The sequence below is a fragment of the Cupressus sempervirens genome, chromosome 4 (assembly GCF_028749045.1).
Source record: "Cupressus sempervirens isolate cs-2001-9-10 chromosome 4, ASM2874904v1, whole genome shotgun sequence".
Classification (NCBI taxonomy): Eukaryota; Viridiplantae; Streptophyta; class Pinopsida; order Cupressales; family Cupressaceae; genus Cupressus; species Cupressus sempervirens.
In genome coordinates this window covers 197,514,357-197,802,714 of record NC_143121.1, presented here as the reverse complement: position 1 = coordinate 197,802,714, position 288,358 = coordinate 197,514,357, and the positions used below count along the sequence as shown (strand labels likewise).

At 33.7% G+C, this 288,358-nt stretch overlaps 1 protein-coding gene across 1 annotated transcript; it reads left to right on the top strand.

Moving 5' to 3' along the window:
• Window positions 1–64,973: 64,973 nt before the first annotated feature.
• Window positions 64,974–218,278, top strand: LOC149560668 (putative UPF0481 protein At3g02645). The gene is made up of 2 exons (XM_089824765.1): window positions 64,974–66,685; window positions 218,113–218,278. Exons 1-2 carry the CDS (start codon window positions 65,134–65,136, stop codon window positions 218,130–218,132), a joined length of 1,572 nt encoding a protein of 523 aa, XP_089680891.1. The 5' UTR covers window positions 64,974–65,133; the 3' UTR covers window positions 218,133–218,278.
• Window positions 218,279–288,358: the final 70,080 nt, after the last annotated feature.

The window sequence follows — 288,358 nt, the reverse complement described above, 5'->3', positions numbered from 1 at the left end:
CTGAATTATCACCCAAATACACCGTACCACCATCAAAATTTTCATACTTACTAAACCAGTTCCTATTAGGAGTCATGTGGAAAGATGCACATGAAATTATTAACCATGCATTTTCACCTGCATGAGTGGCCAAGGCTGCAATGAAAGAATCTCCATCTTCCTTCTCAGACTCAGAATCAGAATCTTGCTTCTTTTTCTTCTTATTTTTCTTCTCCTCTTTGTAGTCCTTTCAAAAGTGTCCAGGTTTGCCACAATTTTAGTAGATTTCCTTGGACTTATTGGGGTATTTCAATCTCCCCTTATTTTTGGACTTAGAATGGCCATGCTTCTTTTCATTCTTGCCTCTTTCTTTTGGTCTTCCATGAACACTCAAAGCCTCTTTGGCATTCAGAGAGACCTTCCTTCTCATCTCCTTAGAAAGTAGAGAACCAACAACATCCTCCATCTTCAAGACAACTGAAGTTCTCCCTATAGCCATCACAAGACTATCCCATGAGTTTGGCAATGAACATAACAATATTTGACACCTTTCTTTTTCATCCATTGACACCCCTACTGAGGTCAACTGAGTCACCAACATATTGAACCTTTTTAGATGCTGAAAAATTTGTCCACCTTCTTCCATTCTCAAGGAATACAACTTCTTCCTCAAGAAAATCTTATTCACAAGTGATTTCACTTGATAGATCTCACTAAGCTTTTTCCAAAGCTTCTTTGCGGTAGGTTCTTCATGGTCATTAATCAAAATCAAGTTTGCAAGACACAATCTGATGAGACCTTTAGCTTTTCTATCAGTCACATCATATTGTGCGGCTAATGTCAAATCTGTGGGCCTCAACTTGTTCTCATCAATTGCATCCCATAGATCCTAATCATTCAACAAATCTTCCATCTTTAGCTTCCACATCTCAAAGTTTGTGCCAGAAAAATTTTCAACATCAATTCTCCCTGACATTTTTGCCATCTTTTCAATCCTACAACACAAAAATGAAATGCTATGCACAAGCTCCCACTCAAACCTTGATTAGCTCAAAAAAACCTGTACCCAACAAATAGAACTAAAATTAGCCAGGCTTTGATACCACTTGTAAGGAAGCAAAGGTGTGTGAAACTGCTTCCTACACTAATCTTTGAGAGGAGAACTATGCAAATCCAAGTAACTATTGCAAAGATCTCAAGAAATGCATAATAACATAATCAAAATAACAAAGAACACACAACACAGTGATTACCATGGGGAAACCCTTTTGGGAGAAAATCCCCACCCTCCAAAACTCGCATAATGTATGATCAAACCAAGATGATTACAATACACTTGCAATGCAAGTTCTTACAGGAGTACATCAACACAACTCAAACTTGGAGAGACTCCTAGCACCAGTCTTGCAAACTGAACTCAATTACACAAACATCTCCCCAAGCCCTCCTTTTATAGTGATTTTACAACCTAGAAACCACTCATGGTTTTGCAAAACCATGGGCAAAACTACCATGCCACATGTTACCCATTTTTGACATTTACATTTCCAATATGGAAAAACAACCAGGTCAAAATAGTAATCCCGTCCAAAATTTTGTCTCTTATTCTAGGCCCCCATAAAAGTCACAAAATGAGTCATCAAGGCTCTAAAAATGACCTACCTATATTATACTATGGACAAGACTCATTTTAACAATTCACTAACCATTTTCCAATGCATAAACAAGTGGAAAACTTCCACAAGAAAATTTTGGAATTTTTCAAGAAAGGATTGCAAGGTTGAGACACATGTTTCTCAACACTATTGAATGAAGGAAATAAATCCAAGTTCATTCACATTCATTCAACTTTCAACATTAACACATTCATTTTATAAACTTCCCTTAAACTAAATGAACAAAAAAACTTAAAATGAACTTAGAGTCTCATCCTAGCTATAGGGGTTTGCCCAAAGTAAATTTTTGTCAATCTTGTTTACATAATGAAAGATTATATTTATAGACTTTATCAAAATAGTTGGTTACATTGGATGATTTCTGAGTAGAGCATCTTTGAACAAAATAATCTAAAAATAGGAAAACTCAAATCATTGTTCATTACAGAGATTTAGCAAAAGGCCAAGAATGGCAACAAAAGAAAGAAGAGGAGAAGAATGATAGATGTCTTGAGAAGCATCAGAATCATCATGTCTTCTTAGAAGTAACTAATTTATCCGTATATTCTTTCATAGCTTTGATTACTTTATCCATCTCTTCAACACTTGGAATAAGGATATTGTTAGCTCTGATCATCCGTGCATCTCTATAAGTTCATCAATTCTAGCCACTCTTGATTGGAACTTCTATTGGCATTATGGTCAACTTTGTTTATTAGTGACTCACACTTAGTCAATTGGTTAAGTTGCTACTGAGCTTATCTTTCAATTTGCAATGTTAACTGAGTGCTATAGTTATCGCCACACAATATAGTTTTTATTGAGTTCTATAGTTACTACCAAGTTCTAGAATTTGTATTTAGTTCACACCAAGCAATATCCATCAAGTTGATCAGTGACAGTGAAAATTGAGCTTCACAATATTAACTGAGTTGCATAGTCTCTACCAAGCTTCTAGTTCTAGTAATGTGAATCTAGTCTTGACTGATCCAAGGTGTGTCAACCAAGTGATTAAGTTTATCCCAAGATCATAGTGATAGTGTTGACTAAACCATTCAATGTCAACTAAGTGATTCAATTTATATGCCAAGTTTCAGAGTTTTCATTGAGTCACTAGCACTAATAGAGTTTAGACTACTTTGAAGTGATTAGTATAAGCCAAGCTTCTATGGATATTGAGAGCATGATGATGTTGAGTGTTGACAATGGTTGTCAAGTATCGAAACCTCACTAAGTTTTTCTTCACAACTCGAGTGCCAGCAATTGAACAGACTTTGTGATCTTATTGGAAATCTATGTTGTAGTCGACTTTGATGAATTATGTTTTGGATTGGTATATATGTAATTTATTGTATTATATTTGAAAATATAGAGAGCATATCTGCGAAGTGAAAAGGCTACACACAGTAGTAGAATAGATTTATCTATGACAACAAGGTGATCATTACATTTCACAGGAATTTCAACCAACAAATCAGAGTTGTAGATCAGAGATTAGTCACTAGTTTATCCTAATAGGTGTATCAGTTAAATCCTTTAACTAGGTGGACTTAATAGTCTTTTGCAAATCTCTTTATCGAGTGCATACTTCATTTTATATTTTGTAAATCCTTTAACAAGGTGGAACTAGTAGTCCTTATTGCTCCTAATATGGAAGATCATTAGAACTGATCAATTATAAGCCTTAATTGACGAACTTTATATTATATTACTAAAGCTTGTGGGTGTCATCCCCACCCTATTTTTACTTTCTATTTGGAAGGTTTATGAGTTACCATATATTGTATCAAATTGTATCTAAATGTTTTACATCTTTCAGTCTTTCATGCATGTAATTAGATCAGAATATATATGAAGGATTAATTGGTCAAATAAGATTAAGTTTTATTAGTTCTTGATTCACCCCTCCCCTCTTAGTAACTTTTCTTATCCTATATTTCCAACAATTGGTATCAAAGCTATTGTGGTTCTTAGAGAAGAAGTTTAAAGCTTGAGAAAAGATTAGAGGCAATGGAGTTACACAAGCTAGATAAGGCTATTGACAATGAAAAGCTAGATTTGGAATTAGCTATTGGGCAACTACAAAAAGCAAATGAGCATCTCTCTCAATCATTGAAAAGAAGAAAAGATCTTGCAGTACAATTAAATGACATTCTTTACACTGAAGAAATAATGGAAGACATCTACCTAGAAATAAATTTAGATGAAGCTAATGTTGCAATCATAGATCTATTACAAAATAATTCCAATATTGAAGAAGAAGTTAGAAAGATGAAAAGGGAATAGGAAATTTAGTCACTAAGATTATGTGAAGTCCTAGAAGAAAAAGACAAAGCTAAAGAAGAGATAGAAGAAAAGAACAATGAAATTCAACATCTATCCCTTTGACAAATAGATTTCGTTGATCATCTTACTAATGCAAACAAAGAAATCATGAATCTAAGACCAAAGAATGAAATATTGTAGAATGATCTAAACACTAAAAGAAAACCAATCAGAGAATGTTAAAATCTCAACCAGACATAAATCAATTGAATTTTTTGAGAAAAGTTCATACAAACACAAAAGGAATGTCAAGAATAGGATATAAAGAAGAAGGTGAATCATCCAAGCAAGGAGCTCAAAAGAATCAAAGGCCTACTTGTAATCATTGTGGTAAGTTAGGTCATACATCAAATAAATGTTGGAGTAATGGTAAAGCAAAATTCAATGGAAAGTGTTACAATTGCAATAACCATGGTCATACAGCAAGTGAATGCAAAGTGAAACCTAAATTTGAAAGTAAATGTCACAAGTGCAAGAATCATGGACACAAATCTTTTGAATGCAAAACCAAGATATTGAACCTAGAAAAATAGATTGTGAAAACTATATTCTGTTGGGACTACAACACATGGTGTAGATGCCACTACTATGGAGAATTTGGGCACATTGGAAAAAATTGTGTGAAACATCACATGAGGACAAGAGACACCATTAGAAGATGTTTTATTTGTACTCTTGCCAAGAACTATATGAACACTAGAAGGATTGACGATGAAAAGAAAGCTAAAACTAATAATATCAGAAAGTAGATGAGGTAGCAATGGATTCCAAAATCTTCTAAGAATTCAAGTTTGTGTCATGAAGCACATGTCACTCAAGAATTGGGTGACTCAAGCATTTCAACTTGATCTCCCATAGGAATAACTAGAACTAAGACTCTTAAGCAGACATCTCACGTCAGTTCCAACTAGCTAGAATTAAAGATCCATATCAGCATTCAAGATGGAAAGAGATCACTGAGTGATTTAGAAAATCAAAACCTTATCAAGCTAGGTTGGGTTGCACAAACTTGCTTAGAAAGGTTGGGGTACATTGAAACATTGTGTAGACACTAAGCTATAAATGACTCTACCAAGCATTAAGGTTGAATCAAGTGGAAGATAGTTTGTCACTGAATGAGTGAACATACCAAGCATTTATGGTGATTGAAAAGTTAAAATTTATTAAAAGAAAAGTAATTGAATTCATTTTTCATCGTGAATTTTTGAGAGTTATTTGAAAAGGGTGATTTTTCCACTTCCAAGCAATCTATGTGTTTTCTACTGAAGATTTTTGTGTTTTCATAAAATCCTACCAAGTATAGCATCTTCCAACATAAAAACTAGGAAAGGATTCGAGATGTTGGTTTGAGGAGTTGATTGGAAGGCACTAGAGTTCGAATTGAGTCCATTAATTGCAAAAGCACTTAACCCAACTAGAGCTCAATCGCAAATACTATCCAAGTTATTACTCATTCATGATATTCATTTACATTTTTGATATTTGATTCAAGAAATTAGAACCCTAGAGATGGATGAGACTTTGGCAAAGTTATGTGTGAATGGTGTGTTGAAACTTGAGCATCAACATTTGGAGACCAAGGGTTTAACACACATTCAACATATGCCTCAAGAGTTTTAGATAAAATAGATAAGGTATATCCTTAGTCATGTACACAACGAGCAATTATGACTGGCTCTACAAGTTCAACTAGCATATGGCTAGTTGCTAAATCTGTCAACAAAGTAGTAATTGTCTTCTACTTCTTAGTCTTCTTTGATGGCTAGGAGGAAGTGACTTGTGTGACCAAATCCTTTGATGGGGCTGCATCCTTATATCTCCTCTTCTTCCTATCAATGGTCTCTTCGAGTCAAGAATCTATAAAGAGCACATTAATAGCAAATTGTAGTGTAGATAGATCAAACAAATTTCTCAAAATCAATAGAGTTGGCTTGCTTTGGGAAGCAATGGGGAAGTAAGCTACCTTAGTTATCAAAAGGGCTAAGGCACCCCCTTGCTAAGATGTATCTTGATCTTGACAATCCATGGAGTTGGTGTCTCCATTTAGATTAATGACTTAAGTAGGGGAGGATGGCTTGGTCACATATTTTTCTTATTCCTTCCCCTTATCCTCCAATTTTCCCAATGTTTGGAGGATTGCCAGTTTCGTAGGTGGGAGTGAGTGGTGCATTCCTTTTCTGAAGGCTTGTCTCCTCCTTGTCTAATGAATTGTTATGGCCTTTTAGACACCAATGTTGTGGCCATTGTGGTTGTTGCTATAGCTAATTGGGTAGCTCTAGTTGACACCCCATCTGTTGAACTTGTAGCTCCATACCTCTTCTTCCTTGCTCAGGCCCACTCCACCCATTTTTCTATTATTTTAATTATCCTTCACATGAGAACCTCCATTGTATCAATGACTAGCTCTAAGGGGGGGTTAGACAGGATAGGTGTGCCTTTGATCTTTTCATAAGATGTAGGGTGCATGTAAGCTCCATCATCTAAAAGGTTAGAAACATCCATAGAATCATTGAATAACTTTATTTCATCAATAGATAGTTGTAAACATAATCTCTCTTGAGTTTGGTACTCATCAAGACATCTGAACTAGATATCTTTAATATCCAAGAAATGCCTGTAGGCATATCCCAACTTTAGATGATCCTTCAAAAAGTTCACTAGATCATATTTAGGCTTGAGCACCTCATATTCTAACAACTTGATCTTACTTTCAAAACTCTTTACCAAATTTTGAGCATTTGACTTGGAGGCACATAAATCTAGGCATACCATAATAGAGAAGAATCCCAATAATCTTCTTAATATTTGAACACAGGGTGTTCACCTCCAATATTTGTTAGCATAGCTTGACTAGAACTATGTTGTCCTCTAGATATCTAGGCAATCTCCTAGGAAATCCATCATAGGATCCTATTCATAAAGAGGAGAAGCTCAAAAATTGGACGAACAAGCATCCAAACTAGCTTATAGCAAAAATTGGCTCTAGTGAGAATCTTCTCTCAGGGCACTCTTGCAATTCCTAGCACAACCTCATTGTAAAGGCATCATTGCTAGCTACATACTCAACATAGCTCCTTTGTAGTTGTAGATGTGGGTAAAATTCATAGACTTTAGTGCACTCATCATAATTTAAAATGCTAGGGGGACTAGGCCATAAATGGTGTGTTTCCAAAGCATAAACCAAGAGGACATAAAGAATTGTTTGAATTCTTTGGCAGAATTCAACCATGATGTGAGCTCATCACAGATGATCTATGTCTAATTAATCTTCATATCTTGAACACAAATTTCTTGTACTAGGAAGAAGTGGTGGCCAATGAATTCCAAAATCTCCTCTTTTCCCTTTAGTTTGAGGAGTGCAAGAATATCTACAATCTCTCACTTCAAGTTTGTGCCAACCAAAGTCTTTGACATTTTTCTCTTCTTAGAGTGAGTAGTCTGGAACTAGGTCCTCTTCATGTCCTCTTGTCTGAGGGTCTTTTTCTCATTAAACATGGACATGTAGGATCCAAAATCACTGTCACAATATTGCTCTTTTGTAGGGATGCCAAATGATGACTTCATCAATGCCTTGTTAATTGACAAGAGAATGGGCTGATCTAGAGAAAAAATCTACTTCATCTCTAGATTATATCTCTCTATGCACTCCTTCACTAATTTTGGTGCATGAATTACCATTGGAAATCTAACTACCTCCACCAATCCAGTCTCTTTGAATTTTAGAGTGATTGAGTGAATGGCTTGGGAATTTAGCCTTCTATGTAGATCAACCAAGTCATAGAACTTGAAGGATGTATCTATATAATCTTTTAACTCACTATCCAAGCCAATTAATCTTTCATAACCAACAAATTTGATTACCATTTACTATGATTGCACAGAATGAAGTTTTCAATAAATAGCCATTAAATAAACTTTTAGAAACCAATTGCTCACAAATTTGATGAAATTGCTTTAAGGAATTAGAATTTTGGTGCCACATGAATGCAATTAAGTTTGACCAATTATTATAATGGCTGGATTTGTAATTAATTCTTTAACCAATGACTATTTAAACTTTTTTTAAATTTATACTTAAAATATTAAGTTCCTAAAAGCACTATTACTTTACTTAAAGTAAAGTGATATGAATGAGAGTGATAAACAATAGAAACACTTACTTTGTAGGAAGTGCCTCACCTTCCTTCCAAATCTAGAATGAAGATATTGTTAACAATATTAACATATTAATAGTAATAGATTTCCACAATCCATTTGTAAAATACTAAGTTTTCTAGATTTGATTGTGTTTGTTTATTTCATCAACGTTTCGGATCACACTACATGATCCATCATCAGGATAAGAAAGTACAGGGTAGTAAGATATGCAGACTGGACCTTTCTCAAGCATACCTTTTCATGGGTGAGAAAGAAACCCTAAGCTTTTTCACAATGTTATATTCCTTTTAGTTGGGATCACAACATGGAGAGTAATCCTTTTGTTAGCTTGGACAGTCTGTTCTTCCACTTTTCACCTATGGCTCTTAACATTGCCTTTCCTTCATAATGGGTTCACATCTCCAACACTAACTTCTTTAGAAGTATCTTTTGGGCATCTCTGAAGGATATTCAAATTTTTGGGTGACTTGACTTTGTATTCTCAAAGCCCCCAGAAAAAGAGCATGTTTTTTTACCTTTAGGTGGAAAACTCCTTTCTGAGTAGTAGTTTTTGGACTGAGGCACAACAAACAACATTCATCCTTGAGCTTCAATCTATGGGCCTAAAGTCAGATCTTGAGCATGTCTCACTTATTATGATCCTTTGAATACTATTCTTACACTATTTGATCATTTGCACTTAGAGTTGGCTCAAGATCATGTAGCCATAGAAACAAAAAAAATTTGAAAAACTTTCCATTAATATGCAATAGTAAAACTAAAACCTGCATTCCCAAGCACTTGATCTTCTCTCCACAAATCTAAAAGAGACCTACCCTAGCATCTATCCATAGTATTGTAAATATTTGGGCATTTTCAAAATCATATTCACAACCCTTTTAATCACATTCCATGGCTTCAACCTACAAATTCATAGTTGGTGTAGTTCACTTGATGGGAAAGTCAGCTTGGGAGCTCAAAATGCATAAGATATTCAATGTTAGGGAATGATTATAGATAATAAGGTATAGAACACTTGGTTCTCATCAAGAGGACACAAGATCACACCCCAACCATGCCTAAATCACTTAATCCCCATTTGCACTAGAAAAAAAGGAAACCCACATAGAAATATTAGGTAAATGTATTACAAAGGGAGACCTAAAAAATGGAGATTATAGAGTACTTCAGGAAAGATGAGAAATGAGTGACCTAAAATAGATTTAGACACCTCTCTCTCACTAAACCAATGACCTCAAGCTTTAAAAGAGGAAGAATAAAACTTGGCAATGGCTAGCTCTAATTAAAGATTTAGATATTGTAAATGTCTGAGAAGGGGTCCAAAATCTCTAGTTTCACATAGCCAAAACAACAAAAGTATAGTGGGCAACTAAGCTAAGCACACACTAGGAAGGAAATCTAAACTAGGAAAGCAAGAAAAAAAAGGTTAGAAATATGTAAAGTAACCTACCTAGACTGACACTAACTACAATGGTTACCAACTTTCAATTGTGAACTTGATATAACTTTAGATCTTGGCCATTCTATGAAAATGGTAGGAACTCTCTAGAAGGATATGCCATAACAAAGGAATTATTCTAGTTCACTTGGCAGATCTTAAAAAGGTTCTTCCAAAGTGAGTCAAACTTGTGATTTATGCCCTTGGGCTCATGCCTTCTATCCCATAGTAGTACCAAGTCACCTTCAATAAATATTTTTGTTTTGGCCTTCTTATCAAAGAATGACTTCACACATTTCTGATGTTCTAAAATATGATCACACATCTTGTCACATTCTTCTTCCATCTTTTATAGATGCATGATGTACTTTTCCAATCCATCTTATAATTTTGGATATTCAATCACTTGTTGTAGTTTTCAAATGGATGGCTCTAGTGGGAGAGGAAGACTAGCATCCATTCCATAAACCAGTTCAAACAAGGAAATCTTGATTTCCTTCTTAGGTTTAATTGTGTTTGCCCAAAGTGCATCATATAATTTCTTGTTCCATTTCTTTTGGTTCTTAGAGACCAATTTCTTCATGATATTAATCAAGGTTTTTGTTACTTGATTCTACTTGACCACTTCCTTAAGGAAAATAATCTAATGAATGACTTAGGTGAATACTATTGTCATAGTAGAATTCTATAATTTCTATAGAAGAAAAATAGGAAGCATTGTCCATGACAAGATTCATTGGCATTCCAAACCTTATCAAGATTTTTTCTTTAATGGGTAAAAGTACAAAGCTGTGTTACCTTTTAGGCTAACTTATCAGAATGATGAAATTTGAGTATTTCTATCTAAAAAGTGATTTTATTCAAATATAAAATCTAGATAAATTCATTCTAGCTAAGTTATATATTGTCTGACACTTTTCCAAGTGGAAATGTCCATTAAATGCATGCTTTATACTAGTTTGTATCCAATTAATAAATAAAATAAAATTATTTTAGAAAAGTGGTGTTTCAATAACACTTACCATTTTTTATGATTTTTTTAATAACATATCAACACCATTTTTTAGAGCTCAGAGTGAAGAACTTTGTTATATAGATTACATAGTGTTTTGATTAGATCTAGTATATTATAATTAAAAAAATTCTACAAGCACATAATTTAACACTCAAAAGGATATCAATTTTGAGAAAGAAAAAAATAATAAATCATATAAAAAAAATTGAAAATTATATTACGTTCTAGAGGAGAGAGTCCTGAAATGTGGTGGGAGATGAAAACTATCAATTTCAGGTGAGTTGAAATTTGAATCATTATAAAAGAGAAAATAAAGATCTAAAGCTAATTTTATTTTTGATTGTTCTAGCTATGTATATTATCTATAATATAGTATGAGATCAAAGTTAAATAAGTTTATTTCCATATAATTTTGTGGTGGGAACTAGACCCCTAATTTTTAGCTTTTTTTTAGCAGCTAAAAAATTATGTATGAAAATTAGGAAAATATATCAATTATTATTCCAAATAACTATTAAAAATTATAATTCAAAAATTCATCCATTTATAGACATTTCATTAGTTTACTTCATTTCCAAATTCAAAATAATAATACCAATTTTATGGCATTGAAGTTGAATAGTTATACTTTTGTTAGCCTTTTCCTTTACAAAAGGGTGACACAAGTTTGTGCTGTTACCCTAATGAATTCATAGACTACTTTAAAATTAGTCTTCTTAGTTGACCTAGCCTCCACCTATTTGGTGTAGTCTCTAGCAATGATGACATATAAATGACTAGCAAATGAGGGTGGACTGATTGGTCTAATGAAATCGATTCCCCACTGCTGAAAGGGACCTTTAATTACAACTGGTCTTGAATGCAAAGCCACTAATTGAGTTTTTCTTGAGAATATTATGCATTTGTCACACTTTTCCACCCATTGATATGCAATGAGCTTGAACATTTTGGGCCAATAGTAGAATTACCTCAAGATTTTGAATGTTTTAACTATTGATGAAAAGTGATCGCCATAGGCCTCATTGTGGAAGCTAGGAAGCAACCTCTCTTGTTGAGATTTATTAACACATTTTAGATGGGTCTCATCTATTACCCTCTTATATATTTGATAATCACAGCTAGCATACTTAGCTAATCTAATTCTGAGGTCTCATTTCTACTTGTATGTCAGTCTATTAGGGAAATCTCCATAGATTAGAAAGTAGGCAATGTTCGAGAACTAGTGATCCTAAAGACTGACCATTATTACCATTATTAATTCATCTTCCTAGCTTAAGTCTTGATTTTTTTCTACCATTTTGCATAAGAAATTCTTTCTCACTAACTTTATTGGCTTCAAATTAACATCATATTCTTAAACCTTAGCTATCCATTCACCTCTAATGTTGCAACATATCTCTTGTTGAGTCAATATGCTCTTGATAGTTGAATTAGGTATAAACACAATACAATGAGAGTGCAATACATAAAATCTAAATTTTTTGAGAGCTCTTACCATTGCATAGGCATGATTTTCTATTTGAGAATATCTAAGCTCATGCTCTTTAAGTGAGGTACTAATGAAGGCAATTGGCACTTGAATATCTTCCTTTTTCTTTTGCATGAGTATTGTAGACAGTGTATGGTCTAAGGCATAGTAGTATAGTATGAACTCCTTGGTGTAATCTCAATGTACTAGCATAGGTGCTTTGGCTATGGAATCCTTGATTTGATCAAATTTCTCTCTTCTAGAGTTGTTCCATTTGAAACTTTGACTTCTTTTCATCATATTGACAATGAACTTGGTGATTTTAGAGAAATCAGGGACAAAGCATCTCAGAAAGTTCACTTGTCCAAAGAAGGATTTGACTCTAGATTTGCTTCTTGACAAGTTCAATTGTTGGATGGCTCTAACACATTCTAGGTCAATCTTGATGCCTTCCTAAGAAACTATGTGACCTAGTAGTTTACCTTCTATGACATAGAAGACTGATTTCTTGGGATTGAGTAAAATCCCATTCTCTTTGCATCTTTTCAACACCTTCTCCAAGTCCCTTAGATGATTATCTATCTTTTTTTAAAAGACTTTTAGATCATGCAATTAGATAATGATGATCTTATCCTTTAAATCAGAAAATGATGAATTCATAGCCCATTGGAAGGTAGCACCAACATTAATAATCCCAAGGGACATTCTATTATATGCAACCATTCCCCAAGGAGTGGTGAATTTAGTTTTGAACTAATCTTTTGGGTTTACCTAAATTTTGTTGAAACCTAAGAATACATCTAGCATGCACATCATTTTTGAGCCAAAAAATATTTGCAGTAGGTGATCCATGTTAGGCAAGGTGTAGTTGTCCTTGAGAGATGCTTGATTCAATTTTTTGAAGTCCAATCAATTTTGATCTCCCCACTCTTTTTCCAGACTGGGACAATGTTAGCTATCCACTTTGAATGATGTATGTAGATAATTTTGGCTTCCAATATCTTGTGCACCTCCCTAAAGATGGCATCAGTGACCATAGGGTTGTGGTTATGCTACTTTTGTCTAAAGGGAGCAATCTTGAAGGCTTTATGGGAATCTTTTTCTTGAACTCGCCATTCCTAAATGTCTTTAGGTCCTCATATCCCTAGGAAAACACATCATGGTACTCTGTCAACAAACCTTTTTCCTTTTCTCTTTCTTCCTTTGAGAAACTGCTACTAATATTAATGATCCTTGGCTTATATTTAGTGCCAATATTCATCCCTTAATAGTCTCTAAAAGTTTCACCTTTCCTTCCTCTTTTCCTTTGAATAAACACGTCAGGCCTATGAAAAAAAAATTCAAGGGAAATAAGGTGACAAGGAATCTTGTTACCTTTGAGTTGTTTAGCTCCAAGCTCCAACTTCTTCTTGGTTTCAAGGGAGAAATACTTGTAAATGTTTTCACTCCATTCAAAGTAGTGATCACTGAAGGGTTCAGATCCTTCCAAGAAAGATTTGATTTTCTTATCATCATTGAACACTTGCCAGGTTTCCATGTTGTCAAGAATGTTTGTTTTGAACAAGACTTCAACTTTGTGCTATTTTTTTGTGAAATCTAGATGTGGGAGTAGCAATGAAGATTATGTGGCTAACAAGTCCATTCTTGCATTCTACTCCCTTTGAACAACTTCTATAGAAAAGGCATCAAGATTCTCAATCTCATCCTCTACTCTATTTGCGTAGTTCCTAAGCATGACATTTTTCATAGTGTACTAAGCTCAAACTTGTTTTACTATAAGCTCAATATCTCCTTGAGCTCTTACAACATTGATTCCACTCTTTTTGTGACAGTGATACTTAACACCAAGGTTTCATACTCTATTGTGTTGTTGGTGTTCTTGAATTGCAACTTATAAGAAGCTAAGTTACATTTCCACTTGGGGATACAAGCACCACACTAGCTCTGGACCTGGTAGTTGCGCAACTACCATCAAACTCTAGGGTGCAAACTCTCCAATCACTAGAAGAATTTGGTTGTTCCTCTAAATAATCAGAGTTAGAGAACAACATGTAGTTTCTAAACTCAGTCTCTTGGTATAAATTTTGCATCTTAGGATCATCAAATTTTTAAACTATGAATTTATCCTTCTATTTAGGTTCTAGCTTGATTTTCATAAACCCTAGGAGAATAATAGCATGAGACCAATCCATCTTGATTTCACCTCCCATGTATTTTCAAAAGCTTCTAATAACACCCCATTGCTGGTAGGAATATCTGCTATGAGGATAGTCAGCTTCATTCTCTTTGTGGGATGAGCAACCAATTATGCATCTTTCACTTCAGCTATTAGAGGGACTTACTTTGCATCAATAGAATAGAAACATCAAAATTTTTTGATGAGAGTGAATCCAAGGACATGAGGAACTAAAGAGGGCATGACATTATTAGAGGCTCTAGAATCAATAATGCAATTGCTAAGCTTGTGACCATTTACATACAAGGACACATAGAAGAGGTTTGAATTTTGACCAGGGGAGGTGGCTAAAACTAATACTTCTTCCTCTTTGAAGAGTGTAGGAAAAACATGCTCTTCATCCACTAGGGGGCCACTAGCCAATTGCAGCTGCTCATTGCTAATGGTAGATTTAACATTAGGTTGAGTTCTTGCATTAGCATCACTTTAACAATTATCAACTAGCTTTTGTAATTCAGCCAAACGAGTTTTGAGATACTCACTTGAGGAGATACTTGGATACAAGAATCCTTATAGTATTGTATAGTATCAAATGATAAATGATGCTTACCACTTGGTTCAAACTTTGATTTCTCTTTCCTCTAGGATGAGGAAGTAGATACTCCCACTGTAGCTGGTGAAGGGCCAATGGCTATGCTCTAGGAAGATATATAATTCCCCAAATTCTTCTCTCTCTAATTTCTTGTAGCCATAGTCATCTAAATTCCATGTAAGGTGGCAAAGGATTCACCTCCAACTTCCAAATTTGATTCATACTCCAAAAATAATGTTTCAGAGTCACCATGTAGAGTAGAATCATCTTCACTTTTAGAATACTCAATGGTTAGCTCCTTAGAAGTAGTGAGATGCTTATATCTATTCATTTCCAGGTAGGAATCACCATCATGATTATCTTGTAGATGAAAAATACACATTTTTTTCTTCTACCTTGATAGCAAGCTTCTGCTAAGTAGATGACAATTGATATGGCCTACCTTTGTGTTGACTTTGAGGAATATCATGGTATGGTTACTATTATGAAGGCCTAGGTTTTCCCATTTGCCTCTTCATGGAAATCATCTCATTGGAGAGTTTTTGAAGCATGGATTCAGTATTGTTAGTCATACCAAGGATAGAGCTTGTAGATTCTCCACTCTGAATCTCTCTTTTCAAATTTTTGGCCACTATGAGATCATCCTCTAATTAAATTACCAAGTTCTAAGTGTAGACACCTAAAAACCTTTAGAAAATAAAGTATTTTTATTTTCTAAAAAAGTCCTGATGACATCATCATTTATTAATTAATTAATTATTTAATTAATTAATTAATTTTTATGCCATTAAATCCCTTTATCTTAATTAAAAATATTTAATTAAGGAATCCCTCCCAAAAATGTTTAAATCTTATTTAAACATTATTTCCTTATTTATTAATTATTTAATTAATAAATTGACCAAAAATCCTAAAATAAATAAAAAATTTATTTTTTGCCCAAAACTTGGCCAATTTCCTTATGACCAATAACCTCTTCCAAAATCTTCTAATCCTTCTTTAATTTTGATTAAAGGCTAATCCCATCATTTCCTACCCCTAATCCCAACTCAAAATATTTAATTAAGATTAAATATTAATCCTCATGTTTATTAAAAAAGTTTTAATAAATATCTCCTCAACCCAAACCCTTGAAATAAATAAAACTTTATTTATTTCCTAAAAATCTAATTTATCCTCATCCTAAGAAGTTCTAGACTCTTCTAGAAAGTCTTCATCCTCATCCTAGGAAATTCTAGACTATTCTAGAAAGTCTTTATCCTCATCCAAAGTCTAGACTCTTCTAGAAGATGTCTTTAAACCTAATCCTAATCCCTTCCTAACCTTTTCACATTCCCTAAACATGAGTTAAAACTTCCTAACCCAAGCCAAAGTTAACAAATATCTCCTCCTTCACCCACCCTCATTAAATGCCATCCACTTGCCTATCCCTAAGCTAATCCTAAACCATCCTAATCCATCCTCTAATCATTTTCACAAGCCTAAGCAAGCTTAAAACCTTCCTAATCAAGTCCAAGTCGAAATTTCTCTCATCACCCTTAAAATATCTCAACTATAAAACTTTATGAGGTCCACTAGGTCATAAATGACTCTTACAAGCCCGTTTATTGCTCTTACAAGTCATTATGAGGGTCTTTATGAAGATTTTATCCATTGAGCCTCCTTTGTTGACTCATCCTTCCCCTTTCCTCCATCCTCTTACCATGTGACATGTGTCACTCTTTGATTGGCTATAAGGAAGCACAATCCATGTACTCTCCTCTCATGCAATCTAAGCCCTCCATAAGCTTTTTCCCATCCTTGCATCTTAGCCCTCAATCCCTCAAGCCTCTTGCCTATAAATTGGATCCTTCCCCTTTGAAAAATAACACAATCCATGAAGTAAAGTCATAATGCCATTTTGAGAAGCCATTTTACATCAAAACCATACACTCACACCCAAATTCTAACTCCATTTGAAGCCCTTTTTGAAGCATAAGCTTGAGCATACATCCTATCTATTTAGACAAAGCTACTCAACAAGAGAGCTTCTCATTGAGAGAGCCCATTAATGGCTCATATTCTCAATTGAGAGTTCATCTTAGTCTATCTTGAAGTTTATGAATTTTGTTTAGTTTGTAGAAGCTTTATTTAAATTTGGTTTCTATTAGCATACTAACATTGCTCATATACATTTTGGCACGCCCGGTGGGACCCCGCATGGGTCATATTCATTAGCTTTTTTAGTCAAGTTTTGTATGTTATTTGCTGATTTTGGCTAATTTTTCTTGTTTTTGTGATTGGTAGGATTGTATAAATTGGTTTTGTAGGTCCACATGAGCATGAAGAAGACAAAGGAACTCATAATCTATCTCATAGTGTTTGCAGATTTTTCAAGCTTATAGGTGGACAAAGAACTTGAAATTCTTCTTCCTCTTTTTGTCTATATTCTTCTTATTCCATCTACTTCTTCTTCTTCTTCTTGTGGGAGATCTTGGCCATTTTTTTTTAAGGAAGCAAAATCATACACACTTTTTTTTAGTGCTTAAAATGAATCCCCAAATCATACTTAAATCCATTGAAAAATTTAAAATTTGCAAGAAAGAAAAAATCTTTTAACAAGTGAAACTAAACCAATCTAATCATTTGCATCCTTGCAACATCAAGGTTTTAGATGCATTCATGCAAAATTAGGAACACTTCATTTTTGGAAATTTAAAAAGAACTTCAAGTTTCTATTTCAAAAGGTTCAAAATCAACACTAAGTGCACACTAAAGTTCTTTTAAAAAATCTCATGAAAACTAAGAGTCCTAAATGGTTGCCAAAAAATTGTCCTAAAAGCTTTGTTATTTGTTCCAAACAAATGTCTTATTGCAAAATCTTGAATGTTTCTTAGGATTTTCATGCATCAAAACAATCTAGGAATATCAGTTTTGGGCTTAAAATATGAAAACTAGAACACAAAATCTTGAATGAAAACCAAAGTCCAAAGAGTCATTTTCACTTTTGAGTCCAAAACAATCTTGAATGATCTAAGGTTAAAACAAAGCACTTCAAAGTTCTTAAAACAACACACAAAATCTCAATCTTGAATGCTCAAAAGAAAACACTTGAATGTTTAACCACTTTTCTTTGAATGCATGTTGCTAAAATCACTCTTGAATGCCATGGATTAAAATCAAATTTTCCTTGAATGCATGATTAAAACAACAAATCCAATCTTGAATTCTAAGGATCAATTAACCATTGCAATATCAAACACTTCATTTGGAGCTTCTAAAAATTGAACAAAACAAATCTCTTTTCCACATGCAATCTAGGTAAAGTTTGATTTTTGGACATTTAAGAAACCTTGTTAAGTTAAAATACAAGTTTGCAAAAATCAATTTGAGTAGTTCCTTGGACTCACCTCTTTTCTAATCACCCATCAAATATTAACCATTGGTTGCAATCTCAGTGCCATCTATGGGGATGGGTCCACCTAAGAGGGTGTTAAGTGCTCCACGCAAATCAAACTCCACTCACTTGGGTTTTTAGTGGTTTTTCTAAGTTAGAAAATTCCTTGAATGCACATTAGGCTCGCTAACACTTCATTTGGACATTGAAATTGAACAAACTCTTGACGTGGAGGGCCTCTGGGCGCGCCCTTGACAAATCCAGTTTCACATATCTTTGTTTTGGGCTTAAAACAAACTCACACTCAATCTTGAATGCCTAACAATCAATGAACATCGCATGGTTTTGACACATTTTCAATGACGCTCGCATTTCTTATGTTGATGATCTCTCAATTTCCATTATGCTAACGACACTGTCAAATTGGAATGAACATTGTATGCCATATTCACAAGTGTCTTCAATCATAGCTTACAAAATCTAAATCATCAATTGGAATAAACGCGTGTCTTTTGAAGCCCAAGATCATGTATGTGGTCTTGTTTTACACTTTTTAGGAGGCCTGCTTGGGGATTTCATCACCCCTTGGGATGACCTCAACTCTAGCATTCCGGCGGAGTATAAAAATTGGGAGGTGAATCCAAAGACACCTCTCTTGGAATCAAGATTTTGTCACTCGGGCTAAGCCTCAAGGAACTTTATACCCTTGAGAAGTGAAAGAGGAGAAGTGGGTTACCGCTCCTCTCGGCTGTGTGACATCTTTTTGGTTTCATCTACGGATTTGGGCCTCACGTACCTTGCGTATATCGAGGACTCCCTAGCTATAACAAATTTCATCCTTGTAGAAAGCTTCCTAGGATGTTGGTGTGTTTGACGTGCTTGCTCCAAAACTTTGTCTGCTTGTTTGTTCATACCTTTTGAATGAATTTTTGCCAACTTTGGTCAAAATCCCAAAAAAGCAGAAATCTCCCAGCCCAAGGCATACTTAGCATAGTCACTGCCTCATCAAAAAATCATCCAAGCTCCCCTGCTACAACTGAATCTATCTAGTTCCTTGCTTTAGAACAATCCCAAATCCAAAGTCTCTCCAAATCATCCCCCCCAGCCAGCTAGCAACCCAATCCAAAATCACACCCAAGCCTTTAGAGAGTTGTTGTCATTCTACTAGAATTTGCTATCCAATCAATCCGACCAATCCACTAGCCTCACCAAGGTTATCCCTTTGACAGAGCTTTTTCTAGGGTAATCTAGCTTTGTCACTTGTTATCCCTCATCACCTTGAGCTAAAGGTTGGGATCCACAAGTGGTCAATCTTGTGTCATGCCCATAGGATCATTAGTCTATCCTTAAGTTGACACAATCTCCACCAATCCAGCGCATAGGAAAGAAAAACTCTCACTTTTTGACAGAATTCCCTTGAAGTCTTCCACCCACAAGAAAGCCAAAAATATCCAGCCAATCCTCCTTAGGTCTGTCATACAGCTTTGACTCTCCCTAGGAAATCTTTCATCAGCCAATCCAAAATCTGTGCTTAACCCAAATCCAACCATGAGCTTCCATGTTCATCCATACGCAAGACCCCATCCCCATCAAACTCATCATCAAAGCATGAAGTACCAATCCTATCATGATGTGTTTGGTTGCATTGTCCTTGCTCTCACCACCTCCTATTCCAATGATGATGAAAATCTTTTTGACTATGACGGGTATATTGAAAGCCTTAGAAACATTCCCCCAAGCATCCCCCAAAATCCAAGAGTTATTCCAAACTATCTAGTCATGCCATATGATATTCCAGCTTCCCCTCCATCACCCCATCAACCAAGCTTCCAATCTTCCACCCCCATCACACTAGCTATTCCTATCAATCCACCTCCACCTTCGACACAGGAGTCTCCAAGGAATCTCCTAGAGGAAATACAAGAAAAGTCGCCTCCAACAGTCGATAAGCCATGTCATCTAATCCAACCATGTGAAGTAGTCAGTGATGAAGCTTCCCCATCTATAATATCACCTCCATCTCCCATAGCTATCATCCCCATACCATCCATCAAATTGCTTAAAATCCTTCCACTTCCTGCAAGCATCAAAATCCCACCACCTATCAAATCCCTCCAAATCCTATCCACATCGCCTCCAAGCATTTCCCAAATCTCTCGTAATGACCCTTATGCATCCATCTTCTACTCACCCATCTCCACTACTGAATCACCCATCTATCCATCCGCTGCCTTTGAAGAATCCATCCCTTCACCTCCTATCGCACCATCCACTCCAAACCAATCCTATCAAGATCCTTCCCAAAAGCATGTTGACATCCCCCAAAGCATAAATGAAGATATCATCGTACCATGTCTTCCATCCATAGTGCAGTCACCATCTCCTCCATCTCCAAAACCTCAAGCCATATCTCCTCCACTACAAGATATCTTATCATCCCACCAGCTACATCAAGATCCTATCCTTCCATCTCCCCTACTCCATGCTTCCATCTTACCACCTATCCAAGCTATTCCACCATCTATAATCTACCCTCTTGGTTCACTTACATTCATCCATGGTGGCCCTCTCTCAACAGAAGAATTAAGAACAGTATCTCCCCATTGCAATACACCTAATAAATCACTTCTACCATTTTCTACAAGCAAAAAGTTTCCTCAGCTTGTTCAAATGCTCAATCAATGGCATTATCAAGGTCAAGGTTTAGGACCACAAGAGCAAGGAATCAGAGAGCCTATTATTACACAAAAAAATCTAGGATTTCATGGTCTTGGATATGTATCCAAAGGCTCACCATCTAAAGGTGTTGGTACACCACACACCCAAACCAAGCCTATCTCCAAGCCCACCATGCCAACCTCCCATCACTCCTTCAAGAAAACTTATGTCATCCCCCCTCCACCATCTTTGCAACCCAAAACAACCTACCATATCCCCCCTTCATCTGCTAAATCCATTTTGGGTCCCTATGTCCCAAAATCTACCATCCTCCATCCTCGTATCAGCCATCATAAAAATCCTATTCCATCCATTTCTATGCAAGATCAACAAAGGCACATATCAGGGCACATCATCCATCATCATCCCCCTACATGCTCTTTCATATTCTCTCCATCTCACAAAGCTTCTCCTAACCATCTTCCAAAAGCTTACCACAGCAATGTGAATGCCAACTTCAAAATGCATAAAGCTAAAAATCCACATCCTAGGAAATCATATGTCTATTCTAAAAGACATACTCCAAAAAGGAAAAATCCAATCAAAGAATGCAAAACAATACAAAAGCCTATGAAAAGAAAATCCAAAACCATGTGGATCCCCAAGAAAAAAGTTGAAACCCAATGCATAATGGCATCCACCATTGCTAATCCCCCATCTAGTGACTCATGTCCCCCATCTCCTAACTCCATCTTGGGTGCCTATATCCCCAAGCACACTTCCACAAATCCTCCATCATGCCCGCATCTACCATCTATCCCCCATATGCTCTTTTCACACCCATTCCAACATGTGCCAATGTTGCTCTTGCAAGCATCCCCATCTCATGCTCCTTTCCAGCATTTTCATCCCTCCATCTCCTACCATCAATCCCATCTAATCCGATCTATTGCATAAATCACACATCCGGTGTACAAACAACTAGCAACAAAATTGAACATTCCAATAGCCAGTGAAAAATCCCAAAAAAGCCAAAATAGCTGAAGAAAGCCAAAATCATTCCAGCTAAGTCCAAAGTCAAAAAGTCAAAAAAGAAAAGAAAAATAAAGTGTCCACTGGTGAAAACTTTGCAATTCAAGTGCCTTGGACAAGTACCATGATGAAAACTTCGCAAACAAGCGTCATGCGTAATCCCGCCATCCCTAGCTTAGCCTATCACCCTCATGCTTTTGGTCATCTCTTGACATCCAAATCCATCTTCCAATCTATCCACCTATCCTCCACCCTCCATCTTCCATCTCACACCATCCACTAATCTCCTGCAACTTAAGCCAATCATCCTAGCTATCATCCATCTCCCTAGCCTCTTCAGCTTTTTCGATCCTAGCTTCAATCCTATCACATCCATCATAAGACCTCCTTCTGCATGTTATCTTTTGATTGGGGGCACTATATTCCTTGGAGATCTTGTCTTGTCCATCCTCCCTTGTCATTGGTATCTAGCTCTAGGCTATCCTCATGCAAACCCAATGTCATCTCTTTATATCCATCATAATCCTAGCTATCTACCATCCTATCCAGCCATCTCATCCTACTCCTCTAGCTATCCTTGGTCACAAAATCTCTCATCATCATTGGATGCATCCGGCCAAATCCATATCTTTCGCTATCACCCCACCCTTAGCTTTTGCATCTTGTACAACATCGAACCATCTCGCTATCCTATCATCCTGAGCTTTTTCCTGCTTGTAACTATCTTGGTTAGCCTGCTTGTAAATATCTTGGTCTGTCAGCTTGTACATCCTCTTTAGCTTAGTACAATTGTATCTATCCAGCATTCGTATCAGTTTATCCTTGATCAGCATCTTGCACACATCACACACATCTTGGTTAGCTATTCCAATGCATCCTTTAGCTGAATTTCCTATCACCAAAGTGTTATCTTTCTTAGTTCAGCTTGCCAAACGCATCACTCATCCAAATCCACCAGCTTAGGTGCTCTCTGATAGGTCCTTGTAGGATATAGCTTTCCTCATGTCTGATCTTGGTCTGTTAGTACCTCATCCTACCCATCTCATTGGCAAACGGTTCTCTTTTGGATTTTCACTTTCTTTTGATTTGGGATCTTCCCTTTTGGGTCTTGAAGTATCTTTTTCAAGCAATCTCCTTGTTCCCTCCTCAAGGTTGCCACGATCTTCCATATCATGGTATGCTGCGAATGGGGCAATTAGAGCGTAAGGTCTTGATCAGGTATTTCGTTGGTTTTTCTTTTCTGCTTGTGGGTTCGCCAATGTCATTTCCACGCTACTTCCTCTAGGATTCATGTGTGATGTTGGGGCAATCCTTGCGTGTTTATTTTGAGTTAGTTTGTCAATCCTCTGGACGGTTGGTGAAAAGGCCTTGATGTTCTTGGTAACCTTGGCAATTAACCAATAGTCCTATAGCAAATCTAGTGCTCAACTACGTGGTGGTACTTCTCTTTGAAGTATCTCCCCCACTCAAAAAGCTTCAATGGTTTTCCTTCATCTCCATTATCCCCCATCCATATCCAGCATCTGTCTCTCCTACCCCACCTTATGCATCAGTATCTCTTTGAATCACTCCTCACCTTTAGCTTTAGGGATCCACAATCCTAGTCTTAGGGATCCACCAATCCAAATCAATCCGCCAAGCCTCATCTTTCAAGATCCACAATCCTAGTCCTAGGGATCTCCGAAACCCATCTTCCACCAATCTGACTCTTTGAAATCCTATTGCATCAGCTTTTTAATCCCCTCATCCATCTCCCTATCCTGGATTCCTTTTTATAGCGCTCTGCTCCTTCATCCTCCACCTTCCCTAAAGTCTTAAGCTTGCTTCCTCTTGTGCATCTGATTCTCCTTTATCATTCTCCCATAGGGAGAGTTTGAGCTAATTTAGCCCCTTCTCTTTGCCAATCTGAGTTTCCTTGCTCATCCGAGATTCTTGTACTTTTCAAGAAGCCATCGAGCCTCGCTTTCTCTCCCCGCCGCCTTCTTGAGGGGGCAACTCGCAGTCCATTCTCTCCTCTTCTGCTCTAGCCTTGGGCATCTTATTTTCTTATATTTGATGCCATGCCACTTGCGACATCACATCAAAGAGGGGCAAAATGTAGACACCTAAAAACCTTTAGAAAATAAAGTATTTTTATTTTCTAAAAAAGTCCTGATGACATGATCATTAATTAATTAATTAATTATTTAATTAATTAATTAATTTTTATGCCATTAAATCCCTTTATCTTAATTAAAAATATTTAATTAAGGAATCCCTCCCAAAAATGTTTAAATCTTATTTAAACATTATTTCCTTATTTATTAATTATTTAATTAATAAATTGACCAAAAATCCTAAAATAAATAAAAAATTTATTTTTTGCCCAAAACTTGGCCAATTTCCTTATGACCAATAACCTCTTCCAAAATCTTCTAATCCTTCTTTAATTTTGATTAAAGGCTAATCCCATGATTTCCTACCCCTAATCCCAACTCAAAATATTTAATTAAGATTAAATATTAATCCTCATGTTTATTAAAAAAGTTTTAATAAATATCTCCTCAACCCAAACCCTTGAAATAAATAAAAATATCCCCCCTTCATCCGCTAAATCCATTTTGGGTCCCTATGTCCGAAAATCTACCATCCTCCATCCTCCTATCAGCCATCATAAAAATCCTATTCCATCCATTTCTATGCAAGATCAACAAAGGCACATATCAGGGCACATCATCCATCATCATCCCCCTACATGCTCTTTCATATCCTCTCCATCTCACAAAGCTTCTCCTAACCATCTTCCCAAGCCTACCACAGCAATGTCAATGCCAACTTCAAAATGCATAAAGCTAAAAATCCACATCCTAGGCAATCATATGTCTATTCTAAAAGACATACTCCAAAAAGGCAAAATCCAATCAAAGAATGCAAAACAATGCAAAAGCCTATGAAAAGAAAATCCAAAACCATGTGGATCCCCAAGAAAAAAGTTGAAACCCAATGCATAATGGCATCCACCATTGCTAATCCCCCATCTAGTGACTCATGTCCCCCATCTCCTAACTCCATCTTGGGTGCCTATATCCCCAAGCACGCTTCCACAAATCCTCCATCACGCCCGCATCTACCATTTATCCCCCATATGCTCTTTTCACACTCGTTCCAACATGTGCCAATGTTGCTCTTGCAAGCATCCCCATCTCATGCTCCTTTCCAACATTTTCGTCCCTCCATCTCCTACCATCAATCCCATCTAATCCGATCTATTGCATAAATCACACATCCGGTGTACCAACAGCTAGCAACAAAATTGAACATTCCAACAGCTAGTGAAAAATCCCAAAAAAGCCAAAATAGCTGAAGAAAGCCAAAATCATTCCAGCTAAGTTCAAAGTCAAAAAGTCCAAAGTCAAAAAGTCAAAAAGTCAAAAAAAAAAAGTAACAAAAAATAAAGCGTCCACTGGTGAAAACTTGGCAATTCAAGCACCTTGGACAAGTACCATGATGAAAACTTGGCAAACAAGCGTCATGCGTAATGCCACCATCCCCAACTTAGCCTATCACCCTCATGCTTTTGGTCATCTCTTGACATCCAACTCCATCTTCCAATCTATCCACCTATCCTCCACCCTCCATCTTCCATCTCACACCATCCACTTATCTCCTACATCTTCAACCAACCATCCCAGCTATCATCCATCTCCCTAGCCCCTTCAACTTTTTCCATCCTAGCTCCAATCCTATCACATCCATCATAAGACCTCCTTTCCCATGTTATCTTTTGATTGGGGGCACTATATTCCTCGAAGATCTTGTCTTGTCCATCCTCCCTTGTCGTTGGTATCTAGCTCTAGGCTATCCTCATGCAAACCCAATGTCATCTCTTTATATCCATCATAATCCTAGCTATCTAACATCCTATCCAGCCATCTCATCCTGCTCCTCTAGCTATCCTTGGTCACAAAATCTCTCATCATCATTGGATGCTTCCTGCCAAATCCATATCTTTCGCTATCACCCCACCCTTAGCTTTCACATCTTGCACAACATCAAACCATCCCGCTATCCTATCATCCTGAGCTTTTGCGTGCTTGTAACTATCTTGGTCAGCTTCAGCTTGTAAATATCTTGGTCCATTAGCTTGTACATCCTCTTTAGCTTAGTAAAATTGTATCTATCCAACTTTCGTGTTCGTTCCTCCTTGATTAGCATCTTGCACACATCGCACAACCCTTGGTTAGCTATTCCAATGCATCCTTTAGCTAGATCTCCTGTCACCAAAGTTCTATCCTTCTTAGTTCAGCTTGCCAAATGCATCACCCATCCAGATCCATCAGCTTAGGTGCTCTTTGATAGATCCTTGTAGGATATAGCTTTCCTCATGTCTGATGTTGGTCCGTTAGTACCTCGTCCTACCCATCTCGTTGGAAAACGATTCTCTTTTGGATTTTTGCTTTCTTTTGATTTGGAATCTTCCCTTTTGGGTCTTGAAATATCTTTTCCAAGCAATCTTTTTGTTTCCTCCTCAAGGTTGCCACGATCTTCCATATCATGGTATGCTACAAATGGGGCAATCTGAGCATAAGGTCTTGATCAAGCCTTTTGTTTATTTTTCTTTTCTGCTTGTGGGTTACCCAGTGTCGGTTCCACACTGCTTCCTCTTGGATTCATGTGTGATACTGGGGCAATCTTGGCATGTTTGTTTTGAGTCAGTTCGTCAGTCCTCTGGACAGTTGGTGAAAAGGCCTTGATGTTCTTGGTAACCTTGGCAATTAACCAATAGTCCTATAGAAAATCTAGTGCTCAACTACATGGTGGTACTTCTCTTTGAAGTATCCCCCCGCTCAAAAAGCTTCAATGGATTCCCTTCATCTCCATTATCCCCCATCCATATCTTACATCTGTCGCTCCTACCCCAACTTATGCATCAGTATCTCTTTGAATCACTCATCACTCTTAGCTTTAGGGATCCACAATCCTAGTCTTAGGGATCCACCAATCCAAATCAATCCACCAAGCCTCATCTTTTGAGATCCACAATCCTAGTCCTAGGGATCTCCGAAACCCATCTTCCACCAATCTGACTCTTTGAAATCCTGTTGCATCAGCTTTATCATCCTATCATCCATCTCCCTATCCTAGATTCTTTTTTTTAGCGCTCCACTCCTTCATCCTCTGCAATCCCTGAGATCTTAAGCTTGCTTCCTCTTGTGCCTCTAATTCTCCCTTTATCATTCTCCCATAGTGAGAGTTTGAGCTAATTCAGCCCCTTCTCTTTGCCAATCCGAGTTTCCTTGCTCATTCGAGATTCTTGTACTTTTCAAGAAGCCATCGAGCCTCGCTTTCTCTCCCTGCTACCTTCTTGAGGGGGCATCTCACAGTCCATTCTCTCCTCTTCTACTCTAGCCTTGGGCATCTTATTTTCTTATCTTTGATGCCATGCCACTTGCGGCATCACATCAAAGAGGGGCAAAATGTAGACACCTAAAAATCTTTTAGAAAATAAAGTATTTTTATTTTCTGAAAAAGTCCTGATGACATCATCATTTATTATTTAATTAATTATTTAATTAATTAATTAATTTTTATGCCATTAAATCCCTTTATCTTAATTAAAAATATTTAATTAAAGAATCCCTCCCAAAAATGTTTAAATCTTATTTAAACATTATTTCCTTATTTATTAATTATTTAATTAATAAATTGACCAAAAATCCTAAAATAAATAAAAAAAATTATTTTTTGCCCAAAACTTGGCCAATTTCCTTATGACCAATAACCTCTTCCAAAATCTTCTAATCCTTCTTTAATTTCGATTAAAGGCTAATCTCATCATTTCCTACCCCTAACCCCAACTCAAAATATTTAATTAAAATTAAATATTAATCCTCATGTTTATTAAAAAAGTTTTAATAAATATCTCCTCAACCCAAACCCTTGAAATAAATAAAACTTTATTTATTTCCTAAAAATCTAATTTATCCTCATCCTAAGAAGTTCTAGACTCTTCTAGAAAGTCTTCATCCTCATCCTAGGAAATTCTAGACTATTCTAGAAAGTCTTTATCCTCATCCAAAATCTAGACTCTTCTAGAAGATGTCTTTAAACCTAATCCTAATCCCCTCCTAACCTTGTCACATTCCCTAAACATGGGTTAAAACTTACTAACCCAAGCCAAAGTTAACAAATATCTCCTCCTTCACCCACCCTCATTAAATGCCATCCACTTGCCTATCCCTAAGCTAATCCTAAACCATCCTAATCCATCCTCTACTCATTTGCACAAGCCTAAACAAGCTTAAAACTTTCCTAATCAAGTCCAAGGCGAAATTGCTCTCATCACCCTCAAAATATCTCAACCATAAAACTTTATGAGGTCCACTAGGTCATAAATGACTCTTACAAGCCCTTTTATTGCTCTTACAAGTCATTATGAGGGTCTTTATGAAGATTTTACCCCTTGAGCCTCCTTTTTTGACTCATCCTTCCCCTTTCCTCCATCCTCTCACCATGTGACATGTGTCACTCCTTGATTGGCTATAAGGAAGCACAATCCATGTGCTCTCCTCTCATGCAATCTGAGCCCTCCATAAGCTTTTTCCCATCCTTGCATCTTAGCCCTCAAACCCTCAAGCCTCTTGCCTATAAATTGGATCCTTCCCCTTTGCAAAATAACACAATCCATGAAGTAAAGTTATAATATTATTTTGAGAGCCAAATCCATACTAAAGCCATCTATCCACACCAAAAATCCACAATCATCCATTGAAGCCTTTGGAAGCATATTGAGCATACATCCTATCCATTTAGATAAAGCTACTCAACAAGAGAGCTTCTTATTGAGAGAGTCCATTAATGGCTCATATTCTCAATTAAAAGCTCATCTTAGTCTATCTTGAAGTTTATGAATTTTGTTTAGTTTGTAGAAGCTTTATTTAAATTTGGTTTCTATTAGCATACTAACATTACTCATATACACTAAGTAGCCAATAAATTAGCTACATGTGTGCATCTAATTTGGAAGCTTATGTCAAGTGGCATGGGACTAATGAAGAACAACTTATGGCTATTAATAGTAGGCCTACTAGTAGTAGGGATCCTATTGACTAGCTTATTAAATATAGTAGTGAAGTCCCTCATAAGAACACTTGACTCTTTCTTGATCTAAGTAAGTTGAGTCAAGGGAGTGTGCTCATCCTCTGTACTCTTATAACATGCTTCAAATTAGGGTTTCATGTCATCCCAGTTGGTTATAAATCCTAATGGGTGATGTTGAAACCAATCAACAACATTATCAACCAAGGTTTCCATGAATATCCTCACTGGAACATCTTCATGTTGAGGACAAACAACACTGCATGCAATAAATAAATCTGCAATGTTCTCATCAACATAAATCTTCCCATCACCATTAAACTTTGGGAAACTTTTTCTAAAGGCTCTAGGAAGGTCTTTATTGGTAGAAAGATGTAAAGGGTTGATGGTATTACCCCAAGGAACAACCATTGAGGTAGGGACGATTACTGACATGGGCTAAAAAGTGATAGGAGTAAGGGTAACTACTCTATGAAGAGTGAGGTCATTGCAAATAGATGGGATTTGAGTGCAAAAAATAGGAGGTGAAGAAGAATGGCTATGTATCCAAACAATAAGGTGAGGAGATAGAAAAAAAAACACCATAGATACCTTGATACACTAGATCCCAAGAATGTGTTCTCCCTCTTCCTATAGGATCTTCCAATATAGGTAAATCAATTTTTTGTAATTCTTTAAACATAGGGTCAATTTTCCCTTTATCATGAGCACTGTAGGTATATGTGGAATCTAAGGTAAACTTTCTTAACTCACAATGGGTGAGATTCCCTTAATCTTATTTCACATAAAACTCACTCCAATATTCAACACTAGCTTCCTCTCTTTTAAGGGTGAAGCTTACTCTTCTATATTGGTCTAGGGACTTTTGACTTTTCCATGCAAGGGTATTCAACTGATTTATGATATCTTCTTGTTCATCCTAGAAATAGAGGTTAGGTTGCACTACTAGGATTTTTCCTGTGTGAGGAAACACAATTTCTTATTATAAGTTGCAATACATAACTCAATTATTTGAGTGCCAATGAGATAATTCCTAAGTTTCTCAATAAAGCCATAGAAAAACTTTCTCAAGAGAACTCAGGACATATGAGTGAGTCCCTAGTAGAGTCACCAAAAATTGTTTCTTGATAGTTTCTCTTCCTTGTTAAGTTGGTTTATACCTTGACTCTTTACTTCCCCAATGGCTTATGAAAAACACAAAATTTAACAACATAATGGGTCAATGTAGTAATCTATAAGAGACCCCTAAATTGAAAGCTAAAACTCCATTATGAGTGAAAGATGTGAAATGAATTTTTCTTTCAGGTTTTGGTGGTATGCTCTTAACCAAAGAGAAGAGGAAAAAACCAAGTTTCCTAACACTTTAAAAAACTTAGGAAAAGAAGTGGGATTATCTCACAAGATGCAATCTAATCAAAATAATAATGTAGAGAAAAAGAAACATGTAGGACTAGGACTAACTACTACAAGAGGAAGAAAGGAAAGATAATGAAATAAGTAATTCCCAGATTATAAAATTAGCCAACGTTTTGACAATACCTAGATTGTCTTTTCCTTAGCTACTCCACACACCCGTTTCCATCTTCCTTATGCAAAGAACTAAACTAAGCACATAGGCCATGGTGAACAACAAAGGTAATATAAGACATGCTCATGCTGAAGAGAGTAAAGCATACAATCCATTGAACAAAGGAAATAAAGTCAATTTCATTCACATTCATTCAACTTTCAGCAGTAACACATTCATTCCATAAACATCCCTTAAACTAAATGAACAACAAAACTTAAAATGAACTAGAGTCTCACATAAAAGTCCTAGCTACAAGGCTTTTTCCAAAGTAAAATTTTGTTGATCCTATCTACATCATGAAAGATTAAATTTATAGGCCTACTCAAAATGTCTGGTTACATTGGAAAATTGCTCAACAAAGCATCTCTAAAGGGAATAATATAAAAATAGGACAAGATCAAATCATTGTCTATTATAGAGATTTAACAAAATGTCAAGAATGGTGACAAAAGAAAGAAGAGAAGAGTGAAAGATGTCTAGAGAAGCATTAGAATCAACGTTCCTTCTTAGAAGTAACTGATTTAGCCTTATATACTTTCATAGCTTTGGTTAATTTATCCAGCTCTTTGACACCTAGAATGAGGACATTGTTAGCTCTGATCATCCAGTAATCATGCATCTCTATAAGTTCATCAATTCTAGCCACTCTTGATTGGAACTTCTTCATTTCTTCTCTAATGACCACATCTACTATTGACTATTCCTTGGTCTTGGCCATCTAGAAGTTGAGTGGGTCAATGACTTCATCATCAAATGCGAGGAACTTGGACTTCATTCTTTTAATGTCCACCAGCTTGCCATTAGTATAAATAAAGGACTCAGTGTGCAAGATCTTCAAATATTAAAAAAATCTATCAATGAACTTTTTGACTAGGTCATGAAAATCCTTGAGTTCATTTTTAGATCTCATAGATTTTTCTATGAGAAACTCCAAGGATTTCTTCCAATGGAATAGTGACTCTTTGTCTATCTTTAGAATCCTATGGGCAATGACCACATTGGCCTTCATATCTATCACCTCCTATAGGAGGGCCAATTGCTAGAATAAGCTTATATTCCACCTTATGTATGATTTTTTTATGATTTAATGCTGCCTCTTGGAGCTTTTGAGCATATAATACTAGGTTTCTTAGATTCTCAACCAGTGGGGGACCTTGAGCCTTTCTCTAATCTACCAAAGCTTAGCCTACAAAAGCAAGATTCACAAGACCTTAAATAGCCTAAAAAAGAATGAAGTATTACCCTTCATGGATCCTTCACTAATGCCTCCCATATATTTTAGGACTTCTCCACATGTGCTACTACCTTCCACCAACTTTTATTGAAGCAAACTATGCCTTCAATTTCACTTATTCACTTTGCATTGGACTGTGATCCCTAGCCATGTATAATTGGCTCACCTAGGGAATCACCATAAAAAATCTTGCCTTACTTCCAAGGGACCCTCCTTTACTATACAATATGTAAAAGGAGTCATCTCCAAAATATCAAAAGGTCATTTAGATCATACATTGGGAGAGGGAGGTATGAATATTTTTCTTAGGCACTTGATTCAAAACAATAGGGTAATAGAATCAAAAATAATTTATTCAAGCAACTAAAACCTCGCAAAAATAAAAACTAAAAATGTACAGAATCACAAATAAAACTTCTTTAACACTTCCAAAAATAATAGTTTGAAATCTAATCCATTAAAAATCCAAAATCCCCAAAAGCACAAAATTGTAACTATAAACTTGTTGCTTAGTCCATACACATAGAATTTTCTCAAACTTCCAACACTATCAAAAGGTTGAGGATGGCCTTATAAACCAATCTCAAATCCTAGCCTAACTATTTAAGATAGTTATTTACTCCTAACCACAAAGTTGCTCGAACAATGTTGATAGTGACAATATTGATAATTTTTGAGCAATTTTTACATCTTTGAGTGTTTGACCCTCAAACTTGCTCCAAAGGTTTCCAAACCTTTCCAAAAGAATTAAATGGATGAGAAAAATGTAAGAAGTTCCTAAAAAAAACTCATGTGACCATTCTACTCTTCTAAGCACACATATGCTCAATTAAACCTAAGTAATAAACTAGGAGCAATTTAGGCCTTATTTGGCTTTCTCACCTTAACTTTCCTCAACCTAGGATTAGGTTAACCTTATTATTCATGTAGTTGTGTGGCTAACACCACTAAAAGACAAAATATCCTAGGATCCCTAAGTCTTCCATGAGGCTACCTAGGTTCTGTTGCACCATACTCCCCCACAAAAGAAAACTGTCTCACTCATATGGACAATAAGGCTTGAGGGATGCCTACCTTGTTGAAGCCTGGATTGGAAATATAATTTTCTTCTAAATTAGGATTTCCCTTCCACTTGATGAGGTTCTCCATATACACCTTATGCGTAATGGCCTTCTTAACTCTTGAATCCAATACTTGTTCAACTTCCAGCTTGCTTGGTAAAGTTACTACTATAGGTTCTACATCAATACTGACCCATTTGTTGATCTTAGATTGGTTTTGACAAGTGAGTGTCTATACACTTAAGTCATTTATTTAGTTCATGCTGAAAAATTAGTATATGCTGAGCATAACATGTATAAGATAGAGCATGCCGAGTCCATAGTGAGCATCGAGTCACTCAAGTGCCAAGAAAATAGTGTATACCGAGTGATTTAGGAGCCAAGAAAGTAATGCATGCCAAGTCATTTAGATGTTGAGTCATAGTATGGAAATCAATATATTTCAAGCATCAAAGACTTTAGATGCTAAATAACATAGTATTTTTCATAGTTGTTTGTAATGGCACAAACTACTATGTAAATTATTTTTGAGTTGACTTATAGATTGAATTTTGATACATTGGTGATAAGGAAAAATCGTAATTTGGAATCCCTATGAAGTATATGCATCCAATTAGGTAAAGGGAAGGTTTAAGTAGCAAAATTGATGAATTGTAGCTATGGATTCATACCTAACCCTAAGTCAACTAGGTCTTCTTAAGGAGGAAAAACCCTAAACATTAAAGAGAATGTGAAAGGAATAAAGAAAGAAGTTTGCATGCATGAATAGAGTATTCATGGTGGCTAAGGAATTGTGAACTGAAATTACATTACAAAATCTGTTAATGGAGAACAGAGGAAGGAAATAGTTCATAGTAGAGAGACATTTGATCAAGAATGATCATGAATACATCAATTTAGAGGTGATCTCTCATCAAGAAAAAAAGTGCCAATTGTAGGATTAATTCTTAGTCATTCTGACATGTGAATTAGTTAAATCTCTTAACAGAGTAGTCCTAAAAGGCTATATTCAAATCCTCTAACAAGGTGCTTACTCTATTGTGATCAAAAGTCCTTTAACAATGCACACTTCTAACAGGGTGTTGAAATCCTTTAATAGGGTAAGACCTAATAGTCTTTATAACCCTTTAAAAAGGCATACCTTTCACAAGGTAGATCATGTCTCATGATCAAACATTGTACCCTTCATTGGATACACTTTATTAATGTAGTAGTGAAGGTTTGTGGATGTCATTCCCACCCCAGTTTTACCTTCTCATTTGAGGGTTTCTAGGTAATCATATCCGGTATCATATATGTGTGAATGCTTACTTGTTTACATGATTTAGATGTACATACTTTACATGGCATTTTAGTTTACTTATTGAATGTATGAGATGGATGTGTGGTGAATGTTTTATGAGTCAAAGTTTAAAGTGTTGATTCACCCCCCCTAGAAGTTTACCTTTCTTATTGTAATTCAAACGATTGGTATCAAAGCCAAGTTCTCTAAAAGAGAAGCTTTGCAGATTTGAGGAAAGATCTTGAAAATAGAAGTCTACAAGTTGGGAAAGATCATTGAGAATCAAGAAATTGAAATACAACTCATTCCACATCAATTGAATGAAGTAAGAGAAGATTTAAAGAAATCTTTGAAGAGAAGGAAGGAAATTGCTATTGATGAGAATGACACACAATACTAAGAGATGGACACTACTAAGGTATTTTCTAATGAAGACTCCAATAAATTTGATGCAGCACTTGCAGATCTAATGTAAAATAATAGAGGCCAAGCTGAAGAAATCAAAAATCTCAAGTTAGAGCAAGAATCACAAGCCATACTACTATGTGAGGTGATTAAATAGAAAAAGAAATCTATGGAAGACAAAGCCATGATTGAAGATGACAAAAGAGTTTTGACCAGAAGACTATAAAAGAAATCATCAGAGCTAACTAGGATTGTTAACATGAAATTGGATACTCTAACTCAAATTATGTATGCCAACTATAAATTGAATGTCAAAAATATAGAGATAAAAAAGTTGAAGTTGCAAAATGAGTAGCTGAATAATGACCTAACAAGGGAAAATGAATTTTTTGAATGTTTTAATAAACCTAATGAATCCATAAAATACTTTGAGCAATTATTGAGATCCCCTAGATTCAATGATGATACATGTAGACTAGGATACACAAGTAATGAAGAAGGAGAGTCATCTAAAAGTGCTGAATAAAAGAGCAACAAAGGTAAGAATTCCAAACCTACTTGTCATAATTGTGGTAAGAAAGGGCATTCTACTAATGTGTGTAGAAGCAAGACTATAAATCAAAATGCTAAGTATAAGAGCATGACTCACTACCATAAGTACAACAAACAAGGTCATCAGGCACATGAATGTAGAACTAAGACCATCCACACTCAAATATTTGAAGGATATTGTTATAACTACTAGAAGTATGGACATAAAGCTTTTGAGTGTAGATACAAACCCATGTGGTCATCAAATAGGAAAACAAAGATTTAAAAAAAATGACAACTCTTACAACTAGGATTATAATACAAGGTATAGTTGTCACTATTATCAAGAGTATGGACATGTTCTTGAGAATTGTATTAGAAAAAACTTTGTATTAGAAAAAACTTCAAAAGTGACTACAAAAGGTGGTTGAGTCAAACCACATGTTTTAACCATTTAAAGATTGGTCACATTAGTTGATATTGTCCAACAAGGTCAAAGGCACCAAGTTGTGAGTTCAATAAAGGTAAAGGCAAGGTAGATATTGAAAATGTTAGAAATGAAATGAACAAGACATTGAAGAAAAAGGAGGATTGCAACACATCAAGTGGACAAGGGATCACTTCACTCAATGGGTTAGGTAGTCACAACCTCATGAAACTAAGAAATCAAGAGGTATTTTGGAATGATATTCAAAAGTTATATCGTACATTAGTTGCAAAGGATTTAGTTCTAAAAATTTTACATAAGCATGGGTAAAGAGGCAAGGTGTTATTAGAAATCAAAGAAAAATCCTTAAGTTTTTCATGTTACTACCGAGCATGAAAATTTTCCTATGATTGCCGACTGAAATTCTAGAGGATACCAAGCTAATAGACTGGCTAGTTGTTGTCAAGCTTGTAATGATTACCAAATGAATGAAAAGACTAGTGGATGCTGAGTGAGCCTAAAATTAGTTAATGTCAAGCTTATAGTTGTGTAAGAACTCAACATTAATTGTAGTATTTCAAAGGGGTATTTGATCTATTTTAGCTCATTTTAAATCATTTCAAGATTGATAAAGATCAAGAAGAGCTAGAGGTGATTTGGAAATTCATCAAAAGTGATTGCAGGAGATTTGAATAGTTATTTGACATCATTTGATTAGATTTTGCAAGGTACTTATTGTGTGTCAAGGTACATTGTTTCAAATTTCAAAAACCCTAGTTTTGTAAAATGGCATCTAGTTCAAAGGGTGTAGAGGGTAAAGAGGTTTTGACTATTCAATTGGTTAGTAATGAAGTAAAACAACCTATTTTCAAAGTCATAATAGACATAGAATACAAACAAGGTCCTTCTAGTGCATTAACCATGATACCACTGAAAGTTCTAATGATTCAAGATGTCAGAAAGTGTTACAATTGTAAGATTGGTAGTATTGGAGACATGGAAATGAAAGAAGAATATGATAAACTATGTGAAAATGGTGTGTTAAGGGAAGAATTTAATATTGTAGAATAGAAAGGTTTAACTCATGCCTTATATTTCCCTAATGTTTTCAAAACTAAATGGTTTAGGATTGTTTTGAGTAGGATTCATGATAATTCACTACGGTTAGATAATGGGCCAATCAAAATCATTGAAAGAATTATGCATAGGGTAGCAAGGTATCCAACCCTAGATCAGCCAAAGACTACGAGGTGTGAGTCAAAAGAAGTTATTGAAAAGAATAGAATGGTTGTGTGGAATAAGAGGGGAATGACAATAGACACCATCACATATCCACTAATAGATTTTGTAGTAAGGGTAATCACACATAATTTTTACCAATCAAGTAGATTGAACATTGTACCCTATATTACAATGAATGTGGGTTACAAGATTGTGAAGAAGGATCATACATATGATCTTTTGCTGAGCTACAACTACAACAATTGATCAAAACCTAGGAGCAATAAGGAAAACAAAGAGTGATAAATGAAAATTTGGATCTATTTTGATATATATCTTCTTTTGTGTTTAGAACACACAAGCCAAACAAGTTTGTGGCAATAGAAATAGGATAGTTCATTGAATAGCTAGCAAAAAATTTTGAGTCAGTAATGATCAATTACTTTGAAGACTTCAAGAAATCCATGTGAAAATAGATTGAGGATTCTAGTATCATTAGTGGAAAAAAATTAAGATGATGTTTTTTTTCTAGTTGATCTTGATTATACATTTGTTCAAGTAGCAACTCCAAGAGCAAGATGACTAAGACCATTAGGCTATTAAATTAATATAGATAAGGCCTTTGTAGCAAAACCATGATTACTTGTGGAAGAAATGAAAAAGATGACAAAGAATTTGGTAATTATGAGATGGAAAAATCTAAGATCACTATGGAATTAAATACTACCTTTTTCATCAAAAAGAAGGAGATATTAGTAAAGAAATTGAAAGAAAAATTCAATGAAGGTGCTAAGTAGGAAGAGGATGAAGAGGAAGAATATAATCAGATTCAAGCACCACTTGCATTAACACAAGGAAAGGGTGAAAATCTACAAGAGAAAGAAATTTTTTTTGTAGAAGGTGTCAAGGAAGAAGAAGACAAGGAAGCACCTACTGCTACTAATAAGAAGAAGATAAAGGCTAAGGCACATACAATGACAAGAACCAAGAAGGTTGTTGAACCAAGCTAGCCCAAACATACAACACCTACGACAAGGGCTAGTGCACACGTCACTACAAAAAAGGCTGTAGAGATAGCCAAACCTATAAAGAAAGAAGGAAGAGCATAGAAAAGACCAAGGAGAAAATGCATTGCTGAAGCTGAATCTAATGACACCATCCAATTCCAAGTGTTGAGTCATAGATATAGACAACCTATGTGAGAATGTTAGAAATAATGTAGATTTATCAAGATTCTCTCACATTTATTTTGAAAATCTTAGAAAAGTTGAAAAGAATTAAGTGAAGGAGGAAATATATGCCATGATGGAAAATTTTAGGAAAGCCCCTCTAGAGATTGCCAACTCTAAGCCCAAAAGTTTATATGAAAGAGTTGAGAAAAAATGGCATTATTGTTTGAACCTAGAAAGACAAATTAGGGATACATCCATTGCTCAAGTTATGCCTAAACTCAGTAAGGCATAGATAGCTAAAGTCATAAAGAAATATGCTATTAGATTTGTTCCTAAATATAGGGCATTTAGCATACTATGGAACAATATTGAAGATGTTGTAAAGAAGACCACACAAATGTGGAAAATTACATATGGGATAACTATAGTTAGAGAAGGTGAATAAGAGCCTATTGAGGTTAAAGATGATGAAAAAGATGACAATAATGAAGACACAATTGAGGGAGGTATTGAAATGAATGTAGGTGATCAAGAAACAACTGAGAAAGAGCATCAACAAGAGTAGAGTGTACAAGATACACAATTTCCAAATGTCAACCCTCAACAAATAACAAGTGTAAATATTGAAATAATTATAGTGAAGGATGTTTCTGATCTCACTTCTTAGAACATCAACCCCTTGATAGAGGAAGACTTGAAAAAGATACTTGATCAATCTACACTATAGGCTAAATTGTATGACAACCCTGTATTGGTGAGTGTAGAAGAAATTTAGAAATTAGTGACTAATACTACAAGGGAGGAGGTCAAAACACAAGAACCACCTACCATCACCCCTCAAGTCACTAGTGTACAACCTTTAGATAAATTACTAGAAGTTACACCAGAAAAGGTTGATACAATTGGAGAGGATATAGTGGAAACTAAAGACACTTTAGAAGCAAAATGTCAAATAGGTTTGACAGATTCATCTACACCTCCAACACAAGTTCAAGGTGAAATTTAAGGTAATGTGGTAGAATTGGACAAGCCTAAAGAGATTGAGTTGACACCAAAGCCGAAGGAGCTAGCAAAATTTCAAGCATTGGTAACTTTACTAGAATCTAGCACTACTTCTAGTTACACTTTTCAGAGGCTGAGCATAGATGCAACACCTTTGCAATTCTTAGTGCTGAATCCAAGTTCATCAAAGCTAGAAGAGGTAATAACATATGGAGATGTAAACCTAGATGAAGAATTTTTTTTGCCAAAATATGATTATGCCACAATGACAATAGAATAGATGGGTATAATACAAGAATCCTTGGCTAGAAAGAAACATCAAGAACTCCTCAAAAGGGAGCATAGGTAGAAGAAAGATTTTCTTAATATTAAAGAAATCTTCCTACATGCATTTAGTTTGCCTACTCTAGATGAAACAAAGCCACTTATTGAACAATTAACAAATATGTTGAGATAATGGGTGTTGTACACATTGCATAATATTGTTATATTTTATTATTTTATTTTATTATGTAATGTTGTGCTTAGATGGACGTGCAACATGTAAAGATTCCCATGGAATATTTTTGATGAGTTGTATTGTAATATTGTGATAATATTTGATGTAATTATTTAATATTGGGGAAAAAAATTAAATGCCCAATATTAAATGTGGGGTCAGTGGGTTAGGTAGCACATTCTTTTAGCACATGATTTATGTAATACCACTTGGTGGTTTTGTAGGACTTGCTACTATATAAGAAGCCACAAGGGTAGTTGTTGTGTGACAAGGAGAAAAAGAGAAAGGCAAGAGTCAAGTGGGACAAGACTTGATAGGTTAGCCAAGGGAGCATTTGTGAAGGTTGAAAGCATGGCATGGGATGTGTGGATTCATGCTTGTTCACATAGTTTGCTCGATTGTGGCTATGGACATGAAGGCTTTCATGGTTGTATGGTAGTGGTATTTTTGCTGAATAATACATGGTGATGGATGCTTTTGGAAGCTAGGTTTTTCCATCAATGAGGGTTTCCCAGTGTATATCTTGCGTCACAATTTTTGTGGGTATGTTGTCTATTCTCTTGCATGTGGAATTTAGGTTCATGTTTATTTTAGATCTATTATGGGTTATGTGGAAATGGTTATATTCTTTGTTGGCAAGTTTTCTTACAAGTGGTATCAGAGCTATGGTTTTATTATTGTAACCCTAGATTGAATCCATGGGAATGCATGAGAGCATAAAAGAAAATGGCAAGATATATGAATAATTTATTACAGATCTAAGGGTTTTGGATTTGCTGTTATGATGAGATGTTAAAAGATTTGGGCATATGAAATTGTTGGACAAAAGGAATTTTTGGATGTTTCAGTTAAATGAGGGTTTTGGAGGGTAGCATGCATAAATAACCTCTTGGGTAAAAACATACCTCACCATTGGATCCGGGTTGACGTTTTCTTAAATTTTGATATATAATATGCCCTAGTTTGGCTATGTTAAGAGGAAATGAAAGAGTTTTTTGGTTTCAGCCCATGATGGCCATCAAATTTAATCCCATCGGAATTTTCATTACAGAAAAAATTTAAAAATGAAAAATTGCAGTGAAAATGGTAAAAAGACTATCTTAGTAAAATGGCCACAAGTTTATCTTAGAATATCGAATTTCAGAGTTCTTACAAGCGTTGGAAAGCTAATTCAAAGCATTACAAGATGGTATAGGTTTGGTTTTATGATTTTGATATTTTGTTAGGTTTTAAGAGTCTTAAAGTCAGATGTTGTTTATTTTGAGCATGGATTAGGGCATAACTTGGGCATATGGAGTTGGATTTTGGACTTCAAGCAGTCAACGAAAAGCTCTTGGAGAGCTCTACATATTGGTTCAGATTTGGTGCAGGTTTGGCATGATTTATTTGTTGATATATTGATCTAAAAAAATTATAGATATATTTTAACTATGGTAACATTATGAGTTTATGGCACTGGAGATTTAAGATTTGATCTCATTGTATACTCAGTTCATATTTCAGATTGGTCTCATGATGATATGGTTATCAGTGTTTGTTTGGATATGTATGATGACTTGTTCGATCTACAAGTTATACAGTGTTGTAAGCAGTCTATACTTACAGGTTGCATTTATGGCTTGGTTATGGGTTGTCTTTGCCCATTTATCTTTCATTATTGATGCATATTCAGATTGGTGGCTTGGATTTGGGTTGTCTATGCCATAAGTCACATGATTTACTAATATTTTTCTTCATGTAGAGGGGATGAGATGTTACTAGGTAGAGTCATGGTGGAGGATTGTGGTTGACTATTTTATGCTGACAGAGATAGATGCTCAGTTCATTGATGTGATCATGGTGCCATAGATTTTGGCATGACATTATTAGCTATATAGGTACATCCTTGATGTTTATTAGCTTAGATTTTTTATTCAGTTATGGTGGTATATATTCTTGGTTGAGGATCATGGTTATTTGGTTTCTTTTGAGGAGATCATGATGTGGACTTTGAGTTCTTTGATGGTTTGATGCTTTGGTTGATTCTCATGGTTAGAGGATGGTATTTCCATCATGTGTCATGGATAGCTTCGATACACATTTTAGTGGGAGCTTGTTAAAGTGATGGGGTGACAGTGCAAGATTAGTTTCTGATTTTCTTTGGATATTCATATAGGGGATAGATTTTATGATGCCATAGGTGACTTGGTACCATAGTTGAGTGGGAGTTGTTGGCATTGATATATTTATTGAGTGTTTGCATATGTTGGAGGTTTGTCTTAGATCCTATTGTTGCAGAAGCATCTTTGACATTTGCATGGTGCACTTGTCATCTTCATGGTGTGTGAAGATGGTTAGATCTTGAGGACTCATGGATTTTTTGGTTATCTTCATGGTATATGGAGATGGTTCTTCCTGGTATATGGAGATGTTTTTTTTCATGGTGTATGGAGATGGTTGCATCTTGAGGACTCATAGGGTTCTTGGCAAAGGTGTGGTTTATGCTTTTATTTGGCATGTTATCCTTGGTATGAGGATGGTTTCATTATTATGTCATGGTATACTCTTGATATACGTTTAGAGCTATGACATATTATAGTATGTTCATGCAGAGCGTGTCATCTCTTTGGTTGAGATGGTAAGATCATGTTGTCATGTTTATGTTCTTGAGGCCATGGTTGGAACTTTGACATTGATCTTGGTTTAGTTTCTTGGTATTGAGTACGCTGATCATAAGCTAGATACTTCATGATATTTCTATGTTGAATTTGGAGTTGGCATGGATTGATTGGTTACAGGTGCTCATGGATACTTAGAGATGGCGGTGATATTGATTTATCTTGGATTAGAGAAGTATTTGTTGGGATAGTTGATGGTTTCAACAGGAAGTCCGAGGGGTATTCATCTGACATGGACTTGAGAGGAGATTGTTCTTAGATGAGTCTTGGTTGGAGACTTGGGTATCTTGATGAGAATTCTAATTCCCCACTCTTGGTCTACTCAGCGGTTTTCTACTTGAGAGGTGTAGCCCATTGTTTTTCTCAATTGCATTATATTTATGCTTGTCTTTCATGGATACGGATCTTGAGCTATGGTACATGAGTTAGTTCTAGAGGGTTCATTTGAGAGATGGTTTAGCATTGGTTATCTCCATTTGCATATGTTGTTATGCTAGTTGAGTTTGGGAGATGGTTTTATATTAGACATATTCCTTGGTTTAGGAATGGGTTTATTGAGTTTGATCTTCTTGTGAGAGGCTTACATCCATGATTAGTTATAGGTATGGTTTGGGTGTTGTTGAGGCTTCTTGTTGGGGTTTAATGGAGGAGATCATGCTTGGAGAGTTTACATCTAGAGGTGCATGTAGAAGGACATGATATAGGTTATGATTTGCATGGTTTCTTTGATCTTGGTTATCTTCCTACATGTTCAGTTTTGCCTACATTAGATTTGAGATTGGTTAAAGATTGTGATCGTTGGTTTGTGCTCATGTATGTCATGTGAGAGATGACATGGTTATTCCTTTATTTCTTTCCTCTGTTGGTTGTGGAGAATTTGGGAGACTATTGGAGACTTGTTATGAGAGTTGTTCTTGTAGGATATCAGTTTATGTATTGTGGATGTCCTTGATACTACATGGATTCACTTCTTTGAGATGTTTTGAGTGGATTGGTTATAGATTTGATATTATCTTTTGCAGATAGAGCTTCTTGGTATATATATGTGGCAAGTATTGCTCTTAAGGCTTGTGATTGTAAGTTTTAGATTGGATATGTTAATGATATGAGATTCACTTAGCATACCTTTGGAGGTATGGATAGTTGGATGGGTTTGGCACTTGTTGTGGGTGCTATTTCAATTATGGATATTTTGACAACTATGGATACATGTGATTACCTTTGGATCAGGTTTTTTGTTCTTGGAATTTTAGTTGGTATAGGATTTTATGATCTTCTAATGCGACAGGTTGGGTGGCTTTCTCTTTGGATGGCTTCTATGTATGTCCAGTGGCAGTGACATAATAGGAGGTGAGATCATTCATGTTTGAGATGCTGGATACTTTGATTTTGTTGCAAGTACTAGGATGGAGCACTTGGTGTATTTTGATCCATGATGGTGGATGTGTTGGGAGGGATTTTTCCCTTGTTCATTTATGTGGATATGGATTGACCCTATGTAATGTATACAACAAGTGGGAGATTGTTGAGATAATGTGTGTTACACACATTGCATAATATTGTTATATTTTATTATTTTATTTTATTATGTAATGTTGTACCTAGATGGACGTGCAACATGTAAAGATTCCCATGGAATATTCTTGATGAGTTGTATTGTAATATTGTGATAATATTTGATGTAATTATTTAATATAAGGGAAAAGAATTAAATGCCCAATATTAAATGTGGGGTCAGTGGGTAAGGTAGCACATGGTTTTAGCACATGGTTTATGTAATACCACTTGGTGGTTTTGTGGGACTTGCTACTATATAAGAAGCCACAAGGGTAGTTGTTGTGTGACAAGGAGAAGAAGAGAAAGGCAAGAGTCAAGCAAGACAAGGCTTGACAGGTTAGCAAAGGGAGCATTTGTGAAGGTTGAAAGCGTGGCATGGGATGTGTGGATTCATGCTTGTTCACATAGTTTTTTCAGTTGTGGCTATGGCCATGAAGGCTTCCATGGTTGTATGGCAATGGTATTTTTGTTGAATAATACATGGTGGTGGATGCTTTTGGAGGCTGGGTTTTTCCCTCAATGAGGGTTTCCTAGGGTATATCTTGTGTCACAATTTTTGTGGGTATGTTGTCTATTCTCTTGCATGTGGATTTTAATTCTATGTTTATTTCAGATCTATTATGGGTTATGTGGAAACGGTTACATTCTTTGTTTCCAAGTTTCCTTAAAAAATATAGTGGAAAAGATAAATGTTGTAGACCTTGATACTAATGCAAAATTATTAGAATGCCCTGAAAAGAAATTTCAAAGTAAAGTGAATGAGAAAATATCTAGTGAGATAGCACCTATACAAGTTGCATTGGCAACTAAGGTAGAAAGAGTGAAGAAGGTACTTGAGAAAATTTTATCATTGTACACCAAACTTTTTAATCCCATTCTCTTCACACAAGAAACAAGGAATCACATTGTGAGCTTGGAGAGTAACATATAATCATTAGGAGCTAAATTTCCCATGACTCCAACTCAAAGTGAGAAGCATTTTAGGACTTTATTGAAAATCTAGAGTCAATTACCAACACTATCTATAGGAGAAGCCAACATAATGGATCAGCATCAAAACTACATTGACTCCTCACATGAAGATTTTACATAAGGATTTAGACTATGTAGATAATCTTATGAAGAAACACCCCAATCTTTCTACATTAGATGGCATAGTTCTTTGTGCTGTCGAGCTAGCCATCGAAATTATGTCTTTGGAGGTAGCTTGTGACAATTGAGATGTTGCTCTTAAGATTATCCTTGAGGTCCATAAATCTTTCTTAGAAAAATACACTATTAGTGTATAGCCCATTGACATCAATGTTAAAAAGGGGGAGAAAGTAAAAGCTTAAGCAAAGGGGGAGAAAGAGAGCTAAGCTAAGAGAGAGTAAGAGAATGGGGGAGCAAGTATGAAATGAAAGAGTATTAGTTATCAAAAAACAATATGGAAGTGAAGGAGTATGAAAAAGAGTATCAGTTGAGGCACATCTACACAGTAGGAGTAATATTTTGAGTATAGAAGTACATAATCATATTTAACAACTCAGAGGGAGTTATTAGAATTTGAGGTATAAAATTTTGATATTTTGAAATTTTTCACATAAGATGAATAAGAGATATGTTATGCCTGTAAGAATAAGGATATTAATGCATGACCAAGTATTTTTGACACTCATGTCAAAAGGGGAGATTGTTGATCTCATATTGGTGTTGACAAGTGAGTGTCAATACACTTAAGTCATTTACTTAGTTCATGCCAAACAAGTAGTATATGGCGAACACAACATGTATAAGATAGAGCATACCGAGTCCACAATGAGTGTTGAGTCACTCATGTGCCAAATCACTCAAGTGTCAAGAAAATAGTGTATGGTGAGTGATTCAAGAGTTAAGCAAGCAGTGCATGCTGAGTCATTTAGATGCCAAGTCATAGTACGGAAATTAGTATATGTCAAGCATCAAAAAATTCAGATGCCAAGTAACACATGTTTTACATAGTTGTTTGCAATGGCACAAACTACTATGTAAACTATCTTTGATCTGACTTATAGATTAAATTATGATATTTTGGTGATAAGGACAAATCTTAAGTTGGAATCCCTATGAAGTACATGCATCCAATTAGGTAAAGGGAAGTTTTAAGTAGAAAAATGGATGAATCACAACCATGGATTCATACCTAACCCTAAGTCACCTAGGTCTTCTTAAGGAGGAGAATCCCTAAACTTTAAAGAGAGTGTGGAAGGAGCAAAGAAAGAAGTTTGCATGCATGAATAGAGTATTCATGGTGGTTGAGGAATTGTGAATTGAAATTGCATTGCAAAATAAATTAAAGGAGAATAGAGAAACATCTAATCAAGAAGGATCATGAATACATCAATTTAGAGGTGATTTTTCATCAAGCAACAAAGTGCTAACCACATGGTCAATATTAAGTCATTCTGATAAGTGAATTAATTAAAAGTAGTCCTAACATGCTACATTGAAATCATCTAACAAGATGCTTACATTATTGTGAGTAAAATTTCTTTAACAAGGCACACTTCTAATAGGGTGTTGAAATCCTTTAATAGGGTAAGACCTAACAATCTTTGTAAGCCTTTAATAGGGTAGACCTTTCATAGGGTAGATCATGTCTCATGATAAAAAATTGTAACCTTCATTGGATACACTTTATTACTATAGTAGTGAAGATTTATGGGTGTCATCCCCACCCCAATTTTACCTTCTCATTGGAGGGTTTCTGGGTAATCATATCTGGTGTCATATATGTGTGAATGCTTACTTGTCTACATGATTTAGATCTACATGCTTTACATGGTATTTTAGTTTTCTTATTGAATGTATGAGATGGATGTATGGTGAATGTTTTATGAGTCAAAATTTAAAGGGCTGATTCAACCGCCCCCCCTCTTAGAAGTTTACCTTTCCTATTGTAATTCTAACACCCTTAACTATTCTAAGATAGGATGCCCTTGAATTCAACTAGAGCTTGTACATTGAAAATAGGAGAGATTCCCAAATATGATGGAAACTCAACTTTATAAGCATTAGCTCCATATTTGGCTACGATTTTGCATGGACCCTCTCTTTTCATTTGTATCTTAATTGGTATATCGTATTCCAACCTAGACTTGTTCAAATGTACCATAACATAATAACCAACAAAAAATTGAATGTGTTTCCTTCTTTCATCCATATTGGCCTTCAATTTTTGGGTATTATCTTGGATAGTCTTCTTGACTTTCTCTTGGATTTTTTCCATGGTTTGGGAAAAGTCCTTAGCATGTCCAATCCTATGTTCCATCCCTCCAAGATCCCTCAACTCACATACACACCATGGATGCATTCCATACACTATTTCAAATGGACTCTTCCATGTGGTCCTATTCTTCCTATCATTGTAAGCATACTTTTCTTGGGGAATGATCACATCCCATGTTTTCTCATACTCCTTAGTTAGTCACCTTAAGGAATTACCTAGCACTCTCTTAATGACCTTAGCCTACCATCAATTTGAGGATGGTATGCTGAACCAAATGAAAAGTTTGTACAAAGTTTTCTCCACAAAGTCTTCCAAAATTGACACATGAATTTCACATCCATATCTAAGACAATGCTTAATGGGTTTCCATGAATCCTTACAACCTCTAGCTTAAGTTGGTGGGAGGTTCATTAGGTGAACTTTTGTGGAATAGGGCTCAATATATGTGCAATGTGGCTAGCATCATTTATAGTCTTGCATGGAATGAAGTACCCCATCTTACTAAATCAATTAACAACCGCATAAATACTGTCATAACCTTATTTAGTCTTGGGTAGACCTACTATGAAGTCCATAAACACTCACTTCCATGGCCTATTTGAGATTGGTAAGGGTTGATAAAGACCTACATTACTCATTCCACCCTTAGCTTTCATACATACCATGCATTGGTTCACATAACTAGTCACATCTCTAACTAGCGTAGGTCAATAATAGAACCTTAAAACCAATTCTAAATTTTTACTTGCACCAACATGTCCACTTAGACTTCCATTATGCTTCTCCTATATTAGGTTCTCCCTTATTGATCCCCTTGGTACACACAATTGATTTCCCTTGAATAAAAATCCATTTTGTAAGGTAAATTTAGAGAACATTCTATGAAAGTGGTTCTCAAAATCAAAACATACCTTATATGCCTCTACAAAATCTTCATTCTTCTTGTAGAGACTCTTGAAGCTCTCTATCCCAATGCTATGCAACTGAACCTCTTGGATTGTTATCAACCTTTTTCTTAATGCATCTGCCACCTTGTTCATCTGCCCTTTCTTATGCTTGATTGTGAAGGCGAAAGCTTGTAAGTACTCCATCCACTTCAAGTTCCTATTACCTAAATTTTCTTGAGTGTTGATATAGTTGAGAGCTTTTTTGTCTATAAAGACAACAAATTCCTTGGGCAATAGGTAGTGTCTCCATTTCCTAAGAGACTGAACTGGGGCATGGAGTTTTAGGTCATAGTATGAATACTTCCTTTTGGCCTCATTAAGTGTTTCACTATAGAAGGCTACTTGCCTACTTTCTTGACTTAACACTCACCCTACTGCTAGGCCACTTGTATCACACTCTATAATGAAAAATTTCTCAAAACTAGGCAGTTGTAAAATAGATTGGGTAGCTACTTTTTTCTTTAGCATCTCAAATGATTTTTCAGCTTTAAGATCAATTTAAACTTAGACTTGGCCCCACCCTTTATGATATCTAGCAAATATGCACATATGAAACTAAAATTCCCAATGAACTTTCTATAAAATTGAGCTAGACCATGAAAACTTCTTACCTCAATAGACGTAGTAGGTGGTGGTCAATTGAGGATAGTAGAAACCTTCTCTTGATCCATCTTCAAGGATCCCTTTGACATAAAAAATTCAAGTATATAAGTTCTTTCTTGAAGAAGTCACACTTCTCAAGGTTTATGGAAAGCTTCTCTTCATGATGTTTCTGCAATACTCCTTCCAAATTCTTCATGTGCTCCTCTGTTGTCTTGCTGAAGATGAGTATATCATGTAGATATACCACTAGGAATCTTCTAGTGAATTCTTTAAGCACTTCATTCATGAGCCTCATGAATGTGCTAGGAGCATTTGAAAGACCAAATGACATCACTAGACATTCATATATCCTATTTTTTGTCTTAAATGTTGTCTACCATTCATCTCTCTCCTTAATCCTAATTTGGTGGTATCCACTCTTCAAGTCTAGATTAGTGAAGTAAATAGCTCCTCCAAGACAATCCATGAGATCCTCAATCCTAGGTATGGGGAACCTTTAACTGATTGTGATCCTATTTATGCCCCTTGAGTCTATACAAAGTCTCCATTTTCCTCCTTTCTTGGATGCTAGTACAATAGGGACTACACGAGGGTTTATGCTCTTCTTGATTAGACCTTGGTCCAGAAATTCTTACACTTGTCTTTCCATTTCCAAGTTTTAGTTTGGAGTGATCTTGTATGCTGCTTTATTTGGAAAAGATGGTCTAGGAACAAAGTCTATTTGATGGCTTACAACCCTTCTAGGAGGTCAGGTAGTATGGGTTCCATCACTTAATATGTCTTTATACTTCTCAAGCAATATGTGTACCTCCATTGGCAATGGCTCCTTGACTATCTTCTCCTCTCCTTTGCACTTCAACAAAATTGCAAAAATTTGGCTCTCCTCATTTTTATGGCCTATGAAAAATTCATTCCCACTACATAGAAATATACTAGGTACGTTGGATTGTGGTTCCTCTCCTTCCAACAAAGATTGGATTATGAAAGTTCTACCTGCTTTCGTGAAGGATATCAAATTTTCCTTGCCATCATATATTGCTAGGGTTTACATAATAGTCTATCCTTGCAAATTTTTTATGGTGAAGTCAACCCAAGTCTATTCATTGACCAATATAATTTTACCTTTGTTGAGCCAAGTTACCTTGTATGGATTCACATGTGGTATTTTAGTTAGCTTAAGCTTCTCAACTACCTCCTCTAATATTATATAATTAGTAGAAGTTGAATCCACTAGCACCTTACAAAATTTCCCAAGGATCTTACATTTGATCCTAAATAGAGTCTTCCTATGCTTAGGTTCATCAAGAGTAGGTTGCTTGATCAGTACCCTCCTAAACATGAGGTTCTCACCTTTTTCAAATTCTATGTGATCCATCTCATTCTACTTGCAACTAGAGTTGTCCTCTTGTACATATGCTACTCTCTTGTCATGGTCTGAAGAAGAGGGATTTTCATGGCATCTATATGCAATATGGCCAAGTTGACCACACTTATTACACTTTATACTGGAAAAGTATGAGTTTATTTTGCCTGATCCTCTACCTCTATTGGAACCTCCTTGGTTTCCTCTTGCTCTACTATAACCTCCTCTAGGAGTTCTTTCAATGGAATGTTGAGTCAGCTTAGTTTCACAATTATTCCTTTGTTCATTACCTCTACCTTGGTATCCCTCTCTTTGTCTACTCTGATTCTTGCACTTGCCTCTATCCTTGAAGTTTTATTTCGCTTTCTTCTTATTCTTTTCATCCATCTTTAGGGCTAGTTAATGGCACCTTTGAATAGTTGTAGGTGTCTAGAAACTAAGCTCCTCTTGGATGTTCTACTTTAGACTACCCAAATATTTAGCCAACTTTATTGGATCTACTTCTTATTTCTTAGACATAAGGCATAATCTCCAAAATTGCTCTATAAAAGAGGCCACATCAAAATCTATTTTTTTTAGTCCTTGTCTTCTCTTGTGAAGTTGGATTTCAAAGTCCTTTGGTAGAAATTTTTTTTTAAACTTCATAACCATATCATTCCAATTGGCTATAGGATTCTTGCCTATCCTAACTCTTTCATCTTGGACATACATCCACCATGTTAAAGACAAGCCTCTAAATCTTGATTTGGCTACTTTGGTCTTTTGTGCCTCTGACAACCATTCACACTCAAAATGATTCTCCATGCCATCCAACCAATCCATCAATGCATCAATGTCCATCTTCCCACTAAATAGTGGAATGCCTTCCAAAGCTTTCCCACCTAGGTCTTTTATAACTTTCAAGAAAGGCCCTTCATTCAGGATAAGGTCTGGCTCATGGACTATATCTTCTCTGCTATTCTCTTACCCTTCTCATTACCTTCTTCCTTTTTTTTTTGTTGCATCAACAACTACATCTGATTTTAACTTCACCTCTTTTGGGGCTTCTCCAAGGAGTCTATTCTTCTCCTTTTTCTCATCACCTTCCTCATCTATCTCTACATTAGTCACCATTCATGACTCACCCACTAACTCTCCAATAGCTACAAAAATATACCAAGTTCCTAGATACTTAACTTGCACTAATACCACTTTGATGTGACAACTAGTTTTGCTCTTACCCTAGTTTCTCTAGGGTTTCCTTATGGTTTTCTCTTGAACTAATAGGATTTCCTCCTAACCTATTCTCCTTAGAAACCTTACTATGAAGTCCTAGGTGCTTCACCTAGTGCACAACATTTAGTAAGAACAATCACTCTCAATCCCCATTCCATAAGCTTGACTTATCACTCTTGCATTACACCAATTCCACAAACAACCCCAACCAATCATCTGCCACTCCAAATTATGGAATGGTCATCTAGGGAGGTATTTAGATTTCCTTCAAGAATTATATCCACCTTTGAACTTGAAACCATAATTGAGTTCAAAGAATCATGCAGAATTGCACAAATATGCTTGCAATAGGTCTAAAATAAATTAGCCCTCCAAATGAGGAAAATCCCAAATAATTTGAACAACTCCTTAACAAAGGGGTAAGCTAAATCTTGATCCTAATACCCTTTTTAGATATCTTTATGATTTTTGGTGGTCTTGGGTTCCCATCTAGTTCATACGGTATGGCAACAACTTTAGCCTAAAAAGAAGGACTCACAAGACCTTAACCATTCTAAATTAGAATGAAGTATTATCCTACATGAAGCCTTTACTGATTCCTCCCATAGAGTTTGAGACTTATCCACATGTGATAATTCCTTCTACCAACTTTGATTGAAGAAAAATATGCCTTCAATTCCACTTATTTTCTTTGCATTGGACCGTGATCCCTAGCCATGCATCACTAGCTCACCTAGGGAATTGCCATAAAAATGTTTTCTTTACTTCCCAAGGCCCTTCCTTCACTATACAATATGTAAAAGGATTAATCTAAAAAATCAAAAAAGGTTGTAGAGATCTTACAGTGGGAGAGGGAGTTATGACTACATTTTGCTCAGGCACTTGATTCGAAACAATAGGGTAACGAAATCCAAAATAATTTATTCAAGAAACTAAACCTCACAAAAAAAAAACTAAATATCTAAAGAATAAAAATCAAATTGCTTTAACACTTCAAAATATAAAAATACTAAATCTAATACATTAAAATGCCAAAATCTCTAAAAGCATAAAACTGGAACTATAAACTTATTGTTTAGTACGTACACACATAATTTGAACAAACTTCCAACCCTATCAAAAGGTCAAGGATGGCCTTACTAACCCATCCCATCTCCTAGCCTACATATTTCAGAAAATTATTTACTCCTAACTAAAAATTTTCTTGAATGCACCAAAAAGTTGTCAATGTTGTCAATGACAGCATTTAAAATTTTTGAGCAATTTTTACATCTTTGAGTGTTTGACCCTCAAACTTTCTCCAAAGATTTCTAACCCTTTCCAAAAAAATTAGAAGGATGGAAAAAATGTAAGAAGGCTCTAAAAACACTCATGTTACCATTCTACCCTTCTAAACACAAGTATGCTCAATTAAACCTAACTAATCAACTAGGAGTAATTTAGCCCTTATTAGGCTTTCAAATCTTAACTCCCCTCAACCTAGGATTAAGATAACCCTATTATTGACCTAGTGTTATAGCTAGCACCAATACAAACCAAAATACCCTAGGAAGCCTAGGTCTTCCATGATCCTACCTAGGTGCCCGTATACCACACATAAAAAGAAATAACACACCAACAACTAATAGACTTATTGTTGCTATCTCTCTAGTACTTGATCAAATTTATACATAAAAAAACCCCATAGGGCACCAACTTAATCAAGAACCAAAATATTAAAAAGAAAAAAGAAAAAAAGCCATGACTAGTGTCCAACTTTCTTTCCACCTTCCTCACTCCTCTTCTCCTTAAGCTCTTTCATTTATGTCCACCCCCTCCTCTCGGATAGGTTTCTCAAGGAGAGTTTTGAGCTAGTTCTTTGCTAAGAAGCCTTAAATGGAGCAAGTGGTTTCACTCTCCTTAACTAGGCCCTTGTCATCCTTGTCTATATATAGGAAATATAGAGTGGTGGTAATAGAGTGCATGACCTTTGTGGAGAATTCAACCAATATTTCATTTTTTTGTAGATGCTAATATGGTTATTCCTAGGATCTTTCAGTGAATTCTGCACCCTCTCTAGCCTCACCTTTATATGGCTTTTAATATGGCTATGTTTTCCTTTTTTCTCCCCACATTTGGGAGTGCCTTTCATGGGGGAGGTGATATAATCCCCCCCACTACGATTTGGGGAAGTGATAGATTCTAGGGTGTCCAATATGTGTGAGGGTATAGAAGGGCTAGAAGCCACCTTCTTTTTGGTGTCCTAGGGAGGCCTCTTCCTCTTAATGGGTTTCTTCTCACTCTCGACTGACTCAAAACTGAAGTCTTGTTTGGGGGGAGGGACTTGAATTTCTCCATTTGGAATCATTTGCTAGCCCTTTGAGCAATTTTATTGCTCCTCCCAATGTTAGTGTTAGACTCAAAAATGATAATGTTAACCTCTAAACTTGCGGTTTTCTTATATTTTCTATGGCTAGAGCTAGGGATAGTGTCCATGGATATCTTGGGGGTAGTAGTAGCCAACAAGTTGACTAGAAGTAGAGAGTTTAAGGCTAGGAAATGTTTGTAAATTTTGTGCATAAAACCCTAGTGGATAATATAAAAGGGTATGCTCTCTTCTCTCTTTTCCCTAGCCTTAAAGACACAATCCTCTATGGAATATAGAAAAAGGTACAAAAATGGAATCAAATCATGGTTCCTAAAATATATGAGAATGGGGAAATGGTAGTAATACAACACCTGAAATTGATTTTCAAGGGTAATATACCTCATAATGGTGTAGAAGACCACGTCCCAGGGTGCCAAAAGACCCTCCTAGGAAAACCCACCATGTGTGCAAACAAACTCCTTATTAGGTTTGAAAAAATTCCTTAGATTAGATTCATTGGCCACCTGGGCTACTTAATCCAATTCTCGCCTTCCATTAGAAACCCTTCAACCTTAATAATTAGTTCCTTTGTGATTTCAAACAAAATTCCATTAATGTTAACCTTCCTATTATTCTAGGAATTTATGAATTGCATGAACTAAGCCTCCTTCTTGAAAATAAACCCAAGAAACCTCACTCTTCCTAATATAACCCTCGATCTCCACTTGTTCAATGTGGTCACTAACACCCATTCCTTCATCAAGCTCAACCACTAGTTTCTCAGATTTTTTTGACATCACCTTCTTATAGACTAAATTATGACAGCCAAAATAGAATAAAAAAACCAAAATAAAACTTAAAATGGTAAGGTAGAAAAACCTATCATTAGATCACAAGGCTTTGTAGAATACAAGAAACCTCTCTTTGTTGTAGGTGAGATATGTAACTTTCCCTTTGAATTCAACCATTGCTAGCTATTGAAGTGGGGTTCAGTGAAAGTGTCCTTTTTATTCCACTTTTGCAATTCACCACATCTAAAAAAAAGGATGCCACTCATCATTTTTGTGGAAAAACTAAAGCTCATATTGAGGGGATCATAAAAGTAAATCCTCATAGAATCTTGCCAAATTTTGACTTCATGATAAAAAATCTATTGGCCTCCCCACCCATGTAGCTTCATAAAGGTGTGCCACCTTTTGGAATGACTCATATTTCCTTGTGTAAAGTACACTTACGTTCCATCATCAGTTGATTTGATGATGGAAATTAGCTAACCTCCTCCCATTGAACAATTTGTGTGACATTATGGACAAATTTTTCTAGCTTACATAGCACTCCATTTCCTTCATAGTAAATGTACTTAATGTGGATCTCTTGGCACCCCTCCATCAACTTGTGAATTTCCTCTATTATTACTTTGATCTTCCAACTACTCTAAACCTCTCCTTTAACTTCTCTAATAATCAACATCGAATCCCCCTTGATTCCCAATCTATTAATTCCTTTGACTCTTGTAATTCTCAATCCCCATAGAAGAGTTAAGGCTTCTATTTCATTGTTAGAACCTCATCTATATTTCCTAGTGTAAGATACCACAAACTCTCCCATTCTATTCAAAGGGACACCCCTAGCCATAGTGCTTGCAACTATGACCGAACCATCAAAAACAAGTTTATGCATGTTTTAGGAAGGGAATGCCACGTTATTCTACACTTGGGCATAGCTTTGGAATTATCAAATTTTGCAACCATTTGGCCTAAGGCTCAAGAAGACACCCACTTCATATCTAGTCTTCCTGGGGGGTTCAGAGGGGGCTTCTATCACTAGATCCCACTATATTCCTTTAAGAGTCTAGTAATCTATTGGGTCATAACTGAGCTAGTAGTGGTTTTGTCCTTGAAAAGTATGTTATTACACTCTTCAAGATTTTTCTCAAAACATGCAAGGGGGTGTTTTTAGATAGAGTTTTCAGATATGGGTGATTTGACAACCCATCTAAGTGAACAGATTGGTGTAGGTTTGCATTGGCACGCCCATGGACTTCTCATAGTGCAAGGACTCCCCTCCAAACCTTAGCTACAAAAGGGTTGTGGCTATGAAGGTGTAGTATAAATTCCTTTTCTTTGTAAGATTAAAAAAACAATTGGCAAGCTAAGACTCTTTTCTTTTCAAATTTTAGATGGTGAGTATATTCTCGTGTAAGGTCGTCCACCAAAAGAAATTGATCTTAGCTAGGATCCATGGGTGTGAGACCTTCGTCCAATCCACCAAGGTCCTATCCCCTCCAAGATAACAAAGATAAGAAGATTTCACCATGAAGTCTCATGAGGGGTCAAGTTTCTACACAAAAAAGTCGCCAACTAGGGTTAAAAGAATGCTATAACTTTGAAGAAGATTTTGGAGTTCCAAACAAAGCCCTATCCCATCTAGATTATGAATTATTTACTATTGCCTTCCTTGGCTAATATAGCTTTGAATTAGAGTATTTTTATGTCCAGTGCAATCATCTGTCAAGGATTTTAATTTAGTGTGCATTATGGGGTTGTCTTGAAGACCTTGCTCTTTCCAAAAGTGAATGTTGCTACCATTTCACTTCACCCAATGAGTCCCCTTCTTCAGAATTATCATGGCGTACATTACATTATTGCAATTGGCTATAGGATTCTTTCTTATCCTAACCCTTTCATCTTAGAAATACTTCCACCATGTTAAAGTTGAACCTCTAAGTCTTGGTTTGGCTACTTTGGTCTTTTGTTCCTTTAACACCCCTTCACACTCAAAATGATTCTCCATGCCATCCAACCAATCTATCACTGCATCAATGGACCCATCTTCCCATTGAATAATGGCACACCTTCTAAAGCTTTCCCACCTAGGGATTTTATAGCTTTGAACAAAGACTCTTCATTCAAGATAAAGTCTAGCTCAGGGACTATATCTTCCCTGCTATTCTCTTACCCTTCTCATTACCTTCTTCTTCCTTTTTTTCTATTGCATCAACAACTACATCCAATTTCAAGCCCACCTCTTATGGAGGCTTCTCCAAGGAGTCTATTCTTCCCCATTTTCTCATCAACTTCCTTAGCTATCACTACATTAGTCACCATTCTTGACTCACCCAATGACTCTCTAGTAGCTACAATAATACACGAAGTTCCCAAGTCTTTAACTTGCTTTAATACCACTTTGATGTGACAACTAATCTTGCTCTTACCCTAGTTCCTCTAGGATCTCCTTAGGTATTTTTCTTGACCTAATAGAGTTTCCTCCTATGCTATTCTCCATAGGCACCTAACTATGAAGTCCTATTCCATTAACCTAGTGCACACGATTTAGTAAAAATAATCACTCTCTATCCCCATTCCATAAGCTTGACTTATTCTTCTTGCCTTACTTACACTAGATCCACAAACAACCCCAATCAATCATCTGACACTCTAAATGGTGGAATGGTCATCTAGGGAGATATTTGGATTCCCTTCAAGACTTAGATCCACCATTGAACTTGAAATCCTAATCAAGTTCAAAGAATCATTGAAAATTGCACAAATATGCTTGTAATAGGGCTACAAGCAATCAACCCACAAAATGAGGAAAATCCCAAATAACTTGAAAAAATATTTAACAAAGGGGTAAAATAACTCTTTATCTAGATAGCCTTTTAAGGTTTCTTAAGGATTATTGGTGGTCTTTGGTTCCCAACCAGTTCGTAGGGTACAACCACAATTTTAGCCTAAAAGGAAGGATTCACAATACCTTAACTAGTTTGAACAAAAATGAAGTATTAACCTTCATGGAGCCTTCAATGATTCCTCCCATAGAGTTTGGGACTTCTCCACTTGTGCTACTACCTTCCACCAACTTTGATTGAAGAAAAATATGCCTTCAATTTCACTTATCTACTTTGCATTGGACTCTGATCCCTATCCATGCATCACTAGCTCACTTAGGGCATCATCGTAAAAATCCTTTCCTTACTTCCCAGGGCCCTTCTTTCATTATAAAATATGTAAAATGATTCATCTTCAAAATCTTATAAGTTTGTATAGATCTTACAGTGGGAGAGGGAGTTATGAATCCATCCCTCAAACTTACTCCAAAGGTTTCCAAACCTTGCCAAGAGAATTAAAAGGATTCAAAACATGTAAGGAGTCCCTAGAAAAATTCATGTGACCATTATACCCTTCTAAAAACAAGGATGCTCAATTAAACATAACTAAGAAACTACAAGCAATTTAGGTCTTATTATTCTCACCTTAACTCCCCTTAACCTAGGATTAGATTAACCCTATTATTCACCTAATGGTGTGGCTAGCACCACTAAAAGCCAAAATATCCTAGGAGTGCTAGGTCTTCCATGAATCCAAAGGTTTACAAACCTTTCCAAAAGAATTAAAATGATGCAAAACATGTAAGAAGGCCCTAAAAAAACTCATGTGACCATTCTATCCTTCTAAATACAAGGATATTCAATTAAACATAACTAAGCAACTAGGAGCAATTTAGGCCTTATTATGCTTTCTAACCTTAACTCCCCTCAACCTAGGATTAGATTAAACCTATTATTCACCTAATGGTGTGGCTAGCACCACTAAAAGCCAAAATGTCCTAGGAGCACTAGGTCTTCCATGAGCCTACCTTGGTGCCCTTGTACCACATATTAAAAGGAAAAATATACCAGCAACTAATACGATTATTGCTCCTATATTTCTAGTACTCGATCAAATACATACCTAAATAAACCCCATAGGATACCAAGTTCATCAATGACCAAGTCTCTTCCCTGTTTATGTCTACCCCCTCCACTTGGATAGGTTTTTCAAGGAGATTTTTGAGCTAGTCCTTTGATAGGAAACCTTAAATGGACTGAGTGGTTTCACTCTCCTGATCTAGATCCTTATCATCCTTGTTTATTTGTAGGAAATAGAGAGTGGTGACAGCAAAATGCATGGCTTTTGTGGAGTCTATTCAACCAATGTTTCAAATTTTTTGCAGATGCTAATATGGTTATCCATGAGCTCTTTCATTGAATTCTCTACCCTCTCTAGCCTCACATTTCTATGGCTTTGAACATGGCTATGTTTTCCTTGTTTTCTCCCCACATTTGGGAGTGCCTTTCATGGGGGAGGTGATGTCCTCTCCCCTACTACAATTTGGGGAAGTGATAGATTCAAGGGTGTTGGAGATATGTGAGGGGATAGGAGGGCTAGAGACCACCTCCTTTTTAATGTCTTAGGGAGGCCTCTTCCTCTTAAAGAGTTTCTTCTCACTCTTGATTAACTTAGAGGTGAAGTCTTGTTTGGGGGGGACTTGAATTTCTCCATTTGGAGTCATTTGCTAGCCCACTGAGCAATTTTCTTGCTCCTCCCAATGTTACTATTAGACTCAATAATGATTATGTTAACCTCTAAACTAGGGGTTTCCTTGGCTTTTCTATGGCTAGAGCTAGGACTAGGGTCCATAGATATCTAGGGGGGTAGTAGTAGCCAATGTGTTGACTAGAAGTGGTGAGTTTAAGGCTAGGTGGTGTTTGTAAAGTTTGTGCATGACACCCTAGTGAATAATATAAAAGGGTATGCCCTCTTCTTTATTTTTCCTATCCTTAAAGACACGATCCTCTATGGAATACATATGGTTCCTAAAATATATGAGAATGGGAATATGGTAGTAATACAACACTGGAATTGATTTTCAAGGGTAACATACCTCATAGTGGTGTAGAAGACCACATCCCAGGGCATTGAAAGATCCTCCAAGGAAAACCCACTATGTGTGAAAACTAACTCCTCATTAGGTTTGAAAAAATTCCTCAAACTAGATTCATCGACCACCCTTTCCTACTTATCAAAATTCTTCCCTTCCATGGGAAACCCTCCAACCTCAATGATCAGTTCCTCTATGATTTCAAATAGAATTCTATTAATGTTAACCTTCCTGTCATTCCAAGAGTTTATGAATTGCATTGAGATGTTCTCATCATGCTTTTCCATGCCTTCCATAAATGGATGCAAGTCTCCTTTGTGAAGATAAATCCAAGAAACCTCACTCTTCTTGATGTAACCACCAATTTCTCAAAGTTTTCTAACATATCCTTCTTATAGACTAAATTATGGTAGTCACAAGAGAATAAATAAATGAAAATAAAGTTGAAAATGGTAAGGTATAAAAATCCATAATAGGATCACAAGGCTTTGTAGAATACAAGAAACCTCTCTTTGTTGCACTTGAGAGAAGTACCTTTCCCTCTAAATTTAATCATCACTAGCTATAGTTGAAGTGGGATTTGTTGAAAGTGTCCTTGTCATTCCACTTTTGTGGTTCACCACATCTAAATAGAATGATGCTAGACTCATCCTTTTCATGAAATAATTAAAGTTCATGGTTAGGGTATCATAAATGTAAATCCTCATGCAATCTTACCAAAATTTTCCCAAAAGTTATGATAACAAAATCGCTAGCCTTCCCACCCACATGGCTTCAGAAAGGAGTGTCACCTTTTGAAATGACTCATATTGACTTGTGCAAAGTATGCTCACATTGCATCATCAGTTGAGTTGATGATGTAAGTTGGATGACCTCCTCCCATTCAAAAATTTGTGTGGAATTATGCCCAAATTTTGCTAGCTCACATGCCACTCCATTTCCTTCATAGTAAATGTGGTCCATGTGGATCTCTTGGCACCCCTCCATCAACTTGCAAATTTCCTCTATTATTACTTTGATCTTCCAACTACTCTAGCCCTCTTCTTTGACTGCTCTAATAATTAACATCAAATCCCCCTTGATTGCCAATATGTTAATTCCTCTAACTCTCATCATTCTCAATCCCCATAGAAGAGTTGGGCCTTCTCCTTCATTGTTAGAACTCCATCTACAGTTCCTAGTGTAAGATATGACCAACTCTCCCATTTTATTCTAGGGATGCCCCTAGATGCATTTCTTCCAACTATGACCAAACTATCAAAAATAAGTTTATCTATGTTTCAAGAGGGGGATGCCACATCATTCTACACTTGGCCATAGTTTTTGTGTTATCAAACTATGCCACCATCGAGCCTAAATTCCAAGAAGAAACCTACTTCATATCTAGTCTTCTTTGGGGGTTCAGAGGGAGCTTCCATCACTAATCCCATTGCATGCCTTTAAGAGTCTAGTAATCTATTGGGTCACAACTAAGCTACTAGTGGTTTTCCTTCTAGATTACACTCCTAGATTTTCCCTGAGACATATGGGGGGGTGATTTTCCATCGATGTGCCGTCCAAGTCAAAAATTTGGCAGAAGTTTGCATTGACACACACATGGACTTCCCATAGTGCAAGGACTCCCCTCCAAACCTTAGCTACAAAAGGGTAGTGGCTGAGAATGTGTGGGATAGATTCCTCTTCTTTTTAATATAAAACAAAACAGTTAGCAAAATGACACCCTCTCCTTTGCAAATTTTCAATGGTAAGTATATTCCCATGTAAGACCATCCACCAAAAGAAATTTATCTTAGCTAGGATACATTAGTTGAGACCTCTATCCAATACCCTAGGGTCCTTCCCCCCCCAAGACAACAAAGATAAGAAGACTCCATCATGAAGTCCCCCGAGGGGTTAAGTTTCTAAACTAAAGAGTCGCCAACCAGGGTGGAAGGAATGCTATAACTCTGAAGAAGATTTTGGAGTTCCAGAGCAAGCCCCATCCCATCTAGATTATGAATTATTTTCCATTGTGTTGGTTGGGTGATATAGCTTTGAATTTGAGTACCATTATGTCTAGTGCAATCATCTCTCAAGGATTGTAATTTAGTGTGCGTAATGGGGCTTCCTTGAAGCCATTGGTCTTGCCAAAAGTCAATTTTTCTACCATTTCCCACCAACCAGTAAGTTCCCTTCCTCAGAATTATCCAAGTCTACATTACATTATTAGAAATTTTTGAACCCTGGGGGAGAGCATGAGTCGTAGGGAAGTGATGGAACAAGTCCCCTTCGTGATATTTAGTGTTCATAATATTACACCAGCTACCCATGGATTTTATCAATCTCTAGCCTACCTTATTCAGGAGGGCCTTTTTCATGTGCCCTATCCTCCTAATATTCAAACCCCCAAGGGCCTTAGGTTGATAGAATTTTCCCAGCTCACCAAGCTCATCTTAGATTTCTCTTCAGAACCTAACCATAAGAAACTCCTTTGGATTTTTTCAAGGATATCTCTATATCTAACAAGGAGTTTAAAAATTTTGAGGAATTAAATTGGAATACTTTGTAAAGAGGCTGAGAGAACCTAGTGTTTCCTTGTGTTGCTTAGGATCTTTCCCTTCCAACCTGACAGATTTGTTTTAAAGTGTTCCACCAGGCCATTCCAAAATTGGTTATATTTTCTTGTAATTATTATTATTTTCTCTCTAATCCTAATAAAAGGTGTCATGGTTGATAAGATGGCAATTTTGACAACATAATGTTTTGACACTATGGATACATGATAATAAATCTTCAAGAAGACTATTTTTTCCAATAGAGCTTGTCACATTAGATTACTAACTCTCTTTTGATAAAAATGATGACCAAATATTTTCTTCCTCCTACTATTTCAATACCAAAAGAGGTTGATCTCCATTAGGGACACAAAAATCAAGTTTCTCTCATACCAATTATTGAGAGAATAGTAGCATTAAAATAAATAATTACTTAAATCAGTTTCAATTGGATGATCATTTCATTACATTCATGAAGACTATAAAGCCTTATTTTCCCATTGAAAAAATGTCAATGAGAATATAACTTTCCATTAGTTAAATATCTTTTTTGTTTTACTAACCTAAATCTTGTCAAAAATGAACCCAATTAATTTAATACTACAACAGATAGTTTTAGAATGAATATCGTTTCTACCAACTTGTCATACTCTAACCTAACATCTTTGAAAGAAAACCATCAAGAATTTTTTTAACAAAATATATATAGATCTACTTAGTATTTTTGAATACATGTTTTTAGAAATGAATATAATGAGGCTTATTTTATTTGAAAAGTTGGCATTGTTAATAAAATGAACTTCTGAAATAAATTTTATTGTGTCATGCATTTTTCCTAAAAATATATATAGTTATAATAAATTCATGAAATAATGAGTTCTCATTAATCTTCCTATAGTACAAACTCTAGAAACCTTGATGATTTTATTGCATATATAAAAAAGGAAAAACATATTAGAAGATTAATTGGAACATAATTAATCACCCACAAAATATTTCTTCAACTTGTGATTTTCTTCCCCTTTTATTCTTCATTAAAATATCTATTTTTTTTTTTTATAATAGATAAAGTTTAATTTTTAAAGTTAGTTTTCGATATAGATTGATTATGGAAGTGATCATTTAAATCAAACAAGATTTATTATAGATTTATGTTAGATTTATTAAGAACAAATTGTAGATCTCTATTCATATGTATCATACAAATATATAATACTTCATATGTCTAATGCCCTTATGAGAATAATATTATAGTAATGGTATAAAATTAGACATTGGTAATATCAAATTGTTTTCTCTCCCTAAGCTAAAACATTTACAAATGAGAAAGTAAGTCCATTTCTAACCTTTTGTTTAACTCATTTTTTTTCTCTCTTCTATGATAATTCAATTGAAAGAACCAACTTTAAGGAGATCTATTGTAAAGTAGTAAAAATACTTTAGTTGTAGCAATCAAGTTCAAGTCAAATGTAGGGAATGATTACTTCCAAACAGTTATGGCTCTATTGATATTTGTTTCTCTTCCTTTGCTATCTCATGTTATCCCCCTCAAACACAAACTAATCTTCATCAAAATTTTACTATATGTTCTATCTTATTACTCTTTGGACATATTTATTGCAACCTAAAATATTCCAGCTACATAAAGCTACCACGAATCCTCAATGTGGTTGTAGGAAGCATACGCAACAACAAAATGTCAGGATAGTAGCAAGTGGTGTAGGACCTTCTCCAACCCAAGTGCACTTATGTATGGAGTTTCCACCATGCTTAAAGCCTCTATACTCTCTAACCTATCTGCAAGACATTCAACAATGGACGTGCCTTGTGAATTATTCATTATAGAGCCCCATTATCTCAACAATTAAGAAGTATGCGATATTTTGTGTCAATGAGTCAAATTATGGTATTGCTATAAGGATCTAATTGTGTAGTTTTGTTGGTCACCCATGTTGGCCCATGTTTCATAAGGTTCACACTTACCCATGTCTTCTGAGAATGAATGGTATAAAAGACTCTTAAATTATATTCCCTATATATGACAAACGATTTGGAATTTATATGAAGTGCGAAATTCTAGATTTAACATACATGTATTTTTGTTGAGAAAAATGAAAAACCTAGATTGGTTACTTCTACCAAATATAAAGGTTTTTCTATTGTCCAATAGGGGAAGAGACTTAGTAGCCACTAGGTGATCCAATGATCGTGAGAGTTTAATGATAGATACCCCCAAATTAACACTTTTAAAAAGCCCCAAAACAATGATAACACATGTACTAATAGCCAATAAGACATGTGCCAATAGCCAATCACACATATACTAATAGTTGATCATTTTTTAGCTTTCTTGGTTGCTCATTGGTCCATTTGTGCCAAAAAGTACCTATTTTTGAATGGTGGGAAACTATTAAGGGTGAACATAATGGAGGGGAGTGCTTTAAAATGACACTTTTCGATCACTCCACACTACATGACCACTACAGAGAGATTCATAAATGCTCAAACCCTAGAACCTTAACTTTAGATTCTTGAGTCATATGTGAAGCTACACTGATTTTTTTGACATAATTCAACTTATAGTTTAAGAGATCTAGATGCGCCAAGTTAACATGGACAACTCCTGCATCTCTTCCCTTACAAACAGAATTTTTTTTATAAAAAAAAAAAAATACACTCGAAACTTTTCAATCATAACATGTGAGTTGGAATTTGATATTACTCTCTAACTGTAACTTAAAAGTTGATAGATTTTGGCTTCACAAACGAGACAAAAAATAGAAGACCTTTCTTCCATCATATCAGCAACATAATTTTCTAAATTTAAATTTAGATGCGTTGAACACGTTGAAGTCACGGGAGTCAATAATTTAATTGCGAGTCTGAAGCACATGTATTTTCTCTTGATGGAAGGAAAAACTGGACGTATTGACGTCAGGACGACCGAATGCATTGCGGGTCATTCCTTCTCTCCTCAATTTTCAATTCTACTTTAAGTCGATTGTGAAATCTGGTGTATCCAACTGTGCACAACGAATTTCCCTTCACATATTTCTTGACCAAATTTGTACATTGTAATGTCGAAATAGATTAGAAATTTTTGATTTCTACCAATTTGTCATCTAAAATGTTACCCGGAGTAGAAATCTCTGACTTCTACTAAGTTGTCATATATCAATTGGGTGTATTACCTACAAAATTATAATGCCAGTGAAGGTGAGATTTTTTATTTATTCGAGCTCAAGGGTAATTTTGTGAAAGGAAGGATTATAAATCTTTGCGATTTACAGAAAGTTTGACGAGAACGAAAGGTTGAGAGTACAAAACCTTCCCATGTGCTGCTGATAACTCAGTTTGTCGTCTTCGATGGTTCAGATTCTAACTTTGACACGACAGAAACCTTACGTTAAGAAAAACGCGAAATGTTCTCGTCAAAATTACTGTTGGTTTGTGAGGAAACATGTCCGGATGCAATTATTGTCCTTATGAACTCTCCGACTTCTCGTAAACAAATCTACAGCTTACAGGATTTCAGAATATTCACAGTCGCCCAAGGTAGGCATAGCAGAAAAGGAGGACTGGTTTTTTTTAACGATAATCAGGCGAGATGGGAGTTTGGGAGGACTGGACAATTGACGTCAGAAACAGTTTAATGGAGGCCCCCGCACTCCTTCAGAAGGACGTATTTTATGACGCTCCATCGTGTTTGAAGAATGACCAGACACGGTTATTCTACCATCCTAAACAGATCTCCTTCGGTCCTCCGCACTTCAATCTTTCTGGCCGCACGGAAAATTTGTGTGCCTCCGAGAATTTCAAGTCAGAAGTCGCTCACAGATTTAATGGGCAGTTGAGCGCCGGAGGCGGCATGGAATCACTGGTGGAGCATTTTAAAAGAAAAAGTCTAATGGAGCAACTGCACAAAAACTATGGAATAGAAGTCATCGGCAGATTACCAGAAAAAGGTCGGTCAGATGGGCTTTGCTGGATGTTGGCAAGAGATGGTTGTTTCCTTCTACAAGTCCTCGACGGTTTCGATGATGCAAGAAATAAGGGACAGGAAGGCAGCGGAGAGCTGACCGTGTTGCAGCATATTCTGAAGAGGGACAATCACCACCCTTTGTTGAACGAAATAGTGAAAGATATGTTCAAATTGGAAAATCAGTTACCATTGTGGGTTTTGCAAGAAATCGGGAAGGCACTGGAGAGGGATATTGACGCTTACTGGTTTGAGTCAGCACTGACAAAGTTATCTCCTATCGAGGTGAAGGGTGAAGCTGGCAGCCGGACATACAAGAACAGAATTCATATCCTGCAGTTGCTCGGTGAATTCATGATCGACAATAAACCAGTCCCACCTCTGTCTACAGAGGAAAGCCAAGAATCTGAAGCCGACAATAAATCACTCCCTTCTGGATCTCGAAGCCAAGATGATTACAGAAACCCCAAGAAACTAGCTAAATTTTTAATTACCATACTGAACGGCTTATATGCCGTGATTCTTAATTTTTTTCTGCTTTACCCTGTTTTACTAATATGGTCAATAGTCTGGTTAATGAGAGAATCCTATCAAACCTATTTGCGGGGTAGTGGAGAGGAGGATGATCTTCACATTCCAACTATAGAGGAGCTGCATAGCATAGGCGTGAAATTCACGTCATTGAAGGGCAAAGGAATCAGCCACATACATTTCAGTGCGAGCAAATTAAAACTGTACCTGCCCAAGTTCACTGTAGACGACAGGTCGGAGGTGATTCTGAGAAATCTTCTAGCGATGGAGACGCAATGGGAGGAGGAAGAGAAGATAATAACGAGGTACGTAGAGTTCATGAACAACCTGGTCAAAACAAGTGTCGATGTGGCTCGGTTGAGACGAAGAGGTATCATCGCCAACAAGCTCGGAAGCGACGAAGAGGTGGCTAGCCTCTGGAACTCCGTCACTGTCCCGGCCACGGACATACCACGGTATGATCCGATCGACAAGGTTTCAGGATCTATAAATGCTTACCGAAAAAAATGGTGGAGGGTTCTGTCGGCTCAATTTTGGAGCCTTCACTGTTCTAAGCCATGGTTGCTCGCTTCTCTCCTTGGAGGAATCACCCTTCTCTGGCTAACGGTCATTCAAGTCGTTTGCTTATTTAACCGCTGCTCAAAATCAGGTAAGTAGCTTAAACCATTCAAAACTGCTTGTTAATTTAGGCTTAGATCTAGTCCACAAATATCCGATGCCCCGTATATTATTTTGCCGTCAATTCCTCTTATTCTTGAGCTAATCAATGTCTCAAAGAGCTAGCAAGTTACATGATTGGTTTCTAATTTGTTTTACACTGTTTGATAAAGGCATATATAAAATATTTTTCTTGCTCTTTTTATTCTTCTACTAGTTCCTGCTCTTATGGTCTTCTATAAAATTGAAATAAACTATTCAAGTATTCTATTATATTGTTCATTATACTAATCTGAATGTTTTAGGCAAAATTGTTGCAGAGCATTTCATTCTTTCTTCATCCATCGTTACTTTTTAGAGATATGTGTTATGATTCATAGTATTCTTTTGTTACGTTGTATCCACATCATAAAAGAAAATAATTGCATGAACACTGATTGTGATGCGTCATTTTTTATTGTTAGGATAACTTGTTCACTATGAATTTTATCAAGTCTTCTACTTCATCAAAGCCCTCCACGTTGAGTTTTAATATCCCCTCACCATTTGATACAGTAAATCTCTAAATAAAAATATATGCATGGGTGAAACTTTCCCAAGACCCACCACTAATTCTACAAATAGCAGTTGCTATAGTTGAGGCAAAGTCATTGGAGTAAGATATTATATCTCGTAAAGATAGATGTTATCATGTTCTTTTACATAAAGTTATTAGTTTATACTTGTTTTCACAAATCATATGATTATGTAGTTTGAGATATTAAAATGCATACTCTAAGAAAAAGAAAAATTAAACTAACACCTATCATCAATTAATAACATTCAAATGAATAAAACAGATAATACTAAGATTGTTCATATAAATAAGGCCCACTTTAAAGTTTGTATATGTAGGTGGCATCTAATCCTAATGTATGTTTTCAAGATTTGATCTATGAGTCATAAATACACATTCTAGATTTGTGTAACTAAAATATGTGCTTACAACAAAAAATAATATTAAACACATTCATAATTATGTATAAAAATAAGGTGAAATCAAATAAATTTAACATAATGAAAGTTTATTAATAATTTATGAGGATATAACAATAAAAAATGAAGTGTTCCAATGATCTTGAAATCAACACCACATCCAACTATTTTGAATAAGAAATCTGAACACATCTTGAATTGATTGCATTGAAGTTATATGCTCAAGATACATGTAGTTAAGGTTTGGAACAAAAAGGATTGACCATGTAAACATCAACATGAAATGTCAATATGGTTAGCATGAGAAGTTTGATATGATGACCCAATAGTGAATACAAGTGTCAATAAAAGAAGTAAAGAAGGTACCATGTGACTCAATGATAGGGCACCATATAGGACCCTTTATCTTCCCCATTTTAACTAGAGTTAAACCCATTATCTCTACTTTAATCTTTTACCTCCTCATCAATAGACCATGAGAATCAAGATGCTTCCTTCATGAGTCATATGGTTTTCATATGATAATCAATATACCTTTTATTCAAGAAGTGTTATCTTTAGAGAAATGAAGCCTTCTTCTATTTCAGTGAAACTGAAAAAAAGGATGAAAATATAGATGTAACTAAGCTACCTTCTCCACATTGGGAAATTGAATCGATGCCCATACAAAGATAAGAAGTTGAGGAACGTTCTATGAGTTGAGATTCATCCGAGGAAGAAGATGAACTTGAACCTAAACTTGTACTTGACCTTGTGCTTGTGCCAAGGTATACTAGAACAAGAGAATCACATACAAGGTATGGTTATTCTCATGATGATCAAAGGTGCATATTTTCTTTGAATGATAATATTAATCAACCAATATCTATGGAAGGAGATTTTGGTATGAATGATTTAGAGTTTTACAAAATGCATATGGATGAGGAAATGAAATCTTGTTAGAGGAATGGTGCATGGGATCTTGTACCATTACCTATAAGATAAATCCATTTTGGATGTATATAGGTATTCAAAAGGGGGATAGGTTCTAATGGAAGCATTGAGAACTACAAAAACACGACTAGTTGTAAAAGGTTTCTCCCAGATTAGATGAAATAATTATGTTGATTTTTTTCAGCTATATTGAAAAAAATATCCATTACTTTTTTCTTTTTATTACAACTGCACATGGTCTAGAGATTGAGTAAATGAAGGTGAAAACAACTTATATTGATGTAGATTTGAAAGAAGAAATTTATATGACATAACCAGAGCACTATGTGGTGAAAGGTGAAATTTATTTGGTATGTTTAAGTTGAAGGGATCCTTTTATGGTTTGAAATAAAGTCTTGTGACATGGTACAAGAAGTTTCATCGACATGTGTTGAGTTTTTCATTTTTGTAGTACAAATATGATCATGACTTTTTTGCTTCAAGATTTGATTGTGTATGTTTTGTTGACATCAAGGTTTCATATCACACTTTTTGATCCATCATCAGGATGAAAGAAGTGTTAGAATAAGTATATGGGAAACAAGATAGTGAGAGGGGATCACAAATCAAGATCTTAAACTTTTAGCTTCAAAACCAATAACATAAATTCATGCCTAATTCATCTTATAGATCTACTTTTAAAACTAAAATGCTGAAATGAAATACATCACACCCATAAAGAGTTCAACACATAACACAATGATTTGGTTACTGTTACCATTTTTTTTTCCGCCAAAGATTTGAATTCAAATGTTCACCCACCAATGGCTAGTTCCCAAAGTTAATATTATTTTAATGCCTAAGAAACATCGAAAAATTAAAAAAATCAAACTTATGATATGTTTCGGTGGGCCTGCAAGTTACTCGTTGTTGGATCTCCTTAGGATCTATAACCCTCGCTACGTCACCAAGAAAAGTTGCTCAATAGATATGCATAGCAACTTAGCGAGTGTTTGCCACATAGATCGGCAAAACCAGTTTGAAAGAGGTGGTTTGATTTGTTTCTCCAGTGCTGAGTTTGGATAAGGTCGCCAGTGCTCGTTACCTCGCTATCAAAAAACTTAAGCATTTTGTCGTTAGCAACATAACGAGTCACCGTGAAATGAGTGTTGGTGGGACCTCATTCGATGTGGAAGGGTAACAATGCTCAAGAGGGATTCTGACTGCCAGATCAATGCAGAATCAACAATCCTCGCTGACTTGCTATGGAAAGTTGTAATTTGTTTACTCATAGTGACATGGCAAGTATGGGACCCACCAATCTTCAGAATGACTGGTGCAGTTTCTTCACCCTAGGATTGACCTTAGATCTATGGCTCTCATTAACTCGCTATGGAAAGATGCTCAGGAGATATATATAGCAAGATAGTGATTCACTGCCACGTGTCTTATGGGGCCAGGTTTGTTCCATAAGCCACAGGGTGGACCTCAAACCAATGATGCATCAAGAATGAGTGTATAGATTAATAACACATCAACTATTGGTTGATTTCTTATTGGCTAGGGTGGTGATAGTGCAAAAAGTGGGCTAGTCCCTTTAGTACATCTTTCACTATTGTCAAATCAACATGAATCAATGGTCCTCGTTAACTTGTTATGGGAAGATGCATGTTGTTTAAGTATAGCAAGTTAACGACCTAGCGACACGTGGATTGTGGGTCCTGTTTCCCTTGGTGGGTCGCAAAAGCAAGAACTTACTGGACAAGTTGGAAAAAGGCTAGGTTTCTATTGGTCAACACACTGATAGATTGGGTGTATCTTCTGGCTGTCAGATGGTGGCAGATCAATGGTGCTCGTTAGCTCGCTATAGAAAGCTGCTCGATAGATATACATAGCAAGATAGCGATTTGAGGACACATGTCTTTGTGGGCCTAAGAAGGTAACACTAAGTGTTAAATGGTTAGATGCAGCGGGCAGTTATTGTGATCATCGCGGTTAGGGTTTGCAAGGTTGGCGCAATTAGTGAAGGAAGAATCGATCAACCGCATGGAAACTCTACTGAGTGGAAAAATGAAATGAACTGATTGGCCCATGTGGTTTATCTCGGTGCCAAGATAGATTGACTAAGTTAACTTGTTGATTCACGAACTAGGAATAGAGGAAATCAAGGTTTTTTTTGTGAATCCGATCTTCATGATAAATCTCAACCACCAAGAAATGAATGCTAAATGCGGGAGAACACTCCATCGCCTCCAGTAATCTATCTACCTGGTTAGAGCATAGTTATGGCATTGTTTCTATCTTTTCAAGACATGATTTGAAACAAAAGATCATATATCATTGCCCTAGATCTGTATCCATGATTAGATTTTCCCCATGATTGTTCTTTGGAGGAATTCAATGCAGTGGTTTAGGAGTAACTTTGGTTGGAGGATATCACAGTTATGCCTGAACTATAAAGGCAATTTTTGTGAATTTTGAAAGGGTTAGAACATTCTCTGTTGTTCTCTTCTATTGCTTTGCAACTCCATTGTAAAATTCCCCTTGCCTCTTAACTACATGAATTCTGCCTTATCTCCTTCAGCCATTGGTGTGAAAGTGCAAGAATCCTTGCCTCTCATTGATGCTTTGTGGAAATATGTAATCTACATGACTATATCTCTTTCAACCTATGAATGATATATAAGTGAATCTTCTCTTTCCTTGTGTCATTCATTCAGCTTTTCTGGTCTACATGTGGTTATTAGATTAAAAGCAAGTCTGAATGTGTATATCCTTAGTTTCATTCTAGTTCAATAGTGCATATGTGGGAAAAGATTGGTCTAAACACTCTATTTTGGTGCATCACCTCTTTAGATTAGATTAGGTATATTTTCTTTCATGCTCTCTTTCTCCCTTTTCCTCTCCAAGAGTAGTTAGGTGCATTCTAATAGTAAGAGGAAGTTGACCTTCTGTGGAGACTTAACCTCATAGTTCAAGTCCCATAGCTTGGAGGTTATTTCCATGTTTCACTAGGTTGTCCTCACGCATAGGCTTTGGACAAGGGTACAAATCTAAGTGACAACAGTTACCTAGAAACACTTCAAGATGAAGGTAAAAATGGGGTGGGGATGAAACCCAGAAATCTTCATTTTTGCAGTAATACAATTAAACTATTAGGGTTACAATGTTTAAATCATAAGATATGATCTATCCTATGAGGGGTTTTTCATGTTAAAAGCCTAAGAGACTATTAGGTCACCTTGTTAAAGGATTTTACACTCATAATGAAGTAAGGACTCTATTAGGAGGTTTACATAGATCTGTTAAGATCACTTTCTTAAGAGATTTACCATGTCTCAATTAACAATAATTGATTCAATACCTGACCCTCAATTTTCTTGATAAGATGATCTTGGATCTCCTCTTTGATGTATCTCTATTTTGATCTCCTAATCTAACAACTCTATTCATTCCTTCATTTCTTTGATTGCTCTCTATCTTCTCTTCTTTTGGACTTCATCTTTTCTCATTCACTTGCACATAAGGATACTTGTCCTTTTCTCTACCTCCTTAATATAATTATAGGGTTACAATCTTCCTTAAATAGATGTTCTGTGAAGGTTCTAGATCTTGATTGACAGTTTACACTTCATCATCTTTTTTCATTTCTATCCAATTGTCTAATTTGTTGAATTGCATGCCTTGAGATTATTACCTTCTACAAATGCACGCAATCAACTCCTTAGCTGTGTTTACAAATATTAAATATCATTAAAAATTTGGCAAAAATGGTTTACATATGTGTTTGTGCCATTACAAACTTATATGTTGAAAATGAACTACTTGACACTAGAATGCTCTGACGCTCAGTCATGTATACTTCTTCATGTTGTTACTCAACTTTTATATACCTATTTCCTTAGTAGTTAGTAACTTGTCAACATGTTCATTCTTAACTATATTTCTCAGCTCCAACTATATCTCAGTCCATTCATCTACTTAGTCACTACTGAATACTCGAGAATCATTATCCTGTTCAGTGTAAGTACTATATGTTTGGCCTTTACTAGATAACCTAGTCATAGTGATGACCTTGTAATCTTGCCTAGTAAATGACTAAGTGTTTGGACACTAATAAAAAACATAGGCTTAACGATCAACAATTTCCACCTTTGACATTAGTGGAAAAAACACTTTGTCATGAATAAAATAATCATTTCTGTAAAAAAATGTGTCCTCCCCATGAGACCATAATTTGATCCTATAAGATCTAATATCTACTCTTTGACTTGCACATTTCTTCTCCTTGGCTTATTCTTTTTGTATCCCCTTGTATTCTTTCATATCACATTTTTATTTCATTTACCCCTTGTTTTTTTCATTGATGGAACTTGGGGCTGCTACGGCTAATTGATACTTATAAAAAAATTGTTGATTACTTTCCATAGTATTGGCATTTCCTTTATTCCATCGTTCTTATACTTGTTCCAAAATTTGAAATGGAATCTCTAGCTTGTAAGCTAGACCAATGAATCTTGTAATATGTGAAAATTATGTTTCCTTCTTTAAAATGTCATTAGTAATAGAGACCACCTTTTAAATAATCTCTATATGTGGCACTAACTGAAGTTAAATCAATGTTAACTTGTGCCTAATCTCTATATCTCTAGCCATGGGCTCGGCTAACCTCTTTTGACTGAATGCAAGTGCACTATAAGAGGATGAGCTTGAACTTGTATTCTTGCCCAATGTAATAACATTCACTCTAATGTATGCATGCAATAGCTCTAATGAGCATGTAGTATTTGTTGTAAAGAAATCTATATCACACAATTTAAAATATCATGAATTAATGGCTTTCAAAATTGTTACCAACTTGGTGATTGATGTAGAAAGCTCATCTTGTTTATGTGAAAGTTCTCATGAGACTTTCTATAGCACTTTATGCTCCATCCTTCTTTTAGATCACTATAATAATTTATCGTTGGTGTCTATGTCTTCTGACTAAAATTTTTCAATTAAATTTATTTGTTGATCCAAAATTGTATGTTGAATGTTCAGATCTATGATCCCAAATGCATCTGTAAAAATATATTTGATAGTATATAGTACCTATCTTCTCTTCTTCTCTCTTCTTCGTTGTTCTTGCTTTGCCTTATGCCTCAACAAGGTTTATTCAAGTCATACATAGGTAATGTAATTACCTCAGCAAGGCTCACAGACTCGTCATCATCTTCACCTAAATTAGTCACATCCTAAGATCATGAGGGTGTATCACTGGGTAGTGATAATTGCAACTATTTCCCATTTTCACTTGATCTTGACTTTGGTTGTTGCACTTGTGTAGAAATCACTTGTTGCAATGGTTTCACATTTGTAGGTTCTACAACCTTTACACTCAACAATTGAATAAGAGATTGAGCAGCCTCCTGCTCTTTCTATTTGACTTCATCCTTTACTAATTTAGTGCACGAGTCTTTATCAAAAATTGCCTTCTTTTTCAAAATTGGCATACAAGTTAGTGGTGTATATACAATTAATGCCTTACCAAGTTTCTTGACACTTGTATCCTTTGTACTTGATGTGACATTAACATCACCAATCATCTTATTTTCAAGATTTAGATATTCAACAATTTTTTACAAAATTGGGTTAGTACAGAGTTTTCTTGAATCATTTATTAAGCCTTGAATTTCCTCTTTAGTTAGTATATTTGGATTAGGTGGAGGGGTATCAATATCATCTCCAATTGTGATAGTCTCTTTCTATTCACACCTACTAACCTATTTCTTTTTTGTATTCATCTTGAAATTCTATGGCATCCCGACATTCCCTCACTTCTACAAATGGAGTAAGCAACCCAAATTCTACTTTCCATATTTGAATACTATCTTACATATCTTCATGAGCTTTATTTTTCAAAACTTTATATGATCTATCTCTTGACATAATTTTTTTGACAAAATATTTAAGGGCTATAAAGATGCGAGTCTTCCCTAAATCTAGCATATCTTATGCCAATGTTGTCTCTCTGATTTGTTTCTTAGTTGACAATGCCCATTTCTACTTGGTATCCACTCTTTTGTATAATCCTACTTGAAATCTATTTCCCAATTTCAAGGGTGTGCACCTGAACTTGATCATCATGTCTATAATTGTGCCTTCAAGCTTAACTTTATCATCATTTTTTAAAGAATCATACTATATATCTTTGAATCCCAAAATACTTCCTAATTCTATCATTTTTTCTTATACCTAATCCACAGTCATTGGAAGGAGTCTTTTTACTATTTTAAGTTTGGTAGTTTCATTAGAATCAGCCTTTTCGTCATCTTCCTCCTCCTCTTGTGCAATGATCAATTTTCTCTTTGAATTTTCTTGGACTTCACTCGATTTCATCCTCTTAGATGAACTTCCTGTTAATAGCTTAGTAGGGAGTTGTGCCATCCTTTTTTTGGTGATGATCACCTTGCCCTTTGGCCTTTGAGGTGTCACCATTTCTTGCATGTCCTTAAGTTTAGCTTTTACCTTAGGCTCTATCACAATGACCTTTTACTTTTTGGTGGCCCTTGGCTTCACAATGACAAGTTATTTTCCTCTTCCTTCCTCTACCTCTTTAGGTTATCTTGACCCTTCTCCTTGTTCCTTATTTCCAACCTTGACAACTTTTCTCTTTCTTTACTTCCATTCTTTAGGTGCACCAGATTTAGCAGTCAACTTTACAATTATAGTCTTATATGTTCCTTATAACTCAATACTATCATCTATAGCTTCTGCTAAAAGTGTAGTAACTAATATAATTACCTCATCTACATTTACTTCATAGGCATTACCCTCAGCCATTCTACCCTTGACAAAACTATTTGTGTGTACACAAAATTTGTATCCACAATGAAACATATTTCATCATAATATTTTTCCATAACTAAGTTTGGAATTCTCATTCTCTTATTCATCTTAACTTTGAATTATTCAAAATAATTGTCCATTACTACTTCAAAATTTTCTCCCAGTCTACTTATTAAGTCACTTAGTTGTTCCATAGCTATTCTATTTGTATTCCATGCATCTGTTCCAATGGTAGGAAAGTAGTTATGCACATAGAAAAATATACAAACTAATAGGGATCCAAACTTACAAGAGGTGTTCTTTTCTTTTCTCACTACCTCTAGGTTCTCTATAAGTTGGTGAAGTTGCAACTTAGCAAGATCATAGGAATGATCATTCTTCACAATTTTGTAGCCCAAATTGATTGCTACATAGTGTATGTTGTTTAATCTTCTAGACTGATAGAACTTGTGTGTAATCACATGAACAAAAAATTCAATTAATTTGTCCTTAATTCCATCAATAGATTTTCCATGACCATTCCACTTTTCCTTGGTTAGGTTTTCAATTTCATTCTTTGTTTTTCTCCTTATGCTCTTTAGTTTTTGATTAAGTAAAATAGGTTTTACAAGGATTTTAAAACCCAAAAGTTTACATCATAATAGAAAGAAAATTAAAAATTCTAGCTTACAAGAGACTGCTACTAAAAGCCAAAAAATGACAAAAGGCCTGAGACTAGGAGGCAAAAACCAGAAACCAAAACAAAGAACAAAACCAAAAGTGAAGCAGACTATTGGTTGTCCTTCTCCAGGTCCTACAAAGTTTTTGTAGCTTTGTTGTCCTTCTGACTATCCACTCCTTCCTCTCTTTGGTTGATCCAATGTAGGATACCTAGTTACCCTATGAATGATTTCCTTGTTTATTTTGATTGGCCCAGCTTCTAAACATATTTTCAGATCATGAATGCAACTGAGTGCAACCTTGATCAATTTTACTTTAAAAACTTTTAGAAATACTAGGGTACTGGTAAGCCCTTTCTCGACAATGACCTTGTATTTTTCCTTCAGGATTCCATCAACACATAGCTTGTCATAAGCTACTCGAATCTCAAAATGTCTAATTTATCCAACTTTGCATTGATAATACGATCTTAAATCTTGACTAGTCAAGACTCTAGGTGTAATTGATGATAAAGCTCCAATATCATCAACAATGTTATCTATGTTAAATAAATTTCTAAAGTTTGGTGGAGGGCTTTGATCATCCCTTATGATTTATGCAATGATGTGCTTCATCATTTCACTTCCAGATGCCATTTTGAACTATATTTTGAAAAAAAATTCTTGCACAAATATCTTCATTGAATATTTAACTCGCCATTGAGAATGACACTTACTTTATTCCACAAATTTGGTGATAAATTGTTGTGATTCTTTTTTCTCTAGTTGCTAAAATTGCTTCAATCACCTTGAAATCTTCTCATAAGCCCTTTAATCATGTGGTAAATGCAAATGAATTCCCTAATTCAATAAATACCTTCAATATTTCATTTTAGGTCTACAATTAATGTCTTCATACTTGGTGTATAATAGCTAGCTCCATCTCCACTTTAGATTGGTCAAGGTTACTCACCCGGCCATAACCAATTGATTCATTTATTATGTTATCTTCCTTGATCACTTGATCTATACTAAAAATATTGGTCAATATACATGATAACATTGATGCTTGATACTCTATGATTTTATTTTTCTAATAGTTCTTAATGCATCTTTACTTGTGTAGATATGAACTTTTATCACTTTTATGCTAGGAATTGATGTAAAATATAAAAATGGGTATATAGTTCCTACATACCTTCATTAGTTAGATGTGGTGTGATCACCTGATCCATCATATCGGATGATCATAGTTTTATATGCTCTATTTCTTCAATCTCTCACTATCTCTACCCATGTTTTCTTTCCTTTAGATTTGTCACTTCCATTACTTGGTGCTAGTGCTAGGGTTCTAGTTTTGCAGTTTCTACTATTGTCTCCAATTTTTAGACAACTAAAACATACTATATCTCCATTTAACCATTTCTTGTAATTTCCTCTAAGATGTGTTTTGATGCAATTCTCTAGAATGTGTCCATATTCTCCATAATAGCAACAACTGTACCATGTATTGTAATCCAAATTGTAGGAATTACCTTTCCTTGCTGTATGAGTTTGTTTTTCAAGTAACTAGTTTGATTTTTTCTTGAGTCTATGCTCATGAGCCCTATCAAAAGAATTTTGAAAATTGTAGCAATGACCTTGGAATTTAGATAACTTTCTAGTTGAGTCATTGATCTTTGATCTTCATGTGCTTGAGGTCCTTCCCTTTTGCAACTAAAAAAATTACCAGTTGGTTTAGGTTTCAAATTTTTATTTCCATTTCTACTCTTGGAAATGAAGGTTGTATAACCAATTTTCATAGTTATGACATGTAGGCTTTCCTTTGGATTTTATATTCCTTTGTTCTCCACTTTTGGATGATTCTCCTTCATTAGTAGATGGAGAGTGCTTGTTGCATCCATGTCTACTAAAGGTGTCTTTTGTTCTAGGTGACTTTATCATGTCTTCAAAGTTCTTGATTGTTTCATTTTGTTTGTTCAATCTCTCCATGAGTTCCTTTTCATGCCTTAACTCACCTTTTAATTTCTCATTATGAATCCTTAGACTTGTGATCTATAAATATTTTCTATTTACTTTTTGATTTGAAATTACTAATTGATTTATCATATCAAGTTGATTATTTTTAAGCTTTTGCACTTCAAATGATCTTTCTTTAAGTTTTTTAGCCATCTGTCATTTTTTCTTCTTTAGCTATAATTTTTTCTTCCATTGCTTTCTTCTTTTGTTTAATTTCTTTACAGTGTGTAACTAGTTGAATTTCTTGTTTTGTCTTGAGATCTTTTACTTCTTTTACTAAGGCACTATTCTTCTCTAGCAATTATGTCAATGCTTCATCATTGTTACTAGTCTTTCCACAGTCCAATAGTCCTTCTATGTCAACTTCTTTGTATTGAGTGTCATTTAGCTAAATAGCTATCTCTTTTCTTCTTTTTAGGGTTTTCCTTAACTCCTCTTTTGCTTCTTCTAATTATTGCAACACAATCTAGATTTCAATCATCTAATTCTCAATGAATTTTCCCATCTTATACAACTCCATCTCCATGATCTTATCCTCTCAAGCTATTAGGCTTCCTGACAAGAGATCTAGGCTCTTATGCCAATTTTTGGAATGAGTATATGGGAAACAAGATGCTAAGAGGGGGGTGAATCAGGACCTTAAACTTTTAGCTTCCAACCCAATAACATAAATTCACACCTAGTTCATCTCATAGATCTACCATTAAAATTGAAATGCTAAAATGAAATACATCACATTTGTAAAGAGTTCAACACATAACACAATGATTTGGTTACCCAGAAATACTTCAAGATGAATGTAATGCTAGGGTGGGGATGAAATTCACAAATCCTCACTACGGTTGCAACAATAAAGTTAACCTATTAGGGTTACAATATTTTGATCATAAGCTATGATCTACCCTATGACGAGTCTACCTTGTTAAAATCATAAGAGACTATTAAGCCTTACCTTGTTAAAGGATTTTACACTCACAATGAAGTAAGGTCATTGATGTTACAAAAATGTCATCTTAGTCTTGTCTTTGATGTTACACAAATGTCATATTAGTCGATTGACAGAGTCTATCAAGTTCAATTAGTTAGCTAAGTAATTTCAAAGTCTACTGAGCAATGGAAATAGTTTCTACTGAGCTCACAAGGTTAGCGAAGTAGAGTTAGTGTTTTCTAAGTTCACTTGATCTCCAAAGGATTTTGCAAAGTTCTCACTATTCACTAAGCTTCAGTTGGTTAACATTGAAATCATTTCTGGAGCAGTGTTTACTGAGCTTGGTTAGCTATTGAAGGACTTCATTATTTTGGGAAATAAAGTTCAATTGTATTATGTAATAATTGTAGTTGATAGTGGTAATGCTTATTGGTAATTGTAACTTGTAATTGAGTCGACTTGATAATTTGTAAGGTATTTATTAAAGATCAAGTTGTGAATTCTTAAAAATGAATGAGTGAGCATGCAAGTGTGTTGATTATGAAAGCATGAGTGAATTTTGGAGAAGGATCAGATATCCTTGAGGAGTAGCAAAGTTGTATTTGATTAGAGAGGATCTAGTGAAGTAGAATAGAGATCTATATCAGCAATTCAGGTGCATCTCATTCAAGTCAAGTCATTGTTATTTTCTCATCATTGTAGTAGTGATTTCTAAATCTCCTAATAGAGTTGGTTTAGCAGCCATTTTGTAAATCCTCTAACAAGGTGACAGTTCTATTGAATTTTTCTAAAGTACTCTAGCAAGGCCACTCCTAGTAGGGTGATTAAATCCTCTAACAAGGTCACATCTAATAGTGTGTTTTGTAACCTTTAACCATGTTGGCTCCTAACATAGCTCAATTCAGAAGAGTGAAAATTAGTAGCTAGTTACTCCTAGTGAAAATTAGTAGCTAGTTCCTTTAATCTATTTTTCATGTGAAGAAATTGATCATATTGCAGCTAGGTGCCCAAAAAAGAAAAATAAGGATGAAAAGAACGGACATAAGTGCAATGGAAAAAAAAATTTTGAAAACTTCAAATCATTCAAGGACAAAGGTAAGAAAACATGTTTCATGGCTAAGGATTCTAAGGATTCTGATAATAGTGAAGAAGAAATTGTTTACATTGCTATAAAGGATGAATCTAATAATGATGAGGAAGATAAGATGACACTTATCTCTCATGTGAGCAAAAATGATACATAGATCATATAAAATGGTTGCTATCATCATATGATTGGTGATAAAACTAGGTTTGAACATTTTGAAGACTATGATGGTGGTAGTGTGAGGTTTGGTAATAATGAACCTTTTTGTATAAAGGGAAGAGGAAGAATATCACTAACTAAAGAGCTTGTATGTGATAATGCCTATTAGGTTGATGGAGTGAAACACAATCCATTAAGTGTGGCATAGCTAATCAATATTGGATTTAAGATGGAATTCATGTATAGAAAGGCAAGACTACTGGATGACAAAGGAAAGCTGATTGGATTAGGCATACAAACAGAAGGAAACTTGTTATATCTTGAACTCAGTGGATGTTCATGTTTTATTTCTTAAGTTCAAGAAAGTTGGTTACAACATAGAAGGTTATGTCATGTAAATTTTGATAACCTGGTGAAAATAAGCAAATTCAAGAAAGTTAGAGGCATTCCTAGTATAAAGAAACTTGACGTTGGTCTATGCAAGAATTGTTAGATTGGTAAGATGGGAAAGACTAGTTTTAAAAGTAAAAACTATCAATCTGAAGAAATTTTAAAAATTATGCATACTGATTTGTGTGGACCTATTGGAATTGAAAGTTATACTTGAGAAAAGTTATTCATTCTTTTTGTTGATGATTACTCAAGAATTTTGATTGTTGTGTATCTGAGAGAGAAATCAAAATCATTTAAGAAGTTCAAATGGTATTTGGCTAGAGTAGAAAAGGAAACAGGGAAAAGATTGAAATGTTTAAGATCAGATAGAGGTGGTGACTTCATTTCCCATGAATTCAATAACTTTTGCATTGAAAGAGGAATCAAAAGACAAGTAACTACACCCATAACTCCCAAGCAGAATGGAATAGCTGAAAGGAGGAACAAATCTATCATGGATTGTGCAAGAACTCTAATGATTGAAAAGAACATTGTATCAAATACTAGAAGGAAGCTATCAACACTGTAGTTCATACCTTGAACCTTGTATAGTTGAAGAAAGACTCATTCAAAATCCCCTATGAGTTATGGTATCACTATAAACCAAATGTATGTTACCTAAAAGTATTTGGAAGCAAATGTTATATTTGAAAAGAACCTAGAAAATGAAAATTTGATGTGAACGGTGATGAAGGCATATTTTTGGGATATTCTTGCAAAAGTAAGGCATATAGATGTTTGAATTTTTCTACTCACAAAATCATAGAAAGTGCACATGTGAAAGTTAATGAGTTTGCAAAAAGGATTAAAGAAGAAAGCAAAAAGGAACTAGAAGATTATAGGAGATTTGTTTTCATTGAACCTGATACAATGCCAGATGCATTTGTTAATCAAAAAATTGCTACTTTTGAGTCTTCAGTCACTGAGTTGCAAGAAGTTCAAACCAAGTTGCAGGAACCTAAATCACATTCTGATGCTACTGAGCCAATGTCGACTAAGCTAATGTCTACCGAGCTAGAATAGATAGAACTTGAAATTGAAGTTCAAGAGGATGACAATGCAATTCATTCAAAAGACAAGGAACTTGTATTAGGCAAGTATGTTAAGAGGCATCATGCACCAAATTAGATTATTGGAGATAAATCAGAGGGTACTATGACAAGAAGTAAGTTAAAAGGTACTTGTTTACTTGCTGATTTTGAATCTAGAAATGTTAAAGATGCATTGGAGAATGGAAATTGGATTGAAGTTATGAATGAAGAGATAGAGAAAATAGAGAAGAACAATACATGGACTCTTGTACCCAAGCCTAAAGATAAAAATGTGATTGGAACCAAGTGGGTATTTAGAAATAAGTTGAATGAAGATGGTAAAGTATCAAGGAAAAAATCTAGACTAGTATGTAAAGGATACTCTCAAGAAGAAGGAATAGACTATGGAGAGAATTTTTCTCCTATTGCAAGATTGGAAGCTATCAAGACATTACTTACATATGGTGCACACAAAGGATTTAAGGTATATCAAATGGATGTCAACTTTGCAATTCTCAGTGGAATTCTAGATGAAGAAGTTTACATTGAACAACCTATAGGTTTTATTGATCGAGACAAGAAGGACATGGTTTGCAAATCACACAAAGCATTGTATGGTCTAAAACAAGCCCCTAGGGCATGGTATGAAAGATTGCATAACTATCTTATTCATATTGGTTTTTAGAGAAGTAATGATAATAGTAGCTTGTATATCAAGGAAGGTCTAAATAACAAGATTGTTTTGGCAGAAATATTTGTGGATGATACTTTGTTTAGAGGGAATGACGATCTATGAATTTTTTTTTAGAGCAAATGAAAAAGGAATTTGAGATGTAATTGTTTGGTGAGATTAAATTATTTGTTGGTCTTCAGATTTAGCAAAGCAAGAATGGTATCTACATTACTCAATCTAAATACATCAAGGAGATATTCAAGAAGTTTGTTATGGAAGATTGTAAACCAGTTAGAACTCCCATGTGTACAAAAATAAAGCTTACCAAGGATGATGAATCAAAAGAGGTAGATCAGACCTTATATAGATCAATGATTGGAAAGTTGCAGTATATGGTTCACAAAAGGCCTAATATTGCTCTTGCAGTTGGTATAGTGGCAAAATTTTCAGCAAAACCCAGAGAAAATCACATGATGGCAATCAAGAAGATTTTGAGATACTTGAAAGGTATTGAAGATTATCGATTGTGGTACAAATTAGGAGGTAATCTAGACTTGAAAGTGTTTACTGATGTTGATTGGGCAAGAAACATTGATGATAGAAAAAGTACAAGTGATGGAGCATTCCTTCTTGAAAAGAGGTTGGTATCTTGGACAAGTAAAAAGAAAAATTGTACATCCTAATCTATAGCAGAAGAAGAGTATGTTGTAGTAGTATTGAATTGTTCTAATATTGTCTGGTTCAAACAATTATTGGAAAGCATGAAAGTTGAGATCAAAGAACTAGTTGTTATGTTTTGTGAAAATACAAGTGCAATTAACATATCAAAGAATCCAGTGATGCATTCTAAAACTAAGCACATTGCAATAAAGTATCACTTTGTTAGAGAATTGGCGTAGGACAAGGAAATCAGGTTAGAATATGTCCATACAAAAGAACAAATTGTTGATATATTCACCAAGCCTTTACCTAAAGATGCATTCTTGTATCTAAGAGGTAAGTTAGGGGTCATTCCCCTATCTAAAGCTCACTAAAATAAATTTTTAGTGATGCATCAACAGGAACCAAGTAGAAAATCTATCAGTTGATGAAACATAATCATGGGAACATTACATATGAATTAGTGCTCAAGGTACATTGTTATTTATTTGGTATGTGTTGTCTTTGGCATGTGTTGTCAAAGAGAGAGAGGTTTTCTATCATATCTCTTAAGGAAATTTCTCTCAAAGGGAGAAGTTGTAGTAAGAGGAAAATGTATGAAGTGTCTACTGACAAAAGGATTTCAAATGATTGGATGAGAATTAGAATGAAACTAAGGATATTGTCTTTTGAAATTTCTTTGTGCTATGACATGTTGTGTTACCATCAATGCCAAAGAGGGAGATTGTTGGATGCAATTGTCCAATTGAATGTTACATTTGATGTTACACAAATGTCATGTTAGTAGGTTGATAGAGTCTACCAAGTTCAGTCAGTCAACTAAGTAATTTTAGAGTCTACGGAGCAGTGGAAATAATTTCTACCGAGCTCACAAAATTAGTGAAGGAGAGTCAGTGTTTACTGAGTTCACTCAGTCTCGAAAGGATTTTGCAGAGTTCTCAGTGTTCACCGAGCTTTAGTCAGTTAACATTGAAATCATTTCTAGAGTAGTGTTTACTGAGCTTGGTGGGCTATTGAAGGACTTTATCATTTTGGGAAATAGAGTTTAATTGTTTTATGTAATAATTGTAGCCAATAGTGGTAATGCTTATTGGTAACTGTAACTTGCAATTGAGCTGACCTGATAATTTGTAAGATATATATGAAAGATCAAGTTGTGAATTCTAAAAAATGAATGAGCGAGCATGCAAGTGTGTTGATTATGAAAGTGCAAGAAAATTTTGGAGAAGAATAAGATATCCTTGAGGAGCAGAAAAGTTGTATTTGATCAGAGAGGATCTAGTGAAGCAGAATAATGATTTGTATCAGCAATTTAGTTGAATATCATTCAGCTCAAGTCATTGGTACTTTCTCATCATTGTAGCAGTGATTTCTAAATCTCCTAATAGAGTGAGTTTAGTGGCTATTTTGTAAATCCTCTAACAAGGTGGCACTTCTATTGATTTGTTCTAAAGTCATCTAGCAAGGCCACTCCTAGTAGGTTGATTAAATCCTCTAATAAGGTCACACCTAACAGTGTGTTTTGTAACCTTTAACTGGGTTGGATCCTAACAAAGCTCACTTCAGAAGAGTGAAATTTAATAGCTAGTTACTTGATGGTTTTTCCCATATTGGGTTTCCATGTTAAATTTGTTGTCTCTTGTGTTCATTTTATTTCTTTTATGCATGCATGTTTAAAGATTGGTAATAAGACAACATTTTGTATGGTTACTAAGCGACAACAATAACTAGTTGTATAAGAAATCTAAGGGATTAATGGATTTATTTTTGTGGTAATTGATTCACCCCCCCTCTTAGCTACTCCATCTATATTTCCTACAGTTTACGCTATCTCAATTAACGATAATTGATTCAGTACCGGACCCTCAGTTTTCTATGTAAGCTAATGTTGGGTCTCATGTTTACTATATCTATGTTTCTGATCTCCTAATTTGATAACTCTGTTGAGTCCTTCAATGCTCTGATTTATCTTTGTCTACTCTACCTTTAGACTTCCTATTTTCTCCTTCACATGTGGGTAAAAGCACAAACCTGTGTCACCCTTTTACAAAGGAAAAGGCTAACAAAAGTATAACTATTAACCTTTAATGAAATAAAAATGGTATTATTATTTAGAATTTGAAAATGAAATAAACTAATGAAATGTGTAGAAGTGGATGAAGTTTAGGATTATATTTTTTAATAATTATTTGGAATAAGAATTGATATATTTACCTATTTTTTAAAGATAACTTTTTAGTTGTTGAAAAATGCTAAAAATAGGGGTCTAGTTCCCACCACAAAACTATATGGAAATAAACCTATTTCCCTTTGATCTTAGAATATGTTATAGATAATATATGTATCTAGAACAATCAAAACTAAAACAATTCTTTACACCTATATTTTCTCTTTTATAATTATTCAAATTTCAATTCACCTTAAATCGATAGTTTTCATCTACCACCACATTTTTAAAAATAAATCTGTTGTAACCAAAATAAACGAATTATACATTCTTGAAGAGGACTCTCTCCTCTAGAATGTTATATAATTTTAAATTTATTTTTTTATGATTTAATATTTTTTTCTTTCTCAAAATTGACATCTTCTTGAGAGTTAAAATGCGTACTTGTAGAATTTTTTAAATATAATATACTATATCTAATTAAAATACTATGAACTCTATATAAGAATATTCTTGACTTTGACATATATAAAAAGGTTTTTATATGTTATTAAAAAAATATCGTAAAAAATAGTAAGAGTTATTGAAATGTTAGTTTTCTGAAATAATTTTATTTCTTTAGTAATTGGATACAGACTAGTATAAAACATGCATTTAATAGACATTCTCAATTGGAAAAGTGTGAGACCATATATAACTCAGTTAGAATAAATTTACCAAGATTGAATGTTTGAATTTTTTTGATTTTTAGATAGAAATACATAAATTTAGTCATTCTAATATTTTGGCCTAAAAGGTGACACAAATTTTTACTTTTATTGATGTACACAAGGATACTTGTCCTTTTCTCTACCTCTTTCATACAATTCTAGGGTCTAGATGTTGATCAACGGTTTATACTTCATCATCTTTTTTTGTTTCTATCCCATTTTTTGATTGGTTGAATTGAACATCTTGGGGTTATTACCTTATTCAATGATGCATGATCAACTCCTTAGTTGGCTTTACAAATATTAGATATCATAGAAAAGTCAGCCAAAATGTTACATATGTGTTTTTTCCATTATAAGCTTATGTGTCAAAACTAAAATACTTGGGACTTGAATGGTCTAACACTCGGTCATGTATACTTCTTCATGTTGTTACTCAGCTTCTATAGACCTATTTTTTTGACACTTAGTAGCTTGTCAACATGCTTGGTCTTAGCTATATTTCTTGGCTCCAACTATATTACTCGGTCTATTCATTTGCTTAGTTGCTATTGAATACTTGACAATCATTATCCTACTCAATATAAACATTATATGCTTGACCTTTACTAGATAACTCAGTCATAGTGATGACTTTGTAATCTTGCCTAGTAAATGACTAGCATAGTGATGACCTTGTAATCTTGCCTAGTAAATGACTAAGTGTTTGGACACTAATCAACAATATAGTCTTAGAGATCAACAAAAAGGATGTAAGATGCATCAAATAAATTTTCAAAATATGATATTATTAAATATGATCGTGGTATGTATTTCAAATTTAATGTTGATCATTTCAAGGTTATTGTCGTATATGTTTATGATACATTGATTAGTGGAAAATAAAAATGGTTGATTGGAGTACTATAATCTTATCTCTCAAAAAAATTTGAAATTAAAGATCTTGGTGAAGAAAGGAACATTAGAGGCATTTAGAATATAATAGATCTAGGAAAGACATAAAGCTTTGGCTATGCCAAAAAAATTATCTTGGTACTATACTAAAAAGATTCAATATATACTTGACTCTAATTTTTTTTTGTTTTCCTATTATAATTAAAATTAATCGTATTATTTAAAAATATCATACATCATGATTAAATATGGAATACATGAGCTGTGTATCATATCAAAGTGTTATTTTATTTTTTATGTATCCAATTTCCTATACTAGAGCACACATTTCCCAAGCAATGGAAGTTCTATCCTAGGACATATTTAATCTAGGAAGAGTAGATTAGAATGTAATAGAAAGAGTTTTTAGATACTTGTAGTGAAGCTCAAAGTGATGTCTATTAATTCATGGTACATGAAATGAAGATTCCTTGGATATTCTAGGTTGTGTAGATTTATACTAGGGTAGAGGTATTGATACAAAAATATATACTAGTACATATGTGTTTGCGTTGTTATGGGAATTCAATAGGTTGAGGTCACTTTGTCCATTATAGAGGGAGAGTATATTGTAGCTATTGATGCATCCAAGAAGTCATTGGGCTTAAGAGATTGGGTCAGGATGTATAAGTAAAGTATGGTGAATCTTAAATGTACAGTCATTCTCAATGTGCAATATACTTAAGAAATAACCAAACATTTAATGTAACAAAGAAGAATGTTAACATGAGTAGGAGAGTGGGTGACAAAGGGGCTAGGGTTTTTAGCTTGGATGCTTGTGATGGTGCGGGGGAGGAGTTTTAAGTAGATGAGGATGATGGATGGGGGGCCTTCTTTGTGCCAGTTACCTCTAGCTTTGTTGGGTACTGCCATGTTTTGAGGGTAAATCTCACTAGTGCATGATGGAGTGGTTTATCTCCTATTCAGTGGGTGTTTTTTGTTGAATGATGGTTTTCTTCTAGTGGCTCTTCAACACACTCTAAAGGGGTTTGGCTCTTATGAGTGGTGTTTAGAGATGGAAGGTCCCATGTTGGTGCTTAGGGTGTTGTTGGGTTGTGCACTAGTTAGACCTCTATAAGGGTTTGGGGTTTGTGGGTGGATGTGTTGTTTTTTGGAACCCCTGTTCCCCACTTTGGGTTTTGGATGTATGGGGTCTTTTTTCCTAGTTGTTTTGTTGGTCTCTACCTCTGGTGAGCTCTCTTGTATTTGGAGTTTCTCAGAGATGAGGATATAGATGGGTTTTGTTTGGAGGGCTATGTGCAATGGCTTCATTGAGAGTTCTTTCCCTTGGGGCCTCTTGTTATGGCTTGTGGGACCCATGTTAACACTAGGGTTTGTAGGGGCTTGGACGTTGATGGTCTGGTCTATGGGGGAAATGTGGTCCATGTCCTTGGTGCTAGTACTATTGATAGGGGTGTTTTCCCTATATAGGTTTTCATTTTCAAGGGTTTTATTATTGATAGCTTCGCTTGGCTGGGTATTTTTCTTTATCATTTGGGGATTCTCTTACCCCTTCGTGTTTGTTTCTTTGGGGATTCCTTTGGATGCTCATTCTCTAAGGTGAATGCTTCCTCTATTTGGGACTCAAATTTGGTTAAGTAAATCATTTCAAAGCCTTGGATACATGTGTGGTGGAGGTTTCCTCTATCTTATTCTTTCACTTTCCTACTTCCTATTGAGTTGGAAGACCCTATTGAGGTAGGGGAAAAGCTTATGGAGGTAGTTGGTTGCTAGAGGAAAGTGATTGTGAATGTGTTCAATAGATACTATCCTATTTCTTGTATCTCTTTCCTATTGTAAGAGATCTAGTTGGTGAGAGAATGTATGGACAATGTACTTCAAGTGGTGAAGAAAGGATGACTCCATAGCTAAACACTTTGGTGTGGAGATGTGTGTTACATCCTACAGAGATGACATGGGTCTTACTCTTAGCTTCTAAGTTTGTTGCTCCTATGGGGGTGGAGAAATCTCTTATTGAGGTGGAGATCATATTTGGGTGTTGGGAAGAAGAAGAGACTCCTATTGAGATAGTAAATACTTGTGCTACTTTTAGTAGTGTTGTTAGTGGAGGAAGGGGGAGTTTCTCTTACCTTTGGTGCTAGGTCTTCCTTCTCTTTGCTCCTCTCAGTATGGTGTTTTGGGAGTTTGTTGGGGGTTGAAAGACTTTTGGCTACATTTGTCAAGGTTGGAGCCTTTCTTGAACCTATGGTTGGATGATATGCATTATTTTTGCCAAGGCTAGAGATATAGTCTTGTTTTGTCCTATTTCTTTGCTTATTGTTCTTATAAGAGTAGATGGCCTGAGTTTGTTCACTTGTTTCTTATGGTGATTTATTTTCTTAGTTTCTCTTGTGATTGAGTGATTACTAGAAGTTTTAAAGGCCACACTCAGGTCCTTTACTATTTTTTTTTGTTTAAGTTTTCAGCTATTATGGGGGCTTTTCCCAAGTCTTTCATTGTTAGCATTGACCACTATGTGTAGGTCAATCACTTGTGGACCTTTGTCTTTGATAGAGGGAGATCTGGCTTGTTTGGATCTTTCTAGTGTTATGTCTATACTTCAGGTTAGCACCCATTAATGGTTTCTTTAATTAGTAAAAAAGAAAACATTTATTTCATCAATCAAGTAAATTGATGTGTAATATTATTTTATGAGACATATGGTTGAGGATGGAGAGGTGAAGCTAGAGAAGGTAAATTTTTATGAATGTTATTTATTCTTAAACTAATCCCATGAGAGAAAATAAATTGAGGTGGTACATAGAGTCTATGGGGAATTTAACCCCTAAAAGATAAGTTTACGATAGTATAATTCCCTTGAATCTTGCAATATATTCATAATGTAGGATATTTTTAAAATAATATGTGTTTTGACACTTCAACATTCTCATAATAGTTCCAAAATGTAGTTGTGAGTTATCTAGTTGTCATATTAGTTGTCAAAATATTTCATGTTGATAGTATAATATAAGAAAGCCATTTGTAGAGAATATGTTGTTGGAATATTGAAATAGGAAGAATACTTATGAGAGCGGGGAGGGGGGGGGGGGGGGGGGGGGGTGGGGGTGTCAATCAGAAGTATCACACTTTAACCAATTAAACTTTTAGGTGGAAGTAAATTGCATGCATGTAAATACATCAAGTAAACATGAAACTAAGACATGCATCAACAACACATAACACTGGAATTTGGTAACCCAGAAACCCTCTAGGAATAAGAAGGTAAAACTAGGGTGGGGATGATACCCACAAAAATTATTGCAGCAATATTGTTCAACCACTTATGATGGTCTACCTTGTTAAAGGCCTACCCTATTAAAGGCTTTACACTATGTCAATAGTGACCTAGTTAGAGGATTTACAAACACTTTACATGAAGTGTCACCCTATTAAAGGATTTAATGATCTATTTAAAGGATCTACGAAATAGTTGTTAAGCTAACCTATCACCATAGAATTTTCATTCTAATACAATTGCTAGAAAGTATTAGGTACAATGAACCTAATAGATTACAATCCTTGATTGCTGAATGCAGGCACTTGTTCTGCTTTCTCTGATCTTGATCCTTTTTGATCTGATAACCCTTGTTTTGAAAGTATATTTCCTTATACACCCTTGTATATCTGCTCATATATTTTACAATGAAATTTCATCTTTCTTATAAAGACATTTGATGATTTAGGGTTAGGTATGGATCTTCGATGCATATTCAATCTCTATTTTCCGCTCATTATTTGCACTTCTTCCATTGGTTGCATGCCTTCATCATTTTTCTTATTGGCTACATGTAGATTACATAGGAAAGATAAAAGATTTGATCTTATCATTTAATCCTACGAGATTTACCTTATGTCGGCTACAAAAATTGTTTGCATCATAGTTTGTGCAATTACAAACTCTTATGCTGATATTCTGAGTTACTCGGCTCCTAAAGCATTACTGATGCTCAGCACATGCTATTTCCTGGACAACTCGACACCTAAACAAAATTGGCTTACTCGGCACTTGTTTTATTTTTGTATTACTCGACATCATCTATGACTCAGCACTTGAATATCACTCGGCACTTTATTCTGCTTGGCACTTAAAGTCATTCGGCACTTGAACTTTACTCGGCACCTGATCTTCACTTGGCATCTGAAAACTACTCGGCACATGAAGATCACTCAACACCTAAAGTCTTTCCTAACTCGGCTCATGTTGTGGCTCGACATTCATGGTGTACTCGGCACGAATATAGAAAGTAGGTAAGTGTATTGGCACTCAAGTGTCAAAAACCATTATGAAGTTAACAATCTCCCCCTTTGACATGAGTGACAAAAACACTTAACTAACCTTATGATTACATTTACTAATCTATTTGGTATATACAGAGTTTAAAGAAAACTTGATCAAAATTTGTAACTTACAATATATACCTCAAAAATTTTGTAACTCCCCCTGAGTTGATTGTGCCATTATCTGTATATCATGCTCAGTTGATTGTGCCATTATCTATATATCATGCTTCTACTTTTATCTTTTCTCCCCCATTGATTCATCTTCATAATATCTATATCTCCCCCTATTATATCTCTTTTTCTTCTCTCCCTTTTTGACACTTATGTCAAAGAATGTTTAAGGGCTAAGACCATATTTAGCCAAAAATGTGTTGTTTACCTCCATAATCATCTTGAGAGTTGCATCCAATTGTTTAAAGCAATTTCTAGTGACTTATGTTGGATGGCAGTCTTTGCAGCAAGATGAATAAGTCCATCTAATGTAGAAAGATTAGGGTCTTTCTTGAGAATAGTTTCAACATAGACTTTCTCTTTATGGAGTATTTCTAAATGTGGGGTAATGGAGGACTGGAACTGTATCAATTTTTCCTTGATATTAGCCTCTTCTGTTGTTAACATAGCTATTTCCTTTTGAGTGTCAAGCGTCTGGGTAAAATGCTTCTCACTTTGAGCTAGATCTTTAGGTAGCTGCATGTTAGAAATATTTAAATTTATTTCCAAGCTCATTGTCTTTCGGCTAGTCTCCTGTGTGAAGTATGAAAAGTCACACAACTTTTTGTACAATGAGAATATATTCTCAAGTACCTTTTTCACTTTATCAATTAGCTTTTCCAGTTCAACCTAGGAAAGTGCAATTTGACTTGATAGTTGCTCATTTACTTTTCCCTAGAATTTTCTTTCAGACCATTCCATAAGTTTTGCATTTGTCTCTTGGTCTTGATTTGTCACCTGGTCAACAATATCTATCAATTTCTCCGTGATATGCTTTGACTCATCTGGTGATTCCAAACTAAAGGCATCCATAAAGATGTCCTTAATCTCATGTAGTGTTTGCTTTTGTTTATACTCCTTCCTGAGTATCTCTTATCTTTTTCTCCTATTTAGTGCTTCCTGCACCTCATTTATTTGATCAATGGTTATAGTTTTTGAGTCATAGCCTAGTATGACTATCTCCTCATCTAATTCGGGGTCTCCATAGTGAAGTACCCTTGCAACTTTTGTAGTACTAGATGTTGGTACTGATATTTGCAATGGCTGGTGTGAAGAAGTTCTCCAGGTAGGCAAATTTATCGATGTTTGTATTACCTCCTACTCTTTAGGGGATTCCACTATTTCCTCCTCTTGTCGTCTTCTATCTTGATCAATTATGGTAATATTAGGGAGTGCACCTTCTCTTTGTGCTATAGGATCAGATGTAATAGTCTATCCTATTTGTTCTATTTTTCCTATTTGTTCTGTTCCTTTTTCTACAGCTACACTCGGCTTCTGTATTGTAGTATCAACTATGCTTGTTGAGATAACTGTTGGCATTTGAAGCTGACTACTAGTAGCTGTAGAGATGATGGAAGGTGGTTCTTGTGGATTCACCTTATCTTTAATTATTCTTTCTACTCATTTTTGCAATTCATCCATACTGACCAATACTGGATCTGCACATAATATTGCTTGTTGTGTAGATTGGTCAAGGATTCTTTTGAGATCTTTTGTAGTTAATGGATTGATATTCTAACTAGAAGTATTAGGAACATCAATAATAGTTATAGTTTCTACAGGTGTGATGGATACTGGAGGAGGGCTAGAGGGTGGCAATTGTGTGTCTTGCACACTCTGATCTGGTTGTTGCTCTTGCTCAACTGTTGTCATTATATCTTGTTTTTGTGTCTCTTCCTCCTCTCCATCTTTCTTTTCTTCTTCCTTCTTCTCTTCTTCTACTTTCTTTTCTTCTTCTACTTTCTTTTCTTCTTCTCCCTTCTTTTCTTCTTCTCCCTTCTCTTCTCTCCTTTTTCTCCTCTCTTCTAGCGGAGCAGCAACTTCTTCCTTGTATTCTTCTTCAAGAAAATCTTCAATCTTCTTGTACAAGTTTTTCCATGATTTCATTGTTCTTTGAACAATTTCTTCCATCTTGTTTTGGAGTATGAAGAATGCCCTACATTTAGGTGTAAACCTATTATTATGCCTTTTGACTGCTTTCTTTACTTTTTCCTTAGTCAAATCCTGCAATATGCTTGCTAGGGTTGATTCCCTCATCTCCTTCTCCATTTTCAAACAAAAATGCCATCTGTCTTCTACAATTTTAGAGAGTTCTTTTGGAAATTGTCCATCTAGTTCTAGTGGAGTGTACTTGAACTATGCCATCATTCCATAGACTATTTCTTCTATCCTATTCTATTCTTCTTTGGTAAACTTATTGAAATCAACTTTATTTAAGTTGCTTAAATCACCATTTCCAATCTTTTTACATAAAATATCAACTAAAGAATGGCTTACCTTTTCAGATTGATCTTCTTTATCAGTATCAGGTTGAGCCACATATCTTCTTCTTTTCCTTGGCTCTTCCTGTTTTTCCTTGATTTGTTTCTTCTTTGTAACTTCCTCTTTAGCCTTTTGAGTGGAGGCCCTTGTTGCAACTCATGTTGTAGGTTTTTGAGGTGATGGCATGGCAGATTTCTTTGGTTTTTTGCTAAGATGGAGGTTGTTCTGTTGCCTTTCTTTTCTTTGACTCAGCTTCAATTGGTGCTTCCTTGGCTTCTTTGTCTTCTGCACCTTCCTCCTTGTCTTCACCTAGTCCTTGAGTTAATTCTATTGGGCCTTGTTCTTGCTCATCTTCATCATAATTGTCATCTTCTTCTTCTTCTGCTTCAACCTTAATTTCTTCACCAAATTTCTTCTTAATCTTCTTTAACAATTTGTCTTTCTTCTTTAATGTGGAAGCAGTATTTAATTCCATGTTTATTTTTGACCTTACTACATCATAAGTGCCAAAATGTGGAGCACTTTTATCTATTTCTTCTACCAATAATGCAGTTATTGCTATAGATGCTTCATCAACATTGATTTCATATCGAAATGGCCTTAGCCATCTCACTCTTGGAATTGTTGCTTGGATGTATGTGAAGTCAATATCAACCAAGAAACATATATCATTAACATGTTCTTCTACTAAAGTAATTGGTATTCTCACCCTTTGTTTCATAGATTTCTTGAAATCTTCGAAATAGCTTGTCATCAGGGTATCAAATTTTTCTCTCATTTGTTCTATATATTCATTGATTTGGGAAATGATTATTCTATCATTCCTCCATGTCACTTTGCCAAAAGAGGGAAACTCATTTTGAACATAGAAGAATATACAAACTAGAATTGCTCCAAATTTGCATTGAGTGCCCTTTGTCCTTATGGCAGCTAGGTTTTCATTAATCTGTTGTAGATGCAATTCTGCAAGATCATAAGTATGATCCTTTTTCACCAATTTGTAGCCTACATCTACTGAAATACATGGTACACTGTTGAGTCTACTGGATTGGTAGAACTTATGGGCAATGACTCTGACAAAAAATTCAACTAGAGGATCATGTATGGTGTGAATTGTCATTCCTCTCTTATTCCACTGAGCACCAATGTTGTTTTCAATAACCTCCTTCGATTCACTTCTCAAGGTTTTGAACCGATCCAGGGTTGGGTAACCTATTATTCTATGTATGATTTCTTTGGTTAATTTGATGGGAATATCTTCTAACCACGGACTACCACCATGAATTCTGCTCAGCACAAGTCTAACCCATTCTATCTTGAATACGGTGGGAAAGTTCAAAACTCGGGTCAAACCCTTTCTTTCAACAATTTAATTCATCTCTTAAGACCCCATCTATGCACAATTTTTCATAGGCTTGATTTATTTCCATATCTCCTAGGGCACCTATCTTACAATTGTAGCATTTCCTAACGTGTTGAACCATTACAACTTTTGGGGGTATCTGGGAGAGAGCTCTAGCTGGGTCATTTTTGTATGCAACTTTAGGTATGGGACAAAAATTAGGTTGCTTGACCTCATTGGACACTAACTAAACTTCAAATGACTCTTTTTCCTTGGTTTTCTTGGAACTTGATGCCATTTATGCAAACTAGGGTTTCCTTTTTATGAAATATAAAACTACGTAGCTCAGCCAAATGAAAAATACCTCAAGATCGATGAAAATACATTGGAAGAGGTTGCAATATGCTTGAAATGCTAGATTCTTTCCCGTGAAGTTGCTCTGCTCTTTTTCTCTTCTTTGCTTCTTGATCACAATGAGTAAAAATAATTAAAATTGTGATAATATACCCTATTTTCATTGCATTAAATGCTCAACTGCCAACTCGGCTTCTAAATTTTTTTTTGACCTAACTTGGCATCAGTTATCAACTTGGTCACTATTAAGAGCTCGACATGTGTTGGAGTTTAACTCAGCATCCAAAGATAGCTTGGCAACATCATTTAGATTTTGTCTTGACATCTTGTCTCATGCAGATTTATACTTTGCATAGCTTCTTTGTCTTAGGACTGATGTGTGATATAGCTTTGTATATTAGTCCCGTATACTTCTCATGCTTAGTTTGATGAAGTGTGATCACTTGACCCATTGGGTGAAGTGATCCCTCCACTTGATGTGTTGCACTCATCTTTCTTTTTCCAAGTTTTATTCATTTTCCCTCTTATATTTTTGACATCAATCTTTTCTTTGCCCTTATTTTCTTTAGTCTTGGGTGCCTTTGACCTTGTAGGACAGTTTTTGCTGGTATGACCAATTTTTAGACAACTGAAACATGTGGTTTGGTTCAACCATCTCTTGTAGTTCCCTTTGAAATGTGTTCTTATGCAATTCTGGGGCATATGTCCATATTCTTGACAATAATGATAGCTATACTTGGTGTTGTAATCCCAATGGTAATGGCTTCCATTCCCTTTTGATTTTGCTAGTTGATTTGATGTCCACATAGGTTTTGATCTGCATTCAGATGCCCTATGTCCATACTTTTTTCAATTATAACAATGTCCATCAAATCTCTGAGTCCTTGTGACATTGGATCTACAATCTTGTGTCATATGTCCTTGCATGTTACACTTGTGACAGAAGTTCTTACTCTTGGGTGTGTTTGATTGATTGAATCTTCTACTCCTACAAACATTATCTATATGTCCCTTCTTATTGCAGTAATGACAAGTGGGTTTTGAATCCTTACCTTTGTCACTTCTTTGTTCAACACTCTTTGATGATTCTCCAACTTTAGTGCTGTTGTATCCAAGTCTTGATGTATCATTGGCGGATTTTGGGAATTTCATCAATTGTTCAAAATACTTGATGGCTTCACTTGACTTGTTGAGATTCTCTGCTACCTCTTTTTCTCTATTCAATTCATTTTGTATTTGTTCATTCTGCATCTTCAAAGTAGATATCTCAATATCTTTCACATTGAGTTCATGATGAAGGTTCATCATTTGGGCAAGTGTATCCATCTACATGTTTGAGATCCTTGTCAATTCAGTACATTTTTCTTCAGGTATGTTTGCAAGATTTCTTTTGTCATTTTCCATCATGACTTTATTCTCAACTACTCTTTTCTTTTGTTTTGTAATTTCACATATCATTATGGCCTATGATTCATGTTCCATCTTGAGAGATCTTATCTCCTCTGCTTGAACTTTATTTTTCTCCATTAGTTTTGCTATTGCTGCATCAAATTCTTTAGTGTATCCATTGGCAAACACTTGTGTGGTATCAACCTCCTTGTAGTGTATATCATTTTCAGCTATGGCTATCTCCTTTCTTCTCTTTAAATATTTTTTTAATTCCACTCTTGCTTCTTCTACCTTTTGTAGAGCGAGATGCACATCAATCACCTGATTTTCAATGATCTTTCAAAGTTTTAAAACTTCCATCTTTAGATCTTTTTATCCAAGCTATCAAACTTTTCCTTGTAAGAACCTGGCTGCTCTGATACCAATTGTTGGAATATTCAAATAGGAAGAATACTTATGAGAGGGGGGGTGAATTAGAAGTATCATACTTTAACCAGTAACACTTTTAGGTGGAAGTAAATTGCATGCATGTAAATACATCAAGTAAACATGCAACTAAAACATGCATCAACAACACATAACACTGGAATTTGGTAACCCAGAAACCCTCCAGGAATAAGAAGGTAAAATTGGGGTAGGGATGATACCCACAAAAATTACTGCAGCAATATTGTTCAACCACTTATGATGGTTTTCCCTGTTAAAGGCCTGCCCTGTTAAAGGCTTTACAATGTGTCAATAGTGACCTGGTTAGAGGATTTACAAACACTTTACATGAAGTGTCACCCTATTAAAGGATTTAGCCACCTATTTAAAGGATCTATGAAATAGTTGTTAAGCTAACCTATCACCATAGGATTTTCATTCTAATAAAATTACTAGAAAGCATTAGGTACAATGAACTTGATAGATTGCAATCCTTGATTGCTGAATGCAGGCACTTGTTCTGCTTTCTCTGATCTTGATACTTTGTGATCTGAAAACCCTTGTTCTGAAAGTAGATTTCCTTATACACCCTTGTATATCTGCTTGTATATTTTACAATCAAATTTCATCTTCCTTATAAAGACATTTGAGGATTTAGGGTTAGGTACGGATCTTTGATCCATATTCAATCTCTATTTTTTGCTCATCGTTTGCACTTCTTCCATTGGTTGCATGCCTTCATCATTTTTCTTATTGGCTGCATGTAGATTGCATAGGAAAGATAAAAGATTTGATCTTATCATTTAATCCTTCAAGATTTACCTTATGTCAGCTACAAAAACTATTTGCATCATAGTTTGTGCAATTACAAACTCTTATGTTGATATTTTGAGTTACTCAGCTCCTGAAGCATTACTGATGCTTGGCACATGCTATTTCCTAGATAACTCAACACCTAAATAAAATTGGCTTACTCGGAACTTGTTTTATTTTTGTATTACTCAACATCATCTATGACTCAACACTTGAACATCACTCAGCACTTTATTCTTCTCGGCACTTAAACTCATTCGGCACTTGAACTTTACTCAACACCTGATCTTCACTCAGCATCTGAAAACTACTCGGTACATGAAGATCACTCGGCTCATGTTGTGGCTCAGCATTCATGGTGTACTCGACTTCAATATAGAAATTAGGTAAGTTTATTAGCACTCAAGTATCAAAAACCATTATGAAGTTAACATATATGACACATTTCATAATAATTATGAGGGAGCAAAGGGACTAGGGGATATGACTTCGAACATGAGTGACTATATTTAACTTAGTTCATGCCTATCTTGGGTAATACACATTAGGGATTTGTAACATGTGTCAAGAAGTTTTGGAGATTATATTTTACAACAATTTTTTTTTCCAAGTCATGAGAAGCCTATCAAAGGAGAGCTTGGTGATGAGTTTGAGGATTGTGTTTTGTTTGAAAGATCACGTTGTAGAAGGGTGCTTATTTAGTTCCCCCACATTTGATTTGAGTAGATACTCTTGTAAGAGTTTTCATTGCAAATATGTGGAAATATTTATTGCTTTGGTAATACATTATGCAGGTCTTATAGTGTGAAGTTTTTCTCTTGACAGGGTTTCCCATGATAATGATTGTGTTATGTGTCCATTTTTGTCTTATTTATGTTCTTATTTGTCTCGTGAAATCTTTATAATGATTAATTTAAAAAAATTATATAGTTTCTCTTCTAAAGATTAGCATAGGAAACAATTTTACTTACCTTTGCTTGATTACACTATTCTCTTCCTTACAACCCTCTACAAAATTTGATATGTTTCCTTCTTAAATGGGCCTATCTTCTTCCTCAAAAAATCTCATATTTATGAAATTTCTCATCATATAAACATCTCTCATAATAAGAATTCTTATTTCTACTTTCATAATAATAATCACCCATATTTTTGTTTCTACATTCTTCTGCTATTCTCCCTTTATTAGTGTAGTAGGCCCTCTCAACACATAATTTAATCCCATCCTAAAATAAGCATTGTCCTAATTGTATTTAGTTCTCATTTCTACTTTTTCATCTATATATTTGTTACCTCTTTCTCCAAATCGTTAATGTTAACATCATAATTTTTTATTTATTTTTACATTTTAACTTATGCCCCTATCAATATTTTTTCTTTGCTAATCTGAAATTTTATATTCTCTTTATAAATATACTCATTCACATACCTTCCTCTCTTTTCTTGATAAAAAATAAATCTTCACTTCTATTTACATAACCAAGATCAACATTACAATCTCCTTGTACCTACTCTACTAAATGGCTTCCAACAGGACTTTCTTTTAACTTGTAACTTCTCTTTTTCCATGGAAACTTCTTCAACATCTACAAAAAAATTCAAGGGCATCATCAAATTTTATCTCTTTTTATATTGTACATCATTAGTATCATTCTCTTCTATCTTTTCATCCCTTTCACATGATTTCTCTATTGCAACTTCTTCTTGATACACTATTGCTATGAACAAGATTGTCTCATCTTTATCCTCCTTTAAATTCTCTTTTTATCTTTTTTTTGTAATTCCAATCTAAGATTAATCCAAGGTTTAAGTTTCCTTAAGAGACTCTCCATACCTACACATACACCTAGCAAACATAATATAAGAAAATAAAGTAAGATACCACATTGTCACCAATATTTTCTTCGACATAGACACTTCACTCTCTCCCTTTTGTCTTTTCTTCTACACTTTTGGCATAGGTTTCTCTCATGGAACCTCTCTATTGTGGAAACTTCTATAGTTAATATTTCCTCTTCTCAAGGAATATATCTTTTAATTTTTTCTCTTGTCCATAATCATCTTTATATGCCACTTTAGTTTTTCTTTGTCAACCAAACTAAACACTAACCTTGGTTTTGTTTTTCAAGCCATTGTTGCCCCATTTCTCTATGTAATAATAATAATGCTATTCCTCTTCCAAATTCATTATCTTTTTTTTTTCTCTTCTCTTGTCTCTATTCTAAGGACTTCCTTTATATTTAAATGTCTCTATATCTTCAATCTCTCTCTTTTTTTCTTTTTCTTTTTCTTTTTTCTTATCGAGTCCTCACCTATGACTTTCCATTCCTTTTTTTTTACCTAGGCTATTGAACTAGAATTCTTCTCACTTCTTTTAATATGTAACACAAAAAATTCTTAAACAAGAATAAATAATCAATAATATAACTTTCTCCACACAGATCTTTTTGGCTCTAATATAGTTTATTGACAATCTACCACATACAATCATCAAAGAGAATATGAATACAAACAAAGTCTACTCTTAGTTGACATCATATTAGCATGTAAACCCTCACTCAATGAAGTCATAAAAATATGATTGCTATAAAATACAACCACCATGAAAATAAAGTATTCAATCTTTAATAGCTACAAGAAAAGATACAATGAATCTTCAAACCTACAATGATTTGATCCTCTCCTTGATTAATAAGATTAATTTTCCTACCTCTTTCTTATATTTAGTCTTACCAAAACAAAACATGATCAATCTTCATTTCTCATTTGTTTCAGATCATCCCTTCTAATGTTGAGTTTGAATCTTCAAACCTACAATTATTTGATCCTCTCCTTGATTAATAAGATTCATTTCCCCACCTCTTTCTTGTATTTGGTCTTACCAGAACAAAATGCAATCAATCTCCATTTCTCATTTGTTTCAGATTGTTCCTTCTAATGTCAAGTTTCTATGTGGAAGAAATCATAATTCAAAAGTTATAATGCATGTACCTTTCTTGACTTGTACTTTTTTTAGGGTACAGATAGTTGTACTTACAACTTCTCTCTGATATTTCAAAGCAACATTCTTCTATATCATAAGAATTCTAGCATAGTCTATAATAGACCTATTTCTCCTTTTAGCAATATGATTTTTTGGAGGGGTTCTAGTTGAAGAAGTTTGTCTCTTGATTCCTTTTTCATTATAGATAACTTCAAACTCATGTGACATAAATTGTCCACCTCTATCAGATCTCAAACATTTCAAACTCATACCAGTCTCATTCTTAACTCTAGCCAAGTACCACTTAAACATTTGAAATGCATCAGATTTCTTCTTCAAAAACATAATAATCATCATCCTTGAGTAATCATCAACAAGAAACATGAATTACCTATCACCTTTATAACTTTTCACATTGATTGGTCCACATAAATTAGAATGAACTAACTCCAAAATTTCTTTAGAAGTTTGAGTCTTACTTTTAAAACTAGATCTTATCATTTTTCCTAATTGACATTGTTTGTTTATCACTATTGATCAAAGATTGATACAAGTATGAGAATGTGTTTCAATTATTGTTTTGTCACTAATGTCAAATGTACTACTCGTTGGAGAGATAATTACTTAGATGATTTGAGTACTATCATTTTTTTGATTTATGAAGAGGATTTTATCAAATGAGCTAACAAGAGCACCTAGAGGAAAGGTTGAGCTATGATATGTAAAAAAAGTACAAATATTAGTTAAGAAAGTGATAATATAGTGGATTGGTTATCTATTTAATGTTGTAAAGGATGGATACACTAATTAAGTTTAGAAGAATAAGGAAGAAGAATTGTATATGCTAAGCTTGACAAACTACATAGTAGGTTATGAGTGATGTTACTGTAAGTCAAGCATAACATTAGTTGGATGCGAGAAAAGTTGAGTTTCAATATATGCCATGTGAAATTTAGTTGATGCCAAGCACCAGTAAACTTTAGTATGTGCCAAGTAAATTGCTAGTGCATGTCGAACAAGACAATATGTGTTGAGCATTAGGATGTTAGTTAATGCTGAGTGGCAACATTATGAGTTTGATCATGAATTTGATGAATCTAAGCTAACAAGGTTAATTTCTTCAATTGTGTAAACCATGTGGAAGATAAGCTTGATGAGCTAGTGGCACAAAATTCAAGGTAAACCATTTTGAGGCAAATTCAAAGAGGATTGTAAAGGAAGTTTCTAGAGGGAGAAAAACTAAAAGATGGTTAGATTCAATGAATCCTAGCTAACCCTAAAATGGATGATCAAGATAAAGCAACAAAAGATCTAAATTCTCTTTATAAGGGAATACAAGGCCTAAAGCAAAGTTGATTAGTTGGCATGTACTAAAACCCAAGAAAGACAACAGGTCTAGGGAATTGCTTCATATGGTGGCCTAAGTAAAGAGTTTGCAAATGACATGCAAAGAAACAAGGCTTAAGGGGATGAATTCTTGAAGGGTGAATACGTTATCAGTGCTAAAGTGAATAAGGACAAGCATAATGGAGGATTGAATAGAGATCTATAATTTGCAAGTGAGTTGTGATTTATTATTAGATCAAAGCCTTACTATTACTCTCTAATAATTGTATTAGTTCAAGGAAAATCCTTTGGATTAAGGTTGACCTAATAGTCATTTGTAAATCCTTTAACCAAGTGGCATTCTAATGGAATGGCCTAAAGTCCTCTAACAAGGCTCACTCCTAATAGGGTGATTGAAATCCTTTAACCAAGTCCTATTTAATAGTGTGTATTATAACCTTTAATAGGGTTGGCCTTTTACAGGGCATCACTTTAGAAGAGTGAGAATTAGTAGCATGTTACTAGTGATTTTTCCCAAATTGAGTTTTCACATAAAATTCTTGTGTTATATGTGTGAATGATTCTATTATATTTCATGTTTATGTTTGTGCAAAGTGATTTTGACCTAGGATAGTAACCTACAAGTTTATGTTTTGAATAATCTAATGGATGCAAGCAAGGTTTATGAGAAGAAGATATATGCATGAGTTTTTTTAAGTACTTATAAGTTTAATTGGGAGTTTTGGACCATGGATAACTGATTCACCTCACCCTCTTAATTATTTTAAACTATTCCAACAATCACATTATCAAGTTTATTTAGTATGGGAAAACCTCTAACTCTTCACATTTTACTGATACTAACTAGATTATCAAAGTTAACATAACACATCCTTTTCTGCCATAACCATTCATCATCAAATTGTATAACTAGACAAGTACCATCATTCATGCCAAGGTAGAATAGATTACCTTTAGCTTGATCACCATTACCAATTAGTTCTCCATTACCATCATAAATCTTAGCTTTTCTATTTCCAAATTCAACCTTACATCCAACACTATTCAGTTGTGACACACTTAATAGATTATAGTTAAGTCCTCCTACTTAATAAGCATTGTCACATATGATCTTATCTATCAATTTAATTGACCCTTTTTCTTTGATTAGACATGGTGCATCATTACCAAATCTAACACTATTAGCATCATAATGAATAAGGGATTTGAACTTACTTTTATATCCATTCATATGATTTGAGCACCCACTATCAATGATCCATGTATGGCTCTTGTTCACATAAGATACTAATGTAGTTGCCTCATACTCATTAAAATCATTTTTCATTGCAACATAGAAAACATCATCATCATGATCATCATATTCTTCATTGGATTCTTCTTCAACATTGTAACAAGCCTTCTTTCCTTTATCTTTGTAATCTTTCTTGATCTGATCTCTTTTTTCTCTAAATATTTATCCACTTCTATTGTTCTTTCTCTCTAGACATTTAGTAGCAATATGACCAACCTCATTACAATTAAAATATATGATAGGTAGCTTACCTTTGTTTTTTCCTTTGCCTGTATGAAATCTCCTAGCCAACAATGCTTCAAGCTCTTCAACATCACCTTCATTTGTATCATTGTCACTAGAAACATATTTTCTCTTCTTCTTTTTCTTTTCCTTAGGTTCTTTCAGTGACAACTTAGCTTTGAAAGTGGATTCGACATTTTTAGTTGTGAAATTATCAAAGTTAGATACTTCAAAAGCAACCAATATACCCATAAATCCTTCAAGGGCCAAATCATTACTAGGTTTACATCTTAGCTCTTGTATTGTAGAGACTCATTATTTAGTGTTCTTAGTATTTTACTAATCACAGTCTCATCTTTAATCTTACTAGTTGCGCCTCTTATATCATTTACAACTTCTTTTACTCTAGCATAGTATTGAACTATATTGTCACCTTCATGCATTCTCATCTCATCAAAGTTACCTCTAAGACTTTTAAATTTGGCTCTTAGTACTTTTTTGTCTCCTCCATAAATCTTTTCAATGGTATCCCACATCTTCTTAGTAGTATCACATTCCTTGATGTCATCAAACTCAATATAGCTTAGGGTAGATGCAATCTCCAACATTGCCTAATTGTGTTCTTTCTTCTTTTCCAAATCTTCAATAGTAAGGGCTCTAGTAGGGTCAACATGCTTAATAGTTATGGAAGTTTGTGCATAATCTCAAAGTCCTCCTAGATGTAGCTTCATCAAATGTTACCATGTAGGAAATTTCTCCTTGTTAAGCTTGGGTACCTCTCTCTTAGGCATTTTGATGTTTTAGCTTATAGTACACCTTCAAACTATTCCGCACAAGCTCCAAAACTCTGATACCAATTTTTGGAATACTTTAGAATAATAGGGGGGGGTGAATCAATTATCCAAGGTCCTATTGTCCCAAATAAAACTTTTTAGCACTTGATAAAACTCATGCATATATATACTTGTCATGTATCTTGTGTGCATCCATTAGATATTTCAAATACTTAAACTTGTAGGTTACTATCCTAGGTCATAATAACTTTGTAGGAATGTAAACATGGAACATAAAAAAATAAATCATACACTTGACACAAGGATTTCATGGGGAAACCCAATTTGGAAAAAACCACTAGTAACATGCTACTAATTCTCATGCTTCTGAGGTGATGCCCTCTAAAAGGCCAACCCTATTAAAGGTTACAATGCACACTATTAAATGTGACCTGGTTAGAGGATTTCAATTACTCTCTTAGGAGTGAGAATTTTTAGAGGACTTTAGAACATTTAATTAGAATGTCACCCTATTAAAGGATTTACAAATGACTGTTAAGTCAACCTTAATCCAAAGGATTTAACATAATTGATATAATTGCTAGAGAGTAACACTAAGGGCTTGATCTAATAACAAAATATAACTCACTTGCAAATAAAAAATCTTTATTTTAGTCCTCCATTCTACTTGGCTTTATTCACTTAAGCTTTTATAGCTTGTTCACCCTTCAAGAATTCATCCTCTTAATCCTTCTTTCTTTGCATGCCAATTACAGACTCTTCTATTTGGCCACCATATGAAGCAACACCATACACTTCTTGTCTTCCTTTGATTCTCACACATGCCAACTATTTCTTCTAGCCTAACATTCCCTTTTAAAGAAAACTATGATATTTTGAAATTTAATCATAATCATCCATCTTAGGGTTAGGTAGAGTTCATTGAATCTAACCATCTTTCTATTTTGTTCTTCTAGAAATTTCCTTCTCAATCCTCTTTGAATTAGCCTCAAAACTATTTATCTCAAATTATGTGCCACCAGCTCATCGAGGTTATCTTCCATACACTTAACCCAATCCAAGAAATTAACTTTGTCAACTCAAATTCAATGAACTCATGATCAAATTCATAATGTTGTCACTTGGTAGTAACTAACCTCTAATGCTCAACACACATTGTGTTACTTGACATCCACTAACAGTCCACTTGGCACATACAATATTTTACTATCACTTGACACTCATTACAATTTACTTGGTATGTACTAACTTCACTCAGTATACATTGAATCTTCACTTTGCTTGACACTAAATGATTTTGTGCTCAGCTTGAATTAACTTTTCCTAGCTCCAGCTAATCACTTGGTCAAGCTTAGTAGACATAATTTGCATTCTTTTTTCTTCAACTCTTAGTTAGTGTATCCATCATTTGTAGTCTTAAGTAGTTAAACAATATATTATGTTATCATTGTCTTAACGGATCTTATTACTCCTTTTATATCTCATATAACTCAACCTTTCCTATAGGTTCTCTTGTTATCCTATTTGATCAAATCCTCTTCATCAATCAAACAAATGATAGTACTCAAAGAAACTAACCAATTATCTCACCAATAGGTAGTAGGTTTGACATTAGTGACAAAAAAAATGATTGTAAGAAATTCTTATATTTGTAACAATCTTTTCTCAACAAAACCTCGACAAAAGAACAAATTACAACCAAAGAGCTTGAACCCAAAAGGATTCATGAAGAAGAACTTCCTAACAAAGAATTTACACATTGAGATCCTTCAACTCTAAATATTCTATACAAGAAGAGATCAAACCTTTAGAGATTACTCTCAAATGCTCATTCACCTTTCTTACGTAGGAACTTGCAATCCAAGATACTACCAACAAACCCAATGTGAGCTAAAAGGTAAATGAAACTACCTTACAACAAATATTAAATTCTTAGGTCAAAGCAAAAACCTGTGTCACCCTTTTATGAAGGAAAAGGCTAACAAAAGTACAACTATTCACCTTCAATGATATAAAAATGGTATTATTATTTAGAATTTGAAAATGAAGTAAACTAATGAAATGTGTAGAAATTGATCAAGTTTAGGATTATAATTTTTAACAATTATTTGGAGTAGAATTGATATATTTTCATAATTTTTATAGATAATTTTTTAGTTGCTGAAAAATGCTAAAAATTAGGGTTCTAGTTCCCACTACAAAACTATATGGAAATAAATGTATTTCCTTTTGATCTCAGACTATGTTATAGATCGCATATATATCTAGAACATTAAAAAATAAAAATTGTCTTTAGACTTATATTTTCACTTTTATAATCATTCAAAGTTCAACTCACTTGAAGTTGATAGTTTTTTTCTCCCACCACATTTTTCAAAACAAATCTATTCTAACTAGAATAAAAATTATACATTCTAGAAGAGGACTCTCTCCTCTAGAACATCATATAAGTTTTAATTTTTTATGATATGATTTACTATTTTTTTCTTTCTCAAAATTGACATCTTTTTTAGTGTTAAAATAAATGCTTGCAAATTTTTTTAATTATAATATACTATATCTAATTAAAACACTATAAAATCTATATGAGAATATTCTTGACTATGGGCTCTATAAAATGGCGTTTATAAATTATTAAAAAATATCATAAAAAATTGAAAGAGTAATTGAAACATTAGTTTTCTGAAATAATTATATTTCTTTAGTAATTGGATACAAACTAGTATAAAACATTAATTTAATAGACATTTCCAACTAGAAAAGTGTGATACCATATATGAGTTTATCTAGATCATAACTTTGAACAAAATTGATTTTTAGATAGAAATACTCAAATTTAGTCATTCTAATTAGTCAGCCTAAAAGGTGTCACAACTTTGTACTTTTACCCTCCCACCTAATTACAACTAAGCACCACAATATGGTTGAATTAGAAAATGACATTGCCTTTGTGGATTACAACAAATATTAAATCCATGATTTAAGGAATTTTCAAAAAACTTCTCAAATACCACTTACATGTACCTCAATAAATGAAATGACAATTAATTTTTCATTATTTTTCTTTCTATCCCACCAATGCACATTAGGAAATGAAATGTTTTTTTCTCCATTTTTCCTTTTAAAAATATTTTCCTCCAAATTCGTCACTTTCTTTGTCCTTTTTTAAAAAAAAAATTCTTTAATAAATGATGCCCTGCTTTATTTTGTGATGCAAGATGCTCATTCATTAGACACCCATAGTAGGATTGTTTTTGTTTATATGGATTGACAAAATGAAGTAGCCACCACTCATATTTTTTTTCTTCTCTTCCAACACTTAGCTAGAATAGGTGTTTGTTGCTGATATCTTTTATTCTTTCTTCTTTTCCAACATTTAGCCAAAAAAGGTATATGTTTCTAATAATACTCCTTTGCAATTAACTTTTTCCATGTGTAACTCTTATCCTCCTTGAATCTTGTTAAATTCAACACATCTGTAATAAACTCAACAACACCATACCAATCTTCTTTTGAATACCAAACATCACTAAAAAGATCCTCATATAACCCATCATCACTATCTTTCAAATCCTTCTCAAATCCAACATGCCACAATTTATAAGAATTTATCTCTTCCATGCATTCATCTTTGTTAGTCTTTTCCATGTCTTTAACAAGCCATGTAACCACATCATTTGTTTGACCTCCAACCAAGGCATTGTTCTCTTCCTATTCCACTATAATCTTCAAATCATCTTCATCTACTTTTGGCTCAAAAAACTTGTAATCTTTGTGCTCTTCCTCTTCTTTATCAGCTTCTTCAACTTCAAGTTTACATATATTTTAATCTTCATATGCATCATCTTTCTCTTCTTTGGTCTCAAATAATTATCAACATCTCTTTTCTAATGATTAAGTCCTCTCTTTCAAAACTCTACTTCTAACTAATTCGTCCACTTCTCTAAATACCAAAATATTTCTTGTATTCTGTTTCAAAATCTCTCAAGTCTAGAAATCATTAGAATCCATCAAATCATAAAAGTTATCTTCTTCTTTCTCTTCTCCATAATCATGTCTTCATAAAAAAAACTTGTACAAGATACACATCTCATGCAAACTACCTCACAGTCAATTGTTTGTCTACACACTTTGCTGAAATCATGACCCTAGGGAAAAATGCCTTATAGTTGATAATTTGTCTATACAATCAAGAACTTCTCCTTGGAAAACTTCACCCAACCCAAGGTCTTGGTGCAAACTCCCTCACATTTGGTTATCTATCCACATTCTTAAGAACTATCACTTTGATACCAGCTAATGAAGGGTGCTCCCCTAAATACCTTAAACACATAACATAAAAAATGAAATAACAACAATTGGAGAGAACAAAATATGGGCTTCTAATTATCACTACAAGTGTGGAAATATAGATTTTTAAAATACTATATGAAAACCTACATGGGTGACTTCCTTACAATAATTTGCAACATAGAGCTATGAACTATATCCTAGATATGGCCTACATAATCTATATGCATTTCTTAAATTGGCAATTTTATGCCACCCAAGAAGGTGCTAGGCACTCAAACATAATACCTAGGTCCAATAGACTGTAAAAATACATATAGAGTTAGCCAAATATACCTTCGAAATTTAATTTGGAAGTTTTGGTCAGCTCAACTTTGGAAGGCCATAACTTTTAAGTCGTTGCTTAGATTTTCTGTTATAACCCTTTTTTGAAATTCTTAGCTTTTGATCTACAAGCTTTGATCCATCCAAGCATCCATCTATTAATTTTTCAAGCCTTATCTAGGCATGTTTAGGCCTTCAAAATAGAATCCAAAGTTTTATTACCAAAACTTTATACAAAAAATCCATAATAACTTCACTGATACTTATGACATGACATTGATCCATAAGTGATAGATTGATATGACTAACCTGAACCTCCACCTTTGAAACTAGGACATTTCAAGCTCATGTGGCTAATTTATTGAGTAGAAAACCTCCATATATAGAAACTCTACATTAACAAAACCTTTATTCAAACCACTAAAATGAATTTTTTTGGTTGATGCAAGATGGAGGAAAAAAAAACTAGGGCTAAGGGAACTTCCAACTATCCAAACTACCTTGCTAAGTAAACATAGCAGAAGCAAACAATACAGAACAACACTAGGGAGAGAGAGAACTAAAACACTTTTATTGAATTTTCAAGTAATCAACATACATGCCCAGTTGTAAGGCCTTCTAGGTTACAACCAGATACAAAATGCATTCAAGATCCATGATCTAGCTTTAAATTCACAATTCTAGGCACATATGCCTCCCACTTTAAAGCCCTCTAAGTTCTACCTTTAATGTAAGCCTAAGAACTCTATTTATATTTTCAAAGATGACTTACAAAATATTCTAGATCATTACATGAAAGAAAGGCCAACCTCAAAATGGTCAACACTCATCCCTAGACAAGATCCTATCATTAAATTCAAGATCCAAATTAAATACAAAATTTAGCTCCAACTAAGAACCAAAACATAGACAACTTGATTAATGAAGGACCCAAGCATCAAGAAATATCACATTCACCCAACACATGAAGGAACACTTAGCCAACACTAGAAAACTTGGCAGCAACTAGATCTTTGCAGTAATAGGAACTTGACAACAATTGGAACTCAGTAGCAACTACAACTCAATTGTAACTAGAATTTGATAGTAACTGGAACTAGAACTTGGTAGTAACTAGAAAACAACATTAACTAGAACTCGGTAGCAACTGGCAAGATGAACAAAAAGTGCAGGATTACAAGGCAACCCAAGATTCTCCTACGTCAGACAACCAATGTTGAAAGAATTGATCTCCTGAATCATGTAAGTGTCACAACCTAAGTTAAATCCAATTCAGATTGAGAAATTTATGTAATATCTTCAACCGGTCTATTCTTCCACTTTACCAAATACTTATAGTAATCATTTCCTCTTGTGCTCTTACCAACTCTCTTATCTACTACTTGTTAAACTTCTTTAATCTACTTCTTAGGATAATCATCTGATACAATAACTTCATCATCTAACTCATGATACTTATACAAATTAGCAATAGTGCATATAGGAGATATATTAATATCATCAGGTAGCTCAACTTTATAAGCATTACCAATGTCAAACTTTCTCAAGATCTTAAAAGTTCCAAACTTCTTCATCTTCAGCTTACTATATGTTCCAACAGGAAATCTTCCTTTATTCAAATGAACCATCACCTCATCACCAACTTCAAAAATATGATGTCTTCTAGACTTATTAGCATTCTCCCCTTACTTTTGATTACTTTGTTCCAACCTCAAATTTACTTCCTTATGAAAAGATTCCATAAAATTAGCAAATTCTTCTTCTACAATAGTTCTCTTTTCTTCACTAGCAACATCCCTCAAATCTAATATTCCTCTAGGTTGCATTCCTATAACATATTAGAAATAGATGATATTGAGAGGGTAGGGGCGAGTGAATTAGTATTCTATGAACTTTTTCCCACAACTGAATATTGTTAATTACTTTATAACATGCATATGAAAGTAAACCAACAATGCTAAATAGTAAATATAACCATACACATAGAGAACTCATAACACCATTATTTGTTAACTAGGGAAATCCTGGCCAAGGGAAAACCCCAATGGGGATGATACCCACAAGATGATTCACTAAACAATAGGATCTTGTTAAGGATATTGACCCTATTAGGAGTCTATGAAGTTCATATAGTGTATCAAGTCCTTCTTAGAGGAATACGCCTTATTAGAAGCCTCAACCCTGTTAAGAGTTCCTTAAACTATAATAGTTGGTAGAACAAATGCAATGTATGAAAGAAGAGTTCACTACCCTGACATGCAATTATTCAATTCAGTTCTTCACAAGAGTAGGTATACATACAATACTTGCTTACTATTGTAACTCACACTTTCTCTAATCATACATAAGATCTCACATCACAAAAGGCTTGTATATCTTTAAATCTCTCTAAACAATAGTTCACATGACATACAACTTTCACAATGACTGCACAATATAAGACCTTTACTTATACCTTGCACATTCATAAATTACTACTCAGTCAACTTCCATGTCTTCACATGCTTGACATAATATAAAATAAGTTATGGATTAATATCCACAAAGCCAGCTGGTCATGACTTAGTAATTATTTTGTAACCAAAATAATTCCTTAAGTTGTATAACTCAATTTGTTGATATGTTCTATTCTGCTCTGTTAATACTTGTACTAGTAATTTAACATAACTCACTTCATACTATCCATACAGACCTACACATTGGTACATGTTATCATAACACTACGATGAAGCTTCCCTCAACTACATGTGAGCTAACTCTCAATGAGTTGTTTATACACATAACTTATGTTCTCCTTGCTGTTGTAAACTGTCTAACACTTACATAATTTTCTAACTCTAAATGCATAAATGAAATGTGGAATACATGTTGCCATAAATGAAAACCATAAAGACATGTATCTAACCATATTTCCAATACCATCCCACTTTGGAATTTATGGAAACATTTGGGAAAATTGGCTAACTCCCAAAATGATGTCATACATAACACAAAGTAAATAAAAATAACTGCACAAAAATTGCCTTCAAAACATAACAATTTTATTCATGTTTTGATGGATCATTACATTCCTTGTCACTCCTTTACATAGATATACTTGCCCTTAAATATACATATCCAGTAATAAAATATTCCTTTACATAATACTCCCCCTTTGACATCAATAGGAAAGGTGTCAAAACTATATCAGCAAAAATTGGGTGGCCTGCTATTGATCAACTTGTTATTCTAGAAAAACAATGTACATAAACAGGTTTCAATATATCCATTTCCTTCTTCAATTTCTCCTTTACTTTCCTAGATATACTGATTAGTGCACATAATACATAAGATGCCACTTCAACTGTGCTCAAGTTAGTATAGGAAAACTTCTCATAGAAAGTCTTTGCTATAAGACATTCCTCCAATTACCTTTGTAAAATATTAATCTTAGGTGACAAAATTTCTCTAAGATTAAAGAATCTCTTTGCTTCCTTCTCTTTATCAAATTCAAATCCTCTAATTCCACTGTGAATCTTCTCCACTTTAGTAGCACATTCTTTAGTGCTTGTTTCTAGGAGTTATAACATTGTAGTGAATGTTTCAAGTTCACTCAACTTGCCTTTTATCTAACTCTCAAAGTCTATTAGGTACTTGTATGACAACAAACACTATCCATACAATCTTTAACCTTGATCAATGTGCTTTCTTAGTTCCTTGATGTTTACATCAAGTGCCTTAAGGTCATTCATCACATTTGTGCACACTTTATCAAATAATGTTGTATCATGTTTAACTTGTGCTTGTGCTGAAGAAACCTCTGCTAAAGTTATGAATTCCTCATCAAACATTTTCACCAACTCTTTTTCCTTAGACTAAAAGTTTGGATTTTCAACAATTGTATTGATTGCCTTTTGCATTCTATCCAGGGATTCAGTTAATGTCTTCTCGAAAGCCTTTATTGATTTGTTCTTCTAAAATAACTTGCTTAATGAGCTCATTAGTCCTTCCTAATCTTCATCATCTGGTGGCACTACTACTATTTTTGTTGTTACAAATGAAGTTGTTGCATGAATAAATGTAACTACTTTCTATTCATATTTCCTCTTCTCTTCCTCATCTTTCTTCTTCTCTTTAGCTAATCTCTCTACTTCTCTCCTCACATCTTCCTTAGCTTCCTTCTTTTCTTCCTCTTCTTTCTTCTTCTTTTCTTCTTCTTCTTTCCTCTTTTCTACTTCTTCACTTCTCTTCTCTTTTTCTTCTTTCTCTTTCTTCTCCTCTTCTACTTTCTTTTTCTTCTCCTCCTCATGTTTCTTTTTCTTCTTCTTATTGACCTTAGATTGGTTTTAACATGTGAGTGTCCATACACTTAAGTCAATATAAGTTATTTACTTAGTTCATGCCAAACAAGTAATATATGTCAAGCATAACATATAAGATAGACCATGCCAACTAAATAGTGAGTGTCGAGCCACTCAAGTGCCAAGTCACTCAGATGATGAGTAGATAGTATGTGCTAAGTAATTGAAGTGCCAAGCAAGTGGTGCATGCCAAGTCATTCAAATATCAATTGTCAGCATTGAAGTTATAGTTAGTGTTGATTACCAAGGACTTTAGATGCTAAGTAATACAATTTTGACATAGTTATTTATATTAGCACAAACTACTATGTAAACCATTTTTTATATGACTTAAAGGATTGTTTTATGATCTTTGTTGATAAGGACAAATCTTAATTGTGAATCTCTATGCATTACATGCATTCATTCAAAATAAGGGAAGGTTTAAGTTAGAATATGGGTGAATAACTACTACTGATTCATTCCTAACCAAAATTTACCAAGGTCTTCTGAAGGAGGACAAACCCTAAACTTTTTAATGAATGCTAAGGAGAATTGAAGAGTGTTTGCATACAAATAGAGCATTCATGGTGATTATGGTGTTATGAATTGAGTTACATTACAAAATTAGTTAAAGGAGAATAGAGGAAAGGAATTAGAGGACAATAGAGGTACATATTATTAGAAAGAATCAAGTACACACATTAGTACAGAGGTGATCTGACATCAAGCAAAAAACTACTAACCGAAGGATCATTTTTGAGACATTTTAATAGGTAAATCAGTTAAATCTCTTAACATAGTAGTCTTAACAATCTATTGTAAATCCTTTAACAAGGTGCTTACTTCATTTTAAGTTAAAGTCATCTTATAGGCACACTTTTAATAGGGTATTTAAATCCTTTAATAGGGTAAGATCTAACTATCTTGCAAGCTTTTAACATGGCACACCCTTCACAGAGTAGATCATGTTTAATGATCAAACATTGTAACCTTCATTGGATACACTTTATTACTGCAATAGTGAATATTTTTTGGTGTCATCCCCACCCTAGTTTTACCTTCTCCTTGGAGGGTTTCTAGGTAACCAAATATCTTGTGTCATACATGTGTTGAATACTTTACTTCCATGCTATGGATGTATATGTTTAATTCGGTATTTCAGTTTATATGCACAGATAGTGAGATGGATGTGTGGTGAATGATTTTAAGGTTGAAAGTTTTAAGTGTTGAGACCCCACCACCCCCCCCTCAGAGTTTACTTCCCTATTGTATTACCAACAATTGGCATCAGAGCTTAGTTCTTTGGAAAGTAGAGCTTTGCAACTTTGAGGATAAATCTTGGAAATGGAAGTCTACAGATTGGGAAAGACTATTGAGAACCAGAAGATTTAATTAAAATTTTCCTTACATTAGTTGAATGAAGTAAGAAATGATTTGAAGACATCACTATAGAGAAGGAAGGAAATTGCTATTGAAGAGAATGCCACAAAATACCAAGAGATTGACACTACTAAATTGTTTGTTGATGGAAACATAAATGAATTCAATGCAACAATTGTAGATCTAATGGAAAATAATGAAACCCTAACTAAAGAGGTCAAAAATATCAAAAGAGAACAAGAAGTCTAATTAGGATTACTATGTGAGGTGACCAAACAAAAAAATAAAGTTGAAGAGGAAAAAGTCACGGTTGAAGATTACAAAAGGATTTTGACCAATAGAATAGAAGAGAAAACATCATAGGCAACTAGGATTGCTAACATGTAAGTAGAAAATTTGGGTCAAATGATGATTGCAAATCATGAACTAAATGCAAAGGATATTGAGATCTCAACACTAAAGTTGCAGAATGAACAACTAAGAAATGATCTGGAAAGAGAAAAGGAGTTTTTTGATGGTTTTAGCAAACCTAGTGAAGTCATCAAGTAATTTAAACAAATGATGAGATGCCCTAGATCTAATAGTGATACTTCTAGATCAGGATACACTAGTACTGAAGAAGGAGAATCATCCAAAAATGATGAAGAAAGACATAACAAAGGCAAAAACTCCAAACAGGTCTACTTGTCATAATTGTGGTAAGATAGCTCATACTACTAATGTTTGTAGGAGCAAGACTACAAATAAGAATCCTAAGCATAAGTTCATGGGTCATTCCAACAAATGAAATAAACAATGACATAAATCACATGAATGTAGAACTAAGACCACAAGCACACAAAGATTTGAAGGATACTGCTATAACTATCATAAGTATGGACATAGAGCATATGAGTGTAGATCTAGGCCTAAATGGTAATCAGACAAGAAGACAAAGGAAAAGCACAATGGCAACTCTTATACTCGGGATTATAATACAAGGTATAGTTTTCACTACTATCAAGAGTATGGACATATTGCTGAAAATTACATAAGAACACATTTTAGAAGTGACTACAATAGATGGTTGAGTCAAATCACATGTTTTAACAATTTGAAAATAGGTCACATAAGAAGGAATTGTCCAACAAGGTCAAAGGTACTGAACAACAAGTTCAACAAAGACAAAGGAAAGGTAAATGTTGAGAATGGCATAGATGAAATTAACAAGACATGGAAGAGAAATGAAGATTCCAACACATCAAGTGTAGATGGGATCACTTCACCCAATGGGTCAGGTGAACACACCTCCTCAACTTAAGCAATCAAAAGGTAAGCGGGAGTAATACTTAAAATGATATACTATACATCAATTCCAAAGATTTAGTTCTGAAAAGATTACATATGCATCAATAATGATGCAAAGTGTTGTCAAAAATCAAGAATAAATCTTTAAGTTTTGCTAGTTTTCATATTACTATCAAGCATGAAAAGTTTCACTATCATTGCTGAGTGAAATGTTAGTAGATGTTGAGCTATAAAAGTTGTTAGTGTTGACCGAGCTCATAGTGGTTGTCGAGCATATGGAAAATTACATGGATTTTGAGTGAGCCAAAATAATTTGTTGAATCTGAGCTTACAACTATGTAAGCACTTAGCATTAAATTTAGTGTTTTAAGGGCTATTTGATTGATTTCTACTCATTTGACACCATTCAAATTCAAGGAAGAGCATAAAGAGCTAAAGGAAAATTAGAGAAATTGTTTTGAGCATTTGAAAATGGATTTAATAGCTATTCAACACCATCTCAATAGGATTGAAAAGATATTTATCATGTGCCAAGCTATGTAGTTTAAGTTTTTGCAAAATCTAGTTTTATGAAATGACATCTAGTTCTTTAGCAACTAAGGTTGTAGAGGGAAAGGAAGTTTTGAATGTGCAATTAATAAGAAATGAGATTAAACAAGTGAATTTTAGAGCTATTCCTGACATATCTTATAAACAAGATCCATTTGGTGCATTGTTAATGATACCACAATGAGTTATAATGATTCAATATGTTAGATGCTCCTATACATGTAAGGTTGGAAGCATAGGAGATGTGGAAATTAGGGAGACAAATGGGAAATTGTGTGAAAATGGAGCATTGAATGAGGAATACAAAATTGTTAAGAAGAAAGGGTTAACCCATGCCATAGATTTCCCCAAAATCTTCAAGAAAGAATGGATAAAGATAGTTTTGAGTAGAATTCATGATAATTCTATATGGTTAGAATGGACCCATGAAGATCACTAAGAAGATTGTGCATAAAGTTACAGGGTATCCAACCCTAGATCAGTCCAAGATAATGAGAAGTGAAGCAAAAGAGGTAATTGAAAAGAATACCAAGGCTTATGGAATAAATGAGGGATGACAATAGATACAATTATAGATTCCTTAATTGCTTTTATAGTAAGGATTATAGCCCACAAGCTTTATCTATCAATCTAGTAGACTCAATAGTGTACCATGTATTTTAGTTGACATGGAATATAAGATAGTTAAGAAAGATCATACTTATGATCTTGCCAAGTTGCAATTGCAACAATTGACTAAGAATTTGGGAGCCATAAGAAAGACCAAAATTGCACAATGCAAATTTGGATATATTCTTGTATGTATGTTCTTTTATATATAGAATACATTTCCTACTTTTGGTAAAGTTGCATGGAAGGTAAACAAACCTATTGCAGTGCAAATAGGTGAATTCATTGAGCAACTAGGTGATAATTTTGAGTTAGATATGACAATATACTTCAAAGACTTCAATTAGTCAATGAAGAAAAGACTGAGGATACCAATTTCACTAGTGGAGAAGAATTTTGATGATGTTTTCTTCCTAGTTAACACTAACTTTACATATGTCCAGGAAAAAGTTCATAGAGTTAGATGGTTAAGACCATTGGGATATGAAATTAATGTTGATGAAGCCCCTAAAAAAATCACAAAATTACTTGTAGAAGAAGTAGACAAGGAGGATACAAAATTTGGTAACTATGATATGGCTAAGTCAAAAATTGACATGGACTTGAAGACTACTTCAATCATTAGGAAGAAGAATAAGATGGTGAAGAAATTGAAAGAGAAATTTGGTGAAGGTGTAGAAGAAGAAGAAGAAGAAGATGAAGAGAATTCACATGTCCAAGCACCACTTACCGGCACCCAAGGTCAAGGATAAGACCAACCAAAAGAGGAAGTAGAAATTGTAGAAGGCCTTGAAGAAGAAGAAGCTAGTAAAGCTTCTACAACTATTGAAAAGAAGAAAGGAAAAGTTAAAGCACCAACAGTGAGAAAACCAAAGAAGGTTTGAAAACCTACTCAACCTACAGTACCTACAATAAGGGCTAGCTCAAGAGCCATTGCACAAAAGGCTAAGGAAGTAGCCAAGCCAAAGGAGAAGAGAGCTAGTCAAGCTAGCAATGATGAAGAGTCTTAGAAGAGATACAAGAGAAAATATGTTTCCCTAGTTGAATCTGACGAAGAGAAGACTAAATCTAATGACAAAAACTAGTTTCAAGTGGTAAGTCACCATTCTTCTTCAGATTTAGACAATATATTTGAGAATATAAGAAATAATGTTGATTTATCTAGTCTCTCACATATTAAATTTGATACTCTTTGGAAAGTTGATATGAACGAAGTAGAGGAGTCAATTTATGCCATGATGGAAAAATTTTAAAAAACTCTAATTGAGATTGCCAACTCTCTACCAAAGGAATTATCTAATAAAGTTGAAAAAAAATGGCAATATAGTCTAAACATTGAAAGGCAAATCAAAGAGACTACACTTGCCAGAGTAAAGCTAGAATTGGATGGAGAGACAATGTAAAAGGCATTAAAGAAGCATACTAGAAAATTTGCACCAAAATAAAAGGCATTCAACATATTGTTGAACAAGGTTGATGATGTTGTACAAAAGACCACTTTGATTTGGAAATCACTATATGGTTTGACAATACCCAAGGCAATAATGTAGTAATATATTGAGGTGGGTGAGGACAAAGAAGAGCAACAACAGGTTACTAAGGTAATAAAAGTCGACACTAAGACAATTACACAAGAGGAAGGCACTAAAATAAATGAAGAAACATAAGCACTAGTTGAGGAAGAGCATTAGATAGAACAAAGTTTACTGGATACACAATTGTTGAGTGTCAATCCTCAACATGACAAAAGTGAAATTATTGACAATGCAAAGATTAAGGATGCTTCTGACACTATCACTCAAAACATCAATCCCCTCATAGAGGATGACTTGAATAATATACTAGTTGAATCCACTACCCAGGCCAAGCTTTGTGAAAATCCTATACTAGTGAGTGTTGATGAAATTGAGAAGGAAGACAAGGTATTTGTGTGGGAGAAAGTAGAGAAACAATTTTCACCTAAAGCCCATCCTCAATTCACATTTTTACAACCTTTATTACCTAATGTGGTATAGCAAAGGAAGGAGACAACTACTTCTACCATCATTACATTGGCACAAAGTATACTAGTCTTTGTCAGTATAAAGGAGAGTGAAAATGATAGAGGTGAGATAGACTGGAGAGAATAAGGATGAGATAGAAAAGATTGAAGGAACACAAGTTCAAACAAGTTAGGTGGACACTCCTACAGCTACATCACAAGATCAAGGAGCATCTATGAATGTAGAGAAGGAAAATGATAAGACTAAAGAGTTAGGTATGAATACCAAACCTAAGGAGAAATTAGCAATACAAACATTGGTAACTTTACCTAAAACTTCTAATCCTCCTTGTCAAGCTCTTTAGAGGCTAAGCATAGAAGCTAGACCAATACAATCCTCAAGGCTGAGTCCAAAAACATCTAAGATAGATAAAGTTACATCATTTGTTGATGTGAACTAGGATGAAGTGATTGAGTTTCTAAAGTTTGATTATGCAACTATCTCTATTGAACAAATGGATTTACTCAAGGAAGCTCTAGCAAATAAGAAGAATCAAGAACTGCTCAGATAGAACCATAGGAAAAAACAAGGTTTGATTGATATCAAAGAAATTTTTATTGATGCATTAAGTCTATTGGCTCTAGAGGAAAACAAGCCAATAATTGAACAATTAACTAGTATGGTGGAGAACATTAATCACATAGACCTAGATACAAATGTCAAATTACTTGAATATTTTGAGAGAAAGTTTTAGAATAAAGTTAATGAAAATATATCAAGTACTATTGCACTATCATAGGTTGAATTAGCTACCAAAATAGAAAGTGTGGAGAAGGTACTAGAGAATTTTTTCTCTTTGTATACCAAATTAAATAATACTACACTCTTCACAAGGGAAGTTAGTAGTCATATCCTAAACTTGGAGAGCATTATGAAAACATCTGACATAGCTCTACCAAAGTCTCCAACCCAAAGTGAGAAACACTTCAACACCCTCCTACGATACCAAAGTTAGTTAGCAACATTATATGCTGATGAAGCCAACATCAGGGCTAAAATGATATGCATATAGTTTACATTATCTCCACACATGGAGATACTACACAAGGAACTAGCCTACACTAAAACTCTCATGAAGAAATATCCTCATCTTTCTACACTTGAAGGCTTAGTACACCTCGTTTCCTAGTTGGACATCCAAACCAATTCATTGGAGGTAGCTTGTGATAATTGGGATGCAACTTTAACAATTATAATAGAGGTCCACAAATCATTTTTGGACAAACACACTATTAGTGTATAACCCTTTGACATAAGTTTTAAAAGGGGGGAGTAAGAGAACGAGAAATGAGAGATAGAGAAAGATTTTGGTTTAGATACAAAGTATAGAATAGAACAATCAACTCAGGGGGAGTTATGAAATTTTGAGGAATGACTCATAAGTTATGTGTTGCAAAATTTTGATATTCTAAAATTTTGTATAGAAGTCAAATAGGTATTAGATATCTAAGTTATGCTCATAAGAATAAGATATTTAATGCATGAACAAGTTTTTTTGACTCTCACATCAAAGGGGGAGTTTTTATTTATCTCAGATTGATTTTGACAAGTGAGTATCTATACACTTAATTCATTTACTTAGTTCATGCCAAAAAAGTAATATATGTCGAGCATAACATATAAGATAGAGCATGTTGAGTAAATAGTGAGTGTTGGCCCACTCAAGTGTCAAGTCACTTAGATGTTGAGTGTCAGCATTGAGGTTACAAGTGTTGAGCAAGCAGTGCATGCCGAGTCATTTAGATGTTGAGTGTTAGAATTGAGGTTACAGTTAGTGCCATGCACCAGGGACTTTAAAAGCTGAGTAATATAGTTTTGACATAGTTGTTTGTATTGGCACAAACTACTATGTAAACCATTTTTGAGCTGACTTAAAGATTATTTTATGATCTTTGTTGATAAGGATGGATCTTAATTATGAATCCCTATACATTACATGCATCCAATTAGAAAAATTAAAGGTTTAAGTGGCAATATGGGTGAATCAATACCATTGATTCATAACTTACCCTAAGCCATTGAGGTCTTCTTAAGGAGGACAAATGCTAAATTTTTTAATGAATTCTGAGGAGAATTGAAGAGATTTTGCATGCGCAAATAGAGCATTCATGGTGATTAAGGTGTTATGAATTGAGTTACATTGTAGAACTAGTTAAAGGAAAACAAAAGCAAGGAATCAAAGGACAATAGAGATACATCTAATTAGAAAGGATCAAGTAGACATTAGAAAAGAGGTGATATGACACCAAGAAACAAAGTGCTAACTAAAGGATAATTGTTAAGACATTTTAATAGTTGAATTAGTTAAATATCTTAGTAGAGTACACTTAACAAACTGATGTAAATACTTTAACAAGGTGCTTATTCATTGTAAGTTAAAGTCCTCTTACCAAGCACACTTTTAGTAGGGTGTTTAAATCCTTTAATATGGTAAGATCTAACAATCTTGTAAGCCTTTAATAGGGTAGACCTTTAATAGGGTAGATCATATTTCATGATCAAAGATTGTAACCTTCATTGGATACACTTGATTATTGCAATAGTGAAGATTTGTGGGTGTCATCCCCACCTTAGTGTCACCTTCTCCTTGGAGGGCTTTTGGGTAACCAAATACATTTTGTCATACATGTATTGAATATTTTAATTTCATTCTATGGATGTATATGTTTAATTTGGTATTTCATTTTATATGCATAGATGGTGAGATGGATATGTGGTAAATGATTATAAGGTTGAAAGTTTTAAGTGTTGATTCACCCCCCCTCACCTCCTGCCCCCACCTCTCAAAGTTTACTTCCCTATTGTATTTCCAATACTTCTCCTCAACTTGTTTCTTCTTTTCTTCTTCTTCATCATCATTTGAGCTGGTGTATGCTATGATATTGCCAAAAATGGGTTAGCTAAATGCTGCAAAAGGATTCTCCATTGCATCCATAGTGATATGTGTAGTGTCCACTTGTATGGATTCAGTACCCATAACAATGTGCAGTGTTAAAAGTTCCTATTGTTTTTCCTTTGCTTCTTCCTCTTCACTAGAAGGTGTACTTGCTTATACTTCCTCTATTTCTTTTCTAACATCCTCATAATTGCCTCCCATAAGAAGAATTTCTCTTCCTTTGTTCTTCAGCAAGGGCTCAATAAACTTCAAAATTCTTTTTGATTCATCCTTAGAGTAACCATCAAATAATTTATTTATCATAGTGATCCTCATGTTCAAATCTTCTTCTAATATTCTCTTCTTCCTATTTCTAAACCTATTGTATAGGTCTTTAGGTATCTTGTTCTAGATGTTCTCAAACTTCTTATATCTCATAATTGTGTTCCCTACAATTGCATTTTCTAACTATCTTCTATCCTTATTACTGTAAAAACTATAATATTTATTCAACTATACAAAATTTAATCATTAATTATTTGCATGCTTGGGTTCTCTAACTTGAGTTTCCATGCTCTCTTTCTAGTTGTCATCTTCCCTTCTTGTGCATGCTACACTACAAGTCTATTTTCAACTTCATCCTGTGAACTCTCTCAACTACTTACTTCCATTATTTTTCTCCTTTCTTCTTGTCCACTAGTGGTCTGCTTGACCCTTTTCTTGGTTGATGGTGTAGGTTCTTGCTTCACCTCCATCAATCACTCTAATTTCCCCTCCATAGCAAGTGCTTCCACCTTTGGCTACCTCTTAGGCTGATCACTTCTAATTTTTATTGGTCACACTTGTGCAACTATTGCATATGGTGCAATAGGGGCCTACACACATGGTTGTGCTATTTTTACTCCTTTTGAAGGTCCTACAATAACAATAGGGGTTATTGTGATCACTTTAGTCTTCCTGTTGTCTTTCATTTCTAGCACAATACCTTTTATCTCATCAAACTCTTTCCTAGTCATGCCAAATTCCTTAAGAATGGAATCAATCTCTTTCTCTACCTTTTTCTTTATTTCCTTGATGTGGAGTGATGAATGAACTACTCTCATCTTTTCTTCATAAGTACCCCATCTAGGACACTCAATGTCCTTTTCAAACTAGAGTATGATCTACACATACCCTTCTATGAGCTCTGCGCTCATGTCACATCCCATGGGTTCTATGAATTTAACCCTTGGTACTAGAACTTCTATATAGGTGTTATTTTTTTCCACCATGAAGCATATCTCTTCCTTATACTTCTCTACCATCGAGGGGGGTATTATATACGTCTTTTTCAACTCTAATTGGAAACTCCTCATCATCCTATCAATGTCATCATCTCAAACATTCTCTCGCTTTGATATGTAGCATTGAGTCACCATCTTCATTGTACACTCACTGCTATCCTAATTTATCATTCTAGGGAACTTTATTGTAGCATAAAATAATATATGAGTCAGTAGGGACTCAATCTAAAAAATGCACTTTTGGTTTTCTTAATCTAATAATCTTGCATAATCTTGATCCATGGTTGAACTTGTACTCTAATATTTTTCTTAGCAACATTACTCCTTTGTCTTGAATGGAGTCTACCTTCATGTTTCTTTCATCAAACATTGTATGTAGCTTTGTCTTAACCATTTTCCTGACATTCTTGTCATTAACAAGATTGCAACCTTCATTACACAATCTTGTGACCTTGTAAATAAGGTCATTGTCAATAATAATCTTTGCATCACCTAACTGCAATATATCATCGTGTACCCTACTAAAAATTATTTGGGTACAATCATGATTATCAAACTTTGTATAGAACATATACTTTACTAGATTTAAACCATATAGGTGTGCTTACTTATAATTCAATCATAAGTCAATGTTGCACATGGCTCCTAGGTCTAGATGAATGTCATCATCACCTATGCTCTCTATCTTATAGTGAATATAACTTTTGATATCCTCAACATGTAACAAATTTTCAAGAACTTGTGAAAATGCACCCAATAGATCATCCAATAGTGAAACTAATGAATGTTTCTTAAACACATAATGTGGTCTATCACACACATCATATACTATCTGAATAGCCATTGTAACAGTAATTGTAAGCACTAAAAAACTAGATTCAAACTCTGTAAAATACCTTAAATTCATGATTTAAGGATTCTAAAACTTTTGGCTTTACAAACTTCACTTCAGACTTCAATTAGTTGTAAAATCACTATTCAATTCACTCAAGATACTTCTCATGAACAAATGGTACACACAATCTTGGTCATGATCCTTAAATCATTCCAAATCATATTGTACATTAAAGGTGTATGTACCACAAATTCAAATAATGTCTTTGTTTACCAGTAAACATTTTTTGTCAATTCCCACTTACTACTAACATATCTTGACTTGCATACTTGACCATAGCTTCATCTCTATGTCTTCTACCTTTTGTTAACTCCACAAATTCCAATCCACTCTTGAACATTAACTCTAACCAATTGATTCTCTATCTCTACTAGAACTAATTAATTCAGGTAGGATGAGTCACAAACAATCTATGCCTTCAATTTCCCATCAAGTGCATCAAAGTACTATTCTTCCAAAATTGTATGAGAACTCTTTGCATTACAATCTTTCACAAATGCTTCCTTGAATTCATGAGTTCATGTCCCTTAACTTCTTCCTTTTGATTGTTATCACTTTCATTTTCATTCATTCTATCATTTATGTTGATGTTCCTTTTGTGATTAGGATTCTTGTAATTTTTTTTTTTCCATTTTATAGAATCTTGATGTGTGTCAAAAGTTATTGCATAACTGACATATAGGTGAATTTATCCTTTGATTGGTTCTATTCTGACTTTCAAATGCTTTGCAATTCCTTGCAATGTGTCCAAGATTGTTTACACTTGTAAAATACAATCTACCTTCTCTCACCTTCAGGTCTCTCTCCATCATTAGATCTACTATGGGATCTACCTCTTTCATTACTTGTAGGGTTAGTATTCCTAAACATTCTACTATTCCAATATTACCATCAAACTTAGGTTTTTTACAATCTACTACTTTATGTCCATAACCATGACAATCATAACAATAGAAATTAGTAATAGGTTTAAAAGACTTACTTGTGTAATATCTCTTCATATGAACAACTTCATTGCATATGAAACATCTACCTCTAAACTCATTTCTAACTTCTTTGGATGAATCATCTTTCTTAGGTTCATCAACTTTCTCTATTGTCTTAGTTCTTTAGATTTCTCAAAAAAATCAACTATCTCAACTTCTTTAGATAATTTGATCATATTCTAACTAGTTTTCTTAGGGGTTTCTACAATACGATCTGGATCTTTCCTAATATCAACCTTATTTTCTAACTTTTCACCAATTAGGTATCCAATATCTGTCTTTTCATATGAGGGTCTTTGATGAAATATATGTTCATCAATCTTCATAGAACTTGTATAAAGTTTCTCTAATTGTTGTTTGGCTTGTGTCAACTCTCCTTCCACAATAATGTTGTTGATGGAGACACAACCCAAGAACAGAATGGACACAATAGTAAAGGGAAATTATATTAACTGAGAAAATAAGCTAGTACAAATAGTACAGAGAAAATAAACTTCAGAACATGCCCTAAGGGCTTACAATAGCATAAATCTGGAGATAATTTCTCCTTTTAGCACCTCCTCTCAAACTCCACTCCAAACTGCCTTTTACAATGCAATAAATCTCCTTAAATAGACCCCGGAGGGTTAAGGACTAGGAGTACATTCTAGAAAGTGCTAGTAGGCATCCACCAACCAAATAGAAGGTTCTAGAAGCTGCGTTAGAAGTCGGTGCAAATCTAGAAGAATCCAAAAATGGTAACCGAACTTCCAGGAGGCATAACTTTTGAACCGTAGCTTCGATTGATGAACCGTTTATATGTTTAAAAATCTCTCGAAGTGCTCTATAGCCATATGGACAAGCTTCACTCGTCCCCCATTTTTCTACCCTTTTTGAGGTCATTTAATGCCCCTAACCTGACTTTGAAGCATTCTTAGGGGGTCTCCAAAACTCAAAAAACTACAATAAGTTTCAAACCGCGGGACCTTTTGACCTGATTCTTTTTCTGGAATGCTCTAAATCACAATTATGTTCATCTGGCCAATTCACACCTTCTAGGTCACCAAAATGATGGCCAAATTGCATGCTCCTATTTTTTTGAGATTTTCAAACACTCTGATAGTGGAACTGTGAGAGTTGGAACCTTTATTTGACCCAAATGGGTATCCAAAAATGAAAAGACATGAAACAGAAACTAAGTCTAAATACAATTTTTTTTTTTTTTTGGGTGACATAGGATTGCCCTTATACCTCTGGATGCTCCTGCATCAGACACCCAGGGTAGATTGAAAAGTGACCCTGTCACTTTATGGATGGTAGAGGAAATCCCAAATGGGAAACCTCGGCTGCTGAAATCCAAGTTGAGTCCTCAATCGGTCATCCCTTCCATTTGACCAAATACTCTTCATATTGCCTATTTCTGGTACTCCTACCCACAGGATGATCTAGAATGTCTTCTATCTCCTCCTTCTTAGAAGCAAGAATTGGACATGGCTCTAACACCAGCTCATCATTTGCACCATCATCATGATACTCTGTTAAATCTGCAATGTTGAAAATGGGAGAAATGTGAATACCATCTGGCAGCTTCACTTCATATGCATTTCCTAAGTCATGTTTCTTCAAAATTTTGCAAGGGCCAAATTTCTTCATTTTTAGTTTATTGTAAGTACCAGCTAGAAATTTTTCTTTTCATAAGTGCACCATGACTAGATCCCCTACTTGGAATTTCTTATTTCTTCTTCTTTGATCAGCCCTAGCTTTATATTCTTGATTCATCTTGGTAATGTGTGCTTGAACCTCCTCATTTAGACGCTTGATATGTTCAACAAATTCTTCTGCTTCAACACTTGTCCTCTCCGCTTGTTCTATCTTCCTCAACTCTGGTACAGTCCTTGGGCTACTCCCATATACAATTTGGAATGGTGATTTTCCAGTACTCCTATTTACAGTGTTATTATAAGATAACTCTGCCTATGGTAGAATCAAATCCCATCCCTTGGGCTTATCCCCAATTAAACATCTCAGCAAATTGCCCAAACTTCTATTTACCACTTCTGTTTGACCATCAGTCTATGGGTGATGCGTGGAACTGAATTTTAGGTCTATTCTCAACTTCTTCCATAATGTTCCCCAGATATACCCCACAAATTTAGTATCTCTTTTAGAAACTATACTCCTTGGAAGACCATGTAGTCTTACCACATCTTTGAAAAACAAGTCTGCAATATGGACAGCATCATGAGTTTTGTGGCATGGAATGAAATGTGCCATTTTGGAGAACCTATCAACCACCATGAATACTAAGTCATTACCCCTTTGTGTCCTTGGCAATCAAGGAACAAAACCCATACTTATGTCCTCCCATGGCCTTGATGGAACAGGCAATGACTGATATAGACCAGAATTATGACTAAACCCCTTGGCAACTTGACAAACCTGGCAACTTTTTATAAACTTCTTCACATCCTGTGAAATTTAAGGCCAAAAATAATGTTCTCTAAGAATGGAAATGGTCTTATCTTGACCAAAATGTCCTGCCATCCCTCCACTATGTTTCTCCTTAATCAAATTTTCCCTCATGGAACTCCTTGGAATGCACAATTGACTACCCTTGAACAACATGCCATCCTGAATCAAATAGTCTAACCACTTGGTTCTATCTACAACAACAGGTTCTTTACAAGCTTTCCATGCTTTAGCAAAATCAGGATCCTCAGGGTACAAATTCTTGAGTTCATCAAACCAAACTACTTCAACCTGCATTACTGTAAGCAATGACTGTCTCCTACTTAGTGCATCTGCAACCTTGTTAGATTTTTCCACTTCTATGCTTCAACACAAATGTATAACTCTACAAGAATTCTACCCACTTCATATGCCTCGGATTCAATTACCTTGGCTATTTAGGTACTGTAATGCTTGATGATTAGTATGCAAAACAAACTCCTTTGGCAATAAATAATGCCTCCATTTCTTTATGGCCTGAACTATTGCATAGAACTCTTGATCATAAAAAAAATACTTCTTCTTTACATCATTCAATTTTTTACTAAAATATGCAATAGGCTTACCTTCTTGGCTTAATATAGCCCCAATAGCACTGCCACTAGCATCACAATCCACCTAGAAAACCTTTCTAAAATATGGAAGTGCCAACACAGGCTGTTCTGTCACCTTCTTCTTCAACAATTCAAAACTTCTCGCAGCTGTTGCAGTCCATTTGAACTCTTTTCTATCCCCTCTTATTGTATCAGTTAGGGGTGCACATATGCCACTGAAATTCTTAATAAACTTCCTATAAAAACTAACTAGACCATGAAATGATCTTACCTCAGTAGCAGACCTCAGAGTAGGACATTCCAAGATGGATTTTACCTTCCCTCGATCCATTTTGAGACCTTCGGGTGATATAACAAACCCCTAATAGACGAACTCCCTTTTTGCAAAGACACACTTCTTTAGATTAATTAAAAATTTCTCTTCCCTTAGCCTTTCAAGGACACTACAAATATGCAGTAAATGTTCTTCCAAAGTCTTTCTGAAAATTAAAATATCATCCAAATAGACAATAAAAAATTTTCCCAAGAACTTCTTAAGTACCTCATTCATGAGCCGCATGAAGGTGCTTGGGGCTTTCGTCAATCCAAAGGGCATGACTAACCACTCATAAAGACCAGCCTTGGTCTTGAAGGCTATTTTCCACTCATCTCCTTCTCGAAGCTGTATCTGATGATAGCCACTCTTCAGATCTATCTTTGTGAAGTACTGAGTTCCACTCAAGCAGTCCATAAGATCATCCATCCTTGGCAAAGAACACCGGTACTTGATGGTTATCTTATTTATAGCTCAAGAATCTGTACACATGCTCCACTCTCCATCCTTCTTTGGTGCAAGTACTGTAGGTACTGCACATGGACTCAGGCTCTCTTGAATTAAGCCCTTCCTCAATAGCTCCTGAACCTGTCTATTTAGCTCCTCTATTTCAGTAGGAGTCATCCTATGAGCAGCCTTGTTAGGCAAACTAGCTCCTGGAATCAGATATGTCTGATGATTGATTTTCCTTACTGGAGGCAATCCATTTGGAAGATTATTAGAGATAATATCTCCAAACTCCCCTAGTAAATCTGAAACTTCAAATGGTATTTCACTACTACTACCTTCTTTATCTTTCCTAGGAATCAAAGCATAGCACATATGCTGATGTTTCATGCCATCTAAAAACTTCCTTCCATCAACAAGACAAATCCTAGCACTGCTACATACCTTTTCACCTTCCTTTTTCATGGGCTTCAATTTATGGTGAACTCCATCCTTTGTCAGAGAGTATGTGTTTGCATGTTCATCATGTATTGCATGTCTATCAAACTACCATGGTCTACCCAACAATAGATGGCAAACATCCATCGAAATAACATCACAGAGAACTTCATCATGGTAACTCCCAATTTTGAATTTTACTAAAAATTGTTCACTTACCAGGACCTTATGATCATCTTTTACCCAAGAAATCCGATAGGGTTGGGGATGTTTCTCCCTTTTGAGCTTTAGCTTAGAGACCATCTCTTCTGATACCAAGTTATTAGTGCTACCACCATCAATGATCACATCACAACATTTATCCTTACACTTGCATCTGGTATGGAACAAACTCGTCTATTGTCCTGGTTCATTCTCACCACTTAGTAGAACTCTTTCATTTACCGAGGTCTCTCCTCTTTTTTCATCCTCTGAATGTGATGATTGTGCATCCTCATCCACGTGAGCAACCCTAGCTTGGCCCTCAGTTCTCCTATCTGTCCTTCCTTGTCATTGAGGGCATTCAAAGGCATGATGACCTTCTTCATTACAATCGAAATAGGTACAATGAAAGCCTCCTCTTCCTTGTCCATGTCCCCTACCTCTTCCTCTCTAATTTCCAAAGTCTTGATCGTGGGAGCAGTTGAAACCCTCATTCCTCTGGTTCCTGCTAGTACCCTCATCTTCATTTTTCTTTTGAGTTTCATTGCGGCCTCCAGATGATCTACTGCTTCCCCTTCCTCCTTGACTGTGCCCTCTTTGTCTTCCTTCAAACCTCTTATTTAGCTTCTCTTCAACTCATAGGGCAAACTGGTATGCCTCTTCAATGCTTTTCATTCTTACCAGACTTAATTCCTCTTGGATGCTAGGTCGCAACCCACTAATATAACGAGCAACCTTCTCCTTATTTGTTTTTGCATGTCCTACTCTAATCAAGAGTTGGTAAAACTCCTCTTTATATTCTTGGACTGATCTTCCTACTTGCTATAACGCATGCATCTTCTTAAACAAATCCAGCTCGTAGTCCACAGGAAAGAACTGCTTCTTCAATTTGTCCACCATGCGATCCCATCTTGTGATCTTCTCCTTTCCTCTTCTATTTCTTTCCAATTAAACCTCTTGCCACCAAATTTTGGCATGGCCTTTCAGTTTGGCCTTTGCAAACTTAACCCTATCTAGGTCCCTGATATCCTCATACTCAAAGTATTCTTCCAGTTCATTGATCCAATCGATCAACTCATCTGGTTTCAGATTTCCTGAAAATACACCCACTTCAATTATGGGTCTTTTCCCAAACTTAGTAATGGCTCTAAAAAGCCTTTCCTCTGCATGATTCAGAACTTCCCCGTCAAATTCTTCTTCTGGTCCCATTACTTCTTCCTCATTGTCATCCTCACTATTGTCACCAGTGGCAACATTTGCTCCTCTATGGAGCTCCTCTTGCAATGCCTGCACCTGCCTTTGGAGGGCTCTAACCTCCTCAGGATTAATAGCTCTGGCCCTTCCACCACGCTCTCTTCATGGAGGCATCTTCTAACTCGAACCCACAACCACACAGTCCTAGTGCAAACTACCTCACAGTCGGCGCTCTGTCTACACACTCAGGAAAACCTTCTCTGATACCACTTGATGGAGACACAACCCAAGAACAGAATGGACACAGCAGAAAAGGGAAATTATATTAACTGATAAAATAAGCTAGTAAAAATAGTTTAACTGACAAAATAAGCTATTAGAAATAGTACAGAGAAAATAAACTTCAAAACATGCCCTAAGGGCTTACAATAGCATAAATCTGGAGATAATTTCTCCTTTTAGCACCTCCTCTCAAATTCCACTCTGAACTGCCTTTTACAATGCCATAAATCTCCTTAAATAGATCCTGGAGGGTTAAGGACTAGGAGTACATTCTAGAAAGTGCTAGTAGGCATCCACCAACCAAATAGAAGGCTCCAAAAGCTGTGTTAGAAGTTGGTGCAAATCTAGAAGAATCCAGAAATGGTAACCAAACTTTCAAGAGGCATAACTTTTGAACTATAGCTCCGATTGACGAACCGTTTACATTTTTGGAAAGCTCTCGAAGCACTCTATAGCCCTATTGAAAAACTTAGCTTGTCCCCCATTTTTTGACCCTTTTTGAGGTCATTTAATGCCCCTAACCTGACTTCGAAGCATTCTTAGGGGGTCTCAAAAACTCGAAAAACTACAATAACTTTCAAACCGTGGGGCCTTTTGATCTGATTCTTTTTTTGGAAAGCTCTAAATCACAATTATATTCATCTGGCCAATTCACACCTTCTAGGTCACCAAAATGATGGCCAAATTGCATGCTCCTATTTTTTCAAGATTTTCAACCACTCTGATAGTGGAACTGTGAGAGTTGGAACCTTTATTTGACCCAAATGGGTATCCAAAATTGAAAATACATCAAACAGAAACTAAGTCTACGTACAATTTTTTTTTTTTTGGGTGACATAGGATTACCCTTATACCTCTGGATGCTCCTGCATCAGTTGTACTTCTCTAACTTAGTGAGTTAACATATTCTATCTTAATAGAATCTAATTCAGATGTCATTTTACTCAATTGGGTCTAAGGTTTTCATTTTTAGTAGATTAGGTTCACTCTTACTACCACTCGTCTTAAAACTCAACTTAAGTTCAACAATTTTCAACTCATGTTTCAAGATATCATTTTCTTTCTTGAGATTTTCTACTTTATCACTGTCACTAGTCTACATAATCTATTCATTGCCAGATTTCAAATCATCAATCTTATCTTTTAGTTTTCTAACATATGCTTTTGAATCTTACTATCTATATTTCAAGTTGTCTCTTTCTTCAGTAAGAAGATCAATTTTCTCGAGAGATTATTCCAGTTTTGTCTTCAACTATTCCATACTCATAGGGATCTTAATTTGTTAAGCCTCTTCAAAGGAACTAAGCTTTGATACCAATTTTTAGAAATAGATAATACTAAGAATGAGCACGGGGGGGTTGGGGGGTGTTGAATCATCTACAAACTTTTTGCCACAACTCAATATTGCTAATTACTTTATAACATGCAAATGAAAGTAAACCAACATTTTTGAACAATAAATATAACCATGCACATAGAGAAATCATAACACCATTATTTGCTAACTAGGGAAACCCTAGTGGGGATGATACCCACAAGATGATTCACTAAACAAAAGGATCTTGTTAAGGATATTGACCTTGTTAGGAGTCTATGAAGCACATATAGCATCTCAATTCCTCATTAGAAGCCTCAACCCTATTAGGAGTTTCTTCAACTTTGTTAGGAGTTGGTAGAACAAATACAATGTATGCAAGAAGAGCTAATTTTACTAACATGCAATTATACAATTTAGTACTTTACAAGAGTAGGTATACATACAATACTTCCTTATTGTTGTAACTCACAAATTTTGTAATCATACAATATATCTCACATATCATTCAAGCTCTATGTACAATAGTTTGAATCACATAAAACTTTCACATCTATAAAACTAATCTATTAACTAACACTTAACAAAATACGAGCAATTAAACTAAACTAATTTTAAACTAAAACTCTTATGAATTAACATATATCTTTAAAACAATTAACATTAACACAAACATAGTAATCAATTAACTAAGATTATTAATATGTAACAAATGACAAACAATAACTAACATAAAACTTAAATAAATTAACTTAACACTAATTTAAAATTTTAATCACAAACTTATTTTAACATTAACTAAGACACAAATTAAATTTAATAAACTAACTATTAAAACAACTTTTAAAACATACTAATTAAATCTAATATAACTAACTAAAAATAAATAACTAAAACTAATTACTAGCTAATCTAAGATCTAACACTAACTATAATTTATAAACTTAAATACAAAACTACCTACCTACAATCCTCCATACCTTAAGCTACCCCTACACCCCCTAGCTGCCACATCAACCCCCCTCTACCCCAAGACCTGCGCTTCCCCAAGCGTTGAGATGGCACGTTGCCCCACCACTGACCCTGTGTCAGTCCTAAGGATAGGTGGGCAACCCAAAAAAAAGATGGCAGTTTCAAATGATATTTTTGCTTTGATTTAAACAAACTTAATGCTCTTTCTTCCAAGTTTGAGCGCTCACTTGAGAAGGATAAAGGGGATGTGACATGGGGGCAGGGTGACATCACCCCCCCCCCCCCCCCCATGTACATTGCTGACTTTGTCTCCAAATGCTACACCTAGGTTTAAGGGTTATGGGTGGAGGAGTTATGTTTTAAAGTTTATTTGGTAGAATATAAGATATTTAGGATATTAGATCTTAGTTTTATGTTTTCTTAGTTATTCATATTTCTTTTGAATTAAAATTGAAATCAAGGAATCAACAAAGAATATTCTCTATTCTACAAATGAATTAATTTCCTCTCTCCATGCAAAGTCCAGAGAGCATTTTGCTCTTGGGGGAGATTTTTTTTCTTTTAGCTTAATTTTTCTAAGTAAAGATTTACAAGAAATGTATTTGATTTATCAAAAAGGGGTATTATTATTTTATGTTCTTAATGGCTTTAAAACATAGGTTCAATAGTTTATTCACAACAATACAATATTTATTTGATCTTCTAATAGGTACAAAATTGAATTGAAATATTAATCATATCCATCTTCCATTGTTAACATACTTAAACTCAAAATTTGCATAATTGAATGTCATCATTTTCATTCTATTTTTGATATGCATCCATCTAGACTAAAATTATGATTAAATCACATGTTAAACAATTATACTCAAACACTAATTATATTGGCAAACTTGATTCAAAGGCTCAATCGGGAAAGAATCAGGAAGAAAACTCGGCTTCATTTCCCATCCAACAAAGTTTTGAGATACAAATTACATAGGATTTCAATCCTGAATTACAACACTTAAATGAAATTTCCTTCATGACCCTCAACAAGGGTTCCATATCCAATTTTGCAACACATTTCTATGAACCGTGCAGGAAACAAAATCTGATCAGGTGATAACAAGCATGACCAAGAAACAAATCAAACATGTATATTCATACAAGGTTTTAACTATAAGATTCATAGTGAATCAATACTAGGGAAAGGTGGATTCTTCCAACTAGGAGAAGTCAAGCACAACACCAAACATATGCCCAATTGGGGCTATATACCAAGAACTTTCGTTCTTCCATTTCAACATACCAAAATCATACAAGGTGTGTGCTGACAAGCAGGGGCCCATAACACCCTACCCTTTCTCCCTCTTCTCATCCTAAGAAGAGACTCTACACTGGTTGGAGTCTGACTAAACAGACCTTTCCCAAAATTGGTCACTTCTGTCCTCTCCAAGGGCGAGTAATACCAAAACACCCATGAAAGAAAAATCTCAAAAATTCCATGCAAGAAAAATCATCCAAAATAACATGGTTTTCAAATCTTCCCAACATACCCACAACCATACAAATATTCAAACAACAACAAGGTAGCATAAGCATGAAACAATAATGAAATTTGAACAAGGGAGATGAGAATTCCAACCTTTACAAAGAGGTAATGGAAATGAACAAGTTTGAGTAGAGTTTTCCTTTCCTTCCTTCAATCTTCAAGAACTCCTCTCTAAATGTAGAGATTGGGTAACCACCTCAACTAGACCAAGAAGGCCCTCTAAGTAAGCCTCAAGCTCAACCACCCAAAAGGATCAATAACCTCTCCCAGCCACTTACAATTCTAGAAACTCCTAACTCAACCCATACCATGGTTAAACACTAAGTGGAGGTCGGGTGAGACAACTCATGGCAACCACTTGCAATTTTCGTACATAGGCAAAAAGAGACTTTTTGAGTGACCTCAAAAGTCAATAAAAGGGGCTCAGGGGTTGGAAAAGACCCCTAACCCATACCCATACCCCTTGGGTATAAATATTCCATGTTTTAAAGCCTTAGGAATAGGTTTAGAGCCAAACAAAAGCTAGGAAAATAATTAGGACCAACTAATAACTCTAAAATGTAGATTAAGCACTAATTTGGATTAAGGATGACTAAACTCGATGAAGAACCCAATTAGCAAATTGACACTAACTTAAACCAACTTGCGTCCAAGGGTTACACAGCTAACCCTAACTAGCATGCTAAAGAGCACAAACAATTCATGAGTGTCAAGCGACACTAAAAGAACATAGTTATGAACATTGACATTAGCTGATCACAAAAAGGATACATACATACATTTCACAATACAATACTTGAATTAGAAACAACAAAGTTTCCAAAAATTAACACATAGAGATCAGTTCTGTTCCTCCATTGATTTCCTCGGCTAAAATATCTACACACTCATTACACACATTAGTAGCCCCGAAAATCACATGTACATATATACATATAAGAAATTTACATAAATTGAAACACACATAAATTAGGGTTTCTTGCATCCTACTTATATCCTTAATCATAAAGATTCCAAAATCAATGTGTTAATCCTACATTTTACTTAATTCATCACATACATATACATAAAGCATTAAATGATGGACATCAAATATCTGAAAATAACATCACACAACATGAAATAATATGATATGTTCAAGTATCTAATAATGTCTCGACATCTCGAGTCGAGAGTAACAAAAAGATAAAATAATAACTAAAGCTATGAAGGGTCGGGGTGAGGCCTCACATCTATCTAACCATATTGCCAACATAACAATCTCAAAAGGTTTTTTTCCTATACTCCTATTCACAAAATTATTATATGCAAACTCAACATTTGCCAATACTAGTTCCCAATTACTTGGATTATCTCCAACTAAACATCTTAAAAAACTACCCAAGCTTCTATTTACAACCTCTATTGGTTCATCTATTTGTCGATGGAATGTAGAACTAAATCTCAATTTAGCACCCATCTTTTTCCACAATGTTTTCCAAAAATAACCAGCAAACTTATTGTCTCTATCAGAAATAATGCTTCTTGGTAATCCATGCAATCTAACAATCTCTTTGAAGAAACTTTCAACAACATGCTCAACATTTGATGTCTTCTTACATGGTATGAAATGTACCATCTTAGAAAATCTATCCACAACAACAAATATGGAATCATATTCTTTTACTATCTTAGGTAATCCAAGAACAAAATCCATACTGATTTCACTCCAAGGTTTCTTAGGGATAGAAATAGGTGTATACAATCTAGTATTCTAACTTACTCCTTTTACAACTTGAAAAACTCCACAAGTCTTTACAAACTTCTAAACATCCTTATACATGTGTCGCCAATAATACTTATCCTTTAGCAAACTTAATGTCATATCAATTCCAAAATGTCCAGCCTATCCACCACTATGTTTTTCCTTAATCAAATTCAACCTAATCAAACTTATAGGAATGCACAACGAAATTCCCTTAAACAACATACCTTCTTGAATAAAATATTCATCAAACTTACTTGGTTGTTCTGTCAAACTAGGTGATCTACACTCTCTTTACATCTCAAAACAATTAGGGTCAGTACCATACAACTCTTTCATATAATCAAAACCAAGAACTTCAACCTTCATCTTGATCAATAAATAATGTTGTCTACTTAATGCATCAACAACTCAGCTAGTGACTACACCTTTATGGTTAATCACAAATGTAAAACTCTGCAAATACTCAACCCACTTCATATGTCTTTGATTCAATTTATGTTGACTTCCCAAATACTATAAAGCTTTATGATTAGTATATAACACAAATTCCTTAGGAATCAAATAATATCTCCACTTCTTCAAGGATTAAACAATAGCATAAAACTCTTGATCATATAAAGAGTACTTCCTTTTAGCATAATTCAATTTTTCAATAAAGAAAGAAATAGGTTTACCTTCTTGACTCAATAAAATGCCTATTGCACTACCACTTGCATCACATTCAAGTTGAAATACCTTATTGAAAATAGGCAAAGCCAATACAGGTAACTCAACCACCTTTTGTTTCAAAGTCTCAAAACTCTTATCAGCTCCATATGTGCACTTGAATTCCTTTTTATCTCCTCTTGTTGTCTCAGTCATAGCATTACAAAAAGAACTGAAATTATTTATAAACTTTCTATAAAAACTAGCCAAACCATGAAATGAGCTTACCTCACCCACATTCTTAGGTTTAGGCTACTCCAAAATTTCTTTAACCTTCTTAGGATCCATTCTGAAACCATCAACTGAAATCACAAATCCCAAATACACAATCTCCTCTTGCATGAAAGAACACTTCTTGAAGTTAATCATCAACTTCTTCTCCTTCAATCTCTACAATACTTTTCTAACATGTTCAATATGTTCTTTCTTAGTTTTACTAAATATCATAATATCATGCAAATAAAAAATCACAAAGCTATCAAAAAATATTTTGATAATTTTATTCATCAACCTCATGAAAGTACTAGGTGCATTAGTTAAACCAAAAGGCATACCCAGCCATTCATACTTGTAACCATCCTTCTTCTTGAAAGAAGTCTTCCATTCATCACCCTGTCTAATTCTGATCTGATGATAATCACTCTTTAAATTAATCTTTGTAAAATACTTTGCACCACTCAAACAATCCATTATGTCATCCATCCTCAACACATTAAACCTATATTTCATTGTGATCTTGTTAATAACTCTAGAATCAATACACATTCTCCATTCATCATTATTTTTAGGTGCCAATACAATAGGTACAACACATGGACTCAAACTTTCTCTTATCAAACTTTTTTTATAACAATTCATGCATTTGTATGTTAAGTTCTTCATTCTCATTAGGTGTCAATATATATTTTGTTGTATTCAGCAAACTAGTTCCAAGAATCAAATCCATACAATGACTTATACTTCTACAACAATATCTTTATACTCATTCAACAAATTTTTTAATTTCCAGTGAAATTTAGTCAATACTATGAGTTTCTTCTATCACTTGGTTTCCACTAACTTCTATCACTCAATCACTACTAACCGGTACTCAGTTAATGCTATTGGCATAGCTTGGTCTCATAAGAATTATGAAAAAATAGATTTGATTCTTCTTCATTTCCTTTTCAAATTGTTTTCCATTAACCATGCAAATTCACATAGTAGTACAATTAACCTCTTCTAGACTCTCAATGAAAGGAAACAATATTTCCTTTTTTTCATTCACCCAAAGAGTATATTGATTCAATCTCTCATCAAGTAAAACATATCTATCATATTGCCAAGGTTTACCCAATAGAATATGAAAATAATCCATATGCATAATATCACACAAGATTTTATCAAAATAATGTTGAATCTTGAACTTCACAATGCATTGCTCTCTTACCAATATCTTATGCTCATCCTTGATCCATGAAACATGATAAGTTTTAGCATGTTTTAGCCTCTGCACCTAAAAATTTGTAACTAACTCTTATAATGAAAAATTTGTAGAACTTCCACTATCAATGATCACCTTGCAACATTTTATAGCCATATTACATCTTATCTTGAAAAGACTTCTTAGAACAAGTTCCTCATCAATGCCCTTGTTACACAATGTTCTTCTCACCATTATATTTTCTCTAGCTCTAAGCTCACTCAGTGAACTTTTAACGTCTTCGTGAAACCCAAAATTTCTATTGCCTTGATTATTTTCAAAGGATCTACATTCAAAGGATCTATGTCCTTCTTTATCACATCTAAAATAGTTACCATGAAAACCACCTCTAGAATAAGAATTACATCTTCCTCAATAAGAACTAGTACCTCCTTGCTAGGAATCACCACCTTTCCACTTGCTATTTCTTTTATCATCACCTTTTCATTTAGATTGGCCCTTATCTTTGCACAAAATTGTTAGATCTATCACCTTCTCCATAGGATGTACATGTACCTCTCTGGAATCTACCACCTCTACCTTTTTGTCTTTGTTCATGCTTCTCTACCAAGATCTCCTCAACTTTCAAGACATATTGATATGCTTCTTCCACACTTTCAAATTTCACAAAATTTATTTCATCTTGAATTCTAGATCTCAATCCATTTAGATACCTTGCAATTTTCTCAACATCATCATCATCCACATGTCTCTTTGTCTCAAATTTTGCATCTTTCTCAACAAGCTAACTTGGTAATCAGAAAGAAGGAATTTATTCTTTACCTTTTTCACCATCTTTAACCAAGTCTTGATTTTCTCCTTTCCTTTCCTTTGTCTATTAGTTTGGAAATGCTCCCACCAGAGTGAGGCATAACCTTTCAAGCTAGTAACTGCAAGTTTCAGCTTCCTATTATCAGGGATGTTTCCAAACTCAAAGAACTTCTCCATATCAAAGATCAAATCCAACATAGCATTGGTGTCTAGTTTTCCATCATAAGGAACAACTTCTACAATAGGATTTGAATGTTCCCTAGACAATACTCTCATTAATCTTTCCTAATCTTGATCTTCCTCAAGTTCTAGATTAGGGTTTGGTGCAACTCCTTCATCATCACTCACATCATCAAGATGTGCTCCTCTCCTCTAGGTTATCTCTAGAACATCTAATTTTCTTGTAGTTTGTCTCAAATTATCCAATATAGCATTATCAACATTTCCTCTACCTCAAACCATATTTATAATCAAGTTTCTATGAGATCTTAACCCTCTACAAGTTATGGGTCAAATCCTCAAATTTGCCATGCTATTATCAAATTTGAATTAGGGTTCTATATGATCCAATCTCCAAAAGGATGAACCTTAAGCTCTGATACCACTTGGTACAAGGAGGAAAGAAAAACTAGGCCTAATGGTACACCCAACTATCCAAACCACTTTGCTAAGTAAAAACAATGGAAACAAACAATAGAGAAAAGCACCAAGGAGAGAGAGAACCAAAACACTTTTATTGAATTTTTAAGTAATCAACATACATGCCTAGCTGCAAGGTCTTATGGGTTATAACCAAATAAAAAATACATTCAAGATCCATGATCCAACTTCAAATTTGCACTTCTAGACACATATATCTCCCACTTTGAAACCCTCTAAGTTCTACCTTTAACCTAATCTTAAGCACTCTATTTATACTTTCTAAAATGACTTACAGAAGATTCTAGATCATTACATGAAAGAAATACCAACCTCATAATGGTAAATACTCATCCCTAGACAAGATCTTATCATTAAATTCATGATCCAAATTAAATACAAAATTTGATTCCAACTAAGAACCAAAATACATAAAACTCAGTCAATGAAGAACCTAATAATCAACAAATATCAAATTCACTCAGCACATGAATGAACACTCAACCAACATTGGACAACTCAACAGTAACTGAAACTCAACAGTAAGTAGAGCTCTATAGCAAGTGGAACTCGGTAGCAATTGGAACTCAATAGTAATTGGAACTTAACAATAAATAGAACTAGAACTTGGTAGTAATTTGAACTCAATAGTAACTATAAATTGGTAGTGTAAGACCAAAAAATGGGTTAAATGCATAACACACTATGAGAAAATCACAAAACTCAATAATCATATGTTAGCACCCACTAGTCTACCATGAAAGCCAAACTAATAAAGAAAGCAATAGAAACCCCCTCTTTCATTTGTAGCTCCCATGTCCTTCTTTCTTCTTCGAATGATTGTAGCTCCAATTTTCCTGTAGTGCACACAAGATTGAAGCAAAAGCCTACGATATGGATAATGCCATGAGAATACTAGAAGTGTGATTTTAAGCTTGAGAGAAAATGGTGTGGAAATGCAAAGACTTCAAGGATTCAATTTTGAGGATTCAAGAAGAAGACCAAGTTTCAAGAAGACTAGGATTTAAGAAGACCGAAAATGAGAGAAAGAGTGTCCATTTTATGGAGAATGAGAGCATTGGATTTTCCACCCATAGAAATGCAATTGGCAAGAGATTCCTTCAAGAATATATGATGCATATGACAGAATATGCCAATATGTAAGATTCTATGATGCATGCAAGTCAAACTTGGCTAAATGCAGAAGAGAATCTATGACGGGTCATAACCCACTTAAAGCAAAGAATCTATGACGAATAAGGCAAATAGGGACATGTGTAAGAGGTAAGAATATTTGATTATGAAAAATCCCATGATGCAATTTTTTGTGGAATATTCGAATTAAAAATCCTCTTATTCCACAAAATAAGAATTAGTAGAAAATAGAATTAATGATGGAAAATAGAACTTAGGAAATTGTAAATTTCCATGGTTTGTAGATAATGAATCAATTAATTAATAAAATTAATTAATTGAGGATGATAATTATTAAGAATAACTAGAAAGAAAAATAGGATTAAATTATGGGTTATTTAATCCTCTAGAGAAAATTAGTAAATGATTGGCCAAATTGATTAAATGAATGCAACTATACCCTTTGATGAAAATGTGACAATGATGAATATCGAATAAGATGATGAAAAGTAAATTGAGATGATGCCATGATCTGACATTGAAAGCCTTGACAATGTCAAAGATTAGATGACATGAATGATAGCCTAACCTAGTACAGAGAGTCGTGACAGTACGAAGGTCAAATTGATAAGATTGATAGGTTTCCAAGGTACTAAAAGCCACAACAATACCTAGGATTAGTTTGATATGTTTTGGGTTGACTAGGACTGATTTTGAGTGATTTCAGGTTGATTTGGGGTGATTTTGAGTGATTTTGGGTTGATTTGGGGTGATTCTAAGTGATTTCAGGTTGATTTGGGGTGATTCTAAGTTGACATGAAATGATTTTGAGTTGATATGAAATTGACGTGAAAGGGGGTACAAATGATAAAGTATGATCAATTTTGGCCAAAAGATCAGAGTTAGTAGAATGAGAAAATGGGACAAATTAGTATGAAGAAGTGATGAAACCATAGATGCAAACCATTTTTAAGCATTTATAGGTCATAATTGGCAGAATGAACAAAAAGTGTAGGATTAGAAGGCAACCTAGGATGCTCCTACATCACAAAGACATCAATGACCTAATCGCCAATCTTAAATTATGAGAAACCACTATTACTTATGTGGAAGTGTTATTTTATTTCATTTGTGACACTATATCCTTCTCACCTTTAGTGGCTTTTTGTTTACTATAAAAAATACAATTTCTTCCTTAACACTTTCATATGATTCATCATCAATTCATTCATCATAAAGGAACACATTTGATTGCTTCTTTCCTTTTAAATTATGTTCTTGATCTACTCCTTTGATTCACCAAATGGAAATATGGTGCAAAAAAATCAATCTTGTTATGAGAAAATATTTTAGACATAATTTACATCCATAGTTGCCAAAAGTTTTTGGAAATATTTCAAACAATATTTATTCAAGGGTAAAAGCACAAACCTGTGTTGCCATTTGGGATATCTTGGAGACTTACAACCAAAATGGTTATAGTTGAAAGTGTTATGACCTAAAGTGTTAGGTCCAAACCCTTGTGGTGCGAAGGTGGCATAATGGTTATGACTGAAATGATTTCAGCTGTAACACTTTCAGCTGAAATAGTTATTTGAAAATTCATGAAGAAAAGTCTTTCTCTTATATGAGGTCATGTAAGTGGGTATAAAAAGTAACCATGGGTTTCGGCTGAAAGGGTTTTGGCCAAAACCCTTCAGGGAAAAACTGTCTATGTGTCATCATATGTGACAAACACATAAACAAAAAATATAGGTTTTTAAAACTTCTCACTTCTAAGGCTAATTTATCCATTAAAAATGAATTTTATTGGAAAACCAAAATAACCTTTTGTAAATCATGGAGTCAATATTATGCTCATATAAATTTTATTGTGTTTTGAGTAGTTATACTATGCTATACTTTTCAAATATTACAAGTAGGTATTTTAAAATTCAAAAAGATGTCACTTCAAAAAAGGGAAAAAAATAGTAAATCATGTTTAAAATGTTAAAACTTTATACATACCTCTAAAGGAGAGTCATCTTCAAGAATATGCAGATTTGATAGGAAAAGGTTGGTGGGAAAAAAAAAACTATCAATTTCTGATATGTTCAACTTTGAAGACTTATAACATACAAAATATACATTGAAAATCATAATTTCATGTTTTCTCCACTAGATATACATGTCATCTATAACATATTACAAAATCAAAGAAAACTATTATCATTTGCATATATTTGTTTGGTGGGAATGAAACTCTATATTTTTAGTGTTTTTAAAAAAAAAAATTTACTTAATTTTATTTTTTTAAATTCAAAAACTATTTCTCAATTCTTTTTAAAAAATTTATTGACTAAAACTTCATCAAATTTTACTCATTTCATTAGTTTATATCATCTTCAAATTCTAAACAAAAATGCCACTTTTATGTCATTAAAGTTGAACAGTTTAAGTTCTAATATCCTTTTCCTTTATAAAAGGTGACACATGTTTGTACTTTCATTACCCTCAAGTCCGTCTTGTTTTCTTCTTCTAAATTAGTTTCAAGATCTATAACATTACTAGATAAGGTATAAAATCCATTATTGTTTAAAAGTTCTCTACTATTGAATTGATTAATATTGATTAAAAAAGCACTTTAACTAGATAGGAATACTATTGTCAAAATTGCTTGGCTCAAAATTAGCAAGTTTCTCAATTAATAAATCAATGGTAACATCAACATCAACATGTTTCTTAGGTCTTGAATTCTAGGAATTCTAATGGGATAAATAGGTCACTAATTTCTCAATATTTTCATATTGTGTACCACCAATACTCCTTATGAAACTTAAAGCTTTATAATGTTAGAATAATTGAGAGAGGGGGGGGGGCAAGAGGAGGGGGGAGGGGGGGTGCAGGAGGGGGTGGGGGGGGGGGGGGGCTGGGGTTGGGGGGGGATGAATAATTTATCCAAGGTCTAGATGTACCAATTCAATAGTTAATCATTTTTGGTGGGAACTATAATTGGGAAAATTGTTATGTTATCATTGATGTGAAATCTATTTCATGGGACATGTTGCTATCTAATATATATGTCATATCTATTTGATTGATAAAGAGGATTTGAGAAATTATACATAACAAAAGAATCCAAAGGAAAGGTTGAGTTATGAAATAGAAGCTACAATGGATATTTGTACACATAGTATTAAGAAGACTAGCACCATGTTTAGTCTATGCTTGCACTATAGCAACATTAGTAAGTGTTGTAAACTTATTGTCAAAAGTTTTACACAAAATTTTTTCTCTCTACTAAATGTCTTTAGATGTGTCCACAAAACTTATTGTCTTCTCTAATCTATCCAAAACTGAAGTTAAAGTCTTCTCAATTGACTTTACTAATTTATTCTTTTCAAAAAAATTACTTAAAGAAGATATAAAGTTTTGTGCTTTAGCTTCATCATCTAATTGTATTATTGAGGCGACCATTTTTTCCTATGTAGGAGGTGTAGACAATTTCACTATTGTTGTGGCTACAGGTGCACTTGTAGTAGCTATCTCAGTGCTAGTTCACACAACTTCAAATTTCTTCTCAGAAAATATATCTTCTTTCTTTTCTCCTACTCTTCCTCTTCATTAGTAGAGTTTTTGTAGTCAACAATATTGCCAACAATGTTGGGGCCAAAATATTTGAATGGATCTTTGGTTCTATCCACCGTTACATTAGTGCTATCCACTTCCATGGATTCATTGTCAATGGTAATGTGTGGTGGTGAATCACTAGGAATTGAAGCTTCAATTGGTTTCTCAAAATGATGAGAAGGACTGACTACTACCATAGTAGGGCTTGTTTCCCCTGACTAGACACTCTTCTCAATCTCCTTAGGCAAAATAGACATCTATGTGACTATTTCCTTTTTAGTTTCCATATTTATTTCTTCATAATTTCTTTCCATAAGAAGAATGGATCTCTCCTTATTCCTCAACAAGGGTCTTCTACCTTTCAAAATTTCCTTTAACTCTTCTTCCTTGTTTACTATACATAGCTTTTTTACCATATTTATCCTTATTTGTTTTTCTTCCTCAAGTAATCTACTCTTTTTGTTTCTTAGTCTATTATAAAAATCTTTAGGGATTTAACCTTTTATGCTATCAAATCTTTTATCTTTTAGAATCATATGTCTAACTACAACATTCTCTAGCTATCTCCTATCCATATTAGTGTACAAGTCATAATAATTATTCAATTGCACAAAATTGTTGTTATTAATAATTTTCATATCAAGATTTTCTACCTTAGGTTCCTATGCTCTCCTTCCTACTAAATTCTTTACTTCCTGTTCTACAAGCTCTACTGGTCTCTCACCAGTCTCTTATTTAGATTCTGAGGAGATGATATGCAAGGTTTTCCTCCTCTTTCTTGGTCTACATTTTGTTTACTTAACTCTCTTCTTAGGAGAGGGGGTCTACATGGATTTTGTTTTCTCAAGTATTGTAGACTTTCTTGGCATTGATGCTTCCTCTATTTTCTTTTCCATTGATTCCTTTTGGTTCCTCAAGGGTTGTTTTTGCACAACTATTGCATATGGCACTACAAGTTCTTGCACACTTGTTTGTGCAACTGTGATCTCTATAGTAGGCCTGACCATTGCAATAGGTGTAGGAGTTAGTATTTTAGTTTTACTACTATCCTTCATCTCTAAGGCTATCCCTTTCACCTCCTAAAATTCTTTCCTAGACATCCTTGATTCTTTTAAGATAGAATCAATTACTTTATCTACCTTCTTCTTGATGTCCTTATCCATTAGATTTGTTTGAACCTCTTTCATATTTTCAGTATATGTACCCCATCTAGGACATCTAGAATCTACTTTAGAATGTACAATTATCTACATGTAGCCTTCAATTAGTTCAACACTCATTTCATAACCCATAGGTTCAATGAATTTTACTTGTGGAACTACTACCTCCATGCATGCAAAATCTATTTCTACCATGAAACATAGTTCATTCTTGTATTTCTCTATCAGCATAGGTGGTATCATATAAATTCTACTTCATTTTAGCTTGGAATAATTTCATCATTCTATCAATATCATTGTCTCTGACTATTTCCAATTTAGATCTGTAAAGTTGAGTGATAATTTGCATTGTGCACTTGGTTTTGTTCCAATTTGAGATACTAGGAAACTTCTTTGTTGCATAGAAAAATATATGAGTCAATAGGGATTCAAACTTAAAGATTTCACTCTTAGACTTCTTGATCTTTGTATGTTATCCAATAGCTGAGTTTGGCTAATATCACATAGAATAACTTTTTCACCCTTTACTGCCATCACATAGGTTACGTGAAGAAATCTAGCTGGGACTAAATCTAACTTAGATCCATGGTTAAATTTATAACCCAAAATTTTTCTAAGGAGTCTTACTCCATCATCTTGAATGGTGTTAACCTTCATGTTTCTACCATCAAATCTTGTATTGTGATTTGTTTCAACTATTCTACACACATTCTTTGTGTTCATAAGATTACATCCTTCATTGCTCAAACTAGTGACGTTGTGAATTAGGTCATTATCTATGCATATAAGTGAATCTCTTAACCGTACAAGGTGATTGTCAAGTCTATTTTAAAATGATTCTTTTCCACTCATGGTTTTCAAAGTCTATATAGAACATGTACTTAAGTAGGTTCAGTGGTTCTAGGTTTGCATGTTTCAATTTCAATGATAAATCATTGTTGGTTGTTTTCTCCAATTCTTTATGAATCTCAACATCTCCAATGTTTTCTATCTTATAGTGAATATAATTTCTTATGTCCTCAAGATGAAGAACATATTCTGGTACTTGCAAAAATGCTCCAATGGGATCATCAAGTAGAGAAATAAATGGGCATTTCTTGAAGATATATCTAGGTCTTTCACTGATATCAAACACTTCTTGTGTTGCCATAGTTGATTTTACTAAAAATATGCTTAATTAATTTGGAGAAATACCTCAACTTCACATTTAGGGCTTCCAATGATCACACGTATTTGCAAACTTCTTCAGCACTTCAAATAGCTATCAAATCACTCTTCAATATTGCACCTAATATTTCACATAAGAAAATGATGCTCATAAATCAATTTGCATCCTTTAAATCTTTTACAATCTATACTTTGCATTAAATGCGTATCTACCACAAATTCAAAATATTGTCTCTATGTAATAGAGAGATTATTATTTTTTACATAACCTCATTGTGATGATATCAAGCAATGCACACTTTACTATAGACTTCTCTCAATGTCTAGTATATACTTCTAATTGTGCAAATAGTTCAATTGGTCAAAGATACAATAACATATCAGCATGACCACAAACTAGTTGTTGCTTTACAACTTTTGTATATAAATCCATAAATAGCTCAAGTGTCTAGAGACACTATTGCATATTAATTACCAATTACCAACAGTCCTTTGTTAACTCTGTGCATCATAGATACTCCCCTATTGAGGAAACATCAACATTCAGTCTAGTCTAATAATGGTGCTATGTACCTTGGACTGATACACTTTTTTATCTTCTATTCTAAAGTAAGTAGGGGCATAACCCCAAGCATACCTCTTAGGTATTCAAATGTGTCCTTTGGTAAGGCCTTTGCAAAAATATTTGCAATATTTTCCTTAGTGTTAATATACTCCAATTTAATTCCTGTCTCTATAATTTTCTCTCTCAACACATGATACTTAATAGAGATGTGCTTAGTCTTAGAATGCAAAAAAAGATTCTTAGACATGCTTACTATACTTGTGTTATCAAACTAAATGATAACATGTCCTTTAAATGTAATTTCAATATCTTTCATCATCTGTTGGATCTATATAACATGATTACAGTTGTTTGCTACTACAAAATATTCTTTTCTTCTATCAAAGGAAAACCTTCTAGCTCTGATACCAATTGTTAGAAATAGATAATACTAAGAGGGGGGGGGGGGGGGGGGGGATAAGTATTTTCAATATTTTTACCCACAACTAGATATTATTGATTACTTTACCAAGTGCATAAGAAAGTAAACCAATAATGCTAAATAGTATAAACAACCATACACAAAGAGAGCTCATAACACCATATTTGTTAAGTAAGGAAATGCTGGCCAAGGGAAAACCCCAGTGGGGATGAAACCCACTAGATGATTCACTATAAAAAGAATACAGTTAAGGATATTGACCCTCTTAGGAGTCTATAAAGAATGTATAGTGTCTCGAGTCCCTGTTAGAAGACTAGGCCTTATTAGAAGCCTCAACCCTGTTAGGAGTTGGTAGATCATATATAAATGTGTGCAAGAAGAGCCCACTTCCCTCATACAATACTGGATCACTTGTTGTACTTCAAATTTCTTTTGATTATCAAATCTTGATACAAGCCTTTAGTAAACTATAGAAAATCCTTCCTCTAGTTTGCTCAATCTCATAAACAAGGAGTAACTATGGATATATCAACTTGCATTATATCTCACATTATCATATCACATCACATCATATCACATTTCTTACATCTTATTTTCACAAATGGAGTTCTTTACTTATATCAAACATATTGATAAATCCTTCCTTAGTTAGCTCACTTATCATCCTTAGAGTTGGCTCATCAAGACTTAATAATCAAAATAATACTTTGAGTCAAGTAAGTGCAAGAAGTTGGGTCTCACTTTTAGGTAGAAATTGGAGGTGTTTTTCCAATTTTTGAAATTTCTTGTCAATTGATGTCAAAATTTGAGGCTTTTAGAGATTGAATAATAAAAAACTTCAAAACTAAAAGTTTTAGTGTTCGGAATCTACTTTTTGAATATGTAATTTATTTGTGTACCTATATGATACATTTTGTTTTCCGGTATGGATCTTTAAAAACCACTTTTTCAAAATGTCTATTTCAGGACCATACCTCACTCATGTACATACACCATAATTTGACACAAATAAATGAATTTTCATAAATCCTTTTAAAGGGAGTTACCTAATACATCTAAGATTGATGAGAATATTTTCTCTTAACTTTTAATTGAATAATTTTTTATTAATAATTAGTAATTAGCTATAAAGGTAAATTTTAAAATGTCTCATGTACGAACACCATAATTTGATCAAAATTTCACTTTTTTCAAAAATTATTATTTTTAACCTCAAAAGAATTGTATGAAAATTGATGACATATAAATTAATTTAAGAAAATTATAAAATTATAAAATTTATTAAAGTTTTAGTGAACTTCACTATTTTACATTGAGGTACCACCTTTCATTAAAAAATAATGTAAAAATAGTAAATAAAATCATAGCACTATAAAATTTATATTTATGAAATTTTGATAGTGAGAGCTCTAATGGGTTTTTGTTTCATAAAAAAATTTGATCGGGAAGACCCTGTAAAAATTATGGCAAGGCATAAATTTGTCAGTTCAATGCCTTAGCCAAATCTTGAGAAGTCAAGGCATAGGCTTGGTCTCACCAAGCCTATCCCAAACCCAAATCTGAGGTAGGAGAAAAAAATCCTACCCAATGTTGTAAGAAACTGACGCTCATTATTTGAAATTCAAAACATGAGTACTTGTTTTGAGAAAGTAAAATCGGCATTTAAAACCCTACCCCCCAATTTTTTTTTGAATTTTTAGAAATGGATGTCCATTTTTTTAAAGTAAAAAATAGGTACCCATTTTTTAAATGAACAGGTACCCATTTTTGACTTTTCAAAAATGGGTACCCAATTTTTAAAAAATGGATTCCTATTTTTTAAATTTTTGATGGGGACACAACCCAAGAAAAGAATGGAACCAACAAAAAGGGAAAATTATATTAACTGAGAAAATAAGCTAGTACAAACAGTGCAGAGAAAATAAACTTCAAAACATGCCCTAAGGGCTTACAATAGCATAAATCTAGAGATAATTTCTCCTTTTAGTACCTCCTCTCAAACTCCACTCCGAACTACCTTTTACAATGCAAGAAATCTCCTTAAATAGACCCCAGAGGGTTAAGGACTAGGAGTACATTCTAGAAAGTGCTAGTAGGCATCCACCGACCAAATAGAAGGTTCTGGAAGCTGCGTTAGAAGTCAGTGCAATTCTAGAAGAATCCAGAAACGGTAACCGAACTTCTGAGAGGCGTAACTTTTGAACCGTAGCTCCGATTGACGAATCGTTTACATTTTCGGAAAGCTCTCAAAGCGTTCTATATCCCTATAGACAAGCTTCACTCATCCCCCATTTTTAGGCCCTTTTTGAGGTCATTTAATGCCCCTAACCTGACTTTGAAGCATTCTTAGGGGGTCTGCAAAACCCAAAAAACTGCAAGAACTTTCAAACCGTGAGGCCTTTTGACTTGATTCTTTTTTTGGTATGCTCTAAATCACAATTACATTCATCTGGTCAATTCACACCTTCTAGGTCACCAAAATGATGGCCAAATTACATGCTCCTATTTTTTTGGGATTTTCAAACGCACTGATAGTGGAACTGTGAGAGTTGGAACCTTTATTTGACCCAAATGGGTATCCAAAAATGTAAAGGCATGAAACAGAAACTAAGTCTAAGTACATTTTTTTTGGTGACACAGGATTGCCCTTATACCTCTGGATGCTCCTGCATCAGACACCCAGGGTAGATTGAAAAGTGACCCTGTCACTTTATGGATGGTAGAGGAAATCCCAAATGAGAAACCTCAGCTGCTAAAATCCAAGTTGAGTCCTTGATTGGCCGTCCTTTCCATTTTACCAAATACTCTTCATACTGCCTATTTCAGGTACTCCTACCCACATGATGATCTAGAATGTCTTCTATCTCCTCCTTCTTAGAAGCAGGAATCGAACATGGCTCTAACACCAGCTCCTCATCTGCACCATCATCATGATACTCTGTTAAATCTGCAATGTTGAAAATGGGAGAAATCTAAATACCATTTGGCACCTCTACTTCATATGCATTTCCTGAGTCATGTTTCTTCAAAATTTTGCAAGGGCCAAATTTCTTCATTTTCAGCTTGTTGTAAGTACCGGCTGGAAATCTTTCTTTTCGTAAGTGCACAATGACTAAATCTCCTACTTGGAATTCCTTATGTCTTCTCCTTTGATCAGCCCTAGCTTTATACTCTTGATTCATCTTGGTTATGTGTGCCTAAACCTCCTCATGTAGACGCTTGATATGTTCAGCAAATTCCTTAGCTTCAACACTTGTCCTCTCTCGTTGTTCTATCTTCCTCAGCTCTAGTGCAGTCCTTCGGCTACTCCCAAATACAATTTGGAATGGTGATTTTCCAGTACTCCTATTTACAGAGTTATTATAAGCAAACTCTTCCTATGGTAGAATTAAATCCCATCCCTTGGGCTTATCCCCAACTAAACATCTCAGCAAATTGCCCAGAATTCTATTTACCACTTCTGTTTGATCGTCATTTTGTGGGTGATGCATGGAACTAAATTTCAAGTCTGTTCTCAACTTTTTCCACAATGTCCTCCAAAAATACTGCACAAATTTAGTGTCTCTGTCAGAAACTATACTCCTTGGAAGACCATGTAGTCTTACCACCTCTTTGAAAAACAAGTCTGCAATATGGATAGCATCATGAATTTTGTGGCATGGAATGAAATGTGCCATTTTGGAGAACCTATCAACCACCACGGATACTGAGTCATTACCCCTTTGTGTCCTTGGCAATCCAAGAACAAAATCCATACTTATGTCTTGCGATGGCCTTGATGAAACAAGAAATGGCTGATATAGACCAGTATTGTGACTAAACCCCTTGGCAACTTGACAAACCTGGAAAATTTGAATGAACTTCTTCACATCATGTGAAATTTGAGGCCAAAAATAATGTTCTCCAAGAATGGAAATGGCCTTATCTTGACCAAAATGTCCTGCCATCCCTCCACTGTGTTTCTCCTTAATCAGATTTTCCCTCATGGAACTCCTTGGAATGCACAATTGACTACCTTTGAACAACATGCCATCTTGAATCAAATAATCTAACCACTTGGTTCTATCTACAGCAACAGGCTCTTTACAAGCTTTCCATGCTTCAAAAAAATCAAGATCCTCGGGGTACAAATTCTTGAGTTCATCAAACCCAACTATTTCAACCTGCATTACTGTAAGCAGTGACTGTCTCCTACTTAGTGCATCTACAACCCTGTTAGATTTTCCACTTCAATGCTTCAACACAAATGTATAACTCTGCAAGAATTCTACCCACTTCATATGCCTTTGATTCAATTTACCTTGGCTATTTAGGTACTGCAATGCCTGATGATCAGTATACAAAAAACATTCCTTTGGTAATAAATAGTGCGTCCATTTCTTTAAGGCCTGAACTATTGCATAGAACTCTTGATCATAAATAGAATACTTCTTTGCATCATTCAATTTTTCACTAAAATATGCAATAGGCTTACCTTCTTGGCTTAATACAGCCCCAATAGCACTGCCACTAGCATCACAATCCACTTGGAACACTTTTCTAAAATTTGGAAGTGCCAACACAGGCTGTTCTATCACCTTCTTCTTCAGCAATTCAAAACTTCTCGCAACTGCTGCAGTCCATTTGAACTCTTTTCTATCCCCTCTTATTGTATCAGTTAGGGGTGCACATATGGCATTGAAATTCTTAATAAACTTCCTGTCAAAACTAACCAGACCATGAAATGATCTTACCTCAGTAGCAGACCTCGGAGTAGGCCATTCCAAGATGCCTTTTACCTTCTTTGGATCCATTTTGAGACCTTCAATTAATATAACAAACCCCAAATAGACTAATTCCCTTTTTGCAAAGATACACTTCTTTAGATTAATTAACAGTTTCTCTTCCCTTAGCCTTTCAAGGACACTATGAATATACAGTAAATGTTCTTCCAAAGTCTTGCTGAAAATTAAAATATCATCCAAATAGACAATAACAAATTTTCCCAAGAACTTCTTAAGTACCTCATTCATGAGCCGCATGAAGGTGCTTGGGGCATTCGTCAATCCAAAGGGCATGACTAACCACTCATAAAGACCCTCCTTGGTCTTGAAGGCTATTTTCCACTCATCTCCTTCTCAAATCCGTATCTGATGATAGCCACTCTTCAGATCTATCTTTGTGAAGTACTGAGCTCCACTCAAGCAGTCCATAAGATCATCCATCCTTGGTAAAGGAAACCGGTACTTGATGGTTATCCTATTTATAGCTCGAGAATCTGTACACATCCTCCACTCTCCATCCTTCTTTGGTGTGAGTACTGTAGGTACTGCACATGGACTCAAGGTCTCTCGAATCAAGCCCTTCCTCAACAGCTCCTAAACCTATCTATTTAGCTGCTCTATTTCAGTAGGAGTCATCCTGTGAGCAACCTTGTTAGGAAAACTAACTCCTGGAATCAGATCTATCTAATGACTGATTTGCCTTACTAGTGGCAATCCATCTGGAACATTATCAGAGATAATATCTCCAAATTCCCCTAGTAAATCTGAAACTTCAAATGGTATTTCACTACTACCTTCTTTATCTTTCCTAGGAATCAAAGCATAACACATATGCTGATGTTTCATGCCATCTAAAAACTTCCTTCCATCAACAAGACAAATCCTAGCACTGCTACGTACCTTTTCACCTTCCTTTTTCATGGGCTTCAATTTGTGGCAAACTCCATCCTTTGTCAAAGAGTATGTATTTGCATGTCCATCATGCACTGCATGTCTATCAAACTGCCATGGTCTACCCAACAATAGATGGCAAACATCCATCGAAATAACATCACAGAGAACTTCATCATGGTAACTCCCAATTTTGAATTTCACTAAACATTGTTCACTTACCAGGACCTTATGATCATCTTTTACCCAAGAAATCCGATAGGGCTGGGGATGTTTCTCCCTCTTGAGCTTCAGCTTAGAGACCATCTCTTCTGATACCAAGTTATCAATGCTACCACCATCAATGATCACATCACAACATTTATGCTCACACTTGCATCTGGTATGGAACAAACTCCTCCATTGTCATGGTTCATTCTCACCACTTAGTAGGACTCTTTCATTTACCAAGGTCTCTCCTCTTTCTGCATCCTCTGAATGTGATGATTGTGCATCCTCATCCACAGGAGCAACCCTAGCTTGGCCCTCAGCTCTCCTATATGTCCTTCCTTGTTGTTGAGGGCATTGAAAGGCATGATGACCTTCTTCATCGCAATGGAAATAGGTACCAAGGAAGCCTCCTCTTCCTTGTCCACGTCCTCTACCTCTTCCTCTTTGATTTCCAAAGTCTTGATCATGGGAGCGGTTGAAACCCTCATTCCTCTAGTTTCTGCTAGTACCCACATCTTCATTTTTCTTTTGGGTTTCATTGCGGCCTCTAGATGATCTACTGTTTCCCCTTCCTCCTTGACCGTTCCCTCTTTGTCTTCCTTCAAACCTTTTACTCAGCTTCTCTTCAACTCGTAGGGCAAACTGGTATGCTTCTTCAACGCTGGTCATTCTTACCAAACTTAATTCCTCCTGGATGCTAGGTCGCAACCCACTGATATAACAAGCAACCTTCTACTTATTTGCTTCTGCATGCCCCACTCTAATCAAGAGTCGGTAAAACTCCTCTGTATATTCTTGAACTGATCTTCTTGGTTTCTTTAACCCATGCATCTTCTTAAATAGATCAAGCTCATAGTCCACAGGAATGAACTGCTTCTTCAATTTGTCCACCATGGGATCCCATCTTGTGATCTTCTCCTTTCCTCTTCTAAGTCTTTCCAGTTGAACCTCTTGCCACCAAGTTTTGGCATGGCCTTTTAGTTTGGCCTTTGTAAACTTAACCCTATCTGGGTCCCTTATATCCTCATACTCAAAGTATTCTTCCAGTTTGTTGATCCAATCGATCAACTCATCTGGTTTCAGATTTCCTGAAAATATACCCACTTCAATTGTAGGTCTTTTTACAAACTAGTAATGGCCCTAAAAAGCCTTTCCTCTACAAGATTTAGAACTTCCCCGTCAACTTCCTCTTCTGGTCCCATTACTTCTCTTCATTTTCATCCTCACTATTGTCACCTGCGGCAACATTTTCTCCTCTACAAAGCTCCTCTTGCAATGCTTGTACCTACCTCTAGAGGGCTCTAACCTCCTCAAGATCAATAGCTCTAGCACTTCCACCATGCTCTCTTCATGGAGGCATCTTCTAACTCAAAACCACAACCACATAGTCCTGGTGCAAACTACCTCACAGTCGGCGCTCTGTCTACACACTCAAGAAAACCCGCTCTGATACCACTTGATGGGGACACAACCCAAGAACAAAATGGAACCAATGGAAAGGGAAAATTATATTAACTAAGAAAATAAGCTAGTATAAATAGTGCAGAGAAAATAAACTTCAAAACATGCCCTAAGGGCTTACAATAGCATAAATCTAGAGATAATTTCTCCTTTTAGTAACTCCTCTCAAACTCCACTCCGAACTACCTTTTACAATGCCAGAAATCTCCTTAAATAGACCCCAGAGGGTTAAGGACTAGGAGTACATTCTAGGAAGTGCTAATAGGAATCCATTGACCAAATAGAAGGTTCCGAAAGCTGCGTTAGAAGTCGTTGCAATTCTAGAAGAATCTAGAAACGGCAATCAAACTTTTAGGAGGCATAACTTTTGAACCGTAGCTCCGATTGACGAACCGTTTACATTTTTGGAAAGCTCTCGAAGCGCTCTATAGCCCTATGGACCAGCTTCACTCATCCCCCATTTTTGGCCCTTTTTGAGGTCGTTTAATGCCCCTAACCTGACTTCGAAGCATTCTTAGGGGGTCTCCAAAACCCAAAAAACTACAATAACTTTCAAACCGTGGGGCTTTTTGACTTGATTCTTTTTTTGGAATGCTCTAAATCACAATTACATTCATCTGGTCAATTCACACCTTCTAGATCACCAAAATGATGGCCAAATTGCATGCTCCTAATTTTTTGGGATTTTCAAATGCACTGATAGTGGAACTATGAGAGTTGGAACCTTTATTTGACCCAAATGGGTATCCAAAAATGTAAAGACATGAAACAGAAACTAAGTCTAAGTAAATTTTTTTTTGTGACACAGGATTGCCCTTATACCTCTGGATGCTCCATTCTATATTGTGAAGTATCTACATCGATATTTCCTTCATAACTTGAACTTGGTTATCTATACATACATGTGCATTGGTACACATCATCAAGACAACTTCATGCATCACTAGTCAACTGTGCAAGAGAATATTTTACAAAAATATTTTATTATCAATATAATTGATTGTGCTGCTATATTATTGTCCAATACTTAGAAAATTTTCCATCATAAATAATCATAACTAAACTGTAAAACATATGTTGTCATAAATGACAACCACATGTCTTATCTTATTTGACTAATTGGCCATATTGCCGATAGGGTTGCCAAGCAAAACAAGGATAGAGGTGACAAGGAAGGTTTATCGAGGAATTAACAAATAAACTGAAAAAAGATATAAAGCTATAAAGTTAGTCATAATCATACATATCAAACCTTATTGCTTTCCTTCTAATTATTGGAAATAGTTTGCATTGAGATACTTTTAATCAAATTTTGACCTAAAAATCATTCAAGGACTTAATAGTCTATGTAAATACTTTAGCAAGGTGACATTCTAAGGGAATGTTCTGAAGTCCTCTAACAAGGCCACTCCTAATAGAATGTTTAAATCCTCTAACCAGGTCACATTTAAGAGTTTGTATTGTAACCTTTAATAGGGTTGGTTCCTAATGGGGTTCATTTCAAAAGAGTGAAAAAGTGGTGGCATGTTACTAGTGGTTTTTCCCAAACTAGTTTTCCATGTTAAATCCTGGTGTCAAGCTTGTGTTGAATGTTTTATGGTGTTTTATATTTTAAATGTTTACATTCAGAAAATTTGTTATATTAGGATAAGGAACTATAAGTTAATTTTTTAATTGGTATTTAGTAGAGACCGAGCTACAACAAGTTAAGAAGAATAGCTAATGTTTATTGTTTGATTGTTCAAATGGTACTTATGGACCTTGGACCTTGAGTAACTAATTCATGCCTCCCCCCACCCCTGCCCAGTTATTCTAAATATTCTCACAATTGGTATTAAAGAACCAATTTTTATAAAGAGAAGTTTGTAGGAACTCAAAGCTAAAAATTATAGCTCACAAAAGGGAGTTGCCAAAGCTAAACAAGGAGAACTTTCCTGCATGGAAAACATTAATGAGGCTGTATATATCTAGTATTAGTGATGCTACAATAAAAATTGTGGACAATGAATATGTGAAGATAATCATTGTTCCTCTGACTCCCTAATATCTAAAGGAACAACTGCCGGCATTATGTTGTATTTTTCATTTGTGAAAACACTTACTTGATTCTAAATGGCTACCAAGCTCATCACTCAATCTATAGTTCATATCGAGCATTCTGTGGTTACCTTGTAAGTTCATCGCTTAAGAAGTTCTCACTGAACATTCTTGAAGCTAACAAGTAAGTATGTAGTTTAGTAGTGTTCATCGTGTAGGTAGTGGTCACTGAGCTTTATAGTGTCTACCAAGCTATTAGTTTGTGTGATGTGAAGTTAGTGTTTACTAAGTGATAGAAAGGTAAACAAAGGATTTAGTATTTATCGAGTCACATTATATCTACTGAGTCTTCAATGGTTACCAAGTTCCAAGCTACATTGTGTGATTAGTATACACCAAGCTTCAACTTCTACTGAGTGCATGATGATGTTGAGTAATGTAGTGGATGCCAAGTATCAGAAGGTCACCAAGTGAACTTGAAGAACTCAAGTTTTCTACTGTTTGGCTGACTTAGTAATGTTTTGTTTGCTTATGTTTTAGCCAACCTTGCAATTGTAATTATTAGAATGGTGTATATGTAATGTATTGTATCATTTGCAATATATCATGAGGGAATGTTAATGGAATGGATATGTAATGTGTTGAGAAGAGTGAATGCAATTTAGTAGTAGAGAAGAGCATTCAACAAGGTCTACAAGGAGTAGCAAAGACAAATCAATCACAAGAGGTGATTTGTACTTCAAGATCTAATCAGCAATCAAGTTGTAAGTCAAATCTACTATTTCATCCTAACAGGTGAATTAGTTTTCAAATCCTTTAACAGGGTAGACTTAATAGTCTTGTATAAATCTCTTAACTGAGTGCATACTTCATTGTATGTTTTTAAAACCTCTAACAAGGTGGACCTAATAGTCCAAATTTCTCTTAATAGGGTAGATCATCAAAAGTGGTCAATGTAAGCCCTTATAGGCTAACTTTATACTATGGTAGTAAAGTTTTGTGGGAATCATCCCCACCCTAGTTTTACTTTCTACTTGGAAGGTTTCTAGGTCAACAAAATTACTGTGTTCACATGTTATGATTTTTTTTTTCTTTCATGCATATAGTAGATTAGAAGAATGAATGGTGAATGATTTATGTTGAATTGGTTTAAAGTTTTCAAGGTTACCGATTCACCCTCCCCTCTCAGTAACGTAGCTAGTCTTGAGTATTTTCCACAATTGATATCAAAGCTTTGTGGTTCTTAGGATAAAATTTGATAGCTTGAGCAAAGATCAAGGACAATGGAGATATTCAAACTTGACAAAGCTATTGAGAATGAAAAGTTAGATCTAGAAATGGCCATAGCTCAACTCAAAGAGGAAAAAGAGCATCTTTCCCAATCCTTGAAAAGTAGGAAGGAACTTGCAAAAAAAATGAATGGCCATCAGTATGTTGAGGCAAAAATTGAAGACTTTTTTCCATCAAGTAGTTCAGATGAAGCCAATGAGGCAATCAAAGAACTCCTAGAAAAGAATGGCTCTCTACAAGAAGAGGTAATAAAATTGAGAAGAGAACAAGAAATTCAATCATTAAAAATGTGTGAGATTTTGGGAAAAAAGAAACAAGGAAAAAGAAGACTTGGAGGCAAGAAACAATGAAGAACAAAATCAATCCACTTAGCATGAAGACCTTATTGATCAAATCACTGAAGCAAACGAAGAAATTAGGATTCTCAAAGCAGAAAATGAAAGAATAAGGAATGATCTAAATTTTGAAAGACAAATCAATGAAAGAACAATAAGGGACTGAGATTTGAAAAGAAAATCAATGAAAGATTGAAGAATGACCTAAATACTAACAAAAAAGTCAATGAAAGGATGATGAACCTCAAGCAGACATGAATGAATTGAATCAACAAAATGAGCAAAATCTTCATAGGAAAAAATGTAAAGTAGGACTTGGATATAGTGAAGTAGAAGGTGAATCTTCCAAACAATGTGCCCAAAGCAATAAAAGAATTACTTGCAATTACTATGGCAAGTCAGGTCATACATCAAACAAATGTTGGAGCAATGAAAAGATAAAGTTCAATGGAAAATGCTACAATTGTAGTAAACATGTTCATAAAGCTAATGAGTGCAAGGAGAAACAAAAATTTGAATGTAAATGTCACACATGCAAGAAACAAGGTCACAAGGAATCTAAATGCAAATCTAAACCATTCAATCTAGGTAAACAATTTGTTAAGACAATATTTGGTTAGAACTACAACACTTGGTGTAGATGTCACTATTATGGAGAATATGGACACATTGGCAAAGATTTCTCAAGGCATCACTTGAGAAAAAGAGATACAATAGTAAGATGTTATAGATGGACTCAACTCGGTCATATAGCTAAAAATTGTATGAATATAGGAAGAGGTGAAGATGAAAAGAATGCTAAAGTTGACAACATTAGGAAGTACAAGAGGCAACTGTGGATTCCAAAATCTACTGAGAAAAATAGTTCAAATGATGGCAATGTCACTAAAGAAGTGGGTGACTCCACCATTTCCAATTAGATTCAAAAAGAGGATCTAGAACTGTATCATCAACCTATCCCTAAAGCAGTTCTAAATGATGAAAATGTAGAGGATCCAAATTAGTATTTAAGATACAAAGGGATGTCATGAATTTATTTCATATCAAGCAAGATTGGTCACAGACTCAATCGAGCTATGTCAAGAGTAATGTAAGTTTGTTTGATTGCTAAGTCACAAGTTTCTACTGAGCTAGTGAGCGGATGATAGTCTATCGCACACTTTGTCATTATGGTATCTAGCATTAATGGTGAATTTTCATCAAAAGGGTAGAATTTGACTTCATTTTTCACCGCATCTTTAGAATTCACAGAGGTAAGTGATTCTAGGTGCATCCAGACTATTTCAAGAAACTTTAAAGCAAAGGATTTTTTTGAAAAACTTCTATCATTTATTGAGAAATGATGGCATCTAGGAGTGGCAGTATTAGCAAGGTAAAAAGATGTTTAGAAATGTTGGTTAAGGCTGTGGAGTGGAAAGTACCAAATTTCAAGCTAGTTCCAGCAGTTGTAGAGGGACTCGACCCTAGTGATGCTCAATCTCAAATTCCACCAAAGGTACTGCTAATTAATGAAATTTGCACTCACTTTAAGTGTTCTATTTAGGAGATAGGAACCTAGAGATGGATAGTGCTTTAGAATAAATGCATGTTGATGGCTCATTAAAACCCAAGCACAAGCATCTTGAAACAAAAGGGTTAACTCATATCACACACCTACCAAGGAATTTTCAATTTAAGTGGATTAGGTACATTCTCAGTCATGTGAAAAAGGGGCAATTATGGTTAGAGAAACTAGGATTAATCACCAAGAAGATGATTCATAAGATTACTCATCTCCCCATGCTAAGCAAAGCAAAATATACCAAAACCCTAGGTCATAATGAACTCCAAAAGAAAACCCTAGCGTAGTGGGATGGTAGAGGTTTGAAAATTAGCACCATTTTTGATGTGGAGTTATGATATGGCATTTATGTAATTGCACACAAGATTTATAGCTCTAGTCATTTGAACATCGTGCCATGTGAGGAAGTGGACTTACCATTTAAGTTTGTGAAGAAGAACATGAATTTTTAGTTGTCAAAATTACTGTTGAAACAACTAAACGAGAATATAGAAACCATCCAAACATCAAAGAACAACTCATGCAAATTTGGTTCTTTGTTGACATGTCTTTTATTTTTTGTGCAAAAGTTCTTTCCATCCAAAGGATCTATTGCGTGGAGAAAAGATGTTCCTATTTTGTATCAGATAAATGAGTTCATTGCAAAAATGGGTGTAAACTTTGATAGCATCATGGACATTTATTTTGAAGATTTCAAGGAAATGATGAAAAATAGGTTCAAGATTCCTCCTAAACTTGTTGAGGATTATAAAGATTATGTGTGCCTCATGGTTGACTATGATAGAGTATATATTTAGGTAGTCAGGCCCCGAGTTGCATGGGTGAAACCTCTCCCTTATGAGGTAAATATTGATGAAACTAGGGACATTATTGAAGCACTGGTGAATGACCCTATGGATCTTAAGATACCAATCTTTGGTACATACGATGAGGAAAAAGTCAAAATTGAACTAGAAATCAAGCTACCTCAAGCAATCAGCAAAGGAAAGAGGAAAATAGCCAAGATGAAAACTGTCGTTGGGCCTCTTATGCTTATAGAAGGTAAAGGTGAGGATGATGAAGAAGAAGAAGGAGAAGGAGAAGAGCAAGAATCAAAGAAGGAGGCAGAGCCAACAAAGAAGAAGGGCAAGGTAATTGTTACAAAACCTCCAAAGGCCTCCATAGCTATTTTCACTAGAAGAGGAAAAGGAAAAGGTGAAGTTGTGCTCATTAAGCTGCCACTCACCTTCCAGGAAAGATTGAAACAAATGGAAGAAGCAGGTGGCATTGCAAACTTCAAGGCCCTAAAGTTTGAGACAAGGACCAATGCTAGAAAGATGCAAATTGAGGAGTTGGTACTCACTAAAATGGGACCATGGAAATATTCCTCGGACCAAATTACTCCTCAAATTTCAAAAGAATTGTTGGTAAGACTGCAATGAAGGTGGGAATTAGGCATACAAATAGCTAAAGATATATATGAACAATCTTTGAGGAAGTTACTGCCCAATCTTATAGTTGTAGAAGTGAAGGCAACAATGAAGATCAATGAAGGTAGAATGATTATTAGATTCCATACATGTTTGATTTTAATCAAAGATATTGAGCATGTTGTTAGAGATGCAACAAACATGTGGAAAAACATCTATTATCTACATAAGCCTAGTGATGATCTAATAGAGAGTAAGGATGATGATGACACTAATGATGATAAAGAGGATAACACTCCATGTGTTACTATTGATATTGAAGACTATTAGGCATTAAGGGTTGATGATGAAGAGAAAGAGGAAGACAAGGAAGAAAATGAAGAAGATGATCCAATAAAAATTGTAGCAGAAGTCATTGCTTCCCTTCCTCACTCTCCACGTAAGCCAACTACATCATCAAGGTTGGAGATAGCTTTAGAAAGTATGATTGCTACCACCATAGATGCATCATCTGCACAATCATTAGTTGCTACCTCATAGCTCTAAGTATCTTTAATGGGAGTGGCAGTCACTTCATCTACTGAGCTACAACCCTCTTCATTAGCTCTTGAATAGTCTACTTCAACAATATGCATAGATACCAGTTCTACAATTGTGTCAACTTCTACTACACCATGTATAGTAAGTTTGCCAGTTTATTCTATAAGTTTGTCAATTAGAGCTTCAACTGCACCAATTTTTGTTCTAGCTAGCTCTTTAGTTATGAGTATCCTAGTTTGTACATTACACATTGGTACTTCATCTTTGGGAAGCACATTAGTTCTGGATATAGCTAGTACCTCTCTTAGTTTTCCTCTAGTTGGACCAATTCTAGTTTCTGCTACAAGTCCAGCTACCTCTACTATTGTTTCCATCTCTAAGACTAAGTAAGCTCAGAAGTAGGAGCAAGGACACCCCTAAAACTTCTACTTACTGGTAAAGAAATTGATGAAGACATAGATTTGGACAAGGAAATTGTTATTTGTAAGATAGATCTGGATACTGCCATAGTTGATGAAATGAGACTGGTTAGTTAGCTTTTGGAGCAAAAAGAAAGGCAAAAAATAGCTTACAGGTGAGAGAGATAGAGAGTTCTCTATAATTGAAAGTGCTAAAAATATAATTACTAAGGCTATAGGTGTTGATGTTGATTCATCTCAACACATTTTGCTACAATTAGAAGAGGTTGTGAATAAGTTCAATGAGGACATTTATAGCTTAGAAAAGCTCATAGAGAAGGTAGAGAAGAAATTTGATAATAAGGTGCTTGAGCACATTGCAATAAACCAGGTAGAGTTATCTACAATTCTAAACAACCTTGATCAATCCTTCATTAATGTAACATCACTTTTTGGCAAGCTTTGTGATGTTACCAAGTTCACCAAGGATATAAAGGAGAAATTAAGCAAGATCGATGTAGATATGAAAGCAAGTGCTCAAAGGATATAGCTTGACCCTAGTTCAACCTCATCACATCACATGAAGGTGAATTTTTTGTTATAATGTAGGCAAAATTGCTAAGAGAGGAAGCTAGGATCAGATCTACATTGATTGATATACAAAATATGATCCTTCTAGTTATGGACACGATGTAGAAACACATTGCATATTCAAAAAATTTAGTCCAAGATAACAATTTTTCTATTGCAGATCATATGATTGAACTTTCTGCAGAAGTTCAAGTGGCACTTGCCACATGTAAAATTTTTCAAGGCAACTAGGATAAGACATTAGCTCTTATTCTCAAGGTACACTTTGAATTTCTCTCACATTTTGGTGTCTCTATTTGAATATATTGATATCTCTTTGGCATTATTGTCAAAAAGGGGGAGTAAGAGATAGAACAAGTCAGGGGGAGTAACATATAGTAGACTTATGGAGAAATCAGCAAAGAAAATAGATTCTTATATATACAGATAAAGCTATTTATATACCATACCATATCTATGGAGGAGATATGTGAGACATGTGAGACACACACACACACACACAATAGCTTTACAAAGATCAATTTTGAAAAATCAAAATTAGTATGTTACTGTACATAAGTTTTGGCTCATAAGTTTTTTTGTCACTAATGCCAAAGGGGGAGATTGTTGGCATTATGTTGTATTTATCATTTGTGACAACACTTACTTGATTCTGAATGGCTACCAAGCTCATCACTAAGTCTATAGTTTATACTAATCATTCATTGGTTACCTTGTAAGTTCATCACTTAAGCAGTTCTCACCAAACATTCCTAAAGCTATCGAGTAAGTATGTAGTTCAGCAGTGTTCACCATGTAGGTAGTGGTCATCAATCTGCACAGTGTCTATCGAGCTATTAGTTTGTGTGATGTGAAGTCAATGTTTATCGAGTGACAGAAAGGTAAACAAAGGATTCAACATTTATTGAGTGACATTATATATACCAATTCTCCAATGATTACTAAGTTCTAAGCTACATTGTGTGATTAGTATGGATTGAGCTTCTACTTCTACCAAGTGCATGATGATGCCGAGTAATGTAGTGGATGCCAAGTATCAGAAGGTCACCAAGTCAACTTGAAGAAGCCAAGTTTTCTACTATTTGGATGACTCAATAATATTTTGTTTACTTGTGTTTTAGCTGACCTTGCAATTGTAATTATTGGAATGGTATATATGTAATGTATTGTATCATTTGCAATATATTATGAGGGAATGTTAATGGAATGGACATGTAATGTTTTGAGAAGAGTGAATGCAATTCAAAAGCCAAGTAGAGCATTCAACAAGGTTTACAAGGAGTAGCAAAGACATATCAATCACAAGAGGTGATCTGTACTTCAAGATCTAACCAGCAATCAAGTTGAAAGTCAGATCTACTATTTCATCTTAATAGGTGAATCAGTTTTCAAATCCTTTAAATGGGTAGACTTAACAGTCTTTATATAAATCTCTTAACCAAGTGCATACTTCATTGTATGTTTTTAAAACCTCTAAAAAGGTGAACCTAAAAGTCCAAATTGCTCTTCACAGGGAAAATCATCAAAAGTGGTCAATGTAAGCCCTTACAAGCCAACATTATACTATAGTAGTGAAGTTTTGTGTGTATCATCCCCACCCAGTTTTACTTTCTATTTGGAAGATTTCTAGGTCACCAAAATTACTATGTTCATGTGTTATGACGGTTTGTTCTTTCATGCATATAGTAGAATAGAAGAATGAATGTGAATGATTTATGGTGAATTGATTTAAAGTTTTTGAGGTTATTGATTCACCCCTCCCCTCTCAATAACCTAGCTAGTCTTGAGTATTTCCAACAACAAAAAGAGCACACTCAAGAAATGTTGGATATTTATTTAACCCTAAGCTATGTTGAGATTGATGATATAAAATAATGTGATGGTGTAAAAAAAATGTGGAATAAGTTGAAGACCATATATGGAGGAGATGAAAATGTCCTAAGACACAAATTAGAGATCCTAAGAGGTAAATTTGATGAAATGAAAATTATGGAAGGTGATAACATAGTACAATATTGTACAAGAATCAAGGAAGTTTTCAATGTTATTCAAGATGCAAATGGATAAATCAGAGATGAAATAATAATAAGTAGGTATTGAAAATTCTACTCGCTATATATGCCTTTAAAGTTCTTGAAATAAAAGAGCTGAGATGCACTCCAAGTAATAAATTGACTTTAGAAGGTGTAATTGGTAGACTTACTTCTTTTGAGATGTCTAATTTTGATAACTATACACCTACTACTATAGAATCTTCTTTTAAGTCAGAACTAGTTCTTAGCTAAAGAAAATACAAGCATGTGAAGAGTGATAGTGACACTTCTAATGATGATCTTGATGAACTTGTGATGCAATAGTATCCTAGGGTAGTGGGAGATCTTGCATGTTGGAGGGATTTTAGCTGAGTTGTGTGGACCTATTTGGGTCTTGGCTAATTATTTTTGATGTATTTAATAAGTGTTGTAAGCCTTTTAAGGCATTTGGTATTTACTTCTTATTGGAGGCTGACTTGTGGCTCAACATGTAATTAATGTAAGCTTTATTTAATTTTTAGCTTATTGGGCATACTTGTGTCTTAGTTGGGTGTAAGAAAGGGTTGTGGTGAGGTCTTTCAGCATTATTCATCCATTTTGGAGAAGAAGTTGTGGCAGAGGAGAAAATTTTGAGAGAGCTAGTAGCTAAGGCTTAGGAAACAAGGAGATTGCTTAGTGGCTTGTGAGAACAAGATTAGATCTTCCTTGGAGGTTTCTACCAAAGTGTGGATCTAAACTATCTAGGTTTTGGGTTCAATCTTGAGGGATCTTGCAAAACTATTACTTTCTTTGTATCTAGTCATAATGGGAGAGGCCTTACAGCTTGACACATTGCACGTAATCAATTATAGCTATCAATAAATTGTTGTGATTTGGTTTTAGATCTTGCATTGTTGTTGTGTTTCCATTGTGTGGTTATTTGCTAGGAGCTAGGACATCTCCTTCGGGGATTCTCCTACCTTCCAATGCATCAAGTGGTATCAGAGAAAAGGTTGTTCTTGAATGTGTAGACCAAGCATCAAAGTTGAGGTAGTTTGCACCAGGGTCTTGTGAAGTGGATTTATTAGGATTTATGAAAATATTGGAAGATTCCTTCAAGAAGATTGGACCCTAGGGTGATTGATGATCTTAGTGATGTTGTGGATGAAAGGATCTCAGAGAATGTTAAAGTAGATTTTAGATCTCAAATAGAGGATGTTAAAGCTAATTTTAGAACTAAGATGGTTTTCATGAAGAGTGATATGATCACAGAGATCATAAGTACTATAGGTGGTGAACCTCAACATGTGGCTACTAAAGATGATTATGAGGAAGTTGCTCAAGACTTTGAAGTTTCTAGATGGAGTGGTGAGGCTAGAACTGATTGTGTGGAGAGACCTATGGGAGATAGGGTTGGTCAATTTTTAAGACCTAGATTTTAGTTTAAGTTGAAGCATAAGATGGAGGTTTCTAATTTCTTAGGTACTTTGATTCCTAAAGACCTAATTGATTATATTTTTGAATTGGAAGACTACTTTGAGCTTGAGGATATTGAGGATCCACTCAAAGCAAGGTTGTCTGAAACTAAGCTGAAGGGACATGCTGCTCTTTGGTGGAAGAAACTACATAGAGATAGAGAGGAGGAAGGTGAAATGAAGATCACTAGATGGAGGTTTATGGTAATTAAATTGAAGGCTGAGCTCATTCCTACTAATTATGACCTTGAGTTGTTTAAGAGGTTGCAAAATTTGAAGAAAAAGGATATGATTATGAAATATTATACAAAGGAGTTCTACAAGTTGTCTATTCGGTCTAGGCATAGAGAATTGTCAAAGGAGAAGGTAGTTTGGTACATTAATTATCTAAGATTCAATATTTAGGATTACATTGGTATGCTGAATATTTCTTTGGTTGAGGATGCTTATCAGTACTCTTTGAGAGCAAAATAAAATGGGAAGAGAAAGAATCAAGGTAATTCCTAAGGGAAGGAGAAGTAGGAATACTCGAAAAAGGCTAAACCAAGTGCAAAAGATGAACCAAAACCTATTTATTAGAAGAGAAGGATAGGTAGAGGTAATTTTAAGGGTACTCTTTTTATATGTCATAAAGAAGGACATAGATCTTATGATTTTCCATAGAAGGCTAGTGACAGAAGAGTTGATTTTGCAAATGATGTTGAAGACAATGAACCAGAACAAGGAGAGAATTTGCTAGCTCAATGAATACTAGTTGTTCAGAGAACACTAGAATCTTGTTAGAGGAGTAACTAGTTTAGGACTTGATATAAGTTTGGTGGTAAAGTCTACAATGTGATTGTGGATGGTGGTAGTATTGATAACCTTTTTGCTCAAGAGATGGTTCAAAAAATTGGTTTAAAGAGAGCGAAACCTCCTTATCCCTATAGGATTGTCTAGTTGCAAGGTGAGCATGCTTTCAAAGTGAGGCATTAGTGTCTTATTGATTTTTATATTGGGTAGTATAAGGATCAGGTGTTGTGTGATATTGTAGACATGAAAAATTGTCACTTATTGCTACATAGACCTTGGTAGTATGATTATAGGGATATGCATGATTGTGTCAAGCATGTGTTTACGATTATGAAAGGTGGTAGGAAGCATTCCCTAGTTCCTTTTTAGAATGAAGAGGTGGATAGAAGGAACCTAAGTATTGGTAGCCAACTTGAGTTGGCAAATTCTGAAAGGGTTAGAGATTAGTGTGGACAAAAAACCTACCAAACACTAAGGGTGGATGTGTAGAAGAAGAAGTGGAAAAAGGGAAAAATTGTACAAGTTGAATACTTGGAGGAAATGTAGGTGAAGAACCAGTTTGGGATTTATCATGTGTTGAATCTTGGAAGATGTTCTTCTAGCTATTGAGAACATCTTTTCATGCCCAAAGAGTCTGTTTTAGGAGCATCCTGGGGTAGTGGGTCATCTTGTAGGTTGGAGGGATTTTAGTGGAGTTGTTTGGACCTATTTTTGTCTTGGCTAATTCTCTTTGATGTATTTAATAAGTTTTGTAATCCTTTTAAGACATTTGGTATTTAATTCTTGTTGGAGGCTGAATTATGGGTCAACATTTAATTAATGTAAGGCTTATTTAGTTTGTAGCTTATTGGGCTAACTTGTGGCATAGTTGGGTATAAGTAGGGGTTGTGGTGAAATCTTTATGCATGAATCATCCATCTTGGAGAAGAGGTTGTGGTAGAGGAGAAAATTGTGAGAGATTTGGTAATTGAGGCTTGGGAAACAAGGAGATTTCTTAGTGAGCTCGAGAGCACAAGATTAGATCTTCCTCAGAGGTTTCTATCAGAGTGTGCATCTAAACTAGCTAGGTTTTGGGTTGGATCTTAAGGGATCTTGTAGAAATATTACTTTCTTTATATTTTTCTATAATCAAGAAGGCTTTACAACCTGACACATTGCATGTAATCAGTTATATCTATGAATAAATTATTGTGATTTGGTTTTAGGTCTTGCATTGTTGATTTGTTTCCATTGTGTGGTTATTTGTTGGGGGCTAGGACATCTCCATTGTGGATTCTCCTACCTTGCACTACATCAGCTTAAAGAACACATTGAAAAAGGATTTGGAAGACACAAAGGTAAATACAATGGTAAATTACATTATTTTTTTTCATGCAACAAGGTTGGACATATTGCTAAAAGATGTCTTAACAAGGAAGACAAAGATGAAAGAAATGAAAGAAAGTATAAAGGAAGGAGAGGTGATTGAGACTACAAGAAGAAAAAGGAAGAAAAAGGTAATAAGTCTTGTTATATTTCTAAAGAAGAATCTGACACTGAATCTCAAAAGTAATGATGATGAAGTTCTCTATGTCACTATGAAAGAGGATTCTAATAAAGATCAAAAAACTGTTCTACTTTCTTATGTGAACAAAAGTGACAAATGGATAATTGATAGTGGTTTCTCTAATCATATTACTAGTGATAAAAACAAATTTGAAGACATTGGACCATAAAAGCATTAAATTTTGGTAATGATATTCCATGTATTGTGAAAGGTAAAGAAACTATTCAATTAACTGACAAAATCAAGTTTGACAATGTTTACTGGGTGGAAGGACTTAACTATAATATGTTAAGTGTTTCATAGCTAAAAAAATTAGGATATAGAGTTGAATTCCATCACAAAAAGGCCAAGATATATGATGTTCATGGTAAGGTGATTGGAAGTGGTGATTAGACAAGAGGTAACTTGTTCTATATGGATTATCCTCATGAGAAATATTTTTTTGCACAACAAGAGGATGTTTTGTTATGGAAAAAGAGGTAATTTCATGTAAATTTTGATGATTTGGTGAACATTAGTAAAATGTATAAAGTAATAGGGTTTCTAAAACTTAAGATACATGCCAATGCTATGTGTAAACAATGTCAATTGAGAAAAATGATAAAGTCTAGTTTCAAGAGAAAAAGATACACATCTAGTGACATTTTGAAGTTGGTTCATACTAACCTATGTGGACCTATTGATGTTCAAAGCTACTATGGAGATAATAATTTTATTCTATTTTTTGATGATTACTCTAGGATGATGACTTTGATTTTTCTCAAATATAAATATGATTCTTTTCATCTATTTAAGTGGTATTTGTCCAAAATTGAAAAAGAAATAGGGAAGGGTCTAAAGTGTTTGAGATCTAGCAAAGGTGGTAAATTCACTTCCAATGAGTTCAACATATTTTGCAATGAGAGAGGAATTAAAAGATAGATGTGAGAACCAAGGACCCCTTCTCAGAGTGGGATAGCTAAATGAAGAAATAGATGAATAATAGGCTATGCTATAACATTGATGATGGAGAAGAAAGTATCACAAAAATATTGGAGAGAAGCCATCAGTGTTGTTGTCTATACCCTAAATATAGTACAAGTCTAGAAAGGTACAAATGCTCTACCTTTTGAACTATGGTATGGATATGCTCCTAATGTGTGATATTTGGAAGAAAATGCTACATATTTAAAGATAATAGGAACATAAACTTGATGCAAAGAGTGATGAAGATATATTCCTAGGATATTACACTAAGAGTAAAGCTTATAAGTGTTTGACCTCTAACACTAAAAATATTGATGAAAGTGCAAATGTAAAAGTTGATGAGTTTGTAGAAAGAGATGATGTTGAATGTAAAAAGGAACCTAAAGATTACAATGCATTCATATGTGTGGATGATGCTACTCCAAGTACTCCTACTAAATAATAAAATCAAGTTACAATTCCCCAACAAATAAGGAATGCCAAGATGCAATGACAGGTTGCCGAGAAAAAGAGAATTAGTATTGAGCAATAAGAAGAAGATGTTGAGTCACATAAAAAAAATTCCAACCATCAGATAGACAATGATGAGCACAAAAAATCTGAACTTGAACCTAGACAAGAAAGAGTTAATGAGCCTGAGATTATTTTTCAAGATGAACCTATTGAAGACTATAGAAGGAGACCGGCTATGCTAACCAAGTATGTAACAAGACATCATAAACCTAAACAAATAATTTGTGATGTTGAATCAAGTATTATGACAAGATAAAAATTAAAAGATGGTACATATTTACTTTGTGAATTTGAGCACAAATAAGTGCAAGATGCCCTAGATAATGAAGATTGGATTCAAACAATGAATCAATAAATTGAACAAATTGAGAAGAACAAATCTTAGATCCTAGTAACAAGACCAAAGGAAAATTTTTTTATTGGAACAAAGTTTTTTTTAGGAATAAGCTACATGAGAAAGGTGAAGTTATAAGGAATAAATCTAGACCAATATGCAAAGGATAAACTCAAGACAAAGGAATTGACTATGGAGAAACTATGTCTCTTGTGGCAACGTTGGAAGGAGTCAAAACACTACTGGCATATTCAGCCTACAAGAATTTCAAGGTATATCAGATGGGTGTCAAATTTGCATTTTTGAATGCTATACTTGAGGAAGAAGTGTACATTAAACAACCTGAAGGATTTTTGGACCCTTACAAGAAGAATATGGTATCCAAACTACAATAAGATCAATATGGACTAAAACAAGCCCCAAGATCATGGTATAAAAGACTTCATAATTACTTATTGAAAATTGGTTTTCAGAGGACAAATGATAACAATAATGTATACTTGAAGACTGGTAAATGAGGTATTGTTATCAGAAATATTTGTTGATGACATTATATTTGGAGGAAAAGAAGCATTATGCAAATCATTTTGTGATGAAATGAAGAAGAAATTTGAAATGTCAATGTTTGGTGAAATCTAATTATTTATTGGTTTGTAGGTATATCAAATGAAGTTTGGTATTTTTATTACTCCAAATATATCAAGGAGATCCTAAAAAATTATGGAATGGAAGAATCAAGACTAGTCAGCACACCTATGTCTCTAGGAATTAAGTTATCTAAAAATCATGAATTTACTAATGTGAACCAAACACTACATATTTTTTAGAAATAGATAATACTAAAAAGGGGGGTGAATTAGTATTCAAGAATCTAATCTTTTTCCCACAACTAAATATTGTTAATTACTTTATAAAATGCATTTGAAAGTAAATGAAAAATGTCGAACAAAAAATATAACCATGCACATAGAGAACCCATAAAACCATTTTTTGTTAACTAGAGAAACCCTGGCAAAAGGAAAATCCCAATGGGGATAGTACCCACAAGATGATTCACTTAAAAATAGGAACTGGTAAAAGATATTGACCATGTTAGGAGTCTATCAAGTACATGTAGTCTCTCAAGTCCTTGTAATAGGACTAGGTCTTGTTAGAAGCCTTAACCCTATTAGGAGTTGCTTCAACTCTATTAGGAGTTGGTAGAACAAATATAACGTATGAAAGAAGAGCCCATTTCCCTAACATGCGATTATACAATTCAGTTCTGCACAAGAGTGCGTATATATACAATACTTGGTCACTACTATAATTAACACTTTCCTTAAGCATACATCAAATCTTGCATCACATAAGGCTCACATATCATTCAAGCTCTCTGTACTATAGTTTGCATCACATACATCTTGCACTTTTACTGTGCAATATAATATCTTTACTTATGCGTCACATATTCATAAATTACTGCTTAGTCAGCCTTCATGTCTTCACATACTTGACTTAATAAAAAATAAGTTATGGATTAATATACAAAAATTCATCTAATCATATTTAGTCATTATTTTGTAACCAAAATAATTCCTTAAGTTGTAAAACTCAATTTGCTGATATGTTATGTTCTACTATGTCAAATACTCGTAGTGGTATTTTAATCATGACCCACTCTATATTGTATGTACACACTTTCATACTAGTACATGTCATCATGAACTATCATAGAGCTTCCCTCAAATGCACATGATATAACTCTCAATGAGTCATTTGTACTCATAACATCTTTCTCTGTGTTGCTACAAACTATCTAACATTTAGACCATTTTCTAACTCTAAATACATAAATGAAATGCTAAGATGTTGGCATAAATTAAAACCATAAATACATCTATTTGACCATATTTCCAATAATCTCCCCCTTTGGAATTGATGGTGACATTTGGGAAAATTGGCTAAGTCCCAAAATGATGTCATACATAACACAAAGTAAATAAAAGTAACTACACAAAATTACCTTCAAAACATAACCATTTTATTGATGTTTTGATGGATCATTACACTCCTTATCACTCCTTTAAATTGATAGATAGATATACTCCCCTTACATATACATATTTAATTTCCTTACATGTATTACTACTTCTTACAACTATACAAAAATTATTTATTTATGTTTTGATGGATCATTACATTCCTTATCACTCCTCTACATTGATACATAGATATACTCCCCCTTATTTATACATATTAAATTTCCTTACATGTATTACTACTTCTTACAACTATACAATTTTCCTTAACTATAATCACAAAATTGGGCGTTCTGCTGCTGATCAACTTGTTATTGTGGAAAATCAATCTGCATAAACAAGTTTCAACCCATCCACTTCCTTCTTCCAGTTCTCCTTTACTATATCAGAGATACTAATTAGTGTGCATAGTGCATAAGATGCCACTTGAACTATGCTTAAGTCAATATAGGAAAACTTATCATAGGAAGTCTTTGCTGCAAGACATTCCTCCAATTGCCTCTACAAAATGTTGAGTTTAGGTGAAAATTTTCTTCTAAGACTAGAGAATCTTTTTGCTGCCTTCTCCTCATTAGATTCCAAGCCTTTGATCAAATTGTGAGGTTTCTCCACTTTAGTACCACAATGTTTAATGCTGGTCTCTAGGAGTTGTAACTTTATAGCGAGTGTTTCAATTTCATTCAACTTTCCCTTTATATGACGCTCAAAGTCTATTAGGTACTTATATGAAAAAACACATTATCCATACAACCTTTCTTCTTCATTAATATGTTTCCTTAGTTCCTTTATGCTTCCATCAAGTTTCTTTATGTCATTCCTCACATTAGTGCACACTATTTCAAAAAGTATTACATCATGTTTTACCTAAGCTTGTGTTGAAGCTATCTCTAGTAGAGTTGTGAATTCCTCATCAAAGATCTTCACCAAATCTTTGGCCTTAAACTGCAAGTCTTGATTTGCTAGAGTTGTAGTAATTATCTTCTACATTCTATCCAAGACTTCAGTTAATGTCTTCTCTAAAGACTTTACTTATTTGTTCTTTTCAAATAAATTGCTTAGTGAGTTGATCAATCCTTTTTTATCATCATCATCATCTGATAATGGGCTAGTTGTTGGTACTACAATAAATACAATTTTTGGGGCTACATAAGGTATGTCAACCTCATGCTGGAACACTGCATTTCTAATTTTTGACTCCACATGTTTTAGGTTGGGCAAGAATTTTGATTCTTGCATTACTATCTTTGGATTTTTCTTAAGTTCAAAATGTTTCTTTAATTTCTTCCTTTTCTCTTCCTCTTTCCTCTTTCTTTCCTCTTCCTCTTGCTTTTTCTTCTCCTCTTCTATTTTTTTTCTCTTCTCCTCTTCTATCCTCTCTTCCTCTACTACCCTCTATGTTTCTTTCTTCTTTTCTTCTTCTTGCTTCTTCTCCTCATCTTGTTTCTTCTTTACTTCCTCATGTTTCTTCTTTTCTTCTTCTTCATCTTCATCTAAGAAAGTGTAAGCTATTATTTTGTTGACATTGCCAACAATATGTGCTCCATATCCTACAAAAGGATTCTCCTTTGCATCCATATTTATTTGCATACTTTCCACTTGCATGGATTTAGTACCCATAACAATATGTGGTGGTGAAAGTGTTTAGTGCTTCTCCTCTACTTCTTCATCTTCACTGAAAGGTTTACTTGCCTTTACATAGATTAGACTATCAGCTTTGAGTTGTGTACTCACCTTTGGCATTGAGGTCATGAATTTTAAAATTGTATCCTCTATCACTTTCCTAACATCTTCATAGTTGCCTCCCATCAGAAGAATTACTCTTCTTTTGTTCCTTGACGAGGCCCCAATACCCTTCAAAATCATGTCTAAGTCCTCCTTACAGTCAACATCACACAATTTATTTATCATTGTGATCCTCAAATTCAAATTCTCTTCTAATATTCTCTTCTTCCTATTTATTAGCCTATTATATAGGTCTTTAGGTACCTTATTCTGAATATTCTCAAACTTCTTATACCTCAAAATCATGTTTCTTACAATTATATTTTTGAATTGCTTTCTATCCATATTACTATACAAACTATAATACTTGTTTAACTATACTACTTGTTTAGCTATACAAAATTTCCATCATTATTTATTTGCATTTTTATGTTCTCTACATTTGGTTTCTATGCTCTCTTTCTAGCTATTGTTCTACCTTCCTGTGCATCTTGCACTACTAGTCTATTTCCAACTCCATCCTCAGAACTCTTTGTATCACTTACTTGCATCATTTTTCTTCTCTTTCCAAGTCCACTAGTGGTCTTCTTGACCCTTTTCTTGGATGATGGTGCAAATCCTTGTTTCACCTTCACCAATCTCTCTAATTACCTCTGTGCAACAAGTGTTTCCACCTCTATTTGCCTCCTAGGTTGACCACCTCTTGGTCTAACTAGTTGCACTTGTGCAACTACTACATATGGTGCAATAGGGGCTTATGCACATTTTTGTGCTATTTTCACACCTTCTAAAGGTCCTACAATAGCAATAGGAGTTGTTGCAATCACTTTAGTTTGTGATGCATGATTATCTTGGGGTAGTTAGCCATCCTACATATTGAAGGGATTTTAGTGGAGTTGTGTGGACCTATTTGGGTCTTTGTTAAATTTTTTGATGTATTTAATAAGTTTTATAATCCTTTAAATGCATTTGGTATTTAATTCCTATTAGAGGCTAACTTGTGGCTCAACATGTAATTAATGTAAGGTTTATTTAGTTTATAGCTTATTAGGATAACTTGTAGCTTAATTAGATATAAGTAGGGGTTATCGTGAAGTCTTTAGTCATTATTCATCCATCTTGGAGAAGAGGTGGTGATAGAGGAGCAAATTTTGAGAAGGGCTAGTAGTCGAGGCTTGGAAAACAAGGAGGTTGCTTGGTGGCTTGTGAGCACAAGTTGAGATCTTGGAGGTTTCTACTAGAGTGTGGATATGGACTAGCCAGGGTTTGGGTTGGATCCTAAGGGATCTTGTAGAACTATTACTTGCTTTGTATTTGACCATAGATGGGAAGGCCTTACAGCTTGACATATTGCATATAATCAATTATTTTATGAATAGAGAGTTGTGATTTTGGTATCAGATCTTGCATTTTTCTGTGTTTCCATTATGTAGTTATTGCTTGGGGGCTAGGACATCTCCTTTGGAAATTCTCCTACCTTGCACTGCATAAGTTTTTCCACTTACTTTCATCTCTAGTGCAATGCGTTTGACTTCATTAAACATTTCTTCGGTCATGCCTGATTCCTTAAGGATGGAATCTATCACCTTTTCAACTTTCTTTTTTCTCTCTTTTTTGTGTAGTTTTGAGTGAACTATTCTCATTTTCTCTCATAAGTTCCCCATCTAGGGCACTCTATGACCTTCTCATATTGGAGTATGAATTTAAAATCCCATATGCTCTATGAATTTACCACTTAGTACTACAACTTCCATATAGGTGTTATCTATTTTGACCATGAAGCATAACTCTTCCTTATATTTTTATACCATTAAGGGATCTATTCTATACCTCTATTTCATTTATGAATGGAAACTCCTCATCATCCTATCAATGTCATCATCTATGACATTCTCCAACTTAGATCTATAACATTGAGTCACAATCTTCATTGCACACTCACTGCTATTCCAATTTATCATTCCATGAAACTTTCTTGTAGCATGTTAATCTTAGATTGGTTTTGACATATGAGTAAAAATATAAATAAGTCATTTACTTAGTTCATGCCAAATAAGTAATACATGTTGAGCATAAGTTGTTAGATAATATATCTTGAGTGATAGATATTTAGTATGGGCTGAGTAACTAGTAAGTGTCGAGTGACTCAAGTGCTAAGTAGATGGTATGTACAAAGATATTCAAATGTTCAGTGATTAGTGGATACAGAGTCATTCAAAGACCATGTTACAACATTGACTTTGTAGTTGATGTCGAGCATCAGGCACTTCAAGTGCCAAGTTACATAGTTTTGACATTAATGTTTGTAATGGCACAAAATTTCTATGTAAACTAGGTTTGGGCTAACTTAAGGATTGATTTATGATCTTTGATGATAAGTGTGAATCCTAATTGTGAATCCCTATGCATTACATGCATCCAATCAGAAAAAGGGAAGGTTTAAGTGGCAATATTGGTGAATCACTATGATCGATTCATACCTAATTGTATGTCACCTAGGTCTTCTTAAGGAGGATAAACCCTAAAAAAATTATGTATATTGAGAAGACTTGTAAAGAGTTTTCATGTGCGAATAGAGTATTCATGGTGAGTATGGTGTTATGATTTGAGTTATATTACAAAATTAGTTAAATGAGAACAAAGGAAAGGAATTAGACAAAAATAGAGATACATCTAATCAAAAAGGATCAAGTACATATTAGTATAGAGGTGATCTAACATCAAGAAAAAAAGTGCTAACTAAAGGATCATTGCTAAGACATTCTAACATGTGAATCAGTTAAATATCTAAATAGAGAAGTCTTAACAAGTTATTGTAAATCCTTTAACAAGATGCTTACTTCATTGTAAGTTAAAGTCCTTTAACAAGGTAAGTTCTAACAATCTTGTAAGCCTTTAATAGTGTAGACCTTTCATAGAGTAGATCATGTTTCATGATCAAACATTTTAACCTTCATTGGATACACTTTATTAAGATTTTTGAGTGTCTTCCACATGCCAATTTTACCTTCTCCTTGGAGGGTTTTTGGGTAACCAAATATCTTGTGTCACACATGTGTTGAATATCTTACTGTCATGCTCTGGATGTATATGTTTAATTTGGTATTTTAGTTTATATGCATAGATGGTGAGATGGATGTGTGGTAAATGATTTTAAGGTTGAAAGTTTTAAATGTTGATTCACCCCCCTACCCCCCCTCTCAAAGTTTACTTCCCTATTGTATTTCCAAAAATTAGTACCAGAGTTGAGTTCTTTGGAAAGTAAAACTTTGTATCTTTGAGGAAAGATCTTGGAGATGGAAGTCTACAAGTTGGAAAAGACTATTGAGAACTAGAAGGTTGAAATACAACTTGTCCTGCATTAGTTGAAAGAAGAAAGAGATGAGTTAAAGTGATCATTGAAAAGAAGAAAGGAAATAGCTATTAAAGAGAATGGCACACAATACCAAGAGATTAACACTACTAAATTGTTTGTAGATGGAAACTAATAAATTTGATGCATTCGTTGTAGATATAATGAAAAAGAATGGAAACCTAGCTGAAGCGGTCAAAAATATTAAAAGAGAACAAGAAGTCCAATTAGTATTGCTATGTCTAGTGACTAAGCAGAAAAATAAAGATGATGAAAAATTCATAATTGAAGATGACAAAAGGATTTTGAAAAATAGACTAGAAGAGAAAACATCAAAGGTAACTAGGATTGCTAACATGCAATTTGAGACTTTGAGTCAAATGATGAACACTGAAGTTGCAGAATGAACAATTAAGAAATGATCTAAAAAGAGAAAAGGAGTTTTCTAATACTTTCAACAAACCTAGTGAAGCTATCAAGTACTTTGAATAATCAATGAGATCCCCTAAATCCAACAATGATACTTTTAGACTGGGTTACACTAGTACTAAAGAAGGATAAATATCCAAAAGTGGTGAAGAAAGAAGTAACAAAGGTAAGAACTCCAAACCTACTTGTCATAATTGTGGTAAAATAGGTCATACCACTAATGTTTGTAGGAGAAAGACTATAACTAAGAATCATAAGTAGAAGTTCATAGGTCATTATCACAAGTGCAAAAAACAAGGACATCAAGAAAATGAATGCAAAACCAAGACCATAAGCACACAATGATTTGAAATAAACTACTATAACTCTTAGAAGTATGGACATAGAGCATATGAGTCCAAATCCAAGCCAAATTGGTCATCAAACAAGCAGACAAAGGTAAAGCACAATGGGAACTCTTATAACTAGGATTATAATACTAGGTATAGTTGGTACTACTGTCAAGAGTGTGGACGTGTTGCTGAAAATTGCATAAGAACAAATTTTAGAAGTTACTACAATAGATGGTTGAGTCAAAACACATGTTTTAGTTGTTTGATGACTGGTCACATAAGTAGGAATTGTCCAACAAGGTCAAAGACATAAAGCAATGAGTTTAATAAAGGCAAAGGAAAGGCAAATGTTGAGAATGTCAGAGATAAGATGAACATGACATGGAAGAGAAAGGAAGATTGCAACACATCTAGTTCAGATGGGATCACTTCACCCAATGGGTCAGGTGATTGCACCTCCTCCAATTAAGCAATCAAGAGGTATGTGGGACTGATATTTAAAAGGGTATACTATACATTAGTTCCAAGCATTTAGTTTTGAAAATATTACATATACATGAATAAAGATGCAAGGAGTTGATTATAACCTGGAAGAAATCTTTAAGTTTTGTTGGTTTTCATGTCACTACCAACCATGAAAATTTCCGCTATGGTTGCCAAGTGAAATATTAGTTGATGTTGAGCTATCAAATGTGATAGTCTTGACCAAGCTCGTAGTGGTTGCAGAGAAAAAAGAGAACTTCATGGAAGCCGAGTGATTTGAAATCTTTATTGAAGCTTAGCTTACAACTATGTAATCACTAAGCATTAAATACAAGGTTTTAAACTCTATATGATTGATTTCTACTCATTTGACATCATATTAATTCGAAGGAGAACACAAAGAGTGAAATTTGAATTGAAAAGATCATTCCAAGTGTTTTCTAGCTGAATTCAACAGTCGCTTGACACCATCACATCAAATTTACAAAGGTATTTATCATATGCTCAGCTACGCAGTTTGAATTTTCACAAACCCTAGTTTACAAATGGTGTCTAGTTCTTTAGCTACTATGGTTAAATAGGGTAAAGAAGTTTTGAATGTGCAATTGATAAGCAATGAGATTAGGCAACTTAAGTCTAGAGTCATTCCTTATATTCTTTACAAGCAAGATCCATTTGGTGTGTTGTTGATGATACCACCTTGAGTTATCATGATTCAAGAAATAAGATGTTTCTACACATGCAAGGTGGGTAGCATAGGAGACATAGAGATTAGGGAAATCTTTGGGAAATTGCATGAAAACAAAGTATTGAGAGATGAATTCAAATTTGTAGAATCAAAAGGGTTAAACTATGCCCTAGATTTTCCTAATGTTTTCAAGAATGAATGGATTAAGATAGTCTTGAGTAGAATTCATGATAATTCTATATGGTTGGATAATGGACTAGTGAAAATCACAATGAAGATTTTACATAGAGTGATAAGGTATCCAACACTTGACCAAACCTAAAACCGTAAGAAGTGAATCTAAAGAGGTCATTGAGAATAATATAGGGGCAATGTGGAACAAATGAGAAATTAAAATTGATACTATCTTAGATCCTCTAATTGTATTTGTAGTGAGGATAATAACACATAAATTCTATCAATATAGTAGGCTCAACAGTGTACCATTTATTTTTGTTGACATGGGTTATAGGATAGTCAAGAAGGATCATACCTATGACCTTGCTGAGTTGCAGATGCAATAGTTGTAAGAAAATTTGGGAGCAATATGGAAGAACAAAAGTGCACAATTTAAATTTGGTTCAATTCTTGTATGCATGTTCTTTCATGTACAAAATACATTCCCAATATGTGGTAAAGTTTCATGGAAAACAAACAGATCTATTATAGTGTAGATAAGTGAATTTATTAAGCAACTAGGTAGCAATTTTGAGTCAGTTATGACCAGCTATTTTGAGGACTTCAAGCAATCAATGAAGAAGACACAAAGGATACTAGTTTCACTAGTTCATAAACATTTCAATGATGTTTTCTTTCTATTTTACATTGATTTTACTTATGTTCAAGTTGATGTTCCAAAGGTATGGTGGCTAAGGCCACTAGGCTATGAAATCAATGTTGATGAAGTCTCTGCAGCAATAACAACATTACTTGCAAAAGATGTAGATGCTAAGGCTACTACCTTTGGGAACTATGAAATGGCTAAATCTAAGATAACAATGGATTTGATGACTACCTTAATCATTAGAAAGAAGAATAAAATTGTCAAAAATCTTAAGGATAAATTTGGTGAAGGGGCCAAGGAAAATGAAGAAGAAGATGAAGAAGAAGAAGAAGAAGAAATATCCACTCAAGCACCACTAGCTTTAACTCAAGGTTAAGGAGAACATCAAGTAGAAGAACTAGAAATTAAAGAGGATGCCAAGGGAGGAGAAGACACTAAAGAACCTAAAAAAAAGTAGAGGATAGCTAAGACCCCAAATGTTAGAAAACCAAAGAGGGTTGCAAAACCTAAGTCTAATATTCCATCCACAAGAGAAAGCACAAGGGCTACAATCAAGAAGGCTCAAAAAGTAGATAAGCCAAAAGAGAAGAGGGCTAGACCAGCTAGTAATGAAGAGGAGCTTGAGAAGAGATCAAGGAGAAAATACATAGCTCCAATTGAATCTGATGAAGAGAGGACAAAATCTAATGATAATGGCCAATTTCAAGTGGTAAGTAATTGTCCTTCTTCAAATTTAGATAATATATGTGAGAACATAAGGAATAATGTTGATTTATCTAGTCTCACACCTATTAAATTTGATAAAGTTGGAAAATTTGAGATGAACCAAATAGAGGAGTCAATATATGCCATGATGTCAACATTAAACAAACTCTAATTGAGATTTCCAACTCTCTACCAAAGGAATTATTTGATAGAGTTGAGTAGAAGTGGCAATATAGTCTCTCAATAGAAAGACAAATTAGAAAGATTGAACTTGCCCAAGTGATGTCTAAATTGGATAGGGTGACAATGTATAAGCTAATAAAGAAACATGCAGGAAAATTTGCACCAAAATACAAGGCATTTAGCATATTGTAGAAAAATGTTGAGGATGTTGTGCAAAAGAACACTTTGATTTGGAAATCATTATATGGTTTGACAACACCCAAGGCAATAATGTAGGAACCTATTGAGGTAGGTGAGGACAAAGAAGAGAAACAAAAGGTAACTAAGGTATTGATAGTTGACACTAAGATAGTTACACAAGTGGAAGGCACTAAAACACCTAAAGATACATAGGCACCAGCTGAGGATGAGGAGAAAATAGAATAGAGCGTACCAAATACACTATTACTGAGTGCTAGTCCACAACATAAGGTAAATATAAAAAGTGATATTCTAAAGATTAAGGATGTTTCTAATACTATCACTTAGAACATATATCCCCTCATAGAGGATGAATTAAAGAAGATAATGGTAGAATCCACTACCCAGGCCAAACTATGTGAAAATCTCATACCAGTGAGTGTTGATGAGATTGAAAAAGTAGATAAAGTATCTACATGGGAGGATGTACCAAAAAAAGTGACATTTATAGCCCTTCCTCAATTCACATTTGTACAACCTATATTACCCATTATGGTATATCAAAGGAAGGAGATAGCTACTCCCACCATTATTACATTGACACAAAGTACTCCAGTCTTAGTCAATGTAAAGGAAACTAAAACTAGCAAGGGTGAGATAGTTGGAGAGCATAAAGATGAAATTAAAAAGAAAAAAGGAACACAAGTTCTAATAGGCTAGGTAGATACTCCTGCACCTACAACACAAGATCAAGGTGCATCTATGAATGTAGAGAAGGAAAAGGATAAGACTAAAGAGCTAGGTATGACTACCAAACCTAAGGATAAAATTTCAATACAAACATTAGTAACTTTAGCAAAAACTACTACTCCTCCAATTCAAGCTCTTCATAGACCAAGTATAGAAGTTATACCACTACAATCATCAAGGCCAAGTCCAAGCACATCTAAGGTAGATAAAGTTACATAATATGTTGATGCAAACTTGGATGAAGTGATTGAGTTACCCATGTTTGATTTTGCAACCATTATTATTGAATAGTTGAGCATATTCCAGGATGGTCTTGCAAAGAATAAATAAGAAGAACTACTCAAACAATAGCATAGGCAACAACAAGCTTTGATAGATATCATGGGCATTTTTCTTGATGCATTTAGCATGCTAATATTAGAAGGAACCAAGTCAATCATGGAGAAGTTAACCAGCCTTGTTGAGAAAGTAAATGATGTAGACCTAGATTTAAATGTCAAGTTACTTGAATGGTCTTAAAGAAAGTTTCAAAATAAGGTTGATGAAAAAATATCAAGTGCTATTGCACTATCATAGGTTGAGATAGCAACCAAAATTAACAGTGTGAAGAAGTTACTAGAGAATATTTTCTCTTTGTACACCAAATTGTGTAATCCCACACTCTTTACACAAGAAATAAGGAGTTATATTCTAAATTTGGAGATTCATGTACAATCATTTTGTATAACTCTACTAAAGTCTCCAACTTAGAGTGAGAAACATTTTAGGAGTCTCCTAAACTCTCAAAGATAGTCATAGTATTACACATAGATAAAGAAAACATCAAGGCTGAATTGATCGGCATCCAGTCCACTCTGACTGCACATATGGAAATATTTTACAAGGAATTAGCCTTTTCTGAAACACTCATGAAGAAAGATCTACATCTTTCTACTCATGATGGCTTGGTTCACCTTGCTGCCAAGTTGGCCATACAGATCAAATCATTGGAGGTAGCTTGTGACAATTGGGATGTTGCATTGAAAATAATGCTTGAGGTCCACAAATCATTTTTGGACAAATACACTCTAAGTGTATAACCCTTTGAAATAAGTGTCAAAATGGGGGAGAAATAAGAACGGGAGAAATAAGAAATATGGGGGAGAGATAACATTTTGAGGGAGATAATATTTTTGGGAGTAGTCAATGACATAAATGGAATACACAGATCAGTCAATACAAATCTACTTAGTAGGAGAAATTATTTTGATTCAGATACAAAACAACATAGTCAACTTAGGGGGAGTTATTGAATTTTGATGTATGACAGATGAGTCATCAGCTTTTGAAAATTTTTGAAGTTTTTGAAATTTTGTATGTATGTGGATATTATCTGAGTTATGCTTCAAAGGCTAAAGGTTATTCATACATGATCAAGTATTTTTCCACTCATGTCAAAGACGGAGATTGTTAATCTCAGATTGGTTTTGACATATGAGTGACAATATACTTAAATCATTTACTTAGTTCATGTTGAACAAGTAATACATGTTGAACATAAGTTGTCAAATAGTATATATCAAGCAACAAATATTTAGTATGAGCCAAGTAATTAGTAAGTGTCGAGTCACTCAAGTGCCAAGTAGGTTGTATGTGAAGAGCTATTCAAATACCAAGTGATCAGGGGATGTTGAGTCATTCAAAGAATGAGTTACAATGTTGAAGTTGTAGTTGTTGTTGAGAATTAGCGACTTCAAGTGTTGAGTTACACATTTTTGACATAGATGTTTGTAATGGAAAAAACTTCTATGTAAACCAATTTTTGGCTGACTTAGGGATTGTCTTATGATTTTTGATGATAAGGATGAATCTTAATTGTGAATCCATATGTATTACATGCATCCAATCACAAAAAGGGAAGGTTTAAGTAGCAATATGGGTGAATCACTACTACTGATTCATACCTAACCTTAAGTCACCTAGGTATTCTTAAGGAGAACAAACTCTAAACCTTTTATGTATGTTGAAGGAGAATTAAAGAGAGTTTTCATGCACAAACAAAGAATTCATGGTGACTAAGCTGTTATGATTTGAGTTAGATTGCAAAATTAGTTAAAGGAGAATAGAGGAAAGTAATTAGAGGACAACAAAGATACATCTAATTAGAAAGGATCAAGTACATATTAGTATAGAGGTGATTTTACATCAAGCAACAGAGTGCTAACTAAAGGATCATTGTTGATACATTCTAATAGGTGAATTAGTTAAAAATCTTAACATAATAGTCTTAATAGGTTATTGTAAATCCTTTAATAGGGTGCTTACTTCTTGTAATTTAATGTCCTTTTACCAAGCACACTTTTAGTAGGGTGTTTAAATCCTTTAATAGGGTAAGATCTAAAAATCTTGTAAGCCTTTAACATGGACAACCTTTCATAGGGTAGATCATGTTTCATGATCAAACGTTGTAACCATCATTGGATACACTTTATTACTACAATAGTGATCATCCCCACCCCAATTTTACCTTCTCTATAGAGGGTTTCTAGGTTTAAAAAAATCCTATGTCATACATGTGTTAAATACTTTATTTTAATGCTATGGATGTATATGTTTATTTTGGTATTTCCATTTATATGCATAGATGGTGAGATGGATGTGTGGTCAATGATTTTAAGGTTGAAAGTTTTAAGTGCTAATTCACCCCTCCCCTTCTCAAATTTTACTTCCCTATTGTATTTCCAACATAGCATAGAAGAATAAATGAGTCAATAGGAAGTCAAATCTAAAAAAGTTCTATGCTCTTTGTCTTCTTCAACTTTACAATGTTATTGAACAATTACAATATGATAATCTCACATAGATTAACTTTTTTCCCTTGAATTCCCATTACATAAGATACATATGAAAATCCATCTAGTACTAAGTTAACCCTTGATCCTTGGTTGAACTTGTACCATAATATTTTTCTTAATAGATTTACTTCTTTGTCTTGAATGGAGTATACCTTCATATTCCTTACATAAAACATTGTATTTAGGTTTGTCTCAACCATCTTCCTGACATTCTTCTCATCAATAGGATTGCAACCCTCATTACTCAATCTTGTGACCTTATGAATTAGATCATTTTCAATAACTATATGTGCATCACCTATACAAAAAATGTCATCATGTACTCTACTCAAAGTGATTCAGGTCCAATCATGATTGTCAAACTCTATATAGAACATATACTTTACTAGATTTAAACCATCTAGGTGCACATATTCAAACTTCAAGGATAGATCATTGTTGCAAATGACTCCTAATTATTGATGAATATCATCATCACCTATGCTCTCTATCTTGTAGTGAATATATCTTCTAATGTCCTCAACATGTAAAACATTCTTTGCAACTTGCAAAAATGCACTCAATGGATCATCCAATATTGAAACAAATAGATATTTCTTAAACACATATCGTGGTCTATCATTAATGTCATAAACTTGTTGGAAGCATGAATGTTGATGATATTCCTATGGGAGAGTATTTTAGAAACATGATTAGATCATTATCATGATTATATGTTATATTCATGACTATGTTTTCCATTGATGTCAGCATAGTAGTTTTCTTAGGTATCTAACAAAAGAATAGGGGTAAAGATCTAGTTGGTACAATAGATCATTGAGTACTTTCATTAGCAAGGTTAAAGATAGATTATACTATGTGTCTAGTATACATGGCTAACCTCAAAAGAATAAAATATGAAGTCTAGAAGATGTTATGCAAGTTTCAATGAAGACTATTTTTAGGTAGAGTTTACAAATTCATGTTCTAGTAAACTTATTATATCTCTTAGTAGATTTGTTATTCTGAGAAGATGAAGTTAAAGATTTGAAGAAGACAACTCATCATAATGTTGCACTTACAAAAAGTTATTCAAGTTATAATGTAAAAGATTAATGATATTGCTAAGTGTAACATGTTCTTAAAGTGGTCCTATAATAATTAATTGAGAAGGTGTAATAGTCAACTTAGGGAATTATTTTATGGATTTGGTATAAAGGAAGGACATTTTCCTTTATCATGTAATTAGTATGTACGATGTATGTATGGATGAATGTGAATGATTGAATGAAGGAATGAAAAGTAAAGAAGAGCTAAGTAGAAGTGAAGGAAACTTCATTACCAAGGTTTTTTTGCATGATTCAAAGTTTGATACTTGGATCCAAGGATATTGACTTGGTCTTTAAAGTTTGACAGTGATTGGTTTGGTTGACAAGACAGAGGAAAGTAGTTAAAGTATAGTACACAAACTTATTCTACAAGGAATAGTTGAGAGACTAATTGGACAATGAGTTCAGTGGTCTTGTTCCAAAATTTGTTTGGATTGTGAGCCCTTCTATCTTCTACAGTTCCTAACAAGGTTGGTACAATTCCTAACAAGGATTCAAAGTCTCCTAATAGGGACTCATATGTACTAAATGTTGTAATAGACTCCTAATAGGGTCCATCCTCTAACAAGGAATATTTATGTGAGCACATCATCTTGAGGGCATCATTCCCACTGAGGTTATCCCTCTGATTAAAGGTTTCCCTAGTTAACATATCTAGTGTAATTATCTATGTTCATCTTGTTATGGTTATTGTTTACTTTAGTTGAATGGATATTATTATTTAAGATTGATAAATTATTTAATTATTAGACAACTAATTCACCCCCCCCGCTCTTAGTTATCTTGGTAGACTATTGTTTCTAACAATTGGTATCAGAGCATCAAGTACTTGAAGATAAAGTTTAAGAACTTTGGGACATCCATATAAAGCATGTTTACGAAAGATAGTCTGAAGTTTGATGGAAAAATTATGATAGCTAGAAGGAAAAGATGAAGACACATATGTTGTGTATGGGTCAAGGATATTGGATCTTGACAAAATCATCAAATACAATCATTATTGAAAAAGATTTGGAAACTTGTACTAAGGAAGAAAGAGATCTTTTCATGTGCAACATGAGAGGTAAAGAAGCACTATTTTCTACACTTCCTAAAATTGAATACAATTAGGTAAAGTCATTTGTTACTTCACATTTAATTTAGAAAGCTTTGGAAACTAGTTTTGAAGGTCATGAACATTCTAAGAAATTGAGGCTACAAAATTGGATTTGTGCATTTCAAGATGTTAAAATGAGGGAAGATGAATCTATAAGAAAATATGTAGGAAGAATATTAGAAATCATTGTAGGTATTAGATCTAAAGGAGGAATGAAAGAAGATGATGAGGTTATATGGAAAATATTGAAGATCTTAACACCACCATTTTAGTTAGTAGTTGAAATGATATAGTTGTTGATAGCTTGTACCAAATATTTCACAAAGGAGACATTGCTTGGGAGACTTAAAGAAATTGAGAATGAGCTTAGATAGTCCAGAGAATTTACCATAACATAAATAGCTTTAAGTGCCTTGAATATTCAACCTAGTTTATCAAGGAGTGCAAGTGTTAGAGGAAACTTTGCTAGTAGTAGAAGATTTGATGAGGATAGAAAGATTGAAGAAGGATTAGCCTTTTTGGTGAGAAGAGAAAAAGATGATAAGAAAATATTTAAATTTTGGACTTGCAATGAATTTGGTCATTATGCATCTAAGTTTCCTAAAAGAGAGAAAAAGTATAAAGGAAATTTCAAACCTAGAAGAGATAGAGAGTGTTTGTATGCAAATGAAGAAGATGAATCTGATCAAGAAGAAGTAAGTGCTACTGATGATGAAATAGGATTTGTAGCAATCAAAGAAGAAAGTCTAGATAAAGTAGCTCTGTTATGACAAGTTGAAAAGAAATATAATTGGATAATTGGTAGTTGTTGTGCACATCATATGACTGGTGATATGAAAAAGTTTTTTGACTTCAAAAGTTAGGATGGAGGCATTGTTAGAGTTGGAAAAAATGTAGCATGCCATGTTAAAGGTATTGGATCTATAACTCTTGATGGAAAAACTAACACTAAGGATGTATATTTTGAGTGTTGGACAACTAATGGATAAAGGTTATCAGTTGTAGTTCATAGAAGAGACATGCATGATCAAAGAAAAAGATAGAAAGATAATTGGAATAGGAACCAAATCTAGAGGCAATGTATTTTAGTTGAATCCTACTAAAATGACATATTTGGTTGCAAAGGTAGATGACAATTGTTTATGGCATAAGAGATTTTGTCATATAGACTTTGATAGCATTGTAAAGACTAGTATGTTTGTAATTAGAGACTTTCCTAAGATTATAAAACCTACTAACACAATTTTCAAGGAGTGTATTTTGGCATAGCATAATCGAACTTCTTTTCCCTACAAGAAGTTTACTACTACAGAAAAATTGAAGATTGTACACATAGATCTTGTTGTGATGTGGAGCCTAATCAGAGTCAAAGGTTTATTCAGCACAATTTTCCTCTAGACTATTTCTACGGAGGTTTGGGGGTAGTGCCCCCAAGATGGGGTCAAGGGGAAGTGCCCCCATGGAGTCCTAGGGCAAGGTTGGTATTGAGTTGTAAGAGATTATGGATTGTAATCATGTTGTAATCACTAAACCATAATAATATTGGACTTGTTGGTGGTGGACGTAGCCTAGGAATTGGGTGAACCATGTTAAATCTTGGTGTCTTCTGTTATCTTATGTACGATCTATTATTTTCTAATATTGGTTATATTTGCATGTAACTATTATCTTTGTCTGAGGTTAATCCTAACAAGTGGTATCAAAGCCAGATGGTCATCATTTTTTTTGTTTTTTGTTTTTTTTAAGACAAATTTTTGCTATTTATTTTTTAGTGATCCTTTGCAAGAAGGTCTCATAGTCGAGTGGGAGTGATGGTAGATGAACATAAGTTGAGGGTTGACAAGTTTAATTGGTAGAAATTTTAGTTATAGAAAATGAAAATGGAAGACTATCTTTATCATAAGGATTTATGGAAGTTGTTGGAAGGAAAAACCAAGAATCAAGGATCTGTGTCAAATGATGAATGGGATCTTTTGAACAAAAAAGCACTTGGAAGCATTTTATTATGTCTATCACCATCATTGGCATTTAATATTACAAAAGTGAAGATAACAGAAAAGTTGATGCTAACCCTAGTGAAACTATATGAAAAGCCCTCTGCTTTAAACAAGGTATTTCTCATGAAGAATTTATTTAATATGAAAATGATAGAAGGTGGATTTGTTGCAGATCATTTAAATGAGTTTAATATTATTACTAGTTAGTTATCTTCTATGGGTATCAATTTCCATGAAGAAATTAGGGCTCTCTTGATTTTGTGTTCTTTTCTTGAAAGTTAGAATGGCTTGGTAATAGCTGTGAGTAATTATGTTTCTTGATCTAGTACCCTAAAATATGATGATGTGATCAATGCTATTTTGAGTGAGGAAACTCATAGTAAATCCTTAGGTGGATCTATATCAGGAAGTACTTTGAATGCACAAAGTAGAGGCAAAATGACTAAAAGAAGAAATGATTCTAGAAAATGTGAGAAATCAAGACAAAAAGTCAAAGGGGTGGAGGTCTCAATTGAGAGCACCAAACGAGTGTTGGTACTATGGTAAAATAGAGCATAAAAGGAAAGACTACTAGACTCAAAAGAAAAATAGAGTAGAAAAGAATGATGGAGATGAGGAAAATGTGGTAAGTAACAAATCTAAAGAGGATGCTTTTCTTATGTCTTTACAAAGTGTTGATGATACATGGATTTTAGATTCTGGAGCTTCATTTCATGCTACACATCATAAAGGTTATTTTATTGATTATGTCCAAGGGGATTCTAGGTTTGTTTATTTATGGGATAATAAACCCTGTGAGATTGGTGGAAAGGGAAAAGTTAAGATTAAGTTGCAGAATGGGAATCATTGGCTACTACATGAGGTAAGACATGTTCCAATGCTGAGTTGGAATTTAATTTCAGCAGGGAAACTCTGTGATGAGGGTTGTGTAGTTACTTTTAATGTTAAAAATTGGAAGGTTTCAAAAGGTTCCCTTATAGTAGAAAAATGTGTGAAAGTAGGCAATTTATATCTTTGTACAGGTCATATTGTTCCTTCTACTTTGATTGTTTCAGACAAAAATGAATGTTCAGGGATAGTTGTAGAGGTTGAGTAGGGAGAACAAATAGCTACTGTAGGTTATGATACAACATTGTGGCACTATAGACTTGGGTACATGAGTGATAAAGGTATGAAAGTACTTCATTCAAAGAAATTTTTACTAGGTCTAAAATGTGTTAATATTGATTTTTGTGAAAGTTTTGTGTATGGAAAACAAAAGAGAATGAGTTTTGTGAAGACTAGGAAGGAAAATAAAAGAAAGCAATTAGAGCTTGTGCATATAGATGTATGGGGACTAGCTCAAGTATATTTTCTTAGCAGCTCTTATTATTATGATACATTAATTGATGATGCAACTAGAAAAGTATGGGTTTATTTCTGTAGACAGAAATCTGATGTATGTTAAACTTTTAAAAAATGGAAATGCTTGGTTGAAAATGAGATTGGTAAGAAATTAAAATGTCTCAGATTTGATAATGGTGGTGAGTATTGTAGTAATGAATTTGAAGATTATTGTTCCACTAATGGTATTCATAGACTAAAAACTATTCCAAGGACTCCATAGGAAAATGGAGTGGTTGAATGAATGAACATGATTATAATGGAGCATGCATAAACATGAACATGATTATAATGGGGGTTGCATATCAGGTTGCCCTTACACATGTGGGTAGAGGCTATCAATACTACTATATATTTGATTAATATAGGTCCCTCTACTCTTTTGGGTTGTCGTATTCCAAAGGAAGCATGGACTAGTAAGAAGGTGAATTATTCTTTTCTCAAAACCTTCGATTGTGAAGCATTGTCTCATATAGATTCTAAAAATAGAACCAAGCAAGAAGCTAAGTCAAAGAAATGTGTATTTTTTAAATATGGCATTAATAAATTTGGTTATAGGATTTGGGATTTTGATTATCATAAAATTTTAAGCAACAAGGATGGCATATTCAATGAGAAAGTGTTTTATAAAGATCTTTTGCAATGACATGAAAAGAAAGAAGATGATTATGTAGTGTTGGATGATACTCCAAAGGATGATGTTCCAACAATTCCTCATGATGTGTAACAACTACAACAACAAGTACCACATACACCAGTCAATGTTAGATGGTAAACAAGGAAAATTAGACCTCTAGAAAGATTTTCTCCCTCTTTGTATTCTATTTTACTAGTAGATGCTGGTGAACCTAAATGTTATGATGAAGCTATGTAGGTGGATACTAAGTTTCAGTAGGAGTTAGCAATGAAAGACAAAATGGACTCTTTGCTAAAAAATAAGACATGGAATTTATGCAAGTTGCCTATAGGTAAAAAGGATTTATAAGTTGAAAGAAGAGGATGGAGGTAACAAATTATTTAAAGCCAAGTTAGTGGTCAAAGGATTTGTACAGAAAAAAGGCATCGATTTTGATGAGATATTTTCTCCTATTATTAAAATCACTTTTATTTGTACTGTTTTAAGTATTGTGGCTACTTAAGATTTTCATTTGGAGTAGCTTTATGTTAAAACAACCTTTCTTCATGGTGATTTGGATGAAGAGATATAAATGGTTTAGCCATAGGGTTTTGAGGTCAAAGGTAAGGAGAACTTAATGTACAGATTGAAAAAAAGTTTATATGGCTTGAAGCAAGCACCTCAGCAATGGTATTTGAAATTTGATAGGTTTATGCATGATCATGGATATAGTAGGTGTCATTCAAATAATTGTGTTTATTTTAAGAGGTTGGATGATAAAAACTACATTATTTTATGTTTATATGTTGATGATATGCTTGTAGTTGGGTTTAATATGGATCATATTAAGAGGCTGAAATGCCAATTAGCACATGCATTTGCTATGAAGGATTTGGGGGCAGAAAAACAAATCCTTGGTATGAAGATTTGTAGAGATAGGAAGAACAAGAAATTGATAGTATCTCAGGCTGATTATATTGAGAAGGTGTTATAATGTTTCTCTATGGAGAATTCTAAAGCTTTTAAGACACTTTTACTTGGTCATTTGGAGTTGACTAAGGAGATGTGTTCCAAGACACAAGAAGAGGAGGATAAGATGTCCAAGGTACCTTATGCTTCAACTATAGGAAGCTTTATGTATGCTATGGTATGTAATAGGCTAGATATTGCACATGCAGTGGGAGTTGTTAGCAGGTATATGAGTCATCCAAGAATTGACCATTGGAATGTAGTTAAATGGACTCTCAGATATTTGAGATGAACATCCAGTAAGTGTTTACACTTTGGGGGCTCTACTACTAATTTACAGGGCTATTTTGACTCAAATTTGGTAGGGGATATTCACACCAAGTAGAGTACTATAGATTATGTATTTACTATTGGTGGGGAAACTGTGAACTGGGTTTCTAGATTATAGAAGGTTAATGTTTTATCAACTATAGAGGTAGAGTATGTTGTTGCTATAGAGTAAACTAAGGAGATCATATGGATTCATTTCTTCTTGGAAGAATTTGGACACCCTCAAGAGGATAATTATTTTTTTATAGATAGCTGGAATGCCATTCATCTTGCAAAGAATTCAGCTCTACATTCAAAGACAAAACACATTCAATTGCGGTACCATTTCATTCGGTCAATTTTGGATGATGGACAATTAAAGCTAGATAATATTCATATAGATGGAAATCTAGTAGATATGTTTATAAAGGTAGTGAAAAGGGAGAACCTGAATTTATCTTCAACTTTGGTTGGTCTTCTAGACCGAACAAGAATAAAAGAACAATAGAGTCCAGGGTGATTTGATATTCCAATGGGAGTTATAGGTTTAGCAGTGCTATGATTAGTTTCCAAGTGGGAGATTATTGTGATATAGAGCCTAACAAGACTCAAAGGTTTATTTGATGTAGTTTCTCTCCAGACTATTTCTATGGAGGTTTGGTTGCAGTGCCCCCAAGATGAGATCAAGGGACAACACCCCTATGGGGTCCTAGGGTAGAACCCTATCTGTAGTCCCTATTGCAGTATAGGGTGTGGTCAAGGGGTAATGCCCCTATGGGGATTTTTAGGGGTAGCACCCCCGAAGCCAAAAATGCCCTTATATTGCAAAAGGTGTTGGCTACTATTTTTCTATTATTCTAGCTCTAATTTTGTAAGTAGAAAAAGCTTTTATAAAAAGGCTTAGGGTTAGGGATTTCATAATGCAATGGCGATATTGTAGATTCTTGTAGTGGTATTGAGCTATAAGATATTGTAGATTGTAAGGGTAAAAGCATAGATCTGTGTCACCGTTTGTGATACCAAAACCTGTTTTGGTCAAATTTCATTTCTCTATCAAAACTCAATTTTTTTCAAAATCTAAAAATACCCGTGTATAGATCTCAGGTTCAATATCATCATTATATAAATTTTTGAGTGTTTTGATTAATTATAATATGTTATAATCTCAAAGTATTATAAGTCAATATTTTAACATTTCTGAAGATGCTCCCTCAAAAAAGGAAAAAAAATAGTAAATCATATCAAAAAAATTTAAAAATTATATTTATCTCTAGAGGAGAGAATCCTCTTCACGAATATGTATTTTCTTTTCAAGAAGGTATAAATTTGATAGGAAAGTTTTGACGGGAGGAAAAATTGTTGGATTTTGATAAGGTCGAACTTGAGTACTTATAACAAAGAAAATAGACATCAAAAAAAATTATTTCTTTTTTTGTGCACTAGCTATACATGTCATCTATAAGATATTTTCAAATTAGAACAAAAAAAGATGATTTGAATATACTTGTTTGACGGGAACTACACCCTATATTTTTTACAATTAAAAAAGGGACTTCAAAATAAAATAAAGTGAATAAATTTTTACTCAAAAAAATTATAAAAATTATAGGCATAAAGTTCATCCAATTCTACACATTTCATTAGTTTACATCATCTTCATATTTTAAACACAAATACCATTTTTTTTGTCACTATTGTTGAACTGTCACATTCTGATATCATGTTTCTTTATAAAAGGTGACACAAGTTTGTGCTTTTACCCGTAATCAAGCTGTAATTACTAGATCATAATAATATTGAACTTGTTGTTGGTGGATGTAGCCTAGGGATTGGGTGAACCATGTTAAATCTTGGTGTCTTGTGTTCCCTTATTTGTGAACTATTATTTTTTGATATTGCTTATATTTGCATGTAACTATTATTTTTTTCTAAGCTTAATCCTAATAGATCTCATCAATCCTATGAAGACTAAAGGATTCTATGGTGAAAGGTATTTCATGATTTTAGTTGATGACTTTTCTAGAATGATGTGGGTTCTATTTCTTATAGAAAAAATTGAGGCATTTGATAAGTTCAAGATATTCAAGAACAGAATTGAGAATTAGTCAAGAATTAAGATTAAATGCTTAATATTAGATAGAGGAGGAGAGTTTACTCAAATGAGTTTAACATCTTTTGTGAAACTAATGGAATCAAACCACAATTATCAGCTCTAAGAACCCCTGAATGTAATGGTATAACAGAAAGAAGAAACATGTCAATAATAGAAGCAACAAGAGCTATGTTAGCTAAGAATGATGTATCCAAGATGCTTAGGAGGGAAGTTATGAATACAATAGTCTACACTATGAATAGAGTGTAGGTTAGAAAAGACACAAACAAGACCCTTTATGAACTATGGTTTGATCACTCACTTATAGTTAAGTATTTTAGAATTTTTGGTAGTAAGTGTTATATCAAAAGAGATGATGATATTGGAAAATTTGATGTTAGAAGGGATGAAGGTATGTTTCTTGGTTATTCATTGAAAAGCAAGGCTTATAGATGTTATAATCTAAGAATTAAGACTATTATGTAAAGTGCAAATGTGAGAGTTGATGAGAAATATAGGATACAAGAAAGAATAGTTTATTAAAATTTAGATGATGATGTCATTACTAAACCAAGGAATGATGAAGTGTTCCTTGAGACTAACAATGATTTTTAGAATGAAGGAGAGCTAAGGTAGGAACAAATCTAGAAACCTTTAGAAAAGTTGAGAGTCAAGATAAAAACTCCTGCTTTGGGTAAGAATATGACAAAGAACCATGCACCTGAGTAGATCATCAGAAGTAGAGATAAAGGTGTAATGAAAAGAAGTAGAATCAATGAAGAACTATGTCTGATATCTCAAGTTGAACCTAAGAATGCAGATGAAGCATGTAAAGATGACTATTGGAAGCAAGCTATAAAAGAGGAATTGGATCAGATAGTAAAGAATGAGACATGGGAATTGGTCCCTAGACCAATAGACAAGAATGTGATAGGAACTAAATGGGTATTCAGGAACAAGATGAATGAATAAGGTGAAGTTGTTAGGAACAAGGCAAGATTGGTATGTAAAGGTTACTCACAGCAAGAAGGAATAGACTATGATGAAATCTATGCTCTTGTGGCAATAATTGAAGTAGTAAGGTTATTCTTAGCATATATACCATATAAGAAATTTAAAGTATATTAGATGGATGTCAAGTCAGCATTTCTAAATGGAGAACTTGAAGAAGAGGAAAACATTGAATAGCTTGAAGCGTTTCCTTTAATAGATGACAATGACATAGTATGCAAATTGAAGAAAGAATTGTATGGCTTGAAGCAAGGACACAAAACTTGGTATGCAAGGTTGGATAAGCATTTGAAAAATCTTGGATATAGAAAAGGTATGGTAGATAGTAATCTCTATTGGAAAGAAATTGATGATGGATTGATGATCTTGGTAATATTTGTTGATGATATCATATTTGGAGGAAATGATGATGAAAGTGACAAGTTTTTAGAAGAAATGAAGAAGGAATTTGAAATGTGTATGATAAGAGAAATGAAATATTTTCTAGGATTACATATTATACACAATAATGAAGGAATCTTTATTTCTTAAACTAAGTATTTGAAAGATTTATTGAAAAGTTTTTGTTTGGAAACATGTAAACCCATTGGAACACCTATGGTAACTGGACACAAGTTATCTACAAAGGATGAGACACCTATTGTTGAGCATAAGAAGTATAGCTTTATGATTAGATGTTTGCAATATCTGACTCACACAAGGTTAGATATGGCACATGTAGTTGGAATTATTGCAAGATTCCAAGATAATCATAGAGAAACACATTATACAGTAGTCAAAAGGATATTTAGATATGTGAAAGGAACACCAGAGTTTGGATTATCATATGATAAGTCTAATGATTTTAATTTATGTGCTTATACTGATGTTGATTGGGCAGGTAGCATGGATGACAAAAAGAGCACCATTGGTGGATCCTTCTTTCTCGGATGAATATTAATTTCTTGGCTAAGTATGAAGTAGGATTCTACCTCACAAATTACACCAAAAGTAGAATATGTTGTAAATAATTATAATCACATTGTTTTAATGAAGCCAATATTGAAGGATATAAGGATATAATTTAGTGAACCAGTTTTTACACATTGTGACAACACAAGCATAGTAAATATGTCTAAGAATCCAATGCCACATTCTAAGACCAAGAAAATTTCTATCAAGTATCACATATTGAGAGAGAAAGTTGTAGATAAGGAAATTAGATTGGAGTATGTGAGCACTAAAGAGAAGATTGTAGATATTTTTACTAAGCCTCTAAGATGCAAGAATGCATAAGTCCTATGTAACAGAGCACTATTATTTGTCTAGACTGAATGTTGATGCTTCATATATGGGGGAGTATCTATGATGGATAGAGTCATCTAAGACTCTTGTTGGATGTTGTTTTTGAATATTGTCTTTGGACACTTGAGCTAAGTAAGAATCAATTGTTGTAGAGTTTGATGGTTGCTAAAACCTTTGACATTGATGTCTATGGGGGAGAAGTTCTACATGAAAAAAAATTTGAGTACATTTAAGGGAGAATTTTAGCATGGAAAATATTTTGGAAGAAGTACAACATGGGAGAATGATTGATGAAGAGGATTTGAAAAGAAAGGGTAAAAGTCTTTTTTAGTTGGTACTCTTGAAACTAGATGTTTTTCATCTATGTTTCCATCAATGCCAAAGGGGGAGATTGTTGGAAGCATGAATAATGATGATATTCCTATGGGAGATTATTGTAGAAACATGATTAGATCATTATCATTGATGTCAACATCGCATTTTTCTATGGTATCTGATAGAAGAACAATGGTAAAGATCAAGTTGGTATGGATAGATCATTGAGTACTTGTAGTAGAGAGGTTAGAGAGAGATTATACTATGTTTCTAGTATATGTAGCTAACCTCATAATCATAAGATATTAAGTCTAGAATATGTTATGCAAGTTTTAGTGTAGAATGTTCTTAGATAGAGTTTATAGAGGTATGCTTTGGTAAACTTCTTATATCTCTTAGCAGAGTTGTTATTCTAAGAAGACAAGGTTAAAGATGTGACAAATATGTGTTGGTGATGATGTGGATAATCTTGCTCATCATAATGGTACATGTAAAAAAAGTTATTCAGGTTGCAAGGTGAAAGATTAATGATATCACCAAGTGTAATGAGTTCTTAAAGTGGTCCTATAATAATTAATTGAGAAGGTGTAACAACTAATTCAAGGAATTGTTTTATGGATTTGGTATAAAGGAAGGAAATTTTACTTTATCATGTAATTAGTATGTATAAAGTATGTATGGATGAATGCAAATGATTGAAAAGTGGAATGTGAAGTTAAGCAGAGCTAAGCAGAAGGTAAGGAAATTGCCGAGGTTTTATTGTATGATCCAAAGGTTCATGACCCATTCTACAAGGTTTAACAATGATTGGTCTAGTTAATAGGATAGTGGAAAGAAGTTAAAGTATAGTATACACAATTATTCTAGAATAAATAATTAAGAGATTAGTTGGATAGTGAGTTTAGTGGTCTTGCTCCAGAAGTTGTTTAGGTAGTGGATCCTTCTATCTTCTAGAATTCCTAATAGGGTTGGAATCTTCTAACAAAGATTCAAAGTCTTCTAACATGGACTCATATGTACTAAATGTTTCAATAGACTCCTAACAAGGTTCATCCTCTAACAAGGAATATTTATATTAGTACATCATCTTGTGGGCATCATTCCCACTAGGGTTTTCCCTCTTATCAAAGGTTTACCTAGTTAACATATCTAGTGTAATTGTCTATGTCCATCTTGTTATGGTTACTATTTAGTTTGGTTGAATGGATAAGATTGTTTAAGGTTGATAAATGCTTTAATTATTGGATAAATGATTCAACCCCCTCCCCCCTCTTAGTTATCTTGGTGGACTATTGTTTCTAACAATGTTGTCTAACTAGAAATTGAAGTTGTAATTATAAGCACTAAAAAAGTGGATTAAAACTCTGTAAAATACCTTAAAATTGTGATTTAGGGATTTTGCAACTTTTCACTTCACAAAATTCTCTCCATACTTCAATTCACTATCAAATCACTCTTTAATTTACTCAAAACACTTCACTTGAACAAATGGTACACACAATCTTTCTCGCAATCCTTAAATGATTTCAAATTAGACTACACATTCAATGTGTCTCTACCACAAATTCAAAATATTATCTCTTTTTACTAGTAAACTTGTTTGCTCAATTATCTCTTACAATGATCATATATAGACTTGCACACTTGACCATAGTTTCCTCTCCATGTCTTCTACCTTTTTTAATCATGCAACTTCCAACAACTTGCTCTCTCAAATCAGTTCTAACTAAATTATGCTCTACCTCTACTAGAACTACTTAATTTAGGTAGGATGAGTCACACACAATCTATGATTTCAATTTCTCTTTAGGAGCACCAAAGTATTGTTCTTCTAAAACTATATGTGAACTCTTTGAATTACAAGCTTTCACAAATGCTTCCTTAAATTCATCAACATGTTCCTTAATTGTTTCCCTCTGATTGTTATCACTTCTATTTTCATTCCTTCTATATATTTTGTTTTTATTCCTTTTTTTATTAGGATTCCTATTAAAATCCTTTTGTCCATTTTATATAATCTTTCTATGTGTCCAAAGTTATTGCATAACTGACACACATGTGCATTTCTCTTTTGATTGGTTCCATTCTAACTTTTAGGTGCTCTGCAATTTCTTGCAATGTGTCTGGGATTGTTACACTTATAACATACAATCTATTTTATTTCACCATTAGGTTTCTCTCCATCATTAGATATAATCTAAGATCTACCTCTATCATCACCTATAAGGTTAGTATTCCTAAACATTCTACTATTACCATTGTTATGATCAAACTTAGGTTTCTTACAATCTATTGCTTTATGTTTATAACCATGAAAATTATAACAATATAAATTAGTAATAGGTTTAAAAGACTTACCTATGCAATCTCTCTTCATGTGTCCAACTATATTTCATATGAAACATCTACCTTTGACTCATGTCTAAATTCTTTGGATAAATTGTCTTTCTTAGGTTCATCAACTTGCTCTGTTATCTTAAGTTCATCAAATTTCTTAGAATAATCAACTATCTCAACTTCTTTAGATGACTAGATCATATTGTGACTAGTTTTCTTAGGGGTTTTTACAATAGGATCTGGATATTTCATCTTCTAAACTTTCTTTGTTGACTTTTATCCAATAAGGTATCCAAGACTTGACTTGTCATAAGGGGGTCTCTAGTGGAATATCTATTCAACTATCTTCCCAAAACTTGTGTAAAGTTTCTCTAATTGTTGTTTGGCTTGTGTCAACTCTCCTTTCACAATAATGTTGTACTTCTCCAACTCAACATGTTCTATCTTAATAGTAGTTCAGATGTCACTTAACTCAACTAGGATTAAGGTTTGCATTCTCTGATTTTAGATCACATTCACTCTTACTGCCATTAGCCTTAAGACTCAACTTAAGTTCAACAATTTTCAACTCATGTTTCAAGATCTCATTTTCTTTCTTGAGATTTTCTACTTCATCACTATCAATAGTCTACACAAATGATTATTTTCTAGATTTTAGGTCATCAATCTTGTCTTTCTATTTTCCAATGTACAATTTTGCATCTTCATATATATCTTTCAAGTTATCTCTTTATTTTGTAAGAAGGTCAATCTACTGAAGAGCTTCTTCTAGGTTTCTCTTCAACTATTCCATATTTAAAAGGATCTTACTTCAGTTGTTAAGCCTCTTCCAAGTAACAGGGCTTTGATACCAATTGTTAGAAATAGACAATACTAAGAGGGGAGTGGGGGGAGGGTGAATCAGTATTCTACAGTATTTTTCCCACAACTAAATAGTAAATATAACCACACACATAGAACACTCATAACACCATTATTTGTTAACTAGGAAAACCTTGGACAAGGGAAAACCCCAATGGGGATGATATCCACAAGATGATTCACTAAACAATAGGATCCGATTAATGATATTGACCCTTTTAGGAGTCTATGAAGTACATATAGTGTCTCGAGTCCTTGTTAGAGGACTAGGCCTTGTTAGAAGCCTCAACCCTATTAGGAGTTGGTATAAATAATATATGTATGGAATAAGAGCCTATTTCCCTAACATGAAGTTATATAGTTTAGTTCTTCACAAGAGTAGGTATACATACAATACTTGCTTACTACTGTAATTCACACTTTCTTAGATAATACATTAGATTTTGCATCACATAAGGCTCACATATTATTCAAGGTCTCTATACAATAGTTCACATCACATACAACTTGCACTTTTACTATGCAATATAATATCTTTACTTACACCTCACATATTCATAAATTACTGCTTAGTTGGCATTCATGTCTTCACACACTTGACACAATACAAAATAACTTAAGGATTAATATCCACAAAGTTAGCTCATCATAACTTAGTAATTATTTTGTGACTAAAATAATTCATTAAGTCACACAACTCAATTCGTTGATATGCTTTGATTTGCTCTGTCAAATACTCTTATTAATATTTTAATCATAACTCACTCTGTATTATCCATGCACACCTACACACTAGTACAAATCATCATGACACTGTCATAGAGCTTCCCTCAATTGTGCATGATCTAAATCTCAATGAGTCATCTGTCCTCATAAAATATTTCTCTATGTTGTTGCAAACTATCTGACACATAGACAAATTTCTAACTCTAAATTCCTAAATGAAATGTTGAGTACATGTTTCCATAAATGACAACAATCAAGACATCTATCTACCCATATTGAAAACAATATCAATTATTGGAAAATTTCAATATGTTGTTCATAGTAGACCTAATATTGCATTAGTTGTAGGGATAATTTCTATATTTTTAGAAAATCCTAAGGAAAATAACATGATGGAAATGCGAAGGATATTGAGATATCTAAAAGGTACAAAATATTATGGATTATATTTCAAAAGGATTGATAGATTTGAACTGAAGGTATTCATTGACTATGATTGAATAAGAAATATTGATGATAGAAAGAGCACTAATGGAGGTGTGGTATTTCTAGGAAAGAGATTGGTTTCATGGACAAGAAAGAAACAAAACCATATTTCCTGATCAATAGTTGACACCAAATAATTGACCACTGTAATGAACAGTTCAAACATTATGTGGATTGAGAAAAAACTAGAATTAATGAAGGAAGAAATCACACATGCAATGATTATCTATTGTGATAACAAAAGTTTTATCAACATATCAAAGAATCATGTGATGGATATTAAAATAAAGCACATTGCTATCAAGTATCACTACTTGAGAGAACTAGTTCAAGGCAAAGAAGTGAAGTTGGAATATATACACACCAAAGAAAAATTGCTAACATATTCACTAAAGGCTTGCCTAAAGATGCTTATGAATATCTTAGAGGTAGACTAGGTTTGATTCCCTTGAGAAAAAGAACTTAAGAAGAAATGATGCATTACATGAAATATGCTAATCACAATACCTCACACATTGATGCAAACAGTTCTATCTTAGGAGATTCTGAAGGTAGTCAAGTCAAGTAAAGAAGAAGAATGATAACAACATAACAAATCAGTCATACATAGATGATAGAATTAAGCCCTGACATGTGCTTATTAGGGTGTTCTTTAGTGGTGAATATTCGTAATTTTGTGAATTTTAGAAAAAAATTACTAGTAATTTGGCTAATAATTTAAGATTTAATGCAACCTAAATCGCCAAATTTTTATTGAATTTAGTTCTAAAATATTTAAATCACTCAATAATTTATTTTATTAAAAAATTTAAACTCAAAGATTCACAAAAATATTCGATACATGATTAGATTTGATTCATGTAAATATTATTTATTATCCAAGAAATTAAAATTAATTCACCAATAATTATCATAATTATTAGTTACTTTAGGGATATGTTACCAATATTTGGTTTTCACTATTGATTTAAAATATAATGTAATTATCCTCATAATTTCTATGAGATAAAACATGTTCAATTTTGATTTGTAATATTCCATGATGATTAGTGAACTTGCTATTATTATTTAGATTCACCAATATTTTCTACTCCAAAATTATAATTTCAAAATAATTGCCAATGTAAATAATATTTAAAATTAAAAAAATTGAGAGATTCATTGATAAAAATAATTTTGTTTTTCAAAATAATGAAAGATTCACCAATAATTTATATCTTTTTCTAGAGGGGGGTTCCTTAAAGTTTACCATAGTACTTATCTACATAATCAATATGTGTGAAGAACTAAAGCCAAGGGAGTTGGCCTCTTTGGCATTGTTGTCATAGAGGGAGAGAAGGATTTGAGAGATACATAGTATAAGAAGGAGAGAATTGAATAGATTATAAAGTATATATACAAGAGGATGTTTGAACTCATAACTTAGAGGGAGTTTCTGAAATTCCATGGATGCGAATTAGAATGAAACTAAGGACATTGGCCACTCATGGAAGTGAAATCTTTTGGATTGCATGGTAATAAAGAGGTATATTGTATTCCTATAGGGAAAATATTTAAGGTGTTTCCATCAATGCCAAAGAGGGAGATTTTTGGAAACTTTGATTGGAAAAATTATTATGTTCGCATTGATGTCAAATCTACTTGATCAAACATGTTTCTACTTGATCTAAATGTCATATCTATTTGATTGATGGAGAGGATTTGAGAAATTGTTCATAACAAAAGAACCTAAAGGAAATGTTGAATAATGAAAAAGAAGATACACTGGATATATGATTAGTTAGACTATGGAAAGATACTCTAATTGTTCATCTTATGAAGACATGTAAAGTGATTGACAAACTACATAAGCTTGTTTGAAGAAGAGAGTAGAAGATCAAGGAAGTTGAAGTTTATGTCAAGGGATGCTTATGTCTACTAGGCTCTAGTACAAGCTAAGTGAAACTTAGTTTTGAAAGAACATCAGTATTAAATGAGTGGTAGTAATGATACCAAGCAAGAATTCTTATAGAGACTGATAAATTAAGTGATGATTAAGTGACAATATTTTGAATAAGTATGAGAAATCATGATTTTCAGCTGATTCACTTAATTTCTTGGGATATGGAAAGTGCATTGAAGATAAGAATTTAAATGTTAGATCATTTAAATCAAGGAAAGGATTAGGTAAGATTCATAAATGAATGAATTCAATGAGAGGTTTCTAGAAAAGTGATGGAGATTTAAAATACAATAAATTTGATGGATCAGATTGTAAACTCTAAGATCTATGGTGATTGTGGAAAATGGAAAAGGACAAGAATTGCCTATTTAAGAAGGTATAGAGAAAAACTTTAGGGGGGTGTACAAGAAGAAATAAGAGCATGAATGAGATATGGAAAGAAGAGAACTGAGAAGAGAATCTGTGTATAGTTTTCATGAGATCAAACAATGTAGCTGAGGTTGATAAGAAAATTTGAGTAGAAGGCTTAAGTTTGTTGTGAAGAGAAGGATGATTTCTTGAAAGTTTTCCAAGTGAATCAAGGACAATGGTCACAAGGAAGGTTTATCAAGGAATCAACAGATGAATTGAACATAGATCTAAAACTACAAAGTGAGTTGTAATAATACATATAAAACCCTATTGTTTTACTTCTAATCATTGTAAAAAATTATATTGAAATCCTTTTAACCAAAGGTTGATCTAACAGGCATTAAAGGACTTAATAGTTTGTGTAAATCCTTTTGCAAGGTGACATTCTAAGATAATTTTCTAATGTCCTCTCACAAGGCCACCCCTAATAGGTTATTTAAATCATTTAACCAGGCCACATTTAATAATGTGTATTGTAACGTTTAATAGGGTTCACTTTAGAAGAGTGGAAAAGTGGTGACATGTTGACGTTGGTTTTTCCCAAATTTGGTTTTTGATGTAGGAGCATCTTGGGTGTAAAAGAAATCTTGCATCACCCAAAAAAAAAAATATTTTTAGCCTTTCCTATTTTAATAAGGACTAGTAGACAAGGTGGTAACTATTTCTAGGAACTTGCTATTTTTTGTTGTTTCTTTATTTCTATTATGGTTTCTGGTATTAAGGGAAGCATCTTTCATCAAGTGGTATTAGAGCTAGAGTTCTTGAGTGTGTGGACAGATCACCGACTATGAAGTAATTTGCACTAGGACCATGGTTTGGGTTGAGCATGTAGATAGATAATTGATTATGAGGTAGTTTACACTAGGGTTTCAACATAAGTGCAAAAATGCCTCCACAAAGAGAGCATGGCAGAAGATATGTAGGTGTTACACCTAAAGGTTTTTGAGCCCTCCAAAGACAAATGCAAGAATTGGAAGAAAAAAATGTGAAAAGGAATAAACCTCCTCTAAGAGATGAAAGCAAGCCTGAGGATGAAGTAAAAGAAAATATTGAAGCAAAGGCAGTTCTAAACCCAAAGGAAGATATGATTTTTAGGGCCATCTCAAAGATTGGAAAAAGACCTAAGTTTGAGGTTCCCACATTGTTAGTAAATCTTAACCTAGAGGAGATGATAAATTGGATCAATGAACTAGAGGAGTACTTTGAGTATGAAGATATTAAGGATCTTGATAGGGTCAGGTTTGTGAAGGTAAAACTAAACCAACATGCAAAGATCTAGTGGTAGGAGGTTTAGTTGGAGTGAAATAGAAAGGGAAAGGAAAAAATCACTAGATGGGATTAGATGATAGCTAAACTAAATTGAAAATTCATTCCCATGGATTATGAGCCTAATCTATTAAAGAAGATACAAGTATTGAAGCAAGTGTGAAAATTTGTTCAAGAGTATACCAAAGTGTTATACTATGTTCTCCTTAGAATTGGTCATGTAGAAGCTGATAAGCACTTGTTATCTTAATGGGTTAATGGAAAGTATATAGGATGAGTTGAGCCTAGTTCAAATGAACAATATTGAGGTAGCATACCCATTTTGCCTAAGAGTTGAGGAGAAACTAAGAAAGAAGTTTGACAACAAGAATAGCTGTAATGATGATCATAAGAACAAGGATGAGGCTAGGAGTAGTAGACAGAACTAGAGGGAAAACAATTCCAATCATTTGCATGATTAGAATAATAGAGATTAGAGAGGAAGAGGCAAAGGACAAGGATTTGGAAGAGGAGGCTTTTGTGGGAAACATTTTCACTATGGAGAAGAAGGGCATAGATCATTTGAATGTACCCAACACCAAGAAAGGAAAAATCAAAGAACAGAAGGCTAGGCTAGAGTTGCACATGTTGATGCAAATGCTAGATCTTCACATTCTAAAGATGATGAAAGAGGAGAATTCCTAGTTAACAAAAGAGTCCTAATGAGTGGTGAGAATGAACCTGATCAAAGAACTAGCTTTTTTTGTACAAGGTGTAGATGTGAAGATAAGTGTTGTGATGTAATCATTAATGGTGAATGTACTAACAATCTTGTGTCAAAAAAAATGGTCACCGAGTTGAAGCTAAAGAGACAAAAACACCTGTATCCATACCATATTGGTTGGGTGCAAGATGACCACAAGGTCATGGTCAATGAGTAGTGCTCAGTGAAGTTCAAGATTTGAAGCTACCAGGAGGTACTATGTGATATCATACCTATGGACATATGTCATATGTTGCTAGGCAGGTCATTGCAGTTTGATAGGTATGTTGTACATGATGGGTGAGCAAATACCTACACTCTAACCAAAGATGGAGTGAAGCATAAGTTTAAGCCATTGAAAGATAAAAAATAAAAGGTATGTAGTGCTACCAAAATATGTTTTGTTGATGGAAAAGAGTTTCTGAAAGGTATGAAGTGTAAGCATATGTGTTCTACTATAATTCCAAAAGATAGTAAAGAAGAAGTAGAGGAGGTACCTACAAAAGATGTAGATATGTTGGGAGATTTTTTTGATATTTTATTAAATAATGTACTTGATGGATTGCCCACAATGAGGAAGATCAGTCACTAGATGGATTTGGTTCCAGGAAACAGTTTTCCAAATAAAGCAATGTACAAAATGACACCAATAGAAAGTGAAGAGTTGAATAGACAAGTTCATGAGTTTTGCACAAGGTGTTGATTTGAGAGAATCTAAGTCCATGTATTGTACCAACTATATTAGCACCAAATGAGAATAGAAAATGAAGGATTTGCATAGATTCTCATACTATCAACAAGATGAAAATAAAGTATAGATTTCCATTTCCAAGGATGGATGATATTATGGAGTGTTTGAGTGGAGCTGAATATTTCACAAAGATAGATCCGAAGAGTGGGTACCATCAGATTTGTATTAGAGAAGGTGATGAGTGGAAGATTGCTTTCAAGATAAAAGAAGGACTATATGAGTGGTTAGTCATGCCTTTTGGGCTAACCAATGCTCTAGGAACTTTTATGAGGCTCATGAATGAGATACTGAAGGAGTTTCTAGGTAATTTTGTCATTGTTTACCTAGATGATATTTTGATCTTTAGTAAGATATTGGAGGAGCATTTGATCCTTATTGAGTTGGTGTACCTAAGATTTGTAGTCCCAGCAGAAGGTCTAAAAATGGACCCAGAGAAAGTGAAAGCTAACCTTGAATGGCCTACTCTTAGGAGTGCAACAAAGGTAAAATATTTTCATGTACTAGCTAGTTTTTATAGAAAGTTCATAAGAGGTTTTAGCAGTATTTTTGGACCCTTGACTGAAACAATGAGATGGGATAGGAAATAATTTAAGTGGACTATAGGAGCAAATAAGAGTTTTAATCTATTGAAATAGAAAGTTACTAAGTAGCTAGTTTTAGCACTTCTTGATTTTAACAAGGTGTTTCAAGTAGACTATGATGGTAGTGGTACTACAATAGGAGTTGTTATGAACCAAGAAGGTAGGCCCATTGCTTATTTCAGTGACAAATTGAATGATGCAAAAAGAAAATATTATGTTTATGATCAAGAATTTTATGCTATAGTTCAAGCATTGAAAAAATAGAGACACTATCTTCTTCCTAAGGAGTTTTTTTGTATACTGATCATCAAGCTTTCCAATATTTGAATATTAGAGGAAAATTAAACCAAAGGCATTTGAAGTGGGTTGAGTTTTTGTAGAGTTATACATTTTTTTTGAAACACAAGAGCGGGAAGTCTAACAAAGTTATAGATGCTATAGTAGAAGACAAATTTTGTTGATAGAAATGTAGATAGAGGTGGTTGGGTTCAATGAACTTAGTACTTTGTATCTAGATGATCTTGATTTTGGTGAAGCATGGAAGGTTTGTACAAAACTTGTTACACTTGACATGACAAAGTGGTTGGATTTCATGATCCAAGATAGTATGTTGTTCAAAGGAAACCAGTTGTGCATTCCAAGAATTTCAATGAGAGAGAATCTCATCAAGGAGAAGCATAGTGGAGGATTGGTTGGACATTTTGGCAAAGTTAAAACCATATATTTGGTTGCTAATAATTATTACTAGCCACAGTTGTAGCAAGATGTGAAGAAGTTTGTACAAAGTTGCAGAGTATGTCAGATGGCAAAAAGAGTGAAGTAGAATATAGGGTTGTATCATCCATTACCTATACCAGAGAAGTCATGGGAGGATTTTAGCATGGATTGTGTTCTTGAATTATCGAGGATGTAGTGATGGAATGATTCTATTTTTTTGGTGGTTGATAGGTTTTCAAAGATGGCACATTTTATTCCTTGCAAGAAGACTAGTGATGTTGTTCATGCAGTAGAATTCTTTTTCAAAAAAGTGGTGAAACTACATGATCTATCAAAGAGTATAGTTTTAGATTGAGATACCAAATTTTTTGGGTATTTATAGGTTACAATGTGGATGAGGTTGAAGATAGATTTGAAGTTCATTTCATCACATCATCCATAGAGTGATGGATAGACATAAGTTGTGAATCATGATTTAGGAAACTTGTTGAGATGTTTGGTTGAAGACAAGCCAAAAGGATGGGATATGATTTTACCACAGGAAAAATTTGCATATAATAATTCTATCAATAGGAGTACTAGTAAATCACCATTCTAGATTATATATGGAAGTAGTCCAAAAAATGCTTCTGAATTGAGGCAGTTGAATAAAAGAGAGATAAGTAGTGTTAAACCAAAAATATTTGTTGAAAATTTGAAGAACATTTGTGAGGAGGTGAGGAAGCACATCATAAAGATGAATACATAGTAGCTAAGGAAGATGTAAAAAGGAGATATAAGGAATTATAGATTAGAGATGAAGTCATGGTTCATTTGAGGAAGGAGCATTTTCCTGTGGGCACATATAATAGGCTAAAGATGAAGAAGTTTTGACCATCTAAGATAGTGAAAAGATATGATCCTAGAAATGCTTATGAAGTGGAATTTCATGTTGAATTGAATATTTCACTAGTATTTAATATTTCAAATTTGACAGAGTATTATGAAGGAGGTAATGCACATGAAATTAAAGAAGCATAGTGGAGTATTCTAGTAGCTTGCTCAACTACAAAGGAGATTGAAGAGATATTGGATAGTCATGTTGGAAAAAGTATGAGGAACAAAACTTATGAGGAATACCTGGTCAAATGGAAAGGGAGGCTTGTAGAGGATTCATCATGGCTAGTAAGGGAAGAGGTTAACCTTCTAGGTTTTCCTCTAAACACCCAAGACATGATAGAGTCACTTCTCAAATTACTCTGGGTGTCTGATGCAGGAGCATCCTAGGTGTAAGAGCAATCTTGCATTACCTAAAAATATTTTATTTTTAGTCTTTTCTATTTTAATAAGGAATAGTAGACAAGGTGGTTACTATTTCTAGGAAATTGCTATTTTTAGTAAGTTTTTCATATGAGCTCAAAATTTTCTCATTTTCTAAATGAAGGTTCATTTTAGACTTTTAAGCCTACCATAAAAATATCATTTCTCTAGTTTAAGTATTAGAGAAGCTATTGACAATTTTCGGTGGAAAATTTTGTAGAAAAATCTTTAGGCTTGCCATTGGAGGCCTTAGAGTGCCCAAATGAGGTCCAAAAACTCAATGCAAGTGTGCATGCACAATTTTGAATTGTAGAGCTAGAGCTAGCATTTTTGAAAAGTGGTTATAATAGCCAATCAGAGCAATAGTTTGTGAGTTATGGTTTTTCAAAGTTGCGCTACTCAAAATATCTAAAATAATTTTCAAAGATTTATTTGGCCAACTCTATATGTATTGTTAGGGTTTATTGGCCCTAGGTATTAAGTTTCAATGTCTAGAATCTTCTCGGGTGACCTAAAATTGTCTATTTAAGAAAGACCCAAACATTGTCTAAAACAACTTTGGGTGATAGCTCACAACATAGTCTTGTAGATTATTGTAATGAAGGCACCCATGTGGGTTAGCATATTGTACTTGTGACAACTATAATTCCACATTTGCGATGCAAATAAGAAGTCTATATTTTGTTCTTGTATTTGCTTTTGATTCTTTGTTTCTATTATGGTTTATGGTATTAATGGAAGCACCCTTCATCAATTTCCACATTAAATCCTATTGTCAAACTTGTGTTGAATGTTTTATGGTGCTTTATATTTTAAATGTTTACATTGAACAAGTTTGGTACATTAGGATAATGAACTACTAGTAACTTTGTTTATGAGTGTTTAGTAGAGACCAAGCTACAACAAGTTAAGAAGTGTTAAGAAGTGTTAATGTTTATTGTTTGATTGTTGAATGGTACTTATGGACCTTGAGTAACTAATTCAACACCCCACCCCCAGTTATTCTAAATATTTTAACAACTTCAACTACTTCAAATCTAAGCATCCATTAGCTCAACCTCTATATTAGTTTATTAATAACATATACTAGTATTCCACTATGCTAATAATAATAGACTTGTAGAATGTAACACATTAATAATAAATCATCACAAATAATATCCACACAAGTTTGACACTAGGATTTAACGTGGAAACCCACTTTTGAAAAAACAACTAGTAACATGTCAATAATATTTCATTCTTTTGAAGTGAGCTCTATTAAGAGCCAACCTTGTTAAAGATTACAAAACACAATGTTAAATATGACATTTTTGAAGGATTTAATCATCATGTTTAGTGTGGCCTTGTTAGAGGAATTTAGAACATTCCATTAGAATGCCACCTTGATAAAAAGAATTTATATACATGATTTTTAACTCACACGTAATTAAAGAATTTTAATACTAGTATAGTGGTTAGAAAGTAACAACAAGTTTTGGTCTAACTAATACAACTCACTTTGCAAATACAAATCACAGTTTGGCTCACATGTTGATCTGTTGACTGAATCCATTGTCATCATTTTCTCTAATTCTCTTGGAAATCCTTCAAGAAATCACTCTTCACCTCTTCACAATACTTCTCACCCTCTTGCTCAAGTTTTCCAATCAATAACATCAATAATAGCTCCAACCATTCTTGGTTAGCACTTATACCACCTTTAATAGGTAATGCTGATCTTTTTCTGCTTAAACACCACCATAGATCTTAGGGTCTCGTTAGATTCATTGAATCCTTCCAACATTTCATATCCACTTTTTTCGTCTAGAAATTTCTCCAAAATTATCCTTGAATCCTTTCATAGAAATGTGCAAACATGGTTTTACTTGATTTAAATGTTGTAGGTCATCCATTCTTATCTTCACCATGCTCTACAAATTCTAAGAAATTAACTATGTCAACTAGAAATCATGATTTTATTATAAATTATTAAATATTGTCCCCAAGCTAACACTGCGTCCTAACACTCGATCATCAATAGGTTACTCAATTGCTACTAATATTTCTATTTGGCACATATACTACTGCTTAGTCAATGCTAATGCTTAGTCGACACTACTTCTACTTAGAACATATTGGCACTCGGTGAACACTAGCATTGCTCAACATACACTTCAATTTCCTTAATCTTCTGCTCTTTTTCTTAGAAAAGCCTATGCATTTAGCCATTCTTTGATCACTTCTTCAAGTATTCAATGTAACTATCATCTTTACTTATATCATGCTTAATAAAACACTTTATCTTGTTAATGTCTAACTAATCAAGTGCCCATTATAATTTCTTCTCATAACTCAACATTTTCTCTAGGTGTTTTTTTTATGTCTCATCTCAAATTCTCTTCATCAATAATCTAGATATGACACTCCAATTAGATAGAAAACTATCTTACCAATAAGGTTTGACATCAATGACAACTTAACAATTCTTCCTATTGTAGTTTCCAACAAAAGCCACTTTCATAATTTAAGAAAAATGAGAAATATTCTCCCTTTCTACCATCTTCATGCCATCATATTTTTTCTTGAATATGTCAACCTTATCTTTCTAGCATATTTGTTAACAACATAAATTAAATATACTATTGGAAAACATTAGAGTCATTTTTGAATCCACAAATATCAATATAGATAGAATCAAACATAGTACATACAATGTATTTCATTGATTGTATATTCACTTTTTCCCCTTTTTCTACTTCCATATAAAGTTCTCATTGTTATAGTATTTTTTTTCCATACCTTTTAGGTATATACTCATCTAATCTCTTCATATTGTGTAGCTATCATTTGAGAGTGTTAGACCTTTCCCCCTCATCATGCTAATATTTTCCTCTATCTCTTAAGATTCCACAAAAAGAGGGCTCAAGTATTTGAATACAAATATTTAGTCTTGATGATGTCAATATTGATTAGAGTGGAAAGGGTGGGGTTGGGGGGATATATATAGATTAAAATAAAACTTCACAACTCAACTAATATCATTCACCATGAAGACAAAGTTGTCAATGAAAATATTAGTAATCTATTATCATGTTCTCTATAGGGTGCATTAACTTATACATTTCCATTAATTGTAATACTCTACAAGATCCTTCTAAGATGGGTTAAGTTCCTAAATATGAAATTGATTTATCTTATGCTAGTTTATATCTTATAGGAAGCTCAAACCTAAAAATATTTATATAAGTCACATGATACATATGGTAAAAAATGCATAGTAAAAAACTCAATAGATTTATTTATTCTTATAATTTGAAATCAATAGAATCATTAAATGATTTTTTATTAATTACCTTTCCTTCATCTATACTATGTATGATTCTCAATAGAAGGGTTCATGATGTCTACACTTAATTACCTATTTTATGTATTCCATTAAAATTTTAATCAAAATCAATCAATGTTGTAATCATGACATATGTCAAATAAAATTATATCAAGAAATAAATACCAAATAATTAATATAGTATCATTATCATGAAAACCACCAACATGACCATCATCATCGTCATCATGTTCTTCTTCTTCATAATTATTTTAAATTAGAAACATCATCAACTAATTCTAAGTCATGAACATAATTTACATTTTTTTCCTAACTTTTAAGAATCTTTTACCATCACAATATACTTTAATTATTGGCCTCTTGAATCATGTCTTACAATAAATTACCAATTTAGCCTATGTAGAAACTCAAGGTAAAATATCTTCTCACATTGGCTTGTAAGAACATAGTTCTAGTTTTAAATTTACTCAAATAAATTTATATTAAATATTGAGAATATATTTTAATGTTCAATAATTGTTATATCAAAATCATTAGTATCCAATCATAGGTCATACCATTGGATGTAGAAAAAAATAAATTTGAATGACATTAAGTAAACGTCAAGTATGTCAATTAAAGCTCCATAGTATCAATTTTCTCAAACTTGAGGCTATATATTACTTTATAATAAATGTTTGTATTACATAGCCTTGTAGTGCTCAACGTATAATATATATGTCAAACATGTAAAAAAGAAAAAGAGAAAAAAATACATATGCATATACATACATACATACATACATACATACATACATACATACATACATACATACATACATACATACATACATACATATATATATATACATAGATACATATACATATATATGTATATACATTATACATATAAATACATATATACACACATCTATACTTTCCCATGTTAATGTATGAGTGAATTATTAACATTGTTGAATCCAAACCTTCATCCAATCGAGATTATTTGTGACATATAAATATTGTGCAACACACACACACACACACACACACACACACACACACACATATATATATATATATGAAAACTATATAAATATGTAATTTTCCCAATCATTAAATCAATGGTAATATCGACATCATCTTGTTTCCTTATCTCTTGAATAGTAGGGACTCTAATGGCATGCATAGATCCTAAATTTTCCAATATTTTTATAGCATATTATCCTCTATAATTTCACCACCAAAACTCATTATGTCACTTACAGCCTATCTTATCCTTTAACAAAAATGAGCAATATTCTCCCCTTCTACCATCTTCATATATCATATTTTCCCTTCAATATGTCAACATTATATTTTTCTACATACTTGTTAACATAAATCTCCTTTTACTTTTCACAAACATCATAGACACTATCAAAGCCACAAATATTAATATACTTATAATTAGGCATACTAGTTAAAATGGCCTACATTTATTGTGTATGTCATTTTTTATCACTTAGGTACATCCACACCAAGTTTTACTTTATGTTTATTGTATCTATCTTACACATGCATTGAGTATTATGGTTAGATATCTTTAAGGTTCATCCTAATCTAATCACTAAAGATAGTATAGTTATCATTTGAGAATTTAAGACCTTTTCTCCTCTTCATTCCTCTAGGTATTAGGATGGCCAAAAAGAGGGCCCAAGTTCTAATACAAAATTTTAGTATTGGTGAGGCCAACATTAGTGAGAGTGGGGGAGGTAATCAATATTATATCAGATCTATAGATTTTTTTAAAAAAAATCATAACTTAACTCATATTAATCATAATTAACACAAAATTTTAAATAAAATAATTAACCCAAAACCAACTTAAACAACCCTTATAATAATGAATTAAAGAAGTTACCATTATTTCTCACATGGTAACCTAAGGGATAAGGGAAAGACCATGGCAGGAGTTCTTACCCATGAATATGTAGTACTTTAAAATATGCTCTTTCAAATGCTTGGCCATTTGGAAAGATCAAAAAAATGTATTGTGAATAGAAAAAACCTTTTTGAAGCCACCTAGTTAAGGGATTTAACTCATCCTTATTAGAAGATTTGAGTTAGGATCAACTGTATAAAGGGATTTAGATCTAAGTTATTAAGTCTCTATTAGGAATTATTAGTGATCAAAAAGTACAATAATCTATTAATAGCAATAATCATAGAAATCATTAGATCCTATTTATATTAATATTTCACCACTACATAGTAACTTCTATAACTAAAATTTAGCATACCTCTATCACTAATGATCTATCTTTAGAATCTTATCCTTCATCCCTATTTATACACTTCATTACATAATAAGGCTCAACTTCATTAACTCATGATTAAAAAAAAAAACCTTCCTAAATAAATCCTAAAATGTATTATAGTTATAGAAAAACAATTTCAAACCTAAGTTATTGGTAGATTCCATTAAACATTGATAAAATAAAATAAATAGTTAGTCATTTGTTGACTTATCTAATGTGTCCCAAGAACCATAAAACATCCATTCACCTTTATCATTATAGTAATCAAGAATCAACAAGGATAATCCACCCAAGTTATCATGATAACTGGTTTGAATAATGAACATCTATTTTAGCCAATCAAATCAAACTATCCCATCAATTTGATATTACGTGTTCATACTTTCTAAGAATGTTATTGTTCTCATTCATGAATATTTTGTAGCCTAAATAATCATAATGATGTAGTCAATTCCTTTAAAAATAATAGAATAATATTTTAAAAAAATATCAATACCAATATTTTATTACAATATCACTTATATAAGTAAGGATTTGATTACCCAATCAAATCATTCACTCACTATAATTGTCTATTCTTCATTATGATTCTAGCATATACTAATGTACTTAAATAAATTATAAGTCAATTTAACCATCTTATTAACATATACAAGCATACAAAACATCACTTCAAACACCTTAGTACAAAAATATATAACCCCCCAAACAGGTTCAAATTGTAAACAAACTACAACATCAAATACTACCAAGTGATATATCAAGATTATAGTCAATAGGAAAATAATTAATTTAACATCAATAAAAACATAATAAATGATAATATTATCAAGAATTTTACCAAACCTTAGTTATCATTAGAGAATCAATTATTTCAATACAATTAACTAATTTAATGATTGGGAGTCTAAATAGATGAACCTATAGAGGAAGGCTCCTACTTTGACTTATTAAATAATGTATATGTAAAGAGGGGAGAAAGGATGTGGTATTATAATGTATAAAATTTCCTAACACAATCTTAATGGGAATAATCTATGATGGATGAAGTATGAGGCCATCTACAAAGAGAGTGGAAGCACCCCAAGAAAAAGATAATGCTAATCATAGTAGAAAATTTTGTATTGCCTACAACTAGGAAAGAAAGTAAGGAGTTTCAAGGAGGATAAAACAACAAGGTTAGTGAAAGATTCTAAGAGGTGAAATTTATGAAAAGGAAATAAATATTATTAGGGAGAAGATTATTGTGTAGAATTGATAATTACCATTTTGTAAATGACTTGTGAATTTATGTAATAATTTTTTAATTAAGGAAACATACATTTAATTGGAAATAATAATTCATTTTTCTTACAAAGAGTAAATGTGAATATATTATGTTGACTTTGTTATCCAAATGAAATAATACAATTGAAAACTATTTCATTAAAAAATAGATTATAATTGGGAACATAGTAAGAGCTAGTTCTTTATGTGGAATGTTTTTTGTATCTCTATATTGATAACTTATGCCAATGAAATACTTTATTTATTTTCTTGATCGAATTAAAATGAATTGACATTCTCATCCAGGGCATGCATTATAGTTTTTTAGAACTTATTAAATTTTGTTAGCTCCCATTTGTTTTTCCATTCCTTCCTCTCTTGAACTTTTCTCTCATCTATTGATTGAAAAATTCTATTATTTCATCCATGTCATGCCCTAATAAGGTTAGATACAACTAAGCTCATTTTCTTAAGTATTTATTGGGTAAATCTACTTGATTGATCATATTCAAATTATTATTATCTTGTATTTTGTGTTAGTGTTTATTTTTTGTTTCATGTTCTATTATTTTCTTATTTAGTTAAAGAAAAACATTAATCTCATACATTCTTGAGTAAAAAATAATTATTAATATTTATATGCTTAACAATATTTTTTTGTTTTTCCTTTTAGCTTTATGTTTGTCTACAATCATGTTACCAAATAATAAAGGAATATTTCTTATAAATGTAAAACAAGGAAATAATGTTACGATGATAAATAATATTGATATTCATAGAAATGCTAACTATTTTTTGTCTAAATGACAGGAATTCAATGGAAGGGATGATATATGTGTCAAGCATATAGATTATCTAAAGGGATGAAAAAATACATGTAGCTTGATTGTTGTTTTGTTTTGATTTTAAAATATATCTTCTATTATACTAACAACTATTAATAGTAATAAATTTATTATGCTACACTTGGTTAAAATTAGTTTTGGTTTGATGACCATTTTCTAACATATCAAATTGTATGTGGGTTTTTAGCCATAAATTGTAACAACTCGAGAGTAGTATGCTAAAATAAACATATGTGTTTGTTAATGAGCAGAAATAGATAATATTTTAATACATAAAATAAGTATCATCATTTTAATGTATAGTTACTATTTAATGTACTTGTATGATGCATGATTAGGTAACTGTAAGTTTAGTGCTCAATATAATGTCTAGTTTTTTAGATGGAAGTACCAACTACTTATGTTATATAAGATAATATTATTCTTATACAATGTGAAATTGTGTATGTGTGTAATTTTATTTTAGCACTTTAAGAATTAATGCAAGTTGCTTTATGATAAGATACATTTACCTATGTCAATTTGCAGTGTTAGTTATACCTTTTTTTGTGTTTCTAGAAATAGATGCAAGCTACTTTATGGTATATTGATGTTTGATATTGGCATATCCAATGTAGGTGAAAGCTTGATAATCTACTTTTACAAATTTTACAATTTTTGATTGTATGTTGGAAGACTAAAAATATAGCTTATTTTTCAAATAGATCTATGGATAACCAATCAGTTTGTGTTGTAATCATCTAGTTTTTTTCATAAATGTTATTTTAACTATGTTTTTCCTATATTGATAATTAATTTAAACATATATTAATATAATTATACAACTTCAATAATACATGAAATACACATTTTTCAATTCTTATCATAGTTATAATAGTAGCTAAAACATCTAATCTATCCTATTGAATTAAATGAATAGGAATTAATTTAGAAAGAAAAATATAATTAATGAATGTGAATAATATTATGAATATGTCATAAAATAGTCACAACCACTTCAATAAATAACCATGATAACTTTCCTTAGATTATGGCACTAAATTGACGTAATAAGGTATAAAATCTTTAAATGTGGGAGATTTTTGGTACTTGGCGAGATTGTTAAGGTTTTTAGGATGTTAGACATGTTGTATTGATCAGAATAAGAATAATATTTTTTGGAAGTCCTAAATATGTAAGGATTATTTGATCTTGTAGGATTTGTATAGGCATTGTGTATATTGTCACATTCTTTTATGTAATTATCAAAATATGTTATAGTTGAGTTAATAAAAACTCATTACAAACCAGTGAGAAATAAATTGTGCTAGAGGTAGTTGTAGTGTTTTAGTTGTAACCTGATGGTGAGATGGAGTTAATATTTGTGAGCATAGAAGATGGTAGAAGAATATTTTGTGCATGTATTCATGGATTTTTGGATCATTTGGTTAATACAAGAATAATCACTAATGTGTAATGTGGAATAGTTTTTAGTTGTAGTTGATTGGATTATGTAGGATGTTGTTATTGATTGTAAAATGTTATGTATGCATCTAAATATTTATATTTATTTATGAAATTATTACATGAGGAGTACTTTTCCTACTATAGTCCTAAGTACAAAATTGTGCATTGGGGAGGTCCTAGCATGTATAGATGAATGATTTCACATGCTTTAAGAATAGGAATTTATGGGAATCTATTTTTTTATACAATCTTTTATGTTAGTTTATCAAAGAATAGATGAATTATTGATATATGCTTTAAGAAGACATGTGAGTGGAACATATAATTCCTAGTAGACTTCAAGTGAACTACTTTTAAAATTTTAATGTTCTTTGTGCTAATCTTGTATTGGTTTTGATGTATAAGTAACAATATACTTAAGTCATTTACTGAGTTCATGTCGAACAAGTAATGTATGTCGAGCATAAGTTTCCAGATAGTATATGTCAAGCAAGAGATATACAGTATATGCCAAGTAACTAGTAAGTGCTAAGTCACTCAAGTGTCAAATAGATAGTAAGTGTTGAGTCATTTAGATGTCAAGTGATTAGTGGATGCTAAGTCATTTAGAGGCTGAGTTACAACATTGAAGAGACAGTGGACGCCGAGCATCAGACACTTCAAGTATTGAGTAATACAGTTTTGACATAGTTGTTTGTAATGGTCCAAACTACAATGTAAACCATTTTTGAGCCAACTTGAGGATTCTTTTGTGATCCTAGATGATAAGAACACATATTTATTAAGGATCCCTATGCAGTTCATGCAACCAATTAGTTAAAGGGATTTTTTGATGACTACATGGATGAATTACAATTGTTGATTCATACCTAACCCTAAGTCACATAGGTCTTCTTAAGGAGGAATAACCCAAAAAAATTTATGGATTTTGAAGGAGAAAAGAGAGAAGTTTGTATGCACAAATAGAGCATTCATGGTGGCTAAGGTATTGTGAATTGAGATACAAATGCACAATCAGTTTGAGGAGAATAGAGTAAAGGATTTAGAGGATAAAAGAGATACATTTGATTAGTAAGGATCAAGTACATATTAGTGTAAAACCTCACCTGATCTTTCATAGCAAGATAACATATTTGCATTATGATACTTCTGATTCTATGTTTTGATACACCTTTGAGACTATAGGGTTATTCCATTTTGATATTTGCATTTTGATGATCCATACTTATGTCTACACATTAGGGTCTAATTGATAAATTTAATGATTCAATTTCATGTTCTAAATTATTTTGATTGCTTTAATAGAAGTTAAATTGTAGAAATGCTTGTAATGTAAGAATGTAATGTTTAAGTGGAAATTAGAGTTAAAGGATAGCTTGTGTTATGCACTAGGACCTAATCTGCATGTCTAGAGACTCAATAGTCATGGATTCAACATTTTGTCACAATGATAGAAAATAGATTATGAAGTTATTTAGAATATTAATTTGATCATGTTAAGTAAAGTTTAATGTTGATAAGCAGAGTTTGATATTATAGTATTCTGAATGTTTTATTTGAAAATTATTAGAAAAAGTAAGTTAATTGGAAAGGATGAAGTATGGAACCCAAAAGTTAAATTTGATATGCAAATTTTGATATTTTAATATTTTGAATGCTTTATTTCAAATGATTAAGAAAGGGAAATTTAACTGAATTGTGCTAATATGGATTATGTGACATTGGAAATTACATGCACTTATAACATGTATTTTATATAACTTCTCTTTGGACTACTGATGCTTGATTTTAGTGTATAGGAAGTGAAACCATGGAAATTTCTCAGGGAAGTAAGGTCCAAACTCATGTGAACATAGTTTAACCAAGGTGAATATTTGGAATATTCAAAAGCCTCGTTGTGATGTATTTTATTTCTTAAATGTAAACTTGCATGTGTATGGAAATTTTAATCTCAAAGTTGCATTAGGAACATGTCATGATGATGTGTAATGTGTCACTTGACACTTGTATATTTTTGTGTGTTAATGACATGTCACCTAGGGTTTTGGTTAGGGTAGCATTTAACCCTTAAACTAATTACCTTATTAAAGATGAAGTAAACCCACTTGAAAAGGGATAGGATGAGTCAATATCAAGGGAAATTCGAATTTAGACTTGACTAGGGTTTTAAAGGGTCATTAGGTGGTCCCAAAGTGTCCTTTTTGTGAAAATAAGCTACCCATATGTTAGTATAACATGTTAGGGGCCTAAATTTGACCATGTTAATGCTTAGCTAGCATGGGGGGGCTTTACCAATGCATTCTTCCACTAATTCAAAAATTGAGTTGTCGCATGAGTTCTTTCCCATCTTTCCATTAAGTAAAAAATAATAGACTTGGAGGGGACAAGGTTGTAAGAGGTAGTGGCTTGATTTTTTGCAAAAATAGATAGTGGGAAAGCTTATTTAGGGAGACTTGGACAAACTAGTGGGGGTGTTCACCCACTCTCTAACTTTAGAGACACTTAGGGTTTGGAAGCTTGGAGGGAGCTCTTCTACAACCTTTCATTTTTATTTTGCAAAGGAAATCAAGGTTGGTGTTCCTTGCCATGCAGTTAATTTCTTCCATTTTGAAGTTGGATCTTAGTATTGTATTCATGTGAATGTGGGTGGTGAGAATGCCATTGTAAGAAAAATGTGTGGTATCATCTTGTATCATATTGTGTTGTGTTGTGATGAGCATGAAGTTTTGATTTTCATTATTTTCTTGCTTTTGATTTTTCATGATTTTATGCATGAGTGTTATTATGGGTGTGAGGGCTTCACTCACCCTTTTGGAAGGGAAGAGAAGTATAGGGTAAAGGGGTTAGTTGGGCTTGAAAAAGTATTTGAGAACCTTGGAATATGGGCTCCATTGTATTCCATAATCATTCATATCTTGTTGGGGATGATAACGGAAGTCCAGTGTAGAAAGGAAGTTTATAGAATATGGGCTCCAAGGAAGCTACAACTGGCGGTAGTGTGTTTGGAGGATGATTGTGAAAGCCCCAAAAGGGCATGTGATTTTTTGATTTGTGAAAGCCCTAAAAGGGCATGGAATATGTTTATAGATATTATTTGATATGCCAAGTCTCCATTCGAAAAGCACACCTTCACCCTATGTTCAAGGTTCTATTGGTGAACCATTATAAAATACCCTTGGGATGGAATTGTTCAAGTGTTGTAATGTGGTGTATATGCATTTGTAAGATTGGAATGAAAACCAGTGTGAAGCTTGTTTCCTTAGCTTGGTGGGTGGCCTCTTTGGAGGCCTAGGATGGAAGGTGAGCCTCCATGGTTCCAAGTTTTGTGTTTTTTTGTAGGTTTTGTGAGAATAAATCCTATGAAGAGATTAGGTTTTTACCCTTGGCAATGTTGAAGTATCAAGTGTTGTGAAGAGATCATTTTTTCCCATGCAATCTTGTAATGTGTTTTCAGACCAAACTTCCATTGTTATTTCCTTGTAATGTGAGAGTGATTTACTTCTTATTGTATATTGTTGTAAATTAATAAAGAGAAATTTGAGGTTATGTATATAGTTATCTTTGGAAAAGAAAGATTGTATCATTATCATAATTGTGTAGCAAGGAAAAAGATAGATTTCACATAAAAGAATACCTATTATTGTGGGAAACCATATTGAAGTTGTGCAATTTAGTTCTTGTTCTTACCTAGATTATTGTATGCAATCAATGGTTAAACCTTATGGAACTCTCATGTGAGAAGAATATTGTAATGATTATTTAATGTAGATTTGAGCAATTTCATTTCAAGGTTCTCAGTTATGTATCTTGGTGCAATGGAAATATAAGGTTCTTAATATTTCTTATGTATGTATATAAAGTGATTCAATATGTTCTTGAAAATAAATAATCTCATTTATGGGTATATTCATTTCTGGAAACCATTTATAATTGATTTGTATAGATGGTATGTAAATTTTGAGCATCTAGTATGAGTAAATCTCTAGAATATATAGAAGCATGAAGTCACATTAACTTATCATCAAATAAACTATCTTAAGGCCATAGTTGTAATGGAAGAATATAGCTCCACATATGACAAGGTTTAAAATCCATAAGAGAAAGGATTTGTAGAGGTACTTTCATTCTCTAGAAACTATATGGGAGAAGGAAATAATTCCTCTCCCAATTACAAATAATAAAATAATCATAAGTATATCCCAAGTACCTTTTCCTATCAACAAAGGGGATCCATCAAATAATGATTTAGGAAAAAAACTCTTCTTTATTCACTAAATTCAGCATTATTATGTTTATGTTAGTCATGTGACTACAAGTCACAATGCACCACAAAAAATAATGATAATAAAACTATTACCTATGAGGTAATATACATATTAATTAATCCATGCAATTAAAAAATTCAATTATTCTAATGATAAATTATGATATGTACCACCCATGAAGGACCCTATACCTAGGAGCTATATATATTCAAACACCCAAGTCAATAAATTGATAAGTCTTGAGGAGCCACCCCTTGGTTAGAAATGACATCTCATATTATCCATTAAATAAACTATAGTTTTAAATCTTTGGAAAACACCCCAAGGATGAACACCCTTGGATACTTCACACTCCTCCCTCTCCGCACACATGGGAGGGGTCCCATCCTCCCAAAAATGTGCATGGTTTAAAAAGGTGGTAAATGGGAAAAGTTTGGTAAAAGGAAAACAAGATAATAAAACCCCAAACAAGACTTTAGCCAATGCTACCCAAAACAGGCCCATCTCCCCAAATACTACTCACTCACATGCCTTAAAGGAGAAGATAAAAAATGCATGGAAAGTAGAGGTGTTTGGTAAGATTAAAGGTTAATATGGTTTTGGGTAATGGTGAGAAAAAAAGCTAGTAAAGTAAGAAGTTGTTTAATGTGGGTTAGTTAGTATGTAATGAAGTTAATATCCAATTTAGAAAGTGATAAGTATTCTTAGCTTGGAAAGTGTGTTAGTAATAGAGTTAAATTTATTTTAGTAGTATAATATTAGTAAGTAACTAATGTGATTTTAATAATGTTAGGATGTTTACTAAATTTATTGAAATATAAGGTATATGTTAGATAATAAATAATATTTTACCAATCCATTTTGTATATGTTTAATATTTTGAATGCATAATTAAATAAAAAATTTCTTTCTTGATATGGAAAACTAATTGGTAGCTAGAGTGAGTAGAGTTGTATTTGTAGAAAATTATGAAGTTAGTATAGTGGAATTGTTGAGCAATAATTTTAAACGTTATACTTTATAATTGTCATAACTAATTAAGTTTAAAAAGTTAATTGCTACATTCTATTAGTGACACACATTTGTATACATGCAATATATGAAGTGTGATGAAGAGCAAATACTATAGATGTATTATGCATATAATACTAGTGGTCAAACAAATATATATATGTATATATATATATATATATATATGAATTATGCATTTAAGAGTTGTGACAAGATGTGCATGTTGAATATTATGGGTACATTACATAGTGTTAATAAAGCTATATAATGCCCGATGGAAATTATGAATAATTACTTATTATGTATACCCTTTTAATACCATTTAATTGTGAATCTATGTGTTTTAGAAAGATTTTATGTGATACTCTTTAGATGCAATAGTTGACCACAAGAATAGATTGTTAAATTAATTTGATATTATATTATGACATTTGTAGGACAAGGTCTTGTAGACACATGTCCCCTTCTAAAATCCATTATTATCTAGCTCATTGTTATAACCCAAGCCCTAATAAATAAATTATTTATGTTGTGCTGCTAGAGCATCAAATGAAACAAATTATCTGATATTGTTGTCAGACTGGTATTATATATGTTATTAGTTATTTTATGTTATAGTTAGTAATGTGTAGTTAGAGGTAGTGAGTAATGTAGAATGATTTAGTTATAGCTCTTAATACTTTGAACATTATAGTATCACTTCATGTTGTTTAGTGAACCTAGAATTCATATTATACATTACACCTAAACAAGGTTATAGGCTAGAACCTTTCTTTTGAGAACAAAACAAAATATCTAAGGGTGTAGGTCACTAAAATTGAGTGGGATTATTTATCTTGTAGCCTATTAGTGGTGAATGATTTATAATTTGGGAAATGAAATGTAATGATGCATATTATTAAAAAAATTAAAATAGCTAGTCATTATATAATATGTTTGATACTCTAACCATGACCCCTACTCAAGTGCATAATATACAAAATTTTAAATATTCAATAGGTATACCCTTAATGTAACCCCCACCTTGGACGTAGAATTCATCGTTCATACTAAGTTTAACCCCTTGACAAATAAATAGTAAGCCCTAATGTATACTAACATTGAGAATACAAAGAATTCAGACTTCTTTCCATCAGATTTTGTAGATGCATCATTAAACCACTCCCATGGTTTCCAATGTTTATTAGAGGTGAACCTTCAACCAACCCAATAAGGATCACTTTGGTTAGGGAGTCAAAAGTTCAAGCAACCCTATAAGAATAAATGTTAGGTATCCTAATCTCTTGACCATTCAATAACTTAGTTGTCAATGTATAAGACTACATGTGATGTTCTAAAGTTTTATCTTCAGAAAAAACAATTATTATCTATTAAGAAAGAGGTATCTATTATCTAGTAGCAGAAAGATAACTGTAGGATCATTTTTGAGACATTCTAATAGGTAAATTACCTAAATATCTTAATGGAGTAGTCTTAATAGGCTATTGTAAATCCTTTAATAGGGTTCTCACTTCATTATAAATAAAATTCCTTCTACCAGGCACACTTCTAATAGGGTGTTGACATCCTTTAACAAGGTAAGATATAACAATCTTGTAAGCCTTTAATAGGGTAGACCTTTCACATGGTAGATCATCCTTCATGATGAAACATTGCAGCCTTCATTGGATACACTTTATTAATGTAGTAGTGGAGATTTGTGGGTGTCATACCCACTCCAATTTTACCTTCTCATTGGAGGGCTTCTGGGTAGCCAAATATCTTGTGTCATACATGTGTTGAATATTATTTGCTTTCATATTATGGATGAATGTGTTTAGCTAGCTATTTTAGTTTACATGCAAATTGTGAGATGTATGTGTGGTGAATAATTTTATGGTTAAAGTTTTGAAGGACTAATTCATTCCCCCCCCAAGCCACCCCCCCCCCCCCCCCCCCCCCCCCCACCCCAACCCCCCCTCTCAAATTTTACTTTCCCTATTATATTTCAAACAATTGGTATCAAAGTGAAGGTTCTCTAGAAAGGAAAGCTTTGCAACATTGAGAAAGGATCTTGAAGATGGAATTCTACAAGTTGGGAAAGATTATTGATAAGTAGAACATTGAAATACAACTTGCCCTGCATCAAATAAATGAAGCGAGAGATGAGTTAAAATGACCATTGAAAAGAAGGAAGGAGATACCTATTGAAGAAAATGACACACATTACAAAGAGATTGACAATATTGAATTATTTGTAGATGGAAGTTTGAGTTAATTTGATGCAATAGTTGTAGACCTGATGGAAAAGAATGGAGCCTTAACTAAAGAGCTTAGAAATATAATGATAGAATAAGAAGTACAATTGGTATTTCTCTATGAGGTGACCAAGCAAAAAAAAAAAGCTGAAGAGGACAAAGTCATGATTGAAGATGACAAAAGGATACTGACAAATAGACTGGAAGAGAAGACATTAGAGGTGAACAAGATTTCTCACATGCAACTAGAAATATTGAATCAAATAATGATTACAAATCATGAATTTAATAGAAAAGATATTGAGATCACAACACTAAAGTTGCAAAATGAACAACTAAGAAATGATTTGAAAAGAGAAAAAGAATTTGCTAAAAGTTTCAATAGACTTAGTGAAGCCATCAAGTATTTTGACCAATTGATGAGATCTCCTAGATCCAATAGTGATACTACTTGATTGGGTTACACTAGTACTAAAGAAGGAGAATCATCTAAAAGTTGTGAACAAAGGAGCAAGAATGGTAAGAACTCCAAACCTACTTGTCATAATTGTGGAAAATTAGGGCATACTACTAATGTTTGAAAAAGCAAGACTAGAAATCAGAATTCTAAGCAGAAGTTCACAGGTCACTACCACAAGTGTAATAAGCAAGGACATTGGGCACATGAATGTAAGACCAAGACATCAAGCACAAAAATATTTGAAGGATACTACTATAACTATAAGAAGTATACACATAGAGCATATGAGTGCAGATCAAAGCCTGAATGGTCATTAGACAAGCAAGCTAAGGTAAACCATATTGGCAGATCCTATAATTAGGACTACAATGCAAGGTATAGTTGTTAGTATTGTCAAGAGTATGGATTTGTTGCCAAATATTCTATTAGATCACATTTCAAAAGTAGCTACAAAAGATGGTTGAGTGAAACTACATGTTTTAGTTGTTTGAAGATTGGTCAGATAAGTAGAAATTTTCCAACAAGGTCAAAAGCTCCTAGCAATGAGTACAATAAAGGCAAAGGAAAGGTTAATTTTGAAGAATTCAAAGTCTAGATGAACAAGACATGGAAGAAGAAGAAATATTACAACACATCAAGTTTAGATGGGATCACTTCATCCAATGGATCAGGTGATCACACCATCTCAAACTAGGAAATTAAGAGGTATGTATGGGACTGATATTTAAAAATTCAATTATAAATTGGTTCCATTGATTGAGTTCTAAAAATATCATATATTCATGGAGTAAGATGAAAAGTATTGGTTAGAAGTTTCACTGCGTTTGCCAAAGAAAAGTTAGTTGATGTTGAGCTCTCAAAGGTAATAGTTTTGGCCGATCTTGTAGTCATTTCCAATCATAAAGGAAATTACATGGAAGCCAAGTGAGTCAAAATTTCTATTGGAGCAAAGCTTATAGTTGTGTAAGCATTGAGCATTTATTGCAAATTTTTAAAGGCTATATGGTCAATTTTTGACTCATTTGCCATCATTCAAAGATAGAAGAGAGTCTGAAGAGATGAAGGTGAATTGGAAAGAAGGATTCAAGAATTTTCAAATTCAATTCAATTTCAACTCAACACTAGTAATCATATTTTAAGGTATTTATCATGTGTTGAGCTACATTGTTTGAATTTTCACAAATCCTAGTTAGTTGTTATGGTGTCTAGTTCTTATAATGCTATGATTAAGGAAGGAAAGAAAGTTTTGAATTTTAAATTAATAAGTAATGAGATAAAACAACCATTTTGTGTAATTCTTGAAATTATATATAAAGGAGACTCATCTGGTGCTCATTATCAATGATACCACCTCAATTTTTGATGATTCAAGATGTAAGGTGTTAGTACACTTGTAAGGTTGAAAGCATTGGAGACATAGAGATAAGATAGTTATCTAGAAAATTATGTGAGAATGGAATATTCAAAGAAGAATTCAAGGTTGTAGAGAGAAAAGGGCTAACCTATGCCCTAGATTTTCCAAACATGTTCAAAATAGAATGGATTAAGATTTTTTTAGTAGAATTCATGACAATTTTGTATGGTTGTAGGTGGCCCTATAAAAATAAAAAAGAAGATCATTCATAGAGTGACAAGTTTTTTAACCCTAGATAGACCTAAGACAATGAGGAGTGATACAAAAGAGGCAATTGAAAAGAATACAGGGACACTATGGAACAAGAGAGGAATGACCATAGACACAATTTTTGATCCCCTAATTGCTTTTGTAGTAAAAATTATTGCACATAAGTTCTTTCAATATAGAAGGTTAAACATTGTACCATGTATGACTATGGATTTTGGTTACAAGATAGTGAAGAAAGACCATTCTTATGACCTTGTCGAGTTACAACTACAACAGTTATCTAAGAACTTGGGAGCCATATGGAAACCAAAAAGTGCACAATGCAAATTTGGTTCAATACTTGTTTGTATATTTTTCTATGTCCAAAACACTTTTCCTACATTTGGGAAAGTAGCTTAGAAGACTAATAGTTCAGTTGTAGTACATATTGATGAATTTATAGAGTAACTTGGAGATAATTTTGAGAGTGTGATGACTAGCTACTTTGAAGACTTTGAGAAGTCAATGAAACAAAGACAAAGGATTCTAGTATCATTAGTAGAGAAGAATTTAAATGATGTTTGTTTTCTAGTTGATGTTAATTTCACATATGTTCAAGTCATTTTTCAAAGGGTGAGATTACTTAGACCACTACCTTATGAGATTAATGTTGATCAGGCATCTGAAGCCATCACTGCTTTGCTAGAAAAATAAGTAGATGAGGATGCTAATACTTTTGGAAGCTATGATGTAGAAAATTCAAGTTCATAATGGATTTAAAGACAACTTCTATGATGGGGAAAAAGAATAAGCTTGTCAAGAAACTCAAAGAACAATTTGGTAAAGGGGAGAAGGAGAAGAAGAAGAAGAATATAATGAAGATGATGGTGATACACCAGCCCAAGCACCACTTGCTATCACACAAGGTCAAGGTGAGGACCAAGGAGAATAGTAAACACAAATTGATGAAGGTGTTGAGGGAGAGGAAGCCAATGAAGCCACAGAAGAAAAGAAGAAGAAAGAAAAGAAGCCAGTAGTAAGAAAACCTAAACAGGTTGTGAAATCTTCACAAAAAAGCCTACAGTTCTTGTTACCATTACTAGCACTAGAACTTCTACCAAGAAGACTTAGGAGGTTCAAAATCCTAAAGGCAAGAGAGCTAGTACAGCTACACAAGGAGATGAACCTGAGAAGAAGCAAATAAGGAAGTATATTATCCTACTTGAATTAGATGAGGAGAGGATAGAGTCAAATGATAATAGCCAATTCAAAGTGGTAAGTCATACTCCCTCTTCTAATTTGGACAACTTGTGTGAACATATTAAGAATAGTGTTGATTTAAGTGGATTCACACATGTTGAGTTTGATAAATTTGAGAAGATAGGTATGGATAAACTAGAAGATTATATATATGCTATGATGGAAACTTTTAAGATGACTCCAATTGAGATTGACAACTCTCTACCAAAGAGCCTATATGATAGAGTTGAGAAAAGGTGGAAATATAGTCTCACAACAGAGAGAAATATTAGAGAGACTAACTTGCGAGAGTGATGCTAGATTTGGACACATCTAAGATGAAAAAAGCTATTGATAAGTACAAGGGAAGATTTTCTCCAAAGTATCAATCTTTTAACATTTTACAAAACAAGATTGAAACTATTGTCCAACAAAGCACACAAATATGGAAGGTAATTTATGGGCTGACAACACAAAAGGCTATTGAGAAAGCACCTCACAAAGTAGGTGAAGATAAAATAGAGGAAGAGGTAGTTGAAGCAAAAAATTATGAATCTATGATGGAAGTACATGGGGAAGGCACTACAAAGGCAACAATTGAAGAAGAGAAAGCCAAACTAGAATGTACCAATAGTACAAATTCAAAGTGTCAATCCTCAAGCAGATATAGTAAAGGTTAAGGATGTGTTTAACATGACCATTTAGAACATCAATCCCCTAACAGAGGAGGATATGCAAAATATATTGACCAATTCAACCACCAAGGAAATATTATGTAGTCATCCTATGTTGGCGATTTTGGATGATATTGAGAAGGCAGAATTGACATCTACAAGGGAGAAAACTCAAGCATTATCAAGTGCCCAGTCTCAATCTATAGAGCTGTAACTTGCCATGCATATGTTAGTATACCACATGAAGGATACCATGCCTTCACATATCAGTACCAAGGTACTTAAAATTACAATAATTGAAAAATAAATGACACCAGTTCAAACAGGTCAAGAAGGCAATCCTATACCTAGACCATAAGCACAAGATGTAGAAGAGATCAAAGAAAAGGAGAAGGATAGGACTAAAGATTCAGTTTTGACTATGAAGCTAGAGGAGGTCATAGAAATATAGACATTGGTTAACTTAATCAAGCACTTCACAAGCTAAGTACTAAAGCTACACCTTTACAATCATCCATGCAAACTCCTAACACATCTAAGTTTAATGAGGTTACATCCTTTGGTGACATCAACTTAGATGAGATGCTTGAGTTACCAAAGTATTATCTTACTACAATCATAATAGAGTAGATGAGCATATTGAAGGATGCTCTAGCAATTAAGAAAAACTAAGAACTACTCAGAAGGGAGCAAAGGTAGAAACAAGCACTTTGTGACATCAAGGACATATTTCTTGATGCATTCAGCCTCCCTACACCTAATGAAGCCAAGCCCATCATTGAGTAGTTGGCAAATATTGTAGATAAAATTAATGATGAAAATCTAGATACCAATGTCAAATTATTGGAATGTCTAAGAAGAAATTTCAAACCAAAGTGGATGAAGAGATATCTAGTGTCATTGCACTACACCAAGTTGAGTTAGCAACCAAGATTGAGGGTGTGAAGAAAGTATTAGAGAATGTTTTCTCTCTTTACACCAAGTTGTGTGATACAACTTTGTTCACAAAAGAAGTGCAATGACATATTGACATTTTGTAAGAAGATATGAAGCTAACAAGTACTACTCTACCTAATTCTCTAGCTTAGAGTCAAAACCACTTGAGGACTTTGATGAACTCCCAAGCTCAGTTGGTAGCCCTACATGCTCAAAATGTAAACATTTAGGCTAGACTGATCAGTATCTAGTCCATGTTGACCTCACACATGGAGATACTACATCAGGAACTAGCCTTTTATAGAAATAGTGATGAAGAAAGATCCTCATCTTTATACACGTGAAGGATTAGTTCACCTTGATGTTGAGTTATCTATCCAAATAAAATCATCGAAAGTAGCATGTGATAATTGGGATGCAACTCTAAAGATAATACTTGAGGTCCATAAAACTTTCTTGGACAAATACATAATTTGTGTATAACCCATGAAATACTTGTGTCAAAAGGGGGAGAATAAACGAAGGGGGAGAGAATGCATGAAAGGAGATATAAGTTTTTGGGGAGACCAAACAAAGGTAGAGTCAGCATAGCCGATCTACTTAGTAGGAGTATTTAGTTTTAGAATTAGAATAGAATAATCAACTCAAGGGGAGTTATTGAATTTTGTATTTGCAAAATTTTGAACTTTTGAAATTTTGTATCTAAGAAAAATACTATATGGATATTATCTAAGTTATGCTTGAAAGGCTAAGGTTATTCATGCATGACCAAATATTTTGCCACTCATTTCAAAGGGGGAGATTGCTAATCTCATTTTTTTTTGACATATGAGTGACAATATACTTAAGTCATTTACTTAGTTCATGTCAAAAAAGTAATGTATGTTGAGCATAAGTTGCCAGATAGTATATGTCAAGTAACTAGTAAGTGTCGAGTCACACAAGTGTCAAGCATATAGTAAGTTCCAAGTCATTTAGATGTTGAGTGATTAGTGGATGCTGAGTCATTTAGAGGTCAAGTTACAAAATTGAAGAGATAGTGGATGCCAAGTATCCGACACTCCGAATACTAAGTAATACAATTTTTACATAGTTGTTTATAATGGCACAAACTACTGTGTAAACCATTTTTTAGCCAACTTTAGGATTATTTTGTGATCCTAGATGATAAGGATGAATTATATTGAGGATACCTATTCAATACATGAAACTAATAATTTGAAGGAATGTTTTGAGTGGCTATATGGATGAAACTGACCCTAACCTTTTTATGAATCTAGAAGGAGAAAAGAGAGAAGTTTTCATGCACAAATAGAGCATTCATGGTGACTAAGGTATTGTGAATTGAGATACATTGCAAAATTAGGTAGAGGAGAGTGGAGGAAAGGAATTAGAGGAAAAAAGAGATACATCTGATTAGTGAGGATCAATTACACATCAAGAAAGAGGTGATTTATTATCTAGTAGTAGAGTGCTAACTGTAGGATTGTTGCTAAGACATTCTAATAGGTGAATCAGTTAAATCTTTGATGGGGTAGGCTAGGATAGACTAGCTAGTCTATGCTTCTCATCCAACAATAGGATCTTGGTGTTTTCTCTACACCTATGTGATCTATAGGATTTCTTACAACTTATAACATCCCCTAACCTTCCCTAATGTTTCCACCAGTTGAAATGATCAAATCTTGCTCCATGACTCACTTATCCTCCTACGAGTGCAATTCTTCCAAAATGCATATGTAGGTCTACCACGGTTCAATAGTAATCCCTATTCCAACCAAGGTTTTTATGAGTTTTAAGGTGCAATTGGAACACTTTTAGTATTCTTGAATGGATGGTAACAATGGGTTCATACTAGATTTCTTGGTTTCTTCACAAAAAGGCTACTAGAAGAGCCCCTAATTAGGCCTCCACCTAGATTTATAGGCTAATAACATATTACACATAGGGATTCATTAGACCTAGCCATAATAAATTTTTTTTCACATAGTCCATACTCAAATATTTTTTGAGGTTTTAGGCCACCAAAAAGTTGTACAAAATTAATGCTAAAAATGAGGGTTTTGAGGGCTGCTTGTTGTCCTCAACTTTAAAACACCTTATTCAACTCACAAAAACCTCTGATCTTCAAGAAAGAACCTTATTATATCTCTCTTGAATCCCTCCAAAGGGAAATTCTTGAATCTTTATAATTTTCTCTTGAAAGCAAATTATTTGCTGCTTGCTCCTAGTTTGGCATTCCCTAGCTTGCCTAGGGCTTTGTCAAACAAATTCTTGCACAAATTTTCTAGGCCCTTTCTTTCAATATGTTACACATTAGGGTCTATAGTCTTCGAATCCAAATGGCCATAGAAATCCTACAATGGAAAGAAGAGCTACAACCCGTTCATTGTTGAGAACTCAAAATCGGACAACAAACTCTTACTTTTAAAGAAATTTACTAAAACCTTCCAAAAAATGTTTAAAAATCTAATATAATGCATGGATAATGGATAATATACAAGATAAAAACTATAACATTCAAAAAAATGACAGTAAAAATATGATTTTTTTCCAAACAACACCAAAAACTAGTAAAAATGTATAAAAACCAGTCACAATTTGTTGTACCAGTACAATGCTATACAAAACAATGGCTTCCAACCCTTGGTTCAGGTTCTTCCAACCTTAAATATGCTATCCCATGGTGTATGGGTTGAGTTTGAGCATTTTTAGCCACTTAAATAAGTTAACTTTCTTTCTAACAAAAGTTGCTCAACACTTTTACACAAGTGACCAACAACTTAGCAATTTTTATTTCTTTTTTTTCTCTTTTTGTAATTCCTTCACCAAGATCATTGTTGAGTCTTCCTTAGGCATTTTTGGGCTTCAAAATTCAACCAATACACCATTCCAATATTTTAGGAACACCCTATGCACCTAGAAAGTAAAAAATCATCACATTACAATACATTCCCAATCACCTAAACCAAGAGCCTAAACTAGAGCAAAACACACCAAATGAGTTAGAAACTCTTATTCTATGTATATAATTCTTAGAATAAGTCCATCACACAAAAATTTGATATGGTGGGAGCCTTGGAATGGTTCTCCTATACCATACTCGCCCCCTCAACACAAACTAAGGCAATTTTGGGTCAAGAAGAGCTGGATCAATGCCAAACTTCTTGAAATGTCCTTCAACCTAGGTAGCTTTAGATTCAGGTTGATCCTTCCATTTGATTAGATGTTCCATATACACTTGAGGTCATGTATTTTTCTTCACCCTAGATTCCAATACTTTCTCTGCTTTGGCTGGTTGTTTCTTGGGCATTGCATTAGTGTCAAGGTCTTGTAGGATCCTTGGGGGAGCTGCACTTTGCTAACTAATTTCTCCCTTAAATTTGATACAGGTCTACAAAATTAAACACTGGTGAGATAGTGAGGACTAATGGTAAGTCCACTTTTTAGGCATTCTTTCCATACTTAGCTAGAACCTTGCATGGGCCAACTCTTTGCATTTGGAGCTTAGTGGGCATACCTTGCTGCATTCTAGCTTTTTTAAGGTGGAGCATAACATAGTCCCCAATCTAAAACTATACTTCTTTCCTCTTCTCATCCATTTTGTCCTTGAGTCTTTGATTAGACTCCAACATATTTTTCTTCACCTGTTCTTGAACCTCTTTGATAGTTTGGGTAAAATCTTTAGCTTGTCCACTTTTGAGCTCCATAGGACTTAAATCTCTCAACGCATTCACTCCTCTAGGGTGTCTTCCATACACTATCTCAAGAGGACTCCTTCCTATGGTTCTATTAACACTATCATTATAAGAATATTCATCTTGAGATATAACAAGATCCCAAGTCTTCCCATATTCCTTTGTTAAGAACCTTAGCAAATTTCCAAGCACCCTATTGATGACATTAGTTTGACCATCAGTTTGAGGATGGTATGCTAAACTAAAAGAAAGATTAGTTCCCAACCTTTTCCATAAGGCTTTCCAAAAATGACCCATGAATTTATTGTCCCTATCAAACACAATACTCAAAGGGAGTCCACAAATCTGAACTATCTCCTTGAAGAATAGATGTGCTACATAACTTGCATCATGAGTAGTCTTACATGGAATAAAATGACTCATTTTAGAGAACCTGTCTACTACAACATAAATGTAGTCCATGCCTAATTTGGTTTTGGGAAGTCCAACCACAATGTCTATACTTAAAAATTCCCAAGGCCTATTTGGAATTAGCGAGGGTTGATAGAGTCCTACATTACTTGAACCTCCTTTAGCTCTTTGACATATTCAACATTGCTCAACATATCTTTGTACATCCCTTGCTAATGTAGGCCAAAAGTAGTATCTTTGTACTAAATCCAATGTCTTGTTTATGCCAAAATGTCCACTAAAGCTACCATTATGCTTCTCTTAAATTAGATTTTTCCTCATGGATCCCTTAGGTACATATAACTGATTACCTTTAAATAAAAATCCATTTTGAAAGGTATATTCTGCAAAATCACTATGAAAATGATTCTCAGACTCTAGGCATACCTTGTAGCCTTGGGAGAAGTCTTCATCTTCTTCACAAAAGTCTTTAAAACCTTCTATTCTAATTCTTTGCAACTACACTTCGTGGACAGTCAAAAGTTTCCTACTCAAGGTGTCTGCTACCTTGTTGAGCTGCCCCTTCTTATGCTTGATTGTGAATGTGAAAGATTGTAGATACTCCATGCACTTCAAATGTCTATTACTAATATTTTCTTGAGTGTTTATATAACTCAAATCCTAATTATCTATAAAGACAAAAAATTATTTTGGTAGGAATTAACGTCTCCACTTCTTGAGAAATTGTACTAATGCATACAACTCCAAGTCATAAGCCGAATATTTCTTCTTTGCCTCATTGAGTTTCTCACTAAAGAATGCCATAGGTCTTCATTCTTGACTCAATACACCCCCTACTACTAGATTACTTGCATCACATTCAAGAGTGAATAATTTATCAAAAGTGGGTAAGATTAAAATGGGTTTTGTAGCTACCTCTTGTTTCAATGTTTGAAATGCCTTCTCTATTTCCTTATTCCATTTAAACTTTTTTTTCAACCCACCTTTGATGGTATCTAGTATTGGTACACAAATCCCACTAAAGTTCCTCGCAAACTTTCTATAAAATTGTGCTAGGTCATGAAAACTTCTCACTTTAGTCCTTGTTGTAGGAGTAGGCCAATCCAAGATTGCCTTTGCTTTGCTTGGGTCCATTTTTAGATTATCCTTAGACACTACAAAGCCCAAATAAACCAATTCTTGCTGCATAAATACCCACTTTTAATTTCTCTTCCTGGAGTCTCTTTAGGACCAACCTTACATATTCTAGATACTCTTCTTTTGTTTTGCTATAGATGAGTATATCATCTAAGTACACTACCAAAAATCTTCCTATGAAATCCTTCAAAACATCATTCATTAATCTCATTAAGGTGCTTGATGCATTTGTAAGCCTAAATGGAATTACAAGCCATTCATACAATCCATCTATGGTTTTAAAAGTGGTCTTCCATTCATCACCCTCCTTGATTCTAATTTCGTGATAACCACTCTTTAAATCTAGCTTAGTAAAGTACCTAATACCTCCTAAAAACTCCATCAAATATTCTATTCTTAGAATAGGGAATGTATACCTAATAGTGATCTAGTTAATAGCCCTTGAATCTATACAAAGCCTCCATTTTTCTCCTTTCTTTACTGCTAAGACTACTGTGACAGCACATGGACTAATGCTCTTCTTAATCAGCCCTTCATCCAATAATTCTGGCACTTGTCTTGCCACTTCCTTATTCTAATTTGGAGTAAGCTTATGGGCTTCTTTGTTAGGAAAAGAAGCACTAGGTACAAAATCAATTTGATGGCTGATTTCTCTCTTAGGTGGTAGTACTACTAGTGTACCATCTAAAATAATATCCTTGAAATCATCAAGAATTTGCTACACTTCAAGAGCTATGGGCTGCAATTTAGTATCTTCCTCCTTTGGCTTGACCATAATGTTACATCCTATGGTCTCCTCATCTTATAAGGCCTGCAAGAACTCTTTGCCACTACTAAGTAACACACTAGGTGTCTTGGAGGCTTTCCCTTCATTCTCTACTAAGGACTAAATGTTGGAAGGCCTTTCATCTTTCTTGAAAGAAATGGCATTTTCTTCTCCATGATAGATCACCTTCATATCAAATTTCCATGGTCTTCCCAATAGAAGATGGCATGCATCCATGGGTAAGACATCACAAAGTACTTTTTCTTTATAGGTTACAATAGAAAACTCAACCCATGTCTACTCATTAACAAGTACACTTTACTCTTGATTCAACCAAGTTACCTTATAGGGATTTGCATGGGAAACCTTTGTATGTTTTAGCTTCTTTTTTGCTTCCTCTAATATAATATTATCTGTAGATCTAGAATCTACTATAACCTTGCAAACTTTGCCTTGAATCTTGCACCTGACTCTAAAGAGAGTCCTCCTCTATTTAGGTTCACTTGGATTGGGCTGCCTTATGAGCACCTTTCTAATCATCAAGTTCTCACCTACTTTTGATTCTAGTTTGTTGACTTCATTGGTGTTGAGCTGCCACCATCTTCTTGAACATAATCCATTCTTTTTTCATTACTATAGGTTGATGGTTTATTAGTACACCTATAGGCAAGATGCCCAAGTTGTCCACATTGGTAACACTTCATGGTGGCAAAATAGAAGCTGCTCCTTCTTGCTCCTCTTCCTCTACTTCTTTGAGATCCTCTTCTTGTACCAAAAGATCCCCTTGTGCTAATTTCAAAACTTTTTTCCAAAAGTCTACTTTCCCCTTGGTTTCTTGATTCACCACCTCTACTAGAACCACCTCTTTGACCACCTCTAAAATCTCTACCTCTTCCTCTATTCTTAGAAGTATGGTCTTGCTTTCTTTTTTCTTTCTCTTCAACCTTTAGGGCCATTTGATAACACTGATGAACTATTTTAGGAGTGATAAGGCTCATTTCTTCTTGAATAGACCATTTTAGTCCATTTAGATATCTTGCCACCCAGATACTTTCATCTTCAACCAATTTAGACCTCAAGCATAACTTTTGGAATTCTTTAGTATAGGAGTGCACATCCATGTCCTTTTGCCTCAAATTTTGTCTCCTCATATGCAGTTGTATTTCATAGTCTTCAAGAATGTAGGCTTGTTTGATTTTAGCCACCATTCCTTTCTAGGAAGTAGTAGGACCTTTTTCTTCTTTTTCCCTCTTTGTTTGCACAAATTTCCACCAAGTGAGTGTAGTGCCTCTCAATCTTGATCTTGCCACTTTAACCTTCTAAGCATTAGAGACACCATCACATTCAAAATGGTTCTCCATTCCTTCAATCCATTCCATAATGAGATCAGGATCCATCTCACCACTGAATAGAGGAACACCTTCCATGGCTTTAATATTTATTCCTTTGATTACCTTTAAGAAAGGCTCTTCTGGTAAAACAAGGTCTGGTGTTGGAGTTTCTTCTTCCAACTCAATGTCTTTTTCTTTAGCCTCCTTCTCTTCTTTCTGCTCCATCTTGTCTTTGACTTTATCTTTAGTGTCTTGGACCTCGCTTAACAACTATTCCAATTGTGTCAATCTTTCTCTCAAAGACTCATTGTCTTCTTCTTGCTCTTCTACCTTCTTAGCCAATTCAACATTGGTTACCATTGTGTTAGAATCACTAGATTCACTAGATGACTATATTCACCTTGCTTTGCACTTGCTTTGTCCCACATCTTTGTAGGCTCTGATACCAATCTAATGGTTTAGGCTAGGATAGACTAGCTAGTCTATGCCTCTCATCCAACAATAGGATCTTGGTGTTTTCTCTACACCTATGTGGTCTATAGGATTTCCTACAACTTAGAACATCCCTTGACCTTCCCTAACCTTCCCACCAAGTGAAATGATAAAATCTTGCTCCAGGACTCACTTATCCTCCTAGGAGTGCAATTCTTCCAAAATGCATATGTAGGTCTACTAGGGTTCCAAAATAATACCTAGTCTAGCCAAGGTTTTGATGAGTTTTAAGGTGCAATTGGAACACTTTTAGTATGCTTGAATGGATGGTAATAATGGGTTCATACCCAATTTGTTGGTTTCTTCATGAAAAGGTTACTAGAAGATCCCCTAATTAGGCCTCCACCTAGATTTATAGCCTAATAACTTATTACCCTTAGGGATTCATCAGACCTAGCCTTAATAACATTTTTTTCACACAATCCATACTCAAAGATTTGTGAAGTTTTAGGCCACCAAAAAGCCGTACAAAAATAATGGTAAAAATGAGGGTTTTGAAGGGTTTTGAGGGCTGTCTGCTGTCCTCAACTTTCAAATACCTCATTCAACTCACAAAAACCTCCCCTCTTCACAAAAGAACCTTATTATATCCCTCTTGAATCCCTCCAAAGGAAAAGTCTTGAATCTTTATACTTTGCTCTTGAAAACAAATTCTTTGCTCCTAGCTCACCTAGGGCTTTGTCAAACAAATGATTGCACAAATTTTTTGGGCCCTTTATTGGAATATGTTACACATTAGGGTATATATTCTTGGAATCCAAATGGCCATGGAAATGGAAACAAGAGCTACAACCTGTTCATTGTTGAGAACTCAAAACCGAACAACAAACTCTTACTTTCAAAGAAATTTACTAAACCCTTCCAAAACATGTTTATAGATCTAATCTAATGCATGGATAATGTATAATATACAATATAAAAAATATAAAATGAAAAAAATGATAGTAAAAATGTGATTTTCTATCAAACAAGACCAAAAACAAGTAAAAACCAGTCATTTTGTTGTACCAGTACAATGCTATACAAAACAATGACTTTCAATGCTTGGTTTGGGTTCTTCCAACCTTAAATAGTCTATCCCATGGTGTATGGGTTGAGTTATCGAATTTTTAGCAACTTAAACAAGTTAACTTGCTTTCTAACAAAAGTTGCTCAACACTTTTACACTAGTGACCAACAACTTAGCAATTTTTATTTCTTTTTTTTCTCTTTTTGCAATTCCTTCACCAGGATCATTTCTGGGTCTTCCCAAGGCATTCTTTGGCTTCAAAATTCCCCCAATACACCATTCCAACATTTTAGAAACACGTTATGCACCTAGAAAGAAAAAAATCACAACATGACAATACATTGCCAATCACCTAGACCAAGAGCCTAAACTAGAGCAAAACACACCAAATGAGTTAGAAACTCTTATTCTATCTACATACTTCTTAGAAGAAGTTCATGTTAGAATTTATAATCTTTCCTTGGTTGTATTTATTAAATGGGATAAACCAAGGTATCCCTTAAGTTGTTTCTCCTCTAGTCCACATGTGAGGACAAGTCCTTTTTTGTAATTCCTTTGTTAAGGAAAATAGTTTATTCCTCCTTAAGAGGATTGTGACACTTGTTATGCACACACTTATGAATGTGGCAATCATTCACTTGGGAGTTACAAATAACTCCTCTTCTCATGTCTTTATAAGAGATGCTTCTCTCTCATTCTAAACACACAATGACGATGTAGTTCATGTAATGAGCACTATGGCTCCTCATTATGTCCTTCTATCTCTCTCTTTTCATTCTTAGGCATTTGTCTCATTCATATAATTCACAAGGGGTTTTGTTTGCTTTCCCCTTTCAAAATATGTGTCTCCGTTCTTATGTTGATCTTGGAAAGCTCTTGAAGTATGGTAATTATGTTCATCACAAACTCTCTTGGATTAATTTATAGTTCTTTAATTTTAGTTCATTTCGATTTTATTATTTCTAACATGGTATCAAAGCTACTAATCTTTGTTTTGAGTTTTATGTGATGAAGGTTGTCATTCATTGGAAGCACATCTTATTGAATAATCTCTACCTAGGTATCTCTATTAAAACAATTATTTAATTTAATATTTTTTGCTCTTGTTTTAACAAGTAGCATTTATTAATTTTAGTTTAATAGTATTTATTATTATTTTAATTGTTAAATATTTTATATATATATATATATATACATTATTATTTTCGTAACATTTGATTGGAGTTAACACTGAAATAATATTAATTAGGATTTACTTTATAATCAATTAGATTTATTTCTATTCATATTATTATTTTAAAAAAATTATATTTTTGTTTTGAAAAGGGAGCCACTAAAGCAATTAGCATTTGTCTTTTCTAATAAGCTTTTTATTATTTAAATATTTAATCACGTCTTTTTAATCAATTTTTAAAATTATTTAGTGTGCAATTATATTTTATTTTTTCAAAATATTACACTAACACATTATATTATTAATTTTTTATTAAATCAAATTTGTTTATTTTTTTTGAAAGTAACACTTTAATAATTCTAAGTGTAATTATATATATATTTAGTCTACAAATACTATTTTTTTTTATAAAATCTATTTATATTTCTAATCTATATCTTTATGAGATTTTGTAGATATTTAGAAACCTTTTTCCAAAAATCTTACTTTTTCTATTTTCTTTCAATTTTTTATAGCATCTTTCCTTGAAATCTCCTATTTTATCTCTATTTCGCAAATCGACTATCTATTTACTCTTTATTCCTCTCTATTAGCATTTTTTTATTCCATTCACTTGAATTCGTTTCATTTTTTTTTTAGATCTAGAATTTTTGCTTGGTGTTTTATTTTTTTACTTGCAGATCCCGGTGATTCACTCTTGTGGCTTTTTCTTTTTGATTTTTTGTGAGCCTCCTTCTACATTTTTTTCTTGACCCTACTGCAGTAGGTCTCTCATCAAGTGTCCTTCTTACTCACATTTTTCTTTGCATGGGACATTTAAGTTATTTTTTGCTTTTTCTGTCACATTTCTCTATAATAACCTATTTTGTTTTATGGTTTTTATATCTTTGCTTTCATTTTTTTTGGGAGGGTCAATCTTTGGTGTGAGAGATAATGGGAAAGGGAGAGGCACTTGCTGGTGGAATCAATCTCGACTCACTCCCTCCTATTTGGCATTTATGGATTCTGAGCATGCCTCTTTGATTTGTAAAGATGTGTCTTTGAAGAATTCGAGGGTTTGAATAGTATGTTCTCCCATAAACATATCAATTTATTTTATAAGGGCTTTTAACCTCCTGTCTTGCCTCCAATTTCTGTGTAGTTGAGGATTGGCATTTTGGCTCCAGAGCAATGATTCTCTGTCTTTTTTTTTTTTGTATTAGATAGTTTTTAATCTGTAATATAATGGAATTTAGTAACCTTCAAATAGTTTTCCTAGTATTGTCTTGCCTCCATGTAGGATGTTGTGAGCCTTCAAACAATTTTGTTTGCATGTGAGTTTACTGCCTAATTTTTATCCGTCTGCATCATATACCTAAGACCAATGTTGAAAATGTGTTAAGTTTCATTTATACATTTTGTTTTTCAATGTTTTTCTTATTGTTGCAAGCAATTTATTTAGGATTCTATCATTGCTTTTAACACATTGTTCTATTTAAAGTTTAAAGTTTTTTTTTTTTTTTTTGTCTTTTTCAACCATTAACTTTGCTATTACGTTTGTTTGAGGTTTTTTTTTTTTAACTCTTGATTTTATTAATAATCACCAATAGAATTAGCAATTTTTTTTAGCTCAAAAATTTTCCTAGATAGTTTCTTTTGGCCATGATAATGATTGGAAAAGATGGCATTGGGCAAGCATGTGCTGCATGCAAATATGAAAAAAAAAATGCTCTCTCAAATGCCCACTTGCGCTCTATTTACTACCTAATCAATCTAATCAATTAAATGTTTTATTTTATATAGTTTTCTTTATGTTGGTGCTTTAAGTTTTTTTTAATCATTAATTATTGCTAGATTTTTTTTCAAAAAAGAAAATTGTTTTATCAATAAAGCATGATTTCTTTAAGTTTCTTGTTATTAATTAAAACAAAAATTTGAAATGATATTTTATTTATTGCTTTAATAATAAAAATTTCTTTCAGTTTATTTTTAACAATAAATCTCTTAAAATGGTCATATCATATGTTATAAAATTGATTTATAACTTTAGTTTGACATTCTCATATTTTGGATTGTTTCGAAAAAAAAAATTAGGATTCTGTATTCACAAGTCATAAAATTTGGTCATAAGTTAGAAAATTAATTTATAATTTATAAGTTTGGGTAAATTACTTTATATTATTTGTTTTTCATAAATTACAAATTATTATGTTACAAGTTATAAAATTCATTTATAACTTGTAAGTTTGATTTTTATTCATATTCAGATACGACTAACTTCTAGTCTTTTAAAATAGTTTTTTTTTACAATTTTCTTTTAAAGGATATTTATAGATCCCTTAATAATAATAACTATTTAGTATCATTTCTTTTTCTCTTTCTTGCGTTGCAGAAGAATCATTCCTCTAACGATTTATTGTAGGACTGCTTTATTATTCACCTGTTACAAAATTATTCTCTAACAAGTTTTTATAACTCCTGATTAATTTTTTTAAGAATATTATTCAAAATCTCATAAGGGAAGCATAATTATTATAACCAATACTTTCATTTGCAGGGTTGCATGATAAAGAGAAATCATTGCTAACAAGAAAAAGTTGTTGCTAATTAAAAACGTTAAAACATATTTTTGTATGTTAAAATGAATTCATTTAGTAAGTCTATTTAAAATGAAATGAGTACATGAATGTTTATGTTCTTTCTCTCTAGACCCAACACCCCTTCTCCTATTATGCTCCTTATTGCACACTCCACCTCTCTAGGCATTTTTTGAAATGGTTCTTTGAAATCTCCCCTTAGGTATGTTGATTCTAGAGGAAATTCTCATGTAAAATAGGAATCTTTACTTGAAGATTCAGTGCCTTGTGATCCATTTTTTTCTGCAACCTGCATTCAATATGTATAGAAATATAAGAATTTTTTTTCATAACAAAAATACTATTAAATATAAGTTGTTTTCATGCAAAGTGTTTTATAACAATATACTCCTATCATACCTTCACCTAGTATCAGCTCAACTAAAGTGTTCTAAGTAAGACTCCAAGAGTTTCTCTCAACTTCTGCAACTTATGGAAGTTCTTTTTCTATTCTCTTTGATTACATTGTTGACTGCCCAATGCATGTTACTAGATTTATTTTATTTTGGCTTCTTGCATCTATCTATTCTAGTCATATTCCTTTGTAACTGCTAAACCTTTTATCATTTCTTTAACATCTCTATCTATGTATGCATAAAAATAAGTTTTTTTTTTTTTGTTCATGTAATATTCTTTTTTGGATTTCATTATTTTGAAAATTTGGTTATGTTATTTTTTTTAAAAAAATGAGTACTCTATTTTCCTTGGCAGTCATTCCTAATCACCATGCATTTCTTTAATTATAATTAGATTTCATTATTTCAATTACTATATAAGACATTTTGTCTTTATTCAAGATGTTCATTCTACGTCAAATATATTTTTATAGAAGGATCCTCTCATTTCTTTTTCTTAAAGGTAAATATTTTGACTTATCATATATTTATTTAAGTATATATGGGTGCACACATATATACCTAGATAACTATATAATTTATGACTATAATGATTTAGAAATTAATATATATATATATATATATACCTTTGCAAAATGAATCTAGTACTCATGTTTACCAGCAATGGAGTTTTATACCTAATATCTATATTTAGTTGATCTTCCTTAAATCTCTACATTTAACTTAATTCTGATTGGATTATGAGTAATCTTACACATATGCCTTCACTGTGATATTTTGATGTGCCTATAGTTGCACCTTTATGCTTTTATAGCATTGTTCTATGCCCATGTTGGCACTTTATGGTTTTATACCAGTGATCTACATGATTTATATGATATTTTTGTTGAGTTTCATAGGGAGCCAATTTTTTTTTTTCAAGGTTAACTATGTAGGTCCTCTCAGTATAATTGATACATAGTTTTCTTATCTGGCCCATGGAGTATCCCTCCATCCTATATTGGTGTGCACTCATTTTATGTGGAGTTTCACTCCATTTGATGCTATGTGTTCCACTTTGATAGGATAATATCTTTATGGAGTTTCCCTCCATTTGATTCTATATGCTCTACTTTGAAAGGTTGATATTTATGGAGTTTCCCTCCATGTTGTTTCTTCTTTTTCCTCAATGAAGAAGATATTATTATTGGAGTTTTTCTCTCCAAATTCAGATGATTTGATATAATTTGAAGGCAATATGTTGTTAATTCCTCATAATCCATCCCTTTGTGTATCCTAAAAAAATCATGAAAATACTAATTTGGTCAGCATTTCTCTCCTTTTACTTTATTTTCTTATATTAATGTGATAATAATCTGCATAATTTATTTCTTAGATCATGAGTCATCCATGTTATGGATTGATCACCCATTAACTTGCAGTGGGATGATTCATTAAGTGGACTGTCTATATCCACATGATTGATGCAATGTTGATGCAAGTATCATTAGTTGGCCTTGTCTATGGTCATTAGTACATTAGTATAATATTCTTTTCATGAGAACACTGACCAAAAATTTTACTTATTGATAATATTTTGAGCATATACTTTATCTTGATATAAAGTTATCTCCATTTTTTTGTGGTAACATGTTCCTCGTAGTTTCTTTATGTGAGTTTTATTATCCTTTTTCAAAAGGATTTCTAATTTGCATATAAGATGGAATACTTCTTGTGGATAGTTGTCTTGTTTCTTTTGTCTATGTTTTTTAGGTAATCCATCCAGGCACATACAAGATTTGGTGTACTTTAATGACCTATCCACTTGGCTATACAAAGATCTACCTACACTCAAAAGAGACCTTTTGCATAATTGAAGACATTCTCAAAGCTCAGGTTGATACTATTTAGCATATCATTGTAAAATTTGGGTTTTAGACCCTTTGATGTAATTTCCCCAAGTAAAGATTAAAGGGGGGTGTTAGAATTTATAATCTTTCCTTGGTTTTATTTATTAAATGGGATAAACCAAGGTATCCCTTAAGTTGTTTCTCCTCTGGTCCACATGTGAGGACAAGTCCTTTTTTGTAATTCCTTTATTAAGGAAAATAGTTTATTCCTCCTTAAGAAGATTATGACGCTTGTTATGCACACACTTATGAATGTAGCAATCATTCACTTGGGAGTTACAAATAACTCCTCTTCTCATCTCTTTATAAGAGACGCTTCTTCTCATTCTAAACACACAATGACGATGTAGTTCATGTAATGAGCACTATGGCCCCTCATTATTTCCTTCTCTCTCTCTCTCTCTCTCTCTCTCTCTCTCTCTCTCTCTCTTTCTCTCTCTCTCTCTCTCTCTCTCTCTCTCTCTCTCTCTCTCTCTCTCTCTCTCTCTCTCTCGTTTCATTCTTAGGCATTTGCCTCATTCATACAATTCACAAGGGGTTTTCTTTGCTTTCCCCTTTCAAAATCTGTGTCTCCATTCTTATGTTGATCATGGAAAGCTCTTGAAGTATGGTAATTATGTTCATCACAAACTCTCTTGGATTAATTTATATTTCTTTAATTTTAGATCATTTCGATTTTATGATTTCTAACATGGTATCAGAGCTACTAATCCTTGTTTTGAGTTTTATGTGATGAAGGTTGTCATTCATTGGAAGCACATCTTATTGAATAATCTCTACCTAGGTATCTCTATTAAAAAAATTATTTAATTTAATATTTTTTGCTCTTGTTTTAATAAGTAGCATTTATTAATTTTAGTTTAATAGTATTTGTTATTATTTTTACTGTTAAATATTTAATATATATATATATATATATACATTATTATTTTCCTAACATTTGATTGGAGGTAACACTTAAATTATATTAATTAGGATTTACTTTATAATCAATTAGATTTATTTCTATTCATATTATTATTTTTTAAAAATTATTTTTTTGTTTTGAAAAGGGAGCCACTAAAGCAAGTAGCATTTATCTTTTCTAATAAGCTTTTGATTATTTAAATGTTTAATCACATTTTTTCTAATCAATTTTTAAAATTATTTAGTGTGCAATTATGTTTTATTTTTTCAAAATATTACACTAACACACTATATTATTAATTTTTTATTAAATCAATTTTTAAAATTTTTTTTTGAAAGTAACACTTTAATAATTCTAAGTGTAATTATATATATTTTTAGTCTACAAATACTAATATTTTTTAAAAATCTATTCATATTTCTAATCTATATCTTTATGAGATTTTGTAAATATTTAGTTCGAAAGATCTTACTTTTTCTATTTTGAACAAATTTATGGTTAAAGTTTTGAAGGACAAATTCACCCCCCTCCCTCTCTTAGAGTTTACTTTCCCAATTGTATTTCCAACAGTTTGATCATTCTATGAATATTGAATTTGTTATCTAGAAATGACTATATTTTATTTTTTGGGTAGGGTTCTTGGGAATTGAGCCTTTTATTCTCATAAACTCCTAACAATGTTGTGAACCTTCTTACAAAGGTTACAAGCCCTTTAAAAGTGTTGTTTTGATTAACAAGGATAATTGTACCAAATAAGTTTTAATTTCTTCATAAAAGGGTAATATCCTTCAATAGAGAACTTATATCAGATTACAACATCTAGTGAGCATAATCATCATTGTTATAATTATTTAGAGTAACTAAGAGGGGGGAGGGTGAGTGAATAAGGTATCTTCAGGTCTAGATGTACCAATTAAACTTTGAACCACTTTCAACAACTTAGATATATTATTTAAACAACTTGGGCACTATATTAGCTTAGCATTCAATAATATAAACTAGTAGTCCATTGTCCCAATAGTAACCTACATGCAAAATGTAAAACATTAAACACTAAAACATCTGAAACATAATTCACAAAAGTAGGACATTAGGATTTAACATGAAAATCCAATTTGGAAAAAAAAAACCTCTAATAACAAGCTACCAAATTTTTACACTTCTAAATTGAGCTCTGTTAGGAGCCAACCTGTTAAAGTTTACAATACACACTATAAGGTGTGACCTGATTTAAAGGATTTAATCACCCTATTAGGAGTGACATTTTTAAAGGATTTAATAAAATCCCATTAGAGTGTCATCCTAATTAAAGGATTCACAAATGACTATTGGGTCATCCTTCATTATAGGATTTTAACTAATACAATGGTTTGAAAGTAATAACAAGTTGATTTAATAAATATATATCACTTTAGAAATAGAGATCACAATGTGGCTCATATGATAATTCATTAACTAGACTCCATTCATTTTTCCATCATTATCTCTAATCTTCTTAGAAAATCCTTCAAGCAATCACTCTTCACTTCAGCTCTATTCTACACTTCACAACCTTTTAGTGAAGTTTTCCAATCAAAAAAATTAACAACTAGTAACCTCTCTAGGTTAATCCTTATTCCTCCTTAAATAGGTAACTTTAATATTTTTCATCTTAAATATCACCATTGAACTTAGGGTTATTTCAAATTCATCAAATCCTTCAATAATATTGTTTCTTCCTTATCCTTATAGATATTTCTCAAACTTTCTCTTTGAATCTATGTCTAGAAATTCTGAAACATAGTTTCTCAAACATTATATGGTCTAGCTCATCAATATTTATCCTTCACATACTTTACCTATTTGAAAATTCACCTATATAAGATATGAATCATAATTCCTTCACAAATAATGAAGTATTGACACTCGGTCAATACAATGTTCCTCAGCCTTGGTCATCACTAGATGACTCGATCAATATCAACTTTACTACTTGGCTTATACTATCTTTTCTTGGTTTGGATTTTTTGACACTTACTCTTATTAATGCTCGGTCAACACTATATTTTCTTGACTTCTACTATTAACTTGGTTGATAGTAACATAATTTTGGTATCTCTAATTTTTTTTTTCTATTATTTATCAAACACTTAGTTATATACTAGGTAGAGTTAGTAGGTCATCACTATGATCAAGAAAATCTATATAGGTTGAGTCATGTAAAGACTTGTGTATAAAACATGTATATGTTGAGCTCTATAGGAGTCGAGCAATTATTTGGTCACTAAATATTTTCAATGTAATCTGAGTCTAATGTTTACCAAGAATTTCAAGCACATTAAAGATTAATTATACAAGAGGTGTCAAGCACAATAGAGATTAAGTGTCAAAAATATATATAGTGAGTACCAAGTATCAGAAATAGTAAGTGTAGAGAAACATAGAAGTAACATTCAAGTCATGAATAATACAAACTTTGAGGTAAATCATTTTAGACTGACATGGATAGGATATTTAATACTTGTAGAGGTTGTTATAGTTTCTATTACATAGCTCAATATGATATGAAGAGTGTGAAGATTTTGGTGATGAGAAGGAGAGAAAAAGCTATTCATGTGATCATAGAGAAGATTAAGTGTGATAGTGTGAGCATTGCAAAAGAGGCAAAGAGGTTAGAGTATGAGATGAGACCTAGTCAAAGAAGTCAAGGATAGCAAAGCCAAATAGGATAAGAAATTAGATCAAATTGGGAAGAGGATATCCAACATCATCTTATCAAAGAAGACCAAGGAGCATGTACTAAATCAATTTTAAAAGATTGAGTTGGGGTATATCTCTGAATAGAGTGGTCTTAACATATCTTTGTAAATCTAATAATAGAGTCCTTACTCTATTTTAACTGTAAAATCTTCTAATAGGTTGAGATCTAATAGTCTCAAAATCTTTTAATAGGGAAGACTCCTCATAGGGTAGATCATTGGATATGGTCAAACATTGTAACCCTTAAAAGATAACTTTATTACTATAGTAGTGAAGATTTGTGGGTGCCATCCCCACCCTAGTTCTACCTTCACCTTAGAGGCTTTTTGGGTGACAAAATCTTTATGTCATGTAATTACTTTTCATGCATGTGATTAATACATTATGTGTGTGTGTGTGTGTATTATTATAGTTTGAAATGGTAAATGTGGTGAATGCACTATAGTATTGTGAAAAGGTTAAAAGTATTGCAGATCTTGATTCACCTGCCCTCTCACTATCTTGGTTTGAAATCTAGACTTCCAACAATTCATATTATAACCAAGTTCTCCAAAGAGGTTTAACAACTTGTAGTTTAGATCTTGGAGATGGAGGATTATAAAGTGGACAAACTTATTAATAATGATATGGTGGACATCCATCTCATACTGCAACAACTTGAGATAGCAAGACAAGAACTGAAGAAAATCCTAAAAAGGATAAAGAAATTGGTTATGGGGATAAAAGAGTTTTATTATGAAGAAGTTGAAACTCAAAGACTATTTGGAATTGGAACTTCAAGAGTGAATGACACAACATCTATAGATCTAATAGAAAATAATAGAATCCCAAATGAAGAAGTCAAAGGACTAAAAAGGGAAAATTAGATTCAATCAATAAGGCTATGTGAAGTGACCATGAAAAAGAAGAAAGTTGAGGAAGAAAAGGTTTTCATTGAAGAAGATAAAAGGAAAATGACAACTAGAAGAAATGATATCTGATGTACAAAAGCTTACCAACACTCAACTTGACATGATGAATCAATTAAAGCTTGAAAATAAGGAGTTGAACATAAAAGATGTGGAAATAGAAAATTTAAAATCACAGAAGGACTTATTGAAGAATGAACTAAAATCTAAGAAAGATCTTGTGGAAAGATTCAACGAGCCTAATGAAGCATTGAAATACATTGAAGAACTTATGAGGTCATCTAGCAACACTATTGGCTCAGGAAATTCATCTACCAAGAAAGGAGAATCATCGAGGAATGGAGAACTAAGAAATACAAAATCAAAAGGAAAACTGACATGTTATCATTATGAAAAACTTGGTCATACTACCAACATCTATAGAAACAAAAATAGTATGTGAAATCCTAAACCTAATTTTAGTGGTTTTTTGTTTTATGACAAGAGTCAAGGACATCAAATACATGAATGTATAAAAAGAATGAAGAATGCACCTACTACACCTAGATTTGAATGCTACTTTTATAACCATCAAAAGAATGGACATAGAGAATATGAATGGAGATCATAAACAAAATCCTATTGGTCTAACCAAAAGAAGAACCATGCACCTAACAATGTATGTTTGAAATGGCACAAGTTTGGATATTCAAGGAAAAACTCTAGGACTCAAGTACCAACAAAAAATAACAACCATACCAAGGGTAAAGGTAAAGTGGAGATTGATCAAGAAATGAAGGAGATGAATCAAATATGGAAGAAAAGGTAAAATATGGAGACAATGGAACAAATGGAGTTGATGTCACCCAATCCAATGGAGAAGGTGATCTTATCACCTTAAACTAAGAAAGCGAGGTATGTAAGGAATTTTATATGTAAAGGATATATAATACATGATTTCATAACATAAAATGTGCTAAAGTTCATATTTTCAAAAGTAAAGATGAAAAAGAATAGATCTATGAAAGGTATAGTACAAAAGAATCATCTATCCAAATAGTGTTGAAAATCAGTAAAATTGTCAATATTGACCAACCATTGCAATATGGACCGAGTATTTTAGAAGCTAAACTAGTTTATAGGCCAAGTTAGATGGAAGAGACTGAGCTTTAGAATGAAGACCTAGTTCAAAGGCACAATATTGACTGAGACAACTGCCTTCCACCTACCTGAGAAGACAACATTAATGGGGACCCTAAATTGAGTAGAAGGAAGTATTTATCAAGATTTGAAGACATTATTTCATCCTTGCATACATAATTCTAGATCAAAGAGTGATTTGAGGGAAAAAGAGATTTTAAGGTGATTTAAAGAGAAAATTAGAGGCAGAAAGTTGATCGAGTGAAGATTTGAGTAGTGTTGAATTATCTAGAAAGAAGAAGTTTCAAAACCTATCAAATAAATATGGTAGCTTCATCATCCATGGGAAAGAGTCAAGGAGAAGAGGTTAGTAACATTAAATTGGTGAGGAATGATGTGTGTCCTCCACCTAAGTCCTGTGTTATTCCATAAATTGTAATGAAAGGTGACTCAATGGGTTTGTTATCCTTGATACCACTCAAGGAAATCATGATACATAATGTGTGATGTTTCTACATGTAAAAGATTGAAGAAGTAGGTGATTATGAGATTAAAGAAGTATATGAAAATTTTTGTGATGAAGGATTCTTGAAGGAGGAATTTAAAATTATTGACAAGAAAGGGTTAGCTCATGCCCTAGAATTTCCAAGAAATTTTAAAATTGAATGGATCAAGTTTTCACTAAGAAAGATCCATGACATGAAGTTTTGGCTACAAAATGGACTAGTTGAGATAACCAAGAAGATGATTCCCAAGGTTATTAGTTATCCTACACTAGATAAGAAGAAGACAATGTGATGTATGAATCATGAGAAAGTCAAAGACAAAATATGAGCCAAGTAGAATGGATGAGGGTTGTCCATCACAAAAATTTCTAAGCCATTGATTAAATTTGCAGTGAGAGTGATTCATCACAAATTCTATCAATCAAGAAGATTGAATAGTGTTCCATGTAGGATAGTAGATCAATCATGGAATATTGTCATCAAAGATCATGAATATGATTTTTTTGAGTTAGATAAGCTTCTATTAGTGGAAAACATGACATTCATCAGGAAGGCAAAGAACTCACTATGTAAGTTTTGATCACTATTTATGTGTATTTTCTTTTATATTCAAAAGTATTTTCCTAGTATTTGAAATATTATTTGCGAACAAGGAAAATCATTGACAACAAAAATCAATGAATACATTACTCAATTAGGAGAGAATTTTGAAAATGTCATGGATACCTATTTTGAAGAATTCAAGAAAAGAATGAAGATGAGGATAAGAATTCCAAAAGAATTGGTTATTAAACATTATAATGATATATGTTTCTTAGTATATATAGATAACACATTTGTGCCAAAGTAAATTTGAGGAAGGCATGGCTAACAACATTTGACTAGGAAGCTAATAGTGATAAAGTTAATATAATTTTTATTGCATTATTAAAAGAAGAGATTGATACTGAGGTCAAACCTTTTGGTAAATATGAAGAATCTAAGGCAAGAATCACTACAAATATCAACATAGATTCTAAGGATAGTAAAAGAAACAAAATGATTGAAGACCTAGAGGAAAAGCTAGGCACCAAAGGCAAGAGAAGGGAACCTCTAAACATTAAACAAGTTCTTCAAGAAGACGATGTTAGTAACGATGAGGAAGAGAAGGACAAAGAAGAAGAAGTAAAGGGTAAAGACCTAGTTATTGTCACACCACCTAGGAAGATGGCTAAAGGAACTGCAAAGAAGCCAATAGAGACACCCCTCAAGGACTAGAGTAGAAACAATTGCTGAGAAATTTGTAAAGCAATGAGTAGTGGAGACTATCGATTCTAGTAGTTCTAAACCAAAGAGAAGATGACTAATTAAAAGACCAGCCAAAAGAAGAGTGAAAACTATTGATGAAGTATATACTAACATACTAGGCTCTACTCATTTATCTAGTTTTGGATATGTAAAATATAGTACATAAAATGATGAGGAAAAATAAAAAATTGAAGAATCCATGGTGGACATCATGGACAGTCACAAATTTGTTACTTTTGAATTAGAGAAAAAAAATTCACTATATTTGTACAACAAACCTGACAGAAGGTGGCAATAGATAGCTAAAGAAAAGAAAAACATTAGATGTGGTGCATTAGCGAAAGTTATGCCTGATTTGTCACAAGAAAAAACATAAACATTTTTTGAGAAATATAGGAAATAATTTGTTCCTAAGTTCAGAATTTTTTTGATTTTGCAAAATAACACCAAAGTTGTAATTCAGCAAAATGACCTACTTTGGAAAAACATTTTAGGTCTTATAACTAAAGAGCTAATAAAAAGAAAAGGATATTGAGAGAATAACTATTCAATATTATGGGAGTGATGAAATGAGTTTAGGTGTTCTAAGTCAGCAAGGAAGCATGTCATTAAATGATGTTGACACCCTTGACACTCTAGTTACCAAGAAAGAGAAGCCCTTAGATGTATATAAGGAGGAACAAGGGGCAGAAGAAACTAATAAAGACACTAGTGTAGACATTTCTACCAAAGTTCAAGGACCAAATGTGTCAGAACCTCACATTGAGGAAAATAAGGAGGAGAATAAAATAGTGCAGAGTGCACCTATTTTTGTTTCTAGCACTAATGTACAAGCAAGCTTGAGTGTTGATTCCCCCTCACCATCTCCTAAAGTAGTGCCAAGTAGTAGGACTTCATCCCTCACCAAAAGGAAAACAATAAAGGATATCTCTCTAGATATTCAAGTTAGTCTAGATGAAGTTTTTTAGATGTCACAATTGGATTTGGAAAATCTCACTCTTGAATAAATGATTTTGTTGCAAGATATTTTGGCAAAGAAAAAGAAAAAAGAGGACTTAAGAAGAGAACACCAACAAAGGAGTGTATTACTATTAGCATGAGTGTTGATGATAATACATTGGGAGAGTATCCTAAGCATTGGCATGTTGCATTCATAATTGTGTTTGTCATTGATGTCAACACAACAATGCTTTTGTAAAGATTGAGAGAATAACAGTCAAAGATCTTACTAGTACAGACAATGCTTTGTTTTTCTAGTGATGTGCAGTTGGGGATGTGTTCTAGACTATGTCTTGATGATGTGGTTAAGTGTGAAATGTCTAAGTCAATGGCATACAATAGTTGTACCTGATTTACTAAGAGAAATGCAAAAATAGAGTATTAGAGAACATTGTTCTAATGTTTAATTGCAATCCTACATATGAGATGTAATGAAGAAGTGTGTAGTCACACAGTGACAAAAGATAGTCCTATGGTGGCATCAATAAGTGTGCAAGCCCTGGTATTGCATGTGAGAAGTTTTGTATAGATTGTGAGCTGACAATGCTATTGTAATTATAATTAATTAATTATCTTATTATAATTAATTGGGAAAGTCTCAAGGTCCACTCAAGGAATTATTATTAAGATATGGTATAAAGGAAAAAAAATTCCTTATTTGTACAAAGTGTCAAGTGTAATCATTGTAAAGTAATTGCAACATGCAAAAAGGAGTAGAGTGCTTACTAAATGTGAATAAGTGATCAAAGTGATTATTGGAAAGGAATTGTGAGATCCAGTTACAACATCTCAAGGAGTAGAAGTTCAGTTGATAGGATAGAGATAGTGAAAGGAAGTAAATATCCTTTTTATTATTTTGCAAGGAATAATATAGAGATCATTTAGATAGTGGGTTCATTGGTCTTAACCTTGAAGTTGTTTGGGCAGTGGATCTAGCTATTTTCCATAGCTCCTAAAAGGGTTGGAATCTCCTAACAAGGATTCAAAGTCTCCTAATAGGAACTCATATGCATTGAATGTTGTAATAGACTCCTAATAGGGTCTATCCTCTATATTTGTATTAGTACATCTATTAGAATATATAGTCCACTACTATAACTAAGAGGGGAGAGGGGGGTTGTGAATCAATTATCAAACTATTATCACATTTATCAACATTAGTAATCCTTAACCATGTGATCAACATAAACATAAACCATAGAAATAAACTCATACATAAGAACACCATATATGTTAACTAGGGAAATCCTTGATCAAATGGAAAACCTCAATGGGGATAGTACCCACAAGATGATTTACTAATATAAATGTTACTTGTTAGAGGATGGACCTTGTTAGGAGTCCATTAAAACATTTAGTACATAGGAGCCCCTCTTAGGAGACTTTGAATCCCTATTCAGAGATTCTAACCTTCTTAGGAGTTGTGGAAGATAGTTTGACCCACTGCCCAAACAACTTCAAGGTTAAGACCAATGAACCCACCATCCAAATGTTCTTTTTATTATTCCTTGAAAAGTAATAGATATGAAATATACTTACTTCCTTTGTCTCTATCCTATCAACCGTACTTATTTTGCTTCTAATCTTGTAACCAAATCATCAATCTTGCATCTAATAATCCCTTGGATCACTTATACCCATTCAATCAACACTCTGCTCCTTCTTGCACAACACAATTCAAATCAATGTTTTAGACACTATAAAATAAAGGAAAACATCTTTCCTTTATACCATATCTTCATAATAATTCCTTGAGTTGGCCATAAGGGTTTCCCAATTAATTAAAATAAGATAATTAATTAATTACAATTACAACAACACTGTGAGCTAACCGTCTATTAAAAAATTTCACACATGCAACCCTAGGGCTTTCACACTCTCTAACATAACCACTTGACTATCCTCTAGCACTAGTTGATTGCATAGCCTTTCATTATATATTAGCTAAAAGAAATAATGTGAACATCATAAACTGCTTAACAAATACTCTATTTCTATACTTCTCTTAGTAAATCAAACATAATTGACATACATATTTGACTTAGACTCTGTGCACTTAACCACAACATCAAGACATCTTGTGGAACATGTCCTTAACTAGCCATCACTAGATAGTCAAACCATTGTCTATACCAATAAGATCTTTGACTTCTTTACAACAAGTCTTTATAGAAACCATACTATGTTGTCATCAATGAAAAACATAGTCATGAATGCAACATATCAATATTCTCCAATGCTTAGGATACTCCCCCAATGTAGTATCATTAGAATTCATGCTAACAATCTCCTCCTTTGGCATTGATGGAAACATAGATGAAAAATATCTAAGTTCAAAGAATACAAAATTGTTCTTTGCTACTAATATTGCCCCTCATCTTTTTTAGGATTGGCAATAGTTTTTTAGAGTAAACAACTCTCAATAGCTTCTAGCTGCATAGCCCCCCTATAAAGATATTCCTTCTACTCACATGAATCTTTCTAAATCTTCCTAAAGATTTAACTCTCCCCAATTGATATCTCAACAATTTTTCTAATGTACATTCTCACCCCCATTTCTTAGGACATTTCTTTCATGTAACTTCTCCCCCATTGACATCAATGTCAAAGGCCTCAAACAAATACAAATTACTAATTGTTAGATATACTTCTTCCAACTCTTCAATTAGATCAAGTGTCCAAAGACACTATTCAAAAACACCACATACCAAATACCATGAGTCCTCAATGACTTAACAAATTATAGATACTCCCCCATACAAGAAGCAACAACATTTAGTTCAGTCTAACAATAGTGCTTTGTACCACTGGACTAATGCACTCTCTACATCATCTACTTTGAACTAGGTAGGGGCATAACCCCTAGCATACCTCGTTGGAATTCTTTACAATAACTAAGAGGGAGAGGGGTGATTTAGTTATCCAGGTTCTAGATGGACAATTAAAACTTTTCACAACTTAGTGAACCCATATCCATAAAACATTTTCATCATGCATGCATCCATTAGATTATGCAATCACTTAAACTTGTAGGTTACTATCAAATCAATTTGCAAAAATTTAAACATGAAACATAAAAAATTCAATAACAAATTTGACATAATTATTTAATGTGGAAACCCAATTTGGGAAAAACCACTAGTAACATGCTACTCATTCTCACTCTTCTGAAGTGATACCCTCTGAAAGACCAACCCTATTAAAAGTTATAATACACATTGTTAAATGTGACCTAGTTAAAGGATTTACAAATGACAGTTAGGTCAACCTTAATCCAAAGGATTTACTCTAGACAACTTACAACTAACAACTTACAACTTCATTTGTAGATTGCAGATCTCTATTTCAGTCCTCCATTATGCTTGGCTTTCACACTCTTCAACTCTAATAGCTTGTTCACCCTTCAAATATCCATACCCTTAAGACTTATTGATTTTTTTGCCAATGTAGTCTCTTCTCTTAGGTCAATGAATGAAGAAAATACCCTAGACTCCTTGTCTTCCTTAGGTTCTCACATATCAACTCTTGCTTCTAACCAACCATCTCTATAAATAGAGAATTAAAATATTTTTTTGTTCATTCCCCATCATCCATTTTAGGGTTAGGTTAGATTAGATAGGATTCAATGATTCTACCCCTCATTTCATTTCATTTCCTTCTAGAAACTTCTCCTTCAATCCTCTTTGAATTCACCTCAAAATGGTTTATCTTGAATTCTATGCCACCAACTCATCAATCTTATCTTCCACATGGCTCACACAATCCAAGAAATAAAACTTGTCAACTCATAATGTGTATACTCAATATTAACTAGCTTCTAATGCTCGAAACATACTACATTGCTCAACATCCACTACCAAAACACTCAGTACGAACTAAAGTTTACTGGTGCTTGGCATCAACTAAACTTTACTTGGCTTATACTATTTCACTTGGCTTACCCTAAAATTTACTTTGCTCAGCTCCACCTTATTTTCTCCTCGGCTTGCAATAAATTTTCTCGACACCTTCTATCAACTCAGTCAAGCTTAGTAGACAAACTTCATTTAACTTGTTCTTCTAAACTTACTCAGTGTAACCAATCTTTGTGATCTTAAGTAAATTATCAATGCACTATAATATCACTATCTTAACTAATTCTTGTACTCTTTTTCATATCATAACTCAACCTTTCCTCTAGGTTCTATTGTTACCTCATTTGATGAAATGCTCTTCATCCATCAAACAAATGATACTACTTAAATCATATAAGCAATTGTCTTACGAGCAAGTAGTAGGTTTGACATCAGTGACAAAACAATGATTGAAACATATTTATCATACTTGTATCAATCTATTTTCAACATACCTCTTAGTTACTCAAAATTATCTTTAGGCAAAAGCTTCATTAAGATATCTACAATCTGATCTTTAGTACTCACATACTCCAATCTAATCTTCTTTTCTATTGCATTTTCTCTCAATAGATGATACTTAATAGATATATGTTTAGTCTTATAATGAAATATAGGATTCTTAGACATGCTCACTATCAAATGATAATAGGTTCTTCCAACTCAATCTTGATATAGAGATTTCTTCAAACCATATAGAGCTTTCTTCAATCTGCATACCATATCCTTTTCTTCTATCAAAGGAAATCCTTCAGGCCACTCAATGTATACTTCTTCTTCCAACTTTCCATTTAGGAACACTAATTCAACATCCATCTAATATACCTTGAATTTCTTATTTGTTGCATATGCTAAGAACGTTCTTACTACTTCCATTCTTGCTACAGGTGCATATGTCTCTTCATAATCTATTCCTTCTTGTTTTGAATGACCTTTACAAACAAGTTTGGCCTTGTTTCTCACAATTTCTCCTTGCTCATTCATCTTATTTATAAATACGCATTTGGTTCCTATCACATTCTTTTCTTTAGGTCTAAGAGCTAATTCCCCTATATCATTCTTTACAATCTAATCCAATTTTCTTTCATTTCTTGAATCAAATGATCATCCTTACATGCTTCATCTATGCTCTTAGGTTCAACTTGAGAAATCAAACATAATTTCCCATTTACTTTATTCCTTGTCATCACACCTCTTTCTTTTCTTCCAATGATCTACTCTAGTGGGTGATTCTTTGTCATATTCTTGTTCAATAGAGGAGTTTCTATCTCAACTCGTATCTCTTCTCTTGGTCCTAAACTTTGTTCTCCTCTTTGCTCAATAATTTGCACATCATTTTGCAAGTCATTGTTAGTCTCAAATAGAACTTCAACATTTTGTCTAACAATTATAGAATTATCTTCTTCATTTGAATTATAATCTACTATCTTTTCTTTAGCTCCAAACTTTTCATCAATCCTTACATTTGCACACTCAACTATTGTCTTGGTTCTATAATTGAAGCGTCTATATGCCTTAATTTTTAATGAATATCAATGAAACATACCTTCATCACTTCTATGACCAAACTTACCAATATCATCATCCCTCTTAATGTAACACTTACTTCCAAATATCTTGAAATAGTTAACTGATGTGGAATGACCAAACCATAGTTCATAGGGTGTCCTGCTCATACCTTTTCTAATGTGCACTATATTAAGAGTGTACACTAAAGTATTAACTACTTCTCTCCAAAATGTCTTGGAAACATCATTCTCAAAAAATATCACTCATGTTGCTTCTACTCCTTACTTATTCCTTCTCTTAGCAATCCCATTCTTCTTAGATGTTCTAGGTGAAGATAATTGTCTTTTGATTCTATTCTCTTCAAAAAACATGTTAAACTCTCTAGAGGTGAACTCTCCTTCTCTTTCTAATATCAAACACTTTATCTTAACACCATATTCATTCTCAAATTTATTCTTAAATATCTTAAACTTCTCAAAAGCTTCAAACTTCTCTTTAAGAAATGCTATATCAGCAAAAATCATAAAATATTTTTCATCATAGAATCATCCAATTCTTGAAGGACCACTCAAATCTATGTAAAAAATCTCCAATTTCTCTATAGTAGAGAACTTCTTGCTAGGAAAAGACACTTTCCTTTATTTAGCTAAAATACATTCTTTGCAGACAACATTAGTAGGCTTAATTATCTTAAAGCTAGATCTCTTACTACAAGCATGCTACTAACCTTCACAATATTATCAAAGTTTATATGATAAAATCTTCTATGCCATAACCAACTGTTATCAAATTTTTCTACCAAACATGTCATTTCAGTGGGATTCAACTAAAATACATTACCTCTGGATCAAGTTCTAGATCCTATCAACTTACCATCTATCTTTGATAATGTAAGTCTTCTTCATGAATTGCAACTGATATCCCTTATCTACCAATTTTCCAACACTCAACAAATTATGCTTCAAACCATCAACAAAATAAACATCATTAGTGTTAGTTTTACCATTAAGAATAATGGATCCAATCCCTGTTATATGACAAGTTTCATTTTTACCAACTCTAACAATACCTCCATCATGATTTCTAATATTAAAAAACTTATTCATATCACTAGTCATGTGATGTGAACATGCACTATCAATTATCAAATCAGATTTCCTCTCAACTTGGATAACTAGAGCTCTTTTTTTTCTAATTTCTCTATCAAGATCATACTCCTTGATAGCCACAAATCTTAATTCATCATCACTTTCACTTTGACCTTTTTCATCATATTCTTCAACTTTATTAGCATAAAAACAATATCTCTCTTATAGGTTTGAGCTTTCCCTTATACTATTCAATCTTTTAGGACATTTACATACATAATGACCAAATTAATTACAAGTCAAACATTTAAAGATTTTATTATCATCTTTTTCTCTTCTCACAAGAAGGGCTACACCTTCCTTAATCTTTCTATCCTCATCAAATTTGCTACTACACCAAAAAATCTCCTCTTGTGCTTGTACTCCATGATAGGTTAGGTCAAATGTTCAAGGCATTGAAAGATGATTCAACTCTGGCTAGATCTCTAGACTCTCTCGGGTCTACTTCTATAGACTCTAATCTTCCAATCAATGTTTCCTTTGTGAAATCCATAGTCTAGGGCACAACTAGCTAAATCATCTGAGCTACTTGTTTGAATGGTGATGTCAAAATTTTCAAGATCTTCCACATAACTTCATCATTTTTCTTAGTTCCACCAAGTGACTAAATTCCCACAACAATTTCTAATATTCTACCAACATAACTTCTTACATATTCATCTTCCAACATCTTAGCATCTTGAAATACACTTATCCAATTCTATAATCTCATTCTCTTTGTATATTTATCACCTTCAAAAGTATTTTCTAATGCTTTCCAAATTTCATGAGATGTTTGAACTAACTTTATTTGATTGTACTAATTCTTAGGAAGAGATGACAATAATGGCCCTCTAGCTCTCATGTTACACATGAACAAGTCCATTTTTGCTTCACTACATTCCTCAATCTTTTCTTCATCCACAATCATTTTCTTTGATTTTGTAAAAATCCTATACGCTATACCCATACATAATAGATGAGTCTACTTCTTCTCCTTTCAAATGTCATAGTTTGCCCCATGAAATCTAGGACTATCCTTTTTGAAAATATTCACCATCGATCTCCCAAAGATGTTAATTTTCTTCTTCAAGTTCTTGAAGCTCTAATACCAATTGTTAGAATGTATAGTCCACTGATATAATTGAGAGGGGGGGGGGGGAGGGGGGGTGTGTGGGTGGGGGGTGGGGAGGTGAATCAATTATCAAAATTTTATCATATATATCAAACTTAATAATCCTTAACCATGTGATCAACATAAACATAAGCCATAGTAATAAACTCATATAGAACAACACCAGATATGTTAACTAGAGAAACTCTTGATCAAAGGGAAAACTTTGGTGGGAATGGTACCCAAAAGATGGTGTACCAATATAAATTTTTCTTGTTACACGATGGAGCCTATTAGGAGTCTATTACAACATTCAGTACATATGAGTCCCTGTTAGGAGATTCCAACCCTATTAGGAATTCTGGAAGACAGATGGACCCATTGCCCAAATATCTTTATGGTTAAGACAACGAATCCACTATCCAAATGATCTATGTATTATTCCTTGTAGAATAAGAGATATAAAATGTACTTCCTTCCTCTATCTCTTCCCTATCAACCAGACTTTTTCTCCTTCTGATCTTGTAACAAGATCGCCAATCTCGAATCCAATAATCTCTTGGATCGCTTACATGCATTCAATCAACACTATACTCCTTATCAAACTTCACAATTCAAATAGATACTTCATACACTAAAAAATTAAGGAAAACATTTTTCCTTTATAACATATCTTCATAATAACTCCTTCATTCAACCTTAAGGCTTTTCCAATCATTTAAAATAAGATAATTAATTAATAACAATTACAATAGCACTATCGACTAACAATCTATTACAAAAATTCATAGGTGCAACTTTAGGGCTTGTGTACTCTCTAAAGTCACCACCCAACTATCCTTTGCCACTTGTTGACTACGCCTCACCTAATTATATATTGGCTAAGAGATATAATGTGAATATCAAAAAGTGCTTAATAGATGTTCTATTTTTGTACTGCTCTTAGTAAATCAAACATAATTGTCATACATCTTCAACTTAGACTCTGTGCACTTAACCATGTCATCAAGACATCTTCTAGAACATGCCCTTAACTGCACATCACCAGACAGTCAAACCATTATTCATACCAATAAGATATCTTGATTTTGTTCAGCCAGTCTTTATAGAAACCATACTATGTTGCCATCAATGATAAATGTAGTCATGAATGCCACATGTCAATTTTCTCCAATGCTTAGGATACTCCCCTAATTTAGTATCATCAACATTCATGCTAATAACATCATCTTATGGGTGTCATCACCACTAGGGTTTTCCCTCTGATCAAGGGTTTCCCTAGTTAACATATTTGGTGTTAAATGGTATGAGTATCTTGTTGTGGTTTCAATTTATATTGCTCATATGGTTAATTTTGTTTAAGGTTGATATTTGTGATAATGTTGGATAATTGATTCACCCCCCCTCTCAATTATATTAGTGGAATATATATTCTAACAATTGGTATCAGAGAATAAGGTCCTTGAAGGATAAGCTTAACAACTTTGGGAGATCGATGGTGAATCTTCATAGAAATGATAGTCTTAGATTCGATGAGGCCAACTATAATAGTTGGAAGAAGATGATGAAGACTTGTCTATTGTACATGGGTCTAGGTTATTGGATCTTGATAAAGAGTGAGAATATGATTGAGGAAGAAGAAAATATTGAGGAAAAGAGTGAGGCAGAGAGAGATTTGTTCATGTGTAACATAAGAGCTAGAGAAGCCCTGCTCTCATCTCTTCCATAGAACGAATACAATCAGGTAAATTCACTTGAAACATCTCATGAAATTTGGAAAGCATTACAAGATATATGAGAAAAGAATAAGATTATAGAATTGTATATGTGCATTTCAATATGCTAAGATGATGGTAGATGAATTTGTAAGAATTTATATTGGTAGAATATCATTTATTTTTATATGGATGATCTTGAAAAGGTTGACACCTCCATTAAAGTAAGTAGCTCAGATGATTAAGCTAGTAATACCCTGCACTAAAGATTTCACTAAGGAAATGATGCTTTGAAGAATAGAGTTTGCAAAAGTAGATCTGAGACAATCTAGGGATCTACCAAGAGTTGAAACAACTTTTAGTGCCCTAAATGTTTGACCTAATCTATCAAGAAGTGCAAGAACAAGAGGAGATATTGTTGGTAGCAGTAGATTTGATGAAGACAAGAAGATTGGGGAATGAATAGCCCTTCCAGTGAGAAGAGAAAAATATGGTAATAAAATCTTTAAATGTTAGACTTGTGATGAATTTGGTCATTATGCATCTAAATGTCCTAAAAGAGAGAAAAAGTATAAGGGAAGGTTCAATCCTAGAAGATATAGAGATAGAAATTGCTTGTATGCTAATGAAGATGAAGAATCTGATGAATGAGGTAAAAGTGAAAGTGATGATGAATTGGGATTTGTGGCTATAAAGGAAGATGATCTTGATAAAGAAATTTGAGAGGAAAGAGCTCTGATTTTGCAAGTTGAAAAGATGTCTAATTAGATAATTGACAGTGGTTTTTCACATGACATGAATGGTGATATGAATAAGTTGAAATAGAGTGAATGTAGAATTGTATCTAATTTCTCAAGTGGAGCCTTAAAGCATAGATGAAGCTTGTAAGGATGATCATTGGATTCAACTAATGAAGGAATAATTGGATTAAATTAAGAAGAATGAAACATGGGAGTTAGTTCCTAGACCTAAAGACAAGAGTGTGATAGGAGCCAAATGGGTATTTAGAAATAAGATGAATGAACAAGGAGAAGTTGTGAGAAATAAGGCTAGGCTTTTTTGCAAAGGTTACTCACAACAAGAAGACATACATTATGAGGAGACATATGTAGCTATAGCTAGAATTGGAGTAGTAAAAATGTTCTTGCCTTATGGAGTGAGTAAGAAGTTCAAGGTATATCAGATGGATATAAAGTCATCTTTTCTTAAAGGAGAACTTGAAGAAGAAGTCTACATTGAGTGGCCTAATGGATTCTCTCTGATAGAAGAAAAAGAGATGGTATCTAAACTAAAGAAATATTTATATGGTTTGAAGCAAGTGTCTAGAACCTAGTGTGCAAGGTTGCATAAGTATTTGACAAATCTTGGATTTATTAAAGGTACGACAAATCGTAATTTTTATTTGAGATTAGTTTATAATGGTTTATTTATCATTGTAATATTTTTTGGTGACATAATATTCAAAGGAAATGATGAAGAAAGTGATAAGGTCATTGAAGAGATGAAAAATGAGTCTGAAATAAGCATGATAAGAGAAATGAAGATTTTCCTAGGATCATAGATTGTGCAAAACAATGATGGTATTTTCATTTCACAAGCTAAGTAACTAAAACACTTGTTAAAGAGATCTGGATTAGGGAGTTAAAAATGTGTTGGTACACCTATGACAATTGGTCATAAGTTATCTAGCAAGGACACCAACAATTGAGTAGAAGAAGTATAGATATATGATTGGAGGATTACAATATCTAACTCACACTAGATTAGATATGGAAAATGCAATTCCAATTGTAGCTAGATTTCAAGCTGATCCTAAAGAGTATCATTATGCACCAGTAAAGAGGATATTTAGATATTTGAAAGGAACATCTGATTATGGGATTTGGTATGATAGATCAAGTGATTTCACTTTGTGTGCATATACTAATGGAGATTGGGCAAGCAATATGGATGATAGAAAGAGTACCATTGGAGCATTCTTTCTTCGAGGAAGATTGGTTTCTTAGCTAAGCAAGAAACATGACTATATTTCATAGAGTATAGCTGAGGTAGAGTATGTTATAGAAACAAATAACCTATAGTCAACTTATGTGAATAAACAAAATGTTGAAGGATATTGGGATTAAGTTTATAGAACCTATTATCATTTACTGTGATAACACAAGTACATTGAGTATGTCTAAGAATCATGTATTGCATTCTAAGATGAAGCATATATCTATCAAGTACCATGTTTTGAGAGAGAAGGTAGTAGAAAAGGAGATCATATTGGAGTATGTAAGTGCTAAAGATCAAATTGTTGATTGCCTAAAGATACATTTGAGTACCTGAGAAGTATGCTTGTGGTTATGCCCCTACCTACTTCTAAGTAGATGATGCAAAGAGTACATTAGTCCAGTGGTATAGAGCACTATTATTAGACTAGACTGAATGTTGATGCTTCCTATATGGGGGAGTATCTATTATGCACTGAGTCATTGAGGACTCTTGGTATTTGGTATTTGGTATTGAACAATGTCTTTGGACACTTGAGCTCATTGAATTATTGAAGTAGTACATGTAACAATTGGTATTTTGTATTATTGCAGCCTTTGACATCAATGTCAATGGGGGAAAATTTGCATGAAAAAAATCTCCTAAGAAATGGGGGAGAAGAAATCATAAGTATGTATGAGGGAGAGATATCTCTTTAGGAGATTTAGTAAGATTCATGTAAGGAAGTAGGTGTATGCACCTAATATGCACCTATTGTATTGAGAATTGATTAGTGTGAAGTGAACAATTGATGTCTATCTAGAAGAAGGATATGCACCTATTGTGTTGAGATTTTTTTAGCATGTGAACAACTCATGCCAATTCGAGAATATAGAGAATTCTAGATTGATGAAGAAAATTTGAGATGATAGTAGCAATAGCATAGTACAGTTTGGTATTCTTGGAACTTAGATGTTTTTAATCTATGTTGCCACCAATGCAAAAGGGGGAGATTTTTAGCATGAATCCTAATGATACTACATTGGGAGAGTATCCTAAGCATTGGAAATTATCGACACGTTTGATTCATGACTATGTTTGTCATTGATGTCAACATAGAACTATTTCTATAAAGAATTGGACAACAATAGGCAAAGATCTTACTGGTACAGATGACAGTTTGTTTTTCTAGTGATACATAGTTGAGGATATGTTCTAGACTATGTCTTGATGACATTGTTAAGTGTGTTGAGTCTAAGTCAATGGTGTATGACAAATATACCTGATTTAATAAAAGTAGTATAGAAAAAGAGCATTAGAGATTAATGTTTTAATGTTTGATTGCTATCTTAGATTTGGGATGTAATGAAGAAGTGTGTAGTTACAAAGTGATAGAGGATATTTGTATGGTATTGCCAGCAAGTGCACAAGCCCTGGTATCACCTGTTCGAAGTTTCGTATGGACTATTAGCCAAAATTGCTATTGTAATTATAATTAATTCATTATCTTACTATAATTAATTGGGAAAGCCTCAATGACAACTCAAAGAATTATTATGAAGATATGGTATAAAGGAATTTTTTTTCCCTTGTTTGTAAGAAGTATCAAGTAGAATCATTGTTAAATAATTGCAAAGTGCAAAAAGGATTAGAGTGCTTATTTAATGCAAGTAAGAGATCCAAGGGATTATTGGATGTGAATTTTGAGAATTAGTTACAAGATCTAAAGGAGTAGAAGTCCAGTTGAGAGGACATAGATAGAGGAAGGAAGTACACTTTATTTCTATTACTCTACAAGGAATAATATAGAGATCATTTGGAAAATGGGTTCATTGGTCTTAACCTTGAAGTTGTTTGGGAAGTCGGTCCAATTATCTTCCACAACTCTTAACAAGGTTGGAAAAACTCCTAACAAGGTTGGAATCTCCTAATAGGGATTCAAAGTCTCCTAACAAGGCTCATATGTACTAAATATTGTAACAAACTTCTAACATGGTCTATCCTCTAAAAAAGAATATTTATATTAGTGCATCATCTTGTGGGTACCATCCCCATTGGGGTTTTCCATCTGATCAATGGTTTTCCTAATTAACATATCTTGTGTTAATTGTGTATGAGTAGCTTTTTGTGGTTTCAATTTATATTTCTCGTATTGTTAAGTTTGTTTCAGGTTGATATTTGTGATAATAGTTGAATAACTAATTAACCACCTCCCCCCCCCACCCCTCTCATTTATATCAGTGTACTATATATTCTAATAATTACACAATGTTAAAGACATTTTTGTAGAGGCATTTGATATGAAACTTTTTGATGGACAAGCCCCAATCATTTCCTAGATTGTAACAATTGTTTAAAAAATCAATGTTGGAGATATAGAAACCAATGAGAGGCCAATGGATTGGTTAGCTAAGAAATTTGAATATAAGGTTGTGGAAAAAGTCTCAACAACCATTGTTGAGAAGAATGTTTAATTGCAAGAGTGTGTACACAACAAAATAGAACTTATATAAAGAGTACAACATTTATACAATAATTTGTGTGATGTACCAAGATTCACTAGTGATCTTCAAGAAAACATCTAGTAGATTGAGAATGAAATGCAGAGAACAAGCAACATTGTTTCATAGTTAGCTAAATCTAGCTCACATCCTTACTATAAGTTATTGAATTCTCAAGGAAAATTGGACAAGCTTTAGGCATCTAACAACAACATGAGATCAAATTTGATCTATATTTGATCAATGTTGATACCTTATTTGAAGGTTATGTAGAGATAAATGAAATAAACACAAGAACTTATCAATGAAGATTATAATATTTTAGTTGCTAACATTTTTATTTATTTGGTATCTAGGTTACAATAGTTAAATCACATTTTGGAATCAGAAAGAACAACTTGGGATCATGCACTTTCTATGATTAACCAAGTGCACAAATATTTTATTGAAAAATATGGTTTGATTCCACCCATTCAATATAAATTAAAGCCATAAGTAACAAAGAAAAGTGGAAATGCAATGATGATTAAATATTATGAATGGAGGAAATGAGAGAAGTAAAGAAAGGGGAATGTAATGATGATTACATGATCATACAAGTCAGAATGAATCAACATTCAAAGATTAGAGTTTAGAAGGAAAAAAGGGTATAAAACTGAAATTATTAGACTAGTTATAGTAATGCACATATATGTATCATTACATTATTTATTTTTCATGTTTTATTCAGCATAAGTCAAAGTTTTGTACTTCTATTTGAACTAAGTCATACGCTTAGAGGGAGCACTCATACTATCCATTTTAATGATGTAATCATGACAAATTGTTTTTTCCACTAATGTCAAAAGGGGAGATTATTGGTATCTCTAACTGATGTTTTCTATTAGTGTCAAACACTTATTTATATACTAGGAAGAGTTAGTAGGTCATCATTATGACCAAGCTACTTTATATAGGATGAGTAACGTAAAGACTTGTGTATAAAACATGTATATTCCTAGCTCTATAGGAGCCAAGAAAGTCTTTGGTTGCTAAGTATTTTCAATGTATTTTGATTCTAATGCTTACCAAGTAGCTCAAGGACATAAAAGAGGAGTTACATAGAAGGTGCTGAGAATAGTAGAGACCAAGTGTGAATAGCATATATAGTGAGTGCCGGGTATTAGAAATATTAAGTGTCGAGCAACACAAAATTTAAATTCAAGTCAATACTAATACAAACTTTGAGATAAATCATTTTAGGCTAACATGGACAAGATATTTAATACTTGTAGAGGTTTTTATAGTTTTTATTATTTGTTTTATGATGTGGATCACAAATCCCTATATTATGTGACTAACCAATAAGATGAAGAGGCAAATCAAGGAAGTATCTTAAAAAATCATTTCAAAATCTTTAAATTGAGAAGATCTTAACTTTTCTTAATATGATATGAAGAGTGTGAAGAGTATGGTGATGAGAAGGAGTGAAAAAGATATTCATGTTATCACCAACAAGATTAAGTGTGATACTGCAAGCATTACAAAAGAGCCAAAGATGTTAGAGTAAGAGAGGTGACCTAGTGAAAGCAGTGAAGGTCATCAAAGCTAAATTAGATAAGAGATAAGATTAGATTGAAAAGAGGAGTTCCAACATTAGCTTATCAAAGAAAACATTGGATTAGTTACTAATTTAGTTTTAATAAATTTAGTTATGATAAATCTCTTAATAAAGTAGTCTTGACCAATCTTTGTAATATCCTAATAGAGTCCTTACTTTTTTGTTAGTGTAAAATCCTCTAACAAGGTGAGATCTAACAATCTCAAAAGATTTTAATAGGGTAGACCTCTCATAGGGTAGATCATTGGATATGGTAAAGCATTATAACTCTAATAGGCTAACTTTATTACTACAATAGTGAAAATTTGTTGGTGTCATCCCCACCCTAAATTTACCTTCATCTTGGAGGGTTTTTGGGTACCAAATTTTTTGTGTCATGTGATTACTTTTCCTACATGTGATTGATAGGTTAGATCTATATGTTATTACAAATTGATTATATAAGTTATGCATGAAAGTGGTTATGAAATGGTAAATGTGGTGAATGCACTATAGTATTGTGAAAAGGTTAAAAGTTTTACAGATCCTAATTCACCCATACCACCCACCCCCACCCCGTTCCCCATAATATCTTGGTTTCAAATTTTGACTTCCAACACATAAGTCAGTTTCAACTATAATTTTCTCAATCCTCTATTTTTTTCTCAATTACTCCTAAGAATTTGGTCTTTTATTGATCATATCTACTAGGCTTCAACTTCACCTATCTTATGTACATAGTGTAATGATTAAAGCACATTATTTTATCAATGTACAAATAATCAATTATTGGAAACTTACAGTTGGAACAATTTCTATTTTGTCATTGATGTCAAATCTATGGATGAGTCATACTACTACCTAATCTAAGTATCATATCTATTTGACTGATGAAGAGGATTTGACAGTTACCCATAACTATAGCACCTAGAGAAAAGGTTTAAGTTATAAAAGGAAGTTACAATGGATATTTTATTAGATAGGTTTTGATTAAGCAAAATAATTTTTTATATCAAGGAAGCTAAGGAAAGATAAGTAAAAGAGTAAATTACTAAGGAGTGCTGAGTAATGCTAGTGTCAATTGAGTCATATTTAGTGTGGAGAAAAACTAGTGTTGACCAAATATTATCATCAACTAAGAAAGTTAGTTAATTCTATTTTAGAAAGCTTAAATAGTGGTCACATATTTTAGTGTTAACCAAGTGTCAAAATTATATGATTGTCAAGTGATAGTACCATATCAAATTCAAAGAAATCATAAGATCAAGTTGACTCAATTGATTTCTTGGACATATAAAACATGTTAAAGATTATATTGATGAGTTGGATCATTAAATTCAAGGTGATGATTAGGTAAAGAATGAATAGAAGGATTCTAAAGAATTTTTGAGAGCATGATCAAGAAATTTTATAGATACATTGAATCAAGTTAAAGTTGATCATAAACCCTAATATCTATCATAGATCTAGAAAATGGTAAAGCAAAAATTGTCTATTTAAGGGGAGACTGACTCAAATTTTTTGTGCCATGTCTAGCCAAGCCTAGCCAGTGTGTATGAGTGAGTTCATATAAAAATCAAGGTTGATTAGAACCACAAAGAAGTGTTAATGCAAAGCTAAAGGAGAAATCTTGTAGATGTGGTGATGTTATTGATAAGTTATTTTGAGTAGAAGGCTTAAGTGTTGATGAGAACTGTAGACATATTTCTTGAAAGGTTTCCAAGAAGATCAAGATCAGAGAGGACAATGAAAGGCTTATCAATGAACCAACATAAGGACTAAATAGAGATCTAAACTAGAAGAAGTGAGTTATAATCGCACAGATCAAAACCTATTATTCTCTTTCTTAGCATTGTGAATAGTTTGTATTGAAATCCTTTTAACAAAGGTTGACTAAATAGTCATTGAAAAACTTAACACTCTATGTAAATCCTTTAACTAGATGACATTCTAAATGGAATGATCAAAGCCCTCTTACAAGGCCACTCATAATAGGGTAATTAAATCCTCTAACTAGGTTACATTTAATAGTGTGTATTGTAAACCTTTAATACGGTTGGCTCCTCACAGAGCTCACTTTGAAAGAGTGAAAAAGAGTGACATCTTGCATGTGGTTTTTCTTAAATTGGGTTTGCACATAAAATCCTTGTGTCAAATGGTGATGAATGTGTCTTATGAATTTTTTACATATGTTGATGCCTTTAATTATGCAATACAACTTAAGTTTATGATAGTTTTACAATACAAGTTCAGGAACAACAACTTAAGTATGATCAAGTGAACATTGATGTGTTTAATGTCTAATAGTTCAAGTGGTACATATGGACCTTGAGTAACTAATTCACCCCCCCACTCCCCCCCTCAGTTATTATAAACATTTCTAATAATAGGTATTAGAGCTAAGTGCTTACAGATAAATTTTTGAAGGTACTTAAAGCTAAAGATCATGAAGAACAAAAGAGATGTACCAAAGCTAAACAAGGAGAACTTTCTTGCATGGCTGACCCTAATGAAGCTACACATGTCTAATATTAGTAATGTTGTTGTAAATTTTCTAAGCAATAAATATGTAGAGGTAACAAATACTCCTTTGACTATTGAAGAATTGAGATATAAGTTAGATCACGACCAATGAATGTTGCAGATTGCCTCAGTCTTAAGCTATGTTGAGTTTGATTACCTAAAAGATTGAAATACTACAAATAAGATGTGGGACAAACTAAAAACCATATATGGAGGTGTTGACAATGTACTAAGAGCCAAAGTAGAAAGCTTGAGAGGTAAATTTTATGATATGAGAATGATGGAAAGTGAGAACATAGTACAATATTGCACAAGACTTAAAGAGGTAGTTAATGCTATTCGAGGAGAAAATGGAACAATTGAAGATGGAAAAATAATAAGAAAGGTATTGAGGACTCTACTCCCTATCTATGCTATTAGAGTCTCCATGATTTAAGAACTAAGGTGTACACTAGGTAACAACTTGTTCTTAGAAGGTTTAGTTGGTCGACTTACTACTTTTGAGATGTCTAATTTTGATAACTACACACCTAGTGCAATTGAATTTTCTTTCAAGTCACAACTGTTTCTTACTAAGAAGAAAGGAAAACATGTCAAGAGTGAAAGTGATAGTTATAATGATGAGATTCCTAAACTTGAATCCCTAATTGTAAAAATGTTTAGATAAGGAAAAGCTAAATACAAAGGTAAATTACCTATTATTTTTCCTTCATACAATAGACTTGGTCATATTACTGCTAGATGTCCAAATAGATAAGATAAGGATGAAATAAAGAAAAGCAAGTACAAACAAAGAAGAGATGACAAAGACTAGAAAAGAAGCAAGGATGAAAAAGATAAGAAATATTGTTATATTGCTAAAGAAAAGACTAATAATTAATTTGAGAGTAATGATGATGAAGTTGTCTATATTGCTATGAAGGAAGAGTCTGATGAAGCTGAGAAAATTGTATTAATATCTTATGCAAACAAAAGTGATAGATGGATAATTGATAGTAGATGTTCCAATAATATGACTAGTGATAAAGACAAATTTGAAGATATTGGTCCATACAATGGTGGATGTGTTTAATTTGGTAATGATATTCCATGTGTTATAAAAGGTAAAGGCACTATTTAACTTACTAACAAAATAACATGTGAAATGTTTTACAAGGGTGAAGGAATTAACTACAAATTGTTTAGTGTTTCACAATTTAAAAAATCAAGTTGTAGAGTTGAATTTCACAATAGGAAGGCAAATATACATGATGGTGATGGTAACCTAATTAGAATTGGTCAGCAGACAAGAGGTAACTTATTCTATCTAGACCTTTTAGAAGAGACATGTATGTTTGTACAACAAGAAGATGTTTGGTTATGGCACAAAAGATTATGTCATGTAATTTTTGAAAATTTGGTGAATATTAGTAAGTTGAAGAAATTAAGAGGATTTCCTAAACTAAAGAAACTAGACAATGCTCTATGTAAATAGTTTCAATTGGGAAAGATGACCAAGTCTAGTTTTAAGACTAAATCTACCAATGATATTTTGGAATTGGTTCATATTGACCAATGTGGTCCCATTGGTGTTAAAGCTATTGTGGAGATCAATATTTGATTATGTTTGTGGATGACTACTCAAGAATGATGACTGTAACATTTCTTAAAGTTAAATCTAATGCCTTTTAGTTATTCAAGTGGTAGTAAGCCAGAGTCAAAAAGGAAATAGGGAAGAGTCTGAAGTGTTTGAGATTTGATAGAGGTGGTGAATTTATTTCATGAGAGTTCAAAATATTCTACAATAATAGAGGAATCTATTTTGATTTCATAATGCATGCCACATTTTTCTTATACAAACAAGGACATCCTAGTAAATTTTTTGTCTCCTAGACCCCTAGTTTGTGGCTCGGGTCATTTTGGGAACTCTTCCCAAGTCTAGATAAAATCTATGTTTCTAACCAAGAAGCTTAGGGTCTTAGAACTAGAGAATTTGGAGAGATTTTTATGTGTTTTAGTGCATGGATTTGCACTAGTGCACTTAGCACAAATGCATACCTATTCAAGGTGTGCAAGTGTGCTAAAGGCACAACTGAGCACCTATTTCCTTTGGAGATGTGCATATGTGCACCTACGCATGTGCACACCTCCAAAGGGTACACATTGGGTTGAGGCTTAAATAAGGCTGTGAGCCCCCTCCCCTTACCTCATTTCTCTTAGTGCTCCTATTTTGACCACACCTCTACATCCTATCAAGGTGCACTTCAACCTACACCCAATACACAAAATAGACAAGTGTTAGGTGATAATAAAGGTTCACATATGTGCACCTCCCTAAGGTGCATAGGTGCGCACCTTTATCAACACAACCTAAAATGTAACACAAGAAAAAACTAACAAGAACATCAACAAAATTTGTGCACATGCACACCTATCCAAGGTGCACATGAGCTCACCTTTCAATCCTAGATTGAGCTGCCTAAAAAATCCTAAGGAATGAAAGCTAAAGGAAAGGTGCACATATGTGCACCTCCCCAAGATGTGCACATGTGCATCTTTTTATTTTTGTAACCTTAGATAAATAAGGGTTCCCACATGTGCACCCCATCAAGGAGCATATCTGTGCACTCTTGTACATAGAATTGCAACTAAAGTTAACTAAAACACCCTTGCACATGCTCTTCACTGTGCACATGCATATGTGTGCACCCCATCAGGGTTTACACATGTGTAGGTGCACAAATACACACAAAAGAACTACCTATGGGTCATATACCTTTCAAGGTGTGCAAGTGCACAAATTATCATAGCATCTTCATTATCAACAATGATAGAGATCTCACCTAAGTTGGTAACCTTCACCTTCAAAGGAGTCAAAAGTAAGTATTATTCATGAATTCACACCGAAGATCAAAGATAAAAACATTGGACACCTAAATCAAAATAAGTTCCTCATTTTATGAAACTATTAATGATTAGATTCAACATATGTACTTTGGGAGTACAAATAGAAGAAGTAGAAGGAGTTTAGTCTATGAAAATGTTACACAAATAGGCCTAAATCATCAAAAAGATCAAAGTAAATACACAAGATTGATCTAAAACCCCATTTGATAAAAACCCAGAAACTAAGAGCTTTGATTTTTTGGTGCGATATGCACCTTGCACAAATTCCCTAAAGGTGCGCAGGAGTGCTTTTCATAGAGTTACTTTGACAATTTTGAAGAAGTGACAATGCGCCAATAGCTAACTACTAGTTCCTAATATAAATCTTTCCATGGACCAAAAATGCATTTTGATGACAATTTAACTTTGAAAAAAATCTAGAGAAGGCTAAACTTCTATTTTTGATGCCTCCAAAGACTCTTACATCATCTAGTAGCTTCTATCTCCTTGTCTTCTTGTTCTTTCTTTGTTTTAAGACATGCAAAGGCTCATGCACCCATTAATTGATAAAAACAAGGCTAGATTTCTAGTTAACACTCTTAGAGAGCCAATTTGTCTATAAATAGATTTTTTTTTATTAGTTTTAAGAATATATTTGCATGAAGTGATCTCTCACTCTCAACACAAATTGAGGAGATGATTGCCTATAAATTCAAGAATGTAATATGTATTCCAAGTTATTATTTTGATGCAAAAATATATGATATTGGTGCTCTCATTGTGAGTGTATTTATTCTTGCTAGAGTGTGTTATTGTTTTTGAATGCATGTTCATGAACTGCAATGGAGCCAATGGTTTTTTTGTGTTGATTTGATTGTGTGATCTTTTAGTTCTGGTTTTTTACACATGTTTACAAATTTCTCTGACATATCAAGTTGGAGAAGAGATCACCTATTGTTCCTACATATCTTCTTGTCTTGCATGAGCACACTTTTTGTGGTCTTGTGATTCAATGAGAAGTGAAACATCTTATGGTTACTACTACATTCCCATTGACAATTGCATCAGTAAAATTGAGGAAGAACTGATCCTATTTTTATTAGTTACCTGCTGAACTTTACAAAGGCTTAACTCACAAACATGTTGTTTATGTTGCTTATGTCCATTAGGATTTATTTTTTAGAGTCATTTTCTTAAACTTCTTGTTACCTTATGTTTGTTATTTTGTTTTACAAACACTTGGTTAAATTAAGAAGTCATATAACTACACAAATAACTTGCATACATCATAAAAGTGAAAATTTGAAAAATATATTTATTTCATGCTTACTTTTCAAATACTAGATTAGACATCTTATTTGAATTGGTGGGGACTAGCAAAGGCCTCCCTATGAAAAAAAAAATTTATCTTCAATTGAGCAGATTTCAATAGCTTGAAACATCACCTAGAACATTGGAGTCAATCCTACATTGGGTTTTTAAGAGAGGAATTCAAAAGGATTCTTGTCATCAAAGTATTGTACCAAAAATCATCTCAACAAAAGTTGGTGATAGAAGGAGGGCCTAAAAACCATTAGGCTAAAAAAACCAAAGTTGCTATTTGAAAATTCTTCAATTTTTGGAAGTTCAAAAAAAGATAATAAGTTCCAAGTTTATTATTTTCAGAAGGTGCACAAGTGTGCTTTTTGAAGAGGTGCATTTTTTCAAAATTTGACACAAACTAAAAGATAATAATCCATCATCTCCACTTCAATGAGCTTTACAGTTTTCACCCAATGGACATGAGTTCCTAGAACTTAGTCACTTTTGCGACCCTCCCAGCTATAAAGGAATACTAGGAATTCTACCACTCCCATTTCATATTTCATCATCTTTATTAGTTTTACTTGATATTACCTCCACCTACCATTCAAGCTATCCCTCCATCCATTGATTTATTCAATTCCCAAAGTTCACCTTTGAACCTAATTGGTCCATTACATGACTTACCCAAATATCCTGAAATTTTTTTTCCCATGGATCATCTATGGAGAATCATGAACAATAGAAGATCATATTAAAATTTTCAAGGAAATCTATAATCAAAACTAGATTTAGCATATGGACATGGTCTATCACCTTTTCCCTTATACTTTGTGGGAAGAGACATTCAATTGGTAGCTCAATGTGACACTAGCATCAATAAGGGATTGGAACTCTTTTGAGAGCAAGTTTCAAGAGCAATTCAAGATCTATATTGATCTAGATATCCTACATCATTAGTTCATCTCAATTAAGAGGCATCCATAGGAGACTATTTCATAATTTAATGATGTCTTCTATAGGATGTATCAAAGAATGGAGTTTCCTTACATTATACAACAAGAGGTTGTCATCTAGATCTATATGAAAATAATGGATTCATTAACCTCTATTTTTCTAAGAAGGCTCCTACCTAGAGACACTGATAGCATTGAAAATGTCTTCAAAGAGGTCTTTACATTCACAAAGTAGGTTCCTACTACTCCAATGCCAACAATTACATATTCAACATATGAGACCCAAAAGATTGCATTCTTTGAGCAAAAGATTTCACCACTTGCTAAACTTGAAACAATATGGCTAGTGAGGCTAAGGACATGAAGAACATGATGTCTCTTTTATCCAATAAACTCATCAGAATAAAATTGAATTCCTTAAGAAATCAAGACAATTATCCAAGACAACTTGTTGCCTAGAACAATTATTCTTAGAATCAGAGCAAAATTTTTGGCCTTTATGGTAACATCAACAATGAGAATAATGGTATTATAGGTATGAGTCCATGTGAAAATGAATATGGGCACAATGATGTTTCAGAACAGCCTCCCCAAGTCATGGAGGAACCATCATTTCATTTTACTGCAATGGTGTTTGAATCATATGATAAATTTGCAGGAGGACAAAATGATGAAGATGATCAAGAGAACTTTATGTTCCCATTCAAAAAAAAGAAAGAGCATGGACTGTATGAGATACCTTTTTTTTGTAGAAATAATATGGAGACACAAAGTTTTAAAAGAAGATAGGATTCTCTAATAGATTATGTCTCTCTATGGTTTTATCCTACTCCTCTAGAAATGAAAGTCTCTAACACTCCAATACATTATGAGGCTCCAATTAACATGACCCCAACAATTCAGAAGGATAAACATATAAAGGATGAACTTTTGAAATGTTTTATGGATAAAATAGCGACGAATTTGAATTATCTTAGAGAAGGAATGAATCCAAACATCCTTTTTCTTCCTAACTATTGTCACCTCCATCAAAGGATTCATTCAGAGTTGGAACGTGCTAGTTTCCAAGTTGCAATATCTAATGTGTTAGCATAGATAGATCAGCTTGTTGAAATTGTCAGAAATAATGAAATTGTTTCAAGTTTTGATGTTGAAATAAGTGTGGATATCCCATGAAATTTTCAAGACTCAAAAAATTTTGAAGTTCCAAAACTCCATGGAGTTGCAAAAAATGATGGAAATGTAGAAAATCTAGAGGTTGGTGAGATTTTTTACTAACGAAATCATCAAGAAGAAGATATCAATGTTCCCTACTATGATAGTGATCCCCCATTGGATAATGATAAGATACCTCCTTTAAAACAAGATATGTCATTAGAAGAGATGGATAGAGCATTTAATTTGATCTCAAGATTGACTAAGGAAATGTCTATTTGTGGGTATTCTACACATATATGAAACCATGCAATAACCGAGTCATGTAGAATCCGTCCATTTGGGTTCTATTCCGAAGAAAGTTGTCCTAATTTCTTGTTAGCTTGGGAGATCACAATGGATGATAAGCATGATTTTGAATAGGCTTCTTTGAGACATGATGGTGGAAACACCTTGATTAATGACATTAATGAATCCAATATTTCAAAAGGAAGGCTTATGATTGAGTTTTCTAGTCTAAAAGAGCCTAAAGGTGAAAATTCATGGTTTAAGGCTAATGATGGTAATAATAAAGACCATAAAAACAATGTTTTATCTTTTGGGCCTTGTTCTGACACTAGTACATTAAACCCCATTTTTAGACCAAAATTTTTGACCATCTAATAAAATGGGGTCAAATTGGTCGAAATGTGCAAGGAAACATTTTTTTTTTAAAAAATACAAGCCTCTGTTGGTTGAAATTTTGACTAACAAGCCCGTTTTGGTCAAAATTTTGACCAACAAGGGCTTACACTATGTCAAAATAAGAAAAGGCGTTGTTTGCCACCCTAATTTCATTGTTACATGATCGGAAGATAGCTTGTGCACTTAATCATTTCCTACACTGCATTTTGTGGCCAGGAATACGTGTCAAAAGGGTTTTATAGTTTTAGCACCAATAGGGTTTGACAGCTTGGGTTCTTTGGTGCTTGATTGTAGTAGAGGAGAGCTTGTGAATGCTTCAAAGTTGACATTGAAAGAGATTTCAAAAGCGAAAGCTCTTGTAGCATCAACGAGTCATAGTGAAGCTGAAAGAAGGCAACATGAAAGGATTAATTCACACCTAGACATGTTGAAGAGTCTCCTTCCTAGCATTACAAAGGTGAGTTGAAGTCTTGATTTATAGATTGACATTTGACTTAAAAAAATTATCCACCTGAATGCATAAAATTGAGGGTTAACCTAGAAAATACAAGCAAGAAGAAGCATGCTCCATTATATCTTTTCCATAAAGTAGTATTTGATAAAAATATACTGATTTCCCATCTAAAGGATATCTTAACATAGATGAAAGGTTAGGTTTCTGCCATGGGATAAAAGATCACTCTCTTCAAGACACATTAACTTGCATCCAAAGACAAATTATTGTACAATATTAAAAATTCTATGATTGTCAACAAAGCTCTCATTCACTTGTGAGTTAGGAGAGGTTTCTTACTACCCACTAGGATAACACCCCACCTTTAGCCCCTCTTATATGACTAGTCAGAAATGAACGATGCAGATCTATACAAGTCCTAGTCTATGGTGATCTGGGACAATTATGGACAGTCTCTAGAAATAGAATTTAAAGAAAAAATACAATGAAAATAGCACAAAAATGTAATGTGAATCAAAATAAGAATCATTTTTCTATGACAAAACATTATTGTATTGTAATGGTAAAAGTCAAGCAGAAGATTAGCTTTTGTGACAAATCACACTTTGCTGTTTTGAATCTGTTTAACCTCTCTATTTTGGCTAAAATGTTTGTTGAATTTTTAGCTATCCTAGTTACTAAATAACTATCTTTTGTCATATATTTTTTGTTTGAAAGCCCCTCATATTGCTTTTAAACTTGTATTTGCACCTTACATTTGTATACTTTTGAGCACATTAAGGCCTACTTTCATGTTAACTAGTTAAATTTTGCTTAGTTTTCTTCTAATTTGTTAGATCCATACCTTGGTTGTAGCATCAAGATGGTGCCACAACTCTTCATGATGTATCTTAAAATTTTTTGTCATTTTTACCTTTGTAGAATGGATGCCTACAATAGTATTGTCTTGTTTCTGGGAAAAATGGTCCAAAAAATTACTTAGCAACTCTACAAAACAAGAAAAAGCATCTACTTCTGCATGGACCTATGTAGTAGCCAAAATGATTGTAATTAGGATACAATGAATTTGAATCAAGATCTACATATCAAGTGATTTAAAGTTTTGAATGAAAGTCTGGTGCACATGCTTTGACTGAAATATGCATTATAAGCAAGCAACATTGATGTAAACTAGTTTATAGCCTTAAATTGAAAAATCAATTTTTTTGTGGTTAAAAGTTCTATAGCCTACAAAGTTAGAAAATATTCAATTGTGCATGAAATCAACAAGAGAAAAAAAAATTTAGTTGTGTATAAATAATGCTTTGAAGTAAATGGTCTAAATTGCCCTCCTGAAGTAGACATGTACATTCTCTTTTCAATAGATAAGGAAACATGTACAAATTCTTTCAATGCATTCTATTATCATCTACAAACAACCATCTAAACACTGCATGTTTTTCATCAATTATTTGAGGCATCTTTGTCCTACAAGGCAAAGGAAATAGAAAACATCTCCTGCCTAAACCAGACTACTTATCCAATTCTATTAGTTGAATCTGCTTCTTTCAGTTAGTAGTTCTGAATGGTAATGTTTCATGCATGTTTCATTACATTTCTGTGTTTTTATATATTGAAAAGAAATTTCCACCTATTGACACAAAAATAATGTCAAATCTAGAGGAATTGTGAATGTGTCTAGGCAAGTTTTTGAGTAGTTTGCATCATACAGTATGACCAAACTATCGATATATATTACTCTCACATAGTTGCATCGAAATGCATTCCTAATCAACAAAACAATTGAGGGAACATTATGTCTAAAAATTTGAAGGACTTTTCTTGAATACAAGCAATGGGAGTTTCTATATTTGTTTGCCCTTCTAATTTATCGATATAAAATGATTTGTATTTCATATTTTTCATATCTCACAAAAATTGGATGAGCATTTTACTTCTTATATATTGTCAACTATGCACAAAAATTTATGGTAAACCAGTAATCTACAGATGAGTTCCCACTATTATGGTTGGATCATCTTCCTTCAAAAATTAACACTAATCACACAACAACTATAACATAATTTCTTAGTAGGAAAGGCCACTGAGGTGGGACCAGTTATGTGTTGGTGTCTTAGGGACTTGCCACTGCTTGTTGTCAATGTAAGATACATGCTAGAAGCAACAACTTCTCTCATTCAAATAAAATGAGACTGCAAAATGACATCATTTTCTTCTTGCATATTTTTCTAGGCCATGTGTTAGAAGACATTCAACAATCATTTTCACAAAATTTCTTTCGATGGTAGATAAATGTAAAATGAAAATAACATCTAGCAGTGTATTTTTGTCAGAGCAACCATTTCACTAACATAGGTTTGATGATAGAAAAAGGAGTGGCTTATTCTGTGTGTCATCATATACAAGAGTCTAACAACTGTGTAGTGGTTGTGTCATTTAATTACATTTTAATATTCTAGATTTTGAGATTATTTGTGGTAAACCAAGATCAATGAGGTCATTCCCAATGGATCAAGGGTTGACTTTTTGGTCTAAATATTTGTTTAGAATAAATCCATCCTACTTAACTACCAATCATGGAAAGCCATGCAAATGCATGATAGGTTTGTGAGTCAATATCCATGATTACAAGGCTAATTATCCACTAGTTCTAGCATAAGCCTAATTGTAAACGAAAGGAGGAAAAAGGAAATAGAGGAAATAATAGAAATGAAGAGTCTTATGCTGAACATATATCCTCTTATAACTGAAATAGAGCTTTATGAATCATGGATCACTAGTCCGCAAAAGTAACAATGATAAAACACATACGCATTAGACATTCATAGACACAATTAAGAGTTAGACTTTTGAGAACAACCATCTACAATGCAAGATACATACACTTAGGTTACTTTGTTGATTAATAAGGAGTCAAAAAGTCTTATATATATGAGACTCAATAGCTCATTTACATGAAATTGATTCTCCATTACAAATGGGCATAGGGCTGTTCATTTATAATAATATCTCAATGAGCAATAAATTCTCCCAAAAAATGAGTTTGAATTTTGAATCCATGGAGGTAGAAGTCATATTGAAGGTGGATAGCATAGATCTCCTTTGCTAATTGTTGGAGCACCTAAAGGATGGCCGCAAGGTAATTAACCTTGAACTTCAACTCTTTGTTTCAGATATGCAACTAATGGGTTTGCATTTCTCAACAATGCTTAGAGCATGGCCACTGAGCTTTGAAATCTTTTCAAAAGCTGTCCATGATATTGTCAAGATTTGGATATGAAACAACTCAATTCTTTATTTAATATGCATCTCTTGGATTATAACTCAAAAATGATACTTGGTATTTTTATTTATAAATATAACATAATAAAGAATTGTGAATTTTTCTATATTATTTGATTTTCTCACTTAGACACAATTCTGAAAATAGGCTTATCTTGATTTCCTACTGTTATCGTCTTCTCTATTTGCAATTATTTTTACTTGAATGTTTGTCCTTGATGCCTAGACAATTTATAGGTTTTTGTCCAATAATTTGATAGGAGGAAGGTTGTTCATCTTTAAGTCTCTGAATATCCTTAGAGGGGTTTTGTTCACTTTGGCTTTAACAATTATGTGCAAAGTCACATAATATTCATTCCAAATAGATGCTCCTTTTCTTAATGACTTGGTTTCTCTTTTATACTAATTGGTGAAAGATTCAAATCCATCCCTACCCTTGGAAATTTAAATTTAATTATTTTGCTAGCACCACTTCCTGAATATTGTTAGTGCTAGTTTTATCATATTATTAACAACATTGGCTTTTATGATATGGGTGCTATTTAAACTTCAATCGCATAGCAAATAGTTTTCACATGCTAGAATGTATGGCATTTTATTGGGTGCATGACAATAAATGGTTACTCCATGATTGTGCACACAAATTGTTAGAGAAAGGGCTTGATGTGAACATGCCACTAGTACATTTGCACTTGTTTTTCTACCAAAATTTTTGACCAAAGCTATAATTCCTTCTTCTTTTTTCTTTTCATTCCTGCATTGGTCAAAAATAAAAATTATGTGGCTGATTTGCTCAAAATTTTGACCAACCTATGCATTCTTAAGTTGAATTTCGACCAACTCAATGTTATAACAAAAAAAAAAGTTTCATTCATTCATGGGTTAAAAAGAAAAAATTTCATTCATTCACAGGTAATGCATTTCCTCATGCACTAATTTATGCTGACTGTTGGGATTCCTTGAGCTTTGCCGCTAGCAAGGGCTTGCCACAGACCTACTTACCACATGAGTGAGTACCTAAGTGAAGTGTAAGTTGGTTTGTAGCCAGGCAGCCAGCCACGAGTCATTGCTTTCTATTTTGTTTAGCTGAGTCATGCACCACAATGCCCTTTCTGATAATGCTTGCATTCTTGGCTACAAATGGCACAAGAAACAGACAACAATTTATTGGAGAAGAGGTCTAAATTTACGACATTTCTCGGCTAGTGTCAAATTGGTATTTCTCCATTCTCCTTTTACTAGGGTTTCAACTTATGTGTAGTTGCCTACATTTTTAGACACTCTCCAAATGTAGTTTTAGGAATTACCATATATTCTAATACAACTCATTTCAAAAATGCTTGTTTAAGCCATGAATATGGGATGAATTTATTGTATCCTAAGAATTTGATTTGTAATGGCTATATGGCACCTTAAATTTTCTTGCAGCTCATCAAAAAGTATTGTTCCAAGGAAACATTTTGGTAGAATAAGTGATAGGAAAAAGCTATGATTAAAAATGCATTTGCACATCAAATTTACTCTAACCAAATACATTCTTAAGCAAAAAAAAAGAATGAAGGATCAAGAACCTCTTCATGATCCAAAAAGGTCTCTATTCAAATCAATATGCATATTCATGCTCATTTCTTCACTAGTCTATAAATGATTTTTAATTTTTAATATCCAAGATAACCATGAACTAAATGAAATCACCAACATCCAAATCCTTTAGGTTAATTTAAGTGTGTGGAATCCTTCATGCTTAGTTGAAGCATGTGGTTTCCATTATAGATCTATCTCTCTATATTAAAAGGAGAGAAAGTTATTTGTATTAGATATCCATATCATAAAACTACCATATTTTTCTCAGTGTATATAGTCCCTCTTGGATAGTTCTGCCTCATTTTGAGGCAACTATACTCAAATGTTAATTTGTTTCTTGGATCAATTTTGTGATAGTTTTTAGCATCAATGTTTTGGATCATCCTACGTGATCTATCAACATTACTCTCCCGTATCCTGATGATGGATCATGTAGTATGATAAAAAATGTTGATGCTAAAAATTGTCACACAATTTATCCTAGAAACAAATCAAAATTTAACATGGATTGTGATGATCTGGTAGACTTACCTATATTTAAGTCATGTCAATTATTCATGATAAATTCTTGGACATTTATTATCGTGGAATCTGCTTCTACATAAACAAGATAGGAAAACATGGCATCATGCCAAGCAGATCTTAATGCTAAATCTTATAGTTTAAATCTCATTGTGATGATAAAATAGAAAATGTCAGTGTACTTCAACAATGAACTTTACATTGGTTAGTGATGCAGGAGCATCTAGAGGTATAAGGGCAATCATGTGTCACCCAAAAAAATGTACTTAGACTTAGTTTCTGTTTCATGTCTTTACATTTTTGGATACCCATTTGGCTCAAATAAAGGTTCCAACTCTCATAGTTCAACTATCAATGCGTTTGAAAATCTCAAAAAAAAGGAGCATGTATTTGGGCCATCATTTCGATAAACTAGAAGGCATGAATTGGCCAGATGAATGTAATCATGATTTAGAGCATTCAAGAAAATGAATCAGGTCAATAGGCCCCACGGTTTGAAAGTTATTGCAATTTTTTGAGTTTTGGAGACCTCCTAAGAATGCTTCAAAGTCAGGTTTGGGGCATTAAATGACCTCAAAAAGGGTCAAAAAATGGGGAATGAGCAAATCTTGTCCATAGGGCTATAGAGCGCTTTGAGAGCTTTCCGAAAATGTAAACGGTTCATCAATCGGAGCTACGGTTCAAAAGTTATGCCTCTCGGAAGTTTGGTTACCATTTTTGGATTCTTCTAGATTTGCACCGACTTCTAACACAGCTTCTGGAACCTTCTATTTCATTGGTGGATGCCTACTAGCACTTTCTGGAATATACTCCTAGTCCTTAACCTTTCAGGATCTATTTAAGGAGATTTCTGGCATTGTAAAAGGCAGTTTGGAGTGGAGTTTGAGAGGAGGTGCTAAAAGGAGAAATATTCTCCATATTTTTGCTATTGTAAGCCCTTAGGGCATGTTCTGAAGTTTATTTTCTCTATACTATTTGTACTAACTTATTTTCTCAGTTAATATAATTTCCCTTTTCTGTTGTGTCCATTCTATTCTTGGGTTGTGTCCCCATCAAGTTGTATTAGAGCGGGTTTTCCTGAGTGTGTAGACAGAGCGCCGACTGTGAGGCAGTTTGCACCAGGACTGTGTGGTTGTGGGTTCGAGTTAGAAGATGCCTCCATGAAGAGAGCATGGTGGAATGGCCAGAGCTATTGATCCTGAGGAGGTTAGAGCCCTCTAGAGTCAGGTACAAGCATTGCAAGAGGAGCTTCGTAGAGGAGAAAATGTTGCCGCAGGTGACAATAGTGAGGATGACAATGAAGAGGAAGTAATGGGACCAGAAGAGGAAGTTAATGGGGAAGTTCTAAATCCTTTAGAGGAAAGGCTTTTAGGGCCATTGCTAAGTTTGGGAAAAGACCTACAATTGAAGTGGGTATATTTTCGAGAAATCTGAAACCAGATGAGTTGATCGATTGGATCAATGAACTGGAAGAATACTTTGAGTATGAGGATATAAGGGACCCAGATAGGGTTAAGTTTGCAAAGGCCAAACTGAAAGGCCATGCCAAAATCTGGTGGCAAGAAGTTCAACTGGAAAGACTTAGAAGAGGAAAGGAGAAGATCACAAGATGGGATCGTATGGTGGACAAATTGAAGAAGCAGTTCATTCCTGTGGACTACGAGCTTGATCTGTTTAAGAAGATGCATGGGTTAAAGCAAGCATGAAGATCAGTCCAAGAATATACAGAGGAGTTTTACAAGTTGAAGAGAAGCTGAATAAAAGGTTTGAAGGAAGACAAAGAGGGCACGGTCAAGGAGGAAGGGGAAGCAGTAGATCATCTGGAGGCCGCAATGAAACCCAAAAGAAAAATGAAGATGTGGGTACTAGCAGAAACCAGAGGAATGAGGGTTTCAACCGCTCCCATGATCAAGACTTTGGAAATCAAACAGGAAGAGGTAGAGCAGATGGACAAGGAAGAGGAGGCTTCCATGGTACCTATTTCCATTGCAATGAATAAGGTCATCGTGCCTTTAAATGCCCTCAACGACAAGGAAGGATAGATAGGAGAGCTGAGGGCCAAGCTAGGGTTGCTCATGTGGATGAGGATGCACAATCATCACATTCAGAGGATGCAGAAAGAGGAGAGACCTTGGTAAATGAAAGAGTCCTACTAAGTGGTGAGAATGAACCAGGACAACAAAGGAGTTTGTTTCGTACCAGATGTAAGTGTGAGGATAAATGTTGTGATGTGATCATTGATGGTGGTAGCACTGATA

Bases quoted from the DNA above. Each gene is read 5' to 3' on its own strand.
- LOC149560668 (XM_089824765.1), top strand. From the start codon at position 65,134: ATGGGAGTTTGGGAGGACTGGACAATTGACGTCAGAAACAGTTTAATG. The intron at 66,686-218,112 runs GTAAGTAGCTTA...TCTAAATGACAG, and splicing joins TAACCGCTGCTCAAAATCAG to GAATTCAATGGAAGGGATGA.